Source organism: Heterodontus francisci, chromosome 7 (genome assembly GCF_036365525.1).
Source record: "Heterodontus francisci isolate sHetFra1 chromosome 7, sHetFra1.hap1, whole genome shotgun sequence".
Classification (NCBI taxonomy): domain Eukaryota; kingdom Metazoa; phylum Chordata; class Chondrichthyes; order Heterodontiformes; family Heterodontidae; genus Heterodontus; species Heterodontus francisci.
Window position 1 is genome coordinate 126,068,300 of NC_090377.1, and position 288,358 is coordinate 126,356,657.

General features: G+C 43.7%; 1 protein-coding gene across 1 annotated transcript; it reads left to right on the top strand.

The window, feature by feature from the left end:
- The first annotated feature begins 43,734 nt into the window (after positions 1-43,734).
- bard1 (BRCA1 associated RING domain 1) lies at positions 43,735-235,809 on the top strand. The gene is made up of 11 exons (XM_068036136.1): positions 43,735-43,897; positions 47,678-47,734; positions 51,943-52,091; positions 86,212-87,275; positions 90,611-90,691; positions 98,533-98,705; positions 176,639-176,747; positions 178,050-178,182; positions 202,199-202,291; positions 231,763-231,866; positions 234,944-235,809. The coding sequence occupies exons 1-11, from the start codon at positions 43,794-43,796 to the stop codon at positions 235,277-235,279; spliced, it is 2,403 nt and encodes an 800-aa protein (XP_067892237.1). The 5' UTR covers positions 43,735-43,793; the 3' UTR covers positions 235,280-235,809.
- The last annotated feature ends 52,549 nt before the right edge of the window (positions 235,810-288,358 follow it).

The window sequence follows — 288,358 nt, forward strand, 5'->3', positions numbered from 1 at the left end:
CAGTGGTTTGTGGAGCAGCACCTGGAGTGGCTATAAAGGCCAATTCTAGAGTGACAGACTCTTCCACAGGCGCTGCAGATAAAATTGGTTGTCGGGGCTGTTACACAGTTGGCTCTTCCCTTGCATTTCTGTCTTTTTTCCTGCCAACTGCTAAGCCTCTTTGACTCGCCACTCTTTAACCATGCCTTTATGGCTGTCCGCCAGCTCTGGCAATCACTGGCAACTGACTCCCACGACTTGTGGTCAATGTCACAGGACTTCATGTTGCATTTGCAGATGTCTTTAAAGCGGAGACATGGACGGCCGGTGGGTCTGATGCCTGTGACGAGCTCGCTGTACAATGTGTCCTTGGGGATCCTGCCACCTTCCATGCGGCTCACATGGCCAAGCCATCTTAAGCGCCGCTGGCTCAGTAGGGTGTATATGCTGGGATTGTTGGCCGCCTTGAGGACTTCTGCATTGGAGATACGGTGCCAAGGATTCTCCGGAGGCAGCGAAGATAGAATGAGTTGAGACGTCGCCCTTGACTGACATTCAGGCCTCACTGCCATAGAGCAAGCTACTGAGGACACAGGCTTGAAACACTCGAACTTTTGTGTTCCGTGTCAGTGCGCCATTTTCCCACTCCCTCTTGGCCAGTCTGGACATAGCAGCGGACACCTTGCCCATGCGCTTGTTGATTTGTGCATCGCGAGACAGATTACTGGTGATGGTTCAGCCTAGGTAGGTGAACTCTTGAACCACTTCCAGAGCGTGGTTGCAGATATTGATGGATGGAGCATTTCTGTCGTCCTGTCCCATGATGTTTGTTTTCTTGAGGCTGATGGTTAGGTCAAATTTTCTGCAGGCAGCCGCAATCCTGTCGATGAGTCTCTGCAGACACTCTTCAGTGTGAGATGTTAATGCAGCATCGTCAGCAAAGAGGAGTTCCCTGAGGAGGACTTTCCATACTTTGGTCTTTGCTCTACGACGAGCAAGGTTGAACAACCTGCCACCTGATCTTTGTGGAGGAAAATTCCTTCTTCTGAAGACTTGAACGCATGTGAGAGCAACAGTGAGAAGAAGATCCCAAACAGTGTAGGTGCGAGAACACAGCCCTGTTTCACACCACTCGGGATAGGAAAGGGGTCTGATGAGGCATCGCTATGCTGAATTGAGCCTTTCATATTGTCATGGAATGAGGTGATGATACTTAGTAGCTTTGGTGGACATCCGATCTTTTCTAGTAGTCCGAAGAGACCACGTCTGCTGACTAGGTCAAAGGCTTTGGTGAGATCTATGAGATCTAGAGGGGCATCTGTTGTTCACGGCATTTTTCTTGTAGCTGACGAAGGGAGAAGAGCATGTCAATGGTGGATCACTCTGCTCTAAAGCCGCACTGTGCCTCAGGGTAGACACGCTCAGCCAGCTTCTGGAGTCTGTTTAAAATGACTCGAGCAAAGACTTTCCCCATTATGCTGAGCAGGGAGATTCCACGGTAGTTGTTGCAGTCACCGCGGCCACCCTTGTTCTTAGAGGGTGATGATATTGGCATCGTGCATGTCCTGTGGTACTGCTCCCTCGTCCCAGCACAGGCAAAGCAGTTCGTGTAGTGCTGAGAGTATAGCAGGCTTGGCACTCTTGATTATTTCAGGGGTAAAGCCGTCCTTTCCAGGGGCTTTGCCACTGGCTAGAGAATCAATGGCATCACTGAGTTCCGATTTGGTTGGCTGTACGTCCAGCTCATCCATGACTGGCAGAGACTGGGCTGCACTGAGGGTGCTATCAGTGACAACATTTTCCCTGGAGTACAGTTCTAGGTAGTGCTCCACCCAGCGGTGCATCTGCTTGCATTGGTCAGTGATTGTGTCCCCCGATATAGACTTGAGGGGGGCAATTTTCTTGATGGTTGGCCCAAAAGCTCTCTTAATGCCATCATACATTCCTCTGATGTTTCCGGTGTCGGAGGCCAGCTGAATATGACTGCATAGGTGTTGCCAATAGTCATTTGCACAGCATCTGGCTGTTCTTTGTGCTGTCCCCTATCTGGTACTTCAGAATAAACACCAAACTCTCTCCAACTCTTTAATTCCTTATGCTTTGCTTCTCTTATTAATTTATCCACAAGTTTATTGGCAGCCACTAAACCTTCACGGTCATGAGGGCTTCTGCTTCTAGTTCTATTCAGAGACTCCTCTCTAGCCTTCTCTTCATTGTGGAATCTGTTCTAAATATAGCCTTTATTAGCACTTTGATGTCTTTTGAACCTACTGTTATAAGATCTCCGTCGCGCATTATCGGAGACTCTTTCTCCAGGACAAGATCATTTCCTGATGCAAGAGTCACTTCCAAACCCACTATTAGAACTTGCATTGTGCTTTCTCACTCTCCACTCTTCCACCCCATTCTGCCAGTCCATGGACCTTGCTTCTTAACTATCATCTTGAACATTCAGCCAATATTTAAACTTGCCAGTAGATTTTCCTGCACGTCCCACAATTGTTGCATCCCTCCATTTATTAGACCACTCTGGCATATATGTTACCCGAGTACCTACACAGGGCAATCGTCCTTTGGATCTGATAACTCTTTCCTGAGTATCATGGTCACTCACGGTACTGTCTAACCCTTGATCTACCTTATTCTGTTCCTCAGGACCATTATTACAAAACACATGAGCATTTGAGGTACAAGGTGCCTCATTTCCCTCTATCAGCTGCTCAGATTCTGAGATTTTGAAATCAATCACAACTAATCATGAGGAATGAAACTTAACAGTTTGATTTCCATGCTTGATAACTACTGTCTTACCATTACAACCTATTACCTTACCAAGACCCTTCCATTCCCTATGACCCCTCTTTTATAATGCACCAAATCTCCTGAATTAAATTCTGTCTCAGATGGCCTTATACGATGCCTCAGAGCTCTCTAAATTTTCTCTGAGATCTCAGCCTTGGTGAAAGCTCATCTCCCTGCATGTAAATCATTCAAATGTGCAGAAAAAATGAAACTAATTGTAGTAACTTCTAGAGCAGGAGGACCATCGCACAGTACAGAAGGCAATTTGGGGTTTCGTCCATAGACCAATTGATAGGGACTATACCCTCCAACCATCTGATGCAAATTTGTTGCATGAACTGCCCATGCCAGGGAAGTTGTCAACTTTTGCAGTTTGGTTGGTCAGCTAAGATTTTATGCAGCATTTCCTCAATCACTGCATGATTTCTTTCACCGAGCCCATTGCTGAAAGGACTTTAGCTGTGGTATTCATAATCATAATGGTCCTGTTTTCTCACATGTCTCTGAACGTGCTATTCCCCTCCATTATCTGTCAGAAACTTAGCTGGTGCCCCAAGTCAAGTCCCTACCCATTTCTCCATGATTTTATCTATAATCACCCTTTTGTCCTTACTATGTATGATCATAGAAAGACTAAATCTAGTTGCTAGGTTTATATAATGTAGAATGAAAGTAATCTTGTCTTTGTCCCATACCTTTAAATCCATGGCAATTACCTCATTAAAGTCACGTGCCAATGGAAGGCTTACAATAGGACGTGATGGCATCCTCCGATACCTTTTTTACAGGTTTCACACTTCTCATTAATCCTTTCTGTTATCCTTGTACACTCTTCATCAATCACAGCTGCATCCTTTATCAGGGTTTTTAATCTTTGAAAGAAGGGTGAGCAAGTTGTCTGTGTAACTTTAAGACAATTTGCTTTTTATCTCTCTGATTCTTATCACCTGATGCCATTCATATTTCTCTAACACTCTGACTAGACACACCAGGTTTTGTTAAGGGGATACAATAATGCCCTGACTGGGTAAACTGCAAATCCACTGACTTTCCAAAATTAATTGCCTTATCATGCTCCATATCAAGTTTCATTTGTGCCTTTTTCGTTGAAGGTTTACTCAACAGTAAAGGATCTCACTAGAGACTACATCAGTACTGATAAAGTGGCTCACTCCAGCTGTTTTACATGGAATTACTACTTTCTTCAGTGACTTCAATGTGTTGTCATCACCAAACCTCAAGCTGGTAGTACTTTTATACTCTTTAACCTTGCATTGATCCTCACTACCGAGTGAATCCAGATAACATTGGTTACAATCAGCTTCACATACTGTTGATGTGCAAGCATTATCTAATACAGCACAGTTGAATGAATCTGCAACTAACACATTTATCACAGGAGCAAAACTCCTTCTGACTAGTACAATTCGTTCAGATTCATCAGTATCTTCCTCTCTGCCTCAGAAATCCCTGTATCATGTGTTATTTCAAAGACTCTGCCCCTCCACTTTGGCCAGTTCATTGCATACTGATACTTTGAGTCACATCTGAAGCACCTATTAACTGTTCCTTTGGGCATTCCTGGGATTCAATTGCCTGTGATTGCTGTTCCAATTCTGTCTTCTACTGTAACAGTCAGACCTGCTAAAGGTGCATTCATCCTCATTCCTCCTCTCTTTAACTCTTCCACTGTACATATGCCTGCATCCAGTATCTGGACCATTTCAAAATCCAGTAAACATTGAGTCCTCCATTTTTTGTGTCACTGCAGAATGCCCTGTTTGTTCTCCCAGAGCTGCAGGAAATGACTGTTTCCCCAGGAATTTCTTTAAGGCAGCAGACATCTGATCTAACAGGGAGTCTTTTTCCAAGAACCGAATGCCAGTTAGAACCAGGAGCCTGTCCATATGCGACACCCTAGCACAATCTAGCAATTTAAAAGCTAGTACTGAACCAGGGATCTCCAAATTGAATTTCCTCAATCTTCTCTGCAGTCTGTTAAAGTCAATGATATATTCCTCCATTGAATAACCATCTATTTTCCAAAATCTATCAAAGTATGACCTCCTACTCAGCTGCTCCCCTTATCCCTGGTGGCAAAGACTGTGACTTCATGATGGCGGGGTTGTGCAGGATGCAGCGGACCACAACAAATTGTGTCACATGCTCTGGCGAGTACTACAGGACTGTGAAATGAAAACATTCATGGCCTCGGTCACCTTCACAGTTACAGGCATTGCCATCCTTGCCCTGCTGTGAGGTGGTAGATTCCAAAGGGCGGTGTTCATTCCCAAACTTAGTCCAGTTCATCCAGACTGTTCAAATTCCTTTCTAAATAGATAAAAGCGAATGAGACGAAACATGGCCACCTTAAATCACCCACGACTTTGGGACACAACCTTAAGATGGACTTCATAATGCCTTGTATTAAATTAGGTTTTCCTGGATAGCAACTGTGTTCACCTTCTGTGATTGGCACAGATGTTCGGGGCCTCTGTGAAGAATGGCAATGAAGGCAAAGTACAGTCCAGAGCCCCTGGAACTGCCATGGCTCAGTTGGCACAAGGTTGTGTGTTCATGTCCCACTCCTGGGCTTGAGCACAAAAATCAAGGCTGACACTCCAGTGCATTACTGAGGGAGTGCTGCTCTGTTGGAGGTGATGTCTTTCAGATGAGATATTAAACTGGGGCACCATCTGCCCCCTTCAGGTGGATGTAAAAGATCCCAAGGCACTATTTCAAAGAAGAGCAGAGCAGTTATCCATGGTGTCCTGACCAATATTTATCCCTCAGTCAACTTCACAAAATCAAATTATCTGGTCATTATCACAGTGTCGTTTGTAAAAGCTTTCTGTGCGCAAATTCGCTGCCGGATTTCCTACATTATAATAGTGACTACACTTCAAAGGTAGTTAATTGGCTGTAAAGCATTTTGCAATGTTTGGTGGTGGTGAAAGGAGCTATATAAATGCAAATCTTTCTTTTCTTCCAGGCCTTGAGGATGATTTGGAGAAGGAGAACAAAGTGGAATAGGAGGTAAAATAAAGATGGAATAAGCTAGAAGAGTTACATATATCTTTGCCATTTCAAATGCACACAGGAAAGGAATTGCCAAACACTTTTTCATAAAGTTGGCACCTCTCTAATCAAATTATCTTCAGGGTTTATGGTGAAATTCAAATTAATTTCCTGGGTATCGTAAATATAAAATGCCGGTTACTCAGCTATAAATTGTATTTGGCATACCCGCCACATCTTTAATGCACAAGTGAGAGTGTCTCCTCGTGAAGGTGATAAATTCCCTGCTATAACCACTTGATGTGCTCCAGTAATTGCATTGCATAAAACTGGATTTCTTTTAACGTAGTTTAAAAAAAGACATGTTGTAAAAACCACAGCCCATGAACTTGAACTTTAAAACATTCCCTGTTGCTGTACAAAAGATAATGGTTAGTAAAATGTCAATGTCAAGCTAAATTTGATGAGTGCCAGACCAATATGTGAAGTGGTCTTCTCCAGCGAAAGTCTCCAGTGCAACTTTGGAACTTTTCTATAATGCATGTGCAGATCGTTTGACCATGAAACAAAGAGATCATCAATAACTCCTTGACAACGGCATCAGGATTCTTTCATTGCATATAGTTCTTTGGATTTAACACAACCATTATCCTGCCCTTGATGTTAAAGCATGAGTTAAGTAGTTACTTTTTTCCCTGCAAATTGTTGTTATAATATGGAATAAATTACTACTGGTGGGTATTGAAGGCAGTTCAAGCATAATGATTAAGAACAGAAAAAAAATTAATTGCATTTCTACAGCACCTTTCAAAACCTCAGGACATCCCAAAGCGCTTTACAGCCAATGATGTACTTTTGAAGTGTAGTCACTGTTGTAATGTCGGAAATGTGGCCGTCTTTAGGCACAGAGCAAGGTTCTCACAATGTGATAGTGGCCAGATAATCTGTTTTTAGTGATGTTTGTTGAGGGATAAATATTGGCCACAAGACTGGAGAGAACTCCCCTGCTCTTCTTCGAAATAGTGTCACAGGATCGTTTACATCCAACTGAGAGAGCAGACAGGGCCTTAATTTAAGGTCTCATCCAAGAAAACAGCACTTCTACCAGTGTTGAACTCCCTCAGTACTGTACTGGAATGTCAGCCTAGACTTTACTCTCAAGTATCTGGAGGGGGAGCTTGAACCCTCAATCTCCTGAGTCAGAGGTGAGAGCTCTACTCACTGAGCCACAGCTGATACATATTAATTAGTTCGCAAGTACCGCCTCAGGCACCATTTTATGTTTTTGGACCAGCAAAGGACTCAGAATCTTAGCAATGGCATTGAAAATTATTTTAACACCTTATTCTGGATGGTTACATTGCACATAACCTGTTCTTCAGAGTGGCAGGTGAAGATCGGAATAGAGTAACTAAAGTTTGTTGCTTGACACAATGTTTTCTAAGCGTAGATATGTAGCAAAACAACCAATATTTGTGTGAATATTCTGCTTTATCCCTTTAATGGGTTAAATGGTCCAAAAAGGTGAGTTAATTTTCCTGGGGCACTAACATCACATTGCCAATAAACTTTGAATTTGAGAAGAGGAAATACAGAAAGACCTTATTGCATTGACTGTCCTTTTGTGCTGCTACTAAATAGTGCATTTTCTACAAAAAAAATTCACAACATTTCATGCAATTGGAATTTCATATAACTTGCATTGTTTGTGGGTTGGCAGCAAGGACAATTCAGTGCAGTATGGATGGAAGGCTGCATATTCGCAACTGCTGCCTTTCAAATGAGTTAAGAGCCTGTCAGGTAGGTCTTGAAGACCCAGTGTGGCTACTTGAAGAAAAACTGGGGAGCTCTCCCAGTGTCTTGGCCAACATTCATCCCACAACCAATATCTATAAAACAGACTACTTGGTCATTTACCTCATTGCTGTTTGTGGGACTTCGCTGTGCGTAAATTGGCTGCTGTGTCTCCTATATCACAACACTGACTATACTTCAAAATTACTTCATTGGCTATAAGGTGCTTTGGGAAATCCTGAAAAGTGAAATGCACTGCAGAAATATTAGTCTTTCTTCCTTTACCACATCTCATGGTTCATTTATCCACTCAAGGAGTTATTGATTTATTATTGGTTACCAAAGTTAAATTATCAACATGGATGTAGTTCCGAGGTTGGTTCAATGTCACAACAAGCCAAAAATCAATGACAAACAATCACATTAATTCTATGATTAGCCATTATGTTGTATAATTAAACACAAATCATCTTTTCCTTGTATCCATTAATGTAAAATAGTCAGCATCACATTGGGATGCGTTCAACTCTGAGGCAGAAGGCTGGCCATACAGAGCAATGACCATTTTGCATTATTACAGCAATATTATAATGAATGTCTAATATCCAAAGTGCAAAGTTATAGGAAGCATTCAGGTGCATTGCTGAGGGAGTGCTCTGGTTTCAGAGTGTCAGCTATAGCTCAGTGGTAGTATTCTCACTTCGAAGGCTTTGGGTTCAAGAGACATTCCAGTACAGTACTGAGGGAGTGCTGCACTGTCAGAGGTGCCATCCTTTGGATGTGATGTTAGATCAAATTTTTAACTGCCCACTGAAGCGTTTTAGGTAGATATTAAAGATGGCTCTCTTTAATGAATAGAAGGGAGCTTTCCTGCTGCCCTGACATTCGTCCTTAACCAATACCGACAAAAAATAGATTTGTAGGCCATTTGCCCCCCTGTCGTAAAGCAAAATGGCTGCTGTGTTTGCATTTGTAATAATATTCGCTGCATCCGATGTGAGACATGGTAAAATATGGCTTACATTTCAGGTAGAACGTGGTCAGAAAATTGGATTGGCCCCTCCAGCTGTTATGCATATTGGATTTCCAACCCTCCAGAGTTGTCCAGGAATTAAAGATCAATCTCCAGGACACTGCTACAAGCAACACGCGGGAGACATTAAACAAAATTGACTTTTTCTTTCACTTTCTTTGACACTTACATTTCAGATACAAAAATATTGCAGATGGAGGAAAATGGCTGCTTGACGCACAGGGAAGGGGGCACAGTTTCAGAGGTAGGGGTCTCCGATTTAATACAGAGATGAGGAGGAATTTCTTCTCTCAGAGAATCTTTGGAATTCTCTAACCCAGAGAGCAGAGGAGGTCGGATCATTGAATATATTCAAGGCTGAGGTGGACAGATTTTTGATCGAAAAGGGAGTTGAGGGCTATGGGGGTGGGGGGGGTGGCGGCAGGATAGTGGAGTTGAGGCCACGATCAGATCAGCCATAATCTTGTTGAATGGCGGAGCAGGCTTGAGTGGCTTACTCCTGCTCCTATTTCTTATGTTCTTATGAAAATTGCTGTGATTGGGTAACAAAGGAAGGAATTTCATGGAGGAGTGTGTAGGTTTGGGTGAAGGTAAGGGGTTAAATCAATCAAAAAAGCAGCATCAGGCAGCCAGCTCAAACTTGCCAACTTCTACATTTAACTCGAGTGCGTTAGGCTGCTTGTGTGCAACCCCCTCGGAAGAAGCGGGTTGTTTATTAACATATGGTAACCCCTCAATTGGAGCGATATTTACCACAGTTTTAAATTTAACGCCACATTCACGGGTTGCCTGGGCTTCCTGAAACACAGCAGTGAAAGAAAGGCAAGTACACACCAGCAACTGCGGGGGCTGAATCAATCTCAGGGAAAGAAAATAAAGACTTGCATTTATATAGCACCTTTCAGGACCACTGGATGTTTCAGAGCACTTTACTGCCAATGAAGTACTTTTTGAAGTTTTACTGTTGTAATGTAGGAAAAGCAGCCAAATTTGCGCACAGCAAGCTCCCACAAACAGCAATGTAATAGTGACCAGATAATCTGTTTTTGCGATGTTGATTGAGGGATATATATTGGCTACGACACTGGAGAGGACTCCCCTGCTCTTCTTCGAAATAGTACTGGAGGATTTTTATATCCACCGGATGAAGTTTTAACGGCTCAGCTGAAAGACGGCACCCCTGACAGTGCAGCACACCCTCAGTATTGCAGTAAACTGTCAGCAATAAATATTCCGTACTCACTGTTGTTTTCATAACTACAAGTGTGAAAGGTTTTGTTCACAGTACTTAAGCTAAGAGTTTACTCTCAACAATTTGGAGGCTTTCTGAATCACATCAGGATGGATGGCGCCTTGTTTTAGATTGGACCTCGGATGAGGAACAATATGATCAGCATCATCAGCAGCAACAGCCTACCTGCAAAGGAAGCACTACCTGCAAAACAGGGTTACAGGCAGAACCACAGTTTACTTGACATGTAGGAACAGCAGGGTCTCAGAAGACTCTGGTTGTAGCGTTATGTGATAGCAGATATCTGGAGCCTCCTAGAGGAAGACCTGCTCCCTGCTCCTGGTGGCCATGCTTTACCAGTGGCTATTACAGTCACCACCACCCTCAATTGTTTTGCTTCTGCTCTGCTAGAGACTTATCCAGAATCTCCTAGTCGGCAGTTCACAAATACTTAAGGCAGGTGACTGATGGGTTGCTTTCCAGGGCTGGAAATTATGTCAACCTTCCCCTGTGATGACGCCAGTCAGAATAAGCGGGCACTTGACATTGCGCCTCTGGCTGGCTTTCCACAGGTGCAAGATGTCATCAACTGCACACACGTGTCAATCCGGGCACCCTCAGAACAACCAGGAGTATTCGTCAACTGCAAGGGCTCCCACTCCATCAATGTGCAGCTGGTGTGCGACCATAAAAAGATATTTCTGCAAGTATGAGCAAGATTGCCGGGCAGCTGCCAAGATGATTTCGTCCTGCGGCAGTCCAAGTTCCCTGACGTCTTTGGACCTGGAAGCAGGCTTAAGGGGTGGCTGCTCGGAGACAAGGGATACCCACTGCCAACTTGGTGAATGACATCTGCAGAAGCTCGACCACTGAAGTCCCACAACGTGACAGTGAATGCCACAGGGCCACTGGATGTGTGATTGGGCAAGCCACTGGCATTCTGAAGATGGTGCTTCTAGTGCTTGGACAGGTCTGGGGGCACTGTTCGGTAGACAGTCAGGATCTTCAAAATATTCATTACTTGTTGCGCTCTGCACAACATTGAGCAATAATGAGGCTTGAACCTGCAGGAGAAACACAGCACTGAGCATCTGAGAATGAATCTGAGGAGGAAGAAGGCAAGGAAGATGGGAAAGAGGAAGGTAATGAGAACAATGCAGTACCAGCTACTCACATTGCTGCCTGGGATGGCAGGGATGCTCTTTTTACTGCAAGGCTCACTTCGGGTGTTACTCCCACTGAAGAGATTAGCATGCAAAATTCAAGCACATGGGATTGCCGGTAAGGAATAGAGAACTGGTTGGCAGACAGAAAACAAAGAGTAGGAATAAACGGGTCTTTTTCCGAGTGGCAGGCAGTGACTCGTGGGGTACCGTAGGTATCAGTGCTAGGAGACCAGCTATTCACAATATACATTAATGATATAGATGAGGGAATTAAATGTAATATATCCGAGTTTGCAGATGACACAAAGCTGGGTGGGAGTGTGAGCTGTGAGGAGGATGCAGAGAAGCTCCAGTGTGATCTGGCCAGGTTGAGTGAGTAGGCAAATACATGGCAGATGCAGTGTAATGTGGGTAAGTGTGATGTTATCCACTTTGGTGGCAAAAACAGAAAGGCAGATTATTATCTGAACAGTGATAGATTGGGAAAGGGGAGGTGCAGCGAGACCTGGGTGTCCTTGTGCACCAGTCGCTGAAAATCGCTGATGCAGCTGCAGCAGGCACTTAAAAAGGCAAATGGTATGTTGGCCTTCATAGGGAGAGGGTTCGAATACAGGATCAAGGATGTCTTGCTGCAATTATACAAGGCCTTGGTGAGACCACATCAGGAGTATTGTGTGCAGTTTTGGTCTCCTTATCTGAGGAAGGATGTTCTTGCTATGGAGGGAGTGCAGCGAAGGGGAGTCCAGGACCAGGGGTCACAATCTAAGGATAAGGGGTAAGCCATTTAGGACTGAGATGAAGAGGGATTTCTTCACCCAGAGAGTGGTGAACCTGTGGAATTTTCTACCACAGAAAGCATTTGGGGCAAAATCATTAAATATATTCAAGAAAGAGTTAGATATAGTTCTAAGGGTTAAAGGAATCAAGGGATACGTGGAGAAAGCGGGAACCGGGTACTGAGTTTGGACGATCAGCCATGATCATATTGAATGGCGGTGCAGGCTGGAAGGGCCGAATGGCCTACTCCTACTCCTGCTCCTATTTTCTATGCTTCAGCCAAGGTGAGAGAGGCAGGTTTCTCAGATTCCTGCTCTGACTGCTGATGATCTCTGGGTTTTGGAGCCCATGAGAACCCCACCAAAGACTACTTCACTTGCACCTGTAGGAGGGAGCAGACTCAGCCATCAGGACATGAGTCAGCATATTGGGTATTGACTGAGGCAGGGAGGGGATGGGTGAGAAGTGGAAATGCTTTGAGTTGAGTCCTCACTTCCAAGTCTCTTTTTGCCATCATCCTTCTTATTGCCCAGCTGCACTTCACTGTTTCCACTGTGTTGGTGAACACTTTGGTGCAGATCGGTGCGGTCCTGTAACGCCAAGGGTCAGGTATCTGCCAACCTATTTAAGGTGGCAGAAACGTTGGCACAGCCATGGTCCAGGCCTGCATGGAGTTATTAGATTGCCGGGTTCGATAGTCCACGGAATTTTCCCTCATTCAATGCAGGAAGATATTGCTGCAATGCTATGTGATATCATCTCACTAATGCCTGAGGCGGACTGCTCCATTCTCTCTGCAGTCATGGTGAGTGTGTATGGAAGGCCTGTCAGTGCCTTGCACATTCTTCACTGCTCCTCAATGATTCTCCTTTTCATCAACTGCCCCTGGGATACAGCAGCTGCATCCAGCTTAGCAGAGTTTGGAGCGGGCTGTGTCCTCTAACACAGACTCTCCATAGCTGTCCCTGCCACCCCTGTATGTTGCTCACTTGTGAATTATAGAGTCATAGAGTTATACAGCACAGAAACAGGCTCTTTGGCCCATCATGTCTATGCCGGCCAGCAATCACCTATTTATTCTAATCCCATTTTCCAACACTTGGCCCGTATCCTTGTATGCTATGGCATTTCAAGTGCTCATTTAAATGCTTCTTAAATTTTGTGAGGGTTCCTGCCTCTACCACCACTTCAGGCAGTGTGTTCCAGATTCCAACCACTCTCTGGGTGCAAATATTTTTCATCAAATCCCCTCTAAACCTCCTGCCCCTTACCTTAAATCTATGCCCCCTGGTTACTGACACCTCCGCTGAGGGGAAAGGTTTCTTCCTATCTACCCTATCTATGCCCCTCATAATTTTGTATACCTCAATCAGGTCCCCCCTCAGCCTTCTCTGCTCTAAGGAAAACAACCCTTGCCTATCCAGTCTCTCTGCATAGCTGAAATGCTCCAGCCCAGGCAACATCCTGGTGAATCTCCTCTGCACCCTCTCCAGTGCAATCACATCCTTCCTATAGTGCGGTGCCCAGAACTGTACACAGTACTCCAGCTGTGGCCTGACTAGCGTTTTATACAGCTCCATCATAACCTCCCTGCTCTTATATTCTATGCCTCGGCTAATAAAGGCAAGTATCCCATATGTCACCCTAACCACCTTATCTACCTGTGCTGCTGCCTTCAGTGATCTATGGACAAGTTACACCAAGGTCCTCTGACCCTCTGTACTTCCAAGGGCCCTACCACCCATTGTATATTCCCTTGCCTTGTTAGTCCTCCCAAAATGCATCACCTCACACTTCTCAGGATTAAATTCCATTTGCCACTGCACCGCCCATCTTACCAGCCCATCTATATTGTCCTGTAATCTAAGGCTTTCCTCCTCACTATTTACAACACCACCAATTTTCGTGTCATCTGCGAACTTACTGATCATACCTCCTATATTCACGTCTAAATCATTAATGTACACTACAAACAGCAAGGGTCCCAGCACCGATCCCTGCGGTACGCCACTGGTCACAGGCTTCCACTCGCAAAAACAACCCTCGACCATCACCCTCTGCCTCCGGTCACTAAGTCAATTTTGGATCCAATTTGCCAAATTGCCCTGGATCTCATGGGCTCTTACCTTCTTAACCAATCTCCCATGTGGGACCTTATCAAAAGCCTTACTGAAGTCCATGTAGACTACATCAACTGCCTTACCCTCATCTAGTCGCCTCCTCGAAAGATGCAATCGAGTTTGTTAGACACAATCTCCCCCTGACAAAGCCATGCTGACTATCCCTGATTAATCCCTGCCTCTCCAAGTGGAGATTAATTCTGTCCCTCAGAATTTTTTCCAGTGGTTTCCCTACCACTGATGTTAGACTCACTGGCCTATAATTACCTGGTTTATCCCTGCTACCTTTCTTGAATAATGGTACCACATTCGCTGTCCTCCAGTCCTCTTGTACCTCTTCTGTGGCCAGAGAGGATTCCCTGCACATAGATATTAGTTTACGTTCCTATTGAGGTGATGTCTTCTGACATACGGCTGCTCACTTTGATCCAAGTCTGTGACACATCTGTAATTTTCAGATAGATAGAAGCAGGTATGAGTCGACTTCAAACTGCATGGAATATTGGTTCACTGTTTCACTGGGGGTTACAGCAGGAAAGCAGGGAACCTTGTGCATAGTTGCAGCTTTTGGGGTGCTCTGGTTAGACCCCATCTGCGGTACTGCATTCAGTTCTGGGTACCGTACTTCAGGAAGAATATACTAACTTTGGACGGGTGCAGTGCAGAGTCACCAGAATTTTACCCGGGCTAAAAGGATTAATTAATGGGAACAGATACATAGATTAGGCTCGTATTGCCTTGAATATAGAAGATTATGGGATGATCTAATTGAGGTGCTTAAGAGGATTAATGGAGTTGATAAGATAGATAGAAACAATTTCCTCTGGTGGGGGTTGTCCAGAACAAGGAGGCATAACCTTAAAATTAGAGCCAGGTTAATCAGGGGTGATGTCAGGAGATACTTCTTCACACAAATGGGGGTGGAAATCTGAAACTCTCTTCCAGAAAAAGTGCTGTTGAGGTTGGAGGGGCTGGGGGGTCAATTGAAAATTTAAAAACTGATTGATAGCCTCTCATCAGGTAAGGGTATTGAGGGATATGGAACCAAGGTTGGTAAATGGAGTTGAAATACAGATCAGCTGGGATCTAATTAAATGGTGGAACAGATTCAAGGGGCTCAATGGTCAATCCTATTCCTATGACTGGGTGGACAGTTGTGTTAACAAGCTGACCTTTCACCTCTGGGTTCAAATCTAATTGAGACTAGATGAAAAGTCCTACTAGAAGTGGGTTTGGGCAGTTTGGACTCAGTTCCTTGTGAGCACAGGCCTGATCTAATTGAATGGTTGGAACAGGCTCGAGGGGCTGAATGGCCTTCTATTCCTATGTTCCTAACCCCTGCCCCCTTGTAACAATTCTACATATCAGACAGCAAGTTATGAAATTACTGAGGTATCAATCCAGTTAATATGTAGGTAAATCTCTGTGCTCCTCCAATTCTGGCCTCTTGTGCATCCCTGATTTTCACTGCTCCTCCATTGGCAGCTGTGTCTTCAGCTGCCTAGGCCCTAAGCTCTGGAATTCAGTCCTAAACCTCCCTGCCTCTCTACCTCTCTCCTTCCTCCTTTAAGACACTTATTAAAACCTTCCTCTTTGACCAACCTGTCCTCTTATCTCCTTATGTAGCTGGCTGTCAAATTTTATTTGATCGTGTTCCTGCCAAACGTCTTGTGACATTTTGCCATGTTAATAGCGCTGTATCAATGCAAATTGTGAATTCCTGTACCAAAATAACTGGGAATCTCTGGCATGGCACATCCAGCTGCTGGATTGATGCCAAGGAGCTCTGGGCATGGCAATGGCTCATGCCCCATGGGCAAATGACCCTTTCACGCCAACGGTTAAAATCAGCCCCTCCATTTCTGCTTCCCAATTATGTAGGTTTTGCTCTTAACTAGAAATACTAATACAAAATCAAAGTATTAACTAAAGGTAAAGCATGGAAGGGGATGGGGGTGGGGGTGGTGGTGGGAGGGGTTGCGGGGTCGCAGTGCAGATTCATCAGAATTATATCAGGGCTTAGAGGGTTAAATTATGAGCACAAGTTGCATCAACTAGACTTGTATTCCCTTGAATAAGGAAGGTTGTGGGGTGAGCAGAGAGAGTTTAAATTTGATGAAACAAAACCAAGACATTCTCGACAATGGATTAATTGGAGAGTGCAGAAGGAATGGCGAAGTGAATTGGGAGGGGGATATATTAGAATCCAGCTTGTAAAGATTTTGGTATTCTAGTCAAGAATCATCTACCTCTGACTTTCAGCTTGTCACTCACACGCAATGTCGGTTGTAAGTCTGCCATCAAATTTATGTGCGCTGCCTTGAAAAACATACTTTGATATATTTATTGCCACTTGAACGGTAGAGGGCAATTTTAAAAATTATACTTGAGTTTTATTTTGTTTCTCCCTCCCTCCACATACACACAAGAGAATATTCCTGCTTCTTAACTACCCTAAAGGTACCACTACTGGAGACTGGCTGATTTTAACTTTTGCCATATGGGCATAGGAACAGGAGTAAACCATTTACCCCCTTGAGCCTGTTCTGCCATTCAATGAGATCATGACTGATCCATGATCTAACTCCATGCACCCACCTTTGCCCCATATCCCTGGGTACCTTTGGTTCACAAAAATCTCAGATATAAAATTGGCAATTTGTGGAAGAGAGTTCGAAACCTCCGCCACCCTTTGTGTGAAGAAATGTAGTGCTGGAATTGGGTGGTAGTGGGTCAGCTTCCCATTATAACCTGGTCTGTGATACATCTCCTATTATACACCCTGCCTCATCTTGCTTTTCATTGCCTGCATTGGAAAGGAAAATGAGGCTCTGTATTTAACACGTAGTTGATCCTCTACTGCCTGATTCCACTATAGAATCACAAAATGATAGAATCATAGAATAGTACAGCACAGAAGGAGGCCATTCTGTCCATCAAGACTGTGCTGGTTCTTTCGAAGAGCAATCCAGTTACTCTGACTTTCCCGCTCTTTCCCCATATCTCTGCAATTTTTCCTCCTTCAAATATTTATCCAATTACCTTTTGAAGGCTACTACTGAAACCTATCAGGCAGTGCATTACAATTTCTAACCATTTGTTGTGTAAAAAGTTTTTCCTCATGTCGCCTCTGGTTCTTTGGCCCATCACCTTAAATCTGTGCTCTCCGGTTCTCAAACCTTCAGCCATCGGAAAGTTTCTTTTCTTTATTGTGTATTAGCCCTTCTTGATTTTAAACACCTCTATCAAATCTCCTCTTAGCATTCTCTGATCTAAGGAGAATAACCAAAGTTTTCTCCAGTCGCCCATGTAACTGTAACCCCTCATCCCTGGAACCATTCTAGTTCATCTCTTCTGTATCCTTTCCAAAGCTTGCATGTCCTTCCTAAATTGCAGTGCCCAGAATTGGACACAATATTCCAACTGAGGCCTGGACTAGTATTTTCTGTAAGTTTAGCATAACTTCCAGGCTTTTGTACTCTACGCCTCTATTCATAAAGCTTAGGATCCCAAATGCTTTATTTTCTGCTTTGTTAACCTGTCCTGCCATATGCAAAGATTTCTGCACAAGCACCCCAAGGACTCTCCTTTCTTTCACCCCCTTTAAAATTGTACCATTTAACACTTATTGTCCCTCCTCATTTTTCCTACAAAAATATATCACCTCACATTTTGCTGCATTGAATTTCATTTGCCATGTTTCCGCCCATTGCGCCAGCCTGTCTATGTTCTCTTGAAGTCTCTTACTATCTTCCTTACTGTTTATTACACTTCCAAGTTTCATGTCATCTGAAAGTTTTGACATTATGCTCTGTACCCCTAGGTCCAAGTCATTAACGTATATCAGAAACAGCAGGACTGAACTCTGGGAAACTCCACTGTGCATCTCATTTCAGTCCGAAAAACAGCCACTGACCACAACTCTCAGTTTTTTATCCCTTAGCCAATTTTCCATCCATGCTGCTACTGCCCCTTTTATCCAATAGGTTTCAATTTTGCCAACAAGCCTAACATGTGGTACTTCGTCAACCGCCTTATGAAAGTCCATAAACACAACATCAACTGCACTGCCCTTAAGAACCCTCTCTGTTCCCTCATCAAAAAACTCAAGTTAGTCAAACATGATTTGCTCTTAATAAATTCATGCTGGCTCTCCTTTATTAGTCCATGCTTGTCCAAGTGGTTGATAATTTTCTCCTGGATTATTGTTTCCACAAGCTTCCTCACCACTGACATTAAGCTGACTGACCTGTAAAATAAGGTTTATCCTTCCCTTTTGAACAAGGGTGTAACATTTCCAATCCTCCAGTCCTTGGCACCACCTGTTTCTATAAAAGACTGGATGATTGTGACCAGTGCCTCTGCAATTTCTATCATTACTTGCCTCAGCAACCTAGTATGCAGCCCATTTGGACTGGGAGACTTATCCACTTTAAGTACTGTCAGCCTTTATAGTACCTCCTCTGCCAACCCCAATGCCTCATAAATCAAGAGACATGGTCCTAAAAATCAAGAGTTTTGGTATAAAATCATGAGTTGCTTTTTTTTTTCCCCAACATAAACCAATACAGGTTGACAGTTGCTTCATAAACCTCATTAGAGGATCATTTAATATCTAACAGTTCAGAGCTCTTTACAAAAATCATATTATTGCATCTGAAATTGCTTTCCAAAAAGCTTTTCAAAAATCCTATCCTGTTCAACACAGCATGTGTTTAAGAAGTATCCACTCTCCCAACACAGTAGAATGAAGGCAGCACAGAAGGAGGCCATTGGTCTCATTATGCATGTGCTGCCTCTTTGACAGAGCGATCCATTTAGTTCCACTCCCATGCTCTTTCCCCATAGCCCTTTAATTTTTTTCCCTTCGAGTCTTTATCCAATTACCTTCTTCTCACCCTTCCCCCCACTCCAATTTTAGGTGCCGCCTCTTGTTGAGATAACAGTTCAACTAGTATCTCAACCATGTGGTCCTTCAGTCAGCTATTCAACCATGAAGGAAATCAGAGATGAGCAGTATCTTGTTTTCACCCCATATCCACACACAAACAAACACATACCTAATGACTTCCTAGCAAAGATCACTAACTAGACAGCAATTCAGGAGCAGAAACTCTGTGACCTTTCCTCTCCAAAGCTCCTTGGCCAATGAGGCAAAATGGGGCCCTGTACGTTCCCCAGCTACACCCAGCAAACTGAGCATAGACACAAGGACAGAGTCCAAGGCCTTTCTTACCTGGACAGCTGAATAATCTGTTAACAACTCTCTACTTCAGGCTGAACATGGATACTGGCCTGTGTATTGGCCTTCACTGCTCCATTGTATCCAGCTGCTGAGGCCATAAGCTCTGGAATTCCCTCCCTAAACCTCTGCTACTCCCTATTTCTCTCTCCTCCTTTAAAACGCTCCTTAAAACCGACCTTTTTGACCAAGCTTTATGGTTACTTGTCCTAATATCTCCATATAAGACAATTTTCTATTGTCAAGTTTTGTCTGATAACTCACCTGTGAAGTGCCTTGGGACATTTTACTATGTTAAGAGGCACTAATTAAATGCAAGTTATTGCTGTTTACAATGCAGGTTGAGATGGAATCTTGCATAAGTATATGAGTCTAAGTAAGTGCATTAATTACAAAAGGTAACTTAATTCCCGGACATAATTCTTGTGAATGCTGCGGCATGTTGCACTGCGCCTAAGTCGATAAATGAAATCATCCAGGCGAGTGAATACATAGTGCATCTGTTTTTTGTGCTGATCCGGCATCTGACTGCAGATGACTGGCTAAGTCCTCTGAACATCCATAGGTAGCTGGAAAATGGAACTTGCATAGAATCTCAATGCTGCACGATCCTGCAGTTCAGCAAATTGCTCTCTTGTTTTATTGAATAGATGTCTGCACAACTTCAGGTTACACAGCAAGCAAGAAATATTTTGAACTTACCTCAATTAATTTCTGTTTGTCAGAAACTGTTAAAACAACAACTTGCATTTGTATAGCACGTATGCAGATTTAGAGGTGGGGAGAGCATCAAATTGGGCGGGATGGTGGTGGGGGGGGACCCCACCACGATCCCACCTCTGCCGAAATTTAGTCTGGGGCGGGAAGGCCTGTGAACGGCCTTCCCACCCCACCAACTCTCTGCCAATTGAGGCCCTTAACTGGGTAATTAACCCCTAATTAAGGGCCTCTTCCTGCCGCAGCCACAGTTAGCAATGCTGAAGCGCTTTCCCCCGACGTCGTGACCTCCGCCGCCCCCACAACATTCCACCCATAGTAAAGCACCTTAACGCACTCCACAGGACCGAAATCAAACAAAGTTTGACACCGAGCCGTAAAAGGAGAAATTTGGATAGATTACCAAAAGCTTGGTCAAAGAGGTGGACTTGAAGGAGCATCTTAAAGGAAGAGAGTGAGAGGTAGAGAGCCAGAGAAATGTAGTGAGGGAATTCCAGTGCTTGGGTTGTAGGCAGTTGAAGTGACAGCCACCAACTATGGAACGGCGAAAATCAGGGATACTCAAGAGCCAGAAATGGCTGTGCGCAGATTTCTTGGAGGGTTGTAGGGCTGGAGGAGGTTAGAGATCGTGAGGGGCAAGGTCAGGGAGATACTTGAAAAGAAGGATGAGAAACATCAAATGCAGTCTTAACAGGAACAGAAAAAGCCCCCACACCTTTGTGTGTAGGAAGAGTTAATCAATGCAGAGCCTGTCATTCCTCTCTCCATTTATCTTAACGATAAAATAAGGCCAGAAATTTATCAGTGATAATTAGAGTGAAGCACTTAACATTTGTTGCTGACCCTCCTCTCCCTTCCTGAGCACAAAATCTATGCTGATACTCCCAGTGCACTGCTGAAGGAATGCCGCATTATTGGAGGTATCATCTTTTAGATGAGCCATTAAATTGAGGCCTAGTTTGCCATCTCAGGTGCATGTAAAAGATCCCACAGCACTTTTTAAAGAAAAGCAAGGGAGTTCTCCTGGTGTCCTGGCCAATATTTATTTCTCAACCAACACCTGAAACAAATTATCTGATCAGTTATTTTGTTGCGGTTTGTGATAGTCAATTTGCACGCACCAAGCTATCACATTTTCCACATTACAACAGTGACTACACTTCAAAAGTATTTCATTGGCTGTAAAGTGCTTTGGGATGTCCTGAGGTCATGTATTGAAATACAAGTCTCATCGGCTGGTTTAATGTGTTTTTCTGCACCTGTCACATGTGTGCCATAAAATTCTCTGCGCTGGCTGCATACTAATTGCTTCCCTGTTTGAGAGCATGTCCTAGCTGGATGGCTGCACAGACAAATGACACACCTCTGAGAATACTAAAGGCCTGCAGCTTGTATCTACGATTAATCCTTATGGACTTCCGTCGGTGCCAGAATCCTTGGTCGTGGCACTTGCTGTAGGTTCAGTGTTTTCTGAGACATCAGGTACTGTCACTTATGCAGGACTCATGACGACAGATCTGTCAGCGAAGATGAATGAATGGCAGCCAGCTGCTCCTGTGTAACTTCAAGTGTGCTGCTGGTGGAGAGCACCATCTCACATTGTCTGCAAATCTGTATGAGCATGCAATAATTGACTTTTATGTCATTGTTTTCCCAAACCCACTCTCTGGGCAAGGGATTTATGAAAGGGAAATCATGTTTGACAAATATATTAGAGCCTTTTGAGGTTGTAACTAGCAGGGCAGATAAGGGGGAACCAGTGGATGAAGTGTATTTGGATTTTCATTTAATAAGGTGCCACACAAGATTAGAGCTCATAGTATTGGGGATAGTATGGATTGAGGATTGGTTAACAGCCAGAAGACAGACAGTAGGCTTTAACTAGTGGGTATTGCAGTATTAGTGCTTGGGTCTCAGCTATTTACAATCTATATCAATCACTTAGATGGGAGGACTGAGTGTAACATATCCAACTTTACTGATGCTACAAAGTTAGGTAGGAAATTAAGCTGTGAGGAGGGATGCAAAGAGCCTGCAAAGGGATATGGAGAAGTTAAGTGAATGGGCAAGAACATGGCAGATAGAGTATAATGTGGAGAAGTGTGAGATAATCCACCAGGTGTAGTCTCACCAAAGATCATCAAATTGAAATGGTTTTCTCTCCACAGACGTTGCCTGACCGGCTGAGTATTTCCAGCACTTTCTGTTTTTGTTTTCCCAGTTTGCTTTTTCATGTGGATGTAAACAGTCCTATGGTACTATTGCAAAATAGAGCAGGGGAATTCTCCCTGGTGGCCTGGCCGATACTTATCTTCAGTCAAGGTCACTAAAAAACAGATTACCTGGACATTATCACATTGCTGTTTGTGGGAACTTGCTGTGTGCATTTGGCTGCTGTATTTCCTACATTACAACTATGACTATACTTCAAAAGTAGTTAATCAGCTCTGAAGCATTTTGGGATGTCCTGAGGTCATGAAAGGTGATACTGGGACTGGGAATGATGCAACATTGAGTAAAATCAGATTCTAATTGCTCAAGCTTGACATATATGGTATTTGTTTTCCTATGTAACTTTAATTTGCCGTGTTCTGATGTTGACCAAGAGAATGGAGGGCCCTAGATTTATACAAAAAAAAGAAAAAAGAAAGACTTGCATTTCTGAAGCACCTTTCACGACCACTGGACATCTCAAAGCACTCTACAGCCAATGAATTCCTTTTAAAATGTAGTCACTGTTGTAGTAACTTACCTTCAGGGAATGGAGAGGCGCTGGACCTGCGGGGGAGCAGATAAACACAGCATGAGGCCTAGGGCCTTCACTTACCTTCAGGGATCGGAGAGGAGTTAGACCTGCGAGGGAGCAGCTAACAGCTTCAGGAGTTGATGTGCGCTGACTGAGTTTGAAAAAAAATTCAAGCAGTGACATCACAGGAAAGCTGTAAGGTGATTGGTTGGTAAGTAACTGCTATTAGGGAGTATCTATAAATAGCTAGGTTAGTACACTGCTGTTAAGGTGTGTGTGTTAATAGCCAAAAATTAGAAAAATGTTATGTTAAAATCTATGTAGCTACCTTATAATTAATTAAGACATGAAAGCAGAAGGGAAGTAAAAAACTCGTGAGTTTACTGTTCTGTTTTATTTTTAAGTAGTAAGGTTTATTTTATTACCAAGGTTTAAATTAGTGCAGTAAGTGTTGGTGAGGAGAAGTATTAAGTAAAAAAATTAAGTGAATGATTAATTAGTTATTTAAAACACAATAAAGATGACAGAGTAGGTGTTGTTTTGCAGCTGCAGTATGTGGGGGCTTGAAGACACCAGTGTGATCCACAGCAACCACATCTGCAGTAAGTATCTGCGGCTTGAAGAACTTCGACTCAGAGTTGATGAGCTGGAGGCTGAGCTACATACACTGCAATGCATCAGGGAGGGGGAAAGTTACCTGGACACTTTGTTCCATAGGACCATAGGATAGGGTCTTCTGATTTGGTCCGTGGTCAGGGACAGGAGGATGTGACTAAGAGTAAGGCAGGTAAGGGGATCAAGAAGGCAGAAGTGGCGGAGCCTCAGCCCTTGTAATTGTCCAACAGGTTTGAGGTTCTTTCAGCTAGTACGGATGAGAATGGGGCTGCAAAGTGGATGAGCAAACTGACCATGGTACCATAGTACAGGAAGCCATTCAAGCTGGGGGAGTAAATAGGAATGTAGTGGTAATAGGGGACAGTATAGTCAGGGGGATAGACACAGTTCTCTGTAGCTAAGAGCGAGGGTCCAGAAGGCTGTGTTGCCTGCCTGGTGCCAGGGTTCAGGACATGTGCTCAGGGCTCGAGAGGAACTTGCACTGGGAAGGGGGAGGATCCAGTTGTCGTTGTCCACGTGGATACCAACAAAATAGATAGGACTAGGAAAGAGGTTCTTCACAGCGAGTACAAGCTGCTAGGGGCTAAATTAAAAAGCAGAACCTCAAAGGTGGTAATCTCTGGATTATTACCTGAGTGACAAGCAAATTGGAGTAGGGCAAATAAGATTAGAGAGTTAAATGCGTGGCTGAAATATTGATGTGGGAGAAATGGGTTTCGATTCATGGAGCACTGGCACCAGTCCTGGGGAAAGCGGGACCTGTACCACTGGGACAGACTTCACCTTAATCATGCTGGGACCAGTGTTCTGGCGAGTTGTATCACTAGGGAGGTAGAGAGGGTGTTAAACTAAATAATGGAGATGAGGGATCACGTGAGGGAAAATGTGATAATTTAGAGAGCGAGGAGAAGGCAAGAGAGCAAGATAGCAATAAATGAATTGATAATCTGAGTGTGGCAGGAAGTGAAGATTAGAAGGAAACAAAACAGGTAACAGAAAGTAGAAAAGTAGTAGGCAAAATTAGAAGACAGATGAAGCGAAGACAAGCATGAAATAGGATCAGAGTGCAGAATAATGTTCAAAAGAGAAAGTTAAGGGCATTCTACACGAATGCACACAGCATTTGCAACAAGTTAGATGATTTGAAGGCACACATAGCGGTAAATGGGTATGATTTAATTGCCAATACAGAGACATGGTTCCAGGGTGACCAAGACTGGGAACAGAATATTCAAGGATATTCGTCATTTAGGAAGGATAGGTAAAAAGGAAAAGGAGGTGGGGTAGTGCTCTGAATAAGGGACGAGATCAATACATGAGAGAGGGTCTTAGATCGAAGAATCAAGATGTAGAATCAATTTGGGTGGAGCTAAAAAACAGCAACGGCCCGCAAACATAGGTGGGAGTTGTTTATTAGCCACCAAACAGTAATGGTAATGTTGGACAGGGTATAAATCAGAAAATTAGAGGTGCATGTAACTTGGGTAATGCAGGAATAATGGGCAACTTTAATTTACATAAAGACTGGGTAAACCTAATCAGCACTAATGCTGTCGAGGATGAATTCCTGGAGTATGTACGCGATGGGTTTCTTGAGCAGTACTTTGAAGAACCAACTAGGAATCGGACTATTTTAGATTTAGTATTATGCAATGAGAAAGGGCTAATTAATAACCTTGCTGTAAAGGAGCCTTTGTGAAATAGTGACCATAATATGTTAGAATTTTACATTAAGTTTGAAAGTGATATAGTTCATTCTGAAACTGGGGTCTTAAATCTGAATAAAGGAAACTATGAAGGTATGAGGGCAAGTTGGCTATGGTGGATTGAGAAAATACACTAAAAGATCTGCCAGTGGACAGGCAATGGATAGTATTTACAGAAGTATTACATCATCTACAACAAATATACATTCCTCTAAGACACAAAAATCCAACAGGAAAGATGAATCATCTGTGGTTAACAAAAGAAGTTATAGATTGCATTAGATCAAAGGAAGTGGCTCATAAAGTTGCCAGGAAAAAGTGGTAAGCCCAAGGATTGGGGACAATTTAGAATCCAGCAAAGGATGACCAAGAAACTGATAAAGAAAGGGAAAAGAGAATATGAATGCAAGCTAGAAAGAAACATAAAGACGAATTGTAAAAGCTTCTTTAGGTATGTGAAAAGGAAAATATTAGCAATGACAAATGTGGGCCCATTACAGGCAGAGACAGGAAAAGTTATAATGGAGAACAGGGCAATGGCAGAGAAATCAAACAATTACTTTGTGTCTGTCTTCATGGAGGAAGATACAGAAAACCTCCCAGAAATACTAGGCAACCAAGGGAAGAAGGCAACCAATGAAGAAGTGAAAGAAATTAGTATTAATAAAGAGGTAGTACTCAAAACATTAACTGGATTGAAGGTTGATAAATCCCTGGACCAGATGAGCTACATCCCAGAGTGTTGAAGGAGGTGGCTATAGAGATAGTGGATGCATTGTTGGTTGTCTTTCAAAATTCTATAAACTCTGGAAAAGTTCCTGCAGACTGGAAAGTAGCAAATGTAACCCCACTATTTAAGAAAGGAGGGAGAGAGAAAACAGGGAAGTACAGACCTGCTAGTTTGATGTCAGTAGTAGGGAAAATGTTAGAATCTATTATAAAGGATGTGATAACTAGATACTTAGGAAATAATCATATGATTGGGCAGAGTCAAAATGGATTTATGAAAGGGAAATCATGTTTGACAAACTTGTTGGAGTTTTTTGAGGATGTTACTTGTAGCATAGATAAAAGAGAACCAATGGGTGTGGTGTATTTGGATTTTCAGAAGGTTTTTGATAAGGTCCCACACAAGAGGATAGTAAACAAAATTAGAGCACATGGGATTGGGGGTAATATACTAGTCTGGATTGAGAATTGGCTAACAAACAGAAAACACAGAGTAGGAATAAACGGGTCATTCTCAGGGTGGCAGGCTGTTACTAGTGGGGTGCCACAAGGATCAGTGCTGGGGCCACAACTGTTCACGATCTATATAAATGATTTGGATGTGGGTACTGAATATAATATTTGCTGATAACACAAAACTAGATAGGAATGTAAATTGTGAGGAGGATGAAAGGAATTTTCAAGGGGACCTGGACAGGTTAAGTGAATGGGCAAGAACATGGCAGATGGAATATGATGTAAATAAGAATGAAGTTATTCACTGTGATAGAAAAAAACAGAAAAGAATATTTCTTAAATGGAGAGCGGTTGGGAAGTGTTGATGTCCAAAGGGACCTGGGTGCCCATGTTCATGAGTCATTAAAAGCTAGCATGCAGGTGCAGCAAGCAATTAGGGAGGCAAATGGTATGTTGGCCTTCATCGCAAGGGGCTTTGAGTACCAGAGTAAAGATGTCTTTTTGCAATTGTACAGAGCCTTGGTGAAACCCCACCAGAAGTATTGTGTGCAGTTTTGGTCTCCTCATCTAAGGAAGGATATACTTGCCATTGGGGGAGTGCAACAAAGGTTTACCAGACTAATCCCTGCGATGGCAGAACTGTCTTATGAGAGAGATTGAGGAAACTGGGCCTGCATTCTACAGTTTCAAAGAATGAGAGGTGATCCCATTGAAACTTACAAAATTATTACAGGGCGTGATAGTTTGGAAGTAGATTGGATGTTTCCCCTGGCTGGGGGAATCTAGAACCAGGGAACATAGTCTCAGAATTAGGGGTAGGCCATTTAAGACTGAAATGAGGAGGAATTTCTTCACTCGTGGGTGCGGTTGGCGGGGGGGGGGGGGGGGGGTGGTGGTGGGGGTGGTCGGGGGGGGGGGGGGGGTGGTGGTGGGGGTGGTCGGGGGGGGGGGGGGGGGTGGTGGTGGGGGTGGTCGGGGGGGGGGGGGGGGGGTGGTGGGGGTGGTCGGGGGGGGGGGGGGGGGGGGTGGTGGGGGTGGTCGGGGGGGGGGGGGGTGGGGGTGGTCGGGGGGGGGGGGGGGGGGGGGGGGGTGGGGGTGGTCGGGGGGGGGGGGGGGGGGGGTGGTGGTGGGGGTGGTCGGGGGGGGGGGGGGGGGGGGGTGGTGGGGGTGGTCGGGGGGGGGGGGGGGGTGGGGTGGTGGTGGGGGGGGGGGGGGGGGGTGGTGGTGGGGGTGGTCGGGGGGGGGGGGGGGGGGGGTGGTGGTGGGGGTGGTCGGGGGGGGGGGGGGGGGGGGTGGTGGTGGGGGTGGTCGGGGGGGGGGTGGGGGTGGTCGGGGGGGGGGTGGGGGGGGGGTGGTCGGGGGGTGGGGTGGGGGTGGGGAGGGGGTTGTGAATCTTTGGAATTCTGTACCCCGGAGGGCTGTGGAAGATCGATCATTAAGCATGTTCAAGACAGAAATCGATAGATATCTGAATACCAATGACATCAAGGGATAATGTGGTAAAGTAGCATTGAGGTAGATGATTAACCATGAACTCATTGAATGGCAGAGCAGGCTCGATGGGCTGAATGGCCTACTCCTGCTCCAATGTTCCTAATATATTCAAACCACAAGTGTGGGAGCACAGCTTGTTGTTGACATTTTTGTATTACATAATTTGCTCCTTTTGAATGGTAAGGGACTACTTTGCTAAACAAATTATCAACAGCTACCTCACTTACACCTCCGTAAATCTGTTCCTAGCTGAATCTGGGCTTTCTGGTCAGAGTCTCTCTGTCGTTATAAATAAATGAGAATATCGCCACTTTATTGCCAACTATAACTAGCAGAAAGCAATCCTTGCTTCAGCTTCACATTCGGTGTCCTTCTTTAATTTGACATATGGGAAACTGAGACAGGAAACACATCCAAATTGCCAGCAGTTACATTAGAGCTGTAATGTCAAGATGCATTTATAATTGGATAATATTGTCAATGCCAAGGAATGAAAATTTAAACTGGTTCCAAGACAAGTTTTAAATTATAGCCTTCTAATGACTGCTACTTATAATATCAAACTACAGATCTTAATTGGTGAGTTTACAATGTGCCAGTCAAACAGCTCTCCCAACAACAACTTGCATTTATATAGCTCCTTTACCATAGTATGAAGTGATGTTTGCCTTTAATCCCTTATAGGGTATAAACCAAATCAGGCATACATCCTTATTCAGTTTTGATGAAGGGGAACTGACCTGAAACGTTAACTCTGCTTCTCTCTCCACAGATGCTGCCAGACCTGCTGAGTATTTCCAGCATATCTTGTTTTGATTTCAGATTTCCAGCATCTGCAGTATTTTGCTTTTATTATATACATCCTTATGAATCTCCTTTAATTAAGTTCAAACCAGACAAATTCTTACAGACACTTATTTGGGTCCAAAGAATTAAACTAGTTTTCCCTCAAAGAAAGAAAACTAACAGAATATTACCATCTTTCAGATAGCCTATTTTTAATAATTATGGCTAAGTCATAAATATCACAGATATAAGGATCTGGGAAACTCTCTTCAATACGTATCTCTCCACTTAAAGAGACACAGATTCTTGTAGTTATATACAGAATACTACATGAGACAGTTTATTAACTTTTAGATATTTATTCAAGAATTTAACATGCAATACACTTTTAAGTGGCTAAGTATATCACAATATCAGATATTACTAAGAGATGTAACACATAATCTTATTTCTAACATAGCATCCAAAAGTTTAACCTTGCTAATGTTACAGCAAAATTTCTTAGAATATCCATCAACATTTAAAGTAAACTTTTACCTTGAATTCCCCGAGTAACTCATTGTTTGAGGAATTCAACACTTCAAATTTTTGCTTCAGATACCCTCATGTTTATAATGTTTCTAAGGTGCCATCTGACCTTTTAGCATATAGATGTTACTTTTCTGTGTGTGTTTTTCTTGCTTTCAAGATCCATATATCGGAATATCATTAGCTAACATCTCCACTTAATGTTTTGCTGGAATTCCCCTGCTCTTGAAGTTGTGAGCATTTATCTGGCCAAAATGTTTAGAATTGGCTTTACTTGACCTCTGTTTTTATAAGCACTTTTCTAATTTATTATTTTTTTTATGGTAGCTTGAACTTTCTTTGTGGGTCAATCTGCCTACATTTACCAAAACCATCAATTAATTAAATTTATGGCTACCTTTTACTGATGTCACACGGGACATTTCAATGTATGTTTATCCTCCAATTCTCTGGCAACAGAAACACTGAAATGGATTTTCCAACTTGTTTCTGGTTCACATTCTATTGTAACAGGGACCTTGAAAGACCTTGAAATTTTTAACTCTAAAGGGGAATGTCAGTGAGTCTTGAAAACAGACCATTTATTCAATCTTTAATTCTAAAAGGTAGAGGATTAACTATATCTAAATTCTACCTAATTGAGCTTATTATACCTATATTCCATCACAAGTAAAATGTCCCAAGGTGCTTCTCAGGAACATTATCAGATAAAATTGGATGCTAAGCCACATAAGGAGATATTTAGGACAGGTGAAAGAGGCGAGTATTAAGGAGTGTCTTAAAGGAGGAGAGGTAGAGAGGCAGAGAGATTTAGGGTCAGAGTTCAGGACCCAGGCAGCTGAAGGCACAGCCACCAATGCTGGGGTGAAGGAAATGGGGAGTGCACAAGAGGCCAGAATTGGAGGAAGGCAGAGTTCTAGGAAGGTTGTAGAGCTGAAGGAGGTGAAAGATATATGGCTGGGTGAGGCCCATGGAGGGATCTGAAAGCAAGAATGAGAATTTTAAATTCCAGGTGCTGCTGGAACGGGAGCCAATGTAGGTCAGCGAGTTCATGGGTGATGGGTGAATGGGACTTGGTACGAGTTAGGATGGGGGCAACAGAGTTTTTCTCAATCTCTCTCTCTCTCCCTGAAAGAACTGAGGTTAAATACCCAGAGATTTGGATGTGAGTATTTGGCAGTTCATTCATACTAAATTATTCAACAAAATGAATAAACTTGTTATAAAACTTCTGATGCAAGGTTATTGACCTGAAACATTACTAGTGTTTCTCTCCCCAGATGCTGTTGTTATTTCAGATTTCCAGCAGCTGTTTTATTTGTTCATAGGATGTGGGCGTCGCTGGCTAGGCCAGCATTTGTTGTCCATCCCTAATTACCCTTGAACTGAGTGGCTTGCTAGGCCATTTCAGAGGGCATTTTTAAGAGTCAACCACACTGCTGTGGATCTGGAGTCACATGTAGGCCAGACCAGGTAAGGATGTAGTATTTTGCATTCATCGTGCAACTTCTGTTGCGTTGAAATGTTACAGGATATGGTTCACCTACTCTGGGTAACATATTGGCAAAAAAGCATTCAACAGAGTTGAGTTGTCCTGAATTTAATGTCCCTGCCTCAAACCTAGACTGACTTCTTATGATGGTATAACAATATTCATTACTGAACGGGAGGAGAGAGTTGCAAGCTGAATGTCTACGTTTTTAAGCGATACAAAGTTGAGTAAGACAACAGAACATTTTGAAGAAGGGGATCTAGTTCAAAGAGACTTTTCAAATAGATAGGTGAATGTCAGTCTATTTAACATTCTAACCTTATTATGAGGCATTTATGTTTGAATGACCCCATTCAGTAGACTAGGGTGCATTCATTAAAATATTTAGATTTTTGACATTTTATTCGATGCACTTTCCAATATTTTGAATGAGATATTTTCTTTCCATAAGTAAATATTTTATGATATTATACTATACACATGGCATGGGTCAGTGATAAAGGGAATACACCCTGCCAAGCTGGGAGGAAACAGCTATAATGTTGAATCATGTATGGTGGGGTAATCTATTATTAACACAATAATGTACTTAAAAATTCAATTTTTCACAACCAGCTTCTTCTTCCCTGATTCACTTGTTTTGATTCCTGTTTCTCTTAGTTTCTTGTCACCTGGGATGTTCGATGGGATGTTGGTGAAATGTACTTGAGCACATTTTTATGCGCCAGGAAGTCTTTTGCTCCACAGATTTGCAGGAGGGTTTCAGGCTGTGTTTTTTTGGGGTGCTAGTTTCTCATCACCTGCTGGTGAAATCACCCTGCACAATAAATAGGGCTGACTCACTGGCTAGATGGTGAAACCCCAAATTCTTCCACTCGCTCCAGGCCTCCACACTTCCCCACACACAGCCATTCGCTCATGCCCTCGACGCATTCTCCCTTCCTGCCTCCTCCCCACTGGCCACTTCCCCCATCAGCCGCTCGCTCCAGACCTCGCCACTGCTCCCCACTGCACTCCCCCCCCCCCCCCCCGCCCATTTTTCGGTTTCCCCCCCCCACCACACTCTCCGGCCGCTCAATCCCCGCCCCTCGCCCTCCCACCAGCTCCAGGCCGCACCGCCTCCCCCACTCTCGGCCACTCACTCCTACGTCACCCCATCACACCTCGCATCTTCGGGCCGTGCGGCGGAAAACAATCAAACGCGGTAGCGAGCGGTCAAGAGGAGGGAAGCGAGCGGCCGGAGAGCGAGCAGTGGGTGGGCAGCGAGGCACGATCGGCCCAGGCTAGGGGGAAGAAGTGGCTAGGTCTGGAGTGACAGCTGGGGGGGCAGGTGGGGGGAGAAGCAGGCAGCAAGTGGCTAAGGTGAGGAGCGAGCGACGAGTAGACAGGTGCAGGAGGGAGCAGCAAAGAGAAGCACAATGGCAGGAGGGAGCAGAGGACTGTTGGGGGTGGGATGGAAGCAGCGATGGCAGTCATTGAGAGGATTTTCAGGTTGAATTTGTTTCAGTGATAAATTGAGCAGGGCCATCTTCAATCCTGCGATGTTTCAGTGGAAGAGGCTGCATTTGTGCATGTGCTAGTACTCCGCCACCTAGTGGTTGTGTTGTCAGCAAACACAGCCTGACATAAAAGGGAACCCAAAAATCTTCTACCGGCATTTAAATAGTAAGCAGGTAGTAACAGGTGGGTTGGCTCCTATTCGGGACAAAGAGGGTGATATGCTTAGAGGTGCAGGACAAGGCTGGGATACTTAATGAGTACTGTTATGGCCAGGTGAGGAGAGGGTCCCAAGCTCCCCTCTTGTCCTTCCTCATTTAAACAGTGGTTGTCCTTACCAATTCAGTGGGTGTTTTACCTTTCACCTTTAAAGTGATCATGAAAGAACCAATCGGACAGGTTTACTTGAGTTAAAACAAGAGGTGAGATTATAATTAATCTAAAACTGACCTAGAAAAAATAATAAATTTACGCTACATATTCACGTACACAGTCACACGAGAATCCCACACACACAAATAAATTACAGAGGGAAAAGTATATTTTCTGGTTGGATTAGAGTCCAGAATAAATGGAAATTAAATACACAGTCTGTGAAGTTGGATGATTCGGTGGTCTTCCAGCTGAAGTTGTATTCTTGAAGTCCTTGGCTGGTCAAAGTGCACTTTATGGCAGGCCTGCTTGGCTCAAAGCTTTTTAGGAGGCAGACTTTGTAGGTGGCTCTCTTCCCCTGGTCTCTGTCAGTAGCAATCTGTAGGCTTGGAGGGTGCACAGTCGCAGACGGGGTTTAAACTTGTGTTATTTGGAGAGAGAGACACAGAGAGAGAGAGAGGGAGAGGCACACAGCCTTTCTCCTGCTGCACAGTCTGAGTTACTGCCCTTCTGTCTTTGTTTAAGCAAACTTTTAGCTTTCACAGGGATGGACAGATGGTCAGATGACAACCTCTGTGTATTCACTGGAACCTTCTAATGATATTCAAGGTTCGGAATTTGCTCCCCAAGCCCCGGGACGCCTATATTTACACTTAGAGGGGGGTTTGCTCTGTCGAAGTCAAGCTGTTAGGATTGCCTTGAATGCCATGCTAATGAAGCAATCTTAGGTAATGCAATCACTTAGAGCAAGCCATTGTTCTGGGTCCATGCTGCTCAGACCTCTGTCTCCGGGTGGGTCTTTGCAATGTGAAAAGGTGTTTCAGATGCAAATTGTGGTGGCCATTTTGGCTTAGTTTTTTAAAAAGTTAACAGCAGGATTTTTTCCATTAAAAGTTTAATCTAAGTTTCCAACTGATTACATTTGGTGTTTACTAAGAAGATGCTGACAAAATCAGTACAAGCGGAGATGTTAGAGGTAATGAATAGAGTGAACATTGATGGGCAGAATGTACTAGAAAGGCTGGTTATGCTTAGAGCGGATAAGTCATCTGGTTCAGTTGGCTTGCATCCCAGGTCGCTAAGGGAGGTGGGGATGGAGATAGCCAAAGGGCTTGTCATAATCTTCTAAACTTTCCTAGATATGGGAGGGGGAGATGCCAGAGGATTGGAAAGTGGCAATGTGACACCCTTATTCAAGAAAGGGTGTAAGGACATTCCAAATAACTACAGGCTGGTCAGCTTAACATCCGTGGTGGTTAAGGTTTTAGGAACAATAATCAGAAAAAAAAAATCAACAAGCATCCCTCATGGCATGCCAGGAGATCACACTGAGCAGCTTCGGCAGGCAGCCAACTTTCTTCAGCAGCTTAAATAGACAGCCTCTGCTAGTGTGATCGAATGCCTTAGTGAGGTCGATGAAGGCAATATATAGTGGTCTCCTTGGTCCACAGCATTTCTCTTGCAGTTGCCAAATTGAAAAGATCATGTCAATTGTGGATCTTCTGGTTCTGAAACCACACTGGGATTTGGGATAGCTGCGTTCTTCCAAGATCTGCAGTCTGACAAGAACAACACAGCTAAATAATGAGTGTGCACGGACAGAGGGACCTGGGCTTCATGTGTACAGATCCTTGAATGTAGCAGGACATATTGGGAGGGTAATTAGCAAAGCATGTGGGACCTTGGGCTTCATCAACAGAAGTATTAAGTAAAAAGCCGGGAGCTATGGTGAACCTTTATAAAGCTCTGATTAGGTCACAACTAGAGTATTATGTCCAGTTCTGGTCACCACACATTAGGAAGGATATGAGAGTCCTTGAGAGGGTGCAGAGGAGATTTACCAGAATGGTTCCAGCATTGAGGGATTTTAGTTACAAGGTTAGATTGGAGAAGCTGGGGTTTTTCTCCTTGGAGCCAAGATAATTGAGGGGAGGGTTGATAGAATTGTACAAGATTTGTTGGGGTATCCCCACATGTGATGTTGGCTGTTGCAATCACCAGTGCAGATGGTTGGGTGTGCTGCAGGCTGTATTACGATGTTGGGCCAAAGGTCATTTGGTGGCTTGTAGACATTTGTGATGATCAGCTGACCTACTTTGGTGGAGATGGAGTAGGGGGTCATCTGATTTTAGGTCTTCTGCTTCTTTGCTGAGGTTTTCCCTGATGTATGTTGCTGGGCCATATGTTTTGATACACTTGCTTGCAATGCATTGGTGCCCTGGAAAGCGGGCTCGATGGTTGGAGTGGTCCGTGAGGTGGGTTTCTTGCAGGGTGACTATGTCCATTTCCCTGTCACAGAGATCTTTTGCAAGTAGCTCACGCTTTTCCCAGGATAGGCCTTCAACGTTGACCTGGTATATTCTTGTTGCTGGTCCTATTTCCCAGCTTTGTTGTCCCTGAGAGAATCCATTTTCCAGTGGGTTTTTACTGCTTGGATCGGAAGCCAGGTCATAGCTCATAGCCCCTACTGCAACACACTCCACACAATACAAACTGGCGATAGCCCCAACTCTTAATGGCCCACCACCTTGACTGCTAACATGACAAACGGAAACCTGGTAACTGACCCGGGTGGTGAGGTCCCAGGTTTCAACCTCCCACAGAATAGCTGGACAACCCTCAACCGCTTGAGGACGGACCAGGGAAGATGTGGCCACTTGCTCCACAAGTGGAACATGAGGACCAGGTTAAATTGTGACTGTGGCCATCCAGGTCAGACCATCACCTACATGGCACAGTGGTGCAGTGGTTAGCATCGCAGCCTCACAGCTCCAGGGACCCGGGTTCAATTCTGGGTACTGCCTGTGTGGAGTTTGCAAGTTTTCCCTGTGACCACGTGGGTTTTCGTCGGGTGCTCCGGTTTCCTCCCAACACCAAAGACTTGCAGGTGATAGGTTAATTGGCCATTGTAAATTGACCCTAGTGTAGGTAGGTGGTAGGGAATATGGGATTACTGTAGGGTTAGTATAAATGGGTGGTTCTTGGTCGGCACAGACTCGGTGGGCCGAAGGGCCTGTTTCAGTGCTGTATCTCTAAATAAATAAATAAATATTGAGCTCTTGCCCTGAGAGATCCATTCCTGAAGGCATCACAATTATTCACACTGCATCAGCTGAAGCTGTTGGATGGGCATTGAACTATAACTGCTTCCCCAGCCGTACATATATACTGGTCATTATCACATTGCTGTTTGCAGCATTTTGCTGTGTGCAAATTGGCTGCCATGTTTTCTACATTCCAATCGTGACTACACTTCAAAACTATGAGGGTTCAAGCCCCGTTCCAGAGACTTGAGCGCATAATCTAGGCTGAAATTCGCAGTGCAGCATTGAAGGAGTGCTGTACAATGGGAGGTATCGTCTTTCCTACGACAGGTTAAACCAAGGCCATGTCTGCCCTTTCAGATGAATGCAAACTCTCCCACAGCACTCGTCAAAGAACAGGGGAGTTTTCCAGATATCCCAGCCAACATCACTAAAACAGGACAGATTATCTGGTGATTAATTTCGTTGCTATTTGTGGCAGTTTGCTGTGCACAATTTGGTCCCTGCATTACCACAGTGACCACTTCAAAAACACTTAATTGGCTGTAAGCACCTTGGGCTGAATTTTTAGGCCCTGTTGGGGGTCAGCACAGAGGCAGACGGTCACGGAATTTCAAGCCGCCGGCCAGTGTGCTGCTTCTTTAGTACCATCCTGCACCAGGCCATTTTACGAACATACAAACATACAAATTAGGAGCAGGAGTAGGCCACTTGGCCCCTCGAGCCTGCTCCACCAGTCAACAAGATCTTGGCTGATCTGATTGTAACCTTAACTCCACATTCCCACCTATCCCCGTTAACCTTTCACCTCCTTGCTTATCACGAATCTATCTACCACTGCCTTAAAAATATTCAAAGACTCTGCTTCCCACTGCTTCTTGAGAGAGTTCCAAAGATTCATGACCCTCTGAGACAAAAAATTTCTCCTCATCTCTGTCTTAAATGGGCGACCCCTTATTTTTAAATACTGACTCCCAGATCGAGATTCTCCCACAAGGGGAAACATCCTTTCCACATCCACCCTACCAAGACTCCTCAGAATCTTATATGTTTCAATCAAGTAGTCTCTTACTCTTCTAAACTCCAGCGGATACAAACCTAGCCTGTCCAACCTTTCCTCATAAGACAACTCCCCATCCCAGGTATTAGTCTAGTAAACATTCTCTGTACTGCCTCCAATGCATTTACATCCTTCCTTAAATAAGGAGACCAATACTGTACACAATATTCCAAATGTGGTCTCAACAATTCCCTGTATAACTGAAGCATAATCCCCTGACTTTTGTATTCAATTCCCCTCGCAATAAACAATAACATTCAATTAGCTTTCCTAATTACTTGCTGTACCTGCATACTAACCTTTTGTGATTCATGCACGAGGACAACCAGATTCCTCTGCATCTCAGAGCTCTGCAATCTCTCACCATTTAGATAATATGCTTCTTTTTTATTCTTCCTACCAAAGTGGACAATTTCACATTTTCCCACATTATACTCCATTTGCCAGATCTTTGCCCACTCTCTTAACCTATCTGCATCCCTTTGTAGCCTCCTTATGTCTTCTTGACTACTTACTTTCCGACCTAACTTTGTGTCATCAGCAAATTTAGCAACCATACCTTCAGTCCCTTCATACAAGTCATTTATATAAATTGTAAAAAGTCGAGGCCCCAGCACAGATCCCTGCGGCACGCCACTCATCACATCTTGACAACCAGAAAATGATCCTTTTATGCCTACTCTGTTTCCTGTTAGCTAGCCAATCTTCTATCCGTGCCAAAATGTTACCCCCTACACCATGAGCTTTTATTTTCCACAATAACCTTTGATGTGGCACCTTATTAAATACCTTCTGGAGCAATTTTCTCTAAGGCGAGATGGGGGGGTGGGTGCGGTGGTGGGAGGTGTGCAGCAGGGCTGTCTGCCCGCAAGTGGTGGGTAGCCAATTAAGGTGTTGAAAGGCCTATTAAGGCTTCTTGTTAGAGGCCAACTGGAATTTTCCAGTTGGATTCCAGGCGCGCATAAGCATCGAGGAACAGTTCAGCTGCCTGGATGTGGCCTTCTAGAGGCAGATAGCAGAGGGGCCAGAACTGCAGGCAGACATTGTGAAAGGTGCTATATAAATGCAAGTTTCTTTTTTATATAAGGTAAATGCAATGACATTTGAAACACTGGGAGAGACAGATAGCAACTTCATTGGCCTCCTTATCTCGAGAGACAATGGGTAAGCCCCTGGAGGTGGTCAGTGGTGTGTGGAGCTGCGCCTGGAGTGGCTATAAAGGCCAAATATAGAGTGACAGGCTCTTCCACAGGTGCTGCAGAAAAATTTGATTGTCGGGGCTGTTGCACAGTTGGCTCTCCCCTTGCGCCTCTGTCTTTTTTCCTGCCAACTGCTAAGTCTCTTCGACTCACCACACTTTAGCCCCGACTTTATGGCTGTCCGCCAGCTCTGGCGAACGCTGGCAACTGACTCCCACGACTTGTGATCAATGTCACAGGATTTCATGTCGCGTTTGCAGACGTCTTTAAAGTGGAGACATGGACGGCCGATGGGTCTGCTACCAGTGGCGAGCTCGCTGTACAATGTGTCTTTGGAGATCCTGCCATCTTCCATGCAGCTCACATGGCCAAGCCATCTCAAGCGCCGCTGACTCAGTAGTGTGTATAAGCTGGGGATGTTGGCCGCCTCGAGGACTTCTGTGTTGGAGATACGGTCCTGCCACCTGATGCCAAGTATTCTCCGGAGGTAGCGAAGATGGAATGAATTGAGACGTCGCTCTTGGCTGACATACGTTGTCCAGGCCTCGCTGCCATAGAGCAAGGTACTGAGGACACAGGCTTGATACACTCGGACTTTTGTGTTCTGTGTCAGTGCGCCATTTTCCCACACTCTCTTGGCCAGTCTGGACATAGCAGTGGAAGCCTTTCCCATGCGCTTGTTGATTTCTGCATTGAGAGACAAGTTACTGGTGATAGTTGAGCCTAGGTAGGTGAACTCTTGAACCACTTCCAGAGCGTGGTCGCCAATATTGATGGATGGAGTATTTCTGATGTCCTGCCCCATGATGTTCGTTTTCTTGAGGCTGATGGTTAGGCCAAATTCATTGCAGGCAGCCGCAAACCTGTCGATGAGACTCTGCAGGCACTCTTCAGTGTGAGATGTTAAAGCAGCATCGTCAGCAAAGAGGAGTTCCCTGATGAGGACTTTCTGTACTTTGGACTTCACTTTTAGACGGTCAAGGTTGAACAACCTGCCCCCTGATCTTGTGTGGAGGAAAATTCCTTCTTCCGAGGACTTGAACGCATGTGAAAGCTGTAGGTAGAAGAAAATCCCAAAAAGTGTGGGTGCGAGAACACAGCCCTGTTTCACGCCACTCAGGATAGGAAAGGGGTCTGATGAGGAGCCACCATGTTGAATTGTGCCTTTCATATTGTCATGGAATGAGGTGATGATACTTAGTAGCTTTGGTGGGCATCCAATCTTTTCTAGTAGTCTGAAGAGACCACGTCTGCTGACGAGGTCAAAGGCTTTGGTGAGATCAATGAAAGCAATGTAGAGGGGCATCTGTTGTTCGCGGCATTTCTCCTGTATCTGACGAAGGGAGAACAGCACGATATCTCTGCACAAAAGCCACACTGTGCCTCAGGGTAGACGCGCTCGGCCAGCTTCTGGAGCCTGTTTAGAGCGACTCGAGCGAAGACTTTCCCTACTATGCTGAGCAGGGAGATTCCACAGTAGTTGTTGCAGTCACCACGGTCACCTTTGTTTTTATAGAGGGTGATGATATTGGCATCGCGTATGTCCTGAGGTACTGCTCCCTCGTCCCAGCACAGGGAAAGCAGTTCATGTAGTGATGAGAGTATAGCAGGCTTGGCACTCTTGATTATTTCAGGGGTAATGCTGTCCTTCCCAGGGGCTTTTCCGCTGGCTAAAGAATCAATGGCATCACTGAGTTCCGATTTGGTTGGCTGTACGTCCAGCTCATCCATGACTGGTAGAGGCTGGGCTGCATTGAGGGCAGTCTCAGTGACAACATTCTCCCTGGAAATAGAGTTATTAGAGGTATAGACAGGGTGGATAACAAGAAGCTTTTTCCCAGAGTGGGGGATTCAATTACAAGGGGACACGAGTTCAAAGTGAAAGGGGAAAAGTTTAGGGGGGATATGCGTGGAAAGTTCTTTACGCAGAGGGTGGTGGGTGCATGGAACGCATTGCCAGCGGAGGTGGTAGACGCGGGCACGATAGCGTCTTTTAAGATGTATCTCGACAGATACATGAATGGGCAGGAAGTAAAGAGATACAGACCCTTAGAAAATAGGCGACAGGTTTAGATAGAGGATTTGGATCGGCGTAGGCTTGGAGGGCCGAAGGGCCTGTTCCTGTGCTGTAATTTTCTTTGTTCTTTGTTCTTTGTTTGTGGGTTCAGAATAAAGGGGGAAAGTAACAAAGACTAAAGCAGGGTTTACGTGCATGTATGTGAATGCACGGAGTGTGGTTAATAAGCCAGGTGAGGTACAGGTGCAGATTGCCATGTGGAAATATGATGTTGTGGCTATAACAGAGACCTGGCTCAAAGAAGGGCAGGACTGGGTGTTAAATATTCCTGGATACAAGGTGTTCAGGAAAGATAGGAAAGGGAAAAAAGGGGGAGGGGTGGTGGTACTGATTGGGGAGAGCATTGCAGTGCTGGAGAAAAAGGATGTCCCAGAGGGGTCAAGGACAGAATCAATTTGGCTAGAGTTAAGGAACAAAAAAGGTGTAGTTACATTGCTCCGTGTTGCCTATAGGCACCAACTAGTGGGAAGGACATGGAGGAACAAATTTGCAAGGAAATTACAGAGAGGTGCAAAAATTATAGGTTAGTTATAATGGGGGACTTTAATAATCCAAACATAGACTGGGATAGTAGTAGTGTAAAGGGCAGTGAAGGGCAAGAGTTCCTAGAGTGTGTTCAGGAAACTTTTCTACAGCAGTATGTTGCTAGTCCAACGAGAAAGAAGGCACTGCTAGACCTGGTTCTTGGGAATGTGGTGGGCCAAGTGGATCAAGTATCAGCAGGAGAACATTTAGGGGATAGTGGTCATTGTATCATAAGGTTTAGGAAAGGACAAAGAGCAATCCAAGTTAAGAATAATTAACTAGGGGAAAGCCAACTTCAATGGGGTAAGAATGGAACTGAGGCAAATAAATTGGAGTCAAAGGTTGGCAGGAAAAATGGTAGCTGAACAATGGTCTATCTTCAAAGAAGAGATAGTTCAGGCACAGCCAAGGTATGTTCCCTTGAAGGGGAAAGGTAGGGTAAATAAACCCAGAGCTCCCTGAATGACAAAAGAGGTAGAGATTATGATGATGAAAAGAAAGTGTGCTTATGACAGATGCCAGGTAGAAAATACTATTGAGAACCAGGCTGAATATGGAAAGTCCAGAGGGGAAGTGAAAAAGCAAATAAGAGAAGCAAAGAGAGAGCATGAAAAGAGACTAGCAGCTAACATTAAAGGGAATACCAAAGTTTTCTATGGACATATAAATGGTAAAAGGGTGGTAAAAGCAGGAGTTGGGCTGATCAGGGACCATAAAGAGGAGTTACACATGGAGGTCGAGGGCATACCTGAGGTATTAACTAAATACTTTGCATCTGTCTTTACCAAGGAAGAAGATGCAACCCAGGCAATGGTGAAAGAGGAGGTAATTCAGACACAAGAAGGGTTTAAAATTGATAAGGAGGATGTATTCGATAGGCTGTCTTACTTAAAGTGCATCCAAGGATACTGAGGGAGGTGAGGGTGGAAATCACGGAGGAACCGGCCATAATTTTCCAGTCAGAGGTGGTGTCAGAAGACTGCAAAAGTTACACCCTTGTTCAAAAAGGATGTAAAGATAAGCCCAGCAACCACAGGCCAGTCAGTTTATCTTCTGTGGTGGGGAAACTTTTAGAAAGAATATTTTGGGACAAAATTAATAGTCACATGGACAAATGTGGGTTAATTAAAGAAAGCTAACATGGATCTCTTAAGGGAAAATCATGTTTAACTAACTTGCTGGAGTTTTTTGAGGAGGCAACAGAGAGGGTTGATGAGGGCAATTCATTTGATGTGGTGTACATGGACTTTCAAAAGGTGTTTGATACAGTGCCACACAGTAAAGTGTGAGCGAAGTTATAGTTAAAATGGATGGTAGCAACGTGGATACGGAATTGGCTGAGTGACAGGAAACACAGAGTAGTGGTTAATGGATGTTTTTCGGGCTGGAGGAAGGTTTGTACTGGACTTCCCCAGGGATCAGTGTTGGGATCCTTGCTTTTCCTGATATAAATGACCTAGACCTTGGTGTACAGGGCATAATTTCAAAGTTTGCAGATGTTATGAAACTTGGAAGCATTGTAAACTGTGAGGAGGATAGTGTAGAACTTCAAAAGGATATAGACAAGTTGGTGGAATGGGCGGATAGGTGGCAGATGCAGTTCAAAGCAGAGAAATGGGAAGTGATTCATTTTGGTAGGAAGAACATGGAGAGACAATATAAAATAAAGGATACAATTCTAAAGGGGGTGCAGGAGCAGATGGACCTGGGTGTATATGTGCATAAGTCATTGACGGTGGCAGGACAGGTCGAGAGAGTGGATAATAAAGCATACAGAATCCTGGGCTTTATAAATAGAGGCATAGAGTACAAGAGTTATGTTGAATTTATATAAGACACTGGTTTGGCCTCAGCTGGAGTATTGCATCCAGTTCTGGATGCTGCACTTTAGGAAAGATGTAAGGGCATTGGAGAGAGTACAGAAAAGATTCACGAGAATGGTTCCAGGGATGAGGAACTTCAGTTATGAAGATAGATTGGAGAAGTTGGGACTGTTTTCCTTGAAGAGAAGGCTGAAAGGTGATTTGATAGTGGTATTCAAAATCATAAGGTGTCTGGACAGAGTAGATAGAGAGAAACTGTTCCTACTCGTGAAAGGATTGACAATGAGAGCACACAGATCTTAAGTAATGGGTAAGAGAAGCAAGAGTGACATAAGGAAAAACTTTCTCACGCAGCGATTGGTTAAGGTCTGGAATGCACTGCCTGAGTGTGGTGGAGGCAGGTTCAATTGAAGCATTCAAAAGGGAATTAAACTGTTATATGAATAGGAAGAATGTGCAGGGTTACGGGAGAAGGCGGGGGAATGGAACTAAGTGAATTGCTCTTTTGGAGAGCTGGCGCGGACACGATGGGCCAAATGGCCTCCTTCTGTGCTGTAACAATTCTGTGATCCTGTGGTCAAGTGTCACCAAACTCACCAAGGCTCCTTGGACAGCACCTTCCAAACCTGCAACCTCTACCATCCAGAATGACAAGGGCAGCAGATACATGGGAACACCGCCACCATGACTTGCAAGCATATCACCCGTTCCTTCACTGTTGCTGGGTCAAGATCCTGGGGAATAAAAGAAAAAGACATCATGTGATCAAATGGATGGTACCCTCCCTCCAAAAATATATCACATCATTGTTAGTTTTAGTTTAGAGATACAGCACTGAAACAGGCCCTTCGGCCCACCGAGTCTGTGCCGACCATCAACCACCCATTTATACTAATCCTACACTAATCCCATATTCCTACCACATCCCCACCTGTCCCTATATTTACCTACCACCTACCTATACTAGGGGCAATTTATAATGGCCAATTTACTTACCAACCTGCAAGTCTTTTGGCTTGTGGGAGGAAACCGGAGCACCCGGAGAAAACCCACGCAGACACAGGGAGAACTTACAAACTCCACACAGGCAGTACCCAGAATTGAACCCGGGTCGCTGCAGCTGTGAGGCTGCGGTGCTAACCACTGCGCCACTGTGCCGCCCGATGGGGCCAACCTTGGGGATGGAGGAACCAGTCAATGTTTTGTGCCATCCAACCCGGAGAGCCACTCTGCACAATTCCTCCTTCCATCCGCTATGTGGCACTGAGGAGCCCATTGGACTGCACCCATTGTGCCAGGGTGCCAATCATATTCTGCCATGCCCATCCGATTGCCCCACCCCACCCCCCCCCCCCATTTGCCCCGCCCGTTTGGCAGGACTGTCCACATTGTCACTGCCTGTCAATCATCTGTACCATTCCCCAGGACCGCCTGTCAAATTATGTAAGGCCCCGCCCCATCGGGCTGCCAATCGCCGACGATGCCCCGCCCCATCGGGCTGCCAATCGCCGACGATGCCCCGCCCCATCGTGCTGCCAATCGCCGACGATGCCCCGCCCCATCGTGCTGCCAATCGCCGACGATGCCCCGCCCCATCGGGCTGCCAATCGCCGACGATGCCCCGCCCCATCGGGCTGCCAATCGCCGACGAGGCCCCGCCCCATCGGGCTGCCAATCGCCGACGAGGCCCCGCCCCTTCCTCTCTGTTCCGGGTTTGATGTTTTGGCGCGAGTGGTTGTGGCGGATGAAGTTGGAGGCGGTGTAGATGTCGGCGTTAGATCCTGAGCTTGGGGCCGGGGTGAGGCAGGTCTGGTCTCGGACCGCCGGGGCCCTGGCCGCGCTGGAGGGGATGCTGCAGTGCTCGGGCTGGTAACTGCCGCGGTTGTACTGTCAGCGTGTCGCGGGAGGGGAAGGTGGGGGCTGAGGAAGGGTTTGAGGAGGGGCTTGGGCGGGGAGTGCCGTAGGTGAGTGAGGAGGGGAGGTTGAGAAGGAGTGTGGGTGGGGTGGGGGAGGGGAGGGGAGTGGTTCAGTTGATGGCTTGTGTGAATGGGGGGGGGGGGTTGGGAGGGGAGTGAGTGTCAGTGGGGTTGAGTTGGGGGGTTTGTTGGGTGTGGGTGGGGTGCGCGGGGGTTTGTTGGGTGTGGGTGGGGTGCGCGGGGGGTTTGTTGGGTGTGGGTGGGGTGCGCGGGGGTTTGTTGGGTGTGGGTGGGGTGCGCGGGGGGTTTGTTGGGTGCGGGTGGGGTGCGCGGGGGGTTTGTTGGGTGCAGGTGGGGTGCGCGGGGGGGGTTTGTTGGGTGCAGGTGGGGTGCGCGGGGGGGGGTTTGTTGGGTGCGGGTGGGGTGCGCGGGGGGGGGGTTTGTTGGGTGCGGGTGGGGTGCGCGGGGGGGGTTTATTGGGTGCGGGTGGGGGTGCGCGGGGGGGTTTGTTGGGTGCGGGTGGGGTGCGCGGGGGGGTTTGTTGGGTGCGGGTGGGGTGCGCGGGGGGGGGTTTGTTGGGTGCGGGTGGGGTGCGCGGGGGGGGGTTTGTTGGGTGCGGGTGGGGTGCGCGGGGGGGGGTTTGTTGGGTGCGGGTGGGGTGCGCGGGGGGGGGTTTGTTGGGTGCGGGTGGGGTGCGCGGGGGGGGGTTTGTTGGGTGCGGGTGGGGTGCGCGGAGGGGGGGTTTGTTGGGTGCGGGTGGGGTGCGCGGGGGGGGGGGTGTGTGGGTGGGGCTCGCGGGGTCGGTTTGGGTGGGGCCCGTGGGGGGGGTGAATGTTTGGGTGGGGTGTGCGGGGGTGGGGGGAGGGGTTGTTTGGGTGGGGTGTGCGGGGGTGGGGGGGAGGGGTTGTTTGGGTGGGGTGTGCGGGGGTGGGGGGGAGGGGTGTGCGGGGGTGGGGGGGAGGGGTTGTTTGGGTGGGGCCGGGGGGGGGTTCCTCCTACGTGGCAGGCACCCTGCTCCAGTTCGAATGTGGTCCAGAGGTGCCCGAGCCATAAAATGTCGAATCCTGGTTGGCTGCCCACACACATTGTTGCGACCCTGAGGGAGTGCCCTGTTTTCCCAGGGTGTGACGTTAAAGCCGATGTCCCATCTACCCACTCAGGTGGATGAAAAGATCCTATTGCACTATTCATAGGACAGCAGGGGATTCTCTTGATGTTCTGACCAACTTTCCTCCTTTAGCCAACATTACACAGAGTCCCCACGTAATTGAAGATAGCAAATGTTATCCAGATGTTCAGGAAAGGAGGGAGAGAGAAAACAGGAACTGTAGACCAGTTAATCTGACATCAAAAATGGCAAAATGCTAGAATCTCTTATTAAGGATGTGATAATAGAGTATTTAAATCATAAAATAATTCGAGTCAGTGCGGTTTTATAAAAGGGAAATAATGGTTGACAAATCTTGAGTTGTTTGAAGGTGTAGCTAGCAGGATAGATGAGGGGGAACCAGTGGATGCAGTATATTTGGATTATCAGAAGGCATTCGGTAAGGTGCTCCATACCAAACATGTTGCACAAGATTAGGGATCATGGGATTGGGGTTAAAATGTTAACATGGATTGAAGATTGTTTAACGGACTGAAAGCTGAGTTGGAAATAACAAGTCATTTTCAGGGTGGCACGGTGTAACTGGGAAATGCTACAAGGACCGAGTGTAATATGCAGGTTTGCTGACAACACCAAAGTAGCTAGCAAAGTAAGCTGTGAAGAGGATGTAACGAGGCTGCAAAGGGATATCGACAGGTTAGATGAGTGGGCAAGAAGGTGGCAGATGGATTATGATGTGGGGAAGTGTAAAATTACCCACTTTGGTCGGGAGAATGGAAAAGCAGGGTTTTTTTTCAAAGGGAGAAGACTAGTAAATACTGGTACTCAGAGGGGTTTGACCGTCCTTGTACAGGAGTCAAAAAAGTTAACATGCAGGTACTGTAAGCAGTTAGGAAGGCAAATAGCGTGTCAGCCTTTATTGCAAATGGGGTTGCAGAATAAGAGTAAGGAAGTCTTGCTACAATTTCAAAGGGATTTGGCGAGGTTACACCGGGGGTACGATGTACACTTTTGGTCTGCTTATCTAAGGAAGAATATACATGCCTTAGAGGGAGTCGAATGAATGTTCACTCCGTTGATTCCCGGGGTGAGTGGGCTGTCCGATGAGTGAGTGAGTGAGTAGAATGGGCATATATTCTGTGGAGATTAGAATAGTGCGAAGTGCAAGTAACATTTGCACCACACAAGTGCCAGGCAATGACCATCTCCAACAAGAGAGAATCTAACCATCTCCCCTTGACATTCAACAGCATTACCATTGCTGAATCCCCCACTATCAACATCCTAGGGGTTACCATTGACCAGAAACTGAACTGGAGTAGCCGTATAAATACTGTGGCTACAAGAGCAGGTCAGAGGCTAGGAATCCTGAGGTGAGTAACTCACCTCCTGACTCCCCAAAGCCTGTCCACCATCTACAAGGCACAAGTCAGGAATGTGATGGAATACTCTCTACTTGCCTGGATGGGTGCAGCTCCAACAATACTCCAGAAGCTCGACACCATCCAGGACAAAGCAGTCTGCTTGATTGGCACCCCATCCAACAAACATTTACTCCCTCCACCACCGACGCACAGTGGTAGCAGTGTGTACCATCTACAAGATGCACTGCAGCAATGCACCAAGGCTCCTTAGACAGCACCTTCCAAACCCGCGACTTCTACCAACTGGAAGGTCAAGGGCAGCAAATACATGGGAACACCACCACCTGCAAGTTCCCCTCCAAGTCACACACCATCCTGACTTGGAACTATATCGCCGTTCCTTCACTGTCGCTGGGTCAAAATCCTGGAACTCCCTTCCTGACAGCACTGTGGGTGTACCTACCCCAAATGGACTGCAGCAGTTCAAGAAGGCAGCTCACCACCACCTTCTCAAGGGCAATTAGGGATGGGCAATAAATGCTGGTCTGGCCAGTGACGCCCACATCCCATGCATGAATAAAAAAAAAAATCTCATTGAAACGTACAACGTTCTTAGAGGACTTTTTAGGGTAAATGCTGAGAGGCTATTCCCTGGCTGGAGATTCTAGAACTAGGGGTCACAATCTCAGGATAGAGCGGCTGGCAATTTAGGACTGAGATGAGGAGAAAACTCTTTACTCGGATTGTGAATCTTTGGAATTCTCTACTCAGTCGCTGAGTATATTCAAGGCAGACATTGATAGATTTTTGGGCAGTAAGGGATTCGGGGGATATGAGGATAGAATGTGAAAGTGAAGTTGATGTGAAAGTTCAGCCGTGATCTTACTTGATGGTGGAGCAGGCTCGAGGCACTGGATGACCTATTCCTGCTTCTGTTTCTTATTATGTTACCATGGCCAGAAAAAAAAAACAACCCAGATGATCTGGTCATCCATTTGCTATGTGCGGTTGCTTGCTGTGCAAACTGTAGCTTTTGTGCACGGTTTAAAATTTTTTTCCTCAAGCAGGTAGTAAAATAGAAACGCATAATTCATTGGAAAAGCAGAATTCATTATAAGATTTTTTTTTTAATGGGTTTCCTGTGGTGTGTTTTCTGCTTTCGTTAGGTGTTTGTTTGAGCTGTTGCATATGGAGAGCAGAAAATATATTGTTTATGGTACAGTATCTGTCTCGATCATTCAGGAGTGTTTCTCTCTTTCAGTTGCAAACTGCTGCAGGAACCTGTCTGTCTTGGAGGCTGTGAGCATGTCTTTTGCCGGTAAGAGCATAAGGGTGGGTTGTCAAAATCTGACTGCTGGTGAATAAAATTGCTGGTTAGAATGCTGTTGAATTGTTCATGTTACTGTGACCTGGGGTATGGGAGCTGCTATTAACAGAGTTCCAATGAACTAAGCAATCCCACGACCAGCAGATCAGGGCAAAGCTCTGCAACCCTGGCACATCCAGTCATGAATGGTGGTGGACAATTTAGTAACTAACGGAAGGAGGAGGCTCAATGAACATCCCCATCCTTAGTGATGGCAGAGTCTGGCGTGTGAGTGCACATGACCGAGCTGAAGCATTTGCCAACATCTTCAGCAAAAAGTACTGAGTGGATGATCCTTCTGAGCTTGAGGTGCCCACCGTTACAGATGCCACCCTTCAGCCAATTCAGTTCACTCCACCTGACATCAAGAAACAACTGAGTGCAAAGGCTAACAGCACTGATGGTATCTGGCTGCAGTGTTGAAGAATCATGCTGCAAACTAGTTGTGCTCTTAGGCAATTTGTTCCAGTACAGTTACAACATGCCTACTTACCTGACAATTTGGAAGATTGCTCAGGTATGTTCTATCCACAAAAAGCCAGACAATTCCAATCTGGCCAGTTGGGTTGGTTTTAGGATTCAGAGCTTGAGGCATTTGATGGCTTCTTCCAAGAGGGTTAGGGTATTTGGGCAGCAGTGGGGTATAAACCTTCGGGGTAGGGTATTTGGGCAGTAGGGGGTGAATAAACCACCCCCCCCCCCCCCCCCCCCCACCGGCATCAGAAAAGTGCTGGAAGGTGTCATCGACAGTGCTATCAAGCAACACTTACCAGTAACTTGCTCACTGATGATCAGTTTGGGCTTTGTTACAACTGCTCGGTTCCGGACCTCGTTACAGCCTTGGTCGAAACATGGACATAAGAACTGAATTCCAGATATGAGACTGACTGCCCCAAGTGTGGCACAAAGGAGCACTAGTAAAACCAAAGACAATGGAAATTAGAACATTACAGCGCAGTACAGGGGGGGAAATGAGGGGGAAACTCTCCAGTGGCTGGATTCATACCTGGTACAAAGGAAGATAGTTGTTGGAGGCCAATCATCCCAGCCCCAGAACATTGCTGCAGGCGCTCCTCGGGGTTTGGTGTGGTTGATTTCTGAACATAAATAATGTTAAAATATTGGGATCCTCTGCATGTGTTAAGTCTATATAATTGCTGCTTACATGCTGCTGCTATTATGTGACATGTCAACTAGTGAAGTAGATTTATTTTTCTGCAAATACGTGCAGGTGAATACTTATCGATATTTCACATGGGTAGGATACTGTATTATCAAAACAGCCTCCCTCATTCCTTTACCTAATCACCTGTGGTAACCCAAAGTGTCTGGTATATCTTGTGCTGCTTAAGGGATCTGCAGTGAGAAAAATAATAGTGCGTTGACAAAGTATAGGTTTGTACTAAGTCGGGAGTCTTCAAACTTTTCTGCGTTGGAAACTTTTATCGATATTGACTCACTTCTTGGGATGCCTTGTAAGTATTTACACATATATACAAAGCTCTCAGGGGAGAGACTTTTCACTGAGCAGCTGAGAGCCATAAACCATGGGCGGTAACTTCTTCGGCCTAGAGTAGGAGGAGGCCCATTAAAGGTTGTTCTAATTTCTGATGGTCTGTCTCACCCTATCCAATGGAAAACAATGGTTTTGGTGGAAAAGCATTAGTAAAGTAAAGAACCCTTCCTCCCAACCACCCCTGGAAATTTATTGATCGACTGACATAAATCTGAAGATCTTGGGGACCCTTTTTGAGTTCAGCAACTTCAGTTTGAAAATCTACGTTAACTTCCATAAAGTAAATATGGGTAGTGCTGGGAATATACAGCAGGTCAATTAGCTACTTAGGTTATCATGGATTTTCCCTTCTGTCGGCTTGAAACCCATCACCAGAACTAATAAAGGAAAGTGGGGACAGCTGCTGGCTAAGTCACCTTGCACTCCTTTGTCCAAAACGCTACAATTTTTCATTGTGAATGCTGACAACCCCAGAAGTCTTTTTCTGTTTCATTTCAGATTTCTAGAGTTCCGTCTTTTGCCTTTTAATTTTATGTAAGTCTTAGCCAAAATAGTACGATGGACCACAGTATCGTAATCTATGTAAGATGAGGAGTGTTCCTCTTCACTGTTCAAACCCTTTGTATAATGGGTGTGTTTGGAGATGTAACTGCTAACTGCCCATGTCTCAAAAGAAGCCCATTAGCTCAGTCCAGACAGTTTGAAAAGTAGTTTCCTCAAGGTGCGAGACTCTAAGGCTCAGTACAATGGTTATCTGAAGTACTGAAGTGCAAGCATCTTCGTCATTGTCAAAGTTTCTACATTTGAAAAGAAAGACAGCCTTGCATTTCTGTAGTGCCTTTCAAGGCCTCAGAATGTCGCAAAGTACCTTCCAGCCAATTCGGTGCTTTTGAAGTGTAGTCATTGTTGAATTGTAAAAATGCCACATTCATTTTGATAAATGACTCTGGTCTTGTGGAATTATCTGAGATGTAGCTGTTTATTGCTTGTGTTTCAGCATAACTGGGGGAGCCAGAATAGACCTGAGCCTGAGGATAGTGGGATTGATTGATTAACAGCTCTGCTTTGAGACCTTTTGTGAAGGGGACATGTCATTGATTGGCTGGCGTCCTCTTTGACAGTCACAATAATTATAGCTGAGGAAAGATATTCTGTGTATCTTAATGCATTCATCCATAATGACCCAAAAGGCTCCCCCATGACAGCAGAAAATTGGTTCTTCATTTCAGTTGTTTGCTCTTGGGATATGGGAAACACTGACAAAACAGTAATTATTATTGCATTAAGGGCCAATCACATAGCATGAGACTGGAATCATGTTGCATGCTGATGGTTTTCTAATTTCATGTATCGAAGAGAATAAGGTAATGTATGTTGCTCTGTCTGCTGCCTTGTACAAATGAAAACAGTTGTTTTGAAGGCTGAGTACTTGGTAGTTCAGTCCATTGTGGAAGAGGGGAGAATCATGTAGCCAGTGGATAGAGTTATGATCCCTGGGTATTGCTGTTTACCTAGATGTGGGCAGGTAAAGGTGCTCTGTGATTTGCAGGAGCCCTGAGGGGAGTGGCCAGTGAAACTGAATTCAAGAATATATAGCTTATAAACTCAAAAATTCAACTCAACTCAAAAAAAAAAAAGTGATATTCTGAAAACAAGCCATTGCTCACTCAACTGACTGCTTTTAAAGTGAAACATTGTAAACTACTGTGCCATTCCTGACCAATGTGACATAAACTACTTTGATGGTATCAAGGTGTATTTCTCAATAAAAACATGTGGTGCCGTAACGAGGGGTTCATTTTGGTGCCCTGTCCAACATTCCTCTTTGCCTCAGCCGAAAAAAGAGATTAGCCGCTCATGTCTCGTTGTCGCTTGCTGGGATCTTGCTAGGCCGAAGATGCCCATCTGTTTTCCCTACAGTCACCTTATTTTAGTAGATTGCATGTGAAACCCTTTGAGATGCTTCTGACGTGATAAGGTGCCAAGTAAATGCAAGAATGTCTTAATGGTTTGTGATGTCCTCAACAGTATTGGAAGGACAGTTTTAAATAGCCCATTACTTCCTTTAACCTTGATAATCCTATTGAGGATATATTTCTTTATCTCTTTCTCCCTCACCATATTTAAAGCATGCACACAGGTGTATATTTTCCTCCTCTTTCTGATTGTAATGATATATCTGTCCACTTCTTGCAGTGAAGAATAGTCCACACTGGGAAGGGTAATTTGTCTGTCCTCCCCCGCCCCTGCCCTGACTGACTGACCTGTTGAGAATTTCCAGTTTGTTTTGGTTAATATTTCCGGCATTTGCATTATTTTGCTATTTAATTTCCTTCACCCATTTTTCAGTCTTGGGAGGCACAGAATAGAGGCTATGCACTCTCACTTGGAATAAGAGGATGACTGTAAGGCTAATTGTCTCCTGGCACCTGGTGCACATGGTCCAGGAGCTGGCGGCAGAGAGGTATCAGAGTAGTTTTGAGAATGAGTTTCCTGCCACCTCTTTCATTTAGCAAATGATGGGTGTTGTGATGAATCTAGGGAGAGGAAAGAAAGGAAGGGGTAATCTAGTGATCTGGCAAATTGAGGATGGTTTGAGTGTTGCGTGTGAATCTGAATGAACTGATGTCTGCTGCTTTTACAGAACTTGCGTTGCTGATTCTCTTGGGAATGGCTGTTCCGTATGTCACACTCCAGCCTGGGTGAAAGATCTGCAGCCAAACCGACAGCTGCACAATATGGCCCACCTGTGCAGCCAGCTTCAAGCACTGCTGGATAACCAAGACTCTCCAGGTAAGGCTAGAACTTGAGTATGGTGTTTGCCAGTGACAGTCTGATACTGATTCATGTTCAGGTTGGAAGGAAATTGCCTTAATGCTGATACTTTTAAAAGCTTATATTTTTTTGTCTGTGTTGACCGATTTTGTCTCATTTGAGTTATTTTCTCATAAATGCATATATATATCTTGGCACAGTGCTGTTAGATAAGCTGACCAAAGTTGGGATACTTCTGAAAATAATCCATTGATGTTTGGGTCCTTTCACATGTTCATGGGATGTGGGCGTTGCTGGCTAGGCCAGCATTTATTGTCCATCCCTAATTGCCCTTGAGAAGGTGGTGGTGAGCTGCCTTCTTGAACTGCTGCAGTCCATGTGAGGTAGGTACACCGACAGTACTGTTCGGAAGGGAGTTCCAGGACTTTGACCCAGTTTATTGAGTGTATCTAGAATTTCCCGGCTTTGGTCTATGTTTGTGCTGAATTTGCCTGAGTCGGGAGGAGAGAATTGGCCAAAGTTCGAGTGCTCATGCTGCAGTGAATGTTGCCTGGTATTTTTTTTAATTCTATTAACTCTAGAATAATCAGAGGCAAGATTAACCAGGACTTTAAACTTTACTAATGAATGTTTTATTAAAACAGTCCAGGTTTATAGATAGATTTGCAAACAACCTTTACATAAATGTAATTCGAAACTCAGAATGGCCAATTCTTCTGATTTGTGAACGCTGAAGGGTTAATCCTTCATCTACATCCCGGGTGATAAGTTAACAAATCCACTGACTTCTGGCATTGCATTCTTTTGGTTTGCCTTGTGCACTGAACACTAGTCTATCTTGCAGCCAGTCTTGCATGCTGTTCTTGAACCCCTCTCGGTAATTTTCCATCCTCTTTCCCATGGTTACACAGACTGATGTTAGCAAACAGCACCTGGTGTTTTCAATGGTTTCCCATAGTATTTGAAGGCCTTCTTACCTGTAGCCATCCAGTCAGTCTGCGTAACACTTTTGGTCAACCTTCCCAGCATGCCCTCTTGAACAGTCAGTTTTACAGTTTTTGACCCCAAACCCCCCCCTCCTTTAGCAGCTAATTAATCCAGGTTAAGTTCAAAATTCCTTCATTGTGCACTTGTATGTGTACCAGTGATTGTCTGTAAGTAATAGGTTTAGGTGACTTCATAATCCGCAAGAATATTTCTTCTACAAAACATGCTGAGGGAGTTTTCCACTTGAGAATCGTAGTTTGAAATGCTCGTGCACAAATGTTCTGTTTAGCACATGAATAAAATTGGAAAGCAGGGAATTTTCAACCTGTTTATAAATTGCTTCCTTATTATTTAAAGAAGTGCCTAATGTGTTTGTCTTATTGAGTGTAAATTGCTCAGTTGTTGATATTGATTTGTCTCTTTGCATCAATTTGCCAAAGTAGAGACTGGGACAAGACTCCCTCAGAATTATTTAAACTATCTTCCTCTACACTTGCGTTGCAGCTGTAAAATGTAACCTGTTCGGGGTTTCAGACTTATAGCTGAGAGTAAAAACAAAAATGCTGGAAATACTCATCAGCTCTGGCAGCATCTGTGGAGAGAGAAGCAGAGTTAACGTTTCAGGTCAGAGACCTTTCATCAGAACCGGCAAAGGTTAGAAATGTAATAGGTTTTAAGCAAATAAAGCGGGGGTGGGGAAAAAGAGAACAAAAGGGAAGGTGTTGATAGGACAGAGGGTCACAGAGAATAACTGACAAGGAGGTCATGGGGCAAAGGCAAAGAGTGTGTTATTGGTGTAGTGAAAGACAAAGCGTTAGTGCAGAGAGGGTGTTAAATGACAGAATAATGAAAGCAGAACTGAGGGTGATGCTTGAGCATTTTATCACTGTTGTCTTAGTTCCTGGATGTGTTTCATCAGAACACTTTCTGTTAAAATGGGAATTGGGTTTATTCTGCTTTGTGGCATTTTCTTTTTTCTTGTTTTGCTGGTTATGGGTGTCATGTTGGACAGTGATGAATGGCAGACTCCCAGAGTCTAATTATGTGACTTGAGCTGACGGGCTGTTTGAAATGATTTGAACTGCAGTGACATCAGGTTTCATTTCATTGCATGTTACAAGAAATCAAACACCCTGTGACTGTATAATAGTTATATACATTTCCCATATCTGAAGCAAACCTTTCCTGCTTCTAGTCAGGTGATGTGTTTGCGCATGAAGACTTTCATCACAGTTGTAGCATTAGGGGTGTTTGAAGAGATTATGGCACTGATTTTAAAAGGCAATCGGGAATGGCGCAGGTGAGCTCCGAAGTGGGTGATTTTAAGGACAGGGCTTAATTTAATATCAAGCTCCTGGAGTCCCACCTGACACCCGGCCAAATTGAACGCCTGGCTGGTAGGCAGGAAATAGGCCTTCTGCAGCAGGAGGCCACACTTGGGCAATTGGTGAGAGCAGAGGCTGGAGGCGATCGGGGTTGGGTGTGGATGTGATTGGGTGGGTGCAGATGTATTTGGGGGGGGGTGGTGTAGATGCAATCGCAGGGCTGGGGATTCCATGGCGACCAGGGAAGGGGGAGTGAAGGCTGCAGACTCCTTGTGGAACCTGGTGGAGCGCACCTGCTCCTGGCTCACAAGGAGTTCAGACAGAAGTATATTTTTGAAATTTACCAAGACTCAGTGGCCGGGCTGCAGAGAGTACGGATCTCCCTCTGATATTTAGTTAAGATCACGTTGTGGCACTATTGACGTCATTAGGCCACTACTTTTGAATGTTAAAGAGGACCCCGCCGACCTGAAGCGGGAACCTCGCCCGCCTTGAAACTCTGGTGAAGGTAAGATGGCATCAGAAAGTGACCTCAGGCTGGTCTGTGGACCCGGCCTAATTTTAACACCTCCCTCGCACCATTTTCGCTAGGCGAGAGAGGTTAAGATCAAGTCCTATGTTCCTGTATTGGATGCCCTACTTGCAGGGCTGTCAGAAATTCGCATCGCAGTCAATTCTCTAGCTGCTGCAGAGCACAGTTTCTGTCTTTGCCACATTCTATCTTATTAAACTTTCAGTCGTGGCATTTGTGATAGGAGGTGGATTAAGACGGCTGTAGAAAGTTGAAGCTTGGCTCTGTTTATCTAAAGCAAGGAACTGGGTAGATGGGAGAACATTGGAGTTGAACATTTTCGAAATGATTTTAAATTCCTATGTAGTGGAACCTCTAAACTGTGTTGTTCTTTATTAGATTTTCTTAACAACTTGCAGCCTTGAATAATTCAGCAACTTGGAGTAATTGTTATACACAGAATATAGATTTGTTTTTAATGTATTCACGCATATCCACATTCGGCCAGAAACTGCAGTCCATTTCTAATAACATTGGTAGCACCTCAGGCACAACTCTCCCAGATTATTTTCCTTCTCTCGTGTGGGGGAATTACCTGGTTTCTGTTTCCTTTCCTGCCCATAGGCCGATAGCTGCACATCTGAAATCCGCAACTCTTTGGAATGAGAAATGAACAATGTGTTACTCGGAACATTGTAACAAAAATAGGCCCTTCAAGCCTGTTATGCCATTCAGTTAGATAATTGCCAATCTGTACCTCAACTCCAGTTACCTGTCTTTGCTCCGTAGTCCTTAATTAGACTTGCCTAACAAAAATTAGCAATTTCAGTCTTGAAAATTTCAATTGACCCAGTAGCCGCGGTCTTTGGGAAATAAGTTTCAGATTTTTACTGCCTGCATGGCTGTAATTTTAAAATTGTCCTTCCTTGTTCTGAACACCCCCCCCACCCCCAGAGGAAATAGTTTCTCCCTATGGACCCTATAAATCCTTTTTATCATTTTAAACGCCTCGATTAGATCATCCCTCGGCCTTGTTTGTTCAAACGAATACAAACTGAGTCTACACAACCTCTCCTCGTAATTGTACCCTGTAAGCCCTGGTATCATACTGGTGAAACAGTGCTGTACGCCTCCCAAGGCCACTATATCTTCCCTGAGATTTGGTGCCCTAAACTGAGCCCAGTGCTCCAGGTAGGATCTGAGCGAGGATCTATACAAGTGAAGCATCACTTGCTCACTTTTATATTCCAGCCCCCTTTCCAGCCCCCTTTTGTGATAAAGGCCAACATTTCATTAGACTTTTGATTACTTTTTGTACCCGTGCACTAGTTTTTAATCTTGTGTGCATAGGCACCTAAATCCCTTTGCTTCTCCACAGCTCCCAATCTCACCATTAAGAAAATATTCAGACTTGTCTGCCTTGGATCCAAAATGGATGACCTCACACTTCCCTCTCATTGAACTGCATTTGCCACAGTTTTGTCCACCCATTTAACCTATTTATTTCCTTTTGTAACTTCTTGCTTCTATTTATACAACCTATTATGTCCCCTACCTCAGTGTCATTTGTAAACTTGGATATTCAACTCTATTCCTTCATCCATCTGTATTCAGCATTGTTTTTTCATTCATTGTTGGGATGTGAGCATCGCTGGCAAGGCCTCCATTTATTGCCCATCCCTATTGCCTGTGGAAAGTGGTGGTGAGCTGCTTGCTTGAACATTCCATGTGGTATGGGTGCACCCACAGTGCTGCTCGGGAAGGAGTTCCAGGATTTTGACCCAGCCACAGTGAAGGAATGCCGATACAGTTCATAGTTCTAAGTCAGGTTGTTGCTGAGTAAGTGCCACTTGACAACACTCAATGACTCCTTCCATCACTTTGCTGCTGATCGAGAACGGACTGATAGGGTGGTAATTGGCTGGATTGGACTTGTCCTTCTTTTTGTGGACCGGATGTACCTAGGCAATTTTCCACATTGCTGAGTAGATGTCCGTGTTGTAGCTGTACTAGAACAGCTTGGCTAAGGGCACGGCTAGTTCTGGATCTCAAGTGTTCAGTACTATAGCCAGGATGTTGTTACGCCTCATAATCTTTGCTGTATCCAGTACCTTCAGTTGTTTCTTGATATTAGAGTTAATCAAATTGTCTGAAGACTGGCACCTATGATGGTGGGGACTTAGGGGAGGCTGAGATAGACCATCCACTTGACACTTCTCGCTGAAGTTGGATGCAAATGCTTCAGCCTTGACTTTTGCACTGAAGTGTTGGGCTCTTCCATCATTGATGGGGATGTTTGTAGAGCCTCCTCCGGTTAGTAGTTTAATTGTCCAACACCATTCACAACTGGATATGGCAGGACTACTTTGGTCTGATCCATTGACTGTGGGATCGCTTAGCTCTGTCTATCGCATGCTGCTTCTGCTGTTTTACATGCATGTAGTTCTGTGCGGCACCTCATTTTTAGGTATGCCTGGTGCTGCTCCTGGCATGCTCTCCTGCGCCCCTCATTGAACCAGGGTTGGTCTTCTGGCTTGATGGTAGTGGTAGAGTGAGGGATATGCCGGGTCATGAGCTTACAAAGTGTGGTTGAATACAATTCTGTTGCGGCTGATGGCCCACAGCGTCTCATGGATGCCTAGTTTTAAGCTGCTAGATCTGCTTTGAATCTATCCCATTTAGCACTGTGGGAGTGCCACACACCACAACGGCAGGTGTTTTCCATGTAAAGATGGGACTTCATCTCCACAAGGACTATGTGGTGGTCACTCCTGCCAATATTGGTAGATGCATCTGATTGGTGAGGTCAAGTAGGTTTTCCCCCCTTGTTGGTTCGCTCACCACCTGCCGCAGGCCCAGTCTGGCAAATAGGTCCTTTAGGACTTGGCCAACTCGGTCAGTAGTGGTGCTACCAAGCCACTCTAGTTGATGGACATTGAAGTCCCTCACCCGGAGTACATTCTGTGCCCTTACTACCTTGTGCATTCTGTTGAATTTTTAGATTTGTTTGTGGAATATTTTTGTTTGTTTTGTTTGTGTTTTGGTTTTCTTCTGCCTTCTTGCTCTAGATTGTTTGACACTTCTTTCTTAGAACATTCCCAATTCCCTGTGCCTTTACCAGTCTTGATTTTTAGGTTGGCTTTCAGTAACACCCAAGATAACAAATAGAACAAATTTCCTGTGAATTCCTTTTTAGCTCCTGCAATTATACTTAAAGCAGCTGAAATTGCACTATACCATCAAAGGCGCTCTCTTCATTTTTCAGTGAATGACAGACCAGCATAACAGTCAAGTTTCTTTTAAAATAAAACCAGAAAGTGTTAGAAATACTCAGCAGGTTGGCAGCATCTGCGGAGAGAGAAGCAAAGTTAGCGTTTCAGGTCAGTGACCTTTCATCAGAGCTGACATTCTGACCTGAAACTTTAACTTTGCTTGTCTCTCCACAGATGCTGCCAGAACTACTGAGTATTTCTAGCACTTTTTGGTTTTATTTCAGATTTCCAGCATCTGCAGTATTTTGCTTTTATTTAAGCTTGTTTAAAGTTTGTTTTGTTGTGCAAAAGAGGAACAAGTGAATAACTAACATACATTTATTTATATCAGAAATCCTTCCAACTTTCTGAGAGTAAAACACAAAAAGGTCGCAATCTAATAATATTCTTTGGAATACTTCCAAATAGCTGCATGTTTTAAAAAAATATATTTCTTACCCTTGCAGGAGCTGCAACAGGTTGAGATTATTTTCTGGAGAATACCAAAGGGATTTTGCAAAAGAATGTTACTGGTGTTACCTGCATTTTTGAGTAGCTATTGACCACATTAGAAAATAATTGGCTGTTTACACATGGAACTGAACAAATAACTCTGCACTTGTTTATAAGTAGCTGTCTCCTCACTTAGCAAGACAGATAGGCACAGTGAATTTGTATGGAGTCAAGGTTCTGACTGAAGTTGAAACATTTCGTTGAGGTGGATTTTAACCCTCAGCAGGTAAATCATTCCAGCCAGTTAATTTCCCACCTGGGAGAGGTATTTAAATGGCGCATCTCCAACATTGGAGTTTCGGAAATCTGGCATTGGCTTCTCCCCTTGCGACTTCGAGCAAAACTGGCTTTCAAAAAAAACGGAACTGTCAGACTTTGGGGGGGGGTGGTGGAGGGGAAAGAGGGAGGCAGACTGGGGGGGGGGTGTGGGGAGAGGGAGGGAGAGTCCTGAAGGACGAGGGGGAGGGAGGGACGAGGGTGGATGAGAGGGAGGTGCGGGGGGGATGGGAAGGGGGGACGGGAGGGAGGGGCTGGGGGACGAGAGGGGGACATTTCCTCATCAGCCCCCTATGTCAGACAAAAATTGTAACGTGGCCCCTCACACACACCGCTTTCACACCCTTGCAGTTTCCGACCTTTTGACCCAAAAGACCGGCTTTAAAAAAAAATCCAGTTGCTGCGACTAGGAACTGCTGCTTCCGACCTTCAGAGTGGCTTCGTGGTTTTCAGCGGGCTTTTAAAAAAGAATGGAACTGACTGTTCTGATGTTAAAATTTACTGCATTCGTAATTATATGATATACTAACAGTATCAAATGCTGAAATATTGGAATGCTGAGATCACTTTAGTGATTTTACACAAATCCATTGGTCCAGCATCTTGGCGGTAGTCGAAGGTAAACAAAGGGAAAACTAATGTTTCTACACATTTGAAGTGGCCTGGACGTATTTGCATTCATTACAGGTCATTAACAGTGCTATAATTGCATGATTCCTTGTCAAAAAGAAATTTCAGACTTTATTGACTTTGGCCACTAATTTTCAGGCCTTTTGGTCTTTGGCCGCCATTACCATGACAGCCTGTTTCTACCTCCATTATGTCATCCGACTTCACCCCTGCCTTGCAGCTCATCTGGTGAAACCCTCGTTCATGCCTTTGTTACTTTGAGACTTAACTATTCCAGTGCACCCCTTGCCAGCTTCCTACATTCTGTCCATCAGAAACTTGAGTTGTACAAAACTCTGCTCCTGTGCCCTTACTTGCAACAAGTCAGTTCATCTATCTGCTGTGCCTGCTGACCTACATTGGCTCCCGTCAAGGAAAGTCTTGAATTTTAAAAATTCTCATCCTTGTTTTCAAAACCCTCCACGGCCTCATCCCTCCCTGTCTCTCTAACCTCCTCCAGCCTCACAACTCTCTGAGATATCTGCTCTCATTTACTTCTGGTCTATTGAGCATTCCCGATTTTGAATTGCTGTACCATTGGTGGCTGTGCCTTCAGCTATCTGGGCCCTAAGCTCTGAAATTCCCTTCCTAAAGTTCTTTCTGACTGTCTTCCTTCAAGATGCTCCTCAGAACCTAACTCTTTGACTGTGCTTTTGACTAACTGCCCTAATATTGCCATATGTCTGTGTAGAGCTCCTGCGGAGTGCCTTGGGATGTTTTATTACGACAAAGGCCCTATATAAATAAATGTTGTTGTTTTGTCACCGTTCTGCTCAAGGCAACTGATTGAGAGGAGGGATTGAGCCTGATCGATGTATGGGAATAGAATTAATGCATAAAGTTCAGTGAAACTTCCAGGGTTAGTTATGCAGGCTACAAGTTCCAGTTAATTCATTTATGCTATCTGATTTATTAATTCCTTACTTTAACCAGAATTATTCCCTACCGTCAGCTGAGATACTGGCAGGAGTTGAAATGAAACAGTAAAAACCATCAACAGAAAAAAGAAAATGAATATTACATAATTCATACTAGGTGAGGATTTGACTTTTTATTAAAAAAAAAAGGAAGTGCTTATAGATAGAGGGTTATGATGCAGGCACCAGAAACTAGGAATACTGTCAGTGAAGGAATGTTTTATGTTTTTTTTGCATTATTTCCTGGCTGCTAATCTAAGCCAGCTGTTAACCTGTTGATTTTAAACAGGTGAATGTTCCAGAATGTCACGTGAACTCATCAATTTTGTTCACTGCTCTAACCGACAATATTTTCCATCATATATTTTCCACCCCAAAAATCTAGGTTACAACGACTCAGTTTTTGGAAAAAGCTGTTTTTTAATGTGTATAATGAAAATTTTCAGTTCCATAAGAAAACTGTTGCACCCTTTTGGTCTGATCAACACCAGTTACCAATATTTGCACCACACTTTTCAATCCCTTTCATTAAGAAATACATCCAATTTGCCATTTGAACCAAATACAATTTGTTTCAGTAGCTGCCTTTGTATTGGGTATTTGTTGTAACTCTTTAGGGTAATTAGAGGTGAGAATCGACCAAGGTTTATTACTGTTAACTAATTGGCTTTATTAACAATAAAACACAATAGGTTTACAGATCCATACAACCTTTAAGACAGTAGTACAACTTGCAACTCAGAATAGCCGATTCTTCTGCTTCAGAGACTGAGAGGCTAATAATCCATCGACGTCCAGAGTGGTGGAGTTCTGGTCGATCTTGTGGACTGCCCCCTTGAATTTACTGAGATGCATGGTTTAATACCCTTGTTGGTGCAAAACAAGCTTCCAGTATTTCCCCAGGCACGTGTTCTCTTTCTCTCCTATGGCTTAAAACAAATTGATGCTACAGCATCTGATGTTTACAACAGCTTCTCACAGACTCTCGGGGCCTTGCAGCTGTCTTAGCGTTAACCTTCCAGAAAGTCTGCTGAATAAGACTTTCCCAGCATGCTACCTTGAACAAAAACAAAATACTGCAGATGCTGGAAATCTGAAATAAAAACAAAGTGCTGAAAATACTCAGCAGGTCTGGCAGCATCAGTGGAGAAAGAAGCAGAGTTAACGTTTCAGGTCAATAACCCGATGAAAACTTCTAATCGGTTATTGACCTGAAACGTTAACTCTGTTTCTTTCTTCACAGACGCTGCCTGACCTGCTGAGCATTTTCTGTTTTTATACTCCCTTGAACAGTCAGTTTAACAGTCCCTTTGTTGAATTAATGCTTTAACCCAAACTCAGCTCCTTTAGCAGGACATTCATTCGGGGTTTGAGCCAATTCTTTTAGTTCCCTTGAAACTTTTTTGAGTTTTATGTTGACAAGTCCAAAATCCTTCACCTGGTAACTTATTCTGCCTATTTATTATACCTTAGCTGAAAAGTTCCACTCTGCTTCATTTATCACTCTAATACCCAAATCTTTCACTTGTGTCCACTGCTATTTGACTGCTTTGCTACAGTGAAGAATTTGCCTGGATCTGTTTTGGTCAGTCCCTCTCCATTTTGAAAACTTCAATTTGATCTCTTGAAAATCTTATTTCCAAAACAACGTGAGCTCAGATTGCTAAACCCTTCCTGTAAGACGGGCAGTTGCATGTGTTGTATGTGTGTTTTTTTTTTAAACATGGCTTGTGTTCAGAATGGTTTCTACCACCTCTGTACTCGAAGTAATTCCCACTTCAGCTGATTTGTTCCCAGTTATTTTCTAGTCAGATATTTTTCATTATGTGGTGCAGTGAAGCATGAAACTGTAAGATATTTAAAAGTGGATTTAAATTCTTGAATTTATTTTTAATAGAAATGCTAATTTTGCAGGCAACACGAGTAACTAAGCTAGAGACTTTTTTTTTGGTGGGAGGCAGTGCGCTAAATTATCTTTGGCGAACCATGGTTGGTTCTGTGACTGCAAAGTGAATGGCTTTTGCTCCTTGGTGCTGCCAGTTAGATGAGTCATGTTTCATTCAGGTTCATTTCTTCGATGGTTTCTGTGTTGGCACCACCTAAGTTACAAAGGCACGAGAGAGCATTGGGCTGGTATGGCTAGAGGATAAAAGATTTAAGAGGCTCTGTTTTTAAGTAAGGGGAAGTCATAAGGAGAAACCTTTTCTTTGTTACTGCAGCTACACTTCAGTGTAGTATTGAAAAAATTATTGCTGATTCTTGTGTTCCATTGCAGGGCGGTACAGTGGCGCAGTGGGTAGCACCGCAGCCTCACAGCTCCAGGGACCCGGGTTCGATTCTGGGTACTGCCTGTGCGGAGTTTGCAAGTTCTCCCTGTGACCGCGTGGGTTTTCGCCGGGTGCTCCGGTTTCCTCCCACAGCCAAAGACTTGCAGGTGATAGGTAAATTGGCCATTGTAAATTGCCCCTAGTGTAGGTAGGTGGTAGGGTATATGGGATTACTGTAAGATTAATATAAATGGGTGGTTGGTCGGCACAGACTCGGTGGGCCGAAGGGCCTGTTTCAGTCTGTAGCTCTAAATAAATAAATAAACTAAATGGATTGATCTTTCAGAGGACTGATGTAGATTTCATGGACTGAATGAAAACCACTGTAAGTTCGTGATTCCATTCTGTAACAATATGGTAAACACTTTTTGAATGCATTTAACTACCCACAGTGATCAGAACAATTTTTCCTCATGTGGGTGCAGGCCTTTTCACAACTGGTTTGAATACTTCACAATATTTCAGTTGCCGGACAGGTGCTGGATTAATACTGTGCCCATCCCTCTCTCCTCACACCACAGCATAGAAATTGTGCTGCCAGCAAGAGAATTAAATGATGGCATTATTTTAGCACCTTCTAAATATAACATTGTGGCAACACTGATAACATGCTGCCTGCATGTATGTTGTGAGATCAGGAAATGAATGGTTGTATATCTTGAGTAACAGGTGGCTGAGGGCAAGAGACAGTCAACAGCAGGGTGGGGCTGGTAAATTTAGATGGTTGGGAGTGAGTTTCAGCCAATACAGCATGGCAGAGCTCTCCTTGGATGGCCCTTCCCTCCTGAGTATTTTGTTCTGTATACTAAGATTCCTATACCTAGGCAGAAATGGTAATGCTGTTGATAGAGACCTTAGCTGAACACTGCAGCACAAACAACCTTGCATATTTTCACAAGGTTGCCACCTGTGCTGCAATTTGACAGCGAGATATGCTGTAATTATTGAGTATGTTTTAAGTTCCTTATATGGAATGTCCAGCAATCCTGGGATAGCATTATAGAAGAAAAAAAAAGAACCTAATTCCTCAGGACAACCCAAAGTGCATTCCAACCAATGAAGTACTTTTGAAATGTTGTCACTGTTACAATGTAGGAAATATGAAAGCAGTGAGAGAATATCCAGATAATCTGTTTTAGTGATTTTAGTTAAGGGGTAAATATAGGCCAGGATACCTAGCGCTCTGGGATCATTTGTATCCACCTAAGAGGGCAGACAGGACCTTGGTTTAACATCTCATCCAAAGGACAGTGGGCTAAAAATTCAATAGTGCTGGTTTTCAAGCGCGGGGATGGCAATGCTTAATTACTCCCGTGCCCAGTCGAGGTGATGCAGGCAGCACGCAAACATCGTGCTATCTGCTCATCAGCAAGATTGAGGCTTGCAGCTCAGTGCGACACACACAGCTGACTGGCTGCAGGCTCAGCAGTGGGCCCAGCATGAGTTTCAGCTAGCTTGCACTACGTAAAGGCAGCCTGCACCTCTTAAAGGGGAGGTGCATTCAGGCTGTAGCAGCTGGTGGAATTGTCTCCAAAAGTATCTCAGGGAAGAAATAAGAGTACTAATGGACTAGTAAAGGCAGAGAGAGGGCTTCCAGGTTCTCTGATACGGCACTGGAGGCTTTAATCCGGGAGGTGGAAAGGACGAGGATGGTCATGTTTCTGCAGGGGCCAGGCTCTGCTCAAGGCACAGACTGCGACGGGAATGGAGATCAGTTCAAGGAGTGTAGCACCAAGCACCTAGCTGCAGTGCAGCAAAAAGTTCAGTGACCTCACACGAGAGGTCAAAGTCAGCGAATGCATCTTCAAATGCCATTTGCTATCCACTGCATCGACAAGCTCACACTGCTCAATGTACCATTCACCCTTGCGCAAATCTCTAGCAATCAGGACTCCTGCCAGAGATTCAGATGCTCCACCTCGCACTTATACACTTAACCACTGCTGCAGGCCTCATATCTACATATCGCAGCTTCCACACAGACCTCGTAACACGCTCACTGACACTCTTCCTTCTCTCTTGCAGGTCAAGTTGGCATGTAACAGGGCGCAGCAGCAGAGAACTGGCAAAAGAGAGGCAGGACTGCATCTCCTAAGCCCCTTGGGCGAGACGGTGCTGCGAATTGTTGGGTTGGCATAACAGGTTGTTGCAAGTGCTGGTGCTGAAGCTATTCAGAATGAGAGTATGTTCCTGCCTTACGCGGGATTCACAAATCCCACTTCACCCTTACCCTGCAATCTGGCATGAAGTACAAGCTGCGGATGTGTGACCGCGGGCATGTTGCTTTCCACCCAAGCTACCCCTGCCACCCCGCCGCCCACTTCTCTTTCCCCCTCTTCCTCCGCACCCAAACGTCATTCCAGCCTCCCATTTTTGCATTTATGCTTTCAGACAAGCAAGATCAACTGCCTGGCCAGCTAGTGCAGCCTCACCATGAAGGGCATGATAAAGCCCACACGTCTAGTGAAGAAGCACCAGCGTTTGATCTGTCACTTGCAGCCACCAGCTCAGATTCCGGCATTGCACGCACTTTAGAAGGTAGTATAAGGATGGAATCAACACACGGTTCGTCACTGGGCACAAGTGGGCTGCAGCCAGGCTAGGGGAGAGGATAGTGTGGGTGCCTGCTCTGCGGAAGGTGAGGACGCACATGAGTTTTGCTGCAGAGGACTCAGATGAGGACTTTGGGTGGGATGCAGAAGAAAGCTGATGGGCATGCACACAGATGCTTGTTGCATTGGCAGGCCTAGCGCAGAGCTTGTTGTCACTGTTGAGGAACAAGGAGGAATCCAGCTCCAACTTGGCACAGGGCTACGTGCAGAGCTTAGAGCCCATCCTTTACAGTGTAGAAGTGGTGGTCAACTCCATGATAGCACTTGCGGATCCAGGCATAATACAGTGTCTGGTGGAGAATGTCTCAGCTTCCATTGCAGCATAGATGGAAGTCACCCAACATCTCAGTGCTGCAGTGGAAGCTCAGACTGAGGTCATGAGATTAATGCTTGTTGCCATCCAGGCTCAGACTGCTGCCACAATGGCTGTAGATACCAGTGCTTAAGGAGGCATGCATGCTCTCAGCAGTCCAGCAATCTGTGCTCCAGCAGATTACGAGGATTACTGAGGCGCTGCTCCAAGGGAGTGGGAGCGGCTGTGGAACACAAACCTCCTGTCGCATTTGTGCTCCCAAGACTGCCATTCTGCTAGTGCCCCTGCTGATACCTGCCAACCAGCCAGCCCAAGCTTCTGCTGCCCATGCCAAGATGTTGTAGTCTGAAGATGGGTCTTCAAATCCCAGAGCTGCTCGAGGGTACCCTGGAAGGCCATCTACAGTCTCTGCCAGTGAAAGTCAGCAGCCTTCCACCAGCCATGCTGCAGTCACTTGGGTAACACTGCGTAGGAGCACTAGGACAGGCAAAGGCACCTGCAAGACGGGTAATAAGGGAATGCACCAAGGTGAGTAGTTCCATTTTGTTTGTATTACTGGAAATATTGTTGGATAAAGTTATGAAGTTTTAAAAAAAAATTTCAGCCTTTTGGCCAAGAGGATGTGGCAGAGGAATAGAAAGGTGGGGGAATTGTGGTGCAGTGGTGATGTGGGGATTGTTTTTAGGGGATCCTCCTCCTCGCTCCCTCCCCTTGCTCCCTGTCCCTGTGCACCCGTGCTTCCCCCACCCCGTGCCACCCACTACCCCGTGCTCTCTGCACACCCCTTCTGCCTGCCCCCTGCCCACCCACCCACCCACCCCGCTGTCACAGCCCCGCCCAGCCCCCTCCCCTCGATCCCCTCTGCCCCCCGTCTCCCTCCTCTCTCTTTTCCCCCCCCCAACCCCCCCCCCCCCCCAATTTGAACCAGTAACCTGACAGAGGTGGGAGTGCTACTTATTAAGCCCTGGCTGACACCTCTTCTGTGAAAAATATATGACAGGCTGAGTTTCCACCCATTGATTATGAACGAGTGAGAAATCTAGCTCAATAGTGTTACAATTCAAAATGCTTATTGCCTTAAGGCAATCCTGCCTGACATCTATTTTTTTTACACTTCATAGCTGCTGCACTGAAGACTTCCTTAGATCTCACTGGCAGCTGCTCCTTCAGCCACTGATGGACTCAGAACAACATTCACAGGTTTCATGATTCACCTGTTTATTCTGGGACTGCAGATCAGCCAAATATAGCATTCTGAGCTCAGGGCTGAGTAGGTCGCTGTAGGCTAGAATGGTGGTCTGAGTAACATTTAAAGATCATGCAAATTCAGCTCTATTGCAGTCTAATGACTGACCAAGTACACAGTTTTAGCTGTGTACTAAGCAGTATTTTTCACAGTAATGGTGCCGTTTCCACCTATTTCTGTTTAATTTTTTCCTAGAATATACGATCCCAATGGTATCAACTGCAAAAATATATGCCCATCTGGTAGAACAGGGTTTGAAAGCATTAGAGACTTGTGCTAAAACTTATTGTTCAAACTTCTTTGCAGTATTTATTTCATATTCAACCAACTTATATATTGTGTAAGTTTGACAATTGTACCATTTTAATATCTTGCTGTATCTCTGCTGCTGTTTATTTTACCTGCAAATAAATCAATTTAATAGTTTGTTTTATTAATAGGGGCATAGAATACAAGAGCAAGGAAGTTATGTTGAACTTGTATAAGACACTAGTTCGGCTTCAGCTGGAGTATTGCGTCCAATTCTGGGCGCCACACTTTAGGAAGGATGTGAAAGCATTAGAGAGGGTGCAGAAAAGATTCGCGAGAATGATTCCAGGGCTGAGGAAGTTCAATTTTGAGGATAGAGTGGAGAAGTAGGGACTGTTTTCCTTGGAGAAGAGAAGGCTGAGAGGTGATTTGATAGAGGTATTCAAAATCATGAGGGGTCTGGACAGAGTAGATGGAGAGAAACTGTTCCCAATCGTGAAAGCACAGATTTAAAGTAATTGGTAAAAGAAGCAAAAGTGACGTGAGGAAAAACGTCTTCACGCAGCGAATGGTTAGGGTCTGAAATGCACTGCCTGAGAACGTGGTGGAGGGAGGTTCAATTGAAGCATTCAAAAGAGAATTAGACTGTTATATGAAAAGGAAGAATGTGCAGGGTTATGGGGAGAAGGTGGGGGAATGGCACTAAGTGAATTGCTCACTCAGAGAGCCGGTGCAGACACAATGGTCTCCTGCACTGTAACAATTCTGTGATTGTGTCTGTTCTTGTTAACTCGGTGATAATTTTGAATGTAGTAGCTATCCCACATATTCCTTAAGTGCTTGACTGTGATTGGGGTTAATATATATATGCGACTGTTGGTTGGGGGGCAGTAATGGGGGAAGTCTGAAGAGTAATGGCAGGTTTTTAAGCACCTTTTGTGTTTCTCCTGTTGCTCTTGGATGTGCTGCTGCCAAGCATTCATTTGGCTCTGTGATATCAGACACTATTTTAACTCTGCAAGTGGATGGATTTTGAATGAGTTAAAATCTCGCGAATTACTCCACCTAAAGAGAATTTATTTCCAAACTAAGGTGGCCGTTTTGTTTCTTTTATTCTTGTTGCGTGACTTTTTAAAAAAAAGTTTTAACATGCCAGAAAAGGCAGCAGAGCTCTGTTTTCTGCCATCTGGTCAGTTCTTTTGTCCTCTGCTTTTCCACACCCTTCAAGAACACAAGAAATAGGAGCAGGAGTAGACCATATGGCCCATCGCGCCTGCTCCACCATTCAATACGATCATGGCTGATCTTGGGCTTCATTTCCACTTTCCTGCTTGCTCCCCATATTCCTTGATTCCCTGCGAGACCAAAAATCTATCTATCCCAGCCTTAAATGTATTCAGTGATGGAGCATCCACAACCCTCTGGAGGAGAGAATTCCAAAGACTCTCAACCCTTTGAGTAAAGTAATTTCTCCTCATCTCAGTCCTGAATGATTGACCCCTTATCCTGAGACTGTGTCCCCATGTTCTAGATTCCCTGACCAGTGGGAACAATCTCTCAGCTTCTACCCTATCAAGCCCTTTCAGAATCGTGTATGACTCAATTAGATCACCTCTCATTCTTCTAAACTCCAGAGAATATGGACCCAATTTACTCAGTCCCTCTTCATAAGAAACCCCCCCTCATCCCAGGGACCAATTTAGTAAATCTTTGCTGCACTGCTTCCAGTGCAAGTATATCCTTTCTTAAATGTGGAGACCAAAACTGCACACAGTATTCCAGGTGCGGTCTCCCCAAAGCCCTCTACAATTTTAGTAAGATTTCTTTATTCCTGTACTCCAATCCCCTTGCAATAAAGGCCAACATGCCATTTGCCTTCCTAATAGCCTGCTGCATCTGCATGTTAACTTTGTGCATTCCTTGTACAAGTACCCCCAAGTCTCTCTGAACATCAACACTTAGTAGCTTCACACCTTTTAGAAAATATTCTGCTTTTCTATTGTGACCAAAGTGAATAACTTCACACTTCCCTACATTATAATCCATTTGCCATCTTGTTGCCCACTCACTTAACCTGTCGAAATCTCTTTGCAGCCACTCTACATCCTCCCTACACCGAGCTTTGTATCATCAGCAAACTTGGATACATTACTCTGTCTCTTCATCCAACTCATTAATATAGCGTGTAAACAGTTGAGGCCCCAGCACTGATCCTTGCAGCACCTCACTATTCACTGCCTGCCAACTTGAAAATGCCCCATTTATGCTCACTCTCTGCTTCCTATCTGTTAACCAATCCTCTGTCCAACGCCAATATATTGCCTCCAACACCATGAGCCCTTATCTTGCCTATTAATCTTTTAGTTTAGTTTAGAGATACAGCACTGAAACAGGCCCTTCGGCCCACCGAGTCTGTGCCGACCATCAACCACCCATTTATACTAATCCTACACTAATTCCATATTCCTACCACATCCCCACCTGTCCCTATATTTCCCTACCACCTACCTATACTAGGGGCAATTTATAATGGCCAATTAACTTATCAACCTGCAATTTGGCATGTGGGAGGAAACTGGAGCACCCGGAGGAAACCCACGCAGACACGGGGAGAACTTGCAAACTCCACACAGGCAGTACCCAGAATTGAACCCGGGTCGCTGGAGCTGTGAGGCTGCGGTGCTAATCACTGCGCCACTGTGCCGCCCTTATGTGGCACCTTATCGAATGCCTTTTGAAAATCCAGGTATACTACATCTACTGGTTCCCCTTTATCTACCTTACTAATTACATCCTCCAAAAGCTATAATAAATTTGTCAAACAGAATCTCCCTTTAGTAAAACCATGCTGACTTGTTCTAATCATACTGCGCTTTTCCAAGTGCAATGTTAAGACTTCCTTAATAATAGTTTCCAGCATCTTTCCAACGTCTGATGTTAGGCTAACTGGCCTGTAGTTCCCTGTTTTCTCTCTACCTCCTTTCTTGAAAAGCAGTGTAACATTTGCCAACTTCCTATCTGACGGGACCATTCCTGAATCTAAGGAATTCTGGAAAATCATAGCCAGTGCCTCCACTATCTCTGCAGCTATCTCTTAGAACCCTAGGATGTAGGCGATCTGGTCCCAGGGACTTGTCAGATTTTAGTCCCTCAAGTTTCTCCAATACTTTTTCTCGACTGATATCAATATCCTTAATTTCCTCACTTTTTAGCCCCTAGTTTACTGCCCATTTCTAGCATGGAACTTGTGTCTTCTACTATGAAGACAGACACAAAATATTTGTTCAGTGCCTCTGCCATTTCCTCATTACCCATGATGATTTCTCCTGCCTCTGCCTCTAAGGGACCAACGTCTACTTTAGCTACTCTCTTCCTTTTTATGTACTTATAAAAGCTGTTAAAATCTGTTTTTATATTGCTGGCTAGTTTACGCTCATATTCTATTTTTTCCTTTTTTATCAACTTTTTGGTGGTTTCTAAAACACTCCCAATCCTCAGACTTGCTACTATTATTTTGCAGCATTGTAAGCCTCTTCTTTTAGTCTAATACTCCTTAACTTGCTGAGTGAGCCACAGATAGATCTTTCTGGATGAGCTTTTGTTTTTGAATGGAATGTACTTTTGTTGAACCCAGTTAACCTTAGCCAGTTATCCCCTCATACCTTTGTAATTGGCTTTGTTTAAGTTTAAAATTATTGTTTGTGATTGAAATGTGTCCCTTTCAAACTTAACATGAAATTATTATGATCACTATTTCCCAGTGGATCTTTTGCTATGACATTGCTTATTAACCCTGCTTCATTACACAATATGAGATCTAAGATAGCTTTATCCCTAGTTGGTTCTACACTCTATTGCTCCAAGTCATGAAAACATTCTACAAATTTATCATTGAGACCATTGTTGCCAATCTGATTGTCCCAGTCTATGTACAGGTTAAATTCCCCCAAAAGTAATACATTACCTTTTTTACATGCTCCAATAATTTCCCGTTTAATGTTCTGTCCAATGATGTAATCACTGTTAGGGGGCCTGTAAATTACTCCCACCAGTGTTTTCTGATTCCTACTATTCCTAATTTCCACCCAAACTGATTCTACTTCATGATCTTCTGAGGCCAGATCCCTCCTTATTTAATGTCCTTATGCCATCCTTTGCTATTGGGGCTACGCCTCCTCCTTTCCGTTCTGTCTGTTTGTCCGTCCGAAATATTGTGTACCTTGGAATATTTATTTCCCAACCTTGATCTCCTTGTAACCATGTCTCGGCAATGGCAATTAGATCTAGATCATTTGACTCTATTCGTGCCACTAGTCCATCTATCTTATTGCAGATGCTTCGTGCATTCAGATAAAGGAACTTCAATTTCATTTTTTAAAAAACTCTATTCCCTTATTTGCCAATATATAATTTTTGTTAAACTCTCTGGCCCTTCATGTCCCATTCTGTTGGGAATTACCCACATTACTAACCCGCTGCAATGCCCTGACCTCTCTCTTTGGATTTCTAACTTTCCCTTTACCCAAACCCTCCCGCGCCCTCTGTTAGTTTAAAGTCCTGTCCACAGCCCTAGTTATGCGATTGGCCAAGACACTGGTTCCAGCCCGGTTCAAGTGAAGCCCATCTCAACGAAATCTTCCCTGAGTACTGATGCTAGTGCCCCAAGAATCGAAACCCTTTCTTCCCACGCGACTCTTTGAACCGTGTGTTTAGTTCTCTAAACTGCTTGGTGCTGTGCCAATTTGCGCGTGGCTCAGTTAACAATCCAGAGATGATTACCTTTGATCTGCATTTTAGTTTGGACCCTAACTCCTCAAATTCTGCAAGCAGAGCATCATTTCTGGTTCTACCTATGTCATTGGTTCCCACATGGACCACGGCAACTGGATCCTCCCCCTCCTGTTCCAGCTTCCTCTCCAGCCGTGAGGAGATGTCCTTAACCCTGGCAGGCAACATAGCCGTGGGAGCTCCCAGTCGGGGCTACAGAGAACAGTATCTATCCCCCTGACTATTCTGTCTCCTATCACTACCACATTTCTCTTCACTCCCCCCACTGGAATGGCCAGTCCGCTCATCCACACAGGTAGCAAGGACCTTGTACCTGTTGGACAAAGTCAGGGGCTGAGGCTCCTCCATCTTTACATGCTAATTCCCCCTACCTGCCTCACTTGCAGTCACCCTCCTGTTCCTGACTATTGGCAATCTCTAAGGGGTATGACTGCCTTCTGGATCAAAGTGTCCAGGTAACTCTCCCCCTCCCTGATGCTTCACAATGTCTGCAACTCAGTCTCCAGCTCAGCAATTCTGAGCTGAAGTCATGCAAGCTGCAGACACTTACTGCAGACATGGTTGTCTGGGATTGCAGTGCATTCCACGGATTCCCACATGCTGCGGTTGCAGCACACCACCGGCCCTGCCATCTCTGTACAATCTTTTTTTAGTCAATTAGTTAATAATTCAGGCTGAAGTAAGGGAAAGTTGCACTCACCTACCTTGGAGTCAGAGGAAGAAGACTCACCAACTGCTGGAGGCTGAAAAATATAGGAAAAGGAGCCACTCTTCCTTCCCCTCGTACCAAATTCCCAAATTCATTCTGGCAAATGTCTCACTCAGGCAACTGTCTCTTCTCAACTGCTTCCCCTTGCTACGTTCGGCTAAGAAACTGATCTGCTTTATATAAGGATTCCTAAGACTCACTAGCTATCTCAGCTTTCTGTTACAATAATTAACACCTTTTGAACCTAACTACTTCCAACTGATTGACAGATAAGTGCCTCTGCTGGCTGCTGTTGGTTTAACAAGGCTATTTACTGAACCAGATTTAAAGCCTGACTCTTAATCTAAAATTTAAACTGGACAAAAATTTACCAGTACTGAACCAAATTTCCAAATTCACTCTGGCAAATGTCTCACTCAGGCAACTGTCTCTTCTCAACTGTGTCCCCTTACTGCGTTTGGTTAAGAAACTCAACTTCCTGACTGCTTGTCTTAATGGCACTGCAGTCAGCAGCAAGGCCTTCCCATGCATCGACTCTGATCCCAGTCAACTTGAGGTCTCGTTTACAGACATCCTTGCATCGCAGACATGGGCGTCCTGTTTGCCTCATGCCAATAGTAAACTCACCATAGAGCATGTCTTTGGGAATGTGTCCATCATACATTCGGTGCACATGACCCAGCCAACAGAGTTGTCACTGACTGGAGGGCAAACATGCTCGAGGTCCCTGCACACTGATGTACTTCTATATTCGGCACTCTGTCCTGCTAGGAGACGCCCAGTATTTGTCTGAGACAGTGGAGGTGGAAGCTATTCAGCTGCTTTTCTTGGCTTGCATAGGAAAATAGGAGCAGGAGCAGGCCAATCAGCCCATTGTGCCTTCTCTGCCATTCAGTAAGATCATGGCTGATCATCCACTTCAATGTCTTTTTCCCACACTATCCCCATATTCATTTATGCCATTGGTATTTAGAAATCTGTCAATCTCTGCTTTAAACATACTCAATGACTGAGCTTCCACAGCCCTCCGGGTTAGAGAATTCCAAAGATTCACAACCCACTGAGTAAAGAAATTTCTCCTCATCTCTGTCCTAAGTGGCATCCCACTTATTTTGAAATTATGTCTCCTGGTTCTATATTCCCTGTCCATCCCTTTAAGTATTTTTGTAGGTTTCAATGAGATCACCTCTCATTCTTTGAAACTCTTGAGAATACAGGCCCAGTTTCCCCAATCTCTCTTCATAGGACAGTCCCTCGATGGCAAGAATATCCTTTCTAAGGTAAGGGGTCCAAAACTGCACACAGTATTCAAGGTGCAGTCTAACCCAGGTTCTATGCAATTGAAGCAAGACTTCACTACTCCTGTACTCAAATCTTCCTGCGATAAAGGCTAACATACCATTAGCCTTCTTAATTGCTTGCTGCACCTGCATGTTTGTCTTCAGTGACTTAGTGACTAGGACACCCAGGTCCCTTTTTACATCTACACTTTCTAATCTCTTACCATTTAAGAAATACTCTGCACATCTATTCCTCCTACCAAAGTGGATAACTTTTAATTTTTCTACATTATATTCCATCTGCCACATTCTTGCCCACTCACTAAGTCTGTCCAAATGCCATTGAAGCCGCTTTGCATCTTCCTCACAACGCACATTTCCACCTAGTTTTGTGCCATCCGAAAACTTGTAAATATTACATTTGGCCCCCACATCCAAATCATTGATGTATATTGTGAACAGCTGGGGCCCAACTACTGATCCTTGCAGTACCCCAATTGCCGCAGCCTGCCAACGCGCGAATAACCTATTCATTCCTACTCTCTGTTTTCTGCCTGTTAACCAATCCTTAATCCATGCCAGTAAATTGCCTCCTATCCCATGTGCTTTAATTTTGCTAACTAACCTCCTGTGGGGGACTTTATCAAAAGCCTTCTGAAAATCCAAGGATACCACGTCCACCAACTCCCCTTTATCCATTCTGTTTGTCACGTCCTCAAAAAAAACTCCCAACTGGTTCGTCAAACATGATTTCCCATTCATAAATCCATGTTGACTGTGCCCAATCAGATCATTATTATCCAAATGTCCATTTATCACATCCTTTAGAATAGATTCTAACATTAGTTCCCCGTTTTCTCTCTCCTTCGCTTCTTAAATAGTGGGGTGACATTTGCTACCTTCCAATCTGCAGGAACCGCTCCAGAATCTATAGAATTTTGGAAGATGATCACCAATGCATCCACTATCTCCATAGCTACCTTTTTCAGAACGCTGGGATGTAGAATATCAGGTCCTGGGGACTTATCAACCTTCAGTCCCATTAATTTCTCCAATACAACCTCCTTACTAATACTAATTTCCTTCAATTCCTCATTCTTTCTAGTCCCTTGGATCTCGAATTCTGGGAGATTTCTTGTATCATCTTCAGTGAAGACAGACTCAAAGTAATCATTTAGCTTCTCTGCCATTTCTGTATTCTCCATTATAAATTCTCCGGACTCTGCCTGTAATGGACCCACATTTGTCTTAGCCAATATTTCCTTTTTATATACCTATAGAAGCTTTTATAGTCCGTTTATGTTTTGCTAGCTTACATTCACATTTTATTCTCCCTTTATCAGTTTCTTCGTCCTCCTTTGCTGTATTCTAAAATCCTCACAATCCTCAGGTTTGCTACTATTTCTGGCAACTTCATAGGCTTTTTTAGAAATCTTATACAATCCTTAACTTCTTTTGTAAGCCATGGTTGACTGCCTTTACTTTTGGGGTTTTTGTGTCTTGCAGGAATGTATAGTTGCTGTAAACTATGTAATAATTCTTTGAAGACTATCCATTGTCTATGCACTGTCATACCTTTTAATGTATTTTCCCAATCCACCGCAGCTGATTTGCCCCTCATACCTTCATAATTTCCTTTCTTCAAATTTAACACCCTGGCTTCAGATTGAACTACTTCACTTTCAAACATAATGTAAAATTTAATCTCATTATGGTCACTCATCCCTAATGGTTCTTTTACAACAAGATTCTTAATCCCTTTCTCATTACATAATACTACATCTAAAATAGCCTGTTCTCTAGTTGGTTCCTCAACATACTGCTCTAAAAAACCATCCCTAACACGGTCCAGAAACTCGTCTTCCACAGCATTAGTGCGCATTTGGTTTACCCTGTCTATGTGCAGTTTGAAGTCACCCATGATTACTGTATTGCCCATCCTACATGCTTCTTTAATCTCATGCCCCACGCTACCACTACTATTTGATGGCCTATAAACAACTCCTACCAATGTTTGCTGCCCCTTGCTGTTTCTTAGCTCTAGCCAAACAGATTCCACATTTTGTTTTTCCAATCTGAGATCCTCCCTTACTAATGTACTGATCCGATCCCTTATCAGCACAACTCCACCTTCTTTTGCTTTTTGCCTGACCTTCTTAAATGTCCAATATCCTTGAATATTCATTTCCCAGTCTTGGTCCCCCTGCAGCCACGTTTCCGTAATGGCAATTAGATCATTTTGCATAAGTTGTCAGTACTGTGCTACTGCAAAGGAGAATTCTGTAAATGGAGAATTCTGAAGCTAAAGGTAAATTCATTGGTTGTTTTCCATGGCTGAGGAATCACAGGATGCTAAGGGCTTTGGAAATACTGCAAATCCTTCTAATGTTGCTGGGGGGGGGGGGGGGGGGTGGTGGTGGGGGTTGGGGGTGATGGTTTGTGGGGGGCAGGTTCTACTTTGTCAGAGAAACAAATTTGAGCTATAAAATATTTCCACAAAATAAAATGAACAAGTTCTGGCTCTGACTCTAGGGAAGTAGTGTGAATCAAGATAATTCGGATTGTCACTTAGTCACTGATCTATTGCATGGAATTAATGGTACAGCCACAGAACACGGGCGGCACAGTGGCGCAGTGGTTAGCACCGCAGCCTCACAGCTCCAGGGACCCGGGTTCGATTCTGGGTACTGCCTGTGTGGAGTTTGCAAGTTCTCCCTGTGTCTGTGTGGGTTTTCGCCGGGTGCTCCGGTTTCCTCCCACATCCAAAGACTTGCAGGTGATAGGTAAATTGGCCGTTGTAAATTGCCCCTAGTGTGGGGAGGTGATAGGGAATATGGGATTACTGTAGGGTTAGTATAAATGGGTGGTTGTTGGTCGGCACAGACTCGGTGGGCCGAAGGGCCTGTTTCAGTGCTGTATCTCTAAATAAACAGTTTATCATTTTATTTTTAACCAGCCTGCCACAAAGCCCTTTCTACAAATGGAACTTGGCTTCCATCATTTTCACTTGATTCCATTTTTGCTGCTTTTGCACACGAGATTGGTTCATTTGACAGACACTGATTGCAGGCTAGAATTAGATTTTTTGCAATGTGTTCTGTTTCACGCGATGCTCACTTGCATTTATGTACAGATGAGCATGCAGCAGTTTTCCACAACAAATTGTGCTATAGCAGCAAAATGCAAATGTGCCCCGTTCTGCTCATGACTGTTCAGCACAGGCTTAAAATTCCCTAGTTGTGCAGTAAATCTTTTACATCTCTTTACAGAGTTGCAGAAAGAATCTGTAACACTAGTGATAACCTGCATGCTTACCAAAGTAAATGTCGCTCTACTCTGCTGTTCTTCTCTGGTGTTGCTGCTGGCTCTGTCCAGTCTTTTGGTGAAGGAGACAAATTATGATGGTTTAAGTTTGATCAATTGACGTACTCCGTTAACTCCTGTTTGATAGTCAATTAATTTTTCAGTTCCATGACTCTGTAGACACTCAAAGATGAAAATAAGATCTATAATATTGACATATCTCACTGAAATGCTGCAATATACTTGATTTTATTCATTGTTTTTGGCTTGAGGGTTTTGACTACATAGCTTATCATGCCATGCTTCTTGAGTTGGAATCTTGTGCTGGCTCTTAAGGGTGCAGTGGTAAAGTTAGGGAAGCATTTTCTGGAATTATTGCACCCGTCTTTCAGATGAGATGTTAAACGGAGGTCTCGTCTGCTCGCTCGGATGGACGTAAAAAATTCCGATGCCAATATTTTGAAGAAGAGCAGCAGAGTTCTTCCCAGTGTCCGGGCAAATATTTATCCCTCAAATCAATATCACGTTAAAAAAAGAATGTGGTCATTATCTCTGCTGTTTGTGGGAGTTTGTGCAAAAATTGGCAGAAATGTTACCCTACGTTTCAACAGTGACAACATCTCCAAAGTACTTAACTGGTTGTAAAGTGCTTTGGGATATCCTGAGGTTGTGAAAGGTGCCATAGAAATGCAAGTTCTTTGTTACTTTCTATGGAATGATTGCATTTGTTGCCTTTTCAAATTGAAATTGAGCAGATTAGCTGTTGTGAGAATAAATTGTGGGTAGGGAAGAGGGTATAAGTTCACATGGGGTTTCCTGCATCTTGACACTATCAGTGATCATTGCCCAGTTACGACATTGGGTGAGAACAAGATTGATCTTGGATGTGATTAATTAAGTACCTTGGGCCGTTTTACTTTGCTAGCTGTATAAATGCAAGTTGCTGTGTGATGCTTCTTGTGCTTGACCACACAACTTGCATTCATGGTTAGCTCAGATATAAAGATTAAATACTGTGGCAAGGCCCAAGAGAGTTTCGGGCACTACTGCACATCCCCCATCCACCCTCGCCCCCTCAATCCCCCCAAGCAGTTGTGCCTGCCTTCAGGACAGAAAATAAAAAAAAAATAAACTGAAATTATATTAACACTACCCTGCCTTGAGTTTCTTTCATAGTAAGTAGTTTAATGAAGGCTAACTTAAAAGGAGAAATTAAACTTTGGAAGGCTAAGGGCTGGATTAATCAAAGTTTTCAAGATATTAAGGGGAACTGATAGGATAGATAGAAACTGTTTTTGCTAGTTGGGGAGTCTTGGGACTCAGGACACAATCTTTTCAGGAGTGAAATTAGGAAACACTTCTACACATAAAGGTTGGTAGAAGTTTGAAACTCTTCAAATGGCAAATGGTGCTAGATCAGTTCATTTTAAATGCAAGATCGGTAGATTTTTGTTAACCCAAGGTACTAAGGGATATGGGGCAAAGGCGAGTATATGGAGTTGGGTTGCAAGTCAACCTTGATCTCATTGAATGGCAGAACAGGCTTGAGGGGCTAAATGGCTTCCTCCGGATCCTTTGGTCCTAGAATGATTGCTAAGTCACTGCTAAATCAACTGCAAAAAAAAATGCCTATTTGTTTTGCTTTCTCCGTTGAATGCAAACTGCAGCTTGCTGATAGCCACAATTTCTTGCCATCTCAAAGTCCAGTGAGGAAAAATGCACAAATCTGCCTACTTCAGCTTCCTTGTCAGGAACTACAGCAACAGAAATAAGCTAGATCAAAATGGCCAAAGCACATATTTATGCAGCAACATCGAGCTTCAGCATCTGTACCGATGGCATAATATTAAGAATTTGCACGGCAGAATAATGAATTGAAGCAAAAGCTGTGCGATATTCAATTCATCGCTTTTATTGTAGCAGGTTCTTGATTGAATAGAAAATGATAACTTTGTTCGGTAGCAGTTGGACAGCGGAATGTTGCTTTAATACAGAGGGACTGTTAATTGGACTCCTTTCCTTGTAGGCTTCAGCAGCACGAGCAACTAACCTCCATTCAAACCCCATTGTGTGAAATGACCTGTATTTAATTTTAATTGTGTAAAAAAAACCACTTCTCTTCAGCAGTGCGGTCTCTGTTTAAGAGGCTAAGCTCTTCATATTTTTGAAAAGATCTTTTATTTGTGCTTTATTATTTAATGTGCACAATTACTGCAATAATTTAAAGTAATTAGAGTGTCTTGGCTGCTCAATGCCAAGTATTTAGTGCCTGGAACAATGGCACAATACAAGTTCTGATTTAAAGCCAGCCTTTCAAGATTGGGCTTTAAATATGTGGTTGGTCTTTTGATGCAGGTTGAAAGAAAATCGACTTCAGTAAAGCTTTCTCCTAGTTTGCTTCATATTTTTGCCTCCTTATTGTTGAATTGTTGGATAAATGAGTTTATTTCGATGTATTGAGTGCTCGTTTTTCTTTACTTTGATAACAGCAAAACTTTAGAGTCAGTTACAATGGGAGCAATTCCCGTCCCTTCACAAGCCTCAGTGAGCTAATTTTGGAAATTGTAGATATTTAGCACTTTTGAAAATGAAAGTTGCTGCCTTTTCAATTCGAGTGCAATCTTTTGCATATGAATGGACTCAGAACAAGCTATTTTAGTTGCAGTACACTTTTAGAACATTTCTGCATAGTTTACTGAACCAGGGTATGTAAGACTTTTAAAATGTGCATCATGAAAGGATGGTACACTAGTTTGCATCATTCTTCTTGACATTCTTTTTGTCATTGTTTCCATTAATTTGCATTGCTACTTATAATTTGTGAATTTGTACCCTCTAGATTCCTTTGCTCCTTTACCCCATTTAGGCTGTTATTTTCCAAGGCGTATATGAGCTCCTTATTCAAGGGATTGGGATAAAAGCTTGACACTGGAATGTGATGGAGATAGAATAAGTCTCTTTACATTTCAACTAGGATGAGCTGGATGCACCAAATGCCATTTTCTCTTGTCCATTTTGCTTAAGCCTGGTGAAAGTTTTCTACTGGTAAAGTTAGACTAAAATAGCAAAAAGTCAAAGAGAACGGTTAAGCAAGTCAAGGAAAAACAGGACAAAAGTAAACACAGGTGAAACGAAATGCAAATAAAATGTTTAAAAAAACCCCAGAATAAATGGAAAAAGAAGGTTAATTGCCCACCACGTGTGGCAAATCTTTACACAATACCTACTCAGTGAAAAGGAAAGTTTGAGGAGTGGGGCCCCAAAATACAATGGACTCTGGAAAGGGTTTGCAGTGAAACTTTTTTTTTTCATTCATGGGAAGTGGGCGTCACTGGCTATGCCAGCATTTATTGCCCATCCCTGATTGTCCTTGAGAAGGTGGTGGTGAGCTGCCTTTTTGAACTGCTACAGTCCATGTGAATTGACTTCGTCGCAGTTAGATACAACTGTTGTAAGCTTTGCTATTTGCTAATGGTTTTAAGTAGTGATGCAAATGCTATATATTCTGTTGTACGTGGATACTGGGACAAAATGTGGTATTAAATCTCCAAGACTGTATTTGGATCACTGGAATATTTACTTTCGACTCCCTTGCCCTATTGGTGGATTGTGAAATAGTACAGATATCGTTGACTGGTAAATTCCTGGGTATAGTCACTGTCGTCTTTTTGGTATTTAGGTTGTGCTAGTTCAGAAAAGGTAATTGAGAGATATAATTTGAACGTTTTAAATAATGGGATGTTTAGTTATTTTTGATGAACTTGGCGTGCACTACATAGTCTTGAATTTGACTTTTAAATTCCCTGTTTTAAGCACAGTGGACTAGATTTATAGATTAAGGAAACACAAAATAGGAAAGGCAGGAGGAACCATTTTACTAAAAGGTTGGTAAGTACGGGGAACAGGTAGTGGCACAAGTGGTGGAATAAGAAACCCTAATGGGTTTCTAGAAGCAATAAGACTGGTTTCTTGTCAACGTAAGGGATTCAGGGTTATTGGAAATGCCCCAAGGGAATTCAGTGGATAGCTGGGATAAATGGACCAAAGGTTTTCTTGATATAATATCACCCCTGATGGATTAATTTGCTGTCAACAAAAATGAAACAACGTGCACTAATAATGCCTGCATTTTGCATTTTTTGTCATATCCTTAACTTTGTTCAGAACTTGCTTTTTGTCTGATTCCCCTCATCCTTTCTCCTGGTGAATGTTAAGGTTCAGTGTGGGTTTCGCCCAAAATTTAAAAATAAAAATTAAATGATCAAATTTTTGGTTCAATACAGGAAAAAGATTTGCATTTATATAACTGCACTGGTTATGAATTTCTAAAATTCTCTAGATTCTAAAATGATCCCAGTGGATTGGAAGTTTGCAAATGTAACATCTCTAACAAAGGAGGGAGAGAGAAAACGGGGAACTACGGGACAGTTAGCCCGATTGTCAGTTGTCGAGAAAATACTGGAATTTATGATTAAGGAAGTGTTAACAATACACTTAGAAGATTATAGTAAAATCAGAAAGAGTCAACATGGTTTTACCAAAAAGGAAATCATGTTTGACAAATTTATTAGAGATTTTTGAGGATATAACTCGTAAGGTAGATAAACGGGAAGGAGCCAGTAGCTGTAGTATACTTGGATTTCCAAAATTAATTCGATAAGGTATCACATAAGCAGAAAAAATGCAAGATAAGGGCTCGTGGAGTTGGTGTAATATAATAGCATGAATAGAGGATTGGTTAATGGATTGAAAGCAGAGGGTAGGGATATTAGGGGCATTTTCAAGTTGTCAGGCTGTAACTAGTGGAGTGCCGCAAGGATCAGTGCTGGGCCTCAGCTATTTACAATCCATATTAATGACTTAAACAAAGAGACAGAGTAATGTATCTAGGTTTGTTGATGATACCCAGCTAGTTGGGATTGTAAGCAGTGAGGAGCACACAGGATGCAAAGAGATATAAACAGGTTAAGCGAGTGGGCAACAAGGTAGCAGATGGGGTATAATGTGGAGAAGTGTGAGGTTATTCACTTAGGAAGTAAGAATAGAAAAGCAGGATATTATTTTAAAAGGTATGAAACTTCTAAATGTTGACGTTGGGACTTGGGTGTATGTGTATAAGAAACATAGAAAGTGAACATGGAGGTACCGCAAGCAATTAGGAAGGCACATAAGGACATAAAAAATAACAGCAGGAATAGATCATAGTTAGCCATGGATGGTGCATCATTCTCAGAGTCTGTCTTTCTTAGTGGGATATATCTTTGTTGAGAGTTATGAAATATTTCTTCAAATATCTGCCACAGCTTCCCCTACTGTCTTACTTTTTAACTTATTTTTGCAGTCCACTTTAGCCAACTCTGTTTTCATACCCCCGTAATTGCCTTTATTTAAGTTTGACACTAGTTTCAGACCTACACTTCTTACCCTCAAACTGTACGTGAAATGCTGTTGTGTTATTTTCACTCTTGCCAAGAGGATCCTTTACAATGAGGTCATTTATTAATCCAGTCTCATTGCACATTACCAGGTGTGAAATAACCTGCGCCAGGGTTGGTTCCAAAATGTATTTTTCTACGAAACTGTCCCTATTACACTCTGTGAACTCATCCTCCAGGCTACCTTTGCCAATTAGATTAATCCAATCTATATGAAGATTAAAATTGCTCACCATTATTGCAGTACCTTTCCTACAAGACCCCATTATTTCTTGGTTTATATTCTGTCCTACAATATAGCTTAAGTTAGGGGGCCTATAAACTACTCTCACCAGTGTCATCTTTCCTTTACTATTTCTTATCTCCATCCAAACTGATTCTACATCTTGATCTTCTGAGCCAAGATCATTTCTCACTATTGGACTGATCTCATCCTTTATTAACAGAGCTACCCCACCTCCTTTTCCTTTCTTTCTATCCTTCTGAAATGTCAGACACCCTTGTATATTCAGTTCCTAGCCTTGCTCACCTTGCAACCACATCTCTGAAATGGCTATCATATCATACCCATTTATTTCTGTTTGTGCTATCAATTCATCCATCTTGTTACAAGTGCTGTATGTATTCAGATAAAGAGCCTTTAATTCTGTCTTTTTATCATTTTTCCCTATTCTGACCTTATTGTTGGTACACTCTTGTGTATGAACATATGCTCTGTCCCTTCCTGTCGCACTCTGGTTATCATTACCCGTATTGCTACCCTGCACTGTTTCCTTGTCCTTTCTCATTAACTCTCTAAATTTTCCCTCACCTGAACACACACTCCCACTATTTAGTTTAAAGCCCTTTCTACAGCCCTAGTTATATGATTCATTGGTCCCAGCACGATTCAGGTGAAGGCTGTCCCAACAGTGCAGCTTCGTCTTTTCCCAGTTCTGGTGCCTGTGCCTCATGAATCAAACCTCAATCCTTGACCGATCACACCAATCTTTGAGCCATGCATACAACTCTGTGATCTTATTTACCCTATGCAATTTGTTCATGGCTCAGCTAGTAATCTAGAGATTATTATCTTTGTGGATCTGCTTTTTAATTTAGCCACTAGCTGCTCAGACTCCCTCAGCAGAACCTCTTTCTTAGCCTCAACTATGTTGTTGATACCCACATGGACCACGACAACTGGATCCTTCCCCTCCCACTTCAGGTTCCTCTCCAGCACCAAGGAGATATCCTTCACCCTGGCACCAGGCAGACAGCACTGTCTTTGGGACTCACTTCATCTGTTGGCTGAAGAGAACAGCATCTATCCCCCTAACTATACTGTCCATTACTGCCACTGCCACCACCATTACTCCTACTACTAGTACAACAACACATTCCTTTATACTCCCTTCGGTTGAATGACCCCCTGCACCATGGTGCTGTGGTCAGTTTGCTCATTCTCCCCTGCTCTCATCCACACAAGCTGCCTGAACATCGAACCTGTTGGATTAGTGCAAGGGCTGAGGCTGCTCCATTGCTACCTTCTGGATCCCCGCCTCACTTGTAGTCACACCCTCCTGTCCCTGAGAACAGACCAAATCTGAATTACTTATCTCAAAGGGTGTGACTGCCTCCTGGAACAAAGTGTCCAGGTAACTTTCCTCCTCTCTGATGCTTCGCAGTGTCCGAATCTCGGACTCCAGCTCATCAACTCTAAGCCGAAATTCCTTGAGCTGCAGACACTTAACTACAGATGTGGTTGCAGTGGATCACACTGGTGTCCACCAGCTCCCATATGCTAGAGCTGCAACACATCACTTGCCCTTTCATCTCGATTGTGTTTTATTTAATTAGGTTTCAAATATCACTGGTCATTTGTAGCTATATTAATTAACTAGTTAAGCTACAAATTTAATATAGTACTTGTATCTCCCCAGTACCAGTTTAAACTACTGCCCCCCCTCCCATTTTTGGATCACTGCTTGTTCTATAAACAACCATAACGCCTCCTCCCACATTTACCAAATTCCCGAGTTAAGTCCTCTGACACGCAGCACTCAATCAAGCTGAACTTCTTGCTACAATGGCATGTTTGCCTTTATTGCAAGGAGCTTGGAGTACAAGAACAAGGAAGTCTTTGAGGAGGTGGTGGAGGCAGGAACAGTAGCAACATTTAAGAGGCATCTGGACAAGTACTTGAATGAGCAAGACATAGAGGGATATGCAATTAATGCAGGCAGGTGGGATTAGTATAGATAGGCATTATGGTCGGCATGGACGCGGTGGGCCGAAGGGCCTGCTTCTATGCTGTACGACTTGATGACTCTATGACTCTTGCTCCAATTGTATAGGTCTTTGGTGAGACAACAGCTGGAGTACTGTGTGCAGTTTTGGTCTCCATATCTAAGGAGGGATATGATTGCCTTGGAGCAGTACAGCGAAGATTCACAAGATTGGTTTCTGGAATGAGAGGGTTGTCCTATGATGAGAGGCTGAGTAAATTGGGCCTAAATTCTCTGGGGTTAAAAAGAATGAGAGGTGATCTCTTTGAAGCATTGAGGATTTTAAAGGGGCTTGACAGGGTAGACACTGAGGGGTTGTTTCCCCTGGCTGGGGAATCCAGAACACGGGGACACAGTCTCAGGATAAGGAGTAGATCATTTAGGACTGAGATGAGGAGAGATTTCTTCACTCAGATGGTTGTGGATGCTCCAGCATTGATTATATTCAAAGATGAGATAGGCAGACTTTTGGTCTCTTGGAATCAAAGGATATGGGGAGAGGGCAGAAAAGTGGAGTTGAGGCAAATCAGCCATGACCTTATTGAATGGTGGAGCAGACTCGAGGGGCTGTATGGTCTACTCATGTTCCTATTTCTTATATTCTTATAATGCCTTTCATCACCTCAGGATGTCCGAAAATGCTTTACAGCTAGTGAAGTACTTTTGATGTATACTCACTGTTGTAATGTAGGAATACAGATTGAGAAGAAACCTTTCTTTCTGAGGTTGTAACTTTGTGTGTAAACTGCAGCCAAATCCCCCAGAAGCTGAATTTGCAATGGTTTTCTGTGGCCTTGAGTTTAGGCCTAGGGTAAACAGCCTAGATAATAGACACAATGACCTCTTCATTGCAGTTGTGAAGTCTAAAATAGATTTAGTGACTAAAATTGGAATGACTAGAAATATGAGCCCTTTGGCCCTGCAAAAAGAGGGGTGGGATGGAGGCCTGGAAAAAATGTCCTTTTTTTTCCCCCCCTAATCTTGCTCGTGGGGCAGGTTTTTTTATTAACAGGGCAAAGTGCAGCAAAATGGGAGTTTTGTGGACAAAGGTTGAGAAAAGTTGGTCCTACATCTTGCTTCTGATGTACTATGTATTTATTGAAAATTCATGCAAAGTATTTTTTTAAATCATTTTCTGATTGCTGTTACTTTGTTCATTCTAGCTGCTAAAGGTAATCCAGCTGCACCAGAAATCAGTCCTGAAAGAGTAACTGGTAAAAAATGGCAAATGAGAACATGGTTCAGTCCACGCAGTAGAAAATTGAAGTGTGTGCTGGATATGAGCACTACTAAAAAGAATCAGAAGGTGAATCCGAGCTCTGACTTTAATGGGACATCACCTTCTGTGTTTGAATTCTTGTCATCGCCATCTCCTCCACATGGCTCTCCAAAGAAGAAACATCCAGCCAAGTCAAAACGGGCAGTAAGGAAAAGATTGGTTGATGCCAATAAAGATTGGGGTTTCGGAAAGAGAAGAAGCAAAAAAATGGAGAGAACAGATGACAGCTGTGGAAAAATGGATTATGACAGAGCTGTCTCATTTTGCAGCCAACCAGTAGTCTTCAGCAGTCAAGGGCAAGCAAATACAGGTGAGATGGCTGAAAAATCACTTGCTGTTCCATTGACCGACAATGTGATTGGCTCCACCCTAGAGTCTTCGACTAAAGATATGACTGACTATCCTTCTGAAGCATGTTCCACTGCAGCAGTTTCCAGCTGCAAAACTCTTTCACTTGGACAGTTGGACCAAACCTTCAATAAGAAAGGAGACACTTTTTCTCTTGCTCCTGTGCCAACAGCACATTTCAATGCTAAAAGATCAAGAAAATCATCAGATTCGAGCACCAAAGCTCCCTCAAAAAAGAGCAGAAAAGTACAGAGTTCTTCTTGTCTTGAAAGGCCGTCTGCAGGTTATAGTACGAATGTATTTGAGCCAGCTAAATTAGACACGCAGCAGGAATCTCCAGCTACTCCAGTACTTAAATCTGAGTTGAAGGAGAATGTTAATAGGACGCAAGTCTCTTCAACAGAGAATAGCTGTAGTACACCATCTAGTAGAAACAATGGTCAGAGAAAACGTGCAACACAGCAATCTCCTCGCACCCCACTACCCATGTTCAGGAACCAGCTGTCTGGGAGTTGTGCATTGACTCCGATCTCTCCTCTTACTCCCACGATGAAGAGAAATCACAAGGGCGAGACTCCACTTCACATCGCTTCCATAAAGGTACAGTACACCAATAAAAGCTGACAGATGACAAATGCAGTCACTTCAGAATTGCTTTCGTTTTACTTTTTGTTTTGAACTTCTGATAGCAGACTGTCTGTCCTCATTCCTGGGTCATCTATGGAAATCTGCTCAAACGTTGTCACGTCTGCTCAAACTCTAAACACTGGCACGGACCATTTGGTCTGAATGGCCTGTTTCTATGCTGTAAATTCTATGTAACATAATTCTATGTAGCCCTAGTGTGATGAGGCCGATTATAACACTGCAATTTCTGCCCCAGTGGAGATCAGCTAAGCACAGATTGTTGATTGAACTTGGGACTTGCTGGTTTGTATGAGTCATTACCTTGGCCAGTAATGCATTTACCTAAAATAAAAACAGAAAATAACAAGCATTCAACAGGTCAGGCAGCATCTGTGGCGAGAGGAAAAAAAATGTTACTGTTTCAGGTTGGTGACCTTCCATCAGAACTGGAAGATGTTGGAGGCGAACTGCTTTTAAGCAAGTACAGAGCTAGCAACAGTGGAAGGTCTTGATAGGGTGGAGTGCAGGAGAGATTAACTGAGAAAAGGGATGATGATGCAAGGCAAAAGAGCGTGGTAATGGGACAAGTAAAGAAAACGAAGATGAGCTCATAGGAGGTGTAAAGGGTGACAGCCGAATCGCAGAGGGGAGGGAAGCATGGAAAATCTGGTGGAGGGGAGAAGGCTCCCACGGCTCGGGGATGTGGGACGTAAGGTGGTAGACACTAGGGTGTGGACCACCCTGTTGGCTGTGTATCTCTAACATCATCCCGTTCTCGTGATAGGTCATTGACCCGAAACATTAACTCTTTCTCTCTCCACAGATGCTTGTCCAGCTTGCTGAGGTTTCCAAAACTTTGCATTTTTATTTCAGGTTTCCAGCATCTGCAGCATTGTGCTTTAATATATTTGTACCTACTTGGCCATCGGGCAGCAACTATCATTAGTGTTTCATCCAATTGCTGCGACTGAAAATTTAAATTTGCAATTTGTTTAAATTTGACAGTAATATATTTACAGATAGAGATTTGGGGGATGAATGGGGAAAATTTGGTTAGTTGATGTATGCTATGAGTGTGTAGCTGAGATATAGCATAGATAATTTGAAACAGAATATTACAGCTTTAGGTCACTGTGCTTTGTCACTGTCTTTGTGGCTAGTATGTTGAACCAGCTTCCACTTTGAAATGGTGACAATAGAGGAAAGGAAAAAAAGATTTGCACCTGGGGTCCCCTACCTGTCTGACACGAAGTCACACCGATTCCGACCAGACGTATATCACTATCTAACCTAAGGAGTGTGATTGCCTCCTGGATCAAAGTGTCCAGCTAACCCTTCCCCCTGCCTGATGCCCCACAATGCCTGCACTTTGGACTCCTGCTCACTACCTAGAGATTCAGACACTTAATGCATTGGTGGTTGTCTGGGATAGCGACACACTTGACAAACTCATGCATGCTGCACACCACCTGGACTGCCATCACAGCTAACCTGGTGTTATTTATTTATTTAATTACAGTTTATATATTAAGTCAACTTAGCTTATTTTTTTTAGTTCTGAAACTAATTACTTGATAGAGTTTGCGTTGTAGCTAGGTTAAATCCAATGCTAATCTGTAACTGAGCCCCGCAACTATCCTTGTGCTGTGATGTCATTTTGCAATTTTTCTCTTGTGCTGCTCACAAATCACCATTTTCACTCCCCCATTCTAATCTTGCCCTTTTCTACCACTCTGCTTTCGGCCTCGCCATTTTCTACCGCTCCGTGCTCATCCTTGCCCTTAAATGGCCAATATTTATCTGTCAACGACCTAAACTAAAACATAGTATCTGTTCATTGATCACATTGATGTTTGTGGGATCTTCTTGCTGTACACAAAATGGCTGTCTAAATTGCCTCAGTGACCTCATTTCAAAAGCTCTGCATTGGCTGTGAGGCATTGGGATGTCATGAGATTATACAAGGTACTGGAGAAATGCAAGATCTTCCCCTTCTATCCGGGACTGCCCTCGACCCTGTCCACAGACTCTTGAGAATTCATGCCACACAAGTGCCAGGCAATGACTATCTCAAACCAGGGAAAATCAAACCATCTGCCCTTGATGTTCAATGGCATTACCACTGCTGAATCCCCCACTATCAACATCCTGGGAGGTTACCATTGACCAGAACCTGAACTGGACCAGTCATATATTTACTATGGCTATAAGAGCAGGTCAGAGGCTAGGAATTCTGTAACGAGTATCTCATCTCTTGTCTCCCCAAAGCCTGTCCACCATCTAAAAGGCACAAGTCAGGAGTGTGATGGAATACTCCCCGCTTGACTGAATGGATGTAGCTCCAATAACACTCAGGAAGCTTGACACCATCCAGGATAAAGCAGCCTGCTTGATTGGCACCCCAACCACCAACTTCAGCATTCACTCCCTTCAGCACTGATGCACAGTGGCAGCAGTGTATATCATCTCCAAGATGCACTGTAGCAGCTCACCAAGGCTCCTTCAACAGCAGCTTCCAAACCCGAAACTTCTACCACCTAGAAGGACAAGGGCAGCAGATACATGGGAACACCACCACCTGCAAGTTCCCCTCCAAGCCACACACCATCCTGACTTGGAACTACCGCTATTCCTTCACTGTCGCTGGGTCAAAATCCTGGAACTCCCTTCCTAACAGCATTGTTGGTGCACCTATACCCCAAGGACTACAGCGGTTGAAGAAGGCAGCTCACCACCACTGCCACCTCAAGGGCAATTAGGTATGGGCAATAAATGCTGGCCTAAACAGCGACGGCCACATCCCACAGTGCCCTGAGATGAGAAGAAATTTCTTCACTTGACAGGCTGTGAATCTTTGGAATTCTCTACCCCAGAGGTCTGTGGATGCTCAGTTGTTGAGTCTATTCAAGTTGGAGATTGATAGATTTTTGGACACAGTGGGAATCAAGGGATATAGGGATAGAAGAGGAAAGTGACGTTGAGGTGTAAGATCAGCCATGATCTTATTGAATAGTGGAACAGGCTCAAGGGGCCATAAGTTGTCTCCTGCTCCTATTTCTTAAGTTCTTACATTCTTAACATAGGGTAATGAAGCTGAAGTGACCCTAGAGCTGAAAGCAACAAGTGGGTTTACTGTAAGATGAAATCTTTTAATTAACATTGCAGTCTGGATAAATTGTTCACTGTCCATTACTATACTATGAGAGGTATTAGAAATGTGTTTGTGTATAGGCAGACTATGTGCAAAGACTGAGTGTGCTGTATAATTTTCCCTGTTGTCTTGATCTGACCATTTTACTGGGTTATAGGGTGACATTGCAGCAGTGGAGCAGCTATTAGAGAATGGAGCTAATCCAAACATCAAAGACAATGCAGGATGGACACCATTGGTATGTATTTGTGTGTATGTGCAAAAGTTTTCTTTTTGTATTTTTCTATTTTCTGATTTAAAAACATGAACTATACATGAGGTGTGTGTAGCCAGTCAGATGCAATCAATATCTTTTCTCTCAAGGATTGCTATAACTTATGGCTTAGGTGCCTGTGAATGACCAGTCAGCCATTCTATGGGATTTACTAATATCTCACTGCAAGCCTTAGTGATTATTCTATTTCTATCTCACTGCGTGGTAAGGCGAAACAGTTCAGATAGGCGGGAGCAGCAGCATTAGCAAGTTTACCTGGATTGGGATACCTGATGAAGAGCTTCAAAACCTTTTATAATGGGTTAACCTAAGACTTTTCAGTTTAGCTCGACAACACCACCTTCACTTCCAACTATGAAAGATGGCCTAAGTAAGGAACTCAGCCCTGACCCTCACTCTCCCACAAGCAACATGCATCCCATTTATATCCAATTTGCAGGCACTGTTGTAGCTTTCATGGAAGAAGGGCAACGTGTAGGTATGCAACATCAACACAATGCCCAATCTAAGGGGGTGAATTCAATGTCATGGTCACTGTTAAATCAAAGACCTACATAGGGAGACCTATTGTGACTGAGGTCACTAGCTTGCAGTAGCCAAGTGAGGCAAAATTCATTTTTGTTGCATGGACGAACCGCGTGTCCTGGACGAACCGCGTGTCCTGGACGAACCGCGTGTCCTGGACGAACCGCGTGTCCTGGACGAACCGCGTGTCCTGGACGAACCGCGTGTCCTGGACGAACCGCGTGTCCTGGACGAACCGCGTGTCCTGGACGAACACATTGGCAGGAAGTGTCACCGGCTGCAGAAGCTTGAGCTCCGGTTTCAGAACTTGAGCGGCGGCTGGAGTCACTGTTGTGCATCTGCGACGCCGAGGACTACGTGGATAGCACGTTTAAGGTGGGCGGTCACACCGCAGGTTAGGAGCATGCAGGTAGAGAGGGAATGGGTGACCGCCAGGCAGTCTAGGAGAACCAGGCAGGCAGTGCAGGAGTTCCCTGAGTCTATCTTGCTTGCTAATCGGTTTTCCATTTTGGATATTGGTGAGGGCAATGGTTCCTCGGAAGTGGAGCCAGAGCAAAGTCTGTGGCACCACTGGAGGCTCAGCTGCACAGGAGGGGAAGAAGAAGAGTGGAAGAGCAATAGTGATAGGGGGTTCGATAGTCAGGGGATCAGACAGGCGTTTCTGCAGCAGTAAACGTGACTCCAGGACGGTATGTTGCCTCCCTGGTGCCGGGGTCAAGGATGTCATGGAGCGGCTGCAGGACATCCTTCTGGGGGAGGGTGAACAGCCAGAGGTCAAGGTCCACATTGGTACCAATGACAAAGGGAGGAAGAGGGATGAGGTCCTGAAAACAGATTTTAGGGAGTTAGGAAGGAAATTAAAAAGCAGAACCTCAAGAGCAGTAATCTCAGGATTACTCCTAGTGCAACGTGCTAGTGAGCATAGGAATAGGAGGATTGATCGATTGAACACGTGGCTGGAGAATTCTGAGGCATTGGGACCGGTTCTGGGGCCTATGCAAGATGGAAGAGCTACACCTTAACAGGACCGGATCTAATATCATCGCAGGGAGATTTCCTAGTACTGTTCGGGAGGGTTTAAACGAGCTTCTCGGGGGATTGGATGAGGGGTAGCTCAAATTGGAAGGAAGTAAAGCTGGTAATAGGAGGTAGAAAAGTAGCAAGCGACATTAGAAGGCAAGCGAAACAAAGGCAAGCATCAACTAGGTTTAGAATGCAGAATGTCAAGAAGACAATGTTAAGGGCACTCTACCTGAACGCATGCAGCATTCTCAACAAGGTGGATGATTTAAAGGCATGAATAGAGGTAAATGGGTATGATCTAATTGCCATTACGGAAACGTGGCTACAGGGTGACCAAGACTAAACTGAATATTGAAGGATATTTGACATTGAGAAAGGCAGGTAAAAAGGGAAAGGAGGTAGTGTTGCGCTGATAACAAGGGAGGATCTCAGATCGGAAGAACAAAATGTGGAATCTGTTTGGGTGGAGCTAAGAAACAGCAAAGGGCAGCAAACATTGGTAGGAGTTGTTTATCGGTCACCAAACAGTAGTGGTAGTGTGGGGCATGGTATTAATCAGGAGATTAAAGAAGCATATAGCTTGGGTAATACAGTAACTAGGGTGACGTCAGTCTGCTTATAGACTGGGTAAACCTAATGCGCACTAATGCTGTGGAGGATGAGTTTCTGGAGCATGTTAGGGATGGTTTTCTAGAGCAGTATGTTGAGGAACCGACGAGAACAGGCTATTTTAGATGTAATATTATGTAATGAGAAAGGGATAATTAATAATCTTGTTGTAAAAGAACCTTTAGGGATGAGTGACCATAATATGATAGAATTTTACATTATGTTTGAAAGTGAAGTAGTTCAATCTGAAGCCAAGGTGTTAAATTTGAAGAAAGGAAATTATGAAGGTATGAGGGACAAATTGGCTGCGGTGGATTGGGAAAATACATTAAAAGGTATGATCATGGATAGACAGTGGATAGTCTTTAAAGAATTATTACATAGTTTACAGCAACTATACATTCCTTCAAGGCACAAAAACCCCAAAAGTAAAGGCAGTCAATTGTGGCTAATGAAGTTAAGGATTGTATAAGATTAAAAGAAAAGGCAGAAATAGTAGTAAACCTGGGGATTATAGAATACAGCAAAGAAGGATGAAGAAACTGATAAAGGGAGAATAGAATATGAATGTAAACTGGAAAAAAAACATAAAAACAGACTGTAAAAGCTTCCACAAGTATGTAAAAATATTGGCTAATGGGGAATAGAGAAATGGCAGAGAAGCTAAATTATGACTTTGTATCTGTGCTCACTGAGGAAGATACAAGAAATCTCCCAGAATTAGAGATCCAAGGCACTAGGGAGAATGAAGAATTGAAGGAAATTAGTATTAAAAAGGTTGTATTGGAGAAATTAATGGGGCTGAAGGTTGATAAGTCCCCAGGACCTGGTATTCTACATCCCAGAGTGTTGAAAGAGGTAACTATGGAGATGGTGGATGCATTGGTGATCATCTTCCAAAATTCTATAGATTCTGGAGCAGCTCCTGCAGATTGGAAGGTAGCAAATATCACCCCACTATTTAAGAAGGGAGGGAGAGAGAAAACGGGGAACTACAGACCTGTTAGCCTTACATTATTAGTAGGGAAAATGTTAGAATCTATTCTAAAGGATGTGATAAATGAACATCTGGATAATCTGATTGGGCATAGTCAGCATGGATTTATGAATGGGAAATCATTTTTGACGAACATGTTGGAGTTTTTTGAGGATGTTACTGGCAGAATTGATAAAGGGGAGTTGGTGGACGAAGTATACTTGGATTTTCAGAAGGCTTTTGATAAAGCCCCCCACAGGAAGTTGGTTAGCAAAATTAAAGCACATGGGATACTAGCATGGATTAAGAATTGGTTAACAAACAGAAAACAGGGTAGAAAAAAAATGGGTCATTCTTGCATTGGCAGGCTGTGTCTAGTGGGGTACCACAAGGATCAGTACTTGGGGCCCCAGCTGTTCACAATATATATCAATGATTTTGATGTGGGGGGCAAATGTAATATTTCTAAGTTCACGGATGACACAAAACTAGGTGGGAATGTGTATTGTGAGGAAGATGCAAAGCAGCTTCAAGGGGATTTGGAAAGACTTAATGAGTGGGCAAGAATGTGGCAGATGGAATACAATGTGGAAAAATGTGAGGTTATCCATTTTGGTAGGAGGAACAAATGTGCAGAGTACTTCTTAAATAGTAAGAGAATAGAAAGTGTCGATGTACAAAGGGATCTGAGTGTTCTCATCAATAAGTCACTGAATGCTAACATGCAGGTGCAGCAAGCAATTAAGAAGGCTAATGGTATGTTAGCCTTTATCGCAAGAGGATTTGAGTACAGAAGTAGTGAAGTCTTGCTTCAATTGTATAGAACCTTGGTTAGAGCGCACCTGGAATACTGTGTGTAGTTTTGGTCCCCTTACCTTCGAAAGGATATTATTGCCATAGAGGGAGTGCAACGAAGGTTCACCAGACTTGTTCCTGGGATGGTAGGACTGTCCTATGAAGAGAGATTGGGGAAACTGGGTCTGTATTCTCTAGAGTTTCGAAGAATGAGAGATGATCTCATTGAAACCTACAAAATACTTAAAGGGATAGACAGGCAAATGCAACTTGGTTGGGAAGTCTAGAACCGGGGACACAATTTCAAAATAAGGGGGAAGCCACTTAGGACAGAGATGAGGAGAAATTTCTTTACTCAGAGGGTTGTGAATCTTTGGACTTCTCTACCCCAGAGGGCTGTGGAAGCTCAGTCATTGAGTGTGTTTAAAGCAGAGCTTGACAGATTTCTAAATACCAATGACATAATGGGGATAGTGTGGGAAAAAGGCATTGAAGTGGGTGATCAGCCTTGATCATGTTGAAAGGACAGAGCAGGCTCAGTGGGCTGAATGGCCTACTCCTGTACCTATGTTCCGAAGACCAGGCTGAAGCATTTGCAACCATCAGCCGGGTGGGCGATCCATCTCGGCCTCCTCCTGAGGTCCCCAGAATCGCAGATACCAGTCTTCGCCCAATTCGATTCACTCCACGTGATGTCAGGAAATGGCTGAAGGCACTGGATACTGGAAAGGCTATGGGCCTTGACAATAATCCGACAATAGTACTGAAGACTTGTGCTCTTGAACTAGCCATGCCCCTAGCCAAGCTATTCCAGTACAGCTACAACACTGGCATCTACCTGACAATGTGGAAAATTGCCCAGGTATGTCCTCTCCACAAAAAGCTGGGCAAATCCAAGCCAGCCAATTACTGTGCTATCAGTTTACTCTCGATCGTCAGCAAAGTGATGGAAGAGGTTGTTGACAGTGCTATCAAGCGGCTCTTGCTTAGCAATAACCTGCTCAGTGATGCTCAGTTTGGGTTTTGCCAGGGCCACTCTGCTCCGGACCTCGTTACAGCCTAGGTCCAAACATGGACAAAAGAGCTGAACTCCAGAGGTGAGGTGAGAGTGACTGCCTAAGGTAGCATTTGACCGAGTATGGCATCAAGGAGCCCTAGCAAAGTTGGAGTCAATGGGAATCAGGGAAAACTCTCCGCTGGGTGGAGTTATACCTAGCGCAAAGGAAGACGGTTGTGATTGTTGGAGGTCAGTCATCCATGTCCCAGGACGTCATGGCAGGAGTTCCTCAGGGTTGGGTCCTAGACCCAACCATCTTAAGCTGCTTCATCAATGACCTTCCCTCTAACATAAGGTCAGAAGTGGGGATGTTCGCTGGTGATTGCACAGTGTTTAGCACCATTTGCGACTCCTCAGATTCTGAAGCAGCCCGTTTCCAGATGCAGCAAGAAACGTGACAACATCAGGCTTGGGCTGATATGTGGTAAGTAACATTCGTGCACACAAGTGCCCAGCAATGATCATCTCAAATAAGAGAGAATCTAACCATCCCCCTTGATGTTCAATGGCATTACCATCGCTGAATCCTCCACTATCAACATCCTGGGCAGGTTAGCATTGACCAGAAACTGAACTGGACCAGTCACGTAAATACTGTGGCTACAAGAGCAGGTCAGAGGCTAGGAATACTTTGGCCAGTATCTCACCTCCTGTCTCCCCAATGCCTGTCCAGCATCATACAAGGCACAAGTCAGGAGTGAGATGGAATACTCTCCATTTGCCTGGATGAGGGACGCTGCAACAGCACTCAAGAAGCTCGACACCATCCAGGACAAAGCAGCCCTTTTGATCGGCACCCCATTCACCACCTTCAACATTCACTCCCTCCAACACTGGAGCACAGTCGCAGCAGTGTGTCCCATCTACAAGATGCACTGCAGCACCTCACCAAGGCTCCTTCGACAGTACCTTCCAAACCCTCGACCTCTACCATCTAGAAGGGCAAGACCAGTAGATGCATGGGAATACCACCACCTGCAAGTTCCCCTCCAATCCACACACCATCCTGACCTGGAACTATATAGCTGTTCTTTTACTGTCGCTGGGTCAAAATCCTTGAACCCCCTTCCTGACAGCACTGTTCGTGTACTTACGCCTCAAGGTCTGCAGCTGTTCAAGAAAGCAGCTCACCACCACCTTCTCGAGAGCAATTCGGGATGGGCAGTAAATGTTGGCCTCACCAGCGACACCCACATCCCATGAACGAATAAAAAAAAAAATCCATGATTTTTCCCAGTGTTTTTGTGGATCTGGATTTTTACCAGTATTTGGAAAATGGATAATGCACTGTGTAAACTACTCTACCCTTTTTGCACAGGCTAAACAATGGCTATAGTATTTCAGTTTGCCTCATTGGCTTTTTCAATTCACTTGCTATTGACTGCTTCAAAATGCAGTCATTTGCAGAACTTTTCAAAGATTGAGCTGTCAATTACACAAAAGAATTATTACAGTAGAAACCATTATTAAATGACAGATGTATTACTTATTATGTGAGAACCAGCTGTTTTCTTCAGCATTCCTGAAGCCGTGCTATTAATGCCAATCAGATATTTGGCCCCTACTTCATCTTCTGCACAGCTATTTTCCTCTCATGCAGTATGCGTGGTAAAATTGGGACAGTTGTGTTCAGAGTGATGTATGAACAGCTGTGTCCGGAGAATACTCTGGGGAGAAACCGCAATATTATTCTTCTCCCAGTGCAGTGCAATGGACAGTTGTGTCTGGAGAGTTGAGTGGGAATTGGCAGCAGATCAGGAATCGGATGGAATGAAGTGACAGATCATGGGATTCCGTGACCCATCGGTGCCAAATCCAAGTTTTGGGTATTTGATCATATTTGGCAATTCCATCAATTTTTCTCTGAAAGCCGAGATCAATACCCACTGGTGCAAAGTGCTCAAAGCAACAAAGACTTAAAATACACGGGAAATTTTTTTTTTTTTCCAAAAAATGGATTTTGCTTTAATCCCAGCCTCAAAATTATACGAGCTGTTTCAAAAGATTATCACATCATTCAGATTGTTTATTGAAATTGTTCGGGGGTGAGAAAAGTAAAAGGTGCTTATTTTACACAAAGAAAGGTGTAACTCCTTTAGATGCAGGTGATGGGTACATATGAGAACACGGAGTTTATTGTTGAGGCTCAGCTTGGTTCCACATTTTGCCGCATGCCCATCAGCTGCAGCTGCATCTAAATGAGTTTTATGTCTATAGCTTATTGAGAGCAGTCTAGGTGGGCAAGCTTCACTTAGTTGTGCTTTCTTCTAATGCTGGAAACATTTCCATTTGGAGCAGAACCACATGAGAGATCAACCTGTGTTGGCTGATCAAAAGATAACTTTAGTTAAATACTGCCTTGCTTTATTGAAGCCATTTTTCTTCTTTAGAAAGCTGGAGCATTCTAAAGAATTTCTTCCCCCCCCCCCCTAGGATCATCTTATTGAGGTAATGGAGAGCGGGAATTCAACACATGGGGGATTGCAGGCACAGCCCCATTATCCAGTGGAGTCCTGCTCCATTGTGCTGCTCCTGCTGTTTTGGCGTTGTTTTTTATTTGTTACATGTCCCTGCATCTTGTGAATTTTAACAGAAATTACATACTTTTAGATTGTGGATACAGTGTGTAATAGCTGAACAAAAAATAGTGCTTTTCTCGCAAACATTTGGGATCCTTTCGGTGGTACAGCCTTAAATAAGATGCTTGATGGCAAAACTTATTCAGCTGGGTCCATACTTTGTGATCTAACTTTATGTTGATATTGTGATCTTTGTGCATATCTATCTTCAAGCTTTTAATAATTGACTCTGTTTTTATAGCATGAAGCCTGTAACCATGGACATGTGGAAATTGCAGAGCTGTTATTGAAATTTGGCGTGCTATTGAACATACCAGGGTACCAGAATGATTCTCCCTTGCATGATGCTGTCAGGAATGGGCATGTGGATGTTGTCAAGTTGCTGATCTTACACCGAGCCTCTCAGGATGTGATGTAAGTAATCAGATTGGGTCCAATCATCATCCATGGGGTATATCCAACTCAGTATAGCCAAAGAAAATATTTCATTCTGATTAAATAATGCTGTTAAAGGAGACTGCAGAATCTGTAATAAAGAATATACTTCATAATCAGCTGAGAAAGCTAATTGCGAAGGAAATTGTCCTGAAGATTAACGCTCATTATTCTAAGAGTGCCCATGATGAATTTACTGCCAAGTAATATTCTAACTCCAGAATATTTCTGTATTCAAAGATGCATCATTGTGCAAAATGGATAAAGGCCAGGACTGGTGGAATTCTGAGAGTTCGAAGATTGTCATTCATTTGACGATTCCTGCTGATATCCTCATAAATTTGCAGAGCAGCTTAAATGCTTTCAGCAGAGTCCTGACATTGAATTACAATGTTAAATTGTCTCTCTAACGTCTATTAGTTTATGTAATGCTTTTAGACATAACTTTCACTTTCCGGTCATAAAAAAATAAATTGTTGCATTGCCCTTGCCCTGGCGAGGGTTTGTATTCACCTATTTTAATTACATTATCAGTGGCAGCTCGAACAAACAGGGAGGGTAATAGTTGGCTGCTGTAATGTCTGCAACATCATCTCATGTGCGATTGATTCCAGAATCTGACCAGTCTCAGTTCATTAATTTCTATTTTATTACATGAATTTGTGGTCAAGTACAAGAAGCTTAACAAAATTATTTATATGTTTTATATGGTGGAAGGAACAATACATTGCTAAATATCAGGCTACTCCTACTTCTGTCTGGAAACAGCCCCATCAAAAGCAACAAACCATCTGACAGATCTCCTTACTACTTACTTTCAACCTGTAATTCTCAAACTCACAAAGCAAAACCCCACCTCCACCTTCTCCCAAGGTAAACAAATGGGTCTGTCTCCATCGGGCCCTCTGTTTCAACTTGCTGCTGGCACACTGAACTATTCTGCTCTTATCTTGACAATATTCTTTTGCCTATTCCCCACCCACATCTTCCGATGCCCTCTGCCACTTGAACAAATTCGGTTCTTTGACCCTGGTTGTCTGCTCTTTACCATTTATTTTCATTTCCTGTAGATCTCCAGCACTCGTGGATGGTCTTTGAGCCCTTCTGTTCTTGAACAGTGGCCTAGCCAGCCTTGCACCATATCTGCTCCACTTGGCTAAATTTTTTTCTCACACCAAAGAACTTGTTAATTCTGCTCACTTTCAAGTACAAGGTGTTGCAAATGGAACCTCTGTACCTCTCTTGTAGGTTTTGAGAATGCAGTTTCTTTCAATTGGACTTGGGTCTGGTACCTGGTCTCTTCCCCGGTTAAGTTGATTGTTTGTGCCACTTGCTGCCCCTACTCTAATATTGAGTTTTTTATTGAATGTGCTTCCAAAACATACCTTACTCTTGGATGGTCCAACGCCGTCACCTTCCTTCTTCCTAGATTTCTGTGATTGCTATAGACGTTCATTGCAAACTCAAAGACACTCACAATTGTCCTATGTCTTCTCACCTTGCTTTCTGTAACAATTGCATCCTTTCATCACAGTTTCTCTAATGCTGCTGTATCCGCTCTGTTGACTCCAGTTTTGGCACCACAGCTTTTGTAATTTTTTTGTTCTCAGCCGAGGCCTTCCCCTCGGCTGTAGTTGCCAGACTGCGCTTTTTTGCATCTGCTTGCACCGCCTCTCTTTCCTTTCTTAACAACGATATAGGATCTTCCTCATTCTCAAGTACCACCTCACCAGTCTCCATGCTTGCAGATCATCAAAAGAACCAGAGGCGATATGAGGAATTTTTTTGCACGCAGTGCTTGCTTTGGATTTGAATACACTGCCTGATTTTGTGGGGGGTGGGGGGTGCTGGTGGATACAGGTTCAGTCACAACCTTCAAAAGAGAATTGGATAAATGGTTGAAGGAGGAAAAATTGAGGGAATTGGTGGGGGGGGGGGGGGGTGAGAAAGGGGAGTGGGACTAACTGGATGGCTGTTTGAAATAGCATGTGTGGACTCGATGGGCCAAATGGCCTCCTTTTTGTGCTGTTCTATCCTATGATTCTATCAGGTGACTCGCAAAACGCAGCAAACATATCTCCTGTCCTCTATGATCTTCAGTGGAGCTCTTCTGTTTGAAATATACTTGTTTGTTCTCCTATCACTATAACTTCAAGGTGCCTGTGCCTTGACACTTTCTCATACAACCTGAGGTGCCTTCACCTTTTTTCATCACATTGACCAGGGCTTCAATCAGTCCTTCTGTGTGCGAGGGAACAATTTATATGTTATTTCTTCGTGGGCTCAAGTTCCATTCCAGAGACTTGAGCACAGACTCTAGGCTGGCACTTCACTGCAGTACTGACAGAGGGCTGCACTATTGGAAGTGGAGTTCTCCCCGGTGTTCTGGCCAGTATTTATCTCTCAACTAATGTTATAGGAACAGATTATCTAATCATTATCTGATTGCTGCTTGTGGGAGCTTGCTATGTGCAGATGGCTGCCATGTTTCCTACATTACAACAGTGAGTACATTTCAAAAGTACTTAATTGGCTCTAAAGCACTTTGTACAGTCCTAAGGTTGTGAAAGATGCTACATTGATGCAAGTTCTTTATTATTAGTGAGGTGGATCTACATTGTGGAAACTGAAGGGGGCTCGCTACTTCAATTGTCCATTCCAGTCTCACTCTGATCTCGTCCTTCAAATTCCTGCACTGTCCTAACCAAGCTCAATGCAAGCTTTGCAAATCTTTTGTCTCCTGGGCACCCTGAGGCCTTTTCATTTGTGCATTAATTTTTGCAACTTTGGTATCCCATTTTCTTGCAGGGGTTGCTGAGATGTAGAGCTGGTCTGTAAATGTCTGAGGCAGGGGAATTGAATTGGTGTTGCTACGTGTGCGGTATATCAGAAAACAGTTCTGGCAGGGGGTCGGCACACAGGATGATGGCCTGCTCTGTCTTCCCGACATTTTTTTGCTTCTGTTGTTACTTCAGATTTCCAGCACTTGCAGTATTTTTCATCGACTATTTTTGTTCCTTTAGTTTCGTTTCATTGATTTACTGAAATGGAATTTATAATGTCATGTTTCGTGTTTTACTTAAAACCTGATTAACGTATTATCCCTCTTCGTCCTCCCCTTTTTCTTTTGTTCACTTATCCAGTTCAAAATTGAGCTTCTGTTGGTAGCACAAAGCTATCTTTAGTGTTTTGTGGGGGATGGGGAGGGATGAACAAAATTCACCTCTGGCTATTTGGTAGTGCGGACGTTGATATTTAAAAGAGCATCCTGCCTCTGTATCAATTCCTTTATAAACACGTTCCTATCGGTAAAATTGATTTGATTGTTTTCTCAGGCAATGAATGAGTTTCACCAGGCAACTAGATAAAAGGTAGCCGTCCTACTTGCAAGACTCTAATGAGGCAGGTTTGATGTGTTCTGAGGGGGTAAATATTTGCTGAGAGTTAGGTGTGAGTGCCAGCCTTTTGCCTTTGAAGTCTGGTTGATTTGACAGTTATGTCTTTAAGGATGATGCAAGAACTAATATGGGAGCTGCTGACAATTGCATTAGTTTACATAATTCAGCCACCTAGTTCAGTGTTGCTGAGCTGGTTGTCTTTACTGCCTAGAAGGTCATGTATGATAAATAATTTCAGTTAAAGAGCCACAGCGAAATGAGGTATAAGGATTCTGATCTCATAAGAGTTTTAAAATATTGGTATGAATGAAGGACTGTTGTTACTGATAGATGTGCATTTTTTGCTTCTGTATAATTATACTTTTGATGAACTCTCCCTACAATTTTTAGCCTGAGCTACATTGTCAGGGCAGTGTTTTTTGCTAAGTGGAGAGATCTGGAAGACATGGTGAGCGGGCTGTGCAATTTCTTGCTCCAGTAGGTCCAATGCTATAAAGAGTGATTGTTCACTCTGCCAAACACTAATAGATCAAATATAAGATTAACTTTTGGTCAAACGAAGCAGAAACTTATCAACGATAGCATACTTTTTGCATAAAAAGTATTGAGAAAAATCCTAAATTGTACCCTTGAGCTTGGTAAATGTAGAATGCTGCACTCTGTGGTATTACTTTCCCAAATATATTATGTAGACATATGTCACTGAGGAGATATTACTTTGTTTCAGAGTGATTCACAGTTACAGAATCTGAATGCAAATCTGGGTTGGGAACTGTTCATTTAAAAAAGAACACAAATAAATTGGAATTGTGGAGAGAAAGTTATGTTTCAAAAAACTGAGACAAAACCAAAGAGAAAACAGTGCAGTATAATAACATGGAAAGAAAACATTGCAAAGTAAGTGCAGATAGGTCTATCTGTTGCAATCACCATTGTCATCTGTATGGTATTTCAGTTGCATTCCTTTAACCTTCCTCTTCCTTGTTATAATGAAAATTGTAGATACTTTTATACGCAAACCTGTTTGAAATGGAAAGACATAGAGATTTGAAATTAAAGAAAGGAATTTCATCAATCCTTTCGGGAAATAGATCATACTTTAATACAACATATTAAATGTAATTTTATACATAGTTTTGTTTTGTGCCACCAGATGGATTGTCTCTAATTGCAGAGTTTTACTGGGTGGCAGGTATAGGAAATCTCAATATTAGTTCAGCACGGTTTTTTGCACCATTAGGAAAAGGACCTTGTTTCAGCAGATTTGGTCAGGTTGATTTGAAGGGTTCAGTAAAAGCCTCAGCCTCAATGTAATAGCTCACCTATGATTGAACCAGCAAGGGGTAACCACATGACTTGAGAAAGTCCTGATAGCATGTAAGAAACTGAAATAAAACAGTTAGTTGCCAAATTTCTAATGTCTTTTTATATTCCCCTCTACCTAATTCCACTAACAGATCTAAATTAGCTCTTAATACAAGCTTTTTACTTTTTGAAATCTGTAATTATTCCTGTCATATAGAAACCATATAAATTACGGGTGGTCTAGAATTATATCTATTAGAGTACAAATGGCTATTGTAATTTGCCTGTGATACTGGAGGAACTAATAGATTTTTTTTAAATTGAGAAACCAAGGTAAAAGGCCAAGACTCAACAGGTTTGAAAAAAAAAGCTTCCAAGATAAATCAAGAATGAGTGCTTATTCTTCAGATTTCGAATAGGCTTTGGTTTTGTGAAGTTGAGTTTTTGAGGTGAGTGTGCACGTTGGGTAGGAGGGCTTTTTGAAACCAGCAGGTTTAGTGGCGGAGTTGTGGACAGATTTCCATTTGAGGTAAAGGAAGATAATGAGGCCAGGAATGTTGATAGATGCAGACGGCTATGGGTCGGTTTTCTCATTTGTTCTTAGATTTGGGCAGTTGTGGTCCTGTTGCTCTCAGATGAAGGTGGTGAGTCCTTTCCTTGAAGCATAGTAGTCTTTGTGATATTGGTGCTCCCGCAATGGTAATAGGTAGAAAATCCCACATATAAACCCAGGGATGAAGACCAAATGTCAGTCCACTTCAGAGGAAGTTAACAGTCAATGACATAACGGGAACTGAAGTCGACCCACAACGCTGTGGCTGACTCTTACATGCCCTCTGAAATAGCCCAGCAAGCCACTTAGTTGTACCTAACTGCTACAAAGTCAATAAGAAAGAATGAAACCGGACGGACCACCTAGCATCGACCTAGGCACCGGAAACGACAACGCCAAACCCAGCCTTGTCGGCCCTGCAAAGTCCTCCTTACTAACATCTGGGGGCTTGTGCCAAAGTTGGGAGAGCTGTCCCACAGACTAGTCAAGCAACAGCCTGACATAGTCATACTCATGGAATCATACCTTACAGACAATGTCCCAGACACTGCCATCACCATCCTCGGGTATGTCCTGTCCCACTGGCAGGACAAACCCAGCATCCGTGGATGTCCTGTCCCACCGTCAGGACAGACCCAGCAGGGGTGGCGGCACAGTGGTATACTGTCGGGAGGGAGTTGCCCTGGGAGTCCTCAACATTGACTCAGGACCCATGAAATCTCATGGCATCAGGTCAAACATGGGCAAGGAAGCCTCCTGCTGATTACCACCTACCGCCCTCCCTCAGCTGATGCGTCAGTACTCCTCCATGTTGAACAGCACTTGGAGGAAGCACTGAGGGTGGCAAGGGCGCAGAATGTACTCTGGGTGGGGGACTTTCAAGTCCATCACCAAGAGTGGCTCAGTAGCGCCACTACTGACCGAGCTGGTCGAGTCCTGAAGGACACAGCTGCTAGACTGGGTATGGGGCAGGTGGTGAGGGAACCAATATAGGGGAAAAACATACTTGACCTCGTCCTCACCAATCTGCCTGCCGCAGATGCATCTGTCCATGACAGTATTGATAGGAGTGACCGCTGCACCACCCTTGTGGAGACAAAGTCCTGCTTTCACATTGAGAATACCCTCCATCGTGTTGTGTGTCACTACCACCATGCTAAATGGGATAGATTTCGAACAGATCTAGCAATGATCTGTTCGAAATCTATCCCAAAACTGGGCATCCATGAGGCGCTGTGGGCCATCGGCAGCAGCAAAATTGTACTCAACCGCAAGAAATGCTGGAATCACTCAGCAGGTCTGGCAGCATCTGTGGAAAGAGATCTCTCTCTCTTTCCACAGATGCTGCCAGACCTGCTGAGTGATTCCAGCATTTCTTGTTTTTGTTTCAGATTTCCAGCATCCGCAGTATTTTGCTTTTATATTATTGTACTCAACCACAGTCTGTAACCTCATGGCCTGGCATATCCCCACTCTACCATTACCATCAAGCCAGGAGACGAATCCTGGTTCAATGAAGGAGCAGCACCAGGCATACCTCAAAATGAGGAGTCAACCTGGTGAAGCTACAATATAGGACTACTTGCGTGCCAATCTGCGTAAGCAGCATGCGATAGACAGAGCTAAGCGATCCCATGACCAACGGATCAGATGTAAAATTTGCAGTCCTGCCACATCCAGTCGTGACTGGACAATTAAACAACTAACTGGAGGAGGTGGCTCCACAAATATTCCCATCCTCGATGATGGGGGAGCACAGCACATCAGCGCAAAAGATAAGGCTGAAGCATTTGCAGCAAGCTTCAGCCAGAAGTGCTGAGTTGATGATTCATCTCGGCCTCCTCCTGAAGTCCCTAGCATCACAGGTGCCAGACTTCAGCCAATTCGTTTCACTCCGTGTGATATCAAGAAATGACTGAAGGGACTGGACACTGGAAAGGCTATGGGCCTTGACAATAATCCAACAATAGTACTGAAGACCTGTGCTCCAGAACTTGCCGTGCCCCTCGCCAAGCTGTTCCAGTACAGCTACAACACAGGCATCTACCCTGCAATGTGGAAAATTGCCCAGGTATGTCCTGTACACAAAAAGCAGGGCAAGTCCAACCCGGCCAATTACCGCCCCATCGCTCCACTCTCAATCATCAGTAAAGTGATGGAAGGTGTCATCAACAGTGCTATCAAGCAGCACTTGCTTAGCAATAACCTGCTCAGTGGCACTCAGTTTGGGTTCCGCCAGGGCCACTCAGCTCCTGACCTCATTACAGCCTTGGTTCAAACATGGACAAAAGAGCTGAACTCAAGAAGTGAGGTGAGAGTGACTGCCCTTGACATCAAGGCAGCATTTGACCGAGTATGGCATCAAGGAGCCCCAGCAAAACTGAAGTCAATGGGAAACGGGGTAAACTCTCGACTGGTTGGAGTCGTACCTAGCACAAAAGGAAGATGGTTGTGTTTGTTGGAGGTCAATCATCTGAGCTCCAGGACATCACTGCAGGAGTTCCTCAGGGTAGTGTCCTGGGCCCAACCATCTGCAGCTGCTTCAGCAATGACCTTCCTTCAATCATAAGGTCAGAAGTGGGGATGTTCACTGATGATTGCACAATGTTCAGCACCATTCGCGACTCCTCGGGTACTGAAGAGGTCTGTGTACAAATGCAGCAAAACCTGGACAATATCCAGGCTTTGGGTTGATAAGTGGCAAGTAATGTTCGTGCTACACAAGTGCCAGGCAATGACCATCTCCAACAAGAGAGATCTACCCATCTCCGCTTGACATTCAATGGCATTACCATTGCTGAATCCCCCGCTATCAACATCCGAGAATCGACCATTGACCAGAAACTGATCTGGAGTAGCCGCATAAATACCGTAGCTACAAGAGCAGGTCAGAGGCTAGGAATCCTGCAGCGAGTTATTCACCTCCTGACTCCCCAAAGCCTGTCCACCATTTACAGGGCACAAGTCAGGACTGTAATGGAATACTCTCCACTTGCCTGGATGGGTGCAGCTCCAACATCAGTCAAGGAGCTCGATACTATTCAGGACAAAGCAGCCCGCTTGATTGTCACCCCATCCGCCAACATTCACTCCCTCCACCACCGACGCACAGTGGCAGCAGTGTACACCATCTACAAGATGCACTGCAGTAAAGCACCAAGGCTCCTCAGACAGCACCTTCCAAACCCGCGACCTCTACCAACTAGAAGGACAAGGGCAGCAAATGCATGGGAACACCACCACCTGCAAGTTCCCGTCCAAGTCTCTCACCATCCTGACTTGGAACTACAGCGCCATTCCTTCCCTGTCGCTGGGTCAAAATCCTGGACCTCCCTTCCTAACAGCACTGTGGGTGTACCTACCCCACAAGGACTGCAGCAGTTCAAGAAAGCAGCTCAACACAACCTTCTCAAGGGCAGTTAAGGATGGGAAATAAATGCTGGTCTAGCCAACGATGCTCACATCACATGAATGAATAAAAAATGTCAGGGCGGAGTGTCAGGCACCCTTTCCCTGAAGGACATTTGTGAACCAGTGATTATTTTTTAGTTGCCAGCTCATAAATGACCAAGCTTATTGAATTAATTTCCACAACTTAAATAGTGAGAATTGAACTCACAACTGGGACTAGGTTCCTAGTCCTAGTACGCATCAGATATCGGAAGAAACCTTTTTTGAAGAATGGGAAGAAAACAGATTTTTTACTGTTCCTTTGAAAGAGATGAAGTAGCTCAAGGTGCACTGAATTGGACGTTATGTTTGAATCCACGTTCACCAAGGTTGTGCGATGGTGAATGTAACGTGGAATTATTTCACTATAGTGCAGATTGAGCGGTGTGACAGTTGAAGGTGAATGTATGTACAAGTGACTGTTTACTCTCTGACAGAGGTAAAAAATGATCAAGCTTGCTCTGTGGATAAAAATAGTAAAATCTACGCAGAATCCCTTTGTCCATCCGTTCTATTCACTATACACTGTAGCTATACCGCATAATATAATTTTCTCAAATTCAGCCATTCATGGTTTTCCAGAAAACCAAGCAACCAGTATATTCGCCTACAATCCCTTTGGGTCATCAATTGGTCCTGGTGTTCTGCAAGTTACTACTTAATGCTGGGTTGGAATAATATCTGTGGACCTAGGGGCTAGAATCTAAAATGCACCTGTAATTATTCATCGCTGCAATTGCTCATTTCTGTTCCGGGGCTCTAAATTATAAAAGTTTTTCCATTGGCAACAAATTTTGCTTTTGGCTTTCTCGTAATCAAAGCATTCAAATTGGAAAGTCGAAGTTGATAGTTGAAGAAAGCACTTTAGACCCTTTGCAAATATTTTTCTAGCAATCAGGATACAATCTGTAAGAAGCTTGAAAGCAGGAATATTTTTGTGGTCATTGAATATTACATTTGTGCCCGAGTCATTGGCCAGGAACATTTTTATTGTATTCTTCCTACAGTATTTTCTTTTAGTATAAATCTTGCTAGTTTTTCTGGCACCAGTTCCACTGTTACAATCATCAGCTTAATTTCACCCTAAAATAAAAGCATAACACTGCGGATGCTGGGTATCTGAAATAAAAACAGAAGGTGCTGGAAATATCAAGCAGGTCTGGCAGCGTCAGTGGGGAGAGAAACAGTTGACGTTTCGAGTCGGATATGAATTCTTCAGCACTGAAGGAAGGTAGAAATGCATTTCTGTCCTCGACCTGCTGCTGTGTTCCAGTGAAGCTCAATTCAAGCTCGAGGAACAGCACTTCATCTCCTGATTGGGCACTTTCAACCTTCAACAATTTCGCACCCTGTCTGCCATTTTTATAATGTTTTTTTAACCGTGTGCCAGTCTTAAACTTGTTTTTCATGTTTTTGTTTTCGGATAGAGTTGTTTATTCTGCCATTAACACTCTCCGGACAAAATACTTCATCTTTTACTACAACTATTGCCATTCCCTTTGTCTTTTGTTCTATGGTACCGTTGTCATTTAATCTCTCCCTTCCTCTACAGGCCATCCCTTTTGTTAGTCCTCCCTTGCCCCCCACTTTGCAATGGCAGAAAACCCATCACATTTCCACCTTCCTTTGGTTCTGAAGAAGAGTCATATCCTACTCAAAAACATCAACTCTGTTTCTCTCTCCACAGATACTGCCAGACCTGCTGAGTGTTTCCAGCACTTTGTGTTTTTATATGAGCAATTTAACCCAACTGGTTCACTAATGCACTTTGTCTCCCTTACACCATCTGGCCTATATGTGACTTCAGTCCCACACCAATGTGGTTGACTCTTAACTGTCCTCTAAAGTGGCCTAGCAAACCACTCAACTTTATCAAAACCCTTTCAGAGAATACTTTTTTTTATTTCTTGGGATGTGGGCATCACTGATGAGGCCAGCATTTATTGCCCATTCCTAATTGTCCTTAACAATTGCGGGGCTTCCTAGGCCATTTCAGAGGGAAGTGGAGAGTCAACCACATTGCTGTGGGTCTGGAGTCACATTTAGGCCAGACCAAGTAAGGTCGGCAGATTTCCTTTCCTAAAGGACATTGGTGAACCGGATGGATTTTTACGGCAATGATAGTTTCATGGGACCATTACTGAGACTAGCATTCAATTCCAGATTTTTATTAACTAATCGGATTTATTAAGTAATTGAATTTAAATTGCACCAGCTGCTATGGTGGGATTTGAACCTACAGCCCCAGGGCATTATTCTGGGTCTCTGGATTACAAGTTCAATGACCTTACCATTATGCCACTGCCTCCCCGTACTGTAGTGGTTCAAGAAGTAGACCCATCACCCTTCTCAGAATGACTAGAGATGGGCAATGATGCCTTGCCAGTGATGCCCATATCTGAGAATGAATGAATAAAGTAAAAAAAAAAGTTTAACAGTGCACTTCTCCACCTAGCAGTGCCTTCCTTGGCTGATCCTTATTCCTCTGATCAGAGTGTGTTGTGCTCACCTGTTCAAGCCATTTAATTAGTTATACAGCACTTTAAAGTTGCAGTTATATAAGTGTTGCATAAAGACTATTTTAATTAAAAAGTCTTACTGGAATTGTTATGGAGTCTTCAGGTGTAAACTGAATTCTGTATAGCTTGTGTTTTTGGGATGGTCCCTGGTTTGAGACTAGGGGTTTCCAGGTTGAACCCAGGCTTGACAAACAAACAGTTTTGTGACTGGCAGTGTTTAGTTTTTGTCATGAAGTCTCTACAGGGCGTCAAGCCAGCAACAAGCTGTGCGAGTTTTTAAAAAAGTCCCCACAGTGTGTTAAGCCAGGGAAAAGCTGGGTCAATTTGTCAAGAAAACACCAGAGTGTTAAACCAGCTAAAAAAGCTGTGTGTGTTTCACAAGATGACCTTGGAGAGCAGTTGTTAAGAGAGGCTGCAAAGCTGGGTGTACTTTTAAAAGTTTCCCAGAGCTGCTGAACTGAACCTGTTTTCTGGAAGCTACCCTTTGGAAAATAAGGGTTGTTACTGTTGTTCCCAGTGCCTTAAAGAGTTCTGTAAGGTAGGGTCAGTGAAGCTACAGGGCTTTTGAGAGAAAACCCCGGAAGATCCAGAAGGGTGCGCAGTTTTAGTTTAGTTTAGAGATACAGCACTGAAACAGGCCCTTCGGCCCACCGAGTCTGTGCTGACCATCAGCTACCCATTTTTATACTAATCCTACATTCCTACCACATCCCCACCTGTCCCTATATTTCCCTACCACCTACCTATACTAGGGGCAATTTATAATGGCCAATTTACCTACCAACCTGCAAGTCTTTTTGGCTGTGGGAGGAAACCCACGCAGACACAGGGAGAACTTGCAAACTCCACACAGGCAGTACCCAGAATTGAACCCGGGTCGCTGGAGCTGTGAGGCTGCGGTGCTAACCACTGCGCCACTGTGCTGCCCAGTAACGGTAAGGTTCGGATTGCAGAGAAACTGCCATCAAGTGGAAACTGGCATTTTCAACTTGAGAGACGGGAATCTGGAGACCTACTTGAACAGTTCAGAAATATGAAGAACTTTGTGACAGATCGGCGTCACCCTTCTGATACGACTGCCAAAGGACTTGAGATACATCCTTGTTAATTAACGTGTAACCTTGAAGATATACATTTGATTGTGATATAACTGTTAGTTCATGTTTAATTTATGTTGGTTTTGGTTTGAGTGTTAAAGTAAAATTTATAAAAGTGAAATCTTGTTCGTTTGGCTTGTTTTAGTTTCCTAAATTGAGGTCAGTCGGTGAATTCATTTCTTTTGGTTTGTTTGTGGCCCACGGGGATCATAAAAGAATTCTCATCCCTAGCAATTTGGTGGAAGTAGTTTAAGGAGCTTTGCTGTGTTTGTACATTTTCAAAATAATAATTTATTTTTAAAGTCCAGCTTCTAAATATCAGTTCTGCCAGTGTTAGGATCAGGGAGAAACTAGTTCATTAAACCTATAATATTTGTATAGGCAAGAATAACTAACTTTAAAAAGATGCTTTAAGCAGATTATTCACGCAGTGTATGGACATCAAAATATCTCAAGTGAATTGAATTTGTAGATCGTTCAGTGAAGCTGGCTGATTTAACATTGCCTTGCATGTGGATTTATTTCATAATTTACAATTTATTTCATAATTTGTAACGTGAAAGGAATTTTTTTTATAGTCCCATGTTGCTTAAATTGTGCCATTGTATTGCTGAATAATTATTGTATCACTCTTGCTCTTTAGTGATAGAGGTGCAGCCTGAAAATCTAGTTTATGGCTACTTATTCAAAATAGACCTGCCTATGTGAAGTCTGCCATGACCACTCAAAGTTACTGTCTAGGAGTGGAGTCTTGGTTGCAGTTTAACACGTGGAGACAGTGCCCATAATCTCTTGTGCATTATAGGCTTTGCTACCACATGGGATATCCTTCTACCTGTGTCCTTCATGGTGCTTGCTCTTACCCTTTTTGGCTCCAATCTGTCCCTGAGACTTAGGGACGTGGAGTATGGTTGTGTGGATTGATTTACCATCAAAACATCAACGACACTCGTGTTTCTTCCAAAATACAAAAGAGCACTGCCCTTGAGCAGATAGTTTAGATGGGCTTTAGTGTCTTTGTTTCTGTCTACTTTGGAAGATGCTTGTTGTATTGAAAATTTTATCCATTCTGCTTCTAAAATTGCTTCATTTAAAGCCACAGCCCCAACTCAACCCGTTAGCTTTTTTGTTGTTTAGAGCACTGTCTTTCTTTTATCATGCGGTAGTAGATCATTGTGTTACAACTGCACCAATATTAAATCAGTATACGATCTGTATATACAGTTGGTGCCTGTATATGTAATTTTAATGACATTTTGTGTTAGATGAATAATTAATGCCTGTCACTGTTTGTGGCAAATACAAGAAGGAATGGAACGTGCTGGCTGGCAAAGGCTGCATTTTAGCTGCTGCTGACGTTATTGTCATTGCGGCCATAGTCTTGACTCAGTGGTAGCACCCATCTCTCTGATTTAGAAGGTTGTGTGTTCAAGACCCACCCCAGAGACTTGAGCACAAAAATCTCGAACTGACACTCCAGTGCAGTACTGAGGGTAGTGGTAATGTCACTGAACTAGAAATCCAGAGGCCCAGGCTAATGCCCTGGGGACAATGGTTCATATTCCACCATGGCAGCTGGTGGAATTTAAATTCTTAATTAATTAATAGAAATCTGGATTTGAACACTCGTCTCAATTTTCATAGCACCATTACTATCATCGATTCTTGTAAAAACCTATCTGGTTCACTAATGTCCTTTAGGGAAGGAAATCTGCTGTCCTTACCAAGTCTGGCCTACATGTGACTTTAGACCCACAGCAATGTGGTTGACCCTTAACTGCCCTCTGAAATGGCCTAGCAAGTCACTTGTCAAGTTGGCGAGGGCAATTAGGAATGGGTAACAAATGCTGGCCTTGCCAGTGATGCCCACATCCTGTGAAAAAATTAAAAAAAAACTGCCTGTGGTGCCATCTTTTGGATGAGATGTTACACTAAGCTTTTGTCTTCCCCCTCAGGTGGGTGTAAAAGATCCCGTGGCAGTATTTCACAGAAGAACATGGGAGTTATCCCCAGTGGCCTGGCCAATACTTATCCCTCAACTAACTTAATTGAAATAGTTTAATTGCTCACTTGTTTCATTTGCTGTTGGAAAGGCCTTGTACTGTGCCAATTAGCACTCTCATTTCCCTAGAGTGACTATATTTCAAAAGTGTTTCATTGGCTGTGGTGTCCTTTGAAAAGTCTTGAGGTTGTGGAAGGTGCTACATAAATGCAGGATCACTCATTCTTTCGCTAACTCAAACACTGCTTCCTGCTGCTCACTTTTGGAAGTCCAACAAAAGGTGGCTTCAGTAGTTGGCATATTTTTGGTCTTGCGTTGTTTTGGAAGTTGAACTAAGCATTATGCTGTTCATTTGTGCAAATTATAAATCCAGCAACTTTCTTTTTAATTTCCAAGAGATTTATTTTGTATTCTTCAAGCATTTGGCATTGTAATAGTGTGCATATTACTAACTCATGCCTCAAAGCCACCATAGGGACTTGGCATTCTCAAGCCTGCTGTATTTTATTCTACACTAAATCATTAAGCAGTTGATACAGATTTTGGGTAGAAAATAATGACTGGTGCAAGGATTTGGATTGTCTTAGTCTTTCACGAGTCCCTGCACATAGTTTAGGTATAAAAGGTACCATTGAATTATGATTCCTAACATTGAGCATTTCATTAGCACACTCAGTCAAATTGTCAGCAGTTTGAAGCCACATATGCTTCCAGTGGAATTATAGTCTTTTACATTAGTGTTATTTTAATGCTAGAGGTTATTTTATTCACCTATTAAAAATTTCCAAGGTTGTCTGCATGGCGTATTCAGCAGCAAATTGACCTAGAAGTTGGGCGGTGCATCTCCCCATTTTGCAAAGCATAATATGGCTGCCAAGGATCCAAAGTGGCGTCTAGGATGAGCGCACACACGCTTCTGATGGAAAGTGTGCAGCGTTCTATTTTTGTGTGGGGGGAGAGCACTCGTGAGAGTATTGCATGCTGGCAAGATGTAAAGGAGGGAGAAATCACATGGACGAGTGTGCAACATTGCCGGCAGAGTGTGATTGCCGTTTTGGAAGTCACCAATGAATCGATACCACGTGCTGACCTCGCATAGCAGAATGTGGTGCTACCTGGCATGAAGATTCTCTCATCAGTGGTATTTATAGGTGTCACACAGGGCTTGCAGGCAAGTTTCTGCTTTATTACTTCCGGCTACTGGTTGACTTCTAGGTGTCTTTTGCTGAGTTCTATGATTGTTCAAAGTCCAGTTTGTCCCATGAAGGATGCCTAGCTTCCCTTGCACTCCTGTTGTTGCTTCCTTCACATATTACAATTCTCAAAGCATAGGTGGCCAAGACGCCACAGACCAGGACAAGCTGCCAGAAGAGGGTGGCATTCAGCAGGAGGCCACGTCAATAAAGGGTCTTCAGGGAGTACTTCTATCTCAACTTCACTAAGGAGCAATGTAGGAGGTGCCTTAGCTTGACCAAGGATGATGTTACTGAACAATGTCACCTGCTGCAGCACAACGGCACTTGAAAACCAGAGTACAGAAAGTACTGTCTGTGACTTTCAAGATCACCATTGCCTTTAACCTTTAATGTCACAGGCTCTTTTAAGGTTGTAACAGGTGATATTAGCATCATCTCGCAGTTTGTAGTACAGATATATTGCGAGGGGGGTGTGGTCACAAGACTCTCCACATCCCATGAAACACTTGCACCTCCTTCCCTATTGACAGAAGCAGGAGGAGACAGCACAAGGTTTCGCTCGCACAGAATTATAGAATGGTTGCAGCACATTTATTCAGTCCTTCGTATCCGTGCCAGCTCTCTGCAAAAGCAACTCAGGTGGTCCCACTCCCCTGCCCTTTCCCAGTAGTCCTGCAGACTTTTTTCTGTTCGGGTGCTTGTCCAATTCCCTTTTGAAAGTCCCGATTTGAAACTGCCTGCACCATAGTCTTAGGCAGTGCATCCCAGATCCTAACCACTCACTGCGTAAAAAAGCTTTTCCTCACATCACCGTTGGTTCTTTTGCCAGTCACTTTAAATCGAGGTCTTCTGGTTCTTAATTCTTCCGCCTATGGGAACAATTTCTCTCTATCTACTCTATCCAGACCCCTCATGAGTTTGGACACCTCCATCAAAACTCCTCTCCACCTTCTCCACGGAGAGCAGCCCCAGCTTCCAGCTTCTCCAATCTATCCTTGTAACGGAAGTCCCTCATCTCTGGAACCATTCTCGTGAATCTTTTCTTTGCTGGCAAGTCCATTATGTGGCTCTTTAACAAATGCCTTCTGGAAATCCGTATACGCCGCATCATCATGGTAGGCTTCTCCCTGGTGCACGGTTCCATTTACTGCACGCATACAATGCCTTGAGTATTGCACACCAGTGCCCTAGAAATTTCATCAGTTGAGACATTTCATCAATGGAAAGGGTTTCCACTACCGTAATGTCCAACTGGATTGCAACCACAGGCAGCACATCATACAGGTCTGTGCCCGCTATTCCAGCAGCAGTCACGTCTCTTTCATTCTGCATCAGTCTTCTGTCCCCTTAATTCCAACCAGACCTCTACAAGTTAAAGGTCGGCTATTGGACAACAAGGGTTATCCCCTCTGCGCATGGCTTCTTGCTCCGGGTAGGAACCTATATGCAGCAGGTTTATAGTGAAGGCTGTGCTGCCAGAAAGGAATTTCAAAGAGTAAACATTTGGTGCTCTCAAACGACACTTCACTGCATGGACCATTTGGGAGCAGCTCTGTAGTACACTGTGGAGTGGATATCCAGAGTTCTGGACACCTGCATGCTCCACAACTTTGCCATTTTGAGGGATGAGCCCTTACCTCCACCTGTGCACCAACAAATTGAGCAGGAAGAGAGGCAGCAACTGAGAGACTCCGTTTCTGCATGAGTTCTAAGAGATCAGCTGATTGAGGAGCAGTTTGATGAACCACAACTTCAAATCCCACACTCCTTACCAATCTACAATCACCATCACATTGTCTTCTCACTCGAACCTACACCAAATCCGAATCAAAAAAACACATTAAATCCGTAATCCCACACTTCACTGTTCATCCATGTGCATTCCCTCAGTGGCTTTCTGTTCTATTCTAGCGATTCTGTGAGGTGTTTCCCCACTGGCTGCAGCTTGGGAGGTGGAAGGCGGCTGAGCTTCCACTGAGGAGATTGCAGATTGCTTTGGAGGACGATCCCTTAGAGGAGCATTTGGCTGCAGGCTCTACCATCTTAGCCTGAGCTGCAGCAGTCTGGCTGGCTGCCAGGCAACAGGCGGAGTGGCAAGTGTGGGGACAGGTATGCTGTCAGCCTGACAGAGGATAACAGCTTTCTCTTCCATGGAACCACTGCCATTCTCCTGGGGTGATGTCTCGGCATGCCTAGTGATCTGTTGGAGAATAGTTTGCTGGATTGCTGTGACACCCTGGAAATCTTTTTGAGCATAAAGGCAGCCATCTGAGCTTCCGGCCCAGCAATTTGTGCCGTGATGGGAGCTGTCATATTTATCATGAGATATTCCATCATGCCAGGTTCCACTGAGCTGACCACTCATTCCACATTGGAAAGGGTAGGCTCCATGCTCTGTGCAATGCCTTGCACCAATTGGGTTCAAATATTTTCCAATGGCTGCAGCCACAATGCACCTCCCCTTTGAGATGCTGGCCGCTTTAAGTAGCGTTGTGAATGCCCAATACCATCTCCTTGCTAATGTGTGCAGCCAATGAACAGCACGGATAGTGCTGGCTGCACGCAGCAATCATTTCAGTGAGCAGGCAACATGAAGGCACCTGCCAGCATCACTATCAACAGGTACTGGTTAATCATGCATTGCAATCCTTGTGCACATGGTTACGACCAGGTGTGAAAGGTGTCTAGGGGTCTTTTACTGCCTTCACCTGGTCTTAGTGTAACAGGGTTTAATTTTTAAACAGTGTTTGAGCTCCCCCTTGGTGAATCCTTGTTCACCACTTTCCAAGTATAAGGCAAAGAAATGAGCACAACCAGGTTTTCTCAGGTTTAAAGAAGAAAAATGAAATTTATTAAACCTTAAACTTGAACTGTAATTCGTTTAACGCCTACCGATACATGTCGCACCCTACCTTAGCATGCATGCGCAGTACGCACATGCAAATAGAGACCGAAAAGAGCAGAAGAAAAATAAAGTAAAAAAAGTTTGAGGCAATCTCTAAAGAGGGGATTTTACTTTGCTTCGAACTTGCTGTAGTCCGTGATTGTGGGTAGTCTTGCTTTTCATTGGGGCCCAGTATTATTCTTAAACCTTGTTCACGGTTGGAGACATTTCTCTCTTGGGGTTCATGGGTCTTCAATGGGTCTTCAGTTCCCTGAGAAAGAGATGAGAGCAGACAGGAGAGAGGTCTTTTCAGTCCAGGAGCAAAGAGCTTTCTGCCTTTCAGATACTCTGGCAAGTTCAAATTCAAGCAGCCAGTTAGTCATGTGACTAAACTGGACTGACCAGGTCTTCTGTGTATTGGAGAAGCAAGGATTGGGTCCTTTGTTCCAACACTTGTCTGCCAGCATGCAAAAAAGGTCTTTCTGGCAAGGGGCCTGGCAATTCCATGTGATAGGCGCATTTTTCTTCCCAGCAGCAAGTTTAAGTTTTAATGTTCATGTGGCGAAATAATGTGTGCCTCATTCTTGGCAAGGGTGGTGGGGGGGCGGTGCCTGTATGGACAGTGTGCTCCTGCACTAATCGCTGTCAAAACCATTGCAATTTGACTCATTCAAAACGTCTTGTAAACATTAATTCTCAGAGCTTTGTCATAAGTACAATCCTTAGGACAATATCTGAATCTTTAATGGCTATAAAGCATTTTTTTGTTTCGCTGTTGTGGATTTTGTTTTTAAAAAAAAAAAGCAGAATCTCAATTTTATATTGTACTTTAATGCAGCTTTTTTGGACCTGCAAAGCTGGGAGCCTGACAAATTTTGAACCACATTCCAAGATAAATGATTTCAAATGAGACCAGTCGCTCTGCTCTAGACAATTTAATCCTCCTTTGTTTGGTGCATTCAGTGATCACACTCATTCATTTATCTTTATTGTCCAATAAATAGAATATACCTATGAGGCCCCCTGTGAGACAGAGTTTGATGTCCTGGAAGTCTTGGATGATTTCCTATTTCCATACCGTAAACTGCTTTTCAACCTATTGCTCAGTCGCATATTTTTGTTTCCTTCCCAGTCAAAAAGATTGCAACAAAATCTAATCTGCTTTGAATTGCACTCAACACATTACCTTCGTTGTCTGTCATTGCTTTGGTTCAGTGCAATTACTTTGGACATTGATGGGTATTTATCTGCTATTGGAGCATTTTTATTTCAAAAAAAAAAAAATCTCTGTTGTGTGCTTGTGCCAGGACTCAAACTTTGCATTGTCATTTGTGGCTTTTTTAAAAAAAAAGACAATGTGTTTTTGCTGATCACAGCTCTGCTCAGCAGCTCTCAATCTTAAAAGTTAGATCTGCAGTTAAAATGTGAAAATCAGAGTACTCCAGGTTCAGAGTGATTTTTATATTTTCTCGTTGAGTTATTGATTTGTTTCAAAGTTCCAGTTCAGGCAAGCTAAATAATGTTTCGAATGAGCACGGAAAAAGCATTGGACGCTTTCATCAAATGTCAGATCTTCCTGAGTGCTCACCTCTAAAAGCTCAGTGTAGTCAAAAGGAAGTTTGAGTAGCAAGTGATGCTGAAGTACGTACTTCAAAGTTTCCAGAGCAAGGTGTTCTCTTGCTTTTACTGCCACCTTAATTGAGAGCATGTCTGCTGACACTGGAACCTTTTCAACTTGGTGCTACTCTGACCAGCAATCTGATTCCAAATGCATCCTTAAGTCATCAGTTGACACTTCACCTCTGTTGCACATTATATACTTGGGCCAGTTGCACTATGTTAGCAATTGTTGGCATGGTCTTCTGCCACAGAGAATGTTTTAATGTCTTTTGCAGCAAGGAGCTAAAGATAGACTGGCTTCTGACACTGTTACCTCAATATTTGTTGGGCAGGTCTTCGAATAGGTTTGTTGCATATGTAGCAGCAGTGTTGGATGTACCCTTATCTGCAGTGCCTGAAATTGCACTTGAGTCCTAGAGCCAGTGGGGATATCTACTTCCACAGGAATCTTGACCCAGTGGAGATACCTACATCCTGGGAGTCTTGGACTCAGTGGAGGTACCTACATCTATGGGATTTCCTTCCTTCCCTCTTCTACCACCTCTGTAAAGTTGATGTCAGTTTTCCTGTGCCTGAGCCTGATAGAGTTTAGAGTCCTAGTGGCAACCAAGGAATTTACTTGCATTTCCCCACTGGTGATCTTTGACAGTCTGCTGAGAAGGTATCTAAGAAATTGGCTGGTTAGTGTTTCTGCAACATTTTAGGTTTTGCTCAGATTATATCTGAATCTGCCAGGACAACAGTGCCAGGTCCTTTGAAAGATGACATATTTCCACTGTTCTTATTTGAGAACAATCAGGTGAAAATTTTAGGACACTTCAGTGAGCAAAAAAGTGGAATATTAAAGGATATGGGGAGCAAGCCAAAGAGGGATTGCAGTAGCTGGATGATCAGGAGCATTGGCTTAATGAAGACAGGTTTGTGCTCTGCTCTGATGGCACCCCCACTCCCCAATCCTTCGGTCATATTGTCTGCCAGGTACCCACTGCGTACTTCCACATAAAGATTGACTTGGGCAAGATAATGTACCGCTGGGTGAGTTAGTACCTTCAGGAGAAGAGGGGAGCAAATGAGTAAGAGTGTTAGAGAAAAAAAATGTTTCCCCAAAAGCTTTAATCATCTTGCATTAAAAAAAATGACAGTATATAATCCCTCCGAAGAGGTACTGATGCTGTTAATTCAATTTAAAGATCCCATGAAACTCAACATGAGTTTGTAGTGAACCATGTTCACAGTAAGGATTGGAAATAGTGTTAGCTCTTATTAAACTTTACTCTCAGGCTAATGAGCGCTGCGTGATTCTGCAATACAGACATCATGTCTTGTTTGTCACTTTAAAAGTTTAACAGCTGCACTTTTTCCAAAGCATTTTGTCACCAGTTGAGGAAAGTTTAATCCACTCATGTTCAGCCTTACAGGGAGTGATTTCTCCAAACCTTTATCAGCGAGGCGGTCAATCCTTGCAAGGCATATAATAAACCTGTCTGATAATCACAGTGAGTCTTGAAGAGGTTTGGAAAATTACAATTGAAGAAGGCTCGGAGGTAAGACAAAAGCAAAATACTACGGATGCTGGAAATCTGCAATAAAAACAGAAAATACTCAGGTCTGACAGCATCTGTGGAAGTAGAAAATGAGTTAAGGTTTCAGGTCAGTGACCTTTCAGTGGAGAATAGGATTGAGCAAGGTGTAGGACTTGTGTTGTACTCGATCATATCAGTTTCCCGACAGGCAGGTTAAATTAAAATTGCCCTCTAAGTAGCCTGGAGCCAAGGTAGGTAAATGGGATTAATATGCAGATCAGCCATGATCTCATTGAATGGTGGAACAGACTCGAGGGGCTGAATGGCCTATTCCTGTTCTTGTGTCTCTTGGGGAAAGGTGCAGAGCCTGATGATGCAAGAGAGCTGAGTTAATAAACATACAGCTGAACCATGCTGAATTAATTATGATTCAGCGCTCTCACACTGTCCAAAACTCTAAACCCACATTCCATTGTTCCTAATTATGTCATTCGAACTCACAATTTAAACATCAGGGAAAATAATTCATGAAATATTTCCACTTTTGTCTTGTTACCTCCTTTCAATCTAAAACCAATTAAAAGCCTAATTGTTTGACTGCTTTTGATCCTCATCCTTTTAATTTCCTGCTCAACATCTCATTTTTCTTGTAAAGCACTCTGCACACTTTTTTATGAAGGGTGTTTGAAAGAAACAAGTGGTTTGTAACTGTTGAATCTTTGGAAAAGGGTTCTGATGGTGAGGTGTGCTTTTGCAAAATTGGTATCCAGTTGATCCAACTGCAGTAGATGCTCTGAGGATTGGATAACTTCATGACTTTCCTTTAACTCTAGCTCACTTGGAAGAGGGTTGAAAAATCAAATGAAAAGTTAAAGACCACTGGACCTATTAATTGGCCGCCTGGTTCAGCAATGGAAGACGTTAATCTCTCAACAAATTCTCTTGTAATTTCAAACCACGCTATATCAACCAAATTTCATACTCTGCTTCACATGCACATCTGGCTATTCAGTTTGAAAATCATGTGCTCGTTCATGTTAGTATTGGCCTCAATGCCCAGTGGCATTTTTCAACGAGTCCTCTTGCTCCCCTCTTTTAAAAATTGAGAATACTGTTGCTTGAGATGTTTCTTCCTTTGATCTAATTTAGAACTGTTGCTCTATCTCTGACTGGTGCGTGCTCAAAATGAAATAGTATGTGCACCACACTTGCATTGCTATGTGTTAGGTTCTGCGTTTACCTGCTTTGAAGATGTTGCATTTCACAAATAATTCAGGATCACACATTTATCAGCGCCACCAAAGGTTTTTATAATGCAACTTCACACATGAAAGGTGCTCTGGTGTCCCAGAAGAAATCATTTCCTTTTAATTTAAAGTGGTTTGATAAAAAAAAAATGTATATATTAATCCTGTTCGTATTGGAATGTCAGGTAGACTATGCTGTTCAACGTAATAGAAATTCTGATCCAGTTGCAGCTGGATCAAGAGAAGCCAGTTTGTGCTCAGAGTGTTGATGCTAAAATTTAAATGGTGAGATATGAATCTTTCATTCTTTGAGGGGGGAGCTTGCAACTGATTTTATATTGCTTTTGATAAAATCTAGGTTTCTAGTAATAAATACTGAACAGTAAAATCAATGCATCAATAGCATGTTGATGTTGAGCATGTGCAAGACATTAGATTGCAGTTGGAGTATTCTGTACAGTTGTGGGCACCGATTATCAGAAGGAGGTTTGTTTATGTTCTGACGATGTCCCAACACAATGAATTACTGTTGATGTGTAGCCACTGTTGTCTTTGTAGGCATACATGGTTTATACACAGCAAGTTCCCAAAGATAGCAGTCAGATAAATAGAAAAATAATCTGTTTTGATCTTGTTGGTTGAGGAATAAGTGTTACCTGGATGGAGAAATTTCCTGCTAGTTTTTGACTCACGAATGGGATCTTTTACATCTGCCCGAGTAGGCAGCCAGGGCCTCATTTTAAAGTCTTGCCTGAAGGACTGTGCTTCCCTTAGTAGCAGTGCTCCCTCAGTAATGCGTTGAAATGTGAACCTAAATTAGGGCTGAAGTCCTGAAGTGCTACTTGAACCCCAACCTTCTGAGAGTCAGATATGAGAGCTCTGTTACTGAACTGAACTGTAGCTTACAGCCATGGAAGAGGCCCTTAATTAATCAGAATGCTATCACTGATATGAGACTATAGTTTGAAGACGAGCGTTAGTTATGGCTTTTTGTCATTAGAACAGAAAAGGTTAAAGCATGATCTGACAAAGATCTTTAAGATTATGAAGGGTTATGTTGTGGTAACTAGTGATGGACTGTTTCTATCAGTCATCACAATGGTAATGAGAGAGCACACATTGGAGTTTAGAAGGATTTCTGAATATGCATTGGTTAGTATATGGAATTCTCTGCTATAAATCGTTACTGAAGCAGAATCCATGAGTTTGTTGAAAAGTAAATTAGATTAAAAAAGAATATAAAGGGGTTTAGAGAGCGAGCAGGAGTGTGCAATGGGACCAGACAACTTGTGGGGTAAAACATTGGCAAAGATTTGATGGACTGAATGGCCTGTTACTCTGCTGTAGCGTCTTATGTATAGGAGAGTGTTTTAACGATTCAGTATAACAGTGGTTGATGTGTGGATTTTGCATTCAATTTGGACTGAAAAGTACTATTAGAATTAGAATTAGAACATTACAGCGCAGTACAGGCCCTTCGGCCCTCGATGTTGCGCCGATCATCTGACCTACACTATTCCATTTTCATCCATATGTCTATCCAATGACCACTTAAATGCCCTTAAAGTTGGCGAGTCTACTACTGTTGCAGGCAGGGCGTTCCACGCCCCTACTACTCTCTGAGTAAAGAAACTACCTCTGACATCTGTCCTATATCTATCACCCCTCAACTTAAAGCTATGTCCCCTCGTGTTTGCCATCAACATCCGAGGAAAAAGACTCTCACTATCCACCCTATCTAACCCTCTGATTATCCTATATGTCTCTATTAAGTCACCTCTCCTCCTCCTTCTCTCTAACGAAAACAACCCCAAGTCCCTCAGCCTTTCCTCGTAAGACCTTCCTTCCATACCAGGCAACATCCTAGTAAATCTCCTCTGCACCCTTTCCAAAGCTTCCACATCCTTCCTATAATGCGGTGACCAGAACTGCACGCAATACTCAAGGTGCGGCCTCACCAGAGTTTTGTACAGCTGCATCATGACCTCGTGGCTCCGAAACGATCCCCCTACTAATAAAAGCTAACACACCATATGCCTTCTTAACAGCCCTATTAACCTGGGTAGCAACTTTCAGGGATTTATGTACCTGGACACCAAGATCTCTCTGCTCATCTACACTACCAAGAATCTTCCCATTAGCCCAGTACTCTGCATTGCTGTTACTCCTTCCAAAGTGAATCACCTCACACTTCTCCGCATTAAACTCCATTTGCCATCTCTCAGCCCAGCTCTGCAGCCTATCTATGTCCCTCTGTACCCTACAACACCCTTCGACACTATCCACAACTCCACCGACCTTCGTGTCATCCGCAAATTTACTAACCCACCCTTCTACACCTTCATCCAGGTCATTTATAAAAATGACAAACAGCAGTGGCCCCAAAACAGATCCTTGCGGTACACCACTAGTAACTAAACTCCAGGATGAACATTTGCCATCAACCACCACCCTCTGTCTTCTTTCAGCTAGCCAATTTCTGATCCAAAGCTCTAAATCACCTTCAACCCCATACTTCCGTATTTTCTGCAATAGCCTACCATGGGGAACCTTATCAAACGCCTTACTGAAATCCATATACACCACATCCACGGCTTTACCCTCATCCACCTGTTTGGTCACCTTCTCGAAAAACTCAATAAGGTTTGTGAGGCACGACCTACCTTTCACAAAACCGTGCTGACTATCGCAAATGAACTTATTCTTTTCAAGATGATTATAAATCCTATCTCTTATAACCCTTTCCAACATTTTACCCACAACCGAAGTAAGGCTCACAGGTCTATAATTGCCAGGGCTGTCTCTACTCCCCTTCTTGAACAAGGGGACAACATTTGCTATCCTCCAGTCCTCCGGCACTACTCCTGTCGACAATGACGACATAAAGATCAACAACAACGGCTCTGCAATCTCCTCCCTGGCTTCCCAGAGAATCCTAGGATAAATCCCATCTGGCCCAGGGGACTTATCTATTTTCACTCTTTCCAAAATTGCTAACACCTCCTCCTTGTGAATCTCAATCCCATCTAGCCTAGTAGGCTGTATCTCAGTAATCTCCTCGGCAACATTTTCTTTCTCTACTGTAAATACTGACGAAAAATATTCATTTAACGCTTCCCCTATCTCCTCTGATTCCGCACACAACTTCCCACTACTATCCTTGATTGGCCCTGTTCTAACTCTAGTCATTCTTTTATTCCTGATATACCTACAGAAAGCCTTAGGGTTTTCTTTGATCCTATCCACCAATGACTTCTCGTGTCCTCTCCTTGCTCTTCTTAGCCCTCCCTTTAGATCCTTCCTGGCTAGCTTGTAACTCTCAAGCGCCCTAACTGAGCCTTCACGTCTCATCCTAACACAAGCCGCCCTCTTCCTCTTGACAAGCGCTTCAACTTCTTGAGTAAACCACAGCTCCCTCGTTCGACAACTTCCTCCCTGCCTGACAGGTACATACTTATCAAGGACACGCATTAGCTGCTCCTTGAATAAGCTCCACATTTCGTTTGTGCCCATCCCCTGCAGTTTCCTTCCCCATCCTACTACTAGTAGTAGAATTTGTCCTTTCAACCTTGGATTGTATTTGAATAGGGTATTTTAAGTAATACTACACTAGGGTGAAGTACTGGTAGTTAGCAGTGGAAACAATTTGAGGTAATGAATTCAAAGCATCATGCAGCATTTAGACATATTGGCTAAACAGGTTTTTCCTACAGCATATGCCAAATAAGACTAGTGACAGCATTGCAGTACTTTTGGTGTGGAGGATAGAGCTAGTTTACAGAATGGCGAAGTATGAAACTGAACCATAATTTTTTGTGTATACTTCCCTTTGTCCAGCCAGTTATTTTACACTTTCAGTACTCCTGTAGCATTGTTTTGAAAATTGATTCTCGAATGATGAAATGACTACAGCTATCCTGATGTGCCAAATATCATCTTTTGATTTAAAAATAAAATATTAACTCTGGCATTTGTAATTTAGGAAATGGGAGGTATGGTTCAGCACGTCTTTAGACTATTTCCTTAGTGTGGTACAATTTGTTTTTAAGTTCAGTAAATTATAATGTGTGGATTGTATTCACTGTCTTAAGTGAACAATTAAACCGGTATAAAAGCGAGCTTCGTCTTTCCAAACTTGGGTTATAGAATCATACAAGCATATGAAAATGAAGGGCAGGAGAAGGACAGTTGGTCCAACAAGCCTGTCCCATGCTCATGCTGGCTAAACACTTCTTCCCTTCCCCCATTGCTCCCCTCACACCTACCCTCACAATCTCCTGTGAGAGGCAAACAAATTAGGGGAAAAAAACCCAGGGCCAATAAGGGAAAATGCACTGTAAAATTCCTCTTCGGTCCCCTCAGACAATTGAAAACAATACAAGAGTCACATGTACCAAGTGTTATCTATAAAGACACTTACCTTTCACATGTTGGGATCTTTTGCTTCAATCAGGAACCGGTCCAGCTCCCTCTTGATGGTACAGAGTCAGCACCCACCACATCAGAGAGTCACTGCTCTCTGGGAAAAGCCTAGCACCAGTTTATTCCTACTCTTACACAGCTTAAACACGTGATCCCTGGTCCTTTCCAATCTGTTAAACTGATTAATTTATCAATAGGGATGCTATCCTACCTTTGAATTATTTTATAAACCTCTCTATCAGGTCACCTCTAAGTCTGCACAGTTCTAAAATAAATTGACCAAGATTCTTGAGCCTATCTGAGTAGCTGAGATTCTTTATGATAGAGATCATTCTTGCAGCTCTCCTTTAGACCTATTCCAAGGCCATTATATCACCCACCATACATGGGGACCAAAACTGGGCTCAGTATTCCAGATGTGACCTGACCGACCTGGACAGTGTCAAAATGCTGTCCTTTAATTTCTACTGAATTGTTCTATTAATGCAACCAATACCTTATTGGATTTAACTGCAGTTTCTGTATATTGGTCATGAATTTTCAGTAATCTGTGCCCTATAACACCAAGAAGGAGGCCATTCAGCCCATTGTGCCTGTGCCAGCTATTTGAAAGAGCTATCCAATTTACCCCACTCTGCCCTCCCATAGCCCAGCAAATTTGTCCCCTTAAACTACTTCTCCAATTCCCTTTTGAAAGTAATTATTGAATCTGCTTCAACCACCCTATCAAGCAGTTCATCCTATGTTGTGCTTGGAGTGAACGTTTTGAGCTGTATAACACTAGGGCAGTCTGTCACTGTTGCTAGGAGTAATTTAAGTATTGGCTCATGTGCGATATTTTCTTCAATAGCATTCAATGTAGCAAGAAAAAAAAAATCACACCGTGTCTCCTCAGGAAATTTAACAGGTTGGGTATGAATCCTAGTGAAGACAAATCGAACATAGTTAATGCCGGCAATAGACTTGAAGGCCAGATGCTTTGTTCATGACTCTCTTTATTCTATGTAATTTATCAGTTTCTTAACAGTAACATGCTGTTCCCATTATCTAGTCAATTCCATTGTCTGCTGTGGAAATCACTGTACAAAGGTGAATGGAGACTTTAACTTTACAGAGTGTGGGGAATATGCAGGCCAGATTGCCCAGAGAACAGCAGAGGTGGGCAGTGTCATCGGTTACAAGAGGGAGCTGAGTAGATTCTTCGAAGAAGCAATTTTTGGATACTAGAAGAATGCAGTATTTTGTTTTTGCTATTTGAGACTGTAGTGACCCTTTCCAATCCTGCACATTCTTGTGTTCTTAGTAACAATAGCTGTTCCCCTTTGGAAGCAATACAACAGTTTACATTGAGGTTTGTAAACTACCTGAGAATGCTCTGTATTACATTTGATGAAGTAACTGTGCACATTAATTATGGTATCTTCTCTCAGTTCATTTTTATCTGAATGCTGTTACGACCAAGGCAGGAGGAGTGCACTGTTAATTCAGTCCCACTTCTCCACAGGTCATAACATATTCTTTAAACGTTTTTCCACTTGTTGAAACAGTCGTTCAGATACATTGTTTTTCTCCAGAATAGAACACACGAACCAGGTTTCTTTACTGAACAACAAAATTAACAGTTTATTATAAAACAAGTCTTAACTAGCAATAAGGGAAAACAATATCACACAGATCAAATTTTTTGCAAATCCAACATTAGTTTTTTTTTTAAAAGTCCCCTTTACCGTAGTCCCTTCACACTCTCACACACATACATATATTTATTATATATATATATTCCGGTTAACCGAAAAAAGTAAAAAAGGATTTTTAGATCCGAGCTCTGTTACATACAAAAAAACACACTCTGGCACTTCACTTGCCCACCCCTGAAAAATAACAGATGAGACTCACTGCACCAAACTAGCGCACAGTCCAACCTCCAAGCAACTGTTAAAAAATCTTACAGAATTAGCTCTCTTCAGGCAGTGTTGAAAAGCAATTTAGCAGGCCTTCTTAGAATACAGGAGCAAGACAAAATGACACACAGAACTTGGAGTCATTTAGGGAATTGCAGGAAAACGAGCCGGGTTGTGGTCGTCTGTTCTTCCTTGGAATTCTCACCTTTTTCTGTCCTTTCTTGACACTTTAGCAGCACTTACCTTCTGGATGGAGACAAAAGTCATCATACACACACACTGACAACCAAACAGCTTGGCAGTTTTCTGCCCACCCAAATGTTCTCTGTTGCTACTGGGCTTGTCCAGTCAAAGGAGTGCTTGTCAATTTCTGCACCTGCTGCCATGGTTTCTGCTCTAAGCCTAGACCGAACCAGGTGACAAACTGCAACACCGTTGCCAATTTTGACCCTCACTGTCCCCTTGAAGCTAAAACATTTATTTAGCCTATCTATAAGTACCTTTAAAAAAAATATATATATATATTTTTAACAAAACAGTCACTTTCATAACAATGCATTAATTCACTCATGCTTTTCATAAATGACATGACTTTTATTTTGCCAGTAATTTTTACAGGTTGTGTTAAAATCTTGTTTGCTGGTGACTACGTGCTTGCTTGTGGCCAGCAGTTTTCCTAGTTTCTTCAGTCAGTATATAGAAACAATGGAACCACTGGAAATAATTCAATAAAAATAAAAGTATTTCATTGTATGAAATATTGCTTGTTGTGCCTTTAACCTGTTAAACCTCATCACTTGTGTCACTGAGAGAGAATTGATAGAAAAATACACCTTAGGTTTAAGAGTCAAATCCTGTGTAGCATTTGTTTTTTTTTTCCAGCTGAATCTATTGTCAGCAATAGTATTATATCTGCAGGAATGTTGTACCTCTATAAAACAGTGTCATGAGGCAAAGCCAGACACAGAAATTTGAAGCCTTATGTCAGTTGGCAATAGTGGATGAGAGTGCAGGAATTCTCCAATGGCTAATGTTTTTAAAAATTAAAGCACCATGAACTATACTTGCTATTGAAAAATGAACAAGGGAACATGCCCAAGGCCGTTAACACCCTTCAGGGGTTTGGATGTACTCATAATCTGCTCAAACTTTGTCCTCGTAATTTTCATGCCATCATCTAAATCCTTTCAGTGTACTCCTGCCTTATTGTGTGTTTCAGGCTGCCGTACAGACATTGTTTCTGGCATGTGGTGATTACTTTGTTTGTACAAGCTCGTAGCTTTTCTCGCACTGATAAAGGGCAATCTGTTTTGCTCATTGAAGCGTGCATTTATCAGCCACTTTACTCTAATTTTCCAGATTATTTTTAAATTCACTTTTTTCTGAAACCTGTTGCAATGCTACTTGATCAACCCAGATTTAACAACACATTCAGAACTCATGTATGGCTTAATTTAGTTGTAGGTAATTGAATGCGCTCTTCTCCTTCTTTGTGACTCCAGCAGAGCACATAAAGCAAACAGACATGGCTGATATCAGAGCTTGCTTGCTGAAAAGACGCCTTGCTAGTAAATAAAAAAAAAAATCTGCCTGGTGAGTTTAATGACAATTAGGTGTAGCCTTAATGAAGGATAAACTCATAATTTTGAATATGTTTTCTGATTCTTTGATTATTCAGGACTGATGAGGAATGCAAATAGCTAGTTAGCAGCACTATCATCTCTGAGTCAACATTCTCACTCCAGATCTTGAGCATGAAAATCCAGGCAGACACGCTAGCGCAGTACTGAGGGAGCTGCCGTCTTTCGGATGAGCAGAGGTGTCGTCTGCTCTCAAGTGGACATAAAGGATGCCATGGTATTATTTCGAAGAAGCACAGGAGAAGTTATCCCTTATGTTATACCCAACATCTCTCCCTCAATCAACATAACTTAAAAAAAAAACTGATCTGGGCATTATCTGTGCAAATTGTCTGCTGCATTTCTTACATTACAGCAGTGACTACACTTCCAAAAAAAAAAGTACTTTGTTGACTGTAAAGCACTTTGGGCTGTCCTTAAGTTGTGAAAGGTGCTCCTTAAATGCACGCCTTTCTGAATTCTGTTTGCTGTAGTTCGAAGAGACTCTTTTTATATAGACTGTGGACTGTTTGCTGTAGCGCACTGTTTAAGTAGACTTTGCAAGTAAATAGACTTTGTTTGTTCATCCTACTGTAAGTCCAAATCACAGTGGTGTCAATAGACACTCAGGAATTGAGATGCAGAGAAGCAGCAAGTCTCCTGAGGGCTGCATGTGAAGGGAAAATGAGCTGCAAAGAGCTTCTGTGCCATATTCCAAGTGAAGCTTCTTTACATTCTGTATATTTCATAGCATCAGTCCTGTACCTTCCTGGCAAGTTGCATAATACATTGCTTTCTTAAACAGCATTTCATTTATTAAGTTGTTATGACCAGATGAGAGAGGTGTCTAGGGGTCTGTTACTATCTTCACCTGGTCCTATTGTAACAGGGTTTAATTTTAAACACACTATGTTTTGAGCTCCCCCTTTGTGAATCCTTGTTCACAACTTTCCAATACTTAAGCAAAGAAATGAGCGCAAACAGGCTTTCTTTAGTTTAAAGAAAAGAAAGATGAAACTTATTAAACCTTAAACTTAAACTCTAATACGGTTAACGCCTATGGATATATGACACGCCATCGTTAGTGTGCACATGCGATACACACATGCAAATAGGGATAGAAAAGAGCAGAAGAAAAGATAAGTAGAACAGTTTGAAGCAATCTCTTATTGCTGTGCTTTGAGCTCGCTGCAGTCCTTGATTGAAGATATGGTCTTGCGTTTCGTTGGGGCCCGGTGTTCCTTTTAAACCTTGTTCACGTAGGAGACTTTTTTCTCTGCGTTTACGTGTCTTCAGTGGTTTCCAAAGCTGGTAAAAGTAAGATGAGGGCAGAGAGGAAAGAGGTCTTCTCAAAGCGGGAGCCAAGAGCTTTGAGTTCGAATGCTTTGTTGGAAGTTCAAATCTCAACAGCCAGTTAGTCATGTGACTAAAACTGGTCTGACCACTTCTGTGTATTGGGGAAGTAACTACTGGGTCCCCATTGTTTCAACGCCGTCTGTTACCATGCAAAAATGTCTTTGCAGTCAGCGGCTTGCGCTTTTTAAGTTTTAATGTTGATGTGGCGAAATAATGCGGGTCTCAATCTTGGCAGGTGGGAGGTTTGCCTGACACTGTGCTCGGTATCAAAACAAAGGGTCTTTAATTTAGACTTTTTTAAAAAGGCTTCACATTGGTAAAATACGAAGTAACTTTGGAAATATCACATTTATTCTGTATAGGCAGATTTAGATGATTCGCCAAATAAATCCTGTTGGTTGGGTTCAGTAGATTTCTATTTTGCATTATAGACACCTTAAATGACCTTTGGAGGCACAGGCTTAGAATGATTTGCCAATTTTTAAGCATTCAGCTCATGCATTGCCATCTTGAAATAAACAAATATTACAGTAGTAAATCAAGTGAAATTTCTGAAATTTTTGTTCGTGCAATAGCGGTTAATTGTGAAACTTAATATTAAATTTGAATGGAAATGCATTTCAATTTTTAAAATAATTTCTGTATTGTATCTTCTTTTTCTTTTCTAAAAATAACTTCCTTGCTTTCGTTTTGTTGGTGCCATCAATTCTCAAAGATTTTTTCAAAATGCTGTTTTGATTGGTAAACAACTGGTTCTAATGGAAAGTTAGTAGAGTGATGGCTGATATAGTGACACTATATATTGCCATTCTGGCACTATTTTGCATATTAACAAATATGGTCCATGAAAGAGAATAAGTAAACTAATCTGCCGCATGTTAAGACTTAGAATAAAGAATGCGGTAACTTGCAAAAGTTTTCCCCTGCATTCAAAATTTTGTCCGTTTCAATGGTCCTTGTAAAATAACATTTTTACCCTTAAGACCAATCTTCTTGAACTTCATCTCCATTTTTCATATCGTTCTCTTCTACATCCAAACAAATTTCAATACGTGCCCAATATCTCGGACTACATATATATTGATCTTTCTGAAGTTTCAGATGTGGACGACAGGGCAAGCGCAGCCTTCAGTGGGGGTAGAGGTGAAAGGATAAATGAACCTAGGCAGAGAAGGTGGGGAGGGGCTGCGGTAGACAAATAGGAGGAGTGGGTGAGGGAGAGGAAGAAGATGGGAGAAAGAGGGCAGCGGGAAAGAGCGGGTCAGCAGGGAGGAGATAGGGGAAACGTGCTAGACGGGAAGGGAAGGAGTTGCGAAACATGTTTAACAGAGACAGTGCTCAGTAAGGAGTGGGGTTGGTGGGGAAAATGGTCAGCTTGGGGACAGAAAACATGATACGCTGATGGGAAACGGAAAGGAAGATTACAGGTTTGCTGTCTATATTCTCGGCGTTTAGCCCCTTAAACCATTATGGGGATAGCTAGTGCAAACGTGCCAATCAAAACTTCAGGGCCATTCTGGCCTGGACCTGGGTACTAGAGGAACAACATGCATGTATACTGACTTCATTGCAGCAGTTCATTTCTCAACATTGTAAGTCAGCCAATCTGGGTTAGGATTCTTTGTTGTAGAGCCACCCTGTGACAAGGGTGTGCTATTGCATGAAGTGTTGAAATGCTGAAGTATGCTTTGTAAAGCTGCATTACTTTTTTTCCACTGAAAATGCCCATTGCAGTGCCACCTACAGGTGTAACAAATATTGCATCGAATTCGGTGACCCAAGCAACAATTTTAATATGTAATAGGTAGGTAGCACTTGGACATAAAGGGTTGTCTAGGTGAAGCACATTGAAGGAAATTGGCTGGGGCTGATCACACATTTGGAAAGGGAGCCCGTCTGATTTTCCATCTTTTAAACAAGCAATATATGAAAAATATTATGGCTGTACAAATTTCCTGTCCGCTTTTTCCATTATAAATTCCTATGTCCGCATTTATAATGGAAACCGTCTACATCACACTTGTCGAGCTGCAGTTCCACAGTGGACAGGCAGTTTCCATTCTAATATGGGTATAGGAAATTATAATAGAAATATAAAAGGATTTTAAAGCGTGAAGAGAATTGCATTTGTGTACCTTGATCATACTGTCCTAGTCCTGTTCTGCCTGAAGAATATACTTTTCACTCCCCATAGGAAATTGACCAGTATTTCATGAAATTCCTTGGCTTCACTTCCCATCTATCATTATCTTGTTTTTTTGTTGATTTGGAAGTTCCCTGATGAGACCATCTGCTTTTCTTAACACACCATCTTCCCTACCTGGATTCTTCAAAAAAAAATTTAAATTTCCCAAAAGGCAGAGTGACCACAGTCTTGTGTGTTTCTGCTACATAAAGCTGCGATTGACAACAAAAAGATCTTGCCAGTGTTAGGTTTTTGAGTTCACAGTCAGTAGACTGTGGCTGGTCTTTAGGATGATTTGCAGTTTTCGAGCTGTTGGCTTATCTCGCTTAACTGCGCTTGATGAGATGGGTCTCTTATGCTACAAGCAGCAAGAGTCTCTTTTTATTATGCAACTTTGTGATACTTAATATGAGGGTGTAATTCTTCCTGGATGATAAATAAAGTCAAGTAATTAAGGAAACAATTGAGGGTTGGTGTAATTCTCCCTTAATTACCTTTTAATAGCTTTCACTATTTCCAGGCACTAATTGAATGAACAAGGAGCTGCAGAGAGACTCAGGTTTGTGACGTGTCTGCCTGCATACAGCACAAATATCACTGCATTAGCTCTGCTCTGTTTGTGCAAAGGAAGGAAGAATGGGAGACTGATCAAAACAGAAAATAAACCACATCTAAAATCTTCAAGTTGAAAAATCTTTGAGGGTTCAAGGTAGTGCTTCCTTTCCAGGGAGCATTCATGAGTTTTAATGGTGAATGCATTGTAAATCATTTTGCCAATTTTCATCCTTTTCCTTGCCTACAAAGCAGAGACTTTTTTCTTGTGCACATGGAAATGTATGTTAACAAATTTGGAAGTACACAGTTTTCGCCATGTTGCAAGCGAGACATGTCTGCACTGAACAAGGGGTAGAGTGGGGCAAAAGGACTAATTACAACATCAGTTGTAAAGGGCTTTGGGATGTTCTGAGGTCATGAAAGGTGCTATAAATATAAATGCAAGCTCTTTCTTTAAAGAGACTGTGTTTTGAAGAAAGTCTTTATAGTTAAGCAGGAATCTCACTGGTATATACTTGAGTATTAAATGGTATAGATAAAGTGAACCTAGAACATCACTTTCAGTAAGCTGAGGCAGTAGGGCAAAAAGGCATGATTTAAACTGCTGAAAGGTGAATTCTAGACCAATATTAGAACACTTTTTTTTTTCAGAGCGATAATCTGCCTGGTAATGTTGAGATGTTGGGGATGTTCACAATTGGGACATTAGTGTAAAAACAGTGTGTGAACTGGACCAAGCATAAAGGTGGAAGAAAACAATGAGAAGTCTGGAAAAGCAGAACCGAATCCATTGTAGTAGGTGGGAAGGGGTTACAATTTTTACATACATATACCTGAGAGCTGTAGCATCACCTGAGCATGTTCCTACTGCACTTGGCATTATTGGAAGTGTGTGTTTTCATATGTTTCAGATTCTGAGCAATGCAAATGGATTGTATGTTAATATGACGTCACCCTTACAGACAGTTCAGCATTGGCTCAAACTCAACAGCTACACCATTTCCTCATCTGAATATTTTATGTAAAATGCTTTCTCCTATCCATGAGCTCCATAAGCTTTTTCACACTGGGTCTTTGTTGAAATGCAGCCTGTTACAGTCAGCATCTATTTTCTCACTTTTCTTTCCAAATACTTCATTTCATCAAACCTAAAAACTGCTTGAGATTTAATTCAGAATTGAGCCTCTCAGTCAGTAAATGAGATCTGGAAAGTATTAGGCAGGCTCTCTGGGAATTTGTATTGCTTACAGAATATTAATAGCCGGGAGAATGTTAGAATGCTGTTACTGAAATGGGTTTGCAGATGAGATCCGCTAAATCCGGGGACGCTATTACTTTTCCTTCGTTGCTTCAATTTTCACTCTCTTTCCTCACAGCACTGACTCCTACTTGCTATATGTTTGTACAGGTCTAACATCCCTGCAGTGCTTTGGCCAAGTGTTCTTCATTTTTGTAGACTTTCTGATCTGCACAGTCTGTGGGCTATTGTGGGGTGAGGGGCGAGGAAGAAGTTGGGCGCGGTGGGGGGGGATGCCAGGAGGAAGTTGGGTGCGGTGGGGGGAGCGAGGAGGAAGTTGGGTGCGGTGGGGGGAGCGAGGAGGAAGTTGGGCGCGGTGGGGGGGGGGGGCGAGGAGGAAGTTGGGCGCGGTGGGGGGGGGGGCGAGGAGGAAGTTGGGCGCGGTGGGGGGGGGGCGAGGAGGAAGTTGGGCGCGGTGGGGGGGGTGAGGAGGAAGTTGGGCGCGGTGGGGGGGGGGATGCCAGGAGGAAGTTGGGTGCGGTGGGGGGAGCGAGGAGGAAGTTGGGCGCGGTGGGGGGGTGCAAGGAGGAAGTTGGGCGCGGTGGGGGGAGCGAGGAGGAAGTTGGGCGCGGTGGGGGGGTGCAAGGAGGAAGTTGGGCGCGGTGGGGGGGGCGAGGAGGAAGTTGGGCGCGGTGGGGGGGGCGAGGAGGAAGTTGGGCGCGGTGGGGGGGCGAGGAGGAAGTTGGGCGCGGTGGTGGGGGGGGCGAGGAGGAAGTTGGGCGCGGTGGTGGGGGGGGGGCGAGGAGGAAGTTGGGCGCGGTGGTGGGGGGGGGCGAGGAGGAAGTTGGGCGCGGTGGTGGGGGGGGGCGAGGAGGAAGTTGGGCGCGGTGGTGGGGGGGGCGAGGAGGAAGTTGGGCGCGGTGGTGGGGGGGGCGAGGAGGAAGTTGGGCGCGGTGGTGGGGGGGGCGAGGAGGAAGTTGGGCGCGGTGGGGGGGGCGAGGAGGAAGTTGGGCGCGGTGGTGGGGGGGGCGAGGAGGAAGTTGGGCGCGGTGGTGGGGGGGGCGAGGAGGAAGTTGGGCGCGGTGGTGGGGGGGGCGAGGAGGAAGTTGGGCGCGGTGGTGGGGGGGGCGAGGAGGAAGTTGGGCGCGGTGGTGGGGGGGGCGAGGAGGAAGTTGGGCGCGGTGGTGGGGGGGGCGAGGAGGAAGTTGGGCGCGGTGGTGGGGGGGGGCGAGGAGGAAGTTGGGCGCGGTGGTGGGGGGGCGAGGAGGAAGTTGGGCGCGGTGAGGTGGGGGGGGGGTGAGGAGGAAGTTGGGCGCGGTGAGGTGGGGGGGGGTGGTGAGGAGGAAGTTGGGCGCGGTGAGGTGGGGGGGGGGGGTGAGGAGGAAGTTGGGCGCGGTGAGGTGGGGGGGGGGGGTGAGGAGGAAGTTGGGCACGGGGTGGGTGGGAAGGGGAGGCCAGGAAGAAGTTGGGCACAGCGGCCCTGAAATTCCTCAGATCTGCTCCTGCTTCACCAGCTCTACTTCGCTGGAAGTCTGGCAGAAGCTAGGTTTATGTGTGTAAGTGGGGCTTCTGCCACAATTCCAGTAAGGTAGCAAAGCAGGAGCACATCTGAAGAATTTCCCAGCCAGTGAGTTCGAATCATATGATTGGACTTCATACTAAAACCGGAAGTTATAAGGGAGCAGAATTAGAACGGCTAAAGTGATAAAATTGTTGACGTATTCTGGGTTACAAGCTAAATCATCGGACGTGAACCTCCGAAGAGGGGGCGTGGCAAAAGATGTTTGGGAACTTTGCTCCAGTCCTTTGGAGGGCTGTGTTATTCCTTTTCACCCACCCTGATACGCTTATTTTAAGTTTGAAAATGGTACTCATTTTCCCAGTAGATGGCTCTGTAATGCATTTGTTTTATGGAATATTTAGCGAATGTGACATTCTGGTGTGAGAATCTTGTTGGTCGATTTGGCTTTGAAAGTAATGTTTCAGCGCCATGTTTTGTTCATACGGTGGCGAGATGAACTTTGTTTGAGTTGACACTTGTTGGTTGTCTTAATTGATACTAGCATGTGTCGTGTGAAAATGTTATAATTGTTAGGACAGCATTACATTTATTTCTGTTGCACTGTAACTTGCAAATCACTAACTTGTACATATTAATGTTTATTAAAAAACTTTCAAAATAGATGTCATTTGTAGTTGTTAGAGTAGGCTGAAAAATGCTGACTAGGAGCCCAGAAACTGCTCCCTGTCAGAACAAATCGGACAGGAAAGAATTGTCCACTGAGATCTATTTTGTAGGCTTCAGATTTCTGATCCAAGACAGTAGCTATTTTCGAATCAAATCCAAGTCTCCTGAGCTTCACAACATAAAGTATAGCAGGAGGATAGATCATTCAGGTATTGACCCACCTTGTTTACCGCATAAAATTTGCATGATTGTGGTCTCTGACTAATTTAATTTCCTGAAGGATGTGAGTAAAATTCTGAGATGTCTCTGTCTTGCTTCCAAAAGCGATAAAGTGAAGCCTCAGAATGTTGATAATTTTCATTCACCACTGTAGATGATGGAAGTCAGAAAAACTCTGCAGGTTTGTCAGAATCTGTGGAGAAATGCAATGTATTAATGTTTACACATCTGTTCTCTCTGTACAGGGGCTGACTGTCCTGCTGAGTGGTTCCAGTATTCTGTATGTGTTTCTGTATCTGACCTGTTGCATTCCACAGTACTTGTGGTCCCAACAGGATAGATAAGACTTGGTCCTGCAGTGTACCTGATCATTTTGCCATATATTTCTCTTTATAAACTTTCGATCCTCTTTTGTACTCTGATAGTTGTCCCGCTCCCTTAAAGAATGGAGAGTCCCTGAATATTCCATTGCTTCAAGTAATTAATTATAGCTGCATGTAGTTTGATCTGGATGTACCCTGTTATAATTAAACATCTTTTGATGAATTTATGCCACTGGGGGTGTGGGCGTGAGGCATTGCTAGGCATTTTTCACCTAGTGTAGGTGTTGAGCTTCCCAGTTTTTATTTAGCATAACCAAAGGGAGAATAAATCTGCCTTGAACCCAACCTCAAGCATTCTTCCTGACCCTGTATATTTTCTACTCCGTCTACGTCCTGTGTGAAGATCCCAGTTTAGTGCCAATATGTGGGAAGTTTTGTTCTGTAACCCTGTACCAAAAGGACCTCTGCTACAACTCTGCCAAGCATATTTTCTTTCAGAGCAGTATTGAATGGACAGTCCCATCAGGCTGCTGTGTTGAAGGCTAGAATGTGGACCGTGTTTAAAAAGCTCACCCCACCTTAGAAAATGTACAGAAATTATTGCACTGAGAAATATGGCAGCTAATGTTAAAAAGAATGGCAAAAATATTGTAATTTTAAAAATGAACAATATTTTCTAATATTGATTGCATGAACTATTTAATTAATGCTATTTGATATTCTTTTAACTGTATTTAGCTGTATTCCTTATAACAAAGAAAACTGGATATTTAAATTGGTTGTGGAATTTCCCAGCAGGTGACTGAAATTGCATCTTGATTAAACTGCAGTTGCTACTAGAACGGTTCTTCCATTTCTGAATGCTGTGGCTTATAAAAGATGTAGAATTTATTGACATTTAGGCTTCATACTCCACAGGCACAAGATATGACCAGAAACACACACACAATGAAAGCAGTGTACATGATAAAAACAGTTAATACTGCAGTGATTTCAGTACTGTAATCTAATCCCTGACTTCAGAGAAGGTTCACTTGACTGATTCCTGGGATGAGAGGGTTATCTTACGAGGGCAGGTTGGGTCTGTATTCTTTGGAGTTTAGAAGGATGAGAGGTGATCTTATTGAAACATATAAGATCCTGAGGGGACTTGACAGGGTGGATGTGGAAAGGATGTTTTCACCTTGTGGGAGAGACTAGGGGGCATAGTTTAAAAATAAGGGGTCTCCCATTTCAGACAGATGAGAATTTTTTTCTCTCAAGGGTCATGACTGTGGAACTCTCTTCCCCGGAGGGCAGTGGAGACAGGGTCATTGACTGTTTTTAAGGCAGAGGTAGACAGATTCGTGACAAACAAGGGGGTCAAAGGTTATCGGGGGTAGGCAGGGAAGTGGAGTTGAGTCCACAAACAGATCAGCCATGATCTTATGGAATGGCGGAGCAGGCTCGAGGGGCTGAATGGCCTACTTCTGCCCCTACTTTGTATGCTTGTATGTAATTGGTAGTGAACTTGCCTCTAATAGTTGATCATTTGAATCCCTCAAAGACAGACTGACTTGTAGTCCCTCCACAGTATCAATTATTGTTCTCTCTGTGTAATGTTACTCATTAGTATTTATTGCATATTCTTTCTTTCTTTTCTTTCTTTCTTTTGGGCCTCCTTATCTCGAGAGACAATGGATACGCGCCTGGAGGTGGTCAGTGGTTTGTGAAGCAGCGCCTGGAGTGGCTATAAAGGCCAATTCTGGAGTGACAGGCTCTTCCACAGGTGCTGCAGAGAAATTTGGTTGTTGGGGCTGTTGCACAGTTGGCTCTCCCCTTGCGCCTCTGTCTTTTTTCCTGCCAACTACTAAGTCTCTTCGACTCGCCACAATTTAGCCCTGTCTTTATGGCTGCCCGCCAGCTCTGGCGAATGCTGGCAACTGACTCCCACGACTTGTGATCAATGTCACACGATTTCATGTCGCGTTTGCAGACGTCTTTATAACGGAGACATGGACGGCCGGTGGGTCTGATACCAGTGGCGAGCTCGCTGTACAATGTGTCTTTGGGGATCCTGCCATCTTCCATGCGGCTCACATGGCCAAGCCATCTCAAGCGCCGCTGACTCAGTAGTGTGTATAAGCTGGGGGTGTTGGCCGCTTCAAGGACTTCTGTGTTGGAGATATAGTCCTGCCACCTGATGCCAAGTATTCTCCGAAGGCAGCGAAGATGGAATGAATTGAGACGTCGCTCTTGGCTGGCATACGTTGTCCAGGCCTCGCTGCCGTAGAGCAAGGTACTGAGGACACAGGCCTGATACACTCGGACTTTTGTGTTCCGTGTCAGTGCGCCATTTTCCCACACTCTCTTGGCCAGTCTGGACATAGCAGTGGAAGCCTTACCCATGCGCTTGTTGATTTCTGCATCTAGAGACAGGTTACTGGTGATAGTTGAGCCTAGGTAGGTGAACTCTTGAACCACTTCCATAGCGTGGTCGCCAATATTGATGGATGGAGCATTTCTGACATCCTGCCCCATGATGTTCGTTTTCTTGAGGCTGATGGTTAGGCCAAATTCATTGCAGGCAGACGCAAACCTGTCGATGAGACTCTGCAGGCATTCTTCAGTGTGAGATGTTAAAGCAGCATCGTCAGCAAAGAGGAGTTCTCTGATGAGGACTTTCCGTACTTTGGACTTCGCTCTTAGACGGGCAAGGTTGAACAACCTGCCCCCTGATCTTGTGTGGAGGAAAATTCCTTCTTCAGAGGATTTGAACGCATGTGAAAGCAGCAGGGAGAAGAAAATCCCAAAAAGTGTGGGTGCGAGAACACAGCCCTGTTTCACACCACTCAGGATAGGAAAGGGCTCTGATGAGGAGCCACCATATTGAATTGTGCCTTTCATATTGTCATGGAATGAGGTGATGATACTTAGTAGCTTTGGTGGACATCCGATCTTTTCTAGTAGTCTGAAGAGACCACGTCTGCTGACGAGGTCAAAGGCTTTGGTGAGATCAATGAAAGCAATGTAGAGGGGCATCTGTTGTTCACGGCATTTCTCCTGTATCTGACGAAGGGAGAACAGCATGTCAATAGTCGATCTCTCTGCACGAAAGCCACACTGTGCCTCAGGGTAGACGCGCTCGGCCAGCTTCTGAGATATTGTAGTGCAGAAACAGGCCATTTGGACGAACGAGCCCATACAGGTACTTATGCTGCACACAAGCTGCCCCACCCCCACCACATGCTTCATCTAATCCTATCAGCATATCCTTCTATTCCTTTCTCCATCATGTACCTATCTAGCTTTCCCTCAAATGCATCTATGCTATTCGCCTAAAATAATGAGTTGCACGTTCTAACCACTCTGAGTAAAGAAGTTTCTCCTGAATAGCTTATTGGGTTTAGTAGTGACTATCTTGTATTTATGATTTATAGTTTCACACTCCCCTGCAAGTGGAAGCTTCTTCTCCATCTCTGCTCTATCGAACTCCTTCATAAATTAAAAACCTCTGTTAGGTCACCTCTCGGTCTTCTCTTGAGCAGAAAGAGACCTAACCTGTTTGTTTTTTTATTTTGATTATGATTGGTTTTCCATCTGAAAAGATTGTGAACAATTGTTTGCCACTTTTTTTGTGGGGGTGAGCGGGAGAGCAGCTACTGCCTGTAGATGAAAATGTTTTTCCAGTTGAGGGCTGAGGAAAGTTAATGCTGGATGGAAAGGCATATTCACAAATTCCCTTTGTGCCCAGAAGGAAATGCAGTAATGCAGTTATGTTAAATGATCTGATAAAATGCATACATTAACCTGAATATACAGTAGTGTAGAAAATGGCCCATTAAAATGATTTAAGTATATTCTGTGAAAATGGTTCTGGTTTCTGAAAGTTGAAAATCAATTGCGAATTCTCTGGTGAACAGCCCTTTTAAGTGCTCTTAACAGCTTTCTTTTAAATACACCTACCATCGTTTATTTCTTAATGAGTGTCTCCAGGGAGGTTTGTGGGAGAAACTGCAGTCCTGAGGGGGGCGGGGGGAAAGCACATCCACTCACACTGACTTGATTTCAATCTATCCTAGCAGACAATGCAGTCATGCAGTGTTGAGAATAATATTTGCCAGAAGTCTGGTTCAGCAATAGGTTAATAAAGCTATGGACTGGCAGTATTGAAAACCTGTCATTTACTCCTATTTGTGGCTGGAATTGTCCAGTTTCCTAACAAGTCTCTCAATATGACATGCGCCTACATAGGACAACAGTAACATGCTCCTTATTGTCTCTAAAAGATTGTAAGAGTTGAATTTATTATACTTCCTTCTCCTCCCAGGGCTATATATATATTTTTTTGGTGGCTGATCAACATCATTACCACAAAATGGAACAAACGACAAGGATGAGCCCCCAGGTGTGTAAGCTTCCTCCATAAAGTCCACTGATTTTTTTGCTAGCCTCCAATGGCTGTGCGTCTTAAACCGCATGTTGTTTTTCATTTTTGCCACTGCTTATTGCAACAAAACCAACAGAGTTCATCAAATCACGTGAATTTATTTTTGCTGATCAAGTTGAGAAAACCAGATGGTGTAGAATGGAACACCCCCAGATTTTTAGAGAGAATCACAGAATAATACAGTGCAGAAGAGGCCCTTCAGCCCATCGAGTCTGCACCGATGCATTAAAACACCTGACCTGTCTACCTAATCCCATTTGCCAACACTTGGCCCATAGCCTTGAATGTTATGACGTGCCAAGTGCTCATCCGGGAGCTTTTTAAAGGATGTGAGGCAACCCGCCTCTACCACCCTCCCAGGAAGTGCATTCCAGACTGTCACCACCCTCTGGGTAAAAAAGTTCTTCCTCAAATCCCCCTTCAGCCTCCCACCCCTCACCTTAAACTTGTGACCCCTTGTAACTGACCCTTCAACTAAGGGGAACAGCTGCTCCCTATCCACCCTGCCCATGCCCCTCATAATCTTGTACACCTCGATCAGGTCACCCCTCAGTCTTCTCTGCTCCAGTGAAAACAACCCAAGCCTATCCAACCTCTCTTCATAGCTTAAATGTTCCATCCCAGGCACCATCCTGGTGAATCGCCTCTGCACCCCCTCCAGTGCAATCACATCCTTCCTATAATGTGGCGACCAGAATTGCACACAGTACTCCAGCTGTGGCCTTACCAAAGTTCTATACAACTCCAACATGACCTCCCTGCTTTTGTAATCTATGCCTCGATTGATAAAGGCAAGTGTCCCATATGCTTTTTTCAGCACCCTATTAACCTGCCCTTCTGCCTTCAGAGATCTATGGACAAACACACCAAGGTCCCTTTGTTCCTTGGAACTTCCCAGTGTCAGGCCATTCATTGAATACTTCCGTGTCACTTTACTCCTTCCAAAGTGTATCACATCATACTTTTCAGTGTTAAATTCCATCTGCCACTTTTCTGCCCATTTGACCATCCCATCTATATCTTCCTGTAACCCAAGACACTCCACCTCACTGTTAACCACTCGGCCAATCTTTGTGTCATCCGCAAACTTACTGATCCTACCCCCCACATAGTCATCTATGTCGTTTATGTAAATGACAAACAATAGGGGACCCAGCACAGATCCCTGTGGTATGCCACTGGACACTGGCTTCCAGTCACTAAAACAGCCATCTGTCATCACTGTCTGTCTCCTACAGCTAAGCCAATTTTGAATCCACCTTATCAAGTTACCTCACGGAGCCAAACTTCAGTTTTTAAGTTTATTTACAATTCAGAACCCTCCCTCAGTTGTCCAAACAATGGGACCAAACGCCAGTCTTAAATGCTCGCTATCTGGAACACCAGAATTCTATTTATCAAATGCAAGTTCTATGAAAAAAGAACAGTACGGCACAGAAACAGGCCATTCGGCACTCCAAGCCTGCGCCGATCTTGATGCTGTTTAAACTAAAACCTTTTGCACTTCCGGGGACCGTATCCCTCTATTCCCATCCTATTCATATATTTGTCAAGATGCCTCTTAAACGTCTCTATCGTACCTGCTTCCACCACCTTCCCCAGCAGCAAGTTCCAGGCACTCACCACCCTCTGTGTAAAGAACTTGCCTTGCACATCCCCTCTAAACATTGCCCCTGGCACCGTAAACCTATGTCCCCTAGTAACGGACTCTTCCACCCTGGGAAAAAGCTTCTGACTATCCACTCTGTCCATGCCGCTCATAACTTTGTAAACCTCTATCATGTCGCCCCTCCATCTCCGTCGTTCCAGTGCAAACAATCCGAGTTTATCCAACCTCTCCTAATAGCTAATGCCCTGCAGACCAGGCAACATCCTGGTAAACCTCTTCAGTACCCTCTCCAAAGCCTCCACATCCTTCTGGTAATGTGGCGACCAGAATTGCACGCAATATTCTAAGTGTGGCCTAACTAAGGTTCTGTACAGCTGCAGCATGATTTGCCAATTTTTATACTCTATGCCCCGACCGATGAGGGCAAGCATGCCGTATGCCTTCTTGACTACCTTATCCACCTGCGTTGCCACTTTCAGTGACTTGTGGATCTGTACACCCTGTTCTCTCTGCCTGTCAGTACTCCTACAGGTTCTGGCATTTACTGTATGCTTCCCACCTGTATTAGATCTTCCAAAATGCATTACCTCACATTTATCCAGATTAAACTCCATCTGCCATTTCTCCGCCCAAGTCTCCAACTGATCTATATCCTGCTGTATCCTCTGACAATCCTCATCACTCCACCAACCTTTGTGTCGTCGCCAACTTACTAATCAGACCAGCTACATTTTCCTCCAAATCATTTATATATAATACAAACAGCAAAGGTCACAGCACTGATCCCTGCGGAACACCACTAGTCACATCCCTCCATTCAGAAAAGCACCCTTCCACTGCTACCCTCTGTCTTCTATGACCGAGCCAGTTCTGTATCCATCTTGCCAGCTCACCTCTGATCCTATGTGACTTCACCTTTTGTACCAGTCTGCCATGAGGGACCTTGTTAAAGGCTTTACTAAAGTCCATATAGACAACATCCACTGCCCTTCCTTCATCAATCATCTTCATCACTTCCTCAAAAGCTCAATCAAGTTAGTGAGACATGACCTCCCCTTCACAAAACCATGCTGCCTCTCGCTAATAAGCCCACTTGTTTCCAAATGGGAGTAAATCCTGTCCCGAAGAATCCTCTCTCTAATAATTTCCCTACCACTGACGTAAGGCTCACCGGCCTATAATTTCCTGGATTATCCTTGCTACCCTTCTTAAACAAAGGAACAACATTGGCTATTCTCCAGTCCTCTGGGACCTCACCTGTAGCCAATGAGGATACAAAGATTTCTGTCAAGGCCCCAGCAATTTCTTCCCTTGCCTCCCTCAGTATTCTGGGGTAGATCCCATCAGGCCCTGGGGACTTATCTACCTTAATGCTTTGCAAGACGCCCAACACCACCACCTTTTTGATACCGACATGACCCAGACTATCTACACTCCCTTCCCTAGACTCATCATCCACCAAGTCCTTCTATTTGGTGGATACTGATGCAAAGTACTCATTTAGTACCTCGCCCATTTCCTCTGGCTCCGCACATAGATTCCCTTCTCTGTCCTTGAGTGGGCCAACCCTTTCCCTGGTTACCCTCTTGCTCTTTATATACGTATAAAAAGCCTTGGGATTCTCCTTAATGCTGCAACCATATTGCCATTCTTTGTTTCTATTTTCCTAGTCCAGATATTACAGCTGCTCTGAGATTGCCCAATTATGGACAGTTTATTTTTATGTACTTGAACCCATTAACACGATCCAACCTGTCTTCACTAATAGAACATTACAGAGCAGGAGCAGGCCAGTCGTTCTTCACCTTCACCGATATTTTTCCTCACAGGCTACCTAATCTCACTCGCTTCGAATGCCTTTTAATATTCCCATTTTTTTAAGCAACTATTTACTGTTTGAAAGCGTTTATGTAATCTGCTTCAACAATGGTTTACAGCAGTGAATTTCACACCTAAGCACCTTCTGTGCAACCAATCTGTTCCGAGCTCCCTTTTAATTTTTGTGATCTTAAATGAGTGTTTTCTCATTACTGTCTCACTGACCTATGGAAATAATCTATTACTATGTAACACCTTTATCATTTTGGACATCTCTGTCCTGGTCTTCTCTGCTCTCGTAAAAGAAAAGCCCCAACTTCTTAATTTTCTCTTCATAACAGTAAACCATTATCCCTGCTAACATCCCAGTAAATCTAGCTAGTGCCTTTTCAATTTCTTTTATATCCTTCCAATAAAGGGGTATTCAAAACTGTAATCCAGTTGTAGCCTGACTAAGACCTTGTAAAGGATCAACACTCCCTCTTTGTTTTTCTGTTCTATGCCACCAGCTAGGATTCTGCTAGCCTTTTATAGTCTCATTGAATTGTGTGACCAATATTTTAATGATTGCCCATCCTACTGCCAGTCAGTGTCCTTCTGCAGCTCTCCACAAAGTGGTCAAAACTTGCTGTACGACCAATTTTGTGCCAGCAGTAAATTTCAGTGTTGTTACTTAAATTCCCCTCCCTCCCTCTATCCTCTGTTGTATCTTCAAACAGTTCTTTGTGGTTGGTCCAGTATGATCTCCCTTTTAGAAATCCTGTTGCTGATTAGTTTATTGTTCTCGAAGTGCTTAATAACTTCATTGCATATACGGAATTCTAATAGTTTAAAGAAAGAGAAAGAACTCGCGACCTTAGGATGTCCCAAAGCCTTCACAACAAATGGAGTACTTTTGCGATCAAACTGATCAATGATTTCCTAACTTCACCCTGTTGTCTTTCTTGAAGGGAGGAGTCACATTTGCCTTTCTCCAACCCTTTGACACAATTTTGCTAGCCACAGAATTTTGGAAAATTATTGTCTATACAATTTCTTCTCTGGTTTTGCGTTGTATTTATGGATGTAAACCATTGTGTCTGTTACTTTGTTTTGTAGAATGGTTAAGGAGTTGGCTGAAGGGTAGAATGCCACCTGAGGAATTGTCAAGTTGGGGTTGTGATATGCTGAGGCTGCCTGCTACTTCTAGTAGTGCCAAGGGATCCTTTACATTCACCTGAGAAGGCAGATGGGGCCTTGGGTTAATATCACATCCAGAAGGCAAAGCTTAAAAAGTACTCGCTGGGTATGGCAGAAATACTGAATGAGTACCTGCATCGGGCTTCACTGCTTTTGTCAGAATGCAATGATAACAAAACTGTTAATATATTTTTTTTAAAGTTCTGGAAAGCATCAGCACCTTTTAAATAGATAGGGCAGCCAGTCCAGATGATATCTACTCGAGGGTCGATGGGAAGGTGGGGAAGTTGCTGTATGAGCCCCTGACCTGTATCTTTAGCTCACTGGAGTCTGAACTGTTCCCTTTTTTTTCTTTCACGGGATCTGGTGTCAATGGCTAGGCCAGTATTTATTGCACATCTCTAATTGCCCTTGAGAAGGTGGGAGTGAGCCACCGCGTTGCACTGCTGCAGCCATTGTGATGTAGCTATACCCTCAGTGCTGTTAGGAATGGAGTTCCAGGATTTTGACCCAGTGACAGTGAAGGAACGGCGATACAGTTCCAAGTCAGGATGGTGTGTGGCTTGGAGGGGAACTTACAGTTGCTGGTGTTCCCTTGCATCTGCTGCCCTTGTCCTTCTCACTGGTAGAGGGCGTGGGTTTGGAAGATGCTGTCTGAGGAGTCTTGGTGAGTTGCTGCAGCGCATCTTGTAGATGCTGTCACTGTGCGTTGGTGGTGGAGCGAGTGAATGTCGAAGGTGTTGAAGGGGTCTCGGGCTCCCCTTTTGCCCCTTCCCTGGTTTGACCACAGCAGGGTTTATTCTTTTAACAGTGATTTAGCTTACGACCTCAGTGAGCTCTTGCTCACTGTTCCTCGAATATATTTGTAATGAACCAATCAGACAGGTTTTCTTGAGTTTAAACAAGAAAAATGCAAGTTTATTAACCTTATCACACTAAACCGGTTAAAATTATTAAAATATGCAGTGTAACCATGCTCACATTCATACGAAAGGCACACACACACAAACAAGTAGATATAGAGGGGAAAAAAAGAGTAGGGAGGTTGAAGTAAAGTCCATAATAAATGGAATTCAAATACTGAGTTTCAATGTCCTTAGTTGAACTTAAAGTCTTGAAGTCCTCGCTGGGCCACGTGCACGATTTGGGTTTGCTGCTCTGGTTCTGGAAGGCTGAAGAGAGGCTTTATCCGTTCTCTTGGTTGTTGCCTGTAGTCTTGAGACATAGCTGCTACTGAGGCTTCCCTGGGACTTTGCTGGAGAGTGGGGGAGAGAGAGAGGTGCTTTTACCTTGGAGTTCAGTTCCTGTCTTTTTTTCCTCCTGAGGTGCAATTCACAAACTGAGAGTTAAACAGGCAGGTATGTTATGTGACCACCTCTTTGTTTGAAAACAGAAGTTTCTGGAAGGTTGTTTGAAATTCACTGTTCTTCTCTCAAGCTATGCAAACATACTTGGGGGGGGCAGAGGGTTGGCTCTTTCAAAGTCAATGGGTGTTGATGGTTTTTGATGACCACTATTGACAAAAACCATTCTCGGTAATTGAATCAGAGCACACCCCTATTGTTCTAGCTAGACTGGCTAATTACCTCTGCCTCCCAGCTGGTCTTTGGCTTCTCATATGCAAATTTTGTGTGACCATTTTTAGTTGTTCTGTTCTGCTTTTTAAGCGTTATTTGTAATATCCAGTAAAAAGGTCTCAGGCAGCGTTCCATACAACAAAATTAATATTTTCCATTTGGCATGTGGGATTTCCGTCACAGTGGTGGATGGGGTGCCAATCAAGTGGGCTGCTTTGTCCTGTATGATGTCGAGCTTCTTGAGTGTTGTTGGAGTTGCACTCGTCCAGGCAAGAGTATTACATCGCACTCCTGACTTGTGCCTTGTAGATGGTGGACAGGCTTTGGGGAGTCAGGAGGTGAGTTATTCCCTGCAGAATTCCCAGCCTCTGACCTGCTCTTGTATCCACAGTACATTTGTCCAGTTCAGTTTCTGGTCAATGATAACCCCCAGGGTGGTGTTAGTGGGGAATTCAGTGCTGGTAATGCCATTGAATGTCAAGGGGAGATGATTGATTCTCTCTTATTGGGCATGGCCATTGCCTGGCACTTGTGTGGTGCGAATGTTGTTTGCCACTTATTGGCCCAAGTCTGGATGATGTCCTCGTCTTGCTGCAACTGGATACGGACTGCTTCAGTATATGAGAAGTTGTGAATGGTACTGAACGTTGTGCAATCAGCGAATATCCCTGCGTCTGACCTTATGATGGAGAGAAGGTCATTGAAGCAGCTGACGATGGTTGGGCCAAGTACACTACCCTGAGGAACTCTTGCAGCGATGTCCTGGGACTGAGGTGATTGACTTCCAACAACCAGAACCATCTTCCTTTGTGCTCTGTATGACTCCAGCCAGCGGAAGGTTTTCCCCCTGATTCCCATTGACTCCAGTTTTGCTAGGGCTCCTTGATGCCACACTCAGTCAAATGCTGCATTGATTCTCACCTCACTTCTTGCATTCAGCTCTTTTGTCCATGTTTGGGCCAAGGCTGCAATGAGGTCAGGAGCTGAGTGGCCCTAGCGGAACCCAAACTGAGCGTCAGTGAGCAGGTTATTGCTGAATAAGTGTCACTTGATAGCACTGTTGACGACACCTTCCCTTACACTAGAAGGCAGCTAATGCAGTTCCAATCATTAAAAAAAGGCGATAAGATAGATATAGGTAACCAAAGGCCCATTAGTTGATGTCGTTATTAGGGAAAATGCTTGAAGGAATCATTATGGATTACTTAAGCGAAGAAGGACATATCTGGGGTGCCCAACATGGCTTCAAAACACGGAGACCCTATCTTACTAGTTTGATTGTACATTTTGAAGACGTCATCATTGAATGAGGGAATCACATTAGACATTGTCTACCTAGGCTTCTCATACTATTGACGAGGTGCCGCATCGGAGGCTTCTCGACAAGAATGAAGCCTCCAGTATTCATGCCAGTCGATTACGCTGGATTGGGAACTGGCTGGAAGATTAGATAGGAAGTGGCTATAGATGGATTTAGATCTACTTGGGACCTGATCACTAGTGGGGGAACTGCAGGGATTTGTTTTGGGACCAGTGCTGTTTACTACTTTTATTAATGATCTAGATGTAAATGTTAGGGTAGCGATCTGCAAGTTTACAGACGATACCAAGATAAGTGCCTCAGTCTGGACTGTAGAGGATGTTCAACCGCCATAGGCAAATCTAGATGTGTTAGCGAATTGGGCTTGTGATTGGCAAATTATGTTTAACTTAGTAAATTGCAGTGTTATGCATGTGGGCAGGACAAATGCTGAACATACATACATGCTTCAGGGAAAAGTATTAAAGTTGGTGTAAAAGAAAGAGATCTGGGTATTCTAGTGCCTAGATCTCTAAAGATTTGTGACCAGAACAGTGGAAGTGATGTCCACGGCAAATAGAGCGCTAAGGTGTATTTACAGGACAATTGATTATATGACTAAGCATACTATTTTGCTCCATTATTTCCTTTATCATTGGTTTCATGACCAATATTTGATATAATGTAGCTCAGAGTTGTCAATTACAATTTTTTCTTCCACTTTGAATCATTTAGTTCATGCTTGATCTGACTCTGGATCAATGCCACTGTCTCGCCTTTCAGGATCCTGTAATATCTTGCTGCTCGCAGTGATTTCTTTCTTGTTCCCTGGAGTTGATCTGAGTGCTGCGGCTTTAACCTGTATATTCCCTGCATATGATGGTGCAGTGTCATTCCTGAAATTTACCGTCATCCAACCCTACCTTGTCAGCTGTGGCTCACTGGGTAGTACTCTCGCCTCTGAAGGCTGTGGGTTCAAGTCTCATTCCCGAGACGTGAGCATAAAATCTAGGCCGACAATTCTGAAACCTGTTGCAATGCTACTTGATCAACCCAGATTTAACAACACATTCAGAACTCATGTATGGCTTAATTTAGTTGTAGGTAATTGAATGTGCTCTTCTCCTTCTTTGTGACTCCAGCAGAGCACATAAAGCAAACAGACATGGCTGATATCAGAGCTTGCTTGCTGAAAAGACGCCTTGCTAGTAAGTTTAAAAAAAAAATCTGCCTGGTGAGTTTAATGACAATTAGGTGTAGCCTTAGTGAAGGATAAACTCATAATTTTGAATATGTTTTCTGATTCTTTGAATATTCAGGACTGATGAGGAATGCAAATAGCTAGTTCCATCAATGTAGAGTGTAATGTGTTTAAAATGAGAGCATTCGATTCATTCTGCTGTCAAGGAGCCTGACTCAACACGACCCCAGTCTAAATTCAGTGAATGGCCGCCAGATTAAAATGTCAGTTCAAGCTACAAACTGTGTGAAACATCCTTTATGCAGTTCCCATTGAGCAACAGGAGCATGATACGGTAGGGTAAAATTGATCATACGCTGGGCAAGGCCAACCTTTACATATATACTCATGCTCCTGTTATTTCCAGTGCTATAAGAAAGTACAATACTACATCAGCAAACCTGCGTGATCCTACAGTTGAAGGAGTAAGTCTGTTTCATCTGGAGCTAGTGTTGCTTTACACAAGTGTTATTCGTTAAACTTTCGTTGAGGACCATAATTGGGGCGGCACAGTGGCGCAGTGGTTAGCACTGCAGCCTCACAGCTCCAGCGACCAGGGTTCAGTTCTGTGTACTGCCTGTGCGGAGTTTGCAAGTTCTCCCTTTGACCGTGTGGGTTTCCGCCGGGTGCTCTGGTTTCCTCCCACAGCCAAAGACTTGCAGGTTGATAGGTAAATTGGCCATTGTAAATTGCCCCTAGTGTAGGTAGGTGGTAGGAGAATGGTGGGGATGTGGTATGGAATATGGGATTAATGTAGGATTAGTATAAATGGGTGGTTGTTGGTTGGCACAGACTCGGTGGGCCGAAGGGCCTGTTTCAGTGCTGTATCTCCAAAATAAAAAAAAATAAAAATCCAGTGCAGTACTGAGGGAGTACTGCACTATTGGAGATGCCATCTTTCAAATGAGGCGTTAAACCAAGGCCCTGTCTGCCCCCTCAGGAGGAGGTGAAAGATCCCATGACACTACATCAAAGAGGAGCAGGGAAGTTCTCCCTGGTATCCTCGGCAACTATTTATTCCTCAATCAACGTCACTAAAAACAGATTATCTGGTTATTATCTCTTCGCTGTTGGTGGGAGCTTGCTGTGTGCAAATTGACTGCTGCATTTCCTATATTGCAGCAGTGACTACGCTTCAAAAATACTTTACTAGTTGTAAAACGCTTTTGGACATTGAGATTGTGAAAGGCACTGTATAAATGCGAATCATTCCTCCTTGCGTTAAGCGCAGAATCTGCAGGTAGAGAACAGACAATCTGGTGGGTTTTAAAAAAACAGCAGAGGCTTCTGGAAGGCAGCATCACCAGCATCGACCTAGGCACAGGAGACGACAACGGCAAACCCAGCCCTGTCGACCCTGCAAAGTCCTCCTTACTAACATCTGGGGGCTTGTGCCAAAGTTGGGAGAGCTGTCCCACAGACGAGTCAAGCAACAGCCTGACATAGTCATACTCACGGAATCATACCTTACAATGTCCCAGACACTGCAATCACTATCCCTGGGTATGTCCAGTCCCACCGGCAGGACGGACCCAGCAGAGGTGGCAACACAGTAGGGAGGGAGTTGACCTGGGCGTTCTCAACATCGACTCCGGACCCCATGAAGTCTCATGGCATCAGGTCAAACATGGGCAAGGTAACCTCCTACCGATTACCACCTGCCGTCCTCCCTCAGCTGATGACTCAGTACTCCACCATGTTGAACACCACTTGGAAGAAGCACTGAGGGTGGCAAGGGCACAATATGTACTCTGGGTGGGGGACTTCAATGTCCATCACCGAGTGGCTGGGTAGCACCACTACTGACTGAGCTGGCCGGGTCCTAAAGGGCATAGCTGCTAGACTGGGTATGCGGCAGGTGGTGGGGGAACCAACACGAGGGAAAAACATACTTGACCTCGTCCTCGCCAATCTACCTGCTGCAGATGCTTCTGTCCATGGCTGTATTGGTAGGAGTGACCACTGCATAGTCCTTGTGGAGACTAAGTCCCGCCTTCACATTGAGGATACCGTCCATCGTGTTGTGTGGCACTACCACCGTGCTAAATGGGATAGATTTCGAACAGATCTAGCAATGCAAAACTGGGCATCCATGAGGCTCTGTGGGCCATCAGCAACAGCAGAATTGTACTCGACCACAATCTATAACCTCATGGCCCGGCATATCCCCTACTCTACCATTACCATCAAGCCAGGAGAACAACCCTGGTTCAATGAAGAGTGCAGGAGGGCATGCCAGGCGCAGCACCAGGCATACCTCAAAATGAGGTGTCAACCTGGTGAAGCTACAACACAGGACTATATGTGTGCCAAACTGCATAAGCAGCATGCGATAGAGCTAAGCGACCCCATAACCAACGGATCAGATCTAAGCTCTGCAGTCCTGCCACATCCAGCCATGAAAGTGGTGGACAATTAACCTAACTGGAGGAGGTGGCTCCACAAATATCCCCATCCTCAATGATGGGGGAGCACAGCACATCAGTGCGAAAGATAAGGCTGAAACATTTGCAAGAATCTTCAGCCAGATGTGCCGAGTTGATGATTCATCTTGGCCTCCTCCTGAAGTCCCCAGCATTACAGATGCCAGACTTGAGCCAATTCGATTCACTCCACGTGATATCAAGAAACGACTGAAGGCACTGGACACTGCAAAAGCTATGGGCCCTGACAATATTCCGACAATAGTACTGAAGACCTGTGCTCCAGAACTTGCCGCGTCCCTAGCCAAGCTGTTCCAGTACAGCTACAACACTGGCATTTACCCTGCAATGTGGAAAATTGCCCAGCTATGTCCTGTACACAAAAAGCAGGACAAATCCAACCCGGCCAATTACCGCCCCATCAGCCTACTCTCAATCATCAGTAAAGTGATGGAAGGTGTCATCAACCGTGCCATCAAGCAGCACTTGCTTAGCAATAACCTGCTCAATGACGCTCAGTTTGGGTTCCGCCAGGGCCACTCAGCTCCTGACCTCATTCCAGCCTCGGTTCAAACATGGACAAAAGGGCTGAACTCAAGAGGTGAGGTGAGAGTGACTGCCCTTGACATCAAGACAGCATTTGACCGAGGATGGCATCAAGGAGCCCTAGCAAAACTGAGGTCAATGGGAATCGGGGGGGAAAACCCTCCGCTGGCTGGAGTCATACCTAGCACAAAGGAAGATAATTGTGGTTGTTGGAGGTCAATCATCTGAGCTCCGGGACATCACTGCAGGAGTTCCTCAGGGTAGTGTCCTTGGCCCAACCATCTTCAGCTGCTTCATCAATGACCTTCCTTCAATCATAAGGTCAGAAGTGGGGATGTTCGCTGATGATTGCACAATGTTCAGCACCATTCGTGACTCCTCAGATATTGAAGCAGTCCATGTAGAAATGCAGCAAGACCTGGACAATATCCAGGCTTGGGCTGATAAGTGGCAAGTAACATTCGCGCCACATAAGTGCCAGGCAATGACCATCTCCAACAAGAGAGAATCTAACCATTTCCCCTTGGCATTCAACAACATTACCATCGCTGAATCCCCCATCAACATCCTAGGGGTTACCATTGACCAGAAACTGAACTGGAGTAGCCATATAAATACTGTGGCTACAAGCGTGGGTCAGAGGCGAGGAATCCTGAGGCGAGTAACTCGCCACCTGACTCCTCAAAGCCTGTCCACCATCTACAAGGCACAAGTCAGGAGTGTGATGGAATACTCTCCACTTGCCTGGATGGGTGCAGCTCCAACAACACTCAAGAAGCTCGACACCATCCAGGACAAAGCAGCCCGCTTGATTGGCACCCCATCCACAAACATTCACTCCCTCCACCATCGACGCACAGTGGCAGCAGTGTGTACCATCTACAGGATGCACTGCAGCAATGCACCAAGGCTCCTTAGACAACACCTTCCAAACCTGCAACCTCTACCAACTAGAAGGACAAGGGCAGCAAATGCATGGCAACACCACCATCTGCAAGTTCCCACACACCATCCTGACTTGGAACTATATCGCCATTCCTTCAGTGTCACTGGGTCAAAATCCTGGAACTCATTTCCTAACAGCACTGTGGGTATAGCTACCCCAAATGGACTGCAGCGGTTCAAGAAGGCAGTTCATCACCACCTTCTCAAGGGCAATTAGGCATGGGCAATAAATGCTGGCCTGGCCAGCGATGCCCAAATCCCATGAATAAATAAAAAAAAAAGCAAACTCATTTTTTCTTTTCACCAAGGAGAGTTATCTATGTATAACTGGGAACTGGGAGATTGAGAGAGTATTTACTATAATATGTGGGTTTGAACTCTGATATTATTACTAAGGCCTGAAGCTGTGGTTCCACAATAAGATGATTTTAAATGGGCTCTCAGCTATTTCTAAAGTGGAATTTGCCTTGATGTGAGTCACTCCTTTGTGCTTGGCCTTCCCGGAGGAGGAGCAATAGAATCAAATAAGTATCCAAATGCATCTGAGCAACTGAGGAGATCACGAGTTACCCAACTATCTAGACTAAACAAAGCGCACAACTCTCATTTTCAACTGTCTTGGGGAGCAGTGCTCCAAAAGATGCCTTCTGAGTTATGCTAGTTGCTGGAACTCGACCTGAAACTATCTTCAAGGAATGTTACCACTCTGTCCATGGAAGCTAAGGTATCATCCCCGCTGGAATTTTCTCTATTGGGATCAATGCAGTCTCATGCGACATTTCGCAATCCTTCATTGCATCAGGCTGGTGACCCTATACGTTACAATGATTAGTTTTGATGGTATTTTGTGAAAGTGTGGAATTTGGAAAACTGGAATTATTTTAAAAATGCACAGATTTATTGGCTGGCTGTTGGTGATCTCCTGTAGATATCTGCTTCATTATTTTAAAGTTTCATCAATCAATAACTTGCAGCTTTTATAACCTGCATTGAGGAAAACGTAACCTTACATGACGCTTTGGTGCTCAGGTCGACATTGGCCCATTCTACACAGCGGCAGATAAGCGTAAGAATTCGCAGCCATGCAGAGTTGTAGTAACTCATGTAATAGATGCTGATTTGCTCTTTCCTAACACAGTAAAAGAGCCCACTTCACTTGGGTCTTTTTAAACTAACTGCGAATAAGGTCTTTTGTAAATAGCCTAATTCAGATACTTCCTAGTTTTCTGCCCCACTGTGCAGCACAGCGCATTTATCAAAGTGAAATCATTGCTATCCAATACAAAACCACTACTGCATCAGGGACCAGGTGCTGCCCAAGCATAGAGGAGATTGAATTCTATTCAGGTCATTGGTTCCCAGGTAGATGGAGTATTTAGTAGTGTTTTAACTCCCCTTAGTTCAAACTCTGCTGTAGGAATAACAAATGCACAGCCATCTGTCTCCATACATAATAACATGGTTCACCATTTAAAAGGTGAATGCTAATTAAGTCAACAAATGTATTATTCTCAAGAGGTGTTTGTTAGAAAATGTACTTTATTGGAGAAAACAATGAACTCAACCTCAAAACTTCTTACACCTTGGCAATCTAGAATGCCCTATGGATTTAAAAACAAAACAAAATTAAAAATGCACTGCACGTCTCTCAGTATCAAAAAGCAAGAAACTTGGGGTGGTGTGGGGTCTGCACCTGAAATATTTAATCTGGGTCTTGTACTTCTCAGAAGCTGACAGACCTGTGGACATAGTCCACATTTACAGCCTTTACAATTTTCCACGGTAACAGAGCAATGGTTTTTGCACTAGTGTGACGGAGTAAACAGACTCTGGGCAACTGCCTACGAATATTAATCACCATTGCTGGCCTGGTGGGGTGGGAAATCGAGCAGCCACATTGTAAGGAGAGCTGTTGATGTTTTTCCAAGTGCCTTGAGTGAGTGCGTTGATGATGTATACAGAGTTCTGAATCGCTAGAGAGTAGTAAATGAGCTGCAATTCCCATGATGCCCTGCTATGGTTTAAACAGTTGCATTTAATCTGAATGGAAGGCGTGAAACATTTGGTCATGTGCCAAATCTCTGTTCATTAGCTGTTGAGGGGCTTTCAGCTACGTGAAGCAGTGTTAAATTAATTATTATAATCATAGCCAGCAAACTGCATGAGTCATTTAATAAGTTTTAACTGTTATAATAAATTTGAATGAAAAGCGTATGTCAGAATTTCAAGCCGTGGCATATTAGTAATCTAATCAATGAAGCATGGCAGCTGTGTAATGCCCATTAAGAAGCTCATCAGAACTTGCAGTATGTGTCAAAAGCTGTTGTCATGAGTCCTGCCTCCATTATGTATATAAGCAATACTATATGATTTTTGAAGTGTTTGTACCAGTCTTTTGGTTAATGCATTGGTGACCAATTTGCAAGTGGATTTCCTTGCCAATTCACAGGAATCAATTTGCACAAAATCAGCCCCAAATATACTAAGTTTTGGTATTTGACTGATTTTGGGTTTATATAAGTAGAGAGTGCTTTCAAACAGATTTCTATATGCCAAAAGAAGAAAAAAATGCCAGTGTCAGCATATCAGGCACTTACTTTTATCTCATGATTAAAATGTAGTTGGTCAATTCTATCCTGTAATTCCCACTTGTAACTTCCAACACGTTCATTGCTTCAAAATCCTTGTCAGCTCCCTAACTTGCCTCTGGCTATTCTTGCCATACCCTGAAGCAATGCTTGCGTTCCACTTATTTCCCCAGTGAACGACAAGTACCGTTCTACAGTCTTCGTATTTATTGCATTTAGTGCAAGTTCACGCTTCAGTTATGAAGAGATTTTGTGGAAATGCACAAGGTGTCTGAATCAGGAGCTGTTCAACCATTCTGTGTCACGGATTTAGTTCAAACAATACATTCATTTCCATTTCATCGTTTCCTTTTCATTAGTTTGAATACCTATTTGCTTTCTTCTCAAATCGAGATCCAAGTCAGAAAGATGCCCTTGAGTTTCAGTGCTGTCGTCTGAAATTATCGTTCTGAAAGTGTAGAGCCCAAATATGGATGCAGTATTCTGATCCAAAGTACAGTCAGCAGTGACACAATGGTCGCTCTCCCATCTCTTGAGTCAGAGGTGGTGGGTTCAAGTCCCCCTCCAGAGTGCCACTCTGAGACCATAATCTCGGCTGACACTCCATGCAGTATTGAGAGAGTGCTGCACTGTTGGAGGTGCCGTCTTCCAGGTGAGATGTTAAACGAATTCCCTGTCTGCCCTTTGAGGTGGATGTAAAGGATTCCATGTCACTCATTGAGAGGAGTTGGGGAGTTCTCCTGGTGTCCTGATCAATATTTATCCCTCAGCCAACATCCCTAAAATAGTTAATCTGATCATTTATCTCATTACTGTTTGTGGGACTTTGCTGTGTATAAATTGGCTTCTGTGTTTCCTACATGACAGCAGTGACTGTACATAAAAAAAAGTACCTCAGAAGTACTTTACAAGCAATGAGGTTGTGAAAGGTGCTATATCAATACAGGTTTGTTCTCCTGCCAATGATCCCAAGAAATGAATTTGCCTTGTTAACTATATCACACTGTGGGAAACAATTTCCTCTGTCTCTTTCCTATTTGACTTTCTGCAAGGTCTTGCCCCTCAATATCTTAACTCTACTTTGATCAGGTATTCTCTTAACATTTGTTAGCATTAATGGCTCTATGCTAATCTTCTCGGCAATGAGATTTTGCCTTCCATACCAGTCTGTATCCTTTATTCCATCTGGTCATCTGCTTGATAATCCCTTCGTTACATGGTGGAATGATAGCTAACTCTTGAGTGTCACTGCTGTCTGGTATGACAAATGCGGTTTCCACTGTGAAAATGCCCAGTTCTAATGTTTTTTTAAATACTATTTATCTTTTCATGTATTATATTTACATAAGCAAATGTTATACTGTCTGGGGGAAAATGGGTAGATTGCCTGTTTTTCAGTACACCATTCCCCCTTCTATGCATATAATGTAATCTGTCAGTTCTCATTTACACTAGTTCCTCAAAGCACAGGGAGAGCATCTCTCTGTCAATTTGTTTATAGTCCCATGGGTTCGAAAGCTTGCTTTAAAATCTGCCTTGGGTTTGCATGCAGGCTCTGGTTTCTAAATCAAGTGCTTCACTTTGTGCATATTCCATCCAAATTTTCGCAAGAGGCTTCAGAATTTGGAGGTTATAAAATTCAGAATGCAGTAGCATTCGTGGCCCAGGTGAAGAAACGTGCAGAGCCAATTTACGAATAGCTGCCTTCCATCCCCATGAGGAAAGTGTTCCATATTTATAGTGTGGCCAACTTTTCATACCTTCTGGAATTTTAATTTGCCGTGAAGCTCTGATGGTGGTTTATTCAGCAGAGCCATCAACTGCGAATTATTTACGGCTATTTTTATTAGCTCCTGATCTCGTACCAGCTCCATACTCGAACTGGTGAATTGCCTTCATGAAAGGTTCAGGTGGCTCAATGCTGCTGGGCACAAACAGTTCCTGCTAGGAGAAAGCTTGTCCCAGCAAAGTATCCTACCCTCCTTCATCAGATGGTAGCTCCCATAGAGAATCATGTTGCCAATCAGACCACTTGTGTTGTGTTCTGTATGCTAATGTAGAAATGTATTACAGGCAAAAGTAGAGCCCCACCCCTCCCCCCTTCATTTTTTAAGGCTCAGTAGAAAATTTTCATGATTATGTTTGAAAGATGCTGACACCTCACAGTTAACCAGCAAACAGTTCTTCTATGGAGAAATATTGGAATGGGGTATTTTAGAGTTTAATATAATTGTGCTAAGTTGATGTCAGTTAGCAATGAAACCATAAACAGCGAGTCATTTATCACACTTATGCTTCAGGTTATTAGAAAAGCAGAAGCACCCTCTTGAGTTTGTGTTCTCAGTATTGTTTTCTTTGCTGTTCTCAAATAAGCTTCACTGGGGATTAGGGTTTATGTAGTATTCAAAATCTTTGGTTGGTACTTGTCACAAAATCATAAGCTTATTTGGGGAGGCGGTGGCGTAGTGGTATTTTCACTGGACTAGTAAGCCAGAGACCCAGGATATTGCTCAGGGGACATGGGTTCGAATCCCACCACAGCAGAAGGTTGAATTTGAATTCAATTAATAAATCTGGAATTAAAACCTAGTCTAATGATGGCCATGAAAACATTGTCAATTGTTGTAAAAACCCATCTGGTTCACTAATGTCCTTTTAGGGAAGGAAATCTGCTGTCCTTACCTGGTCTGTTCTACATGTGATTCCAGACCCACAGCAATGTGCTTCACTCTTACATGCCCTCTGAAATGGCCGAGCTAGCCACTCAGTTGTATCTAACCGCTAGGAAGTCAATAAAGATTAAAACCGGACGGACACCCGGCATCGACCTAGGCATCGAAAATGACAATGACAAACCCAGCCCTGTCAACCCTGCAAAGTCCCCCTTAATAACATCTGGGGGCTTGTGCCAAAGTTGGGAGAGCTGTCCCACAGACTAGTCAAGCAACAGCCTGACATTGTCTATAAGGTATGATTCTGTGAGTATGACTATGTCCCAGACACTACCATCACAATCCCCGGGTATGTCCTGTCCCACCGACAGGACAGACCCAGCAGAGGTGGCAACACAGTGGTATACAGTAGGGAGGGAGTTGCCCTGGGAGTCCTCAACATTGACTCCGGACTCTATGAAGGTCAAACATGGGCAAGGTAAACCTCCTGCTGATTACCACCTATCGCCGTCCCTCAGCTGATGAGTCAGTACTCCTCCATGTTGAACACCAGTTGGGGGAAGCACTGAGGGTGGCAAGGGTGCAGAATATACTCTGGGTGGGGGACTTCACTGTCTCATCACCAAGAGTAGCTCGGTAGCACCACGACTGACCGAGCTAGCCGAGCCCTAAAGGACATAGCTGCTAGACTGGGTATGTGGCAGGTGGTGAGGGAACCAAAAAGAGGGAAAAAGATACTTGACCTCGTCCTCACCAGTCTGCCTGCCACAGATGTATCTGTCCATGACAGTATTGGTAGGAGTGACCACCGCATAGTACTTGTGGAGACAAAGTCCCGCCTTCACATTGAGGATACACTCCATTGTATTGTGTGTCACTACCACCCATGCTAAATGGGATAGATTTCGAACAGATCTAGCAATGCAAAACTAGGCATCCATGAGTCGCTGTGGGCCTTCAGCAGCAGCAGAATTGTACTCAACCACAATCTGTAACCTCATGGCCCGGCATGTCTCCCACTCTACCATTACCATCAAGCCGGGGGACCAACCCTGGTTCAATGTAGAGTGCAGGAGGGCATGCCAGGAGCAGCACCAGGCGTACCTAAAAATGAAGTGTCACCCTAATGAAGCTACAAGCCAGGACTACTAGTATGCTAAACTGCATAAGCAGCATGCGATAGACCGAGCTAAGCGATCCCATAACCAACGGATCAAATCTAAGCTCTGCAGTCCTGCCACATCCAGTTGTGAATGGTGGTGGACAATTAAACAACTAACTGGAGGAGGTGGCTCCACAAATATCCCCATCCTCAACGATGGGGAAGCCCAGCACAGCAGTGCAAAAGATAAGGCTGAAGCATTTGCAATAATCTACAGCCAGAAGTGCCGAGTTGATGATCCATCTTGGCCTCCTCCTGAAGTCCCCAGCATCATAGATGCCAGACTTCAGCCAATTCGATTCACTCCTCATGATATCCAGGTACTGCCTGTGTGGAGTTTGCAAGTTCTCCCTGTGTCTGCGTGGGTTTTCTCCGGGTGCTCCGGTTTCCTCCCACAAGCCAAAAGACTTGCAGGATGATAGGTAAATTGGCCATTATAAATTGTCACTAGTGTAGGTAGGTGGTAGGGAAATATAGGGACAGGTGGGGATGTTTGGTGGGAATGTGGGATTAGTGTAGGATTAGTGTAAATGGGTGGTTGATGTTCGGCACAGACTCGGTGGGCCGAAGGGCCTGTTTCAGTGCTGTATCTCTAATCTAATCTAATCTAATATCAAGAAACGACTGATGGCACTGGATACTGCGGAGGCTACGGGCCGTGACAACATTCTGGCAATAGTGCTGAAGACCTGTGCTCCAGAACTTGCTGCACCTCTAACCAAGCTGTTCCAGTACAGCTACAGCACTGGTGCCTACCCAGCAATGTGGAAAATTGCCCAGGTATGTCCTTTACACAAAAAGCAGGACAAGTCCAACCCGACCAATTACTACCCCATCAGTCTACTCTCAATTATCAGTAAAGTGATGGAAGGTGTCGTGGACAGTGCCATTGAGTGGCACATGCTTAGCAATAGGGCGGCGCAGTGGTTAGCACCGCAGCCTCACAGCTCCAGTGACCCGGGTTCGGTTCTGGGTACTGCCTGTGCGGAGTTTGCAAGTTTTCCCTGTGACCACGTGGGTTTCCGCCGGGTGCTCCAGTTTCCTCCCACAGCCAAAGACTTGCAGGTTGATAGGTAAATTGGCCATTGTAAATTGCCCCTAGTGTAGGTAGGTGGTAGGAGAATGGTGGGGATGTGGTAGGGAACATGGGATTAATGTAAGATTAGTATAAATGGGTGGTTGTTAGTCGGCACAGACTCGGTGGGCCGAAGGGCCTGTTTCAGTGCTGTATCTCTCTGACTCTAATAACCTCATTGCAGGGGAGGAAGAAGAGTGGCAGGGCTATAGTGATAGGGGATTCTATCATAACGGGTAGAGATAGGTGTTTCTGTGGCCACAAATGTGACTCCAGGATGGTATGTTGCCTCCATGGTGCAAGGGTCAAAGATGTCACGGAGTGGCTGCAGGACATTCTGAAGGGGGAGGGTGAACAGTCAAAGGTCATGGTACACATTGGTACCAACGACATAGGTAGAAAGAGTGTTGAGGTCCTGCAACAAGAATTTAGGGAGCTAGGAGCAGATTAAAACTCAAAGGTTGTAATCTCTGGATTACTCCCAGTGCCACGTGCTAGTGAGTGTAGGAATAGGAGGATAGAGCAGATGAATACGTGGCTGAAGACATGGTGCAGGAGGGAGGGCTTTAGTTTCCTGGATCACTGGATCTGTTTCTGGCAAAGGTGGGACAAGTTGGATGGGTTGTACCTGAATCAGAACAGGACCAACATCCTTGCTGGGAGGTTTGATAGTGCTGTTTGGGGGGTGGGGGGGGGGGGGACGGTAATTTTAAACTCATTTGGCAGGAGGATGGGATACAGAGTGGAGGTACAGTAGGTGATGCACAGTCAAATATAGAAGAGAAACTGAGTCAGTCTGAAAGGCAGAGCAAATATAGACCTGTTAAGGCACAAGCGAACAATGCTTGGCTGAATTGCATCTATTTTAACGCAAGGAGTCTTACTGGTAAGGCAGATGAATTGAGGGCATTGATTAACACATGGGAATATGATATTATTGCTATCACAGAGACATGGTTGAGGGAAGGGCAGGACTGGCAGTTCAATATTCCAGGGTATGGAATCTTTAGGTGTGACAGGGGACAGTGTAAAAGAGGAGGTGGCATTGCACTGTTAATCAAGGAGTCAATTACTGCAGTAAGGAAGGATGATATCTTAGGTTCCTCAAATGAGGCAATATGGTAGAACTTAAAAGCAAAAAAGGAGCAATCACTTGGCTGGAAGTATACTACAGGCCTCCAAGCAGTCAGGGAGAGAGAGAGGAGCAGATATGTAGGCAAATCTCAGAGAGGTGTAAAAATAATAGGGTAATAATAGGGGATTTCAACTTCCCCAGTATCAACTGGGATAGTCGTAATGCAAAAGGCTTAAAGGGGACGGAATTCTTAAAGTGCATGCAGGAGAGCTTTTTGAGCCAGCATGTAGAAAGTCCCTACAAGAGAAGGGGCGGTACTGTACCTAATCCGAGGGAATGAAGCCGGACAAGTGGTAGAAGTGTCAGTGGGGGAGCATTTCGGGGATAGTGACCATAACTCTGCAAGATTTAAGGTAGTTATGGAAAAGGACAAAGAGGGACCAGAAATAAAAGTACTGAATTGGGGGAAGGCCAATTTCAATTTCATAAAACAGGATCTGGCCAAATTGGACTGGGCGCAGCTACTTGTAGGAAAGTCTACATCAGACCAGTGGGAGTCATTCAAAAAGAAAATAGTTCAGGGCCAACATGTTCCCTTAAAGGTGAATGGTAGGACCAACAAGTCCAGGAAACCCTGGATGTCCAGGGATATTGAGGATGTAGGGGGGTACTTAAAGTAATTAGGAGAGCGAAGGTGGGATATGAAAAAACACTGGTGGGCAAGATGAAGGAAAATCCCAAGACGTTTTATAAGTATATTAAGGGCAAGAGGATAACCAGGGAAAGAGTAGGGCCCATTAGGGAACAAAGTGGCAGTGTGTGTGTGGAGCTGGAGGACATGGGTGAGGTTTAATATGATTACTTTTCATCTGTGTTCACTGTGGAGAAGGGCGATGTAGGTGTAGAGATCAGGGAGGGGGGTTGTGATATACTTGAAGAAATTAACGTTGAAAGGGAGGAAGTATTAGCTGTTTTAGTGGGCTTAAAAGTGGATAAATCCCCAGGCACAGATGAGATGTATCCCAGACTGTTATGTGAGGCAAGGGGGGAGATAGCAGGGGCTCTGACACAAATTTTCAAATCCTCTGTGGCCACAGGAGAGGTACCAGAGGACTGGAAGACAGCGTATGTAGTACCATTTATTCAAGGAGGGTGGCAGGGATAAACCAGGTAATTAGAGGCCAGTGAGTCTAACATCAGTGGTAGGGAAACTATTGGAAAATATTCTGAGGAACCGGATTAATCTCCTCTTGGACAGGCAGGGATTAATCAGGGATAGTCGGCATGGCTTTGTCCAGGGGAGATCGTGTCTAACAAATTTTTCGAGGAGGTGTAGATGAGGGTAAGGCAGTTGATGCAGTCTACTGGACTTCACTAAGGCTTTTGATAAGGTCCCACATGGGAGATTGGTTAAGCAGTTAAGAGCCCATGGGATCCAGGGCAATTTGGCAAATTGGATCTAAAATTGGAAAGAGGCAGAGGGTGATGGTCGAGGGTTGCTTTTGCGAGTGGAAGCCTGACTAGTTGTGTACCACAGGGATCGGTGCTAGGACCCTTGCTGTTTGTAGTGTACATTAATGATTTAGACGTAAATATAGGATCAGTAAGTTCGTAGATGACATGAAAATTGATGGTGTTGTAAATAGTGAGGAGGAAAGCCTTAGATTACAGGACGATATAGATGGGCTGGTATGATGGGCAGAGCAGCGGCAAATGGAATTTACTCCTGAGAAGTGTGAAGTAATGCATTTTAGGAGGACTAACAAGGCAAGGGGATATAAAATGGATAGTAGGGCCCTAGGAAGTACAGAGAGTCAGAGGGACCTTCGTGTACTTGTCCATAGATCACTGAAGGCAGCAGCACAGCTAGATAAGGTGCTGAGGAAGGAATATAGGATATTTGCCTTTAATAGCCAAGGCATAGAATATAAGAGCAGGGAGGTTATAATGGAGCTGTATAAAATGCTAGTTAGGCCACAGCTGGAGTACTGTGTACAGTTCTGATCACTGCTCTATAGGAAGGATGTGATTGCACTGGAGAGGGTGCAGAGGAGATTCACTAGGATGTTGCCTGGGCTGGAGCATTTCAGCTATGTAGAGAGACTGAAAAGGCTAGGGTTGTTTTCCTTAGAGCAGATAAGGCTGAGGGGGGACCTGATTGAAGTATACAAAATTATGAGGGGCATTGATAGGATAGATAGGAAGAAACTTTTTCCCTTAGCGGAGGTGTCAATAACCAGGGGGCATAGATTTAAGGTAAGGGGCAGGAGGTTTAGAGGGGATTTGAGGAAGAAAAATTTCACCCAGAGGATGGTTGGATCCTGGAGGGGTGGTAGACACAAGAACCCTCTCAACATTTAACAAGTATTTACATGAGCACTTGAAACGCCATAGCATACAAGGCTGCAGGCCAAGTGCTGGAAAATGGGATTAGAATAGTTAGGTGCTTAATGGCTGGCACAGACACGATGGGTCAAAGGGCCTGTTTCTGTGCTGTATAATTCTGACTCTATTGACACTCAGTTTGGGTTCCGCCAGGGCCACTCAGCTCCTGACCTCATTAAAGCCTTGGTTCAAATATGGACAAAAGAGCTGAGTTAAGATGAGATGAGAGTGACTGCCCTTGACATCAAGGCAGCATTTGACAGAGTATGACATCAAGGAGCACCGGAAAAACTGGAGGCAATGGGAATGAGGGGGAAAACTCTCAACTGGTTGGAGTCATACTTAGCTCAAAGGAAGATGGTTGTGGTTGTTGGAGGTCAATCACCTCAGCTCCAGGACATCACTGCAGGAGTTCCTCAGGGTAGTGTCCTCGGCCCTACCATCTTCAGCTGCTTCATCAATGAGCTTCCTTCAGTCATAAGGTCAGAAGTGGGGATGTTCACTGGTGATTGCACAATGTTCAGCACCATTCGCGACTCCTCAGATACTGAAGCAGTCTGTGTAGAAATGCAGGAAGACCTGGACAATATCCAGGCTTGGGCTAAGTAGCATGTAACATTAGTGCCATATATGTGCCAGGCAATGACCATCTCCAACAAGGGAGAATCTAACCATCTCCCCTTGACATTCATAGAGTCATAGTCATAGAGAGATACAGCGCTGAAACAGGCCCTTCGGCCCACCGAGTCTGTGCCGACCATCAACCACCCAATTATACTAATCCTGCATTAATCCCATATTCCCTATCACATCCCCCACCTTCCCTCAATTCTCTTACCACCTATCTGTCCACAATCTACAAGGCACAAGGCAAGAGTGTGATGGAATACTCTCCACTTCCCTGGGTGGGTGCAGCTCCAACAACACTCAAGAAACCCGACACCATCCAGGACAAAGCAGCCCGATTGATTGGCACCCCATCTACAAACATTCACTCCCTTTACCACCGATGCACAGTGGCAGCAGTGTGTACCATCTACAAGATGCACTGCAGCAAAGCACCAAGCCTCCTTTGACAGCACCTTCCAAACCCGTGACCTTTACCACCTACAAGGACAAGGGCAGCAAATACATGGGAACATCACCACCTGCAAGTTCCCTTCCAAGGCACACACCATCCTGACTTGCAACAATATCGCCGTTCCTTCACTGTCGCTGGGTCAAAATCCTGGAACTCCCTTCCTAACAGCACTGTGGGTATACCTACCCCAAATGGACTGTAGTGGTTCAAGAGGCAGCTCACCACCACCTTCTCAAGGGCAATTAGGGATGGGCAATAAATGGTGGCCTGGCCAGCGACACCCACATCTCCCAAACGAATATAAAAATTTAGTTTTCTAGAGATAACAAGGAGAGGAAATCTTCAGCTTGGCTCCGTGGTAGCAATCCCACTTCTAGTTCAGAAGGTCTGTGGTGTCAGACTTGCGCACCAGGACTGTATTGGGTTCCATATTGTCAGAGGTGCTGTCCCATGGATGAGATATTATACGTTCAAGTGGCACTATCCAAAGAAGAGGAGAGAATTGTCCCAGTGGCCATTCTTCCCTCACCCAACAACCCCCCAAATGCAGATTCATTGACTATTCACCTCATTTCTGTATTTGGGACCTTCCTGAACACAAAATGGCTGTCACATTCAGCTGCCTAACAATGCTCCTATATTACAAAGCAATTCATGTATGTGAAACACTTTGGGATATTATGATAGATATGATCAGGAGCTATACTTTCTTATGCATAAGGCAGTAGAAGCAATCCCTGCCATTTTTATTCTTAGCAATCCGTTCTCTCTGAGCTCATCACAAATGATGAGCTTTTAGAACCTTAACTTTGTAGTCCTAATCAGATCCAGATACTGAAACAAATTGGAGCCCAAGTATGATGAACACCCAGTTGTTTGCAGTTCCATTACTGAAGCATAGAACCTTTTTGTTTAGTTGCAAAATGCCCTTTTGCACCATATTTCCTTAATAGAATTGATTGAAGATTATCTGTGAAATGTTAGTATTTTTCATATATATTTATAGTGGAAATTGAGAAAAACCTTCTGTTTAACCTTGTTCACCGGACTGTAGTCAATTTATAGCTGTACTGCAAGCATACGACAATGAAGGCTACTGTTAATTAGACCATTAGCACTTTTCCATCTCAGATGAGTGGAGGTCAAATTCACAGGTCCCTAGTGAGCCCTTAAAAAGTCATACTGCACATATATTGAATAGCAATGATACAGTTTAATGTCTTCAAGGATGTTGACTGTGGCAGGAATCTGGGATCAGGAACTCAGGACGATGTGGTTTGTATTTGGATTAATATAAAGCGTGTAATCCTAATCAGTTTTAGCAGTGAAGCAATTTGATGAGTGGATAGTTTTAAAAGTGCAAGGAATGCTTCTGAAAATAACCTTGATTAAAGCTGAACCTCAGTCAAACTAGCTCCTTTATAAGATTGCCTATTATGCTGAACTTGTTAGCCAGTTTGCAGTCAAAGCTGTTCATAGTCCAACTCTGGTAATAAAAGGAGCTGAGGCCAGATGTGGCTTTCCAACTCCCCCAGCGGAGCTCATCTAATTGAACAGATTCCAGGTATGGAGCACAGGCCATCAGGTTGATGTGTATGGTTCAGTGTGATACTAAGCCTTTTGGGTATGGTAGTCTGATGGATATTGTGACAGAGTTTGTGACCTAAACCCGGGTGTAGCAAGTTGTGAAATCGAGCTCAACAAATCTGACAATTTGGGGGCTAGCATCAGAAAAAGGTAACCATGAAAGGCGCTGAATTGTTATAAAACGCCATCTGGTGCATTTGCGTCCTTCAGGAATGTGAACCAGGTCTGTCCTTATTGTGACCAGTCGTATACTACTTGGCTATTATGTGTGTTAGATGTACAAATTTAAGACACAAACTCATCATCTGCAACTATTAAAAAAAGAAATGCAGCGTCCTGAGTTCTTGGCTCCAAATTCCTGCTGCAGCCACCCATCTTTCAAAACATGAAACTGCATCCTTATTATTTGCCACATGTGGTGTGGGACTTTGACCTTTCTCCCGAAACCTTGTAGGAAAAATTGCACTGAAGGTTACCCAGTGTACATCGGTGTGATACTCAGTTCATCACCTCAAATTGCTCCTGCTGTTACTTTTACAGTGGGAGACCAGTATCCACAAGTGCTTCACCTTGGTAGTACATAGCTTAAAGTGCTCTTCCTGGGCATGACCAAAGATGGGAAGAACAAAAGGATAGATGGAAATTAGAATGTTTTTATGCAGGGAGCTACCCGGGATGCACTGCCTGACAGAGTGACAGAATAGTAAATTTCAAAAAGAGGATTGAATATATGCTTGTAAAAGAAAAAAAAAAAATTATTGGTTATGGGCAAAGAGGAGTGGGATTAACTGGGCAGCTCTTTCAAAGAGTTGGCACAGGCATAATGGGCCAAATGGCCACCTCCTGTGCTGTATGATTCTATGAAAATTTACTCAGCATTTGTCGCAGTAAAGGGCACCTAGAACAAACATTTCACACTCTTTCTAATCCAAGTCCCTCCCAAACAAGGGATGGCGCAGTCTTCTAATAATTCACTGTATGAGAACCATAGAAACCAGCTGTTGCACAGGAGTATTTTAATAGTGTTTTCTCTCGTATAGGGAAGGAACCATAATGTGCGTGAAGCCCAAAGCCATACTGCATTTTGATAGAGAAGCAAATTGGAAATGGCCTATGTAATTGCACCTTTATCGCCATTTGTACCTGTTAGTTTAGATCTTGTGTTTTAAAGCCAACAGGTGTCATTCCATGAAAGTAGCAAAACAATTAACCCAATTTTTAAAACAACCTCAGAATTGTTACAGTGCAGAAGGAGGCCATTTGGCCCACCGCAATTTACGTAGTGCCATTCCCCGCCTTCTCCTCGTAACCCTGCACATTCTTTCTTTTCATATAACAGTGTAATTCCCTTTTGAATGCTTCAATTGAACCTGCCTCCACCACACACTCAGGCAGCGCATTCCAGACCTTAACCACTCGCTGCATGAAAAAGTTTTTTCTCATGTCGCTTTTCCTTCCCTTACCCATTACTTTAAATCTGTGCCCCCTCATTCTCGATCCTTTCATGAGTGGGAACAATTTCTCTCTATCTACTCTGTCCAGATCCTTCATGATTTTGAGTACCTCTATCAAATCACCTCTCTGCCTTCTCTTCAAGGAAAACAGTCCCAACTTCTTCAATCTATCTTCATTCCTGGAACCATTCTCTCCAATGTCCTTACATCTTTCCTAAAGTGTGGCGCCCAGAACTGGACACAATTCTCCAGGAAAACCTTAAAGCATTGGCAGAATTTAAGCAACTCGCTATTTTAAAAAAAATAAGTGTTCTTTGTGTGCTTATTAAGGTGAGGTTATGCTTATGCTGGGCAATGAAACACTTCCTATTTACAATGTCAGCCAGTGAGGGGGCAATGATGGAAAATGGTAAGCATTGGCATGGCCTTAGGTGGGCCAGTGTACCTTCCTCAGTTGGGTAGTGCTGTGTAGTATATGGACCTGCACATTAGGAGGAAATGCATTTTTAAGTTGTGATGGAGAAGATTTAAATACAGTGATTCGAAATGCAATCACAAAAGTACATCATTTGATAACCACTGCCTTACACATTTGAGAGTTAGAACAAGCACTGCATGGAACAAAAATAAGTCTCAATGAACCAGCCCAGTGTGACAAGTACGTTAGTGTATTGACAACCTGTGACCCAGTGATGTCGGTCATGGCTTCTCCCCTGTGGTTCTGTATGGGCTGAACTTCTATCTTAACCCACCTTCTTGGTATGAGTTGGGGGCATGGAAGGATCAAGTGTAAATCACGTTACATTTGGGTCATTGAAGTATAGTAGAATGCTGAGAATAATTGGTTGCGTAACACCAAAGGACTAAGAGAGGCATAGGTAGAAAATTTCTTACTCAACAGGCAATTGTTGGGTTGGCCCTGTGGCTCAGCTGCCGAACCATACAGGCCAAAAGTATTCAGGTCCTCCTCGAATCAGTGCTGAGTTTGCTGATGTCAGGGTGCCAGTAGGAGTGCTGCAATTGGTGTCGGGGTCTGAAGGCTGGAGAGAGGAAATCAACCAGAGAGTTCCTTTTTCTGATCACTTTTGTGATTTCTGTTAGATGAGAATAGATTCTGGCTTGACCGTGTGATCCTGCCATTTCATAAGCTTGCCAATACTCAGTTTCTCAGCTTGCGTAACAAGAATGCCACTTAGAGGATAAGTTAAAGATGGCTGATGCTTATGGTACCGCAAGTAACTGACCTTCACCAGCTGCTGGGTTACTTAAAAAAAAATTGGCACTCTTGAAATATGTCATGTTTATATGTCTATAGACAATGTCGCATCAGTAGCTTAAATTCCAACTTTCATAACAAGTAATTTCTCTGTCACCTTCTGGGTCCCTTTCAAAAATGGGTCTATTAGAAACTGCCTGTGCTCAAAGTGTCCAGTGTTAATAAATTTAAGATTCTGTGTATGTCAGGCACTTAAGGGCGGCACAGTGGCGCAGTGGTTAGCACCGCAGCCTCACAGCTCCAGGGACCCGGGTTCGATTCCGGGTACTGCCTGTGTGGAGTTTGCAAGTTCTCCCTGTGTCTGCGTGGGTTTTCTCCGGGTGCTCCGGTTTCCTCCCACAAGCCAAAAGACTTGCAGGTTGATAAGTAAATTGGCCATTATAAATTGTCACTAGTATAGGTAGGTGGTAGGGAAATATAGGGACAGGTGGGGATGTTTGTTGGGAATATGGGATTAGTGTAGGATTAGTATAAAATGGGTGGTTGATGTTCGGCACAGACTCGGTGGGCCGAAGGGCCTGTTTCAGTGCTGTATCTCTAATCTAATCTAATCTTAACAGAAGTTTAAGCACAAAAATTAGACCAGGTTTCATTGTAATTCTGGAGAAAGCTAAGACATCTCAGTAAGTTATCGTGCTGTTAAATTGCTATTTTTGCATCAATACAGAATGATTTCAGATGTATATTCCTACAAATCCAACAATATACCTTAGTAATCAGATTGACAATCCCATTCCTGAGCATACTTAACAGTAGGACCACCTCAGGAGGTTTTCCTGGGGTTTTGCACTGAGTGCAGTTAAGTGTGAAGCCACATTTTAAAAGTTCCCATGCACAACATTTCGAAAGTTCCCATGCATACACTTAGCCTCTAATCACTGGGCAGAGTTGATGCACAACAGTTTAACACACATGCCATCTGTACATACTATATAGGTACCTGTGTGAGACAGGTTTCTGTGAAATAATGATGCCCTTTAAAAGTGTGCAATTATATATTACATAGAATGTACAGCACAGAAACAGGTATTCGGCCGAACTGATCCGTATCAGTGTTTATGCTCCTCTCCCACCCCTCTTCATCTAACCTTATTAACATATTTTTCTATTTCTTTCTCCCTCGTGTTTATCAAGCTTCCTCTTAAAAGCATCTGTTATTTGCCACGTTCAAACCACTCTGAGTAAAGTTTCTCCTGAATTCCTTATTGTCATAGTCATTTACGGCACAGAAGGAGGCCATTTAGCCCATCAAGTTCATGCTGGCTCTCCACGGAGCTATGCAGTCAGTCCCACTCACCGGCTCGATCCCTGTAGCCCTGCAAGTCTATATCACTCAGGTGGTCATCCAACTTCCTCTTGAAGTCATTGATCGTCTCCGCTTCCATCACCCTTGTGGGCAGCGAGTTCCAGGTCATTACCACCCGCTGTATATTCCCCCCGCATCTCTTGCCCAAAACTTTCAATCTGTGTCCCCTAGTCCTTGTACTATTTGTTAATGGGAACAGGTTTTCCTTGTCTAACTGATTTAAGTCTGTCATAATCTTGTACACTTCCATTAATTCTCCCCTCAATCTCCTTTGTTCGAAGCAGAACAAACCCAGCTTTTCCAACCTAACCTTGTAACTAAAATCCCCCATCCCTGGAACCATTCTAGTAAATCTCCTCGCACACTCTCAAGGACTCTCTCATCCTCGAAAGTGTGGTGACCAGAACTGGACGCAATACTCCATTTTATAAAGGTTCAGCATAACTTCCATGCTTTTGTACTCAATGCCTCTATTTATGAAGCCCAAGATCCCGGATACTTTACTAATCACTCTCTCAATATGTCCTGCCACCTTCAAAGATCGATGCACCTGCACCCCCAGGTCGCTCTGTTCCTGCACACTCTTTAGAACCGTGTCAATAAGTATATATTGCCTTCCCCCTCTCCCCCTATTCCTTCTGCCCAAATGCATCACCTCACACTTGTCAGTATTAAATTCCATCTGCCACCTCTCTGCCGATTCTGCTAGCTTATTTATGTTCTGTTGCAGGCAGTTCATATCATCCTCGCTGTTTGCTGCACGTCCAAGTTTGGTGTCGTCAGCAAATTTTGACATTCTACTCTGTATATCACATCCAAGTCATTTACATATAATCGAGAAAAGCCATGGTCCCAGTACTGATCCTTGGGAAGCACCACTGTCTACCATTCTTTAGTCTGAAAAGCAACCATTTACTTGCTGTTTTCTGTCCATAAGCCAATTTTTTATGCAATTGGACAATGACCCTCCTATTCCATGAGCCTCAATTTTGTTAACCAGCCTTCTATGTGGTACCTTATCAAATGCTTTCTTAAAATCCATATAAACAACATCCACCACTTTCCCTTCATCAGCCTTCTCTATTACTTCATCAAAAAATTCAATTAGATTAGTCAGGCATGATTTGCCTTTTACAAATCCATGCTGGCCTTCCTTAATTAGCTCAAACCTCTCTAAGTGTCTGTTGATATTTTCCCTGATTATTGTTTCTAAAACCTTACCCACCAACAAATCTTACCCACTACTGATAAACTAAATGCCCTCTAGTTACTAGGACTGTTCTTGCACCCTTTCTTGAATACGGGTATCACATTTGCCACTCTCCAATCTTCCGACACCTCCCCTATATCCAGGGAAGATTGGAAGATTATGGTAATCCCTTCTGCTATCTCTACCCCCACTTCCTTTAGCAACCTGGGATATAAGCCATCCGGGCCAGGTGGCTTATCTATCCTAAGCATAACCTGCCTTTTTAGTACCTCCCGCTCTCAATTTTTATTCTATTCATTGCCTCTACTCTGCTTCTACTGTTATTTTGTCAGCCTCCATTTCCTTAATGAGTACTTTCTATCAGTGTTCACTAAGTATATTAGTCTTATCCTGCACCTCGAAGCATATATTACCCTCTTTGTCCCAAACTTCTCCTCTTACTACTCGCTTACTATTTACATGCCAGTACGAGATCTTTGGGTTCCCTTTTATGTTGATTGCCAATCTATTCTTTGCCAATCTTATTTTGCTCTTTACCTCCCCTCTTAACTTATTGTACATGGCATGGTTCTCACTTGATGAGTTCACCAGACATGCATCATACACCCTTTTTTTTATTTCATCATCCCTATCTCCCTTGTCAACCAAGGAGCCCTGTTCTTGGTTCTCCTACCTTTCACCCTTGTTGGAATGTTCCTAGCCTGTACCTGAAGCATCTCTTCCTTAAAGATAACCCATTGTCCTAATCCAGCTCTTCCTGCCAGTCTTTGGTTCCATTCTACCCTGGCTAGATCCCTTCTCATAACGTTGAAATTAGTCCTCTTCCATTCTAGACATCCTGCCTTATTTTGTTCCTTGCTTTTCTGCATTACTAGTTTAAACCTTTTGTTGATGATCACTTTTGTTTTTACCCAAGTGCTGTCCCACGACACTTGGCCCACCTCATTTCCTAGTGCCACATCTAGCAATGCCTCTTTTCTAGTTGGACTGAGAACTAGGAAGTTCTCCTGAACACTTCAGAAATTCCTCCCCCTCCTTACCCTTTACTCTATATAAAAAAAAATTATCCCAATCGATATTTGGTGAATTAAAGTCTCCCAATATCACTGTTCTATAGTTCTTGCACATCTCTGATTTCCCTGCAGATTTGCTCTTCTGTCTCTCTCTCTCACTATTTGGAGGCCTATAGAATACCCCTAGTAACGTGATTATACCCTTTTTGCTCCTCAACTCTAATCAAGTGGATTCTGTCTTTGTCCCTTCAAGGACATCCTCCATTTCCAGCACTGCAAAGTCTTCCCTAATAAGGACTGCCACCGCACCTCCCTTTTTTCCTTCTCTATTTTTTCTGAACATTTTTTCTCCTTTGTATGTTAAACGCCCAGTCCTTGCCATTTTTAGGCCACATTTACTTTACTGCCACTACATCATATTCCCATACTGCTATTCTTGTAGCTCACCAACCTTATTCACCACACTTTGTGTATTTACACACCTGCATTGTAATCTTGTCTTTCCATTCCTTGTAGTCATTCTCTGTTAGCTCTCATCTCACACAGAATTACTCCCTTCTCTAGTACTGTCTACGCACTCACTCTGACCCCACCCTAATACTTTGCTATTTCCTACTGTAGTATCTGTCTCTCCCAATTTTCTGTACACCTTGGTGTTCCTCTCTTGTATGATCTCCCAGTTTCTACCCCCTGCCAAGTTAGTTTAAACCTTCTCTATTGGATTTATTAGTAACCATCTTGTATTTATGGCCCCTAGTTGTTTTCTCCCCACAAGTGGAAACATTTGTATGTAAATGCTATCAAACCCTTTTACGAATAGTGTGGAGCTTGACTCGAGGTTTTCTTTCATCTGACTGCCAGCTTTGTTCTATACTAATTAAGTTAAAGCTGCCTAAGTTGATGCATTGATTAGCACTGAAGTACGATCTCAAGAAGTGCTGTTTCATTAGATTTCAACCAATTGCTTAAGTTACATGTGCCCATTAAATAATGAATGTGTTTTGGAAAAAATTGGCACTGAGGAAGCTTTCCCTTTATGTATGATCACTAAAATTTGCACAGTACTAAATACATGTTCAAAAATGGCACAAACCCATTTTTGCGCCAAATTAGTTGTATTTGCACAAGATTTTGATAATCCTGACTTTTTAGTACGCAAGAACATTTCCTTGTTTGTGCTGGGCGCATGTTTTTCAGAGGAATGCTTTTGTAAATCTTCATTGAATCACTCTGAGCAGAGTGAGAAATGTGGGATTAGCATTGAGATCTTGTATATGGGCTTCTAAGTCAGATTTTGGCAGCCAGCTGCTGATGTGTATGCAGTTAATTGCAGATTCCATAGACCAGTTGGAATCTGGTAGCCACTTGTCTTAACTAGAGTGACATTTGCAATATTCCAATCCAATGGCACAATCCCCGAATCTAGAGTGCTTTTGAAAATTGTGACTAACGTGTTTGCAATTTCCCCACCAGTTTCTTTTAATACCCCGGAATGGAAATCATTAGGTCCTGGAGGTTTATCTGCCTTAAGTCCCATTATTTTCTCCATTGCTTTTTTTTTAAACATGTTAACTCTAATAAGTTGTTCCCCTTGGTTATTTTTACCTATGTGTATGCATAGGGGTTTGATTTGGCCAACCTGCGACTCTTATGTACAATTTTCTTAAATATGCCTTGCAATTTTAAAGCACAGAAGGGGGCACTCTTAAAATTGTATAAATACATCAAAGCAATATTTCAAGTTCTTCTAAAGCACATTTTGCAATGAGGATTTTGGAAAATAGGAACAGAAGGTCATTCGCGCCACCCCCCACCGATCCTGTTCCGCCATTCAGTGAGATGGTTTTCTGTAAAATTTGTGAATGATCATTTTGTTTGTAGAAATTTGTGTCCTCCAAGTGTTAAATTGATACAAAATACTGAGCTGCTTGAACTGCGCGTCCTGTGCTCAATGTCTGAGATGGTGAATATGTCTTTATAGACTTTGCTTAGTATGTTTTTTGAATAAGGGTTGATTATCCAAAATGATCAAGCGTGAGTTTTCCCAAAAAATAGTGCTGTGAACAATTGAACCCTGGTTGATCGCATTTCATCATGTGTTTTAGGAATAAATCTGTCATGTACCAAGTTGCTGAAATGTACACTTTTAAATTGTCTCCTCAGCAATATCTTCGGTTTGCGGCCTGTTGATTATGCAGAATCTGAAGAAATGCGTAGAGCTCTGCAGCATTCCCCTAAAGATGAAGATCCAGTTGCTGAGCAGTGCTTTGCAGTATGTATTCTGTGATGGGATGTGATCCTTTTAGTGTTTAAGGATTTTTAGTATCCAGTAATTATCTATTCATTATTGTTAATTGTCTTTAACGACCAAGGCATCTTTTATTACTGCAATATTCTGTGAAGTAAGCCTTTTAACGGATACTGAAATGAAAATTTTAGCTCTTTTCAACACTGGTGTTGTCTAATTTATTTTGATCAACTGACTAGTGTGCAGTTCCACATACAATGGTAGGTTTTGGTACATCACCCATGTAGCCATTCTTGTATGAACATATTTGGTGACTGGATGCTATTCAGCCATGAAGGATGCCACCGACGAACCCAATCTCCCCTCACGATGTCTACATGCTTCAATGAATAGGAACAGATGGCAATGTACCCTCTATTTTTATTTTTTTAGGTTATATGGGTAATTTGTTGAAGTGCCCGTCCCCTTAAAAAATTTTTTTTTGCGTGGCAACTTTGAGGGGCCTGTGTGGGCTCAGCCACGCAGCTTACAGGAAACACTGAGTAGTGAGGGTCTGGAACTCACTGCCTGAAAGTGTGGTGGAGGCAGAAACCTTAATTGCATTTTTTTAAAAAAATGCTTGGATGTGCACTTGAAGTGTTGTAACTAGACGGCTGTGGAATAAAAGCTGGAAAGTGGGATTAGACTGGATAGCTCCTTTTTGGCTTACCCAGACACAATAGGCCAACTGTCTGCCTCCTGTGCCATAAATTTTCTGTGTTTCTATGTTCTGTGTTTCTAATGAGTACCCTAGCTAATTTTATTCGCTTTTTTTTCTCCTCCCTCGTCCCTAGCCCAGTGATTACACATTAGCTGAGATCGACTAACGCCATCTAAACAGGGGGCGAAACTGGGCTCTAAGCCACATTACATTGTGGAATTACTCATCCAGGGTGGCTGCATCTTTTAGTTCATTCATTTGGTTTCTTTAAATCACAATTAGCAGTATTACTGACCTGGCTACTGAGGGAGTAGTAACTGTTGGGGTCGGGGTCTGTAATGTTTACAGTCCATCGTCTTATAAGTAGTTGTATTTAGTCCCCATTCGCTGATTCCCTGCTCTGTGAAGGGTTAAGTTAGTACGAGCATTTTGTTGCATTCTTAAACTAATATCAGAGGAGGTGTAACTGATGGAATATTGGTTATGAGTCTGTGGTGCTCAGTTCCATGGTGTGTGTACATATTTAATCATGAAGGATAGATTCCTAGTGGTTTGCATGTCTCTGTATAGATGTTTATCTTACCTTATTTGAGACTAACCTGTTCTTTGTCCTTTTTAACGAGTAGGTAACTGCGAGCCAGCGGAGAGATGGGCCTATAGTGTTGCTGGGAAGTGGACTCCTACCGGCCAGCAAGAATAAATTTGACAAATTAATAAAGTTGCTGAATGCTGGGAGCTGCACTGAATTTAGTATGTCAGGTATGTTTCGTGGAAAAGGCATTCCGAATGTTGCCCAGCTAAGCTACTGGGGTTAAGAACATACAGCCATGTGATGGATGGAACTAGCAGTATATATTATTTTTTAAGATTTTGGAAATTACAAAAAATGTTGAAAGGGATATAGATCGATATTCGAGCAATGGTGCACTACATCAGTAAATAATTCAAGTTCCACAAACGCATAAAATAGGCAACGAAATCACCGGTCAATAGGCTCTTATACTTGCAAACTATGCTGACAAACTTTAATGCTGATAATTTTTAAGCTAACAGCTCTATAATTCCATAAAATACTGATATAAAAGAAATAATTGGTATTAAGGGTATGGAGGGCAACCTCTCTTATGTATAGGAAAAGTGTGAGCAAATATCAGCAAAAAGAAAGATGGGCAGAGGAAATGAGAGATTGAAGAGAGGGCATGAGGCCAAGTTAAGTTCAGAGTCAGAACATAAGAATGATGGGAGGGATACCTCAATCAAGAGGTTTGGAATGTGGAAGATCTCAAAGTTAGTAGAAATAAGACATACGAACATAAAAGAAATGATGAATAGGAAAAGACGCTTTGGTCCATCTAGCTTCTCCCAAGCATTATGTATTACAGTATATACACTCTCCACCCCACCCAAAACCATGTGCTCTATGGGAGGCGCAGAAAAGGAGATAAAAACCCAAACCAATTTGGGAAGAAAAATCTGTGGAAATTCCTCTCTGCCCCCGCCTCCCCCAAGCAATCGAAACTTGTCCAAGAGATTCCTCTGGCCCCGGTAATCCTATACAGGCCCTACTTTTTTTTTTAAAAAGGTGATCTTTGCTCCAGCCAGATAAAGCTCCAGCTCTCGCATGATGGAAGAAATCGAGGGGGGGTTCTTTACACGTTTATAAATTAATATGAATTACAAATCTGATGGATTTATGGAGACAGTAGTTGATGCTCCTTTTCAAGCGTAATGTTTGCTCAGGATAAACCAGACAAATCATGATGATGTGCCATGGTTTTTAATGAGAGACAGCAGAATGAAAAGCGCCATTGAACATAGCTGTAGCAATAGACCTGTTGGATAGGCTAGAGGGTATTTTTAAAAAAATCTTCCATGCCAGCTAAATTAACATTTGTTACTTCACTGGTACAACTGGGAAGGACAACAGAATGAACGTGAGGGAAAGGCAACTAAGAATTTGCCGAGACCATCTCAGCATATAGTGTTATTGTGCCATACGTGCATACTACATTGCAGGAGGTCGACAGGGAGCAGTAATCAAAAGACCCAGTGGGGGAGACATTTACAGCCCAAGAGTTAAGATTGAAAATTACAAAATTAGATTGACTGACTGAATTTTTGGGATGATCAGGTGAGCTAATTGATAAGTTGTGCCCACTCATTGAGAAGAGCAATGGGTTCTACATTAGTATTGCACTGATTAATGGAAAAGGTGAACTAGTGCCTTTGCTGAGGAGGAATATTGAAGTTGCCAAGAATAGTGACTTTGGCAGAAAAGAAATCAGCTGAAAGATTTTGGTTTTGTCTGACAAAAAACACTAAACAGTTTAAAAAACAAAGTTATGAAGATTAGGGGGTAAGTAGAGGGAGCTATTTTTTACTTACAGAAAATCCAATTCAGATTCAACACTCAAAATCTTTCCAGTTATGATGGGAAAAAGAGGGCAGTTAAGAGCAGCCCCTTAAAAATGTAAATAAGGAAATGGAGGATATATTAAATGATTACTTTGCATCAGTATTTAGAGTAGAGAAAGAGAGTAGCGTGCTGGACATCCCAAGGAAACTAATAGTAAATCAGGGACAGGGTGCAGTTAAATGAAGTTAAATCTGCTGGGGAAAATGATAGGAAGGCTTGGTCCTCATTTCTTGTCTTGCCCTTATTTCAGTGTTACAGTGCGATAAGCAGGATATAGTCAAGACAAGGCACCAGCTCTTGAGTCAGTACCATAGCCTTCATCGGATCATTCCTCTCAAAACTCCTGCTTATTTTCATGACCTCCATGATTGCTTATAAGTTTGTGCATTGTATTATATGGTGCATCACCCTGTCTTCTGGCTGTGCTTCCCTCAGCAGTCTCAGCCACTCCCAGTTTCGGCCTGTGGTAAATACGTTTTCAAGTTACTAATTTAATAAATTGCTGAGGTGATAAGGGCCTTTGTTTTCTAACTTAATTTTGCACACATTGTCATCTGCCCCCAACTGTCCTTTATGTTCATTTTCAACTTAACTTCTTCCTTCCCGTTTCTCAACATTCTTTAGGTTTTTTTGCTTATTTCTTATTCCCCCTCTCAATATATTCTCCCCCTTCCATCAAGCTTGCTTCACTGCTCTTGTTTTTTCCTCCTTCCCCATATCTTTTTCCTTACTATGCATAGGACTATCAACAGTGCTACTAACGTTGCTAGTCCCATCGAAACAGCCTTGCCCAAGGTTATAGTTCTACATTGGTGGCAATCTCCTGCCATTCATGATTTCCAAATTCCTTAATCCCAACCTCAATGTTATTATCTTGTAACACATGCATGATATGCTTCTGAAAAGTTCCAGTTCTGTGGATTATGATTTCAATGACAACGGGGGTACGTAATGTCCAATGTGTGGGATGGCCCGCATAGCTGCTTCTTCCAGTGGCATCGTTATTTGCAGTTTTGTCGCATTGTGATGGTGGATAGGAACTAGGGTCTTGCCTCCAATTTTTATAATTCCTCCCACTGGCCACATGCAAAACGTTGTCTGTGTGACAGGGTTTGTACAACTGTATTGCCAACTACTGTGGCTGTTGCATGGTATTTCCCTTTACCTTTGTAAATGGAGTATTGAAAATACTATTAATAGTTCGAAAGCAAATGAAATGGAACAGAGTAGAGTGACAGTCAGAAATTGTGCTTTAGTCACTGCAGGTAAAGAAAAAACTATAAGATGTAAAGTAATTAAACCAGGAGAGAGAGCGAGATAAGAAACATGCGAGTAAAAGGAGTATAGCTGAAGGATAGGTTAGGATGTGTGGCCCAAATAAGCATCATACAAAAGCATAGAGTATAAGGAACAAATTGAATGAATTTCAGGTGAAATTTTAACTTGGAGGATATGACATGACGCGATTACTGACACATGGCTGCAGGATGATCAGGACTGGGAACTGCAGGAGTTCCTCAGGGTAGTGTCCTTGGCCCAACCATCTTCAGCTGCTTCATCAATGACCTTCCCTCCATCATAAGTCAGAAGTGGTGATGGTCGCTGATGATTGCACAATGTTCGGCACCATTTATGACACCTCAGATACTGAAGAGGTCCATGTAGAAATGCAGCAAGATCTTAACAATATCCAGGCTTGGGCTAATAAGTGACGAGTAACATTCACGCCACGCAAGTGCCAGGCAATATCTCAAACAAGAAAGAATCTAACCATCTCCCCTTGACATTCAATGGCATTACCATCGCTGAATCCCCCACTATCAACATCCTGGGGGTTACCATTGACCAGAAACTGAACTGGAATAGCCATATAAATACCATGGCTACAAGAGCAGGTCAAAGGCTAGAAATCCTGTGTCGAGTAACTCACCTGACTCCCCAAAGCCTGTCCACCGTCTACAAGGCACAAGTCAGGAGTGTGATGGAATACTCTCCACTTGCCTGGGTGGGTGCAGCTCCAACAACACTCCAGAGGCTCGACACCACCCAGGACAAAGCAGCCCTCTTGATTCTACAGGAAAGGTAGGGAAAATGGTAGAGAAAGAGGAGTAGCCTTTGTGATTAAGGATGAAATGACTTCAATGATAACAGAATATAATGAGAGGAAAGTAGGCAGTTGAGACTATGGATAGAATTAAGAAATAGGAAAGGACTTAAGACTGGAGTGGGAGTTGTGTATTGGCCTCCTGGTAACAGCTATCAAGTGGTAGGTTGCATAAATGCAGAGATTAGACAAGCGTGTAGCAAAGGCAGAGTGATTTTAATGGGGAATTTTAGCTTCCATATGGATTGAAACAAGCATATCAGCACATGTCAGAAAGGTAGTGAATTTCTTGAGTGTGTCTGGGATAGTTTTCTGCTACAATATCTCCTTAAGCCATCAAGTGGGCATGCCATATTGGGTTTAGTAATGAATAATGAGCCAGATTTAGTTAACAGCCTAATGGTGCATGAACATTTATCTAATAGTGATCATACTATAATCGAGTTCAATGTAGTGTTTGAAAGGGAGAAACGTGAAACAGCAACTAAGATTCTAGATTTAGGTAAGGCTGACATTAATGCATTGAGACGGAGACTATCCACAGTTAACTGGGCAAATCTGTTGATGGGTAAAACAGCAGAAAATCGGCAGGGAGGTGTTCAAAAAAGAATTTTGCGATACAGAAACAGTTTATACCCATAAGGGGCAAGAGGTCTACTTGCCAAAAATAAAAAAAGCACGGATGACTGAAGAGGTAAGAGAAAACTAAAAGGAAAAGTATGCAAAATGCGAAAAATAAGCACATATCCTGGTGAATAGGAATAACAGCAAAGAATGACAAAACAGATGGGAAGAGCTGCAAAAAGGGAGTAGGAAAAGAAACTTGCAAGGGATATCAAAATCAACACATTTTTACATTCATATTATGAAATAGAGGATGGTCAGGAGCAATTTGGGCCCCTTGAAAATGTAAAGAGTGATATTGGCAGTGAAAATAAGGAAATGGAGGACATGTTGAATAATTACTTTGCGTCACTATTTACAGTCGAGGAAGAGGTCAGCATGCCAGAAATTCAAAGGAGCCTAATCTTGAATTAGACAGGGACTCATGAAAATTCTTCTTCTTTGGCCTCCTTGTCTCGCGAGACAATGGGTAAGCGCCTGGAGGTGGTCCGTGGTTTGTGAAGCAGCGCCTGGAGTGGCTATAAAGACCAATTCTAGAGTGACAGACTCTTCTACAGGTGCTGCAGATAAAATTGGTTGTCGGGACTGTTACGCAGTTGGCTCTCCCCTTGCGCTTCTGTCTTTTTTCCTGCCAACTGCTAAGTCTCTTCGACTCGCCACACTTTAGCCCCGCCTTTATGGCTGCCCGCCAGCTCTGGCGATCGCTGGCAACTGACTCCCACGACTTGTGATCAATGTCACAGGACTTCATGGCGCATTTGCAGACGTCTTTAAAGCAGAGACATGGACGACCGGTAGGTCTGATACCAGTGGCGAGCTCGCTGTACAATGTGTCCTTGGGGATCCTGCGGCATCTTCCATGCGGCTCATATGGCCAAGCCATCTCAAGCGCCGCTGACTCAGTAGTGTGTATAAGCTGGGGATGTTGGCCGCCTCAAGGACTTCTGTGTTGGAGATATGGTCCTGCCACCTGATGCCAAGGATTCTCCGGAGGCAGCGAAGATGGAATGAATTGAGACGTCGCTCTTGGCTGACATACGTTGTCCAGGCTTCGCTGCCGTAGAGCAAGGTACTGAGGACACAGGTTTGATACACTCGGACTTTTGTGTTCCGTGTCAGTGCGCCATTTTCCCACACTCTCTTGGCCAGTCTGGACATAGCAGTGGACGCCTTTCCCATTCGCTTGTTGATTTCTGCATCGAGAGACAGGTTACTGGTGATAGTTGAGCCTAGGTAGGTGAACTCTTGAACCACTTCCAGAGCGTGGTCGCCAATATTGATGGATGGAGCATTTCTGACGTCCATGATGTTCGTTTTCTTGAGGCTGATGTTTAGGCCAAATTGGTTGCAGGCAGCCGCAAAGCTGTCGATGAGACTCTGCAGATACTCTTCAGTGTGAGATTTAATGCAGCATCGTCAGCAAAGAGGAGTTCCCTGATGAGGACTTTCCGTACTTTGGTCTTTGCTCTTAGGTGGGCAAGGTTGAACAACCAGCCACCTGATCTTGTGTGGAGGAAAATTCCTCCTTAAGATTTGAACGCGTGTGAGAGCAGCCGGGAGAAGAAAATCCCAAACAGTTTAGGTGCGAGAACGCAGCCCTGTTTCACGCCACTCAGGATAGGAAAGGGGTCTGATGAGGCGCCGCTATGCTGAATTGTGCCTTTCATATTGTCATGGAATGAGGTGATGATACTTAGTAGCTTTGGTGGTCATCTGATCTTTTCTAGTAGTCTGAAGAGACCATGTCTGCTGACGAGGTCAAAGGCTTTGGTGAGATCAATGAAAGCAACGTAGAGAGGCATCTGTTGTTCGCGGCATTTCTCCTGTAGTTGACGAAGGGAGAACAGCATGTCAATGGTCGATCTCTCTGCTCGAAAGCCACACTGTGCCTCAGGGTAGACACGCTCTGCCAGCTTCTGGAGCCTGCTTAAAGCGACTCGAGCGAAGACTTTCCCCACTATGCTGAGCAGGGAGATTCCACGGTAGTTGTTGCAGTCACCGCGGTCACCTTTGTTTTTATAGAAGGTGATGATATTGGCATCACGCATGTCCTGTGGTACTGCTCCCTCATCCCAGCACAGGCAAAGCAGTTTGTAGATTGCTGAAAGTATAGCAGGCTTGGCACTCTTGATTATTTCACGGCTAATGCTGTCCTTCCCAGGGGCTTTTCCGCTGGCTAGAGAATCAATGGCATCACTGAGTTCTGATTTTGTTGGCTGTACGTCCAGCTCGTCCATGACTGGCAGAGACTGAGCTGCATTGAGGGCGGTCTCAGTGACTACATTTTCCCTGGAGTACAGTTCTAGGTAGTGCTGCACCCAGCGGTCCATTTGCTTGCGTTGGTCAGTGATTGTGTCCCCTGATTTAGATTTGAGGGGGGCGATCTCCTTGATGGTTGGCCCAAAAGCTCTCTTAATGCCATCATACATCCCTCTGATGTTTCCGGTGTCGGAGGCCAGCTGAATACGACTGCATAGATGTTGCCAGTAGTCATTTGCGCAGCGCCTGGCTGTTCTTTGTGCAGTGCCTCTGGCTGCTTTAAGTGCTACGGATGTTAACACGCTGGGGGCTTTCTTGTAGTTCAGCAGTGCAATGCACTTAGCGGCTATGACAGGTTCCAGCTCTTCAAAGTGAGATAGAAACCAGTCTACATTCCGCTTCACACGTTTGCCGTAGGTGGTCATTGCTGAGTCATAGATGGCGTCACTGATGTGGGCCCACTTGGTCTCTGCATCCCCTGTAGGAGTGTTTTGAAGGGCTTTTTCAAGTGAATTTCGAAACTTATGTAACAGCTGTGGATGAGAAATTCTGCTAGTGTTGATGCGCGGGCGGCCCTTCTGCTTGGAGTGATGCAGCTTCTTTGGTTTGAGTCTAACCTTGCTGCACACCAGGGAGTGGTCGGTGTCGCAGTCCGCACTGTTGAAACTGCGTGTGATTTGAATGCTGTTTAAAGAGGCTCGCCTTGTGACAATGGGGTCCAGCTGGTGCCAACGACGTGATCTTGGGTGCCTCCAAGAAACCTGGTGACAGGGTTTAGTATAAAAGAACGAGTTGGTGATGCAGAGGTTATGATAGGTACACAACTCGAGAAGTCTCTGTCCATTCTCAATCATCCTTCCAATGCCATAGCGCCCAAGGCAGGAGGGCCATGAGTCATTGTCGCCCCAAACCCTGGCATGAAAATTAATGCAAGCAATAAGTAATGAATAAAATAATGACATGAAAGAGTGACATATCCCCATGACTAGGTTGTTTCCATCGCAAAGATTTAAAGGGAGGACGTGAGAACATTGCAGATGCCCTAACTATACATAATCTTTCAAAGCTCACTTGATTCAGGAATGCTTCCTTTAGATTGGAAAATTGCACGTCACCCTGCTATTTAAGAGTTGAAGGTGAAGGAGCAAAACCAACTTTATACATAATTACTTATCCACCACTCCAGGATTATACTTTCAAATGTCCGTGGTTTCCTGCTGCGTCTTGTTGGTCGTCTGTCCTTTGGGTTGGAAGAAGTCTAAATCTGGAATCTTCCCCCATCTGCAGTCAGGCCTGCTGGTCGAGGCTTCACTTCAGTCCAGTCTCAACTGTCCCCACTATTGTGTTTTGTGTCTGTGGCTGGCTCACCAATGAAGTTAAATCTGTCCGAAAAATGATAGGCAGACTCGGTCCTTGTTTCTTGTCTTGCCTTTATTGAAATGTTACATTGTCATCCTTGATCCCAAGGGACTGCCTAAGAAGAAGACTGTGTGATAAGCAGGACACAGTCAAGCTTAGACACTAGCACTTCAGACAGTACCATAGCTTTAAAATCATCTCTTTTTATACAGACAAATCTCCCGCTTATTTCCCTTATAAGTTTGTGCATTGCCTTAGCTAATGTATCGCCCTGTTTCCTGTTTGTGCTACCCTCAACAGTTTTAACCACTCCCAGTTTCAGCCTGTGTAAATGAGATTTCAAGCTGCTAGTTTAATCAGTTGCTGAGGTGATCGGGGCCTTTGCCTTCTGCTGCTTTAATTGGGCCTAGCCAAAATTAACATAAACAAATTAACAGTAATAAAGAAAGAAATGGCACTAAAAATGGCAAATCTCCAGGACTAGATGGTTTTCATCCCCAGGTTTTAAATGAAATACCTGAAAACATTGCAGATGCCCTAACTATGATCGTCCAAAGTTCTCTCGATTCAGGAATTTCCCCTTTCCATTGGAAAATTGCATATGCCACTCTTTAGTTTAATTTAGTTTAGAGATACAGCACTGAAACAGGCCCTTCGGCCCACCGAGTCTGTGCCGACCATCAACCACCCACTTATGCTAATCCTACACTAATTCCATATCCCTACCACATTCCCACCTGTCCCTCCCATCTACCTATACTAGGGGCAATTTATAATGGCCAATTAACCTATCAACCTGCAAGTCTTTGGCATGTGGGAGGAAACCGGAGCTCCCGGAGGAAACCCACGCAGACACAGGGAGAACTTGCAAACTCCACACAGGCAGTACCCAGAATTGAACCCGGGTCGCTGGAGCTGTGAGGCTGCAGTGCTAACCACTGTGCCGCCCCTATTCTATTTAAGAAAGCTGAGTGAGTGAAACCAGGGAATTAAAGACCAGTTAACCTGACATATATTATCAGGAAATTACTAGAGTCTATAATTAAGCAGAGTGACTGAACACTTCAGAAGTTTTTAGCTGATCATAGAGGGCTAGCTTGAACTTTTCAAGAGGAGTCTAAAATGATGGCAAGTGGAATGTCTATGGATTTCATTTATATGGACTTCAAGAAGACATTCGATAAAGTCCCTCATGGGAAACTTGTAGCTTAAGTTGAAGCTCGTGGAATTGAGGCTTAATTATTGACCTGGTGAAGAGATTGACCGAGTGGCAGGAGACGGAGCGTAGGAATAACCAGTAGGTACTCTAACTGGCAGGATCTGCACTGGGGCCCCAACTGTTCACTATTAACGACTTAGGTGACGTGATAGAGAGCCATATTTCTAAGTTTGCCGATGACCCAAAAATAGGCGGCATTGTAAACAGCGTAAACGGAAGCATAAAATTACAGAGATACTAATAGATTAAGTGGGCAAATCTGTGGCAAATGGATTTCAGTAAGGTAATTAATTTGGGCATAAAAAGGATAGAGCAGGGTACTTTCTAAATGATGAAAAGCTAGAAACAGTGGAGGTTCAAGGAGACTTTGGGGTCATTATTCATCATTAGCGTGTCGTGGACTGGTGCAACAATGATCAAAAAGGCTAATGGAATTCTGACCTTTGCATCTAGAGGAATAGAAAGAAGGGGTTAGAAGTCATGCTGCAACTATACAAAGCCCTGGGTAGACCACACCTGCAGTACTGTGTTCAGCTAGGGGCATCGCACTTTAGGAAGGATATATTGGCCTTGGAGGGACTGCAGCATAGGTTTACTAGAATGATACCTGGACTCCTAGGGTTAAATTACACAAACTGGGGTTGTATTCCCTGGAATTTAGAAGGTTAAGGAATGATTTGATCAAAATTTTCAAGATATTAAGGGGAACCGAAAGGGGAGATCGAGAGAAACAATTTGCACTGGTAGGAAAATCTAGGATTCGGGGATGTGGCTTAAAAATTAGAGTCGGGTCTTCCAGGAGTGAATTTAGGAAAAACTACTTCACACAAAGTGTAGTAAACAATTTGGAATTCTCTTCAAACAGCAGTTGACATTGGGTCAGTTATTTTTATATCTGAGATTGACAGATATTAACCAAAGATATTAAGTGATATGGGGCAAAAGTGGGTATATGGAGTTAGGCCGCAGATCTCATTGAATGGTGGAACAGGCCAAGTGGGCTACTCGTTTTCCTATGATGATTGAGAGGCTAAGGGAAACAGGAAGGATGAAGGTGAGCATGAATCATAGAATGGTTACAGCACAGAAAGAGGATATTTGGCCCATCGTGTCCGTACCGGCTCTCTGCAAGTGCAGCTCACCTAGTCCCACTTAGCCGATCACTAGGTGAGTCCCACTCACCTAGCCGATCACTTTAAATTGGTGTCCTCTGGTTCTGGATCCTTCGGCCAACGGGAACAGTTTCTCCGCATCTACTCTGTCCAGACCCCTCATGATTTTGAATACCTCTATCAAATCTCCTCCTCTTCTTTTCTTCAAGGAGAATAGGTCCAGCATCTCCAGCCCATCCACATGACTGAAGTTCCACATCCCGGGATTCTTGTGAATTGTTACTGCACTCTCTCCAATGCCTTAGCATCTTTCTGCAAGTGTGGTGCCTAGAACTGGTCATAATACTCCTGCTGAGGCTGAACCAGTGTTTTATACAGGTTTATTATAACTTCCTTGTTTTTGTACTCTATGCCCTTATTTATAAAGCCCAGAATGAACATCTTTTTGGACCGGACATTAAGTGGAAAAGTCGAGGGGGAAGAATCAGACTGGGGTAAGAAACAAAAGATAAGGGTAGGCATCCTGAAATGGAGTGAAGTGATGCCACAAAAGTTGTAGAAATACAAGTTAAAACAATTCTGGATTGATAACAAGTTGACTCAGTGAGGTAGTGAGAGTCCACATCAGTGACTAGTTGGTTTGCTGTCTAGAATCCTTTGCCTCAGTTATTATGTCACTCTGAATGGCTCGATGTACCTATTCTAGAAATAGACACTTCCTAACATGTTGAGGCCCCTTCCTATCATAAGCTATTGTATAGTACAAGGATGTGAAGCAAGCTATTACAATAGATGTTCGGAAACAAAGTTGTAGTTATAAACTGTACCGAAGAGTGTCACATTAGTCCCATCAGATGTAGGTCTGACAAAATGAGTGGCAAATGAGATGCATTGGCTGCAAAAAGAATTGAACAGTGAAGGATTAAGAGGATTACCTACAAGGTTGAATAGCATTCGTGAGCTGCATCTCAGACTTGGTAACGGTCAATAGGAGGGACTGCAAAGGGCCTAATTGTTCTCTGTTCATCTAGTTCAGGGCCAGGTTCGTATGTCATGATGGTTGGGGGGTGGGGAAAAAATTGAAACAAGAAAGGAAAAATGTAAATGATGGGAGTCTGAAAGAAAAGATACAATATTTGGATAAATAGTTGAAGGGGGGAAATTTGCAAGGCTATTAGGTAAGGGCAGGGGAATGGAACTATTTGGATAGCTCTTTCAAAGAACTGGCACAGGCACAATGGGCAGAACGGCCTCCTTCTGTGCTGTATCATTCTGTGAAACCAGCATCTGAAAGAGAAAAACACATTACCATTATGGACTTGTTCTGATTAAGGGTTTCGACTGAAGCATTAACCTATTTTTCAGTTCCAGATACTGATTGACTTATTGTGCATTTAATACTTCTTCGGTGAAAATGTTCAAATGGACTGCCAATTGCTAGTGATAGAATTGCTGAATTAGAAGGCCGAGCTCCTTTAAGCAAATCACTGCCTACGCTTTCAGTTTCAATCATGCTGTCTGAGAGTGCCAACAGGGAGAAGAGGGAAAATTGGAAAGGGGTATCACTAAGGACATCTTGATGTGCTTTCTAGTAGCTAGCCAGAAAACAGATGATGGAGGCCCTAAACATTTAGCTGAAGAGCTTACTGAACGTTTTTGGACCGAGGGAAATGTTATATTCCCAGCAATATGCTAATCTGTTTTTAAAAGCATCTGTTTGCAAATTGCTTCCACTTTTTGAAACATTCAACTTTGTATGTTTTCATAGCACAGAAAGAAGCCATTGATTTTGACTGCTATTGAATCTCCCCTTAACTATTTCTGCTCTAGGGATAATAATCCCAACTTTTTCTCTGGCCTCTTTACATGACTGAACTCCTTCATGCCTGGTATCATTTTGGTAAATCTCCTCTGCAGCCTCTCCACAGACTTGACTAAAGTGTACTGTCCAAAATAGGGCACAGTACTCAGCTGAGGCCTAATCAGTGATTTATAAAGGTTTAGCATGACTTCCTTGCTTTTGTACTCTGCCTCTGTTTAAAAATTCAAGGATCCCAAATGCTTTTTTTAAACATTGTTACAACCAGGTGAGAAAGGGGTCTAGGGGTTCCGTCTCATCGTTTGCCTGGTTTGACAGTAACGGTTTAATTTTTAAAACACTGTGTTTTAGCTCCCCCTTCAGGGAATCCTTGTTCACTGCTCTCCAAGTGTAAGGCAAAGAAATTAACCAGACAGGTTTTCTTGGATTTAAACAAGAAAGGTGGAAGTTTATTAACCTTAAACTCTAATTCGGTTAACGACTACAAATAGGCGACGCGATCACGCTCGCATGCATACGCGATAAACAGACATGCAGATAGAGACAGAAAAGGGCAAAAGTTTGAGGCAATAGCTGGGATTTATTTACAGTTCTTTGAGTTCGATGTAGATTCTTTGATTGCCAGTAAGGCTTGCCGTTTCGTTGGGGCCTACTGCACGCTTTAAAACTTGTTTCGATGTAGGAGTCTTTTTCTCTCTTGAGGTTTAAGTGTCTTCTGTGGATCTGGAAATTCATGAGAGAGAGAGAGAGAGAGAGCCAGGAGAGAGGCTCTTTCTTCAAGTTCAGTTGCAGTCTGACCCAAACTGTGCTGTGAGCAGTTCAAACAAAACCTGGGCCAGCGGGTTAGTCATGTGACTAGCTGTTTCAACAAACTCCTGCGTTTGTGGATTCTGCATCTTAGCAGACACCCTGGAATGCTGGCTTTCTTAAACATTCAGTGTCTGATCAAAATCCATTTGGGTTAATTGGATCAGGGAGCCGTTCTATTGTCTCCAGGCAACTGTCTCTTAGTATGCAAATGTTTTCCAGCCACTGCTAATCTCTTTAAACAAGTCATTTCTTCATTCCAGCAACTTAAAATTAATGTTCATATGATGAAATTAATATGCCTCATTCTTGGCAGGTGGGGTCTTTGTGACATTATGTCAACATGTCCTGTCACCTTTGAGGATTTCTGTATGTAAACTCCCAGGCCTCTCTGTTCCTTCACCCCCTTTAAAGTTGTACCATTTAGTTCATATTGTCCCTCATTCTTACTCCAAAAATGAATCCCTTCTCATTTCTTTGAATTAAATTTCATCTGCCATGTGTGTGCCCATTTCACCTGTCTGTTTATGTCCTCCTGAAAACTCATTCTACCCTCTTAACTGTGCTCTACATTTGCAAGTTTGTGTCATCTGCAGACTTGGAAATTATGTCTTGTATACCCAAGTTCAGGTAATTAATATATATCAAAAAGAGCAATGGTCCGAATACCTACCCTGGGGGACCCCACTGCAAACCTCCCTCCAGTCTGAATGAAGTACCATTACTCTCTCCTTTCAGCCTCTCTTAGCCAATTAATCATGCTGTCATTGCCCCTTTAATCCCATGGGCTTCAATTTTGCTAAATAGGCACAGCGTCACCTGCACTACCTTTGTGTTCCAGTCCTCTGCCACCGCTGCCATATCAAAGGGGGATTAAAGGATTGTGGCCAGAGCCTCCCCTATCTATAAAAATAGTGAGGTTATCCACTTTGGTAGGAGGAATAGATGTGCAGAGTATTTCTTAAATGGTAAGAGATTAGAAAGTGTTGATGTATAAAAGGACCTGAGTGTTCTCATCAATAAGTCACGGAATGCTAACATGCAGGTGCAGCAAGCAATTAAGAAAGTGAATGGTATGTTAGCCTTTATCACAGGAGGATTTGAGTACAGGAGTAGTGAAGTCTTGCTTCAATTATATAGAACCTTGGTTAGACCACACCTGGAGTACTGTGTGCAGTTTTGGTCCCCTTACCTTAGGAAGGATATTATTGCCATAGAGGGAGTGCAACAACAGTTCACCAGAATTGTTCTTGGGATGGCGGGACTGTCCTATGAAGAGAGATTGGGTAAACTGGGCCTGTATTCTCTAGAGTTTCGAAGAATGAGAGGTGATCTCATTGAAACCTACAAAATACTTAAAGGGATACACAGGGTAGATGCAGCTAAGATGCTTCCCCTGGTTGAGGAGTCTAGAACCAGGGGACACAATTTCAAAATAAGGGGGAAGCCACTTAGGACTGAGATGAGGAGAAATGTCAGAGGGCTGTGGAAGCTCAGTCATTGCGTATGTTTAAAGTAGAGATTGACAGATTTCTAAATACAAATGACATACGGGAATATGAGGATAGTGTGGGAAAAAGGCATTGAAGTGGAAGATCAGTCATGATCATATTGAATGGCGGGGCAGGCTTGATGGGCTGAATGGCCTACTGCTCCTATGTTCCTATGTCCAACCTTACTTTCCTCAGCATTCCAGAATGAATCCCATCTGGACTGGATGACTTTTTAAAGGCTGCCAGCCTTTTAAGTACCTCCTCTTTATCTATTTTTATCCTTAGCAACTTCCTCACCCCCCTCCTTTACTGCGACATTGACAGAATCTCTTTTGTGCAGACCGCTGCTAATAACTCATTTATTACCTCAGCCTCCACAGAGAGATTTCCTTTCTGGTCCCATACTTCACCTTTTTAAGAAGAAATCTTTCAATATTTAAACATAAAGCAAATCCTTATGCACAGTGGGCATGTAATTGGCCAATTTATTTCAATATAGATGAGGTTGTGGAGATAGGTTTTGGCAGGAAGAATAAGGAGGCCATGAATTCCTTGGAAAATAAGAGTCTAAATGGGCTAGAGGAGTAAAGGGATCTCGGAGTACAAATGGACAAATCGCTAAAGATTTTTAAAATAGCAAACACAGAACAAGTGTTCAGTTCTATGGGAACAATTCAAAAACAGAAATTAAATTTTAAACTTGGAATGAACCTTGGCTAGACCACACTTGGAATACTGTGCACGGTTCTGGTCTCCATATTACAAGAATGATAAACTGGAGAAAGTGCAAAAAAAAAATTAGAGGGATGGCACCAGAATTGAGAGGTTATACATATCCAGAAAGACTCAATAGGCTGGATCTCTCTCTCAAAGAAAAGAGATGGCTGAGGGGTGACCCGATGAAGGTCTTTAAGATAATAAAAGGGTTTAATAGGGTAGACAGAGAAGATGTTACCACTTTTGGGGAGTCCAAAACTAGGGTCCATAAATACAAGATAATTACAAGTAAATACAATAGAGAATGCGGGCGAAGCATATTTACCCAGAGACTGGTTAGAACATGAAACTCACTACCACAAAAAGTAGTTGAGGCAAATAGCATAGATGCATTTAAGAGGAAGCTAGCTAAGAACATGTAGGAGAAAGGAATAGAAGGATATATTGATGGGGTTACATGATGTATGGTAGGGGAGGCTCGTATGGACCATCAAAGCCAGCATGGATCATACGAATTAGGAGCAGAAGTAGGCCTTTCGGCCCCTCGAGACTGTTCCGCCATTCAATAAGATCATGGCTGATCTGTTTGTGTCTTGAATTCCATACTCCCATCTACCCCCAATAAGCTTTGATTCCCTTGTCTAACAAAAATCTATCTACCTCCACCTTTAAAAATATTCAATGACCCCGCCTCCATCATCAACTGAGGCAGAGTTCCAAAGTCGCACAATCCTCAGAGAAAAAATTGCTCCTCATCTCTGTCCTAAAAGGGCGACCCCTAATTTTCAAACAGTGCCCCCTTAAGTGGTCTCACCATATCTCTGTATAATTGAAGCATAACATCCTTACTTTTATTTTCAATATCTCTCTTAATAAAGGATAGCATTCCATTAGCCACCTTGATTACTTGCTGTACCTGCATACTAACTTTTTTTCTCTCTATCCCTTCTGTCATTCTCTGACCTTCATTTCCCATATTGCTATTCTGCTCTCTTGCCTTGACTCAACCACTTGGTTTACTACATCTACCCAAGCTTGATCCCTCTTCCCCTTTGTTTAGTTTAAAGCCCTCTTTACTTCCCTAGTTATACAGTTTGCTAGAACACTGATCCCAACACGATTCAGGTGCAGACCGTTCCAAAGGTACAGACCCTACTTTCCCCAGTACTGGTGTTAGTGCCCCACAAACAGAACCCCACTTCTCCCACACCAGTCTTTGAGCCACGTATTCATTTCACAAATCTTCTGCGCCCTCTGCCAATTGGCATGTGGCTCAGGTAATAATTCGGAGATTATTACCCTTGAGGTTCTGCTCTTCAATTTGTTGCCTAGCTCCTCATATTGTCTCAGCAGAACCTCTTTCCTAGTCCTACCTATGTCATTGGTACCTACATTGACCATGCTATCTGGATCCTCCCCCTCTCACTCCAAGTTCCTGTCCAGCCCAGATGCGTTGAACAGCCTATTTCTGTGTTGTAGTAATATAGGAATTATCCATAGAACAAAATAAATTTATTGAAGGAATCTGTTTTCCCCATGATCTATCTTAACCATACTTTAAAATTTGTGGAAGGCGATTTGCTATAATTTGATAGAATCTGTCTAAACCTTTGGAAAAAAAATTGCCTTTTAGATGAATATTTTATGTTTCTTAAAGCTGAATATGATCATATGTGTATAATAAAAATGCAAATTTACTGTTAGGTTCTACTATAATAAAGTTTAGGAAATGTGAATAAATCGTGGCGTTAAACCACCATTCTGTTGAGCACGAAGAGTTTTCAAGAAGTACTTGAGAGGATGCAGAATCACAGAATTGTTACAGTGCAGGAGGCTATTTGGCCCATCGTGTCTGAGTTCCATTTCAGTTTGGTTTACATCTCCAAAAGGACAGAGTTGTCGGTCTTTTCCAGCATGTCTAGTTCAAACAAAATTTCCAATTGAAACGTGAGTGTGAATTTTCTTCGGATTAGTCATGTTAGATTCAAAATGCTAAAATAAGATCAACGTTATGTATCTTCTGATTAAATGAAGCATAATGCCAAGCCAGGACAGGGGTCGGCAACTTGTCGGTACATGGACGCCAGTGTCCGTGGTAAAACGGTTTGAGGTCCGTAACTGGCAATTTCAGGAGTGAGAAACTTCCCATTGGCTTCTTTCCGACCAGACTAGCTTTGTAAAAAAAATCACACTGTTAGTTTCACAGTTGAATTCGAATTTCTAAGCTCTAATGCTCATTAACACTCCTTTCATCTTTACAGCTGACAGGTGCCAGGAGTGGGAACAGCTGTTTCCGAACTTTGGACAGCTTCGAGATTTTCCGGCGAATCCGATTTTTTTTTTTTTAAAGCTCGCTGGAAAAACAAGAATCTGTCCGATGTCCGGAACCTGCTGTTTCTGGAGGGGGCAGAGAGTGAATGGGGGCGGGGTGGGGGAGAGAGAAAGCACGATCAAGATCACCCTGACAGACGGACATTTATCCGAAATACTGTGCATCACTACAAGAAGTGTGTGGGCAGACACTAACTACTTGTGCAAGCAAACAATAATGCCAGGTATCTCACTAAACAGGGTGAATCAAAGCCATTCTGCGTGACCATGGCTACCCTCATCAGATCATTTCTCACTGTATATCGAGCAAACTTATGAATGAGCCTATGGCCATCTTTTTCGGCCCTGAAAAGTGCCCATTCTACCTCAAATTATCCTGGCAGGGTAATGTATCCCAAAAATTTGAGCAACAAGTAAAGCTAGCTATGTCACGCTGCTATTATGCAGTAGCAGCACATGTGGTGTCCGTCACTAACAGGATGCTGCTGTCAAGCCAAAAAGACGTCCTGTGTATCGCACAAATGAGTAATGTGATGTATGAATTTCAATGCCAGTGTGATGCTAGGTATATAGGCCGTACGTCCCAAAGACTGGTGGATCGAATCAAACAACATGTCCCTTCTACTCTTCGCAACGGGCAAGGTAAGGGCCATACCCAACCAGCCCGTGCTTGTGGAACTCAAAACAGTGTCCAACATTAGATGTGATTCCGCAATTGGTCAACATTTGATAAATAATCCTCAGTGCGCTATGAATTACACTGCCAACTAATTTAAGATAGTAGGGCTCGCAGTGTGGTGCGTTTGCACATACTGGAAGCTACATATATTAATACACTGGGTCCTGTTCTTTGCAGTTAGAAAGAATATGTACAAACATTGTGCCTGTTTCAGCTGAACAAAATAAGTGACAGCCATTCACTGGTTTGTTCCTCAGGGCAATGCCTTGACCACTCACAGTCAAGCTGCCTGGTTTAAATTTCAAACACAGCTTGGCAGTTATCTGTCAGTCACGGTAAACTGGTGCATTCTCCATGGCAACGCTTCTACCAATCAGAGTTCACTTGCCAACCAATCAGCACACTCTTATGCAGTGCAAGTTGTTGTTTTTCCTTAAATTGGTTATTCTTGCGGATTGCCCTGATGAGTGCAAGACAAAAAGCTTCGACAACATGTCTCTATTTTCAGCAATTCTCAAGTTCTGTACTACCAAACGGCTATTTGTACCCTACTTCAGTTCTGTCTGAGAGCAGACAGCTTGCCCCAGATTGGGATTGAATTTGGGACCTTTGCTCTATTTGGCTCAGTTTGCACCCCGCCTTACCAATTTTGTCATCAGGGAAAGATGCTGTAAATTCTTAATAAATGATTAATTTTTCCCTGTTTAAGTTTGATGTAAATTCTATCTGATTTAGATGTGTTTAATATTACAGTTTGTTTTTATTTTTGATTTTGAATTCACATTTTGTCATTCAGTCTCTACAATGACAACTTTCATTTATATAGCATCTTTAATAAAATGTCCCAACACGCTTTACAAGAACCTTATCAGACAAAATTTGACACTGAGCCACATAAGGGGATATTGGGACAGTTGACCAAAAACCTGGTCAGAGAGAAAGTTTTTAAGGAACGCCTTGTAAGAGAGGTAGTGAAGCAGAGAGGTTTAAGGTGGGAATCCCAGAGCTCAGGGCCAAGGTAGTTAAAGGTACAGCTGCCCATGATGGAACAAGAAAACCATGGATGGGCATGAGTACAAATGAATACTCCTCCTCATCTGTTGGTGCGGAGAATATTGTCCTTTCTAGAGCTTTGTGCCATACAGGGCCATCTTTGACTAGATGATGCACCCCAGCCCATTATTTCTTGGGTTTCACACTGAGCTACCTCCTAAAGTCATGCAGATTGTTGTTACATGAAGAATTTCGACCATCTGTTCAAATGTTCTTCCTTGGGTAGAGGGGGCACGACATAGTGTAGTTAACTGAAGAGGTTGTTGGTGACTTCAGGAGGACATTGGCAGATTAGTAAATTGGGCAGATAGCGGTCAGATGAAATGTAATGTGCAGAGAAGAGTAGGTGATACATTTTCAGAAGAAAATTAGCGAGGAAATATATATTAAAAGAAGTAGACACAGTTTGGGTTTTAGATGCCCAAATCTTTAAAAGTGGGAAGATAAATTGGCAGCAGTTTGTATGTCTATAACATTTTTAGCGTAGAAAAACATTTCAAGGCACTCCACAGCGTTAAAGTCAAAACTGAACTCCTAGCAAAAAAAATTAGAATCCTCGATGTCATAAAAAGGGTGTGGTGTACAAAGCAAACAGGTTATCCCAAATGCATACAAATCATTGGTTAGGCAGCAGTTAGAATATTGTCCATTTTTGTGCACCCTACTTTAGGAAGGATCTCAAGGTCATGAAGAAAGTGCAGGAGAGATTCATGAAGATGAGACACTAGAAAAACTTGGGATTCTTTTCATTTGAACAGAGAAAGCTATGAGGAAATCTGATCGAAATGTTGAAAAGTATGAAGCGTTTTGATAAGGTAAATTGGGGAAAAACTTTCTCTGTTGAAATTGCAATCCATATGACCTTTTTAAGAAGCAAGTGGATAAGTGTTTTTTTAAAAAAAAAAGAAAGGTATTGGTAAAGGGGTGAGACTAAATGAATAGCTCCTTCAGAGAGCCAGCAACAGTGCGATAGACCTGCCAGCCTCCGAGACTGTATTCTATGATCTATTTGTGTTTTACACTTCATAATGTAGTTATGTTAATTAATTTTGCAGGCACTCTAAATGTTTTTTTAGGATGTTTCAACATTATTTCAGTGTCTCGGGCTTGGTGCCGTTTGCTGTGCTTAGTTTTGGTCAGCTGAGACCCTCCCATCCTCCCATTCTCTCTGGCAGATATGTGTTCAAATCATTTTTGACTCCCATTTGCGTAAAATTCCTGGATTCTTGCCAGGGTCCGATTCCCGAAGTACTGGCATTGCATACTGATCTCGCATGATTTCCAGAAATGTACTTTAATCTCAGGAAATGTGAGAGAACTGGAACACAGGAAGAACTAAAGGGAAGTGGTACTTGGGTTCCCTTTTAGAGTTTCACAAGGTGGCAGCCCCCTTCTGCAGCTGCACTTAGAGGGACTGAGCCCTCTATAAAACAGCTGCCCACACAGGCAGCAATGGCATCAAGGAGAGAGGCTGCCATTTTTTTCTGTCGTCAGACTGAGCATGGACCGCCCCCCCCCATATGAGGTTCTTTGCTCAATCTTTACCAGCATTTGGGGATGGTCTGGCACCCAGAAAGCGCCATGACTTTGAAAGGACTGAATTCACGCGCAGGTTTCCTCTTGTTGCTGTGATGCTACTGAACCTGTCTCCATGATGTGAAACCACAGGCGTCACTGGGCTTCAAGGAGCCGTTGTATGGGGGAACTTAGAGAGATATGGCTATGGGAGAAAGGATCATAACCGTGGAGTGCGCTAATAATTTGTGGTGTGACCATTTCTGATCTTGCCGACCACTCCCTGGTGTGCAGCAAGGTTAGACTCAGACCAAAGAAGTTGCATCATTCCAAGCAGAAGGGCCACCCGCGCATCAACACGAGCAGAATTTCTCACCCACAGCTGTTACAAAAATTTCTAAATTCACTTGTAACAGCCCTTCAAAACACTCCCACAGGGGATGCTGAGACCAAGTGGGCCCACATCAGAGACGCCATCTATGAGTCAGCTTTGACCACCTACGGCAAAAGTGCGAAGAGAAATGCAGACTGGTTTCAATCTCATAATGAAGAGCTGGAACCTGTCATAGCCGCTAAGCGCATTGCACTTTTGAACTACAAGAAAGCCCCCAGCGATTTAACATCCGCAGCACTTAAAGCAGCCAGAAGTACTGCACAAAGAACAGCTAGGCGTTGCGCAAACGACTACTGGCAACACCTATGCAGTCATATTCAGCTGGCCTCAGACACCGGAAACATCAGAGGAATGTATGATGGCATGAAGAGAGCTCTTGGGCCAACCATCAAGAAGATCACCCCCCTCAAATCTAAATCGGGGGACATAATCACTGACCAACGCAAACAGATGGACCGCTGGGTTGAGCACTACCTAGAACTGTACTCCAGGGAGAATGCTGTCACTGAGACTGCCCTCAATGCAGCCCAGCCTCTACCAGTCATGGATGAGCTGGACATACAGCCAACCAAATCGGAACTCAGTGATGCCATTGATTCCCTAGCCAGCGGAAAAGCCCCTGGGAAGGACAGTATTACCCCTGAAATAATCAAGAGTGCCAAGCCTGCTATACTCTCAGCACTACATGAACTGCTATGCCTGTGCTGGGACGAGGGAGCAGTACCCCAGGACATGCGCGATGCCAACATCATCACCCTCTATAAAAACAAAGGTGACCGCGGTGACTGTAACAACTACCGTGGAATCTCCCTGCTCAGCATAGTGGGGAAAGTCTTTGCTCGAGTCGCTCTGAACAGGCTCCAGAAGCTGGCCGAGCGCGTCTACCCTGAGGCACAGTGTGGCTTTCGTGCAGAGAGATCGACTATTGACATGCTGTTCTCCCTTCGTCAGATACAGGAGAAATGCCGTGAACAACAGATGCCCCTCTACATTGCTTTCATTGATCTCACCAAAGCCTTTGACCTCGTCAGCAGACGTGGTCTCTTCAGACTACTAGAAAAGATCGGATGTCCACCAAAGCTACTAAGTATCATCACCTCATTCCATGACAATATGAAAGGCACAATTCAACATGGTGGCTCCTCATCAGAGCCCTTTCCTATCCTGAGTGGTGTGAAACAGGGCTGTGTTCTCGCACCCACACTTTTTGGGATTTTCTTCTCCCTGCTGCTTTCACATGCGTTCAAATCCTCTGAAGAAGGAATTTTCCTCCACACAAGATCAGGGGGCAGGTTGTTCAACCTTGCCCGTCTAAGAGCGAAGTCCAAAGTACGGAAAGTCCTCATCAGAGAACTCCTCTTTGCTGACGATGCTGCTTTAACATCTCACACTGAAGAATGCCTGCAGAGTCTCATCGACAGGTTTGCGTCTGCCTGCAATGAATTTGGCCTAACCATCAGCCTCAAGAAAACGAACATCATGGGGCAGGATGTCAGAAATGCTCCATCCATCAATATTGGCGACCACGCTCTGGAAGTGGTTCAAGAGTTCACCTACCTAGGCTCAACTATCACCAGTAACCTGTCTCTAGATGCAGAAATCAACAAGCGCATGGGTAAGGCTTCCACTGCTATGTTCAGACTGGCCAAGAGAGTGTGGGAAAATGGCGCACTGACACGGAACACAAAAGTCCGAGTGTATCAGGCCTGTGTCCTCAGCACCTTGCTCTACGGCAGCGAGGCCTGGACAACGTATGCCAGCCAAGAGCGACGTCTCAATTCATTCCATCTTCGCTGCCTTCGGAGAATACTTGGCATCAGGTGGCAGGACTATATCTCCAACACAGAAGTCCTTGAAGCGGCCAACATCCCCAGCTTATACACACTACTGAGTCAGCGGCGCTTGAGATGGCTTGGCCATGTGAGCCGCATGGAAGATGGCAGGATCCCCAAAGACACATTGTACAGCGAGCTCGCCACTGGTATCAGACCCACCGGCCGTCCATGTCTCCGTTATAAAGACGTCTGCAAACGCGACATGAAATCGTGTGACATTGATCACAAGTCGTGGGAGTCAGTTGCCAGCATTCGCCAGAGCTGGCGGGCAGCCATAAAGACAGGGCTAAATTGTGGCGAGTCGAAGAGACTTAGTAGTTGGCAGGAAAAAAGACAGAGGCGCAAGGGGAGAGCCAACTGTGCAACAGCCCCAACAAACAAATTTCTCTGCAGCACCTGTGGAAGAGCCTGTTACTCCAGAATTGGCCTTTATAGCCACTCCAGGCGCTGCTTCACAAACCACTGACCACCTCCAGGCGCGTATCCATTGTCTCTCGAGATAAGGAGGCCCAAAAGAAAAGAAGACCATTTCTGATCTTGCTGATGAGTGTGGTGCTACCAGCCAGCAGGTTACTTTCCCCATCAGCTGGCTTTGCAAACGTTGACCTTGCCAGGTGTTCACGAGTTGATGGGTAGTTTGAGGGGCTCAACTCAGTGCTGTGTTGTGCATGTGTTTTCTAGTTGCGTATGTCTTTTATTCCAGTCTTTTTATTGCCAAATGAAGTACTGTCCTGTTTTCAGTTGCCAGTTTTAATTTTGGCAGGTGAATGCAGAAAATTCCGTAACATATCACTGCTTAATTAGTTAATATAATGGAACATAGATAGTGGTTTAAGGGCTGTGTCCTTGATGTGATTCAGCTTGGTAGTCATGGCTGCTTCACTTTATCTTTTATGAATGGACAAATCCTATTATCTGAACTATCAGAGGTTGACCTGCAAACTGAAGTCCATTGGGAAAGGGAAATAATGATTTATTATGTTGTAGTCTGTTTGAAAGTATTTTTAACCAAGTGTTTTGATTTCCTATTTGCTTTTAGTGACGCACATTATCGTTCCCAATGACCATGCTCTCTGCACCATGAAGTGTTTGATGGGGATCATGTCTGGCTGCTGGCTTGTGGATTTTCAGTGTAAGTAGTCCATTAGATTAAAAGAATTGTACTCTAATTTACATCAATTTCGGGCTGTAGGTGGAACAGCAAAGCCAGAGATTACACAGGGCTGCTGGTAAAAGTAGATGCTTTGATGTTAGGTCAAATATTGGGAGTGCTGGTAGTGAATCACTTACACATTAGAAGTGTTAACTAATCATGTGATTCCTACTTTTGCATCCACCTGCTGTTGTTATTTACTGTGAAATAACCCAAATTCCCAACTCATAATTTCTGCTGAGCACTTATCTGCATGGCCTTGTGGTAAACTCTGCCAGGCTCCAATCTGTAGTTCTATTTTACTTGTATCTGCCGCACTTGAAACAGCACCTACCCTGAGCAAAAAAAAAAGTAACTTGCTTTTTATGGAATTCAACTTGCTGTACTAGACTGTATCTTATTTAAACGCCTTCTCTTGTTCATCATTTTCAATTTTCTGATCTGACTCATGCTGGATATGGTTCTGTGGCTGCCAGCAGTCCTCCAATTCCTTGCTCAAATTGGCCATCTTTCATCTGTGACCCAAGATCTGGAAGCCATCATAGCCTAGTTCTGCCTGACGTCCACTGCAGAAAGACCCTTTCCTGACTCTGCATTTTCAGCGTGGGTCACTGGATAGTGATCAGTATAGGCCAGCCCTGACTGATTTCTTTTCTAACCTCTCTAGAGCTGCCGAGGCCAATTGCAGTGCCCCAAAATGATGCGCTTGTTGAAATGTGCTAACTCAGCAGAGATCAGGAGTCTGAACAGATTTCCTGCTCTGTTTGGTTTAATGATACACTACTGTTTAAAAAGTCAAGAACTTTGCACGGAAAAGTTGCAACACTTTGCATGACTGGCTTCGACGAACACATTTATATTCAAGTTGCCCCTTGGAGACCTACACAAAATATATTACGGAGGTGAAAATGTCTAAGGTTATATGCTACCTGCTCAGCAGTTCTCAAGGCAAGGAGATGAAAAGATATTATGGGGGCTAACTTGGATAGCCCTCAAAAACAGGCTTGGGGATTGTGATGCACGATTAACCTGCACCCGTTGATTGCAATGCAGGCAGCACACCAACTTTGCACTCCCTGCTCATTCGAATGATCGCTACGTCCAGCCAGCGCTTACCTCACTGTTCATTGGCTGGATGCATCAGCAGGGGGACATATCATGAGTGGATAGCACCACTTAAAGCTAGCCTGCACCTCTTAAAAGGGAGGTGAATTGTGGTTGAAGCAGATGCTGGGAGTCGTGGTTGAAGAGAATCTGACCTGGGTAAGAACCAGGAACGGAGCAACATGGGTGTGCACATCCTCCGAGGTTGTTGGATACTGCGCTGGAGGTCTTGGAGGAGGTGAAAAGGAGGAGAGCTGCTCTGTATCCATAGGGGAGAAGGGAGCCCTCCAGATACACGATCAAAAGACAGTGGGAGCGGATAGCCATGGAGGTCAACGGCAGGAGTCAAGCCTAGAGGACCTGAATGCAGTGCTGCAAGAAGCTAAGTGACTTCACGCGATTGGTCACGGTCAGTGAATGCATCTTCAAATGCCATATTGTACCAATGCTCAAATCACTACACCCCCATCACTACCTAGCAACAATCTCTATCAATCAAACCTCAGAGTCATAGAGTTTTACAGCACAGAAACAGGCCCTTCGGCCCAACTTAACCATCATATGCTTCACCTCCCCCTCACACGCTTAGCATTGCTGCAAGACTCACACCCACATCTCATAGGTTACATACACTTCCAGTTATTCAACCATGACAGCCACATTAGCCAGATTGCATGACATTCACTGACACAATTCCCTCTCTCTAGCAGGACCAGATAGCACACAACCAGAGACAGCAGGAGCAAACCAGAGGGAAATAGGTGCTCTTGCAAATTCCTAACTGCACAATCCATCACCACCCACCCCCCGTCCCCGTGGAGGGATAGTGTTGGTCATCATTGGGACGGCCATTGCTGTGGCTGGCAACGGGGCTGAAACCATTGGCATGGTGACATGGAAGAGTCCAGCACCAACTTAACACAGGGCTTTGTGCAGAGCTTAGCACCATCATTTCCAGCATGGAAGTGGTGGTGTTGCACACTTGTGGACCCAACCATGATGCAGCATCTGATGGCTAATGTCACAGCTTCCAGCAAAACATCTGAGCGCTGCAGTGGAAGCTTAGACTGTTGTCATGCAAGGTTACCTTGCTGCCATGCAAGTTCAGACTGTTGCCATCATGACTGTGGATTACTGTGTGCAAAGGGGTTTGCAGAGTGTCACAGCAGTCCAGCAATCTGTTCTGCAACAGATTACTAGGATTGCTGAGGTGCTTCCCCAGGGGACTAGCAGTGGCTCCATGGAGCGCGAACCTGCTGTCCTCTTTTAGGAAGCTAGCATTCATCCTCCTACCCCTGCTATTCCACCAGTGCCCTTGCTGTTGCCTGTCAGCCAGCCAAGATTGCTGCTGCCCGTGCTGAGACAGTGCAGTCTGTAGTTGGGCCGCCTTGGCCTAGAGCTGCTCGACGTTGTCTTCCAAGGCCATCTGCAGACACCCCGAGTGAAAGTCAGCATACTTCCACCAGCCATGCTGCAGTCACTGGGATGGCATTGCGTAGCAACACTCGGACAGGCACTAAGGGAAACCACAAGGGTAATTAGCTGGCTTTTGTACGCAATAAGGCATGATTTAACTAAGTTTGGTTTGAAATGTTTATTTTGTGATGGTCTTTATATTTGCATTGTGACTAGGTGGGCGCTGCTGTGATGGTCAATAACAGTGAAGGCCAAGCGTGAGACTGTTGGTGAATGGGGAATTGGTCTTGAGGTTACCGGTATCACACTCTGATAAGTTCTTCAGACAGCTCAGCAGAAAGGGGCTGTCTAGGTTGCTTCCTCTTCCTCCTTCTGCTCTTCCTCCTCAGTTTCTCACCACATAGCTGGTGATGGTGAGGTTGCGGAGAACGAAGCAGACGATGACGAATCTTGATACGCGTTCTGCCGAGTATTGTAGGGCTTGTCCAGAATGGTCCGGGCAGCAAAAGGGTTATTTCAGCACATCACTCATCTGCTCTATTACATTTTGTGTGGCAACATGGCTTCCGTTGTATGCTTGTTGTACACCAGAGTCATCAGCCTTGTCAGCAGATAGCCCTTATCATCCAGTAGCCACCGTTTGGTTTGCTGTGGTGGCTGAAATGCAGTTGGCACTAGAGTACTACAGATTGAAGCCATCATATCTACTTCCAGATAACAGGCATTGACCTGCATTATACGTTGCCTATGGCCACACACCAGCTGGATGTTGAGAGATTGGGGTGCCTTTTAGTTCCGGTATAGGGCAGAGTTGACATGCAGCACCCACAATGCAATGTGTGTGTGGTCAGTGACTCCCTGCACCATGGGAAAGCCTGCAATCCTAGTGAAACAAAAGAGAATGAAATGTAGTCAGCTCCCACGCCCTTACACAACAGTGGACTGCAAACTTCGAGCTTTTGCAAATATCTCCAGCTTTTAGCCAGGAAGGAGCCAGGCACATCAGAAATCATTGCAACGATCGCATTCACAGCCACTGACAGTGCTGTCCTTGCCCTGCTCTGAGGTTGCAGTTGTGGCTGTCGCAGGAGGCAGATTTCAGTGGGGATGTCCTTTCTGAAGAACAGACACCTTGCGCATTGCTCCTTACTGAGGTTCAGGTTGGAGAATTACTTCCTGAATACCCTGGATTGATATGGCCTTCTGCTAAGAGCCCTTCTCCTCATCCCTCTTCCAGCAGCTTGTCCTGCTTTCTATGCCCTCTATTTATTCTCCAAGCTATACTGTATTCCAAGGGGAATGCCTACTGATGTACCCATGTCTGGGAGAAACTGGTTTGTGCAGGAGCCTTGAAGTCAGCAAAACATTTTTCAGCAACTGCCACACCACTCCCTGTAAACTTTTGCAACTTTGAAACAACTATCAGAAGCACCAACACTTACAGAATCGTAGCAACAGCCAGAAGAAATCAACCAGCAACTAACCAGTAAGTAGTTGATGATCTCTTCAGCTGCCACTGGTTGGGGTGGGGGCGGTGGGGGTGTGGTCCTTCCTGCTGCTGAAAGCATGTTCAGCTGTGCAAGGTTGAGAGAGGGCGTTGGCTGGAGTATTGAGATCCAAAATGGCATCGCTTGCATTTAAAACAGTGTTATTGACATTATGATCTGCGTGCTCTGCATACTTTCAGCAGGGGCTCACTGCATGTGCTAATGGCTGTGCCAGTATGGCATCCAGCGCTATTCCCCCCACAAGTGTGTGCGTGCACTGCCAGCACACCTTTGGAGCTCTAAGAGCACTCATAGCACCCAAAAAAAAAGGTATTAACAAGTCCAGTTTCTTGCCCTATGTGTTTTGTGATTTGGAATTAGTGTTTCACTGCCGGGTCAGGTGATTAAGTATCTGTGTCTGAAGTGATTGGGGAAAGAGAAGTAATAAGTTAGAATAATGTATGGCCAGGAGGTACTACAAAACCATTTCATGTTCATTCATTCAGGGCTCTGTGTATGCATTAGTGACAAACCCTATAACCAACTACGCTGCTTTTATGCTTTGAACTGCTCTATCCATTACTTTACATTGTTCTACATTTTTTTTTAGATTGTTTTTCTCTTGTTAGGGTCAAGTGAGGAGGAGTCAAGTGAGAAGAGCGCTTCCCTCTTTTCTCTCTCCTTGTTTAACCACAGCAGGTTTAATTCTTCCTTAAAGTTGATGTATTGGCCAATTCAGAAAGTGTTTGGTTCTTGTTATGATCATAGCAAGTAAGTAATCGGGCAGGTTTTCTTGAGTTTAACAAAGAAAGAGGTTAACTTAATTGTACTTAAACGGAACTAATAATAATAAACAATGTGCCAACTTTCGCGCGCACACATGCACACAAATAGGTTCCAGAGTGGGAAAAGGTAGATTGGTTGAGTTCGAGTCCATAGAAAAAAGGGGTACACAGTCTGTGGCATTTGGTGATTTGGCTGGCTTCTAGCTGAATTCGATGTTCCTGAGGCTTTTAGTCTGAAGAGTTAAATAACTGGTTTGGTGAGTCTCTTAGAGACAGCAATGTGGTTGATTTCCTCCAATGGGGTTTCTGATTGTAGCCAGAGTATGCAAAGGTGGGCAGTCAACAGGCAGGATTTGAATGCTTTCAAGCTGGAATGGAGAGAGAGACCCCCTCACTCGGGTCTGCATGTGTCGGAGTCCAGTTGCTTCTCTCCTGCAGAAAGACACAAGCTTACAGAAACAAGCTTAAAACCACAGATGGGGAGGGGCTGGTCACATGATAGGCACTCAGATTCATTCAAGCAGAGCAGTTAGCAGTATTCCTCTGTTGCTTAAAAAAAAAACAAGCAGCTCCCTTAAACTACCTGGGTCTTGGTTCTTGCTGGGATATGAACAGACATTTCATCTCTCTTCACGGCATTGCAGTGTAGGATACAGTGTTGCAAATTAGGTGGCCATCTTAAGCTGCCAGCAAAAAGTCATCCTTGTAGCTTTACTGTTTTAAATGTCTTTTTAAAAAATATATAAATTCAGATCTCCGCTCAGTGGATTGAAGAAAATTATCATTCAATAAAGCACATTGGCGTAACACTCTGCATAGGCATACCATTGGCTTTTGATAAAAGAAAATGCACATGTAGCAAAGGAGCTAAAATATCAAAGTTTTGGAGCTGGTTTAAGGGAACTGATAACATTCTGTACAGTCTGAAATCAAAGTTCTAACACAGTGAAAAGTGTTGTACAATACCTCTGTGTTGAGAGATCACATGGACATGTGTGGAGACTGCAAGAGAGGACAACAATGACTGCTGGCCACGTGGGAGAGGAGCAATGTTTTTATGTATTCCTATGTTCCTCTGCTTCTCCTGTCTCACTTGGTGATCCTGTGTTCATTTAAAAAAAAATAATAATCCTTTCCTATTTTAATGAGCTTTCTTGATCTTTGGAGCATTCATGTTTTATATCTCATGTTTTGTTCTCCTCTGCTCAGCATTACCTGTTCTTGGCTCCGTTACAGAGTTTAGTCAACCCCAGACTTGTTGGCAGAGTATTGTCGTGTTGGTCCCATTCCTTTTTTCCTCTTGTTCACCATGGTGCAGAGGTAGAACTCTAGCCTCCTAAGTCAGAGGTTGTGGGTTCAAGTCCCTCAAGTGGACACACAATCTAGGCTGATCATCCAGTGTGGTACTGCACTGTCGGAGGTGCTATCTTTCAGGTAAGACATTAAACTGAGGCCCCGTCTGCGCTCTCAGGTGGATGCAAAAGACTCTATGGCACTATTTGAAGGAGAACAGGAGAGTTCTTCCCAGAATCCTGGCCGGTATTAATCTCTCAACCAATATCACTGCGCAAATTATCTGGTCATTATCTCATTGCTGTTAATGGGACCTTGCTATGCACAAATTAGCTGCCGCGTCCATTACACTATTACATTTACATGATTGCACTTCAAAAGTACTTAGTTGGCTGTAAAGCACTTTGGGACATCCTGGGGTGATAAAAGGCGCTATAAATGCAAGTTTATTCTTTTGTGTGTGCCTTGGATCCCATCACTCGGTTAGCTGTCTATCTTGTACTGGCCATAATGCTGACATACTTGAAGTTCACTGATTAAATCTGCTGATGGCTGGGAAATAGATGTGATAACTGAATCATCTCATTTTAGTGTGAGGTCATTGAACCTTCTCCTGTATATCCAAGAATATTTCCATGCTGCTCTTCCCTGCAGTGCCTTGAAAAATAGAAAATAATGCTTATCCATAGAAAGGAAATCTTATGGAGTGTTCATGCTATGCTGTGTAATTAATGCATGAACGCTGAAATAGGGAACCTTAATTACAGCAACTGGAGAGAACATTTGTGAAGTGCTTCAAATTTTCTAAGATATATTCCAACTTATCTAATCAACTCAAATATATGTGACCTTTAGACAAGTGTTTATTCTGTGATCAAAGAGGTTTTGGTTCTAAGTTTTCAAGCAAAGGTTTTTTTTTGCAAGTTTGGATGTTAGACTTGCTGACAATCTGCTGATTCCGTTCTCCTCCATCTATTGATCTCAATCATGTACCTGTCACTTGGATATTCAATTAATTCATGGCTTTATTGTGATGCATTTATTGTACAGCTCTGGGTATCTACCAGATTTATTTACTGGTCTTTTCTGTAGTTGCATCATTTTCCATGTCCTCACCCAGCTAAGGAATACTGGTGATGCGAGAGGAAATAGCTTCTCTGTTAGTTGCTGCCCAGAATTTCTTTCCCCCTCTCCACCGGAAGGCACTGACTCCATGTGGAGATAAAATACCACAGTCTCTGGTACGTCATCCAAAGAAAGCCTGGAGAGAAGCTATTGGCAGGTTATTGGGACCATCAAAGTCAAACCCAATCTTGCACTTATTTGACATCCACACACGTGCACTTACCCCCAGCTAGGATTGTTCTCTACCCTTTTTTGATATTCCTCATCTTAACCCATAACTTTGAAACAAAATGTTTCATCCCTAAGACTGCCACAAATAAGATTAGTTCACTCATCGGCATAGACCAGGAATCAAACCTGGGAATCCTGGTCAGTAAGGCTCAGTTACTCACCGCCTTAAGCCATTGAGGAGTTTTTTTTAAATAAACTTTTGAACTGTCGGCTTTGAAGCCCTTCTGCTTAATGTGCCTGAATTGCAGCCCTTATTCAGCTGCTGCAATTTGACTTTCTTGTCCCTGTTTTTTTTTTTGCTGGAACTGTTTTATTGAATACGATTGAGGTTGCCAAAATAGAGGGCAATTCTGTGCTGCATGCTCACAATTATTGGAAAATGGATCCAGGCTGACCAAATCCCTTTCACTTAAGATGCTTAACGGAATGGATAAAGATCTCTAATAGCTATCTTAAGTTGGATTCAAAGCTATATTACATTTCTAAAAGGACAATATTCCAGTCAACAGCACTGTTCAGGAGTCTGCATGTTTGCGGCTTGGAAATCTTGCTGTGGTTTTGTTTTATTCCATCGAAATGTTTTGCTGAAAAAAATACTGAAGCCAGTAAACTCAAAACAGTCAAAGCACCTGGAGCTTTTTATAGATATATAGCACAGTTGTGTCTAATTCTAGGAAGTAATTAAGAATTTTCCAGCTAGATTGTGCATACTTTTATTACTTTTGTCTTCTGTTTGGGTGTGATTTCATCACTGTGTAAAACAGTGGTTCAAATGGCAATTTAGAAATGCTTTCACTGTAGGGTTACTACATGGTGCTCTCTTCAAGCAGGGTTTTACTGCACGCAGATTCATCACGAGAAGCTTAGCTTGGCTTATAGCTGTCTGCTATGGGTAAATTGCATGGTGTTCAAATAGAGCTGCGGCAATCTGGGCCTGATCTGAACAAATTAAAAAAAAGTCGGAGGAGGGAATGGCAACTGTTTTGTGTGGACAGTACATCTTCTGAGTGAAGAATCTGTCGACTTATTCTTTGCTTTGTTTCGCTCTTCAAAATTATAAAAGTGCTGTTTCAAAAAAACAGATCAGCACACTGAAAGCTAGTTAAAAAGCTTGTTTGAAGCTTTACCTATTGGCTAGTATAAAGTAGTGAACATCTGCAAATGTTTTAAACGTTCCATACGAACATATGGTGCAGGAGTAGACTATTTGGCCCCTCGAGCCTGCTGCACCATTCCATAAGATCATGGTTGATCTGTTTGTAGTCTCAACTCTATTTTCCTTCATACCCCCGATATCCTTTGACTCCATTGTTTGTCAGGAATCTGTCTGCCTCTGCCTTAAAAGACATTCAATGGCCCTGCCTCCACCGCTCTCCGGGGAAGAGAGTTCCACAAATCCACGACCCTCAGAAAAAATTTCTCTTTATTGCTGTCTGAAATGGGAAACCTTGTATTTTTAAACTGTGCCCCTTAGTTTTAGTCCTTCCCACAAGGGGAAAGATCTTTTCAACATCCATCCTGTTAAATCCTCTCTATCCTTCTAAACTCAAGTAGATACAAACCCAACTTGTCCAACCTTTCCTCAAAAGATAAGCCTCTCATCCCAGAAATCATTCGACTGAACCTTCTCTGAACTCTGAAATTATAGCCTTTCTTAAGTAAGAAGACCAAAACTGTACACAGTACTCTAGATGTGGTCTCGCCAATGCCCTGTACAACTGGAGCAAAATATCTCTGCTTTTATATTCCATTCCCCTTACAATAAACGACAACATTGCATACTATTTGCGTTTTGTGTACTAGCACACCCAGATCCCTCAGCATCTCAGAGTTCTACAATCTCTCTCCATATAAATAATATATTACTTTTCTATTCTTCTGGCCAAAGTGGACAAGTTCATTGTTACGGTCAGGTGAAGAAGGGTTGAAGGGCTTCCCTCTTTTCCCTCTCTTTGTTAGACCACATCAGATTTAATTCTTTCATAAAGTGGATGTACTTGCCAATTCAATAGGTATTTGATTCTTGTTATGATCATAGCAAGTAAGAAATCGGACATGTTTTCTTGAGTTAACAAAGAAAGAGGTTAACTTCATTGTACCTAAACCAAACTAATAAAAAATAATAAACAAAGTGCCAACTTTCACTCTCTCTCACACATTCTGGAGATTTACACACACACAAATAAGTTACAGAGAGGGAAAAGGTAGAGATTGGTTGAGTTAGAGTCCATAGAAAAAAAGGGGTTTACAATCTGTGTCATTTGGTGATTCGGCTGGCTTCTAGCTGAATTCAGTGGTCCTGAGGCTTTTAGTTGAGAGGTAGATGACTGGTTTGGTGGGTCTGCAGGAGACAGCATGTGGATGATTTCCTCCAATGGGGTTTCTGATTGTAGCTGGAGTATGCAAAGGTGGTCAGTCAACAGGCAGGATTTGAAAGCTTTCAAGCTGGAATGGAGAGAGAGACCCCCACTTGGGTCTGCATGTGTTAGAGTCCAGTTATTTCTCCTCTCTCTGCAGAAGGGCACAAGCTTAAAACCACAGATGGGGAGGGGCTTGTTGCATGGCAGTCACACAGTCATTCAAACATAGCTGTTAGCAGTAATTCTCATCTAAAAAGAACAGCTAGTTCTTTAAACTTCCTGGGTCGTCTTTCTTTCTGGGGCATGAGCAGACATTTTGTCTCCCTCCTCACAAGCATTGCGGTGTAGGATACAGTGTTGCAATTTAGGTAGCCATCTTGAGCTGCCAGCAAAGTCATCCTTTTAGCTGGTCTTTTAAAAAATATATATATATAAATTCAGAGCTCCAGGCAGTGGATTCAAGAAAATTATCATTCAACAAAGCAATGTTGGTGTAACACCTCCCTGCCACGTGAAGTCTCAAGGGCAGTTAGGGATGGGCAACAAATGCCGTCCTAGCCAGCGATGCCCACATCCCATGAATGAATAATTTAAAAAAAAATGAAATGTGACAACAGGAACATTTTATTATGAGGTCACAAATTAAAAAGAATCTGTACGTGCACTCATCAGTCTTGCTGACTGGGCTCAATCAGCTTGTGCTCAAGCATATACTGAATTTCCTCGTGTATTTATACAATACTTTCCTTTTCCAGTTTCTCTATATCAGTGAACTCAACCCTGGATTCCAAGTTGTTCTTAATTTTGTGAAGTTTATCCAGTGCATTTTGTACATGGTTTTTCCTGTGCTGCACAAGGCCAACAGCATGCTTTGCCGAGAACTTTGCAAACTGTTATGACCGAGGTGGGAGGAACTTTTCTAGTTCCACTTTTCCACAGATCACAACATTTGTTTAAATGTTTACCGGTACAGCCAATCATGCACTCTATTTTTATCCCAGAATAAAATACACCAGCCAGGTTTCTTTAATAAACAACAAAATTATTAGTTTGTTATAAAACAAGACTTAACCAGTAACGAAGCAAAGCATTAGCACACAGATTGAAATATGAAAGTTCCCTTTCTAAAATTCCCCAATTATACACACACACTGGAAAAAATACAGAAGTTCTCTCTACAGAGGTCTGTTATAAAAAAAAAAAGACAAAAAAAGAATACTTTGGCCAAATACTTGCTAATGCTTGATGAAACAAAAGATATGGAAGGAAGTCGGTTGTCCCTTTATTGGTCTGGCGTCCAGGTATCCGGAGACAGGTCACTGGGATCGTTTCAGAAGCAACTGTTCTGGAGATGTCGAGAATTATTCTAGTAGGCTTTCCAGGAGAAATATGGCACCAGGGTTTTTTGCCAGCACACACTCGAATCGCAGGATTTTTTCCAGCTTCTCAGGAGCTATGCAACACCAGGGATTTTAGCTCTCCCATACTGGATCTTTGCAGGATTTCTTCAAAAAGATAGAGAAAGAGGTGAGCTGGGTGGTTTCTTTTTTTCCTGGTAGGAAAACACCAACTGTATTCAAACAGTTCACATACCAACTGCACTGAAAACAATACCCAAACCCTAACCAGAGAGTCGACCACCTGATCTCCATAAACCTTGACATGTGGCTTCTCTGTAACCATTTTTTCCCAGGTCATCAAGGTTCCTGTTGTTTACTGAGACCAAAGCACCCGATTTCCAGCACAGGTGGCTTTCAAACAACATTTCAAGTATCCTTTCCGTGAACTTGGTTTAAAAAAAAAACCACATCCATGGAATCCTATCAGTTTTAACACAAGTCCTCAAAAAAAAAAATTGAAGCACTTTCGTAACAAAACCAATTGTCACCAAGTAATTTGTGTGGATGAGCTGTCCTGGCATAAATGCAAATAGGCCAAATGTCACCATAATATGATAAGACACTTTGTCAGGCAAAGATTTAAGCCTGCCTTTAGGTGCTTCATAGTCATTTTGTACTTTAACCCAATGCTGAATTTGTTTCTTTGCAGCTTCAGACCCCCTATCAGTTTTGTCCTGCATCTCTCCCTGTTGTTCCAGCTCATCCAGCCTGGCCCACAATTCCTCCTCAGATAGGATACTTGACTTGTAGTCACCACCACCATAATCACCCTCCAACTCTGCCCCAAAAACCTTTGGCCTTAGGGTTTTACTTTGGCTTATGAGATTTTCTATGTCTCCCTTCAGAATTTAAATCTTTAATTTCTAGGTCTTCATTCTGAATTTCCTCCCAAACCTGGGTCAGTTTCGTGGGACCTAGGTGATCGGGATTTTGATTTATGGGAGGGGTCTCTCTTACATCCACATTGTGTAGGGTTAGGGTTGTGCACCCTGGTTTGTCCCTACAGATCCCTTTTAAACACTGTGAGCAGCCTTGTTAGGCCTCCTCTCTGTTCTGCATTTAAATAGGAGAGTATGGTGTCTAATCTCCCTAACATTTCAGTGTTAGCTAACTGGATGGTAGTGAGTTTGTTTTTGGAGTCCTCCAGGCCTCCCTCTAACTCGTCCTCACTGGCCCTTTCGCCCTCATCTTTCCTGACTGCCTGACAGACTTGTGCTTGTTTGTCCCCATCCCGGCTGTGATACCGTTTTAACTTATTGGTGTGGCACAACCTTTGCTTTTTCCTCTGATCTGGCGCGTCAGTTATATCATTCACCTTGCTAATTCTCTTTACTGCTCTGTACGGGCCACTGAAGTGTGCTTTCAACGGTTCTCCCTGTATTGCTAATAGCACTAACAGTCTCCAGTCTGAAATGTTCTGGCCTTGGCATGTTTATCCACCTGCCTTTTCATAGTTGTCTGGGAGGTTTTTAGGTATTCCTGAGCCACTGCACAGGCTCTCGTGAGGCATTCTCGGAAATGGGAGATGTAGTCTAACAGGGAAGATTTGTCCCTGTGTCCCAAAAACCTCTCCTTGATTAGTTTTTGAGGACCTCTCACCTCATGTCCATAAACTAATTCAAAGGAACTAAAGCCAGTGGACTCATTGGGTGAGTCCCTGGTAGCAAACAGAAGAAATCCAAGCCCTTTGTCTCAGTCATGGGGGTACTCATAGCAGTATGTACTGACCATTGTCTTTAAGGGTTGGTGATACTGTTCCAAAGTCCCTTGTAACTGTGGGTGGTAGGCTGAGGACTTTAGCTGGGTTATGTCCAGATTGCCCATGACTTTTTGAAAAATACTGCACATAAAATTTGTGCCCTGATCCAACTGGATCTCAGCAGGCAGCCCATAGTGAGAAGATACTGTAGCCCCCTTTTGTTTTCGGCAGGGGCTCCACACAATCTACCAGCACTTTGTTGAATGGTTCCCCAAAAGCCGGTATGGGAATTAGGGGTGTAGGTTTTGTTGCAGGTTGAGGCTTCCCCACAACCTCGCACGTGTGGCAAGTCTTGCAGAACTCCACTACATCCTTGTGGAGTTGTGAAAATGCTGTCTGATGTGGGCTTGGGTTTTTCTGATTACAGCCATTGGAATCTCCTGGGCTATTCTCAATATTTCCCTACAGTACCTCTGCGGCACCACTACCTGGTGAACCACTGTCTACTCTTCGACTGCAGGTCTGTGAGGAGGTCTCCACTTCCTCATCAACACCTCATCTTTTAAATAGTAGTACTCTGGAACTCCCTCTGCTTCAGTTTCAGTTTGGGCAGTCTGTGCTAATGTTTTTAACTCTGGGTCGGCTTGCTGACCCTCGACCAAGGAAGACCTGTTTAAGCATCCTTTGGGTCCTCTAACTTCCCAAAGAAGGTTTCAGATAACCAGACAGCAGGGTCATCTGTCTGCAGTGCCAGTTCAGCCTCCTCTGATGGAGCTTGTTTGGCCATGGACTGGGTCACCACAGTCAGGGAAAATGCCAGGGACCTTTTCCTGTAACTGCCCTGTCTCCCTGACCTCTTTCGGTGTCTCTAAAACCACCTTTGCCCCCACCAGATCATTACCCAGGAGCAGGTCAACCCCTTCCACAGGTAAACGAGGGATATTCCCCACGGTTACCGGTCCTGAAACAAGGTCGCACTCCAGGTGCACTTGGTATATAGGTATGGGCGTACACTGCCCTCCAATACCATTTACTAGCGCTCTATAAAGGCCGGTGGTGAACACAGCAGATGGTGAAATTTGAATTCAATCAATAAATCTGGAATTAAAAGCTAGCCCAGTTGTAAAAGCCCATCTGGTTCACTAATATTCTGCATGTGACATCAGACCCACAGCAATGAGGTTGACTCTTAAATGCCCTCTGAAATGGCGACTCAGTTCAAGGGCAGTTAGGGATGGGCAATAAATGCTGGCCGAGCCAGCGATGGCACATCCCACTAACGAATAAAAGAAAAATCTACTTTTAAAGATGCCAAACCCCTTCATATTTCTTTTCTCACTATGTTCATCCCATCTAGTATTTCACGCTCCTCTTCCTGAACTACAATGTCTTCCTTGTCCCCATCTTTTGTGAAGACAGACACAAAGTATTCATTAAAAACCATGCCCTTCTGCCTCCACACACAGGTATCCCTATATGGTCTCTAATAGGCCCTATTCTTTGCCTAGTGAAACTAGTGCTCTTTTTGTATTTATAAACCATCTTCATTTTTTCCTTGATTTTACTGGCCAATATTTTTTCATGCCCTCTCTTTGCTTTCATAATTTCCTTACTTAATTTCACCTTTGCATTTCCTCTAAGCTTTCTAGTATTGTGCTTTCAGTATCTGGCATAAGGTTCCCTTTTTTACCTTGCCCTATGCTGTATGCTACTTGACATCCACAGGGGGACTTCAAATTTCGGAGTCCCACTGTTTTTCTTTGTGGGAACAGATTTGTTCTGAACACTTTAGTCCACTTCTGCCAAATCGCATCCCAGCTTAGTAAAATTGCCTTCCTCCCATTTTAAACTTTTGCTCTTGATCTATCTTTGTCCTTTTCCATAACTATGCTAAATCTAACTAAATTATAGTCCACTACCACCAAAATGCTCTCCCACTGATACCCCTTCCACCTGCCCAGCTTCATTTCCCAAAACCAAGTCCAGAACTGCCTCTTTTCTAGTTAGGCTTGCTACGTACTGGCTAAAAAAAAGTTCTTGATGTATTTTAATAATTCTGTGGCATCTATACCTTTTATACTGGATTTATCCCAGTTAATATTAGGGTAGTTGAAATCCCCGACTGTTACTGCCCTATTGAGTAGAATGTTAACCGGCATTGTGAGGCGGGCATGGGTTAACTTCCCCAAAAAGTGGCATCGAGTTAGGAACCCAACATGATCCTACCCATTTCCAGTTTGAGCTCGGTGGGATTGTAGGTGAGGAGGACCCACCATGCAGCTGCCCGGTAAGTAATTAAAATATTTAAATAGGTAATTAAATTTCACTTTAATCCTGCATTCTGACTTTAACAGCCAGCACATGGGTTCCCCGAGCTCTCTTCATCTCACCAGGATAACCGAGATGCAAGCACAATAAGGAGTGATTGCGCAATGAAATTGTTGTGCCTGGAAGACTGAAGAGTGAAATTGCTAAACTTGTGGTCAGCCACAGTGAAAGGCTTGTGTTTGCAGGAAGACTTTTGACAGCCTGAAATCACTACATTTTTCAAAAGTTTTCAACTTTTTGGAGTTATTTTCAAGTGCCTTGGGGTTTACTCGCCTCCATCTCAATTTCCTTGCTGTCAGCCAACACTGGAGCATGGGAAACAAAAACAAGTCATTTTTAGTTATTTTTTCTTCCTTTTTTTTTTACATTCCTTTTTACATTTTTTACAATCTTTTTTTGCATTTATTTCATTTCATCTTAGTTTGTTCAGTTTGCTTACCCACTGTTTTTTTCAGGTTGTTTTTCTTCAGGTTTGCACTTGCTGCTGTTCAATATTCAGTATATTCACACCTAATCTGTACTAATGCTTTGTCTTTCAACACACCATTAACATATTGTTTGCCTTTGCTCCGTGCCCTTTTGGTCAGCTATCTGGCCTGGTCCAATCTGCACCTTCTCCTTTGTTATCTCTTGCCCAACCCCCACCTCACTTGTTTATAATCTGTGACTTTTCTAATATTTGTCAGTTCCGAAGAAGGGTCACTGACCCGAAACATTAACTCTGCTTCTCTTTCCACAGATGCTGCCAGACCTGCTGAGTGATTCCAGCATTTCTTGTTTTTGTTTCACATTTCCAGCATCCGCAGTATTTTGCTTTTATATTACTGTAGCATGGGAGCAGCTTATGCAGAAGTAACCTAGAGCTCTGAGGGGGAATAACCATACAAGCAGGAACAGCAGCAGCTGCGATCTCTGCAGCCACAGGCTGTGCCACTAGCACAGGGTCTACAGGCACAGGATCAACTTCCTCAACAGACGTTCTCGGCAAGTCATTGCTGACATCTGCAGCCTCTTGGAATAAAACCTCTCTTCCAAGAGGACCAGGTGGTCGCATATTGTCAGTGGCCATCGAGGTCACCACTACCCTGAATTTTTTTTATCTCCGGTTCCTTCCACTGTTCTGTTGGAGACATCTTCAGAATCTCACCGTCTGCTGCCCACAGGTGCATCTTACAAGGCACCGATGCCTTGTTTGCCAAGGCCACCGAGAGTGTGAAGTTTGCCATGGATGAGGCCAGTCAAACACTGAGGGATGTTAGATTCGCTGCAGTGGCTAGATTCCCACAGGTACAGGGAGTCATTAATTGCACACATGTGGCAATCAGTGTGCCCCTCAGATCATCCAGGAATCTTCATGAATTGCAAGGGATTCCACTACCTGCGTGTCCAGTTACTTTGTGACCACCAGAAAGTGATCATGCATGTTTGCGAAAGATATCCCAAGAGCTGCCATGACTCATTCATTTTGTAACAATCACATCTCTCGCAGGTTTTCTCTTCTTCAGACAGCCTCAGTGTCTGGCCTCTGGCTGATGACTCCTGTAAGGCACCCTACAAGTGAACAAGAGGAGAGATACAACAGGAGCCACATCACCACCAGGGCAACATTAGATCAAGCCATTGGGTTGCTCAAGATACAGTTCAGGTGCCTTGGCCTTGAAGGAGACACCCTTTAGTCTGCTACATCAAGGGTCTCCAGGATTGTTGTGGTCTGCCATGCCTTTCAGAACATAGTGATGCAGAGAGGAGTGGCGCTGCAGTAAGTGGAAGGTACAGAATGACCGACATCCGAGGAAGAGCCAAATGTGGCCATGGTGCCTGCAGCCGCACATCTGGCTGCCAGAGAAGCCCATGGTGGACTCATCCAGGCACGCTTCACTTTGCTATGTGTGCATAAAGTCGTCTGAGTGCCATCAGAAATCCTGTCCCCACCCCCCACCTGACCCCAAGCCTCAATCCAACAGTAAACCAGCCAACCGTCACATTAACACTCTTCCCCATAAAGGCTGATCATTCCATTCACCAGCGTGAATGATGGCTGCAACTAAGTAGAGTCCATAAGAATGAGGAGTTCCAATAAAGTCTTTCATTCATTGAATTAAACTTTATAACTACCTTGACATTGGTATAAGAATTTTTTTTTCTATGTTTCTATAAGCACCCTTGTGCAACTAAGATGTCTTTCTCATCCACTCCCTCTTACTTTTATCTGGTGCAACCGACGTGGAGTCAGCTAAGATGCATGTGGTAGACATCCTTTGGGTGTTGGAGCCCATGAGGGCTCCTCCTGCACCAGTGCAGGGGCGGATTAGGCCATCGGGGCAGGAGACAGCATGTGCAGCTCTGAGGGACGGGGGGAGGACAGGATGAAAAGTGAGGGTGCCTTGAGAAGAGTCCCCACTGCCGTGGCCCACCTGCACTTCCCTGCTGGTGAGCACATGGTTACATGCCAGTGAGGCATTAAGCCACCAAAAAAGCAAGCCTTTGCTGCATCCTGTGTAAACTGGCAGACAGTGTGTGCAGACCATTGGTCTGGGCCAGCATTCACTCAGTGGCCAAAATGCTCCATGCAGGTGGCCACTCTTTCCATGGAGATGGAGATCAGCACAAATGTCTGAGACATCATGCCACTCGTGCAGATTGAGCTAATCAATTCCCTCTCCAAGGGTTCGCACTGCCTCTGGAAGTGCAGACAGAAGAACACACATTTCCTATTGCTGCTGTGTGGATGACTTTACACAGATGATCCCTGAGGCTCAGCATCTACGTCCAGCTGACCAGAGCTCGGTGTGCCCTGCACCCTCCAATGCGGACTCTCTGCTGCTGTCACCATCTCCAGTACCTGCTCCTGCTCACGCAATAGGTTGGAACATGGTGAGGAGCACATCAATCGCAATGCAGGATGCATCGAGGTGTGTGTATCCGTGCTGGTGGAGGGCGTGCATGAGTCACGTAATGATGCATCTTCAGAATCCTCGCCTGGGCCTGTTCCCTCAGCAGCTGCTTTGTAACCCTTGCAGGACATATGGGAGATGAAAGCAATGAGTTAGTACTAACACTGAGAAAGGGTACAAACTCAGCATAGTGCTTATGAGAGTTCAGGATATTTTAAAATATGTTCATGGGATGTGAGTGTCACCTGCAAGGCCAGCATTTGTTGCCCGTCCCCAAAAGCCCTTGATGTGGTGGTGAACAGTTGCCTTGAACTACTGCAGTCCATGTGGTGTTAAGACAGGGAGTCCCAGTGATGGTGAAGGAATGGCGATATAGTTCCAAGTCAGGATAGTGTGTGGCTTGGAGGGGAACTTACAGGTGGTGGTGTTCCCCTGTGTCTGCTGGTCTTATCCTAGGTGGTAGAGGTCACGGATTTGGAAAATGCTGTCGAAGGAGCCTTGATGAGTTTGCTGCAATGCATCTTGTATATGGTATACAGTGCTGCCACTGTGCATCAGTGGTGGAGGGAGTGAATGTTGAAGGTGCTGGATGGGGTGCCAGTCAAGCAGGCTGCTTTGTCCTGGATGGTGTCGAGCTTCTTGAGTGTTGTTGGAGCTGCACCCATCCAGGCAAGTGGAGAGTATTCCATCACACTCCTGACTTGTGCCTTGTAGATGGTGGACAGACATTGGGGAGTCAGGACATGAGTTGCTCACTGCAGAATTCTCAGCTTCTGACTGGCTCTTGTAGCCATTATAAGGCTGGTCCAGTTAAGTTTCTGGTCATTGATAAACCCCAGCATGTTGATGGTAATGCTGTTGAACATGAAGGGGAGATGGTTAGATTTTCTCCTGTTCTAGATGGTCGTTGCCTGGCGTTTGTATGATGCGAATGTTACTTGCCACTTAGCAGCCCAAGCCTGAATGTTGTCCAGGTCTTGACGCATGCAGGCATGGGCTGCTTCAGTATCCGAAGAGTCACAAATGGAACTGAATACAGTGCAATCATCAGTTAATATCCCCATTTCAGAAGATGGTTGGGTCTAGTACACTGTCCTGCTGCAGTGTCCTGGGGCTGAGATGATTGGCTTCCAACACCACGACCATCTTTTTTTTTTTGCTAAGTATGGCTCCAGCCAGTGGAGAGTTTTCCCCTGATTCCCATTGATTTCAATTTTGCTAAGACTCCTTAATGCCACGCTCAATCAAATGCTGCCTTGGTGTCAAAGGCAATCACTCTCACCTCACTTCTTGAATTCAGCTCTTTTGTCCATGTTTGGACCAAGGCTGTGTAATGAGGTCAGGGACCAAATGGTCCTGGCGGAACCCAAACGGAGCATCAGTAAGCAGGTTACTGCTGAGTACGTGCCGCTTGATATCGCTGTCAAAGACATCTCCCATCATTTTGCTGATGATTGAGCGTAGACTGATAAGGCGGGAATTGGCGGGATTGGATTTGTCATGTGTTTTATAGACAGGACAAACCTTGGCAATTTTCTACATTGTTGGGTGGATGCCAGTGTTGTAGCTACTACTGACTACTCTAACTGGAGAGATAAAAAGGCCAGGGTAAGACTGTCCAACCAATCACCTACTTGCTGTCCTGTGACATCACTCCTTTATCTGTGTTGTTATTGGGTTTGCCATATATACTGCTGTCTCTGCTCTGGCCTGGGCCTTCTCTCTCACTCTGTTTATGCTTAGCTTATAGTTTTTTTGTAATTAATTACGTGATCTTGTTTAAGTTATACGAACATACCAGTATTGGAGGCAAAGAGCAGCACCTCCTTCCCCCTCAGTACCAAATTCCCAGATTTTGCACTCTGTCTCTGTGACCACTCTGTGCATTAACGGATACTATTTACTTCTGTAGCATATGATAGTATTGAGCAGCTGAAACTTTGCCCTAAATATGATTTAACAGAGTCGGTTAAAAAGTCGGATACTGAAGCAGCCCATGCCTGCATGCGTCAAGACCTGGACAACATTCAGGCTTGGGCTGCTAAGTGGCAAGTAACATTCGCATCATACAAACGCCAGGCAACGACCATCTCCAACAGGAGAAAATCTAACCATCTCCTCTTCATGTTCAACAGCATTACCATCAACATGCTGGGGGTTATCAATGACCAGAAACTTAACTGGACCACTGCGGCACAGTGGCGCAGTGGTTAGCACCGCAGTCTCACAGCTCCTGCGACCCGGGTTCAATTCTGGGTACTGGCTGTGTGGAGTTTGCAAGTTCTCCCTGTGTCTGCGTGGGTTTCCTCCGGGTGCTTTGGTTTCCTCCCACAGCCAAAAGACTTGCAGGTTGATAGGTAAATTGCCCATTGTAAATTGCCCCTAGTGTAGGTAGGTGGTAGGGGAATATAGGGACAGGTGAGGATGTGGTAGGAATATGGGATTAGTGTAGGATTAGTATAAATGGGTGGTTAATGGTCGGCACAGACACGGTGGGCCGAAGGGCCTGTTTCAGTGCTGTAGCTCTTAAAACTAGAACCACAAGCTGTACAATTATTACAGATTTTAAAAGGGGCACTGTGTTTGTATAAAAAGTTTGTTTACAAAAGCACATGGTTAAAATGTGTAATTTGTTCACGTTGCATTTCTTGCATATAGCAGGGGTTATCTGCTCCTTTGCGTTACCAACCAAGAAAGAAACTTTGCCAAGTGTGTTTACTCGAAGCTGGTGTGCTTGAAGATGTCCTTCTCTCTGCTGATTGTAAGGGCCCTGCAAGAAGTGAGTCTGGTTAATTCCAATCCAGTTTCAAGTGAGCATTAAACTAAAAATTGCCACTAAGTTCCCTCACAGAGTGGGCACAAGATGTCTGTGTTGGAAAAGGGAAAAGTACCACAAATGCGGATATTCTTAGGAATGCACAGGATCATGAAACCATTCAGTCTCTTGAGCCTGTTCCACTCTTCATGGCTGATCGTTATCTTAATTCCATCGACTCACCTTTTCCCCATAATCTGAACTAAAATCTATCATTCTCCATTTTGAAATTTTCAATTGGCCTACCCTCAACAGCTTTTCGGGTGAGTGCACCAGATTTCCACTACCCTTTGACATCACCCCTGAATGGCCTAGCTCTAATTTTAAGGTTATGCTCCCTGTTCTCGACGACTCCACCAGAGGAAATGGGGTACATGGAAACATCAACTCCTTTGATCATCTTAAACATCTCAATTATATCACTTCTTAATCTTCTATATTCAGGGGAAAGTAAGCCTGTCCTTATAATTTAACCCTTTTAGCTCCTGTATCATTCTGGTGAATCTACACCCCCTCCAAGACCAGTATATCATACTTGAGGGGCAGTTACCCAGGTGGGGTCTAAACAGAGCATTGTACAGCTAGCTGTAGCTTAACTTCCGCTTTGTTTTCCAGCCCTCTTGAGACAAAGGCTAACGTTCCTTAGCCTTTTGTATAATTTTTTGTACCTGACCACTAGTTTTTAGTGGGTTCTGTACTTGGGCTCCCTAAATCTCGCTCCTCATCCACAGTTCCTAACTTTTCACCTTTTAGAAAGTACGCTGATCTGTCTGTCTTGGGTCAAAAGTGGATGACCTCACATATTCCCACATTGAGCTCCATCTGTTGTAGTTTTGTCACGTAATCTATCAATGCCCATTTGCAATTTTCTGCTCCCATCTACTTTATTTACTGTGCCACCTAACATAATGTTGTCAGCAGATGTGGCTATCCAACTCTATTCCTTCTTCCAAGTCATTTCTAAATATAATGAAAACCTGAAGCCCCAGTAAAGATCCCTGGGGAAACCACTGGTCACCTGCTGCCCATTTGAGGACATACGCAGTATCCATACTCTGTATCCTACCTATTAAACAATTCCATATCACAGAATCGTTATAACGCAGAAGGAGGCCATTTGTCCCATCGTGTCCGCACTGGCTGTCAGAAAGAGCAACTCCCTCAGTCACATTCTTCAGCCTTCTCCCCATAACCCTGCACATTCTTCCTTTTCATATAACTGTCTAATTCCCTTTTGAATGCTTCAATTGAACCTGCCTCCACCACGTTCTCAGGCAGCGCATTCCAGACCTTAACCACTCGCTGTGTGAAAAAGTTATGCCTCATGCCAATTTTTCTTCCCTTACCAAATACTTTAAATCTGTGCCCTCTCATTCTCGATTTTTTTCACGAGTGGGAAAAGTTTCTCTCTATCTACTCTGTCCAGACCCCTCATGATTTTGAATACCTCTATCAAATTACCTCTCAGCCTTCTCCAAGGAAAACAGTCCTAACTTCTCCAGTCTATCTGCATAACTGAAATTCCTCATCCCTGGAACCATTCTCGTGAATCTTTTCTGTACTCTCTCCAACGCCCTCGTGTCTTTCCTCAAGTGTGTTGCCCAGAATTGGACACAATACTCCAGCTGAGGCTGAACAAGTTCAACATAACTTCCTTGCTCTTGTACTCTCTGCCTCTATTAATAAAGCCCAGGATACTGTATGCTTTATTAACTGCTCTCTCCACCTGTCCTGCCACCTTCAATGACTAATGCACATATACACTTAGGTCCCTCTGCTCTTGCACCCTCTTTAGAATTCTACAATTTATTCTATATTGTCTCTCCATGTTCTTCCTACCAAAATTAATCACTTCCCATTTCTCTGCATTGAATTTCATCTGCACCTGTCTGCCCATTCCACCAACTTGTCTATGTTCTTTTGAAATTCTACACTACCCTCCTCACAGTTTACAATGCTTCCAAGTTTCATATCATCTGCAAACTTTGAAATTGTGTCCTGTACACCAAGCTCTAGGTCATTAATATATACCAGGAACAGCAAGGGTCCCAACACTGATCCCTGGGGAACTCCACTGCAAATATTCCTCCAGCCCGAAAAACATCCATTAACCACTACTCTTTGTTTCCTGCCACTTAGCCAATTTTGTATCCATGTTGCTACCGTCCCTTTTATTCCATGAGCTACAAGTTTGCTCACAAGTCTGTTGAGTGGCACTGTATCAAACACCTTTTGAAAGTCCATGCACACCACATCAACAACATTGCCCTCATCAACTCTCTCTGTTACCTCCTCAAAAAAACTCCGTTAGTTAAACATGATTTTCCCTTAAGAAATCCATGCTTGGTTTCCTTTATTAACTCGCATTTGTCCATGTGACTATTGATTTTGTCCCAAATTATTTTTTCTAGAAGTTTTCCCACCACCAAAGTTAAACTGACTGGCCTGTAGTTGCTGGGCTTATCTTTTTTGAACAAGAGTGTAACGTTTGCAATTCTGCAGTCCTCTGGCACCACCCCAGAGTCTAAGGAAGACTGAAAAAATTATGGCCAGTGCCTCTGCGATTTCCACCCTCACTTCCCTCTGTATCCTTGGATGCATCGCATCCGGCCCTGGTGCTTTATCCACTTTAAGTACAGGGTGCTTTAAATATCCAAGCCAATAGGTTGCCTCTAATTCCAAGCATTCTCATTTTTGTTGATCTCTTATGAAGCACCATGTTGAATGCCTTCTTGAAGTCCATATAAATAACATCCATAGATATTCCAGCACTGACCACATTAGTTGCTTTATCAAAAAATTCAAAGAGGTTCTTTAAACATGACTTGCCCTTTCCAAATCCATGCTGGCTGCATCTGGTAGTTCATATTTGTAGAAATGCTTAGTCACTCTGTCCCTAGAGCCAGCGTTGCCCGTTCTACTGGATGACTGCACACCTCTCTGAGAGAAGCTGATTTTGGCTGTTTCTACCACTACTTAATGGAGAGTTGCACTCTGGCTGCATAAGGAAGCCTTGCTGAGTTTGGAACATCATAACTGTGTTGTAAATGACCAGAGTGTGTTTGATCCCAACACTGGACCCCAAAGAGTAGGAGCATTGTAAGACATATTTAGGCATATGTTAAGCCTATTAAGCTTGTTGGCAAATTGGCAGTAGCAACATGGATACAAAATTGATTAAGGTATGGAAAACAGTTGTGGTGAATGCCTGTTTTTTGGACTGGAGGGAGGTATATGATAGTATTTTCCAGAGTTCAGTACAAGGGCTATTGCTGTTTTTGATATACATTAATGACTTGGGGATACAGGGCGCAACTTCGGAATTTGCAGATGGTACAAAACTTTGAAGTTTAATAAGCAATGAAGATAGTAATAGACTTCAAGAGGATATTGACAGCCTGGTGGAAAGGTTGGACATATGGTAGATGAAATTCAATACAGGAAAATGTGAGGCCGTTTATTTGGTAGGAAGGAGGAGGAGATGCAATATAACCCAAATTGTACAATTTTAAAGAAGGTGCAAGAAGAGAGAGAGACCTGGGGGGGTATTTGTGCATGAATCTTTGAAGGTGGCAGGATGAGCTAGTAAAGCAATTAACAAAGCATATGGAATGCTGGGCTTTATAAATAGAGGCAGAGAGTACAAAAGCCAGGAATTTATGGTCAACCCAAATGACATACCAGTTCGGCCCCATCTGAAATATTGTGTTCAGTTATAGGCACTGCGCGATAGGTAGGATGTGGAGGCTTTAGAAGAGGACACTGAATGGTTCCAGGCAGGAGGGATTGGAGTCATGTGGATAGACTGGAGATGCTGGAGTTATTCGCCTTTAAGCGAAGAAACGATTTGATGGAGGTGTTTAAAATCATAAAGGGTGAAGATAGAATAAATAAAGAGAAACTGTTACCAATCATTGAAGGGTCAAAATAAACCAGAGAGCAAAGATTTAAGGTGATTGGCAAAAGAAGCAACATGAGGAAAAGCATTTTTACACAATTTGTGATTAGGATTTGGAATGTGCTGCCTGATAGGGTGGTGAATACAGATTCAGTAGTAACTTTCAAAAGGGAATTGTATAAATACTTAAAGGAGAAAAAAAGAGCAGGGGAGTAGGTCTAACTTTGAAAGTGCCAGAGCAGACTTGATGGCCCAAAGAGCCTCCTTCTGTGTTGTACTATTCTATTATTTATTGTGTGGTGCTAATACCCTTCACCTCAAGGGGCAACAAGTTTGCAAGTTAAAAATCTGAAAATGAATGTTTTTCACGCAACACTGATTGCAGCACACAGCAAATCTCTCACCTCATGACACATGCTTGAAAAGACTTATCTGATGCTCCAAAATGGTGGAGTTGGTGCATGAGCACCTACTCTTTCTCTTCTCTTCCCTGGCCCCAAATATCCTAATTTATTTTATTTGGTGCCCAAAAAGGGAAGGTCCACTGCCTCAAATTGCACACAGCATTTGGATAAATTCCTGATCTTATTTTATTCGAGTGCTGAACTTGAAGGTATGGACTGACATCTCTCCAACTACTTCATGGCACCATATGTTCATGTGACAAAAATGGCAATGATGGATTATTTATTGCATTCTTTCTTGCTGGTCACCGCACACAGAATTAAAATTGATTTCTGCTCGCTGTTTCTCAGGCTGCAGAGAATGCACATTGTAGCTGGCTCCTTATGCGTCAGGACAGGCACTTGGTATGTGTAGTTTGTTTGCTGCCATTGTCTTTGGATGCAGAAGAGTGTTGCAAATCATTCAGCGTGTTTGGAACTGATCAGTGGATCAGAGTATTCCAGTCAATTCAAGCATCATACATGATTGACTTTCTTTTAAGTAATGGGCATAATTGACTGCCATATGTGTTGAAGACATGATTCAGATTTGAGGAATGAGCAGGGCAATGATTCTTTGTAGATGCTTTGACAGACATCTCTGTAACTAGAAGCTACGGGTCATAGGTTTATATTCAAATGCCGGCCATCAGAGGTACAGGCCTACAGACTTAAGTACAAAATCTCCACTGACACTCCAGTACCGTAACTGAGGGAGCACTACATTGTCCGAGGTGCCTTCTTTCGGATGAAACCTTAAACAGAGGCCTGTGTTCTCTTTCAAGTGGGTGTAAATGATCCCGTGGCACTATTTCAAAGAAGAGTCGGGGAGTTCTGCCCAGTGTCCTGACCAATATTTATCCCTCAACCAACATCACAAAAAAAAACATACCTGGTCATTATCACATTGCTGTTTGTGTAATCTTGCTGTGTGCAAATTGACTGTCGCATTTCCTACATTACAACAGTGACTGTAAAAGTACTTCATTAGGTGGAAAACACTTTGGAATGTTCTGAGATCGTGGAAAGCACTGTATAAAAATCTTTATTTTTAGACAGAGGTCTCTGCATTAACTAGTCTTCTTTGGCCTCCTTGTCTCGGGATACAACGTTTAAGTGCCTGGAGGTGGTCAGTGGTTTGTGGAGCAGCGCCTGGAGTGGGTATAAAGGCCAATACTAGAGTGACAGATTCTTCCACAGGTGCTGCAGATAAAATTGGTTTTCGGGGCTGTTACACAGTTGGCTCTCCCCTTGCGCTTCTGTCTTTTTTCCTGCCAACTGCTAAGTCTCTTCGACTTGCCACACTTTAGCCCTGCCTTTATGGCTGCCCGCCAGCTCTGGCGATCACTGGCAACTGACTCCCACGACTTGTGATCAGTGTTACAGGACTTCATGTCGTGTTTGCAGACGTCTTTAAAGCGGAGACATGGACGGCCGGTAGGTCTGATACCAGTGGCGAGCTCGCTGTACAATGTGTCTTTGGGGATCCTGCCATCTTCCATGCGGCTCACATGGCCAAGCCATCTCAAGCGCCGCTGACTCAGTAGTATAAGCTGGGGATGTTGGCCACCTCGAGGACTACTGTGTTGGAGATACGGTCCTGCCACCGGATGCCAAGGATTCTCTGGAGGCAGCGAAGATGGAATGAATTGAGACTTTGCTCTTGGCTGACATACGTTGTCCAGGCCTCGCTGCCGTAGAGCAAGGTACTGAGGACACAGGCTTGATACACTCGGACTTTTGTGTTCCGTGTCAGTGCGCCATTTTCCCACATTCTCTTGGCCAGTCTGGCAGTGGAAGCCTTTCCCATGCGCTTGTTGATTTCTGCATTGAGAGACAGGTTACTGGTGATAGTTAAGCCTAGGTAGGTGAACTCTTGAACCACTTCCAGAGCGTGGTCGCCAATATTGATGGATGAAGCATTTCTGACGTCCTGTCCCATGATGTTTGTTTTCTTGAGGCTGATGGTTAGGCCAGATTCGTTGCAGGCAGCCGCAAACCTGTCGATGAGACTCTGCAGACACTCTTCTGTGTGAGATGTTAATGCAGCATCGTCAGCAAAGAGGAGTTCCCTGATGAGGACTTTCTGTCTTCGCTCTTAGGCGGGCAAGGTTGAATAACCTGCCACCTGATCTTGTGTGGAGGAAAATTCCTTCTTCTGAAGACTTGAACGCGTGTTAGAGCAGCAGGGAGAAAAAAATCCCAAACAGTGTAGGTGCGAGAACACAGTAGCTAGTAGTCATGTAAGAAATAAGCAACCGTGTTTTGAGGGATCCATCTTGTGTTCATGGTTAGTGATTTGTTCTTGACATTTTGAGGAGATTCTTAAAAGTTTGTAATTACTGTAAGCATGCTACTTGTACTAAGTGCTGTCCTTTTATCTGTTTTATGCTCACTAAATGTATGCAGTGATTATAAATCTTGAGCCAAGTTCTGATTGACCTGCTGGCTGACCTGCTGAGTGTTTCCAGCATTTTCTGTTTATCTAATTGGCAAAAGGCCAGAGGTGAGATGAGGAGACTTTTTTTTTTATGCAGCGAGTTGTGATGATCTGGAATGCTCTGCCTGAAAGGGAGGTGAAAATAGATTCATTCGTAACTTGTATAATGGAATTGGATAAATACTTGAAAAGGAGATATTTGCAGGGCCATGGGGAAAGAGCAGGAAGAGTGGGACTAATTGAATAGCTCTTTGAAAGAACTGGCACAGATATGATAGCCGATTGGCCTCCCGCTGTGCTATATGTTTCTATGATTTTCAAATGAGAGTTATTGTTTGACCTCTCAATGTTAGGATCACCTGGCATTGTGTGATACATGCAGTAAACTGGAGAATATTGGTGAGGGCTCTCAGTTCAACCCAAGTCTTATAATGTTAGATGATTTGTGTGGGGATGTGAAGTCCATTTACAAGAGTGGCAAGCGATTTCTAGTGTTAAAAACCAAACAGTTAGTGACAGTCAGCATTTCATTGGCAAACACACCATTAATAATGGGTCACTGCGTGACATTATTCTCTAATGCAAATGGGTAAAACTGAACTCTTTTTCCATGGGTGTTCGTGCGACAAATTATCCTCGCCCAGGCTTTGATTAATTCCATTGTTGACATGGCTATTTCTCAAAAAAGCTTTGGTGTGTGTGACAGCTGTGGAGAAGTATAAAAATCCTGCTCAGCTCTCTGGGGAGATGAAAGCAATCCAAGGTTTTCTTTACTCAAGGAAATCAGGTTTTAACCTGAATTCATTATTTTAACAGACTTCAGGTAAACAACATGTTTCGATTTTGGGCTAGTTGGCTCAAATTCTTTTCAATTATATCAAGGCATATTCTAAATGCAAATTAGTATGATTCTACTCACTGATTTGGTTATAATTTCACAAAAACCCATTTGTTAATGCATCTTTTATGTTTTAAATATAAAACATTCTCTCTGCTACGAAGAATATTATACTTCTGGTAACTTTCAACGGCCGTGTTTGACATTTTATATTCTGCCTGTTGTCTCTTTGCTTCCTGCTTTTCCCGGGCCAGCTGTCAGCTGTTAGCCACATCTTTTCATTTTAGTCAGACAAAGGTTCTGTACCCGAGATCGCCACATTTTCAGCATTGTGCAGTATCTGTACATATGTAGAATAACGTATTACCCAAGGGACTCTGGAAAAGGGGGGAAAATATTAGAGTTGCCTCGGGCTCCATTAATTTCAGTCAGCTCATGATGTTAACCATAGGGGTTGTTGAGTCAACTTCCATTGTATGAAGATATATAATATGTTGTTATTGCCAGTTCATTGACCTCTATTTTGCTGTGTGTCTTGCCGCAAGGCTTGGCTGTAAACCAAGCTTTGCCAGCTTACATTCTGCTGATTGATGTCTTATCTAACAGTGGTGTATTCATGTATAAATATTTTAAAAGGAGTAATGGCAAAAAAAGAAATGCCAGTACAGTGTTAGAATACTTACCTTTTTTGGGAAGTAAGGGGACAGAGGCTTTTTGCACAGAGTAGTTGCACAGTGTTTTAATCATAACATATGCTTGCTCTGCTGTGTCACTTTTTTTGTATACTGACAGGAAGAGCACTGTGTCTTTTCCGTGTGCTAAGCATTAGGGGGAATTGCTTCCATGTGCCGTTAATGCTCGTTAACCGAAATGCTTTTCTTCTCAATTGCCAAGGGGTGACAGCTTGCTTGGAGAGCAATGACAGAGTTGCCGAAGAAGACTATGAGATAAGTACTGTAAATGGTCCCAAACGTGGGCGGCTCAACCAGGAACAGCAGGTACCACAACTCTGCTTTTCTCTAATGAAGGATATTACAGCATTGCTAAGTGTCGCAACACCATTATCTGTTTTTTAAACTGTCAGATTATCATGATTTTTTTTCTTTCATGTCACATCTTGCAACATTTGAAACTTTAATTCTTGTAAAGTTGACATTTGAAAACTGTTTAAATTAATCAGAACATTGCTTGCTGTGAGAATGATTTTGAGTACCGACGCACCACAGTATGTTTGCCGCAAGCCCTAACAGATTGATGCAAATATCGAACGGGTATTTTTACCCTCTGGCATTGACAGTTGGAATGAGCATCTCTGCCAGTGGCTATTTTGCCAATTATATTGCCAATTTCATGTTGATCCAGTGATTTGGGATGTGCAATGACTTGAAAATGGCAACAGAATTTGGATATCACATTTCAATCTTGCTGTCATATGCACTGAAAAAATGCGGTGTGATTACTGCTCCATGAGATCGTCTCACATAACTTATGGTGCAAGTATAATTCCAGGTCAGTGTGATGTTGTGCTTAACCAGTGCCCAGATTATCCATTGGATCTTCTGGGAATTTTGAGAAATAGGTTTGGAATCTTCTTAAAACATATACAATAAGAAATGCAAAGCACTGGGGTTTCTTTCTACAGGAACAATTCAAAAGAAGAAAAGAGAACTTGTTTAGAATCTATGTTAAACCGCACTCTGTAACTGTGCACATTTCTGGGTCTCCATATTATAAAAAGAATACTTTTCCCTAGGAAAGAGAAGATTGAGAGGTGACCTGATGGAGGTCTTTATAAAGGGGTTACAGAGTCATAGAGAGGTACAGCACTGAAAGAGGCCCTTCAGCCCACTGAGTCCATGCCGACCATCAACCACCCATTTATACTAATCCTACATTAATCCCATATCCCCTACCACATCCCCACCTTACCTCAATTCTCCTACCACCTACCTACACTAGGGGCAATTTATAATGGCCAATTTACCTATCAACCTGCAAGTCTTCGGCTGTGGGAGGAAACCGGAGCACTCGGCGGAAACCCACGCGGTCACAGGGAGAACTTGCAAACTCCGCACAGGCAGTACCCAGAACCGAACATGGGTCGCTGGAGCTGTGAGGCTGCGGTGCTTGCCACTGTGCCACCCAATAGGGTAGAACAGAGGTGGTGTTTACCCTCGTGGAGAATCCAAAACTAGGGTTCATAAATATAAGATAGTCACTCATCATAAATCCAATAGGAAATTCAGGAGAAGCTTCTTTACCCAAAGAGTGATCAGAATGAAGAATTCTGTACCAGGTGGAGTGGTTGAGGCAAATAGCATGAATGCATTTAAAGAGAAGTTAGATTAAGTACATGAGGGAGAAAGGATTAGATGTATACATTGGGAAGCTGAGATGACGTAAAATTGAAGGAGTGTTATGTGGAGCCTGAACTCTGGCATAGACCTATGTAAAGATTACTAATTTGCTTTGTTATGTTACATCACTTAATTTGAATGACTGGATAATTCAAATTTTTTAACGCCAAAAACAGCTTTGAATTATCGGGAGTCATTTGTATGTCGTGAGAAAACTATTCAACTCTCCTTATTGCAGAAGCAGTTTGAACACATTGTAGAGTAAAGTTGATCTATCTGAAATAGTGCTAGGTTTATGCTTGATTATTTGGTTTGCATGCTTTTGTAACCAAACTGGTGAATGAAAGCAGTGCAGTCACTGTTTCATGTCATAACTTTCAAAGTATTTGATGAGGTCCGTTACAAGCAACTTCATGCTAAATTAGAAACTAATAGGAAGAATAAGGAAATTGCTGATTGTGTAATCAATTGCTAGGTAATAGGAATCAAGGTAAGTTTAAAAATTGTATTTCTAATTGGACAAATATGACTAGTGCAGTCAATTTTGTGTATTGGTCCTCAAATCGCAACTGCTCATTATATCATTCAGGGTATTGAGTGTAGTTATGTGGATAACTAAAATGCTCTAATGAGGGATATCATTCAAATATCTACAGAAACCTAGCAACTAGACCAATGACTGGGGATGGGATAGAATTTCATATTTAGAAATCTTATACTGAATTGATACTAAGAATGACATATGGAATTAGAGTGAAGAGTATGTAATTTAATCAAGGGTGGGGGCAAGGGTGATTTGGTTTGCTGGTTGACTGAGTGTGCACCTGGAGCAGGAAAGGTTGGTTCAATACATGCATTCAAAAAAGATGGTGAGCAAATAACTAGTTCTTCAGAACGGAAATGAATAAAAGTGATATGAACAGGTCTGAAGAGGTAATCTGATGGACCGTTTATGAAAGGGTTTGATGCAGTACAGATAGAGATGCTTACACTTGAGTGAGACCTAAATTAGAGGCCATAAATATAAGTCCAGTAGGGAATTTAGGAGAAACTTCTTTACCCAGAGAACGCAGGAATGTGGAACTTGCTACCACAGGGAAGAGCTGAGATGAATATCATAGATGCATTTAAGGGGAAGCTAGATAAGCACATGAGGGAAAAGGAGTAGAAAGGCACCCTGATGGGGTGCGATGAAGTTTGGTGGGACAAGGCTTGTATGGAGTATAAACATCAGTACAGATCATTTGGACTTTATGGCCTGTTTTCTGTGCTGTAAATTCTGTAATACAGTGTAAGGTCCTGAATATGGTGTAAGGTGTAAGCTATATCCACTTAATGCTTGGTCCCCCTCTGTCCTCCTTATACATATTTGTTTAGTGTACTGGTCAGTTCTCTTGTGTGCAAACTGCTTAAAACCCCCTGCATGGAACAGCGTTTTATTGAATTTAAAATTATTACAGTTAAACCTCTTGCTTCGTGTTTGTTAGGTAGTTTTATGTTGGTAAATATGTGAATTTTTGATGTGATTTAAGTAAATCCATCTGATATTGTTCCATAATCTAATACCATATTTCTGCATGAGTAAATAGCTCTGTCTGCAGGTCCTTAATTATGTACAGAGGTGCTTGCCTCTAGTGCAGTTTGAAATACATTTTAACAAATCATTGTCCCATGCTGTCATATTGTTCTAATCACAACTTTATTTTTTTCGCTGTTAGCTGCCGAAGCTGTTTGATGGCTGCCACTTCTATTTCATGGGCCCATTCAAAAGTTGCAAGAAAGAAGAGCTTGCTCAATTGGTCAAGGTTGGTGGGGGTCAGATCCTTGCCCGGCAGCCCAAGCCAGATAGCGATGTAACTCAAAGCATCAACACTGTGGCTTACCATGCGTTTCCTGGCTCAGACCAGTCGTTCTGTACACAGTACATCATCTATGACAAAAACAGTAACTACAAGCCTGAGAAAGTGAGGCTGGGCAAAGTGTGGACTACCCATTCTACATGGCTGATTGACTGTGTGAAATCGTTTACACTGCTTTCGGTTACTGAGCACTAATGGAATTATATCTAGATATGTTGATTTATTTTATAAATGGGTGACTCAAAACAATATGCCTCTGTATGCTATTGATTAAAAATTATGAAGAAAATTGCTTTAAAATTTAAAAGCAGCTCAGAGAAAATGTGAATAACAGTAAAATTATGGGTCAAAGTTTGGTTAAACTAATCACTGTAAAAATTGCTTTATAATGACCTTCCTCTGTTAACGTCTCTTATACTGTGTCACATTAAGTATTCATTACGCTAAATTAAGCTCATTCAATAAAAAGATTTATTTTATATCTTGCTCTACACATTTTTCACACTCAATTTGTTTTAACACGAAAAGAATAATGAAATACATCTGTTTAACTTGATTCCAGACATGCTGCATGCCAGCATTTCTAGGTATGCTTTAATCCTTTCATTATTAACATGCTGGTTATCAAATCATGTGCTTTGTAATGAGGGTTTGTCCCAGAGTTAAGACTGTCCACTGCTCAGTTTCTTGCCAAATGTCTGAGATGAGAAACACAGTTTAAATAAACTAGTGAAATTCAATTAGTATCTATGTAACTGTTCTTGTCTTATTCAGGTCTATAATTTTAGCATAATTGGGATCATCTTTGTAGCCCACTTCCATTCAGGAAGGAGAGCATTGCAGTAAAAATTCCAACATTGTTTACTAGTTGCATCTTACTGTATAATTATCAGAAGCATTGTCAGCTAAGCTGAGTTCAGCCCGTCAGGACTATAGAAAAAAACCTACTGAGTGTATAGAAATTATGAATTCAGACAATGTCATAAAATCAAAAACATTGAAGGAGCCATTCAGTGCTTTCATGTCTGTGCTGGCTGTTTGAAAGAACTGTTGAATTAGTCCCACACCCCTGCTTTTTCCCTATAGTCCTGCAGATTTATCCTTTTCAAGCATATATCCAATTCCCTTTTGAAAATTACTATTGAATCTGCTTCCATCATCCTTTCTGGCAGCACATTCCAGATCATCATAACTTGCTGTGTTTAAAAGAAAATTCCCATCTTCCCTTTCTTTTGCAAGTTATCTAAAACCTGTGACCTCTGGTCACTGACCCTTCTGCCAGTGGAAACAATTTCTCTTTATTTTCTTCATCCCAGCACCTTTCATAATTTTTAACATCTCTATTAAATCCACCCTTGATCTTCCCTTCTCTAAGAAGAACAGTCCCAACTTCTCTAGTTTCTCCATGTAATTGAGGTCCCTCATCTCTGCCATTCTAGTAAATCTTTTATGAACTGTCTCCAGGGCCCTGCCATCCTTTCTAAAGTGTGCTGCCCAAAATTGGGCACAATATTCTAGCTGGGGCCTAATTAGGAATTTATAAAGGTTAACGTAACTTCCTTACTTTTGTACTCTATGCCTCTATTTATAAATTTAAGGGTCCTGTATTTTTTTTAAGCAGTCTTATTAACTTGCCCTGCTTCCTTCAAAGAATTGTGTGTGTATACCCCAGGTGTCTCTGTTCCTACATCCCCTTTAAAACTGTGCCCATTTTCTTCACATTTACCCCCCACGTTCTTTCTAGAGGGCCACAGTGAAAAATAGTGGTAAGGGGACAGGTCTGCAAAGCTTAGATCTGATTCATTGATTGTGAGATCACTTAGCTCCATCTATCACATGCTGCTTCCACTGTTTAGCTTGCATGTAGTCCTCTGTTGTGGCTTCACAGGGTGGCGCCTCATTTTTAGGTATGCCTGGTGCTGCTCCTGGCATGCTGTCCTGCACTCCTCATTGAACCAGGGTTGACCCCATGGCTTGATGGTAATTGTAGAGTGAGGGATATGCCAGGCCATGAGTTTACAGATTGTAGGTGAATACAATTCTGCTGCCACTGATGGCCCACAAATGCCTCATGGATGTCTAATTTTGAGCTGATAGATAGGTTCTGAATCTACTCCATTTAGCACAGTGATAGTGCCACACAACACAATGGAGGGTATTCTCATTGTGAAGGCAGGACTTAGTCTTCACAGGGATTGTGAAGTGGTCACTTTACCAATGCTGTCATGGACAGATGCATCTGCGACAGGTAGATTGGTGTGGGCAAATTCAAGTAGGTCTTGTTGAATCTCTCACCGTCTGTCGCAGGCCCAACCTGGCAGATAAGTCCTTCAGGACTCGGCCAGCTCGATCAGTAGTGGTGATTGACATTGAAGTCCCCCACCCAGAGTACATTCTGTGTGCTTCTTCCAAGTGATATTCAGCATAGAAGAGCACTGATTCATCAGCTGGTAGAGGTTGGTAGGTCATAAATCAGCAGGAGGTTTCCTTGCCCGTAGAATCATAAAATGGTTACAGCACAGAAGGAAGATATTTGGTCCGTCGTGTATGTGCCAGCTGTCTGCAAGTTCAACTCACCTAGTCCAACTCCTCCGCCTTTTCCCCATAGCTCTGCAAATTTTTTCTCTTCAGATAATTATCCAATTCTCTTTTGAAAGCCACAATTGGACACTGTCAGGCAGTGCATTCCAGATCCTAACTGCTCGCTGCATAAAAAATGTATTCCCTCATGCTGACGCTGCTTCTTCTGCCAATCACCTTAAATCGGTGTCTTCCGGTTCTCGATCCTCCCGCCAAAGGGAAGAGTTTCTCCCTATCTACACTGTCTAGCCCCCTCATGATTTTGAACACCTCTATCAAATCTCCTCTTAATCTTCTCTTCTCTAGGGAGAACATCCCCAGCTTCTCCAATCTATCCATGAAACTGAAGTTCTTCATTCCTGGAACCATTCTCAAAAATATTTTCTGCACCCTCTCTAATGCCTTCACATCCTTCCTAAAGTGTGGTGCCCAGAATTGGACACGATGCTCCAGCTGAGGTCAAACCAGTGTTTTACACAGATTTATCAAAACTTCCTTACTTTTGTACTCTATGCCACTATTTACCAGGGAGACTGGGTAGCTCAGTTGGCTGGTGTGTGGTTCAGGATAGTGTCAACAGCATGGGTTCAATTCCCATTCCACTCTGAGAAAGGCAATAGGAAGCCCCCTTATACCTTCTTCCCATGCATGCTCATCTCTCCTGCATGGAGGAAAAAAAACAGAGAGCCTTCCCGCAGGCAGAACAGTACATCCCCTACTTATAAAGCCCAGGATCCCATATGTTTTATGAACTTCGCTCTCAACCTGCCTTGCTACCTTCAATGATTTGTGCACACATACCCTCAGGTTCTCACCCTCATTAGAATTTTACCCTTTATTTTATATTGCTTCTCATTCTTCCGCACAAAATGAATCACCATAATTCTCTGCATTAAGTTTCATCTGCCACTGCTCTGCCTCTTCTACCAACCTGTGTCCTTTTGAAGTTTAACACTATCCTCTTCGCAGTTCACAATGCTTCCAAGTTTTGTGTCATCTGCAAATTTTAAAATTGTGCCCTGTACACGCAGGTCTAGGTCATTAATATTGACCAAGAAAAGCAGGTGAACCCTGGGGTATCCCACTGTATACCTTCCTCCAGTCCAAAAAACAACTGTTCACCATTATGCTCTGTTTCCTGTCACTCAGCCAATTCATATCCATGCTGCTACTGTCCATTTTGTTCCATGGGCTCTAACTTTGTTCACAAATCTGTTATGTGGCACTTTATCAAATGTCTTTTGGAAGTCCATGTAAACAACATCAAATGCATTATCCTCATCCACCCTCTCTGTTACCTCAACAAAAAACTCAAGCAAGTTAGTTAAACACGATTTACCCTTAACAAATCCATGCTGGCTTTCCTTAATCCACATTTAGCTAAATGACTGTTAATTTTGTCCCAAATTATTGTTTCTAAAAGCATCCCTACCACCGAGGTTAAACTGACTGGCCTGTAGTTTCTGGGCTTAGAATCATAAAAAGTTTAAGGCACGGCAAGAGACCACTTGGCCCATCGTGTCTATGCCGGCCGATAAACAATCCACCCATTCCATTCCCACCTTCCAGCATTTGGTCCGTAGCCCTGCAGATTACGGCTCTTGAGTTGCATATCCAGACTCCTTTTGAATGAGTTAAGGGTTTCTGCCTCAACTACCCTTTCAGGCAGTGAGTTCCAGACCCGCACCAACCTCTAGGTGAAAAGAGTTTTCCTCATCTCCCCTCTAATTCTTCTACCAATCACTTCAAATCTATGCCCCCAGGCACTAACCTGTCTGCTAAAGTGAATAGGCTTTTCACCTCCACTCTATCCCCTGAAAATTTTGTACATTTCAATCAGATCTCCTTCTCTGTTCCAAGGAGAATGACCCCATCCTATCCAATATTTCCTCATAGCTGCATTTTTCCAGTCCTGGCAACATCCTCGTAAATCTCCTCTGTACCCTCTCTAATGCAATTAGATCCTTTCTGTAATGAGGTGACCAGAACTGTACACTGTATTCAAGTTGTGGCCTAACCAATGATTTATACAGTTGCAGCATAACCTCCCTGGTCTTATATTCTATACCTCGGCTAATAAAGGAAAGGATTCCAAATGCCTTCTTAACTATCTTATTGACCTGTCCTGCTACCTTCAGGGATCCGTGGATGTTCACTCCAAAGTCCCTCACCTCCTCTCCACTTCTCAGTATTTTCCCATTAATTGTGTATTCCTTTGCCTTGTTTGATCTCCCCAAATGCGTCATCTCTCATTTCTCCAGGTTGGATCCCATTTGCCATTTCTCTGCCCATCTGGCCAGACAATCAATATCTTCCTGCAGACTACAGCTATCCTCTTCGCTATCTACCACAAGGACAATCTTAGTGTTATCTGCAAACTTCTTGATCATGCCCCATATATTTACGTCCAAATCATTAATATATACCACAAAAACACCCATCAACAATTACCCTTTGTTTCCTGCCACTGAGCCAATTTTGTATCCACCTTGCTGCATTTCCCTGGATCCCATGGAATTTTAATTTTTAAACAGTCTACCATGTAGGATCTTGTCAAAAGCCTTGCTAAAATCCATGTAGACCACATCAACTGCACTACCCCCATCTATCTCCCTTATTACTTCATCAAAAAATTCGATCCAGTTGGTCAAACAAGATTTTCTCATAACAAATCAATGATGACTATCCTTGATTAACCTGTGCCTTTCTAAGTGACAGTTTATTCTGTGTCTCAGAATAGATTCCAATAATTTGAGGTTAGACTTACTGACCTGTAAATATTCGGTCTATCCCTCGCTCCCTTTTTAAACATAGGTACAACGTTAGTAGTTCTCCAATCCTCTGACACTACACCTGTATCCAGTGAGGACTGGAAAATGATGGTCAGACCTTGTGCTATTTCCTCTCTTGCTTCTTTTAACAGCCTGGGGTAGATTTCATCCAGCCCTGGTGATTTATCAACTTTCAAGGATGCTAATCTCATTAATACTTCCTCTCTCCCTATGTTTATCACAGCCAATACTTTATACCCCTTTTCCTTAAGTACAATGCCTGCATCATCCCTCTTTTGTCAAGACAGACACAAAATATTCATTAAGAACAATACCAACATCTTCCGCCCCTACACATAGGTTACTTTTTTGGTCTTTTATGGGCCCTACTCTCTCCTTAGTTATCCTCTTACTCTTAATGTATTGATAAAACATCTTTGAGTTCACCTTAATTTTACTTGCCAATATTCTTTCATGCCCTCTCTTTGCTTTCCTAATTTCCTTTTTGATTTCAGCCCTCCACTTTCTATACTCCTATACTTTCTATACTCTGCTTTCTGTAGTATTGAGTTCTCGGTATTGGACATAAGGGGTTCCTTTTCTGCCTTATCATAGCCTGTAAGCTCCTTAACATCCATGGGGCTCTAGATTTGGCTGCTCACTCTATTTCTGTCCTTTTCCATAATTATGTTAAAACTAACTGAATTATAATGATTACCACCAAAATGCTCTCCCATTGCCACTCCTTCCACCTGCCCAGCTTTATTTCCTAAAACTAAGTCTAAAGCTGCACCCTCTCTTGTTGGACTTGCTACATACTGGGCATAAACGTTCTGAATGCACCTCAGGAATTCTGCTCCCTCAATTCCTTTCACACTAAAACTATCCCGGTTAATACTGGGGTAGTTAAAATCCCCGACTATTACTACCCTATTTATTGTTCTTGCACTTCTCAGAGATTTGCCTCCATATCTTCTCTTCTATTTCCCTCTGACTGTTTGGGGATCTGTAGTACACTCCCAGCAGTGCGATTGCCCCCTTTTTGTTCCTTAGCTCAATCCACATGGCCTTATTTGATGAACCTTCCAACATATCATCCCTCCTCATAGTTGTAATAGTTTCTTTGACCAAAATTGCCACTCCCCCTCCTTTCTTACCACCCCCCCCAACATCGCGTCTGAAAACCCTGTAACCAGAAATGTTGAGCTGCCATTCCTGTCCCTCCTTAAGCCATGTTTCAGTAATAGCTATGATATCATACTGCCCTGTGCCCTCAGCCCATCTGCTTTATTTACTCTACTCCTTGCATTGAAATAGATACCCTTGAGCACTGCCAAACTTTTTTATTTTCTAACCTTTGTTTCCTCTGTCTTCCAGATTCATCCATTAATTTTCTGCCTTCCATTTTCATTTCTGATTTTGTTCCAACTGAGTTTGCCCTCAGGTCCCCATCCCCCTGCCGAACTAGTTTAAACTTTCCCCAACACTAGCAAAACGTCCCGCAAGGAACTCAGTCCCGGCTCTGTTCAGGTGCAACCTGTCTGGCCTGTACAGGTCCCGTCTCCCCCAGAGCTGATCCCAATGTCCCAGGAATCTAAAGCCCTCCCTCCTGCACCATCTTTCCAGCCACACATTCATTTGTCTTATCCTTCTCTTTCTATACTCACTTGCGTGTGGCACTGGGTGTAATCCGGAGATTACTACTTTTGAGGTCCTGCTTGCTAATTTCTTAACAAGCTCCCTAAATTCTGACTGCAGGACCACATCCCTCTTTCTACCAATGTCATTGGTTCCGATGTGGACCAAGACTACTGGCTGTTCACCCTCCCCCTTCAGGATGCTCCACAGCCACTCAGTGACATCCTTGACCCTGGCACCAGGGAGGCAATGCACCCTCCTGGATTCACATCTGCTGCCACAGAAATGCCTGCCTGTTCCTCTCACAATTGAATCACCTATCACTATGGCTCTTCCAGTCTTCCCTGGGCACCGTGGTGCCTTGGGCTTGGCTCTGGCTGCACTGCCCAGGTGAAGCATCACTTTCCTCTGTTTTCGGAACTGAATACCTGTTGGAAAGTGAGATGCACTCAGGAGTCTCCTGGTCACCTATTCCCTCTCTCCCTGCATACTCTTCAGCTGTGGGGTGACCACATCTATAAACATGCTATCCATGTAGCTCGCATCCTCACGAATACACCGAGTGTCGCCAGCTGCCGCTCAAGTTCCAAAACCCAGAGCTCAAGCTGCTGCAATTGACAGCACTTCTTGTACAAATGGTTCTCCAGGATACGGGAAGCATCCTGGAGCTCCCACATAGCACAGGAGGTGCACTCTTGAGGTTGAAACACCCCGCCATTCCTTTCTTTATTAGTTGACCCTTTGCTACTGCTAAAAAAAAACCTTACCAATATTACAACACCTTAGAATTATTAATGAAACCTTATTAGTACTGATAAATCCTACTAATAATCAATACAGTTCACTAGTTAAAATAAACCTTACTCAAAAAAAGATAATACTCACGGGCTACTCACTTGTTCCTTATTAATACTTAATTTTTGACTCGTTTTTAGTCTCTCAGTTGTTGAGACGTTATAACCCAGCTATTTACACACACCCTAACAGTAGTGTACTAACCCAGCTATTTACAGATACTCCCTAACAGCAATTACTCACCAACCAATCACCTTGCAGCTTTCCTGTGATATCACTGTTCATTTGTTTTTGCAAACTCGGGCGCGCCTGGACTCCTCTCCCGGAAAGCAAATGCTGTAGGCTGCGATCCTTGGGCTGTATTTAACTGCTCCCTGCTCCGTGTTCCTCGCACAGGTCCACTCCTCTCCGCTGCTCTCCTGGAGGGCTTATCCTTACATCCTTTTTTGAACAAGGATGTAACATTTGTAATTCTCCAGTCCTCTCACACTAGCCCTGTATTTAAAGAGGATTGGAAAATTATGGCCAGTACCTCAACAATTTCCACCCTTACTTTCTCAGTATCCTTGGATGCATTTCATCCGGTTCTGGTGACTTATCAACTTTAAATACAGACAGCCTATCTAATACCTCCGCAGAACTGGTCCCAATATCCCAGGAATTGAAAGCCCTCCCACCTGCACCATCTCTCCAGTCATGCATTTGTCTGCTCTGTCCTCCTATTTCTATTCTCACTTGCACATGGTACTGGGAGTAATCTGGAGATTACTACCTTTGGGGTCCTGCTTGCTAGTTTCCTCCCTAGCTCCCTAAACTCCGTCTGAAGGACCGGACCTCTCTTCCTACCCATGTAGTTGGTACCGATGTGGACCACAACCGCTGGCTATTCACCCTCCCTCCTCACAGTGCTCTGCAGCTGCTCAGTGATATCCTTGACCCTGATACCATAGAGTCATATATGGCACAGAAGTAGGCAATGTGGTTCATCAAGTCCATGCTGTCTCTCCACAGAGCTATCCAGTCAGTCCCACTCCCCCCTCGATCACTGTAGCCCTGAAAATGTATTTCCTTCAAGTGACCGTCCAATTTTCTTTTGAAGTCATTGATTGTCTCCACTTCCACCACCCTTGTGGGCAGTGAGTTCCAGGTCATTACCACTCACTGCGTAAAAAAGTTCTTCCTCATATTCCCCCTGTATCTCTTGCCCAAAACCTTCAACCTGTTTCCCCTAGTCTTTGTACCATTAGTTAACAAGAACAGTTTTTCCTTGTCTAACTTATCTAAGCCTCATAATCTTGTACACCTCTATTAAATATCCCCTCAATCTCCTTTGATCTAAGCAGAACAACCCCAGCTTTTCCAACCTGACCTTATAACTAAAATCCTTCCTCCCTGGGACCATTCTGGCAAATCTCCTTTATACCCTCTCAAGGACCTTCACATCCTTCCTGAAGTGTGGTGACCAGAACTGGATGCAATACTCCACTTGGGGGCCTAACCAGAGCTTTATAATGGTTCAGCATAACTTCCCTGCTTTTGTACTCAATGCCTCAATTTATAAAGCCCAAGACCCCATATGCTTTACTAACCAGTCTCTCAATATGTCCTGCCGCCTTCAAAGATTGATGCACATGCACCCCAGGTCTCTCAGTTCCTGCACACTCTTTAGAACTGTGCCATTAAGTATATATTGTCCCTCTCTATTCCTTCAGCTGAAATGCATCACCCCAAACTTGTCAGTATTAAATTCCATCTGCCACCTCTCTCTGCTCATTCTGATAGCCTATATATCTCCTTTTGCAGGTGGTTCATATCATCCTCACCTCCAAGTTTGGTGTTGTCAGCAAATTTTGAGATACTACTGTATATTCCAAGATCAAAGTCATTTGTATATAGCAAAAAACAGTGGTCCCAGCACAGACCCTTGGGCAACACCACTATCTACCATCTATTGCAGGTGGTTCATATCATCCTCACTGTTTGCCGCACACCCAAGTTTGATGTCATCCGCAAATTTTGAAATTTTACTCTGTGTTTCAAGATCCAAGTCATTTATACAGAAATCCCTGTATGTTCCCCTATCAAATCCCCTGTCCCTATTGCATTTCCAATCTTTTGACTGCCCCCCTGTACAGCCGAGCCAGCTGTGGTACTGTGGGCTTGGCTGTGGCTGCTATCCCCAGAGAAACCATCACTTTCACCAGTAGTTTTTTTTTTATTCATTCACGGGATGTGGGCGTCGCTGGCCAGGCCAGCATTTATTGCCCATCCCTAATTGCCTTTGAGAAGGTGGTGGTGAGCTGCCTTCTTGAACCTCTGCAGTCTATGTGGGGTAGGTACACCAACAGTGCTGTTAGGAAGGGAGTTCCAGGATTTTGACCCAGCGACAGTGAAGGAACGGCGATATAGTTCCAAGTCAGGATGGTGTGTGACTTGGAGGGGAACTTGCAGATGGTGGTGTTCCCATGTATTTGCTGCCCTTGTCCTTCTAGTTGGTAGAGGTCACGGGTTTGGAAGGTGCTGTCTAAGGAGCCTTGGTGCATTGCTGCAGTGCATCTTGTAGATGGTACACACTGCTGCCACTGTGCGTCGGTGGTGGAGGGAGTGAATGTTTGTAGATGGGTTGCCAATCAAGCGGGCTGCTTTGTCCTGGATGGTGTCGAGCTTCTTGAGTGTTGTTGGAGCTGCACCCATCCAGGCAAGTGGAGAGTATTCCATCACGCTCCTGACTTGTGCCTTGTAGATTGTGGACAGGCTTTGGGGAGTCAGGAGGTGAATTACTCGCCTCAGGATTCCTTGCCTCTGACCTGCTCTTGTAGCCACGGTATTTATATGGCTACTCCAGTTCAGTTTTCGGTCAATGGTAACCCCTCGGATGTTGATAGTGGGGGATTCAGCGATGGTAATGCCGTTGAATGTCAAGGGGAGATGGTTAGATTCTCTCTTGTTGGAGATGGTCATTGCCTGGCACTTGTGTGGTGTGAATGTTACTTGCCACTTATCAGCCCAAGCCTGGATATTGTCCCGGTCTTGCTGCATTTCTACACGGACTGCTTCAGAATCTGAGGAGTCGCGAATGGTGCTGAACATTGTGCAATCATCAGCGAACATCCCGACTTCTGACCTTATGATTGAAGGAAGGTCATTGATGAAGCAGCTGAAGATGGTTGGGCCTAGGACACTACCTTGAGGTACTCCTGCAGCGATGTCCTGGAGCTCAGATGATTGACCTCCAACAACCACAACCATCTTCCTTTGCGCTAGGTATGACTCCAGCCAGCGGAGGGTTTTCCCCCTGATTCCCTTGACCTCAGTTTTGCTAGGGCTCCTTGATGCCATACTCGGTCAAATGCTGCCTTGATGTCAAGGGCAGTCACTCTCACCTCACCTCTTGAGTTCAGCTCTTTTGTCCATGTTTGAACCAAGGCTGTAATGAGGTCAGGAGCTGAGTGGCCCTGGCGGAACCCAAACTGAGCATCACTGAGCAGGTTGTTGCTAAGCAAGTGCCCCTTGATGGCACTGTTGATGACACCTTCCATCACTTTACTGATGATTGAGAGTAGGCTAATGGGGCGGTAGTTGGCCGGGTTGGATTTGTCCTGCTTTTTGTGTACAGGACATACCTGGGCAATTTTTCACATTGCAGGGTAGATGCCAGTGTTGAGAATCGAACACTGGTTGGAGAGTGAGATTCACTCGGGGACTCCTGCACTACCTGCCTGGCCCTTATTGACTGCATACCCTTAAGCTTAGGGGTGACCACATCCAAAAACGTGCTGGCCATGAAACTCTCAACCTCACGGATGCATTGCAGTGATGCCAGCTGCTGCTCAAGTTTTGAAACCCGGAGCTCAAGCTGCTGCAGCTGACGACACTTCCTGCACGTATGGTTATGCAGCTTATAGGAAGTGTCCTGTGGTTCCCACATGGAATAGGATGCACACTCCACGGGTCCGAGCTGCCCTGCATGATCTATTTACTGGACTATTAAACGTATGACTTAAATAAATAACGACTTACCAGTTACACACCAATCAGTTGCTTCGTCTGTGCTGAAGTCATTTTATTTTATAGGGAAGTTAACTGAAATATTTTACTTAACTCTTATTATCTAAAACCCTTAGATTATAATTTACTGAAAAATTCAGACTTGTTTAGTGTTTGTAGACCTTATTATTTAATTCTAACTTAGCCCATCGATCTGATTAAATAGTTGAGCACTGATTTTGAGTATATGATAAATTATCAAATTGTTTTTAGTTTTTATACTAATGAATCAATCAAGTCTTCCTTTATAGTCAATTAAGTTAGATTAAATTAAAAGTTTACCAGTATAGTCACCCCAGCCTACTTTCTGTTTCACTGCCCTCTCTGTTGATTGTGATATTTTTTCATGTGTTCGATTTGGCTCCAACTGCTTCCTTTCTGCCCTCCGATCTCTTGGCTGCTGTTTGAATCTCTGCTGTACTCCTTTCCATCCGGTCTCCAATCTCATGTTTGACCTGATGCCATGGGAATCCTGAGGATTCCAAGAGCCATTCCCTCACAACTGTGCCACCACCTCATGGTGATGGAAGAATCTGGGACATTGGTGGTAAGGTATGATTCAGTGAGTATGACCATGCCAGGCTGTTGCTTGACTAGTCTGTGGGACAATCTCCCAATTTTGGGGCAAGTCACCAGATGTTCTCTACATCAAGGGACAGATGGTCTGTCACCGTGGACTCAAGGTAGCAGAATTTGCTAACCACTTCCAGTGGGGTGTTATTTAGGGTGATCGGGGGAGCAGATACAACACCTTGCCCATGACCACAGTTTTCTTGACACTTATAGTCAAGGAGAACAAGTTACAGGCATGGTCGAGACAGTCAATGAGTCTTTGTAGCTGAGTTTCCGTGTGAGCGACTCACGTAGCATCATCAGTGTAGAGGAGGTCTCTGATCAGGACGCGATGTGTATTTGTCTTCGCTTTCAGCCTTGATTGACCTAGTGTGCAAGTTGATTCCTTTCATATCTGCAAGGAAGGCGAAGGTCAGGAGCATGAAGAAGAAGATGTCAAACTGTGTGGGGACTAGGACACAACCCTGTTTCACTCCATTCTTTACTCCGAAACTGTCAGAAGTGGAGACATCAAACTGTACAGTGCACTGGATGTTTGATGCAAAGCTCAATACATGCATCGGGAAAGCATGCCACCTTTGGCTGACTTGGGAAACATGCATGGGAAAACACCAAGCTCACCCTTAGGACAAAGTTGATGGTTTATAAGGCCTGTGTTCCCAGCACCTTTCTGTATGGCTGTGAAACATGGGCGACTTGCAGCTACCAGGAAAAGAAGCTCAATAATTTCCATCTTCGCTGTCTGTGGTGCATTGTGGGTATATCCTGGCAGGACAAAATCACAAATGCGGTAGTCCTCTCAAAGGCAGAGCTCCCAAGTGTGTTGGCACTAATCAAACAAAGGAGGCTTCGGTGGATCGGACACGTCCGCAGGATGGAAGACAGTTGCATGCCCAAGGACCTTCTGTATGGTGAGGTAGCCGGGGCCAGACGACCAATGGGGCACCCAAAGTTCCGCTTCAAGGATGCTTGCCAACGTGACATGAACGCCCTAAATGTTGACTTTCACACCTGGGAGTCACTAACTGGTGAAAGAGGGAAATGGCAACACATCCTGTAGACTGGTGTGAACTACCACGGTGACCAGTGGCTACAGCAGCTTGGCAATAGGCGCCAACACCAAGAACAACAACTCGCAGCTTGGCAGAACCTGTCTCTCAAGGATTGGCCTTCCCAGCCATCAGCAAAGGTGCACCAAGAGAAGACACCCCACCTGAATCGATTATTTTCTGCGTGTCCATCATCTTTCATAGATGGAAGGATGCCAACCACACCAACACACACCAGATGTTAGTGAGGAGAATTTTGCAGCATCGACTGGGCAGAGTGTGCCTTTGTCATTTCCGGTGCCTCGGTCAATGCTAGGTAGTTTGTCCAGTTTTAATCTTATTTGACTTTTCTGTAGCGGGTTGGATACAACTGAGTGGCTTGCTTGGTCATTTCAGAGGGCAATTAAGAGTCTACCACATTGCTGTAGGTCTGGAGTCACATATAGGCCATACTAGGTAAGGGCAGCAGATTTCCTTCCCTAAAGGACGTTAATGAACCAGCTGTTTTTTTTTTATGAGCATCTGGTAGTTTCATGATCATCATTAAAGGCTGGCGCAGGTCTGCAAATGAAACCCGACCCGAGGCCGACAGAACCACATCCGACCCAAGGCTGACCCTGCCCGAGTCCTTTCATTTTTTCCCGCGCCTGACCCAACCCGACCCGACCACCAGAATGTTCAGTTAACCTACCTTCCGTTTTTCACTTTTTAAGCTTGTGCAAATAAGCAACAAAAACTGTAACTGGACTTGAAAAGTTTTTTAAAACGTACATTAAGATTGGAGCCACGTACCGGAGGTGATGATAGAGTGTGCCTGACCCGACCCGACCCGACCCGAGCCCGAATGCCGGACCCGGAAGAGCGACCTGACCTGACCCGAACCTGACACATGTCGGGTACGGGTCGGGTAGCCATGCTCTTATCATCATTACTGAGACCAGCTCTTTATTCCAGATTTATTATTTAATTGAATTTAAATTCCACCAGCTGCCCCCGGGCCACTGGATGAGCCTCTGGATTACTAATCCAATAACATTACCACCATGCTATCAGTCCCATGCTCCACATGAACCTCCTCCCAGCCCTGTTTCTCGAACTCTATCAGCATGTTCCTTTATCCTTCATGTACTTATCCAGTTTTCCTTTAAATGCATCTCTGCAGCTTGACTATCATATATCTATGGCCCCTAATTTTGGATTCCCCCTCAAATGAAAACATCTCTATATCTACCCTATCAAACTTTTTCATAATTTTAAAGATCCCGATCAGGTCAACACTCAGCCTTTTCTTTTCCAGAGAAAAGAGCCCCACCCTAGTCAATCACTCTTGATAAGTGTATCTTCTCCATTCTCGTATCATCCCTCAAAACCTTTTTGCACTGTCTCCAGTGCCTCTATATCCTTTAAATAATATAGAAAACAGATCATTCGCTAACCTTCAAATCATTTGCCAGGCAAATGTGAGGCCAGGAGATTTATTCTTTGTAAGTACATAAAGCATTTATAGTTTTTGTTTGAAATCTGCTTGGGGAGGTGGAATACACAGTATACCAACGCACACATGCTTTGGAGTTGCCGGGGTCAGCTAAGTAAATTCTGCGTGAGATTTAACTTGACACGTAGCACTCCCATGTCACAACCAATTTTCTTCCTCAACTACTAAGAATTTTATGAAACTCTAGATTGAGATGTGTGAAGTTGCTTGTCTGTCCAAGGGCAAACCCGTCCCTGGAGTTCTTGATGCAGATATGTTGACCTACATTTTTCTGTTTCTTGGAAATGGCAATAAATAGTTGTTGCCTTCACATCTAAACTTTTTGCCTTTAGTTAACCTTGTTCTTCCAGTAAAATTGCACTTCAAGCTAAAATATAGAAGTGGATCTGAATAGTGTTTATATAAATAGCAAATGTGGATTTAGTTCACTACATGTTTTCACGCTTTCAGGTGTTCCTGCCTTACACAATTGCTCATCTTGTAACAGACAAGCAGGATATGATAGAAATAAACAGGGCAACCAAACTAAGTGGGCCTAAAAGTCGGATATTTGACATGCATAAAAATGGCAGGCATGCATACACAGTGTTTAAGAGTCTCCAGACCTAGTATCATGGCCGAGGCGGAGGAGTGCATTGTTTATTCTAGTCCCACTTCACCACAGGCCACAACATATCTTTAAATTTCCCCACTTACTGGTACAATCAATCATGTGCTCTATTTTACCCCAGAATAAACACAGCAGCCAGGTTTCTTTAATAAACAACAACAAATATCATTTATTATAAACCAGGTATTAACCAATAATAAAGTAAAACATGCACACATATTGCAATATTAAAGCCCCTTATTTATCTTAGCCCTCACACACACTCATACATATACACCAGTTAACAGGTAAAAAAAAAAGAGGATTTCTGTTTATAGCTGTTACAAAGAAATAGGAGGAATAAAAAAACCCATTTAGGCTGAAAGGTATGGAAATATGTCTTTTGTTTTGGTTTGATGTCCCAAAGGTATGTAGGCAGCCATTACTAGCATCTTCCTAGTACAGTTCTTTTCAGGCGATGTTGATGATCAGTTTGGGTAGGCTTTCCATGAGATTCAGCTACTAAGGCTCCAAAAATGGGTCGGGCAGAAGGGATGCAGCAGCAAGGTTTCAGGTGCACACATTCAAGATGCAGGATTTATTCAAATACAAGAGGAAATAGGAAACTGGCGTGCTGGAAATGCAGGGTTTCTTTTCACGAGAGAGATGAGCAGGGTTGTCTTCTGTACAGGCATTACACCAACTGTTCTTTTTAACAGTTCAAATTGAAACCAAAAATTTCCAAAAGCCGAGTCTCCTGGCTGCTATAAATCTTGGCTCGTCACTCCTTTGTAAACATCTCTCCAAGTCAAAAACAACTCTTGCTGGGTTACTTGAAAACAGATGCCTTCCAGTAACTGCTTACAGTTCAATCTCAGTCCAAACCTTCCAGTAACTGTTTACAGTTCAATCCCAGTTTTAAAATCCACATTCTTGAAATTTAACAAAAAAAAGGAAACACTCGTAACACCTCCACCCTTGGAGAAATGGAACACCATTTTAAATGTGCTTCATTGCAATATATATAAAAAAACGATCAAAATTAATTTGCTATACCCTCTCAAATTCTATATAAGTCTGCCCAGACATTCTCCGGAGGTTCCAAAATTTGGTAGGCTTCAGGGACTAACTTATACGCTGCAAGAATAGTCTTTTTTGTCTTCTCATAATCTGCAGAAGCTTCCTCAGAAAGCATGGCATAAACTTCATGAGCTCTGCCCATCAAACTGCTTTGCATAAGCAGCGTCCAGCTTTCTTTGGCCACTTCATTTGTTAGGCTATCTTTTCAAAGGAAATGAAAAATACCTATACGTCCTTTTCCTCAAACCTAGGGCAAGCCTGTGTAAATTTAAACAGCTTTCCATTGGGTCCTGGGCTGGAGTCAGATTCTTCCTCATCAGAATCTTCACTGGAGTCAGGACCACCCTGTTGTATTGTTCCAGCTTTTCAGCTTCGAGTTCCCTTCCTTCTCTTTCCCTTTCTCTCTGAAATGCTCTCTCTTTTTCCCTTTCCTCTTTTTCAAATTCAAGCTCAGAAGTCACAGTAACTGCAAAAGATATTCCAGTGATGTAGACTTTATTACACAAGAAACTTGGTTCTTTTATTTTCCTTTTCCAATTATTATTACCCCACGTGCAATTGAACGCCGTCAGCTTTGGGTTTATCCCGGCAAGAGCCCCCAATTATAATGTTACGATCGAGGTGGGAGGAGTGCACTGTTTATTCTAGTCCCACTTCTCCACAGGCCACAACATATATTTAAATTTTCCCACTTACTGATACAGTCAATCATGTACTCTATTTTTTCCACAGAATAAAAACACCAACCAGGTTTCTTTAATAAACATCAAAAATTATCTGTTTATCATAAACCAAGTCTTAACCAATAATAAAGTAAAACATACTCACAAATTGCAATATTAAAGCCCCTTGTATATCCTAGCCCTCACACACACACTCATACATACACACCGGTTAACTGGGGAAAGAATAAAAGGGACTTTTGTTTACAGCTGTTACAAAGAAATAGGAGGAATTAAAAAAAAACTTATGTTGAAAAGAAGTTATGGAAATATGTCCTTTGCTTTGGTTTGGCGTCCCAAAGGCGTGTAGGCGGCCGTCACTAGGATCTTCCTAGAGCATTTCTTTCCAGGCGATGTTGATGATCAGTTTGGGTAGGCTTTCCATGAGCTGCAGCTACTGAGGCTCCAAAAATGGGTCTGGCAGCAGGGATACAGCAGCAAGGTTTCAGTTCCACACATTCAAGATGCAGGATTTCTTCAAATACAGGAGGAAATAGGAAACTATTCCCAGGGTTTCTTTTCACGTGAGAGATGAGCAGGGTCTTCTTCTGTTCAGGCAGAACACCAACTGTCCTTTTTAACTGTTCAAACTGAAACCAAAACTTTCCAAAAGCCAAGTCTCCTCACTGCTATAAATCTTAGCTTGTCACTCCTTTGTGCCTCAGGGTAGAAACGCTCAGCCAGCTTCTGGAGTCTGTTTAAAATGACTGGAGTCGTTTTAAACAGACTCCTGAAGCTGGCGGAGCGTGTCTACCCTGAGGTACAGTGCGGCTTTCAAGCAGAGAGATCCACCATTGACATGCTGTTCTCCCTACACCAGCTATAGGAGAAATGCCGTGAACAGCAGATGCCCCTCTACATTGCTTTCATAGATCTCACCAAAGCTTTTGGCCTCGTCAGCAGACATGGTCTCTTCAGACTACGAGCAAAGATCGGATGTCCACCAAAGCTACTAAGTATCATCACCTCATTCCATGACAATATGAAAGGCACAATTCAGCATAGCGGTGCCTCGTCAGACCCCTTTCCTATCCTGAGTGGCGTGAAACAGGGCTGTGTTCTCGCACCTATACTGTTTGGGATCTTCTCACTGCTGTTCGCACATGCGTTCAAGTCTTCAGAAGAAGGACTTTTCCTCCACACAAGATCAGATGGCAGGTTGTTCAACCTTGCCCGTCTAAGAGCGAAGAACAAAGTACGGAAAGGCCTCATCAGGGAACTCCTCTTTGCTGACGATGCTGCATTAACATCTCACACTGAAGAGTGTCTGCAGAGTCTCATCGACAGGTTTGCGGCTGCCTGCAATGAATTTGACCTAACCATCAGCCTCAGGAAAACAAACATCATGGGGCAGAATGTCAGAAATGCTCCATCCATCAATATTGGCGACCACGCTCTGGAAGTGGTTCAAGAGTTCACCTACCTAGGCTCAGCTATCACCAGTAACCTGTTTCTAGATGCAGAAATCAACAAGCGCATGGGAAAGGCATCCGCTGCTATGTCCAGACTGGCCAAGACAATGTGGGAAAATGGCGCACTGACACGGAACACAAAAGTCCGAGTGTATCAGGCCAGTGTCCTCAGTACCTTGCTCTATGGCAGCAAGGCCTGGACAACGTATGCCAGCCAAGAGCGACGTCTCAATTCATTCCATCTTTGCTGCCTCCAGAGAATACTTGGCATCAGGTGGCAGGACCGTATCTCCAACACAGAAGTCCTCGAGGCGGCCAACATCCCCAGCTTGTACACACTACTGAGTCAGCGGCGCTTGAGATGGCTTGGCCATGTGAGCCGCATGGAAGATGGCAGGATCCCCAAAGACACATTGTACAGTGAGCTCGCCACTGGTATCAGACCCACCGGCCGTCCACGTCTCCGCTTTAAAGACGTCTGCAAACGCGACATGAAATCCTGTGATATTGATCACAAGTCATGGGAGTCAGTTGCCAGCGTTCGCCAGAGCTGGCGGGCAGCCATAAAGACAGGGCTAAAATGTGGCGAGTCGAAGAGACTTAGTAGTTGGCAGGAAAAAAGACAGGCGCAAGGGGAGAGCCAACTGTGCAACAGCCCCGACAAACAAATTTCTCTGCAGCACCTGTGGAAGAGTCTGTCACTCTAGAATTGGCCTTTATAGCCACTCCAGGCGCTGCTTCACAAACCACTGACCACCTCCAGGCGCGTATCCATTGTCTCTCGAGATAAGGAGGCCCAAAAGAAAAAGAATATTTAGAGATACAGCACTGAAACAGGCCCTTCGGCCCACCGAGTCTGTGCCGACCAACAGCCTCCCATTTATACTAACCCTGCAGTAATCCCATATTCTTTTCCACCTACCTACACTAGGGGCAATTTACAATAGCCAATTTACTTATCACCTGCAAGTCTTTGGCTGTGGGAGGAAACCGGAGCACCCGGCGAAAACCCACGCGGTCACAGGGAGAACTTGCAAACTCCGCACAGGCAGTACCCAGAACTGAACCCAGGTCCCTGGAGCTGTGAGGCTGCGGTGCTAACCACTGTGCCGCCCTTAAATGTATAATGTAGCCAGTTAGTGCATCAACCTGAAACCGAAGTCTTTTCAATCGGATGAATATAATAGAGCCATTGAAGAGCCCTTGCGAAGTTGGGACCCAATTGCAAAGTGCGTCCTTCTTGCAATGTCCTTTGTGGGCCAGTTAGAAAGAAAAGAAAGACTCGTGTTTATATAGCATCTTTCACAATCCCAGGATGTCCCAACATGCTTTACAGCCAATAAAGTACTTTTTTTTTTGAAGAGTAATTCCACATTGGAAATGCAGCAGTCAATTTGCGCACAGCACCAATTGCTGTGATTACTGCATAGATTATCTGATAATGACCCGATAATCTTTTTAGGTATTAGTTGAGAGATAAATATCCAGCAGGATGCTGGTTGGGGGTGTGGGGGGGTGGCGGGGTGGGGTTCTTCTTTAAAATAGTGCCATGTCCATCTGAGATGACAAATGTTTAAATGTCTCATCCGAAAGATGGCACCTCGGACAGTGCAGTTCTCCCCTCTCTTCAGCACTGGAGTATCAGCCTCGATCGTGTGCTTAAATATCTGGAGTAGGACTTGAACCCACAACCTTTTGATTCAGGCAAGATTGCTACCATAGAATCATAGAATAGTACAGCACAGAAGGGGACCATTTGCCCATTGAGTCTGCGCTGGCTCTTACAAAGCACAGTCCAGTTAGACCTGCTTCCTCCCCATATCCTTGTAATTCTTTCTCCTTCAAGTATTTTTGGGGGTACAGGGGACAATTTTGTAATTTGTAGATGGCTTTAAACTTGGAAATGTAGTAAATGGTGAGGAAGGTAGTAATACACTTTGAGAGGGCAGAGACTGGCCGGTGACGTGAGCAGACACACAGCAGCTGAAATTCAACGCAGGACATTGTGAGGTGATACATTTTGATAGGAAGAATGAGGAGAGACAATAAAAGCTATGTGGTACAGTTTTAAAGGGGTACAAAAACAGGAGACCTGGGGTGTTTGTTCACAGGTGGCAGGACAGCAATGGCTGATACTATTGACAGTCTAATTCATTACATTTCAACACCAAGTCAGATTCAAATCCAGATCTTTATGACTGGGATCATAAATATAAGAAAATCACTAATAAGTTCAACAAGGAATTCAGGAGAAACCTCTTTTACCCAGAGAAGGGTAAGAATGTGGAGGTTGCTACCACATGCAGTAGTTGAGGTGAATGCAGCAGGTACATTTAAGGGAAGCTATATTAAACACATGAGGGAGAAAACAATAGAAAGATAAGCTGATAGGGTTATATAAAATAAGCTAGGAGGAGGTTCATGTGGAGCAGTAACACCAGCATGGACTGAAAGGCCTGTTTCTGTGCTGTAAATTCTATGATAATGTTCTAACAGGGCTTGAGAGAAACATGTTTTAATAATATAACATCGCCTTATGCACCTAAATTATTGGCTCAGGTTAGTAAACAAAATTAGAGCACATGGGATTGGGAGTAGTATACTGGTATGGATTGAGAATTGGTTAACAGTCAGAAAACAGAGATTAGGAATACACGGGTCATTCTCAGGATGGCAGGCTGTTACTAGTGGGGTACCACAAGGATCAGTGCTGGGGTCACAGCTGTTCACAATCTATATAAATGATTTGAATGCGGGGATCAAATGTAATATTTCCAAATTTGCGGATGACATAAAACTAGGTGGGGATGTAAGTTGTGAGGAGGATGCAAGGAGGATTCAAGGGGACTTGGACAGGCTAAGTGAATGGGCAAGAACATGGCAGGTGGAATATAATGTGAATAAGTGTAAAGTTATCCACTTTGGTAGAAAAAACAGAAAGGCAGAGTTTCTTAAATGGTGAGAGATTGGGAAGTGTTGATGTCCAAAGGGACCTGGGTGTCCTTGTTCATGAGTCACTAAAAGCTAGCATGCAGGTGCAACAAGCAATTAGGAAGGCAAATGATATGTTGGCCTTCATCGCAAGGGGTTTTGAGTACAGGAGTAAAGAAGTCTTGCTGCAATTGTATAGAGCCTTGGTGAGACCGCACCTGGAATATTGTGTGCAGTTTTGACCTCATTGAAGGAAAGATATACTTGCCATAGAGGGAGTGCAATGGATGTTCACCAGACTAATCCCTGGGATGGCAGGATTGTCTTATAAGGAGAGATTGAGGAAACTGGACCTGTATTCTCAAGAGTTTTGAAGAATAAGAGGTGATCTCATTGAAATTTACAAATTTCTGCAGGGTGGACTTAGATTGGATGTTTCCCTGGCTGGTGGATTTAGAACCAGGGGACATAGGGCTGAATTTTATTCAGCTCTCAATGTCTGGCTCCGTGGCATGTGCGGAGGGTGGGTGCCGGAAGATCACAGTGGCAGTGGCTGCCACAGAGCCTGATGCCAAGATTGCCAGGCCCAATCTTCCCGGCACGGTGAGGCTCTGTGGCGGCCCCTCGCCACTCGGCGATGGGACCCGACTTTAAATATTGAAATAAACTTTATGAATACATTTAAGTACAATTCCCCGCAATCTTATCATTGGATCCGGATTTTCAGTGTGACGGGCGGCACTCGCGCGCCTTCACCTTCCCATCCACCGAGGTGGGGAAGGGGGGAGTCAGAGCATTTTCAGTGTAGTGAGTGGGTGGGGGCAGGGAAGGGGGTCAACTCTGCATTTTTAGTGCAGGGGAGGAAGGGGTGAACTCTCCCCTAGTGCAGTTGGAGGGAGAAGGGGTCAACTCTGCAATTTTAGCGTAGTTGGGGGGGTGGTGATGGGTCAGACATTTATTTTCAGTGTAGTGGGAGGAGGGGAACGGGGGCAACTCTGCATTCTCTGAGCAGGGCTACAAACCCTTTAAAAATGGCACCAGCACCAGCACAGAGACGGCTGACACCGTTCACGGCGCGCCAAGGCCACCCCCACCACGGAATTGGGAGGTGGGGGGGGGGGTGCGTCCTGCATATTGTAATGAGCCACTGGGCTCAAGATCGCGGCGGCGTGGAGCACGCGGCTCATGCGGGTCGGCCACCATTTTTTTCGCCTGCCACCGCTCCAGGCAGCGAGGAAACAAAATTCAGCCCATAGCCTCAGAATAAAGGGGTAGACCATTTAAATCTGAGATGAGGAGGAATTTCTTCATTCAGAGGGTGGTGAATCTTTGGAAGTCTCTACCCCTGAGGGCTGTGGAAGCTCAATCATTGAGCATGTTCAAGACAGAGATCGATAGATATCTGGATACCAATGACATCAAGGGATATAGGAATAGCACATGAAAGTGGTGTTGAAGTAGATGATCAGCCATGGTCGAATTGAATGGTGGAGCAAGCTTAAGGACTGAATGGCCTATCCTGTTCCTACACTTTTATTTACAAATGCAGCCTGCCCCCAGTACAGGTGTGGTCTGCTAGTATAATTTATGTTTTAACCATTTTGATTTTTTAACCTACAAAAACATAAACACCACCGTTCAAACTTTATTTTGCATAAGTACAGGGGCCAAATTCAAATGCAGGTCGATACCTTTGTTGGGAGCGCTTGTAAATCTTGACGCTGTATCGTGAATGCCACAGTAATGGGATGCTGTCCTTCACCTGAGGGTTTAATTGGGGGCATACCCTGCCCTTTACTTTCTCCCTGTGCTTCTGATGTGATTTCTCCAGCCTCCAATACATCTGACACTGGGCCCGAAGCCACTCTCATCTGTTCCAGTGCTTTTTCACTGCATTTGCCTGGTACTTCACAAGAGTGCATTGGTCTGAAACAGAAGTCTTTTCAATAGGATAAATATGTTTAGGGGATTATAGAAGCCACTGAAGACTCCATGTGAAGTTGGGACAAAACTGCAAACTGCTTCCACATTGTAATGTCCTTTAGGGTGAGTCTCAGAATATCAGTCTAATCTAAATGCGCAATCTTAACTTGTTTAAAATGGATAAAAAGCTCCGTACACTATGGCATTCATTGAACCTTTTGTACAAATCAATGCATTGTTTGTTTGGCAAAGTAAAAGGCGATTAATGGGTTTTATTTAAGCATAAGTGGTGCAATCAGTATTCAAAAGAACATTGAGACATCTTAGTCTGTTGAATCAATGAAACAAGCCCCTATTTGAAGCTGTGCTGTTTGTCTTTTGCCCAGACCGCCATAACATTAAAAGATAATGGCTACATTTAACATCTCATCAGGATAAAAAGGATTGTTTCCTGGATTGAACCACTTCAATACTCACTGATTTTGATTTCTTTTCTATATGGAACAACCTTCTATGTGATAAAAGCAAAATACTGCAGATGCTGGAAATCTGAAATAAAAACAAGAAATGCTGGAACCACTCAGCAGGTCTGGCAGCATCTGTGAAAAGAGAAGCAGAGTTAACGTTTCGGGTCAGTGACCCTTCTTCGGAACCTTCTATGTGATACTCTTGCAAAAGCCTTCCTGAAATTCAGATAAATAATGTCCTTGGAGTTTCCTTTATTCATAAGCTCTGAACCTCCTCAATGAATGCATTTGTAAAACATGATATTCTTCTCTTCTACCTTCCCCCCTCCCACAACCTTGCCCCCAGGAGAGCTAGCCTGCTCTCACCCCATCCCTCCATCCCAGAACCACAGCAGAATTCCTCTTTTCCTCACCTTCCCTCCCCCCACCAGCTTCCACATTCAATGGATTTTCCATTACTGCCACCTCCAGGGAGATGCCACCACCAAACACATTTTTCCCTCCCCTATTATCATTCCGAGGGGAACATTCTCTCTGCAATGCCCTGGTCCACTCTTCAATTACCCTCAACACCCCCTCCCCTTCTCATGGCACCTTCCTGTGCAAGCGCAAGAGATGCAATATATGCCCTTTCCCCTCCTCCCATTTCACCGTCCAAGGTCCCAAACACTCCTTCCAATTGAAACTGCAATTTACTTGTAATTATTTCAGTTTAATATACTGTATTTGCTGCTCATGGTGTGGTCTCCTCTACAGCGGGGTGACCAAAAACAGATTGGGTGACCACAGATGTGACTCTGAGCTTCAGGTTGCTTGCTATTTTAATTCTCTGCCCCGCTCCCACTCAGACCTCTCTCTCCTTGGCCTCCTACACTATTCTAATGAAGCTCAACGGAAGCTGGAGGAACTGCACCTTATCTTTTGATTAGGCGCTTTACAGCCTTCCGGACTCAACATTAAATTCAACAATTTCAGATCATAACCACCAGTCTCATTTTTTCAGATAGCAGCTGTTGCTAATGATTCTGCTATTGCTATTTACACCTCCTTCGGACCCATCTTTTGTTTCTTTACTTGGCCCGTTACCATCTCCTTTTGCCTTGCACCATCATTCCTTGAATTGCTTCTCCCTTCTGCCCTTTCACAGACCTCCCCTTTTTGTTCTTTGGTCCCCTCTCCCCTTTCCCTGCCTTTATATTTTCGTAAAACCCGTTATATTTCTAGCTTTTTTCCGGTTCTGATGAAAGATCATCGATCTGAAACATTAACTTTGTTTCTCTCTCCACAGCTGCTTCCTGACCCGCTGAGTATTTCCAGCATTTTCTGTTTTAATTTCACTTCCTGGATCGTTGTGTGTGGTCATGTTGAGGTAGATTTCCAGTACATTATCACTGGCAGTAATCCAACATTTAAGACGCTTACCATTCTTCTGTGTTCTCCACATAAACAGTTTAATCTGGATGTTGCAAAATGCTTCTTTGTTTTTTAACATAATTATGGAAAAGGACAGAGATGGAACAGGAGTTAAAGTTCTAAATTGGGGTAAGGCTAATTTTACTAAACTGAGGAGTGATTTAGCAAAAGTGCACTGGAAACAGCTACTTGAAGGTAAATCAGTGGGAGGCATTCAAAGGGGAGATTCAGGGGTTCAGAGTCAATATGCTCCCACAAAGAAAAAGGATGGGACGGCCAAATCTAGAGTCCCCGGATATCAAGGAGTTTACAAGGTATGACAAGGGAGGAAAGGAAGGTTTATATGAGACACCAAGTACTCAATACTATAGAAAGCCGAGAGAAGTAGAGAAAGTGGAGGGGTGAAATCAAAAAGGAAATTAGGAATGCAAAGAGAAAGCATGAAAGAATATTGGCAAGTAAAATCAAGGCGAATCAAAGATGTTTTATCAATATGTTAAGAGTAAGAGGATAACTAAGGAAAGAGCAGGGCCCATAAAAAAAACCAAAAAGGTAACCTATGTGTGGAGGCAGAAGATGTGGGTGTGGTTCTTAATGAATACTTTCTGTCTGTCTTCACAAAAGAGGGGGACAGTGCAGATATTGTAATTAAGGAGGAGGAGTGTGAATATTGGATGTGATAAACATAGGAAAAGAAGAAGTATTAAGAGGATTAGCATCCTTGAATGTGGATAAATCACCAGGGCCGGATGAAATGTACCCCAGGCTGTTAAAAGAAGCCAGGGAAGAAATAGCAGAAGGTCTGACCATCATTTTTCAAACTTCACTGAATACAAATGTGGTGCCAGAGGATTGGAGGACTGCTAACGTTGTACCTCTGTTTAAAAAGGAAGCAAGGGATAGACTGAATAATTACAGGCCAGTCAGTCTCATCTCAGTGGTGGGCAAATTATTGGAATCAATTCTGATAGACTCAGAAAGGCAGGGATTAATCAAGGACAGTCAGCTTGGATTTGTTAAGGGAAGGTCATGTTTCACTAACTTGATTGAGTTTTTTGAGGAAGTAACAAGGAGTATTGATGAGGGTAGTGCAGTTGACGTGGTGTACATGAATTTTAGCAAGACGTTTGACAAGGTCCCACATGGCAGACTAGTTTAAAAAAAAGCCCATGGTATCCAGGGGAATGTAGCAAGCTGGATACAAAATTGGGTGTTTTTGCAACTGGAAGGCTGTTTCCAGTGGCGTTCTGCAGGGTTCAGTACTGGGTCCCCTTTTTTTGGTATATATTAATGATTTGGATGTAAATGTAGGGGGAATGATCAAGAAGTTTGCAGATGACACAAAAATTGGCTGCGTGGTTGATAGCGAGGAGGATAGCTGTAGACTGCAGGAAGCTATCAACAGACTGGTCAGGTGGGCAGAAAAGTGGCAAATGGAATTCAACCCAGAGAAGTGTGAGGTGATGCATTTGGGGAGGTCAAACAAGGCAAAGGAATACACAATAAATGGGAGGTTACTGAGAGAGATGTAGAGGAAGTGAGGGACCTTGGAATGTATGTCCACATATCCCTGAAGGTAGAAGGACAGGTCAGTAAAGTGGTTAAGAAGGCATATGGAATCCTTTTCTTTATTAGCCGAGGCATAGAATATAACAGTAGGAAGGTTATGCTGGAACTATATAAAACATTAGTTCGGCCACAACTTGAGTACAGTGTGCCGTTCTGGTCACCTCATTACAGGAAAGATGTAATTGCACTAGAGAGGGTACAGAGGTGAGTTACAAGGATGTTGCCAGGACTGGAAAATTGCAACTATGAGGAAATTGGATAGGCTGGGGTTGCTCTCCTTGGAACAGAGGAGGCTGAGGGAAGATTTGATTGAGATGTACAAAATGCTGAGGGGCCTGGATAGAGTGGATAGGAAGGGCCTATTTACCTCAGCAGAGAGGTCAGTGACTAGGGGACATAGATTTAAAGTGATTGGTAGAAGGATTACAGGGGAGATTAGGAAAATATTTTTCACCCAGAGAGTGGTGGGGGTCTGGAACTCACTGCCTGTAAGGGTGGTAGAGACAGGAACCACATCTCATTTAAAAGGCGCCTGGAAATGCATCTGAAGTGTCATAACCTGCACGGCTACAGACCAAATGCTGGAAAGTGGGATTGTGTTGGGTGGCTCTTTTTTTTGGCTGGCGCAGACATGATGGGCCAAGTGGCCTCTTTCTATGCCCTGAACTTTCTATGATTCTATGATTCTATGACTATGAGGCTGTTTTTAGGAGATGTATTAATGACATCGTTATGACCAGGTGAGGAACGGGTCTCAGGCTCCCCTTTCGTCCCTTATCTGGTTTGACTGCAATAGGGTTTATTCTTTTAACGCAGTGATTTAGCTTACCACCTCAGTGAGCACTTGCTCACTGTTCCTCTAATTATAACTGTAAATGAGCCAATCAGACAAGTTTTCTTGCATTTAAACAAGAGAGATATAAGTTTAAGAACCTTATCACGCTAAACCGGTTAAAATTACTAAAATACGCAATGCATCCACACTCACATTCATACGAGAGGCACTCACACACACATACAAAATAGTTACAGAGGAGAAGAAAGAGTTGGGAGGTTGAAGTAAAGTCCGTAATAAATGGAATTCAAATACTGAATTTCCTTTGGTGAAGTTAAAGTCTTGAAGTCCTCACTGGAGCCACATGCACAATTCAGGTTTGCTTCTCTGGTTCCAGAAGGCCAAAGAGAGGCTTTATCCATCTTCTTGGTTGCTGTCTGGAAGGTTCTGTAGTCTTGAGGCTTAGTAGCTGCCACCAAGGTTTCCCTGAGATGTTGCTGGAGAGTAAGACAGAGAGAGAGGTGCTTTCTTCTTGGAGTTCAGTTACTATCTCCTCCTTTCTGAGGCATAATTCATAAAACTCAGTGTTACACCAGAAGGTATGTCATGTGACCAACTCTGTTTGAAAACAGAAGTTTCTGGAAGGTTGAAATAAAAACAGGATGTGCCAGAAAATCTCAGCAGGTCAGGCAGCATCTGTGGAGAGAGAAGCAGAGTTAACGTTTCAGGTCTGTGACCTTTCATCAGCACTCTGATGAAAGGTCACAGACCTGAAATATTAACTCTACTTCTCTCTCCACAGATGTCACCTGACCTGCTGAGTATTTCCAGCACTATCTGTTTTTATTTCAGATTCCTAGCATCTTCAGTATTCTGCTTTTGTTTCTGGAAGGTTGTTTGAAATTCAAAGTTCCTCAGATATGCTTGGTGGTGGAGGGATGGGGTTTGGCTCTTTCCAAGTCAAAGGGTGTCGATGGCTTTTGATCACCACTATTGACAAAGTCATTCTTGTTAATTGAATCAGGGAGCACCTCCATTATTCTAGGTAGACTGAGTAATTTACCTCCGTATCCCAGCAGGCCTTTTGGCTTCTCATATGCAAATTGTGCGTGTCCATATTTAGCTGTCCTGTTCTGCTTTTTTAAAAGTTATTTGTGATAATGTCCAGTAAAAAGTTCTCAATCAAAGTTTAATATGATGAAATTAATATTTTCCATTTGGCATGTGTCATTTTTCCATCATACCTGGATTTGTGTACATAAGGCATAATTTCAAAGTTTGAGTTGATATGAAACTCAGAAATGTAATAAACAATGAGGAGAGTGGTAACAGACTCCAGGACGACATAGACTGGGGAAATGGGCAGACATACGGTGGATGCAATTTAACTCTGAGAACTCTGAAGTTATGCATTTTTGTAGGAAGAATGAGGAGAGGCAATTTGAACCAAATGGTGCAATTTTAAAGATGGTGCATAAACAGAGGGACTTAGGAATGTATGTACACAAATCTTTGAAGGTGACAGGATTAGTGAGGAGCTTTTTAAAAAAGCATATTAGAACATTACAGCGCAGTACAGGCCCTTCGGCCCTCGATGTTGCGCCGACCTGTGAAACCATCTGACCTACACTATTCCATTTTCATCCATATGTCTATCCAATGACCACTTAAATGCCCTTAAAGTTGGCGAGTCTACTACTGTTGCAGGCAGGGCGTTCCACGCCCCTACTACTCTCTGAGTAAAGAAACTACCTCTAACATTTGTCCTATATCTATCACCCCTCAACTTAAAGCTATGTCCCCTCGTGTTTGCCATCACCATCCGAGGAAAAAGACTCTCACTATCCACCCTATCTAACCCTCTGATTATCTTATATGTCTCTATTAAGTCACCTCTCCTCCTCCTTCTCTCCAACGAAAACAACCTCAAGTTCCTCAGCCTTTCCTCGTAAGACCTTCCCTCCATACCAGGCAACATCCTAGTAAATCTCCTCTGCACCCTTTCCAAAGCTTCCACATCCTTCCTATAATGCGGTGACCAGAACTGCACGCAATACTCCAGGTGCGGCCTCACCAGAGTTTTGTACAGCTGCAGCATGACCTCGTGGCTCTGAAACTCGATCCCCCTACTAATAAAAGCTAACACACCATATGCCTTCTTAACAGCCCAATTAACCTGGGTAGCAACTTTCAGGGATTTATGTACCTGGACACCAAGATCTCTCTGCTCATCTACACTACCAAGAATCTTCCCATTAGCCCAGTACTCTGCATTCCTGTTACTCCTTCCAAAGTGAATCACCTCACACTTTTCCGCATTAAACTCCATTTGCCATCTCTCAGCCCAGCTCTGCAGCCTATCTATGTCCCTCTGTACCCTACAACATCCTTCGGCACTATCCACAACTCCACCGACCTTCATGTCATCCGCAAATTTACTAACCCACCCTTCTACACCCTCATCCAGGTCATTTATAAAAATGACAAACAGCAGTGGCCCCAAAACAGATCCTTGCGGTACACCACTAGTAACTGAACTCCAGGATGAACATTTGCCATCAACCACCACCCTCTGTCTTCTTTCAGCTAGCCAATTTCTGATCCAAAGCTCTAAATCACCTTCAACCCCATACTTCCGTATTTTCTGCAATAGTCTACCGTGGGGAACCTTATCAAACGCCTTACTGAAATCCATATACACCACATCCACTGCTTTACCCTCATCCACCTGTTTGGTCACCTTCTCGAAAAACTCAATAAGGTTTGTGAGGCACGACCTACCCTTCACAAAACCGTGCTGACTATCGCTAATGAACTTATTCTTTTCAAGATGATTATAAATCCTATCTCTTCTAACCTTTTCTAACATTTTACCCACAACCGAAGTAAGGCTCACAGGTCTATAATTACCAGGGCTGTCTCTACTCCCCTTCTTGAACAAGAGGACAACATTTGCTATCCTCCAGTCTTCCGGCACTATTCCTGTCGACAATGACGACATAAAGATCAAGGCTCTGCAATCTCCTCCCTGGCTTCCCAGAGAATCCTAGGATAAATCCCATCTGGCCCAGGGGACTTATCTATTTTCACACTTTCCAAAATTGCTAACACCTCCTCCTTGTGAACCTCAATCCCATCTAGCCTAGTAGTCTGAATCTCAGTATTCTCCTTGACAACATTTTCTTTCTCTACTGTAAATACTGACGAAAAATATTCATTTAACGCTTCCCCTATCTCCTCTGATTCCACACACAACTTCCCACTACTATCCTTGATTGGCCCTAATCTAACTCTAGTCATTCTTTTATTCCTGATATACCTATAGAAAGCCTTAGGGTTTTCCTTGATCCTATCCGCCAATGACTTCTCGTGTCCTCTCCTTGCTCTTCTTAGCTCTCCCTTTAGATCCTTCCTGGCTAGCTTGTAACTCTCAAGCGTCCTAACTGAGCCTTCACGTCTCATCCTAACATAAGCCTTTTTCTTCCTCTTGACAAGCGCTTCAACTTCTTTAGTAAACCACGGCTCCCTCGCTCGACAACTTCCTCCCTGCCTGACAGGTACATACTTATCAAGGACACGCAGTAGCTGCTCCTTGAATAAGCTCCACATTTCGATTGTGCCCATCCCCTGCAGTTTCCTTCCCCATCCTACGCCTCCTAAATCTTGCCTAATCGCATCATAATTTCCTTTCCCCCAGCTATAATTCTTGCCCTGTGGTATATACCTGTCCCTGCCCATCACTAAGGTAAACCTAACCGAATTGTGATCACTATCACCAAAGTGCTCACCTACATCTAAATCTAACACCTGGCCGGGTTCATTACCCAGTACCAAATCCAATGTGGCATTGCCCCTGGTTGGCCTGTCTACATACTGTGTCAGAAAACCCTCCTGCACACACTGGACAAAAACTGACCCATCTAAAGTACTCGAACTATAGTATTTCCAGTCAATATTTGGAAAGTTAAAGTCCCCTATAACAACTACCCTGTTACTCTCACTCCTGTTGAGAATCATCTTCGCTATCCTTTCCTCTACATCTCTGGAACTATTCGGAGGTCTATAGAAAACTCCCAACAGGGTGACCTCTCCTCTCCTGTTTCTAACCTCGGCCCATACTACCTCAGTAGACGAGTCCTCAAACGTCCTTTCTGCCGCTGTAATACTCTCCTTGATTAACAATGCCACACCCCACCCTCTTTTACCATCTTCTCTGTTCTTAGTGAAACATCTAAATCCCGGAACCTGCAACATCCATTCCTGCCCCTGCTCTACCCATGTCTCCGAAATGGCCACAACATCGAGATCCCAGGTACCAACCCATGCTGCAAGCTCACCCACCTTATTCCGGATGCTCCTGGCGTTGAAGTAGACACACTTTAAACCAAGTTCTTGCTTGCCAGTGCCCTCTTGCGTCCTTGTAACCTTATCCCTGACCTCACTACTCTCAACATCCTGTACACTGGAACTACAATTTAGGTTCCCATTCCCCTGCTGAATTAGTTTAAACCCCTCCGAAGAGCACTAGCAAATCTCCCCCCCAGGATATTGGTACCCCTCTGGTTCAGGTGAAGACCATCCTGTTTGTAGAGGTCCCACCAACCCCAGAAAGAGCCCCAATTATCCAGGAAACCAAAACCCTCCCTGCTACACCATCCCTGCAGCCACGTGTTCAACTCCTCTCTCTCCCTATTCCTCGCTTCGCTAGCACGTGGCACGGACAACAACCCAGAGATAACAACTCTGTTTGTTCTCGCTCTAAGCTTCCCTATGGGATCCTTGGTTTTGTTAATAGAGCAGTTGCTTACAAAAACCTTAATAAAATGCTGATTTGGCCTCAGCTGGGCTATTGTGTTCATTTCTGGGCAGCACACTTCAGGAAGAATGTCAGTGCCTTCGAGTGCGGAAGAGATTTACTGGAATGGTACCAGGGATGAGGGACTTCAGTTCGCTGGAGAGACTGGAGAAGCTGGGATTGTTCTGTTCAGAGCGCGAAGGTTAAAGAGGAGATTTGATAGAGTGTGTTCAAAATTATGACAACTTTTGATGGAGTAAATGACGAGAAGTTGTTTCTCGGGACGGAAGGATCAGTAACCAGAGGAAACAGATTTAAGGTGATTGGCAAAAGCACCAGAGACGACATGAGAATTTTTTTGTTTACACACGGCAAGTTGTTGTGATCTGAAATGCACTGCCTGAAAGAGTGGTGGAAGCAGATTCAATAGTATCGTTCAAAAGAAAATTGGATAAATACTGAAGGGAAAAAGAATTACACAGCTCTAGGGAAAGAGCAGGGAAGTGGGACTAATTAGATAGCTCTGTCAAATGGTCTCCTTCTGTGGTGTATCATTTTATGATTCTATGTATTTGATTTGAATTAGTCAAACTAGCACCTTCCTGCTCTTTGGGGATGCCAAAAGTATCCTTGCTAAATCAGAAATATTTTCCACATACTTATTTACATAATTATGAATCTGCTTTAAGTCCTAACATTTAGTATTATTCACTGTGGTGCAAGACCTGATGCATTTTAACTACTTTAATCAATGTATTTTTGTGAGAAAAGTGTTAATCACTGCACTTTAAAGTAATTAATGCCACGTAATTACAAATGTGTTGGTTTGGGGATCAGGGAGCTGTAGGAAAGTGCTCTAGTGGTTTGCAAGCACTGAGGGAAGGTTGCGGCATTTGGGAATCATTGGAAGTTGGCAAAGGGGTAAAGTCCAGCACTATCCAGCAGGAATGGGGATTGGATTTTTCTGATCATGATGATAGGGGTGGGGCAGAGTTTGGCAATATTGGCCATATATGTAATAGTATATGTTGCTTTCTCCTCAGATATTTGTCATGCAGGCCCCCACCTGCCAATAATGAGACACATTAATTTCGCCACACATCATTAAATTTCAAATTGTTGCTGAGAAGAAGAGAAGGCCTGATACAAGGGGTTGCCAGGCCCCTGGCTGCAAAGACATTTTTGCATATTAGCAGGCAGTGTTGGAACAAAGGAGCTATCCCCTGCTCCAATACAATACACAGAACAGAGCTGGTCAAACCAGTCGGTCACGTGACCACCTTGCTGGACAACTTAGAGAGTTTTAAATTGTAGAGACAGTGATTGAACTGGCAGAAAGCAGAATGCTCCTGGACTGAAGAAGACCTCCTGTCTGCCTGTCTGTTCCCATCTCTTTCTCATGGAACTGAACCCCAAAATCCACTGAAGACACATGAATCCCAAGAGAGAATTGTCTCCTATGGTGAACAGGTTTTAAGAAGAATACTGGGCCCCAATGAAAAGCAAGATCCACCTACAAACAAGGACTGTACAGTGAGCTCAAAGAACCGTAACAACAACTCTTCAGATATTGCCTCAAACAATTACAGTTTAATTTTTCTCCTGCTCTTTCCTATCTCTATTTGCATACGAGTATCGCGTAAGCATGCTAGTGTGGGCACGTCATGTATCTGTAGGTGTCAACCAAATTAAAATTTAACTTCAATAAAACTTCACCTTTCTTCTTTAAACCTAAGAAAGCTTGTTTGTGCCAGTTTCTTTACCTTATCATTGGAAAGCGATGAACAAGGATTCACCAACGGCAGCGGGGGGGGGGGGGGGGGGGCGCTAAAAACACAGTGTGTTTAAAATTAAACCCTGTTACAGTAAGACCAGGTGAAGGCAGAAAGGGAATCCTAGACCTCTTTCTCATCTGGTCGTAACAGAAATGTGGGTGCTTTTCCAGAATTGACCCACAGACAAACGAGAGAAATTGGAAGTGGGAAGCCAAATTGTTCCCAATCAAAAAAGAGCATAATTAATACAGGTTTTCTTGTGGATGTGTGAGATTGAATACTAACATGTCTGCAACTGAAGCTCGTAACTCTCCAAGCCAGGGTGAAGTAACTTGGCATAAGTTAAAAGCATTGTCTATGGAGGAGTTGAGGAAAATGGCTGAGCAGTGTGGGATCACTGTATGTGGCAAGGCTAGAAAGTCTGAACTCCTAAGGCTAGTGGCCAACCATTTTTCCCTCGAATCTGAAGAAGCAGAGCTGTATTAGAAGCAGTCCCACACATGGTACTGCCAGCAAAGATACAATTGGAACAAAGGAAACTTGAATTAGAAGAATGAGAAAGAGAGAGACATGAGACGGAGAAAGAAAGAACCTTCCAGAAGCAACATGAAGAAAATAAAAGGCAGGTGAGAGAGAGAGAAAGACAGGAGAAGGAATGAGAGAGGAGGGAGAGAGAGAAAGAATATTCCAGAATGAATTCGAAGAGAGTTGACGTGGCTTTAGTTAACTATGGGGTGACAGAGTAACCCCACTGAAAGCATAGCCAATATGGAGGAGCATAATTCAGGGTTGGGTACAGAATTGTTAAATCTAGCTCATCTAATCGCAAAATTCAATGAAGAAGATGTGGAGGAATTTTTTGTGTCTTTTGAGAAACTGGTAAGGCAGCTAAAATGGCCAGCTGAAACCTGGTCTCTTTTACTACAAAGCAAGCTAACTGGAAAAGCCCATGAAGTTTATTCTTTGTTGCCAGATGAAAGTTCCTCAAATTATGAACTGACCAAAATGCTATCCTCAAGGCATATGAATTAGTACCCGAAGCCTATCACCAAAAGTTTCGAACCCTCAAGAAGAAAGCTAATTAAACTTATCTGGAGTTTGAAAGAAATAAGCTGCTGGCTTTTGACCAGTGGCTGAAGGCTCTTAAAGTACAGCTCAGCAATGAGAACCTCAGAGAAGTAATTCTGTTACAGGAATTTAAAAACTCTCTCCCACTCTCAATAAAGACCCATGTAGAGGAGCAGCGGGTCCAGAGAGCCTGGCAAGCGGCCGTTCTGGCGATAAGTTTGCTTTAATTTATAATTCGGTTTCCCAGGGGAGAAACTTTCCTATTCATCACCACAAATCCGAAAAGGACCAAGGGTGATATCTGAAATAAAAACAAGAAATGCTGGAACCACTCAGCAGGTCTGGCAGCATCTGTAGAAAGAGAAGCAGAGTTAACGTTTTGGGTCAGTGACCCTTCTTTGGAACTGAACTAAATTCCTGTAACAGAATTACTTCTCTGAGGTTCTCATAGCTGAGCTGTACTTTAAGAGCCTTCAGCCGCTGGTCAAAAGCCAGGGGTTCCGAAGAAGGGTCACTGATCCGAAACGTTAACTCTGCTTCTCTTTCCACAGATGCTGCCAGACCTGCTGAGTGGTTCCAGCATTTCTTGTTTTTATTTCAGATTTCCAGCATCCGCAGTATTTTGCTTTTATATAAGGGTGATATCTGCCCAGGCAGTCCTGGGAGAGAAAGGAAAGCAGGAGACACCTGGGGCCCTCCTCCAGCCAAAAAGCAAGGTGCTGTGAGCAAGAGTGAGATACGGAGACCTGTGTGCTTCCATTCTAATAAAGCAGGGCATTTAAAAGCTGACTACTGGAAACTAAAGGGAAAACTGGTAGGGTTAATCAGGGCACACCCGCTCAGTGAAGACAGGATCCTGAAGGAAAGCCCAGCAGAACAAGCTGTGGCTTTAATTGCAGTAAGAGTGAGACCCAGGAAGCTTACGGCTGCAAGTGCAGGTAAATTTAATAGGATTCCTGAGGGTTATCAGGGTTTTGTGTTTGAAGGAAAAGTAACCCCAAACCCCTCAAGTGGGCCAAGCAAGACCACATTGATTCTCAGGGACACAGAGGCCACTAGATCCCTTTTACTGGGAAAAGGCCTGACCTTTCCCCCAGAGAGTGCAGTGAACACCAAAACGGTGGTGAATGGTATTGGAGGGTAGTGTATGCCTGTACCTGTACACCGGGTGCACCTGGAGTGCGACCTAGTTTCGGGACTGTTGACCATAGGGATTATCCCTAGTTTGCCTGTGGACAGGGTTGACCTGCTCCTAGGTAATGATCTGGCGGGGGTGAAGGTGGTAGCACCCTTCAGTAGTGAAAGAAAGACCGCAGGAGGTCAGAGAGACGGGGCAGCGGCAGCAGATGGTTCCCTGCAATTTCCCTGAAGGTGTAGTGGATCAAGCCATGATCAAACCAGCTCTCCAGAGGAGACTGCATTGGCACTGCAGGCAGATGACCATGAGGTCTGCCTATCCGATACTTTCTTTGGAAAGTTAGGAGACCCAGGGAATGAATTAAATTAATTTTCCCAGGTGAGGCTCAGCGAGCTGACCCAGTATTGCGAGAGTTAGCACAGGCTGCCCAGTCTGAAAGTGAAGCAGAGGGAGTCCCTGATTGCTACTATTTAAAGAATGAGGTACTGATGAGGAAATGGAGTTCTCCTCACAGACCTGAGAGCAAGGAGTGGACAGTAGTTCACCAGTTAGTGGTGCGACAGAGGTACTGAAGAGAAATATTAAGCAGGACCCACGAGACTAGAGTGGCTGTACATGCCAGTATATGAAAGACCAAAGCCCGCATAAAACAGCAGTTTGATTGGCCAAAACTCTACAAAGATATGGTGGAGTACTGCAAGAGTTGCCACATGTACCAGGTTGAGGGGAAACCCCATCCTACAGTGAAACCTGCACCCCTACATCCTGTTCGGAGGACCCTCCAGCAGAGGGCTGGTGAACTGTAAGGGGTCCCCGCCGAGAACAAAAGGGGAGAGGCAGGCACAAGGCTGGCAAAAGGTTAGACAGGGAAGAGGAAAAAGTGAGCAAAAGGGCAGGTTAAAGGAAGTCCAGGAGGAATCCCAGATGAAAACCTCTACTGTCCGGTCAGCCAACCCTGAAAAATATGAAAAGTTGGACTCTAGAAGCACCCCACCAGAGTTGCTGACAGCATTTACAGGAACCTGCAGAGACAAAGAAAGACCTCTAGGGGGCAGAGAAACTGTGAGGGTGATACCTCACTTAGTCGAAGTGCTGCAGGGGAGTGCAGTAGAGTCTGCATAAATACCTGCAGGCAGGAGTGTCACAGAGAACAAAGGGGAGATTAGCAAAGAATCTTCCCCCACAGTCAGAGGAAAGGGGAACCACCCATCCCCTGAAGTCAAAAGCCTTTGCATGACTCAGCAAAGTACTGAAAGAGAGTTCAGGATAGACCTGCCCAGGATTGACTTTCTTGGAAAAACTCCAATTTAGGGCTAATTAAATCTAACCCCACCCCCACCTTGGCAGACCTCAGCAGGAATATGGAAATGGGGAAACTGAAGAAAAACTTCCCCAAAGAACCACATGCTTACTGGGATGTCAAAGGGGGGAAAATTAAAAGCAGCACTGGCACCAAGAAAAGACAGTTTTAATAAGTTTTAGGATTCATGAATGAATGGGAATGAATGAGAGAAATGCATGTTTTTTCCTGTACCATTTTTATTTTCTCTCAACCCTTTCAAAGAAATGCACATTTTGTCAAATTGCATTTCATTCTTCTGGTTGTGGAGGTGTCATGCAGGCCCCCACCTGCCAAGAATGAGGCATATTAATTTCGCCATGTGGACATTAAATTTCAAATTGTTGCTGAGAAGAGAAGGCCTGATACAAGGTGTTGCAAGGCCCCTGGCTGGAAAGACATTTTTGCATATTAGCAGACAGTGTTGGAACAAAGGAGCTATCCCCTGCTCCAATGCAATACACAGAACAGAGCTGGTCAAACCAGTCGGTCATGTGACCACCCTGCTGGCCAACTTGGGGAGTTTTAAATTGTCGAGACACTGTTTGAACTGGCAGAAAGCTCTTTGTTCCTGAACTGAAGACCTCCTGTCTGCCTGTCTGCTCCCATCTCTTTCTCATGGAACTGAAACCCACTGAAGACACATGAACCCCAAGAGAGAAAAGACTCCTATGGTGACCAAGGTTTAAGAAGGATAATGGACCCTGACGAAAAGCAAGATCCAGCTACAAACAAGGACTCTACAGTGAGCTCAAAGAACCATAACAACAACTCTTCAGATATTGCCTCGAACATTTACACTTTAATTTTTCTTCTGATCTTTTCTTTCTCCATTTGCCTGTGTGTATCGCATAAGCATGCTAGCGTGGGCACATCGTGTATCATAGGTGTCAACCTGATAACAGTTTAAGTTTAATAAAATTTCTCCTTTCTGCTTTAAACCTAATAAAGCCTGTTTGTGCTGGTTTCTTTACCTTATAATTGGAAAGCGGTGAACAAGGATTCACCAAGGGGGAGCTAAAACACGGTGTGTTTAGAATTAAACCCTGTTACAGTAAGACCAGGTGAAGTCTGAAAAGGAACCCTGGACCTCTTTCTCACCTGGTTGTAACATATTGCTCACAAAACCCACCATCTGCTCCTCTGTCCTTGCAAACTACCTCCACATCTCAATCTCCCTTTCCTCTGCAGAGTCCTTGCACATGTTGCCACCTCCCAAATCTGTGCCCATCTTTTCTGCAACTTCTCATTTCAATCTCCAATTAGGCTTCTCCCCTACTATCTAAATAGCCTTGATTATAGTCTCAAATGCCATCCTCCATCTGTCCTTCTCTTCCTCACTCTCTCTTTAGCTTTTGACATGGTTATCACACCATCCTGCTTCAAAGCCTTTCCTCCATTGTCCAGCTTGGTGGAGCTACCCTTACTTGGATCTACTTGTACTTATCCAATCATAATCAGAATATCTCTAGCATTGGCTCCTTTTGCAACCTCTGCAGCTTTACCTCCAGGATCTAATTTTGGCTACCCCCTCCTCTCCCTCATCTACATGTTTCTACTTATCAAGATCACTTTCTGATCTGAGGTCAGCTTCAACACACCGACAACACCCAGCTCTATCACCTCTCTTGACCCGTCCGCTGTGTCTGTGTTGTTACACTGCTTGCCCGACATCCAGTCTCAGATGAGCTGCAATTTCCTCCAGTTAAATATTGGGAAGACTGAAGCGATTGTCTTCAGCTCTGCCACAAACTCCAAACATGCACTTGCTATCAATTCCACCACAATCTGTGGCCACTGTCTAAGGCTGAACCAGACTGTTCACAACCCCAAAGTTCTATTTGTCTAAGTCAGAAAGTCATTTCGTCAAACTCCACTCCAGAGACTTGAGCACATAATCTGTGCTGACACTCCAGTGCAGTGCTAGAAGAGGGTGAATGATCTGACCAATAATAGTATCCTTTCGAGCATTATTCTTTTTCACCAAAATGTACTACTTCACATTTCACTGCATTGAGTGAAACTGCCACCCATCTATCTGTTCTCTTCCTCGCAGTTTGTCATGCCTCTTACTTTGGTATCATCAGCAATCTTCATTACCGTTCCCCTGTGCCTATGTCTAAATTATTTATATAAATGTAAAACAAAAGAGATTCCAGCACAGATCTCTGTGGCACATCACTACTCATAGCTTGCCAATCCAAAAAAAAACCCCTTTAATTTGCTCCTGCTCCTTTGCTTTCTTTTCTCTAGCTATTTCAACATTTGACCACATTCCCTTTAATAATAGCACTTTTTAAAAAATCCCATATGGCACCTTATCAACTGCCTTCTGGAAATCCATATATACAGCATCTATCTAATTACTTGTACTGCTGTAGCTACCACACTGTAACTCGACACTGACATTTTTGAATGTTCATAGCTTGCATGTGCTGTACAAAACCGTGAGGCTCCCTGCTGGTATTGAACCATGGCAACTAAAGTTCTTATCTGTTTTATAAGTAGACTGCCTAGAAATTTCTAATATGTAAGCTGGAGAACAATGTCCCGATTTTTAAAAATATTTAATGTGCAAGTGCAAGTATTAATCACATCCTGCCCCTGGCCAGTTTTGAACTTAACGAAAGGTAGCAACCCTGGACTGAATCAGCATAATACAAAGTGTGGTTTCAGGAATCCTTAGACACCAGCCACTAATTTAAAGGGGTGCGAGGTAAGGGCAGGGGACTGGGACTAAGTGGCTAGCTCTGTCAGAGAGCTGGCACAGGCATGATGGGCCGAATGGGGAAAAGGCAGAGGAAGGGAACTGAGTCAGTAGCTCTATCAGAGTACAGGCAAGATGAACTGAATGACCTCCATCTGCGCTATCAAATGCTATAAATGAGAGAATGGGCTCTTGACTCAAAGGCACGGCTGCCATGAAATAATCACTGCAGTGTCACATGACAGTGGTTTTCACACTGGGTGGAAGCTAGTGTGCTTAAACCACAAATGGATGTGCAATGTAAATGGTGATTCCCAGCTATATGGATGTTATACTGCTGTCTTGAGTTTATTAGCTTTCAATCTACTATTATGACACGCCCCTTCTTAAAAAAAACAGTGAATAACATTCTCTGTCCACCACATTACATTCAGACTTGTCATTTACTGCAGAATATCAGAGCCCCAAAATAATCACTGCAATGTATGGGTCATGGCCGAGTTTGCATTTTCCAAAACTATAGTTTTTACTGAGAGACTTATTGTTTGTCAGGTCTTTCTGTCTATACTAAGTGAGTCTGCAGCTAAATAACTTTCAGTTCATGGACAACGGATTGCTGTTTAAACATCTTAATGTGAAACGGTTAATCATTCTGCTGTCAGTGAAGCTATTACCTTCTGACATAAAACCAGCCAAGATGCTCAGAGTCTTATATTTTTTTTTTTTGCTGCTTGCACATATTCCCATGTGTGCTGAGCCCAGTAAGGTACCCTTCCTGTAACAGCTGAGTTTGTACTATTCAAGGTTGTAAGTCATCCTTTGGGATGGGCAGCAGTGATTTAGAATTGCTTGTGCTTCATATCTTTAGTTAGAACCAGAGAATAATACAGCACAGAAGGAAGCCATTCAGCCCATTGTGGCTGTGCTGGCTCTTTGAAAGAGCTATTCAAGTAGTTGCACTCCCCCTGCTCTTTCCCACATAGCCCTGTATATTTTTTCTCTCAAGTATTCCAGATCAGAACAACTCACTGCGTAAAAACCTTCTCCTCATCTCCTCTCTGGTTCTTTTGCCAATTAATTTAAATCCATGTCCTCTGATGACTGACCCTTCTGCCACTGGAAACAAATCTCCTTATTTACTCTGCCAAAACCTTTCATGATTTTGAACATCTCTATTAATTCCCCCCTTAACTTTTTCCGCTCAAAGGAGAACAACCCCAGTTTCTCCAGTCTCTCGAAATAACTAAAGTCTCGTCACCCTGATATAATTCTAGTAAATTGCCTCTGCATATCATCTACAGCTTTTACATCCTTCCTTCATGTGTTCCCACCTCCACCCCACCCCAGCCCACTTTCGTTAAGGTGCCACCTCTTTCCAGGATGCGGGTTCTATGGGTTGCAGAGACACCGTCCTACATGTGCGAGTGCAGACATTATTGACTGGGGAACTGTTTGAGTGCAAAGGGCATCAGAGCCAAGCCTGATCCTGTTCTCATGATGTCCACATATACAAGTGATCAGGTCTGGAAACCCACCCTGAATCCTGTCCTTAATGAAAAGGCCTTTTTCAATGAAGTGGGTATTGACATCACTTTGTCAGCCAATGAGTTGAAGGCAGAGTGAGACTGACGGCAAGAGACATGGCAAGGATCTATTTTACAGCAAACAAAGTCTATTTATTCAGCAAAAGGAAAACAAGGTCCATTTCAACAGAGTCTCTACAAGCTACAGCAAGCAAGACTTATGACCAAAACTACAGCAAATTTTCTCGATAAAAGCAGGGTCATTTCTTCAGCAAAATGCAGAGTGGGGGATAGTTACAGAATGCATATTATGGGCTGAATTTTGCTGAGCTCCCAATGTTGGTATCCGTGGTAAGGGGGCAGGATGATCGCAGTGGCAGCGGCCCGCCACGGAGCCCGACACTGGGATTGCTGGGCCTGATCTTCCTGGTGGTGGTGAGGCTCCATGGCGGACCCAACTTTAAATATTTAAATAAAGGAAATGCATATATTCGCAGTGATCTTGCCGGCTGTCTGTGATATCCGTGCGGCGGCCGGCACTCACGAGCCTTCACTTTCCCGTCCAGGGAAAGCTGGCACCACCGAGGTGGGGGAAGGGGGGAACTTAAGTTTTTTAGTGTGGTGGTGGGGGAATGGGGTCAAAACTGCATTTCTAGTGTGCAGGGTGGGGGGAAAGAGGTGACCTCTGCACTTTATGCAGTTGTGGGGGTCAGTGGGGGGGGGGGGGGCGAAGATGTCAACTCGGCACTTTAAACGTTTTGGGGGGGGGGAGAGGGCAATTATGCAATATAAGTGTTTTGTGGGGGGGGAAAGGAGCAACATTTTATTTGTGGAGTACTGGGGGAGATACGGGTTTAAATATGCAAATTTTGCAGCAGGTTTGGCCGCCCTTTAAAAAGGGCTTCAGCACCTACGTAAAGTCAGCTGACGCCATTGCTGGCGTTGCAGAGCCCACCCCCAGCATATGATTGGGGGCAGCCCGACCAGCGTATTATAATGAACTGCCTTGCACTAGATCTCTGCAGCATGGTGGTGCGCAGCCTGCGTGTGAAGGTCACTAATTATTTCACCCGCCACCACTCCTGGTGACAGGAATGTAAAATCCAGCCCTATGTGTGTATAATCCGAGTCACTAGTGAGGTCTCCAGGCGCAATTGACTGGTAATCAGGGAATTACCCAATGATCTCCAATCTGGCAGGGAGTTGTGCTGTCACTAAATACAGCCTTTTTTAAATGTGAGAAAGATAAGGGAATGTTCTCTTTATGATTTGGGTGTAGCAGAAAGACTACCCAGTTTGGAGTTGAATTCAAAGTGACCCACATTTTTAAAAAAAAAGTAAGTCTTGTACTTACATAGTATCTTTCACAACGTCAGGACATCCCAAAATGCTTTCCAGCCAATGAAGTACTTTTTGAAGTGTAGTCATGTGGTAATACAGAAAATGCAGAAGCCAATTTGCACAGAGAAAAGTCACACCAACTGCAAAGTGATAATGACTTGCAAATCCGTTTTTCTTCATGATGTCGGGGTTGAAGGATAAATATTGGCCAGGACACCAGACAGAACTCTCCTGCTCTTCTTTGAATTGTGCCCTAGGACCTTTTATGCGCACCTGAGAGGGCAGACAAGGCCTCGGTTTGACGGCTCATCCAAAAGACGTCACTTCCAACAGTACAGCACTCCCTCAGCACTGCACTGGAGGGTCAGCCTAGAATTTATGGTCAAGTCTTTGGAGTGGGACTTGAACCCACAACCCTCTGACTCAGAGGGGAGAGTGCTGCCATTGAGCCTCAAATTTAGCTTTAAGGCAGAAGCCTGGGATTGGATGCCTTAATTGGAGAAGGGGACTAACAATTGAGGGACCAACAACTCTCTTTTCACTAAAATGGATGCTTTCCTGCTGAATTAGTAGATTAAACTACATGCACATTGAGTTAGAAAGCCTAATTTCTGACAATGTGATTTCATTACCAGCAATGAAGAAATGGGAGCTAATCACAATATGCTTGCACTACTGATTCTTTAACTATTTTCAAACTAACGAGCCATTTAACTGTCGAGGGTTCGTTGATCCAGCTGCAGAGTGAACGCTTATTTGCGACGAAGACTGATCAGTGACTGACAGCAGTTAGTTTAATGAGGAGGCACTACAAAGAAGAAAGGAAGAATTTGCATTTATAGAAGGCCTTTCACAATCGCAAAATGCTTTACAGCCAATGAAGTACTTTTTTTGAAGTGTGGTCAGTATTGTATTCCTTTCTGAGTCACCTTGTACTCATTCTATCCTGTTCACCCCTTCTTTTTATTTGTGAAGTGTATTACTTCATCCAATGTGTAGCACTTTGCGTTTTCCAGTTATCAATTTCATCTGCCATCTGCTTGCCAATTTGTATCAATGATTCAAATCCCTCTACCACTTCCGGGCAGCATCCTGATTTTGTCACATTTAGACAGTCTCATATTTGTTTTGGGAATCCAGGTGATATGCATAAACGAGAAGGGACAGCGAACCAAGAGCTGACCCCCACTCTGACTAACACCACTGCCCCCAATTATACAAAGCAACCTTTCAAATAGCGCTCCTTTCTGTCATTTTAGTCAACTTCACATCCAGTCTCATCCCCTACCTCCCAGGGCTTTCAGCTTAACCTTGAAGCCTTTCATTGTGAGCCTTATCAAAAGCTTTCTGACGTGCAACTAAACTATAGATAAACTGTCAGCTGCGGCTCAGTGGTAGCTAGCTCATTTCGGAGTCCAAAGTGCAGCTTGAGTTGTGGATATGGGTGATGGTAGGGTTGCCAGCTCTCCAGGATTGCCCTGGAGTCTCCCGGAATTAAGGGTTAATGTCCAAGACTTTGCTGCGAGCAAATATCCGGGAGGGAAATCATAAAGGTATTAAAAATAAATGTGTTTTTAAAATAAGTTTCCTTGAACACTTTTGTCAGTTATTAAAACATTGGGCACGGCGATAAAAGGCTGTTTGACAGACAGTCAGCCAATTGGTAAATGAAAAATCTGTACACTTTCCGATTGGTGTAGGAAGGCTGAGCACCGTGAGAATGGACCTGTCGGCAGCCGGTCATGTGATGAAATTTTAATCAATACGTCCACCCAGAATCAGTAACCCTAAGCAGTGGGCCTTCTGCGTCCTGCTGCCGGTTACTACTTGCCTATGGGAGCACTTATACGTTGACAATTAAGAGCTTGATTGGAAGGAACTCTCCCGCCAACAATAGAAATGACGGAGCCCGGCAGTGTGACGGAGCTGAATTACAACGGACAGTGAAAATGACAGGATGGCATGAAACACCCTGGGTTAATGATTGTGTTTGTTTATGTTAATTCAGCTCCCTAATGCTACTGGGCCTATTACATTCTCACAGCTCATTCGCTTCACTGTTTAGACAGAAATAATGAAACCATCAAAACAACGAGACGGGGAAAAGAGCCTGGAGGAAGTTTGTGATAATTCTCTTAATGAATTCATTGTTAACAGGGGCATGATTTTGAGTGAGTTCAAGCACAACACAAGCACAGCATGGCCGCTTTGAAGGGTTTCAAGGTATTTTCACCGCAAAGATGGGGGTGGACTGGTCGTATGGAAAATCCAAACATTTCCCCAGGGCCCGCATGATGGTGCTCTTATAGTCCATCCCTGTAAGTATAGGAGCTCCCAGGGAATCTTAGTATTTACAGAGGGTCCCCAGGAATTTTGGTATTTACAGGAGATCCCCAGAAATCTCAGTATTTATACAGGGGCTCCCTGGGCATCTCAAGAACCTCGGTATTCATACAGGGGGTCCTCTAGGCAGTGAGTCTGGGGAATTATTAATGGAAAATAAGGAGATGGCGGATGAATTGAACAGATATTTTGCATCTGTCTTCACTGTAGAGGATACAAATAACATCCCAGAAATAATTGTGAATCAGGAGGTGGAAGGGAGCGAGGAAATTAATACAATTACAATCACCAGGGAAAAGATACTGAAAAAATTATCAGAACTAAAAGCTGACAAGTCCCCAGGTCCTGATGGATTTCATCCTAGGGTCTTAAAAGAAGTGGCTGCTGCGATAGTAGATGTATTGGTTTTAATTTTCCAAAATTTCCTAGATTCCAGAAAGGTCCCATCAGATTGGAAAATAGTGAATCTGACTCCTTTATTCAAGAAAATAGGGAGACAGAAAGCAGGAAACTGTTAAGCTTAACATCTATTATAGGGAAAATGCTGGAACCTAATATTAAGGAGGTTATAGCAGGACACTTAGAAAATCTCAATGTAATCAGGCAGAGTCAACATGGTTTATGAAAGGGAAATCATGTTTGATGAATTTCTTGGAGTTCTTTGAGGAAGTAACAAACAACATGGATAAAGGGGAACCTGTGGATGCACTATACTTAGATTTCCAGAAGGTATTTGACAAGGGGAACCTGTGGATGCACTATACTTAGATTTCCAGAAGGTATTTGCCTCACCAAAGGTTACTAAGCAAAATAAGAGCTCATTGTATAGGGGGCAACATATTAGCATGAAAAGAGGATTGGTTAGCTAACAGGAAACAGAGAGTAGGTATAAATGGGTAATTTTTGGGTTGGCAAGATGTGATTAGTGGAGTGCCACAGAGATCAGTGCTGGAACTTCAACTATTTACAATTTATATCAATGACTTGGATGAAGGAACCGAATGTATGTTTGCTAAATTTGCTAATGACACAAAGATAGGTAGGAAAGTAAGTGTGAAGAGGACATAAGGAGTCTGCAAAGGGATCTAGATAGGTTAAGTGAGTGGGCAAAGATTTGGCAAATGGAGTATAATGTGGGAAAATGTGAACTTATCCACTTTGGCAGGAAGAATAGTGAAGCACCATAGTATTTAAATGGAGAGAGGTTGCAGAACTCTGAGGTACAGAGGGATCTGGCTGTCCTGGTACATAAATCACAAAAGGTTGGTATGCAGACACAGCAAGTGATTAGGAAGGCAAGTGGAATGTTGTTGTTTATTGCAAGGGCAATGGAATATAAAAGTTGGATGTTTTGCTGCAATTGTACAGGGTATTGGTGAGACTACACCTGGAGTACTGTGTACAGTTTTGGTCTCCTTATTTAAGAAAGGATATAAAAGCATTAGACACAGTTCAGAGAAGCTTCACTTGACTGATACCTGGGATGGGGGAGTTATGGTACGAAGAAAGGTTGGATAGGTTGGGTCTGTATCCATTGGAGTTTAGAAGAATGAGAGGTGATCTTATTGAAACATATAAGATCCAGAGGGGACTTAACAGGGTGGATGCTGAAAGGATGTGTCCCCTTGTGGGAGAGACTAGAACTAGGGGACACAGTTTAAACATGAGGGCTCGTCCATTTAAGATGGAGATGAGGAGAAATTTTTTCTCTCAGAGGGTTGTGCGTCTTCGGAACTCTCTTCCCTAGAGAGTGGTGGAGGCAGGGTCATTGAATGTTTTTAAGGCAGAGGTAGGTAAATTCTTGACTAACAAGGGAGTCAAAGGGTATTGGGGGTAGATGGCAAAGTGGAGTTGAGGCCACAATCAGATCATCCATGATCTTATTAAATGACAGAGCAGGCTTGAAAAGTCTGAGGGGTCTACTCCTGCTACTAATTCATATGTTCGTACAGGGAGTCCCAGGAATTTCAGTATTTACAGAGAATTCCCGGGAATCTCAGTATTTTCAGGGTTCCTGAGGATGAGTATTTACGGGAGGACCCCGGGAATGTCTTGAGTGTTCACAGGGTGCTCCCCCCTCCAGTCTGGTGTTTAATATATATTTGATTGCTTCCAGTTTTCTAAGGTAAAGTCTATAAATCGCACTGGGCTCACTTTGTAGTGAGATGAATCATCTCTCTGTGCTCAGGCAGCTGTATACAGGGAGCATTGAGGCAAACATCTTGCTTTGTGTAATTCCCTTAACTATTGCCTGGAGATTTCATTTTATCAGTGCAGTCAGAGAGCCACAGACCTGTCTTTAAGACGCATGTGATGCCAATGAATACAGAGATGCCACACTAGACTGACTGCCATGGTTGACAAATTAGTAGAGCATTTAGTCCTTGCATCACCTTTTTATTAATCTGTTCGCAGATTGGCAAGGCTGCATTTTTCTTCGTCCATCTCAAGTTGTGCTGAGATGAGTAAGAATCGACCATAGTGGCAGACCAGGTCTGTCAGTCAGGTTTCCTTCCCTGAAGGACATCAATGCACCAGTTGGGTTTTTACAACAGCCCATTAAATTTATTGAATATAATCTCGTAACTTGCCATAGCAATTAGCAAACAAAAATTTGACACCAAGCCACACAAGGAGGTATTAGGACATGACCAGGTGAGCAATGTCTAGGGGTCTCTTGCTGAATTACCTGGTCTTATTGTAACAGGGTTTAATTTTAAACACACTGTGTTTTGAGCTCCCCTTTTCATGAATCCTTGTTCACAGTTTCCAATTATCAGGCAAATAACTGAACACACATAGGCTTTCTTTGGTTTAAAGCAGAAAGAGGAAATTTATTAAAACTTTAAACTTAAACTCGAATATGGTTCACGCCTATGGATATATGATGCACTCATGCTAGCATGCACACGCGATATAAACATGCAAAATAGGGACAGAAAAGAGCAGTAGAAAAGATAAGTAGAACAGTGTGAGGCAATATCTTGTTACTGTTCCTCAAGCTCACTGTAGTCCTTGATTAAAGTTGGGGCCCAGTAATCTTCTTAAAACTTTGTCCACATGGCAAACCTTTGTCTCTTTGAGTTTCACGTGTTTTCACAAGATTCAGTTCCATGGGACGAGATGAAGGCAGGCAGGAGAGGAGATGTTCGCAGTCCCAGGAGAAGGTCTTTACACCATGAGCACACGGCTTTGTCTGCCTTCAAATTCCTTTGATGGGAGTTCAAATTCAAAAAAGACTCCCAGGGTGCCCAGCAGGTTAGTCATGTGATTAGTTCCTTATATGAACAGTCTGTTCACATCCTTTGGTGGAGGTTCAAATTTCACTGCCATAGCCAGTTAGCCATGTGACTAAGACTGGTCGGACCCCTTCTATGTATTAGAGGAACAGGGATTGGCTCCCTTTGTTTCCACATTGTCTGGTACTATGCAAATGTACTTCCAGTCAGCGATTGCAATTTTTGAAGTTTTAATGTTCAGATGGCGAAATAATGTGTGCCTCAGTCTTGGCAGGTGGGGTTTGCCTGACAACACGTTGGTCAAGGAGATGGTTTTAATGAGTGTTTTAAAGGAGGAGAGAGATGTAGAGAGGTTTAGGAAGGGGGGGATTCCAGAGCTTAGGACCTAGGCAGCTGAAGACACAGCTGCCAATGGTGGGGTGAAGGAAATTGGAGTGAACCGAGAAGAGTGCAGAAATCTTGAAGATGAGAAGTTTAAATTGGAGTTGTTGCTGGACGGGATTCTGATAGGTGTCTCCTAATCAACAAGCTGAAGGGCAGCACATAGGAACTTGAGAGAAGGATTCGCCTGCTCGGGGGAATTAATGGCTGGAATAAGTTTGTAGACGTTGATGGGAATGAAAATGCAGAGAGATGTGTCACAAGCAGCTGACACTATTGTTTAAAGTCCAATTTACCTCGACAGTGCCTAAACACCAAAGCAAATCGGATGGTGTGTTACATTGCCAAGTTGTACAGTGCTCAGGCTCTACTTGGAGGAGCGGGCACAGTTATGGTTGCTATGACAGTTCGGGTCACCAAAGCATAAAGAGGCCATCATGGACTTAGAGATAGCACTGAGGAGGGCACTAAGACTGAGCCCTGGTACTAGAGGGAAGAGCTATGAGGAATAGCTTGATAAGCTGGGGCTCGTCTTAAAAAAAAGACTCAGAATAGGAGCCTTGGTTTAACATCTCATCTGAAAGACAACATATCTGACCGTCCAGCAGCATTGCATTGGAGTGTCAGCTTGGATCTTGTGCTCAGGTCTCTATGGGTGGGACCTAACCACATGGTTTCTGACTCAGAGGTGTGAGTGTTACCCAAGTCACAGCTGACACTTAATTTGGGCCAAATATCAGGAAATATTTCTAAACAGAGGGTGAAAAGCAGCTGGAACTGGTACCAGGAAAAAAGGCTGAGGCCACAGCACGGGATTCATTTAGGAAACAGCTCAGTGCTGAAATGGATAGACAGTATTCAGGAAGGAGCAGAACAAATGAGCCTTTTTCATCCCAACCCACCTTGTGACTTTATTCATTCTGCTGGCCGATAGCGTCCCTCCTCGCCTTCTGCTGATCACAGAAGCAGAACTCAGATGCAAAGTAAAAGTGGAGGTCAGTGGCGGGTATACTAGTCTGATTGCACACCAGCAGGCAAGGTTTCCATAGAAATGTATCAGCAAGGAATGCTGGCTCCCCTGAAAAGGCTATTTAAAAAAAGACAGATTTTCCATGCTTATTCTTTGAGTGAAAGCCTATTCCGCAGAAAACACCTATCCACCTACTGACTGCAACAATAAGGGCCCATTTTCATTAATGTGTGTAATTGCATAGCCCATGTATGCGATTAGCACTTAGCATAATATAAATGTATTATAATGATCCCCATTCTGATCCTAGCAAATGTTAATCTACCAGCTGTTCTTCTCAAAGACAGTTTAATATGCTCTTACTGACTGAGAGGCTTGTTCACTGGCAGGCTGTTGGAAACTAACCTATCAGTCTGAAGTAGAGAAGCTCATCAACAACTTGTCCAGGGGTTACAGTTCTAACTTGAGGTCCACAGAACAACTCAACGATGGTAATGTTGACTTATAATTTTGAACGTTAGCGAGTCATCAGACCATTTTACATCCCTCCTGCTGTTTATTTACAATGACTTCAAACAGACTGCCAATTCGTAAGTGCCATTTTACACAAGGTCAAGAAGACCTTCTGTGAGTTTATTTTTCATTTAACTTCTGCCTGCTTTCATTTATAAAACAGAATTTTTGCTCTCTCGCTCTCTAACCTCCACCCTTTATTTCCAAATTCGCACCCAACATCCCAGAGCTAATGGGCTTTGAATTAACCCTGCAATAAAGCTGTTGAGGGCTGCAGTGAGGGGAAGGTAGGCTCAAGCTTTATTATGGATATCTGTGAGCAGTGATAGGCCTCGGCTTTTCTTCAGACTCCTGCATTTCAATTTCTTTTGCGGATTTACTGGTTTTAGGGGGTCAAAGTAGAGAATACAGAAATATGTCTTGCTGCAGAAAGGGGCAAAAAGTGAATTAGTAATGAGCACATCTGTAGATACCACATGCAACAGTGAGACATTCTTGCAGTAACATCACGGACAAGAATCACAAAGCTAACTACAGATGAGGGAGGCGATTTGTTTTCATCGAAAGAAAGACTTGCATTTCTATAGCGCCTTTCACAATGTCAGGACTCTTCAGCCAATGAGATATTTTGGCAGCGTAGTCAATGTTGTAGTGTAAGAAACAGCAGTCAATTTACACACAGCAAGTCCCACAAAGAGCAATGTGATAAATGATCAGGTGATCTGTTTTAGCGACGTTAGTTAAAGGGTAAATATTGACCAGCACTCCCTGTTCTTCACTCATGCATGCCACCTACAGAGACACAAGCATGTCCACAATGACAATAGACCTTTTAAATGTTCTGACCGTGAGAAGAGATTTTAAAGGAGGATGGATCTGCTGAAACATCAGTGAGTTCAAACTGGGGAGAGGCCACTCAGCTGCTCCGTGTGGGGGAAGGGATGCAGTTAGTCATCTAACCTGCTGAATCACCAATGAGTTCACATGTGATTGCAGGGCTTGGATTCTGCTGTTAATCACATCCTGCATTGAACCATGTTTGTTTTGATGGTTAAAGAAAGACCTGTACATATACAGCACTTTTCACTACATCAGGACATGCCAAAGCACTTTACAGCCAATGAAGTACAATCACTGTTGTAAAGTAGGAAGCATAACAGCAAATTGCACATAGCAAGCTCGAACCCAAAACCTTTTGACTCAGAGGTGAGAATGTACCAACTGAGCCACAGTTCGTTTCTGTTGAGCCAAGCTGGAAAGTGGGATTAGGTTGGATCCCTCTTTGTCGGACACCTCTTTTTTTGGCTGCACAGACACGATGGGCCAAATGGCCTCCTTCTGTGCTGTCAATTTTCTATTCTGCCGTGATTCTTTGAAATAGTGCCATGGGATTTTTACATCCACCTGAGGAGGAGGCAGAGCCACAGGTTAACATCTCATCCAAAAGGCATCACCTCTGACTTGAATCCACAACCTTCCAACTCCAAGACAAGAGTGCTACCACTGAGCCTAACAGTCTCAGAGTTGCATTCTATTGATCACTTGTCTTTATTGATCTTGCAATGATTGGATATGGTAAATATGAGTCTGACTATCCCTCATGAAGTTCTTTGGGCCCCTCCCCTTGCTACTTGGAGACCACTCACCAATATATTCCCCATTTTGTTCCCAAGTGTAGGACTTTGCCCTTATTGTTATTAAATTCCGACTGCTACACTTTTCCTGCGAGTAACTATAAGGGCCATTTCTTTTGCATGTGGTCGCTGGGGAGCATCCAGTTCCTTGGGCATATCAGGAAAAAACGGACAGAGATCTAGTTTTCTGGGACTTTATCCCTTTTACATTCCCCCAGGATTTCTGAAGGTTTCATGGTGGGTTGGGAAACGGGAGGAGGGTGTACGGCGTGGGCCTGTCAGAGCCATTCAAATGAGGTAGGAGGAGCTTCTGACCTTCATGACCTCATCTTCTGGTGCGACAGCTGGTTGGGAATCTAAAAAAGATGGTACTGCGGCTTTGTCTCCAAATTCCAACCCCCCCATCCCTAGAATATCTGGGTCATTTGTTGTCTGTGGGGTCTTGCCATGCGCAAATCAGCTGCCGCAGTCACCTATAAGAATAACGGTGGTCACACTTCAGAAGTAATTGATTTGGCTGTGAAGTGCTTTGGAATGCCCTGAGGACACAAGAGGCCTATATAGAATGCAAGTCCTCTCTTGCTTCTTCATTGTAATGCACCAGTGCCCAAAGCTGTAATTTTATTTGGCTGCACAAAGCCTCATTTCATGCTACAGAGTAAATATTAATGAGGTAGTT

Excerpts from the sequence above, each read along its gene's own strand:
- bard1 (XM_068036136.1), top strand. The coding sequence starts at position 43,794 with ATGTCGGCGTTAGATCCTGAGCTTGGGGCCGGGGTGAGGCAGGTCTGG. Across the intron at positions 90,692-98,532 it reads ATGCAGGATGGACACCATTG|CATGAAGCCTGTAACCATGG; the intron begins GTATGTATTTGT and ends CTGTTTTTATAG. Across the intron at positions 98,706-176,638 it reads CGAGCCTCTCAGGATGTGAT|CAATATCTTCGGTTTGCGGC; the intron begins GTAAGTAATCAG and ends TTGTCTCCTCAG.